The 241,267-nt window shown below is 37.2% G+C and overlaps 5 protein-coding genes and 1 pseudogene across 15 annotated transcripts; 1 reads left to right on the top strand and 5 right to left on the bottom strand.

The window, feature by feature from the left end:
* Positions 1–1,334: 1,334 nt before the first annotated feature.
* On the bottom strand, positions 1,335–34,658 carry rftn1a (raftlin, lipid raft linker 1a). Its single transcript, XM_039678973.2, has 10 exons — positions 34,528–34,658; positions 23,571–23,714; positions 11,306–11,489; positions 10,188–10,299; positions 9,031–9,601; positions 5,400–5,603; positions 2,800–2,909; positions 2,250–2,353; positions 2,022–2,097; positions 1,335–1,851 (listed from the first exon to the last, which is right to left on the bottom strand). Exons 2-10 carry the CDS (start codon positions 23,710–23,712, stop codon positions 1,477–1,479), a joined length of 1,878 nt encoding a protein of 625 aa, XP_039534907.2. The 5' UTR covers positions 23,713–23,714; positions 34,528–34,658; the 3' UTR covers positions 1,335–1,476.
* A 2,625-nt stretch (positions 34,659–37,283) lies between these two features.
* dazl (deleted in azoospermia like) lies at positions 37,284–69,427 on the bottom strand. Of its 7 annotated transcripts, none has more exons than XM_089123235.1 (10): positions 69,280–69,427; positions 68,577–68,693; positions 64,005–64,096; positions 54,367–54,418; positions 54,196–54,262; positions 53,950–54,080; positions 47,526–47,606; positions 47,308–47,358; positions 38,571–38,637; positions 37,284–38,487 (listed from the first exon to the last, which is right to left on the bottom strand). In XM_089123235.1, the coding sequence occupies exons 1-9, from the start codon at positions 69,292–69,294 to the stop codon at positions 38,593–38,595; spliced, it is 651 nt and encodes a 216-aa protein (XP_088979361.1). In that variant the 5' UTR covers positions 69,295–69,427; the 3' UTR covers positions 37,284–38,487; positions 38,571–38,592. The 7 variants fall into 7 exon arrangements, with proteins under 7 accessions (XP_088979361.1, XP_088979362.1, XP_088979359.1 ...); XM_089123236.1 differs by having other exon boundaries at positions 47,308–47,343; XM_089123233.1 differs by lacking the exon at positions 69,280–69,427 and adding an exon at positions 68,830–69,221 and having other exon boundaries at positions 37,284–38,482; positions 47,308–47,343.
* A 698-nt stretch (positions 69,428–70,125) lies between these two features.
* On the bottom strand, positions 70,126–106,846 carry tbc1d5 (TBC1 domain family, member 5). Of its 5 annotated transcripts, none has more exons than XM_039678631.2 (23): positions 106,697–106,846; positions 95,782–95,830; positions 95,581–95,680; positions 90,947–90,992; positions 90,705–90,813; positions 88,735–88,824; positions 88,568–88,642; positions 88,395–88,462; positions 86,559–86,661; positions 85,102–85,190; positions 84,895–84,951; positions 84,694–84,763; positions 84,420–84,592; positions 81,131–81,273; positions 80,711–80,817; positions 78,816–78,901; positions 78,089–78,378; positions 77,526–77,588; positions 76,333–76,541; positions 75,717–75,813; positions 75,550–75,629; positions 72,144–72,452; positions 70,126–71,333 (listed from the first exon to the last, which is right to left on the bottom strand). In XM_039678631.2, the coding sequence occupies exons 3-23, from the start codon at positions 95,675–95,677 to the stop codon at positions 71,094–71,096; spliced, it is 2,601 nt and encodes an 866-aa protein (XP_039534565.2). In that variant the 5' UTR covers positions 95,678–95,680; positions 95,782–95,830; positions 106,697–106,846; the 3' UTR covers positions 70,126–71,093. The 5 variants fall into 5 exon arrangements, with proteins under 5 accessions (XP_039534565.2, XP_039534566.2, XP_039534568.2 ...); XM_039678632.2 differs by having other exon boundaries at positions 106,705–106,842; XM_039678634.2 differs by lacking the exon at positions 77,526–77,588.
* A 1,011-nt stretch (positions 106,847–107,857) lies between these two features.
* satb1a (SATB homeobox 1a) lies at positions 107,858–118,851 on the bottom strand. Its single transcript, XM_039678295.2, has 11 exons — positions 118,515–118,851; positions 117,771–117,966; positions 117,503–117,679; positions 116,467–116,593; positions 116,003–116,126; positions 115,479–115,590; positions 114,662–115,038; positions 111,603–111,791; positions 111,286–111,441; positions 109,949–110,146; positions 107,858–109,761 (listed from the first exon to the last, which is right to left on the bottom strand). The coding sequence occupies exons 2-11, from the start codon at positions 117,934–117,936 to the stop codon at positions 109,198–109,200; spliced, it is 2,190 nt and encodes a 729-aa protein (XP_039534229.2). The 5' UTR covers positions 117,937–117,966; positions 118,515–118,851; the 3' UTR covers positions 107,858–109,197.
* A 7,973-nt stretch (positions 118,852–126,824) lies between these two features.
* kcnh8 (potassium voltage-gated channel, subfamily H (eag-related), member 8) lies at positions 126,825–207,882 on the top strand. The gene is made up of 15 exons (XM_039678955.2): positions 126,825–127,014; positions 148,544–148,777; positions 156,160–156,288; positions 162,459–162,595; positions 162,693–162,927; positions 163,661–163,818; positions 171,985–172,189; positions 177,968–178,183; positions 179,485–179,684; positions 184,162–184,411; positions 185,939–186,153; positions 191,751–191,971; positions 192,094–192,209; positions 193,328–193,383; positions 206,493–207,882. Exons 1-15 carry the CDS (start codon positions 126,939–126,941, stop codon positions 206,991–206,993), a joined length of 2,949 nt encoding a protein of 982 aa, XP_039534889.2. The 5' UTR covers positions 126,825–126,938; the 3' UTR covers positions 206,994–207,882.
* On the bottom strand, positions 181,827–182,441 carry LOC148970910 (uncharacterized; annotated as a pseudogene).
* Positions 207,883–241,267: the final 33,385 nt, after the last annotated feature.

Here is a 241,267-nt window from a genome sequence, read left to right as displayed (position 1 = left end):
GCTTTGCAAGTACAGCCCTCATCTACTTTAAAGACCGAAATTTGTTTGTTGAAATTGTTTCCATAACATAAAAATCCGTGAACAAATCAGACATGAACCGTATCATATATTATGCCTTTCAAAGGAGTACTCCGGTCAATTTTAACATTGAGCTCATTTTTTTGTACATTTGGAGTGCAGTCAGTACAGACTAAAACGACAAAAATCGGTGTTGCCTACACCGTGTTATTGTCTTTTTAAAATTCGCACCCTGTTGACTTCAATGGAGGAAGTTCTAAACCTGCTTTTAGCCTCAACATCCTTGATTTGTCAATGTCATTACGAGTGCACAGCCATGTGAGTGGTGTTATTAAGAGTGACCACGGTCAATCTGACTGCAGTAGATGTGAAAGATGTGAATAAAAATGATGTTAATTCAGCCAGCTCACATACCTTTATTTGCTTCCTGTTTTCGGTTGAAGCCCACAGTAGTTGATTGTAGAGTTCACGCGTGCGATTGTTGGTGAATATCATCTCAAACCTCCTCCATGTGTTCAACATCTGAATTTTTTTTGCACTCCAAATGTAAAAAAAAATAGCTCAATGTTAAAATTGACCGGAGTTCTCCTTCAAGAGCAAGTCATACCTTTTTTTCCTAGTTTTTTTTATTTAATTTTTTTCCGATTTTACCGTAAAAAGGGGGACTACAGCTGCAATGTTGAATTGTTTTTAGGCAAAATTAAACTCTTAAAATATAATGTCAATAATCGTCATGTTCGAAACATCCACTCGAAAGTCACAATGAAAAGCGACGTTGAAAATAGAAGAAAACTGCAAGCTGTAGCTGTAATTCAGGGTTTAGCTCCAACTCTACTCAAACACCCCTGAACCAGCTCAAGTTCTAGTTATGAGAAAATTGCAGTTAGGTGAGTTTGATAACGGTTTGGAGTTGAACGGTTGAGGAACCCTGCTGTAAATGATGCGTCTTTAATTTGCATCTTAACCCCATCATTGAGAGCTTTTATTTACACCTTTAACTGTCTCACAGACATTCATTATAACTGTTCCTTTCCAAAGTAGGACATCAGTTACTGCCATCCTTACTGCGACTGTCTTCAATAAATAAAAATCTTGTTCATTTTACGAATTTGACTTTGTGTACGACATATTGCATATGCTAACATTGTATGTAATAAAACGAGCTAACGTCACGGATACACACAGGTACAAGTCTCAACACATTGGTCAGCGTTTAGCATATTCCGAGCTCCTTGAAAGGATGTTTTTTCATGTTTGTTTGAATCCTCTGCCATTTGCTACAGCAATTTACCTTAAAAACCCAGATAATTATGGGATTCAAACCCCTCTTCGCAATCTTACCAGGACAGTTACTCCATCAGCCGATGTATTTGCCCAGACAAGGGCCTGACTATAGTGTGTTCCGCCTGAATAAACATGAGCATATTGTAATGGTTAAATATGCATAAATATGAATAGTCAGCACACTCCAGAGAATAAAGCTCTCTCTGTTACCGCCGCTCGCACTTCCTCCAATTTAACGCACGTGATTGTGCGCTTTAATTCCTGATCGCTGTTTGTAATGGCGTCCTTTTTTCCAGGGCTGATGTTCGGGATGTCGATCCTCTGCGTGTGGAATTCCACCGTCCTTTCCGCTTGATCTCTCCTCTCTGGGCTTTCTGGCAAAGTCTGCCCGTTTTCCTTTTGGATATTCTCACATTGTCTCATCAGACTTTTGTTTTCTCTCTCCATTCTTTCCATTTCTCTCTCAATCGTTGCCAGCTGTGATATCTCCCTCTCTGATGTCCTCTTACTATTCAAGTTCCTTTTGTTTTGACCTCTGAGGTGCAGTTTCTGGAAAACATGCACACAAACTGTCAAGACACTGAGCTACTTTTGAGGATTTTAATGTCAACTGACAACGCAATTACAATTTCACACAGTTCTCTTAGACAAGTCTAATCTAATTTTAGCAGAATCCTTTCTTTTGTGGCAGAAATAAACCTTGTGCCATGCATACACACCGTCAAGTCTCTCCTCTTGCGAGGCAGCGTGGGTCTCTGGAGGAAGAGGATCTGTTTTGTGGCCAAACTTCCATCACTAAGACAAAAATAACGTTAGAGCTTTTTAAATAAAAGATAAAAAGTTAAGAGAAGACTCCCTTTTCAGGCAATGTTTATACTATAATTATTTCCTAAATTGTACCATCGAACATAATGGTCTTGATTAAGGGTTTACTATGAGTTTGGGACCTTTTCATTTTAACGATGGGAGTGGGCAGCACACACATTAGTCTCCAGCCGTATGGAGCCAGAGACTGGAGCAGAGGGATGTAGTCTGCCTTCACGGCGACACCCTGCAAAACAGAGCTGTCATTTAATCAAATTCATGTGTGAACAAATTTCACTCATATGTCTGCACTCAGTTAAGTTAGTTGGTAAGAAGAATTGTGTAAATTTTACAACAACTGATAGTATTGTTCATTTAAAGGGATACTCCACTTTTTTTTTTTTTTTTTGGGGAAATAGGCTCATTTTACAACTCCCCCAGAGTTAAACAGTTGAGTTTTAGTGTTTTCAATTCCATTCCATAGTAGGAAAAAAATATACTATGGAAGTCAATGAGACCAGAAACTGTCTGTTTACTGATATTCTTCTAAATATCAGAAAATCAGCTGAATGGATTCGAAAACGGTAAAACCCAACTGTTTAAGGCTGGGGGAGTGGTAAAATGAGCAAATTTCCACAAAAAAAAGTGGAGTATCCCTTTAATTGAATTTGGGATGTACCAGAGTAGACTTACATCGATCACAGTCCATTGCTCAACTACAATAGCATCGTACACTGTGGTTGGCCCAGCATCACCTGAAGGACTTTGGAAGATAAAAACACTCTCCACCGTGGAAGATGATGCTGAAGATAAAGAAAAAATCATTGGAAAAGGTGGATATGAATTACAAAGTTTTTAGATAAACCAGGATGGAGCACTAATATTACTACGAATGGGAGAAAGAGCAGCTAGCAATATAGCAGAATAAGGCCCGCCTTCAAAATAAAGCGGCCAATCCTCAGTTAGTAAGTCTTCAAGTCACTGTAGCTGCCCTCCGGTTACTACAGCCTATTTAACACTATTTAAGTTATGGGATAGTTCATCTCAGATTTTAAAATATGTTATTTAAATGCAAGTATGGCAAATGGTGTTTGGGATTTCAGGATTTCCCAATTCAAATAGATAGGACTTTGTCTTGGATGGCTGGAGGCGTTGCAAATAGAGTGGTGCAGGTATGACGTCATTTTGTAGGCCAATCAGCAGTTAGCATCACAGTGGTTCCATTGACAAAAACCCAATGGGATTTTCCCATAGGCTTTTGGATTATCGCTAAAAACAAGCTTTGTGATCAACAAAAGTTTATGATACTTAAGATAATTATCACAGATTAACAAAACTTTCTAAATGCAGTCACCAGGAGTACAAAGCTAAAGGTAGGCTATTAACGAACTACACCACGGTCGCATGACTTCAATGTCAGCGTCACTAAGCTTCAAAAGCCAACTCTTTCAATGTTTATCTAAAAAAAAACATTTTCCCAGAAAGTTTGAGTTAGAATAGTTTATACAAACATAATTATAAGCATAACGAGGATGTAAAAGCAAACTGAGTTTGTCTGTTCAGCATTACAGTATATTTAATGTCCCAGACAGTCTCTATAGTTCCATTTAGCCACTTGTTAGCAACCACCTTTTGCAAGACACCTTACAGTTTCAAAAAATCACAAGTGGGGTAATATTGATGTATTTTATGTTTTAGAACAAAACATAAAAGTGTCTTGAGCTTTTGTTCATCACAGACCTAGTTTCAGCCATTTAACCAACACGACATCACAACATACGGGCATTTGCCGACCCGGTGCCATTGCTGTGGGCAGAACATTAGAAGAAGCAATATGAGTTAAACAAAGTGAAATGAGTTTTGTGCTAAAAAGTGAAAAGGGTCATCTCCTGCTGGGTCAATGGATGTTCAAATCATGCCGGAGGTTCAGTTAAATTGGGATTTTACAGTATAACCCTCATTAGACTCCATGCATGTGAAAAGACTAACAATGACGGAGGTTATGGCTGGCGAAAATAAACAGGAAATAAACTCACTCAAACACGTAAGAATTTGTTTGACAAAAGCACTATGTTGTGTTTTATTGCGAGTGTAAGTTAACACTTTGCAGTTTGAATAATGACCTGTTACTGTTACAAAATGACGAGGTATTAAAAACATACAAAACAACATTCATTGTTTCCACTGTTCGATCGCGCCCATGACTCTCTCTCTCTCACACACACACACACACACACACACGCACACATTCCAGCATTGCAATCTCAGATTATGTCCCTAAAGAACCTGCGTATTTAGTTCCACATTACATTAATTAATTTGCATGCGAGTTATTCATTTTTATACATGCACCGAACCATGACACCCACACCGGTTTGTTTCAATGCGAATACATGTACCGTTCCACCCCTATTCTTCAGTGTACAAAAAGTACATCCATATTACAGAGAGCACCAGTGACTGTTTTAAGGGGAACATAGGAATTAAGTTCAGTGCAGGCTATGGCTTTTTAATAGACAAATAGTCTAGCATCATGCTATACCTTCGCTATGATGACTAAGTTACTTTTCCATTGATTGCACTTGAGCAAACATCACCAACCCAACCCTCGGCAATCTGATTGTACGCCTCCAGCCAAAAACTCGTAGCCAATACCAGATAAAGGTACACATGAAAATACTGTAACTGAGGCAAAGCTGCATAATCAGTGTTCAGTGCTTCCTTCGTTACTACATACGGATCCACATCATTTATGAATGAAATGTTTGCATTATACCTCTCTCTGTCTTGTTTTAATAGTCTCTTTATAATCTATTTCACTTTGTCTCTTCATGATTTGCGTAAAATTATAAACAGAAATAAATATTTGTTTGTAAAACGACATTCTCTGGTAGACTTTGTAAACACAGCAGCTTATGCCCTCAAAGATGGCGTCTCCGGGGAGGTCACGTGACATTAATTTGCCTGTGGGAACTATGTATATAGTTGCCAAGTGAACAGAATTTCCTTATAAAGACTCTTTCATGAATTGTTGATCAATGATTATGATTGCTTTATAATCACCAGTCAGAGCTGATTTCTAAAATAATGATAAAAATAGTTATTTTAGTGTTTTTTATTCTGTTTATTTTTATTAGCCTATGTTATGCATTTTGTCACATTTGTTTTTTTCTAATAATTGTATATTTCATTAAAACTCGCAAAATTAATAAATCTAATACATTAGTTGAACATGTTTTTTTTATTCAGCAAAATTTACTACCATTTGTAAATTGTCACAACATCTCCATTACCTGCATCATCTCCCAGGTGAAAGTAGCCGTCGATGAGCTGTGCGCCACTTCTGAAGTGCTGCGTCATGTGATCCAGCCAATGAGAGTCAACCGAGCTAACAAGCCCCGCCTCCCTGCGCACCTGCAGTGGAACCCTCAGAGAAAAGTATTTTGGCGATCCCGACAGAACTATCGTGTGGTTGTACAGCGCGAACACCTGCACACCTACACATACAAAAACAAATACTGAGTTGCTATATATCGATTCAGACTTAAAAACAGATAATTATAAACAAACTTATAAGCAACTGCTACACGCGCAAGTGTTTCTCAGAATATTTTTTAAACAGCAGCTGTTGTTTAAAAGTTATTATTGAGTAACTTACATTTTAAACACAATGGCCCTCATTTATCAAAAGTGCGTACACCACATTTCCAGCGTACACACTGCGTACACTCAAAACCACGGTGAGTTTGAGATTTATCAATATGGACGTTGGCGTATCGAATCCTACAGCTCAGGAGGTGGTGTACGCACGTTTTGAGTTAGTGAGGAAATGCGCAGAAAAATTCCTAACACCACAAAACGCACTGACAAACTAAAAGATATGATATATTATGACCACTGTAAAACAAACAAACAAAAAAAACAACAACATAGAAATTATAAACTTCAGTATTTATTTTTGTGTAACGTGGACTTCAATGTTTAATTTGTGTGACTTTACCAAAGCATTTGATTTGTAAGCATATAATATTCCTTCAGTTGCGAGCCCACTTTACCCTGACGTTTCAGGATTATCCCCGGCAGGTGCGCACGGACTGGGTTCGGTAGCCTAATGAAAGGCTTTCAATGACCAAAAAATAATTCAGACTGACAAAATAATAAAAAATACATTCTTCTTCTTTTAAATGATGATAATAATAGAAATAATAATAACGACATCCTTCTTCTAAATAACAATAAGCATCATTAATGCAAATCATAATAATAAGAAGAATACTATTACAAATTGTCATGCAATTATTAATGTGAATGAATGGTACTTCACATCACATCATCATCACTATTATACATGTGACGTGATTCGAAATTGAATGCTAATTTCAAAAGACGTGCTGTAAAATAATGCATTGTGATAGGTCATTTCGTCTCCACGTCGGAGAAGTTTCTCTTCTTTGCCGTCTTCCGTGTGTCCATGGCGTAAAATAAGGGCGTGGGGGGAGCGGAGACTTGAATATTTAGGGGCGTGTTATTCTAATGACGATCGTTTTCGGCCGCGGGATTTATCAAGGGCAGGCATTGCGTACACCTGGATTTCAAAGGTACGCACATCTTCATAAATCAGGCGGTGAGAGGAGTGTAAGTATAATCTTACACCACCCGTTTCTACGCAAGATTGATAAATGAGGGCCATTATTCCGTTACTTGGTCTACTTTTGCTCAACAAACTAAAATTCCAAACAAAGACAGAATAATTTCTGTCACACAATACACAGCAATCACTTTCCTGAATAAATCAGTGTGTTTGAATGAATTGGTTTAGTAAATTATTCTATGGCTAACTCAGTGACGGTTGCTACTGTATTACTATTATTAGGTACTACATTTGGTTTGAAACTTCACGACCGTTAAATAAGTTCTATATACTGTAGTATGAATGTGTGTGGTATGAATGAAATTAGGACGTACTACATCCGCCATGTTGTCACTGTCGTGGCATTCGGACATTCGTACTTCGTTTGCATATTTCGTTTTTTGCAAACTATATAGCCTACTGTATATTGCGCAAGTCACTTGTTTAATTCCTGAATCAATGAGTTTTTGAACAAATTAGTTGAATGAATGATTCCATGTGATGTATTTTGTCAATATCTCGATTCTACTATATGTAAACCGTCTCTACACTTAGATTTGAGTCATACGCATATTTTGAAAATAATTATGAATTGGACCAACACAGTAGAGAGCCTAGTCCCGCCTCTCCGCTTCCGGCTCATGGGACCTTATTTCGGAAAAAATGTGTGGTAGTCAATGGCGAGAGACAACTTATCTTTTTATTCCGTCTGAACTGCGCCCTGAATTACACATATGATGTGTGTTGATTTAAAAGATAATTAAACGTCACAGTTTGTCATAAAACAGAAGAGTAACATTTAGTTTAATGTGAAAATCGCTCAATGAACTACATCTCCCGGGAAGCGAAACAACAAGCAAGATCCGCTGCTCGTGTGTGCGCAGTCTGGCACAAAACACTCAGGCGTGACGGCGTAACGTTACGATTATAACGTAAGACTATAGAAACAATGACAGACATTAGCCTCAGTAAAGTTAGCTTCATTCATTGAGAGAATATGCGCACCTTTGGGGTTTGTAGTCTTTGTAATTACGTATTTTTACAGTCTTATCCACAAGTTTCCTACGCCCCATGAGGCTTTGCGTCAAAAGTGGGCGCGACTTCCGGTTGGAAGTAAACAAAGCGTGATTTAACATGCTTGACACTCCTTCATTCAACAGTTGACAGTCATTCAAGTTATAACGATCCAAACTCGCTAACGATGTGGGAACACAACCTCAACGAAATTCAAAAGGGTGAAATAACAGTACCTTTACCCTCCACAGTAGTTGATTGGGAGTATTATAATAACATTATTAATAATCAATACTCATCAAGGCATGGTGACAGACAGTTGTGCGAGCTGACAAACAATTAAAATAAAAAATACACACTTAGTCATTGTGCTTTGGAGTTTATTCAAAATTATAAATGAATGTGCTACTTGAATACATTAACTGGCACATTTGGTATTCTGTCAACAGAGGCTTTGATCCTGAGTTTAGGTGTAACATCAGTAGCGAACAGCCAATCACATGCTGATAGAGTTTATAGAATATTAAGAATTTAAACAAATGTACACAGGAAGATTCGTCGTCTTTTGGAAGGTGATGGAAACTACAGTCGTTGGCAGGATCAGAGACGGGCTCTGGTAGGAGCACTGTGATTTCGTTTTCAGCTTATGTTCAAAACAATCACGTTTAAGCCACTGAACTAGTTTAATCCGGTTATACATACAACCGCGAACAGCACATGTTGTCCCTGAGCTCCGTAACGACATCTCTCATAAAGATTTGCGTCTTTAAATAGTAAAATAATTCTCCGAAAAACAGCTAGCCTCTTCGCTAACTAACACACAAAATACCATTGGAATGCTACTTCCGCCGCCTCACCGGAAGTTTCACCCACTTTATTTTTTACAGGAGCGCCCCTCGGAAACTTGTGGATACCTCAACAGTTTTACATCAAACTGCGACTTTCTTTACTTTAAAATGTATCTTTTAAATTGATAAACATCATGTGTAATTCAGGGGCAGGGCACAATTCAAACGAGATCAAAATATTTGTTGTCTCTCGCCATTGACTACCATACAATATTTTTCCGAAATAAGGTCCCATGCTGGTCGACCGGAAGGGGAGGGACTTACAGTAGGCTCTCTATGGAAGTGAACTGAGAAAAATCAATGAGATTTCAAGAAAGTAAAGAATTGTGATCAAATCAAACCTGGGAATTATAAATATCTCATCTTATTTGATATAATTATCTTGATAAAACTTGCTTTCATTTTCTGTATTTCTACAGACTGCATACTTACGATTCAACATCTGGGAGGGTCCAGTGCACTTGCTGGGTTTGTCTTGGCTTTTGACCTGCTCCCTGTGCTCTTTTTTGTGTTTTTCTGCCAAATCACAGCTGGGCAGGACCGGCTGCATTCTAGTATTTTGGGTTTGATGTGGCTCTGATACACAAGAGCTTATTATAAACTCAGCTTGTGTACATTCACATTTATCATTCAGGTATTGATAGTCTGGAGACTGATGGTTCTCAGTGAAAGGATTCTGATTATTCCAGCACTGGCTGCTCTCAGTGCTTTGTATTTGAAGGCTGCGGTTCATAAAGTCTTCATCGTGTTGGCTCTGGTTCTCGAAATCTGGATTAAAGGTCGTACGGTACTGGTTTCGATGATCCCCGTTGCCTCGATCCTGTTGGCTCAGCTCGCTCACAGGGCTGAGGGTCTGAGGTCTGCTGCTGTGATGCACAGAACAGGGACTGGAGTGCAAGGAGGAAAGCTCTTCTGGTTCCCAGTGACCAAGGAAATATGGACCCCCGCCGGGCTGGGGCAAAAACCCCACAAACAGATCACCCTGATCAGCCAAATCCTGCACCTGCATCCCCAAAAACAACCCGGAACAATTGAAAACATTGAGACATCCATCACGACACCTGTTCTATTCAAAGTGTACAACAATGAATGCAAATGGATTCCAATGTAATATGAATACTTCTACAGTGTCTTTGGAAGAGGAAAGTGGTTCGATTTCCTCTAGATGCTTTTAAAATAAGCTCTGTGGAGCTGTGACAGGAAATGCTAATGAAAACCATATTTTCCAATCATCATACTGTCACGCCACACATGCATATGTCTAAATCATCAGTAAATGTCACACGGCACACACACACACTCAGTCAAACACTGCTTATCTCCAGATAAATGCAATTACTGAAAAGGCGAGGGGGTGACGACTAATGGAATGGCAGATGAATACGGGGTGTCTGTGTCTTTGCAGCAGCCTGTCGGCTTATGTTTTCTTCTTTATTGTAAGACCACGATAGAGGGAAGTAAGTGGGTTTTTGATGCCATCTTTAATTGAGTGATGACATTAAGTGTGCCACTAAAGTCAATGAAAAACATATTGACCTGCTACTCTCTGTTTGAATGAAAACAAATTCATTTTTTAAAGAAGGTCTAACCTTTTTCACATAGCCCTGTATGACTACAGGGTCAGGGTCCTGGTGACCGAGGTAACACACGTCTGTTGTGAGATGAGGCTCCACCCAGTTCAGCAGACCACTGTCGGAACCACTGTAACAAAAAAGCACCATAAAGTGACTTAATTTGAACATCCATAATTCAAATGCACATGAAGTCATAATACTCTGTCTTGATTCATCTATGAGTCTTATACCAAAGAAAGAAAATATGTGACAAGCGATATACTGTTAGCGAACATCAACCGCTGCCTTCTCAGCTGAAAGCGGCGGTTAGATGAATATGTGCTGAACGCTTTATTGTAATAAAGCATAAGAAAAGCATTTGATCATAGCAACGTGGATTTGATTGCACAAGCTCTGCAATTCGGCACTCCAGTAAAGTCACGTTACGTTTATTTATATAGCACTATAGAACAGATTGCTTAAAATCAAGCAGCTTTACCATATTAAACATGAAACGTTTTACGTCTGACCTTTATGGACTCAACAGAAGAAATGAACCTGAAAAGATTTCGATGTGAAAAAGGCGGAGCCTCCGCGCACACCTAATTTTGCCGTAATCGCCATAGTAAATGGTAGCACAAAGGAAAAAGTTTGGCATGGTTTTATTTCAGTTAGCCATAGCTGGTTTGATTTGCAGTGAGATGATTTTATGGAAATTAGTACCCCATGCCAATCTCCAGGTATGGTGAAGGGTATGTGATGATGTGGGGCTATTTTAATTCCAAAGCTGTATGCATAGTATCCTGGATCCATGAAATAACTGGCCTTTAAAAATATACAAATATGCCTGCCTCTATGGGAATTTAACATAGTCGTGTCCTGACTTGTGCCCCCTGTATTTTAAGGAAGAACATTTATTTATTAACGATACATTATTCATTCACAAAGAAATGTTTTTATTTTATTTAGGCATTAAGATCAATTTCCAAAAGATAATTTTTTATTCTACTTTTTTTTGTCAACTTTAGCATTCACGTATGCTAAGCACTGTATATAATGCAAAAACATTTCTGTTCGAAATGTTGATTGATGTGTACAGAACAGTTTCTGTACAATAAGCATATGCTGAACATAGCCAAGGTTTGTGTGTATACCTGTGTGTTTGTCTGATGAGCACGGCTCGGTGTAACTGCTTCTGTAGGTTAGCACTAGCAGGGCCGCAGGAGTGAACAAAGGGATGGACAGCAGCCAGTACGAATCCCTTCCGATACAACTCACACACCTGCACTGGAAGCTCTCTGACTGACGACAGACACAGCAATGAGGACACTGACACCTCTGAAGAGAGAGAGAGAGGGAGAGTCAGACAGGCACACAGAGAGAAATAAGCGGAGAAAGGAAATAATGTTATCTATCATCATAAAAAAATATTGTTGAAATGAACTCACCACCATGACAACTTACTTCTAATAATAAGAATATTTAGATGCAGGTCGTTTTGTTATTTAAGTCTATCTATGTCTATATTTGAGCTAATGTGCAAAGTTATTGTCTTTTATGATGTTATCAAAACTTTAGCACACAGAGAGAAATAAGCGGAGAAAGGAAATAATGTTCTATCATCATAAAAATTTACAGTTGAAATGAACTCACCACCATGACAACTTACTTCTAATAATAATAATATTAAAAAAATAAAGAAAAATCCCCCCCCCCCCCAAAAAAAAAAACACACACATGCACACAAGCACGCACACACACACACACATACACACAAAACAAATTATGTCAATCAGTGAGATTTCAGAAAGATTTTTGTTTAACTTAAAAAATTAAGTAACCTGGTTGCCTTAAAATTTTAAGTTGATTGAACTGGAAAAAGTGATTTTATACAATGAAGGAGACTGATAATCATCATAAACTAAAAATAATAAGTTATCTGAACTAAATAAATTATTTAAGTTGATTTAACAAAAGAAAAAATGTGATAACAAATCTTGAAAATATTTGTTTACAGTGTACAAAAAAAATTTGATGTCAGCATGTAAAGGAAAATGTATATCAGCATGTTAGAATGATTTCTGAAGGATCATGTGACACTGAATATTTGAGTAATGACTGCAAAAAATTCAGCGTTGGCATCACAGGAATAAATACAAATTTAGAGGTATATCAAAGCTGAAAACAGATTTTTTAAATTCTAATAACATTTCACAATAATACTGTTTTATTCTATTTTTTGATCACATAAATGTACCCTCAAAAAATCTTACCAAATCCAAACTTTTGAACTTTAAGGAATGTCTAATGAATGAAAAAATAAACCACTAGATAGTAATAAATGTGACAACTAGCCCTAGTCCTTCACATATGTCAATGTACCAAAACGGATGAATAATGAATTAATTTTCATAACACAATATCTACATAAACTAATATATTCACCCCCACCACATACTTATGTGGAAACAGGGAGGAATGACGAACAACAAAAATTAGAAGATAGGTGCAAACATTTCATTCACAGCCATCTCTGGTGCAAAAAAAAAAAAAAAAAAACGTGTTAAGAAGCTCATTTTCTGACACACTCACTGAAATGCCGTAGAAATAGTTTGAAAGTATTCTGATGAAATGGTTTTACAAGCAAATTGTTTCTGTGATCAGTAATTAAAGTTAATTTCCAGCGCTCATTATTCAGGGTTGCAGTGAGCTGTAATCTGAGCACTGCTTGACTGCAATCATCTTTCAGAGGTGTGACGAGCTTGTTTAAACAAAACTGTGACGGTCTGAACACGCTCTCGCTCTGAGGGGGGTTTATTAGTGTTCCCAAAGAGGAAATAACAGCACGGTTCACAGCCAGATAAACGTTTAGGTGAAATGAGTGCATATGTGTCATTTATGTGATGCAGTGGGAATTTCACTGTTTGGATGCAGGTCATTTTAAGAAAATTATGTTATTTATGTCTTATGTTATTTAAGTCTATCTATTTAAGCTATTGTTCAAAGTTATTGTCTTTAATGATGTTATCAAAACTTTAGCACAAAAACTTTATTTGTTCATCGTTCATGAATTTTTTTTTGTCCAAAATGTTTAGTTGAACATTTGTCAAACATTTTTTGTTGGAGACCCCAGCTCTAAAACAATGTGAGAATAATCATTTTCAGCTTGTAATATGTGTCCAACAGGTTGATAAGAAGGCTTGCTTTGATTCGTGCAAAGTCAGTAATTTGAGACACTATGTGTAGAAAGAATTCAATAAGACGGGCAGACATGACGGCAAATATTTGTATTTCAAAAGCAATAATTTTTTTTCAAAGTATAATTAAAGCTACACTGTGTAACTCTTTTAGTTTATTCTTAGCGAAAAACACTTAGTTCTTTCAAAAATATATGTACTCATTAATGTATATTTACTTCGTTCAAGTAATAAAGTATTCTCGTGAGTGTATAATATGCCATTGAAAATACATACGGGTAAGGGGTTCTAATGCCGGCCATGTTGCCCCTCCATCTTGAATGTACATTAGCCAAAGAGGGACATACCCGTTAATTCAAGCTTCGCCTTTTGCGTTTATGTTAACGCTCATGGACGAGGTCGAACTGGAAGCCATGCTAATCTTGGACTACATTGGCCACCGTAGGAGTTAAAACGAAATCGGAATTGAGAGGAACAGAAACTAATATTCACTGGATGGTCATATATCTTTTCACCACTAGATGGGGTAAAAATCACACAGTGTAGCTTTAAAGAAAATGTGCCTTCCAAAAAAACATTTAACATCATTAATGTGTTGTATAAAGAAAATAAAAAAGGACATGAGCAAATATAAGTATCACAAAGATGTGTTATAAGGAAAAGACAAAGAAAGTGTGTAAAATGAACTTCAACTGTCAGAAGGACAGCTCATGAAGAACCAATCATGTACAGAGAGGAATGTTCAACTTCAGAGGAACAGTTCAGAAGAAACGTTAATAATAAAGATTGAGAAGATTGGATCAGTTGTGCTCCTTTTTTTGATTACTTGAATACTATTTTTGTGGAATACTTGATGTGGCCCAGCCTGACCCAGACTCTACCTCCAGCGGCCCCCAGTTAAGTTGAGTTTGAGACCCCTGCCGTAAAGCAAGTCAAATTTGTAGTTTTCTTATGTCTCATTTGGACTACAGAAACGCGACCCGATCTGGCAATCTTACATTGCGTTGATAAATGACCGCAAAGCGGTGGCATAAGTGCATTTCACCATGTCACGACTTGATGAACCACTGAAACGATTTTGAAAATATTATTTTAAGGTAAAAAATAATACAAAATAATAAATAATAATAAATTTACAACATAACTTGTTCAGTATCCAGTTCAATATATCAGTATAAAGTTATCCCTTTATCCCTTATGACACACTCTCATAAAACTTCACTAAATAACTAAATCTGTTTGCAATCATCAGGTAGCGCTGAAACAGCGGAAATGTCTCAGACTTTATGATGTCTATTAACTCCACTCCGGTCCAGAGCATGAACTATATTAACCAGCACATCATGCGAAAGGCCTGTGGCAAAGGACACTCTGCTTCAGCTATGCGTGAGAGAATGAGAAAATGCTTTTGTTTGTGTAGGACCTACACACACAGAGAGAGAGAGAGAAGATTTGACCAAATATATGATAATCTGTCCTTATATTTACTACGGGGAAATTCCACCTTTATAAGACAAAATGTACTCAGTAGGGGGTTAAACACTCCAGTAAACAGTCCTCCTCAGTGACAAACTCCACCTCAAGAATGCAGCCTTCTGAATGAATATTCCCCACTCTAAATCCACACAAAATGAGAAGCAGAGACTTTGGTACATCAGTTAAACTCCACCTGCTGAGAAACATAAAATGTGCAAAAATTTCTCAGCACAATCACACTAGTCTAAATCCTTTCGGGATTTTATGGATCTAGCTGTGTCTTAAACACCTAGACAATCACAGATTTGAATGTGCGTTTGTAATGGAGTTGTTAAAGTTTCCAAGTTTGATTATCTAAAATCCAAAAACACTGAAAGAATCTGCTCTGTTTTATTTAAAAGAGCTCAAACTAACAGGACACAAACGGGTGTTTTAATCATAGCTGTTATATTGAATAACATGAATATAATTATCAGCTTATTGGCCATGCAGAAATAATATTCGTGCATCCCTGATATTGACCATGAGCATCCAGGACTTTTAACTGTTTTTTTTTTTCCATTTATTATTTAAACTAAGTGGTTCATTGAATTGTAAATGCCAAAGTAATTTGATTTCACCGAACCAATACTCTGGATGATTCTTTGAACTAAACGTGTTAGTTGCAAATCTATTATAAAGCCGTCCCTTCTCCAGCTGTGCTGACCTATCAGAACGGCTCTCTAAATATTGATATTTAATAAATATTAAAGTAGGTGTTTATATGATTCGTAAGTATGAGGGATTCTTGCTGCTTATGACTGTGATGTCGGGTCCTGGAGGGGTCTTGTTTTATTTTATAATAATCCGACAGAGCAAAATTGAATTATTTCTAGAAACAAATTTAAATTAAAAACAGATTTTGGCTATAAATACAGTTCAGTGTCACTAAGACAACTGATCGTTTCTCTTATGCACACACAAACAGATAAATCCTGGATTTTAGTACTGACCCCTCACATCTTCAAGATCAAATCCTTAAAACGATGCCTAGCATTTTCTCTCTCTCTCCCCCTCTTCTTTTTTTCCCTTTGTTATTTCACCCTGTCAATCATTCACATTCATTAAGTCACTTATCATGCTTTCAATATTGAAGACCCAAAAAAACAAACAAAAATACATATTCTAACATCTCTGCCTCACAGTCGTGCTGTCGCAGCAGTTTGCTGTGAAACTCTTTTTTTTTTTTGTCTTGGTGTCTCTGTAGGCATCAGTGAATTTTACATATAAATGACCCACCCGCCTGTCTACTGATAAGCAGCTAAAACAGAAAGCGAGTGTGTGTGTGTGTGTCCAGAACCGGAACGATTGTTGCTGTCCCAGTTCTCAAACATTCCAATTTTTTCAAAATAAATATTTGATCCAGGTCACAATCTCAGACATAAACCTGCACACACACAAATTTGTGTTTGGGTAATGCTTCATGCATCAACTTTAAGTAGTAAATTGCTAGATAAGACAATCTAACAATACCTTAATTCAGTCTTTATATCATCTTAAAGCTTCCAATAACAGAAAATAGTATTTTTCAATGTACAAAATAATTGGATTAGAAACAAGGCAAACACACTATATTACAGAAATATAAAGTCATCTGTGATCCTGCTGGATGGGGGCGATCTAATCAAATTTCAAACAAAATTAAAGGTGCTATATGTATTTTTTAGCCTCTATCGGTGATGTTTCAGATTGCAACCAATTTTTACAAGAACGCTTGTGCTCTTGCGCGTGCTCGAACAAAAGAGCGAGCAGGCCACACTGAGACTTTCAACACACAACATGCTGGAAACTCATGTAAACTCCCACTGCAACGTTACAATAATAGGCTACTTTTTAAAGGGTTAGTTCACCCAAAAATGAAAATTAAGTCATTAATTACTCACCCCCATGCTGTTCCAACCCCGTAAGACCTTCGTTCATCTTCGGAACACAAATGAAGATATTTCTGATTAAATTTGAGAGCTGTAAAACTACCACATAGGCTCCTAAGGGACTGGCTCTTGACAGCCCAGAAAGTCAATGAAGAAAATGTTTAAATATTCCATGTGACTACCGTGGCTCAACTATAAGTTTATCAAGCGACGAGAATACTTTTTGTGCGAAAAAACAAACAAAAATAACAACTTTATTCGACTATTCCTTTTCTTCCCTGTTGGCCTGAAACGAGACTTCCATACGATTTCCACGACGCATACGCGAGAACTGAACTGAAGTAGTTAATGGAGATCGCAGTTCTCGCGCATGCGTCGTGGAAATCGTATGGAAGTCTCGTTTCAGGCCAACAAGGAAGAAAAATTTTCATTTTTGGGTGAACTAACCCTTTAACTAATGCTCCATGCTCGTACCATGATAACGTTACATTTGTGGTGCGATCTAGCATAAGGCATTTCACTAACCATTCTTGTACAGTATCTTTCACAATCAGCAATGTCAACATAGGTAAATGTACAATATGATAACGAAAACGGTTAGTGAACTAGACTGAACAATTTCAGTGTAACAGTAAGATCGTAGGAAGTAACATTACTGTACTGAACGTGTCTGGAAATGTGTATTATAAATAATACAGTAGTGGGATGAGTAACAGTAGACAGGAGATCTAGTACATGAAATATAAGTTACATCCTATAAAGCACCTACTTTTTGTTATCCTAGAAGAGTATTCATTTCATGTCTCGTATATGTTGTAGTTTACCTTGCTGTTTCATTACAATTTACTATTATTTCAGCATATCTGAAAACTTGTAATTTATCAAAATAAAAAATAACGGATGTCTATCCATAATTCAAACGCTCTGCCGATGTTGATCCATGTTTTCGTCCTAAGTCGATCCGATTCACGTTTGGCCTGACGAGCTTCAGCAGATACATTTTTGTTTTGTTATTTATATTTATGTGGAGTGTGTGTTGGAGTCTGTGTTGTGCTGGAGGCAGGTCGTTTTTTAATGTTATCAGACTCCATGTTGTTCGCTGCAGTACCGTCGCATAGACTGTATATAAAAAGGAGAGAGGCTCAGGATCCAACCTGGAGACTCCACATACTGTAGAAAAAGGAATACTGGCCTTCAGAGGTAATAGCAAAACCCGACAAGTGGATCATTGGAACGTGTGATTACAACCCCTTCACACAAGGCAATAAAGAATAACATATAGCACCTTTAAGTATTCCAGTCTCATATATTTTATATAAAAGTATTGGTTAAAATTTCACTATGAAGCATTTGGCTCTCTAGTGGTAAAAAAAAATAAAAATCGCATGCATTTAACAGAAGAACATTTTTTTGGTAATGCTTCGGCTCTGCATGACTGTGCAGATGAATAAGACCCTTCACATTAGATAATGCATTACAATGAACTCTGTCAGAGAGCTACAAATCAAGGCAATTAATCTGTTCAATAAAATACCTTACTTATCTGTTGAGTCATAAAAAGCCATTTTTGCATCACTTTTACAATATTTCATATCCCTCAAGCCAATGCTGATTCTTGTTTTATTACAAATACGAGCATACCGTCCTCTATTCTGTGTTTTTTGTGATCATCCGGAGTTTCGGAGGCTGCGTTAACGCTTCTCATTTACTTTGAAAGAGTGACGCCATGCGTTGCCGAACTGAATTCTTAACTTTGTTGAATTAACACAGGCATTGTTTGCGGCAGAAGTTGAAAACTTTTCAAGCGCCAACTCAGGCGTCAGCATATCAGACGCATTTTGAACAAAAAAGCAACTATGCAAAATAGTTTAACTACAAAATATCTGTTTTAATGTTTTTTTTTACACTGTACAAGTATTCATCTACCAGACATTTATTCCTAAATGAAGAATAATGCTAATTATTAGATGATATCAAATGCAATAAAATTATTCAACAATACAGTCCAGTCTTACCATGGAAAATAATTTATTTTACTTTTATTATTATTATACTGAGCTCAAGTATTTTCTATGCCCTATACTTTTGTATTTTTCCTTAATGCATTACTTAGGTTGTTTATTAGCATGTTTTCTTCATGGGGACCTTTGACTGGTCCCCACAATGTACCTTGTAGGTAAATTCAGGTTTTAGTATTGTTGAGGGGTCCCTGATCCCCCTCCATACACAATTATACATCTGGTCATATCCTTGTAATTATGCTCAGTAATGACCCATATACTCCTATGCTTTCAAGTCATTAAGATGAGCTGGTCTGTTCTTCTGCTTCAATCTGTCTTATATTCTCTCATCCTGTTCCATATCCACTTTCTCTGAATTCAGCGGGATCCATTATTGCCTCTCTCGAAGCACACTAACAAAAGCAGCATTAGTATATTTAGAAACATAAGCCCTCAAAGAATATACACTGTTTGGTTGCTCTCTTGCTCTATTACTCTCTCTCTCTCTCTCTCTCATCTAATCTCACACTTTTTTCTCTTCCCAGTTTGAAGCTTTACACTTCATCATCTGCGCATTTGTGCATGCATATCAATATAAATGTTGCTTTGAATTTTGAAAAACGGCAATCATTTTTATACTGTCTGTCACTCTGTGAATTAATACTCTGATGCATGAATTATTAAGTCATTTAACCTTTTTTTTAAGTTTATTTATTTCGATTTTTTTGTACTTATTTCTTATTTCAGCAAGCTCCCAATGCAACATTTCTTATTTTTAAAAAAGTTTTCCACCTAATATTTATATAGACGAGTTTTAGTTTTAGTTTTACAGTAGTTAACAACAAAAACTCTGTTCCCAATACCTTGGCTTTGCCACAAAATGGTGTCATTTGAGATTCATATAGGTCTACTGCAATCGTAAATAATAAATATTCCAGAAATTCACCATCACTTCCATCAACCACAACGGTAACGTTCTGTTTATTATAAGCATGCCCTACGGTTATGTCATCTGTTGCTTTAAAAAGGAACTATTAAAGATATTTGTTACGAAGTGGCAGGGAAGATGAGATGCAAGGATCCAAGTGCAGCATTGTGAATTTATTCAAAAACATCCAAACACGGAGAAAGGAACAAAATCGAAACATGGAATCGAAACAAGAATCAGACAGGGAGCGAAAAAGCAACAGAAATTGCTTTTTAAGGACTACAACAAACCGCTGGTAGGGATTACAATGAGCTTCTTCAAAGATTAGTGACATCACTAACCCTAAAATGTACATAAACCCATGTCGCCTCTGTGCCGGGAGCAGCAGCTCATTTGCATTTAAATGGACACACAAAAAAACAGCAGGTTTTTGCTCAAATTTTAAATTGACTTTCTTTTAAACAAAAATATTTTTGTGCTATTTTGATCTACAACTTTACACACACCATTGGGACATCAGAGACTTATTTTACACTTGTGAAAAGGCCATTATAGGAGCCCTTTAAAGTGCATTTTTCTTTTTGGATTTTTTTCAGTGTGAACACTATACATACTTAAAGGGATTTTTTTCTTTGCATGATTGTGTTTATGGGGTGCAATATAACATGTATTCGTGATTTTCTTTTTTAAAGTCTTATTTTTCATTAATTTCACCTTTATTGTAAGCCGCTTTCTCCTCTGTCATTTGAACGAGCGGTTGACTTCCTGATTCTATGAAACCACTCTCTCAGAAACAGACAGAGGTCTCAGATTGGTTAGTTTGGGCTGGTGTGTTGTGACTGGCTAAACTGTCATTCACGTTGTCCAGAAAATTCACGCCCATTACCTTTACGGGCGATCGTGCCTGCGCTCCGGTCCAGATGTAAATAATGGTGTCGATACTGCAGTATCAGTTTGAGGCAGAATCAGACCCAGAAAGCGGCGATGAAGAGAGGCAAGCAGAACCTCACCACACAGGGCTCTTAAAAAACATTTCTGAATGGTAATTTGCCTATATTTTTTATAACTTTATACACGTTTGTTTTACACAATAGCATGGCTACTATTTACACAAACAGCGTTGGCATTGGTTTAAATTATTGATAAAATCGAAAAATAACATCATAAAGTACACATGAAAAATACCTTTACAACATTAGTACTTCTACAAAATTCAGGTCCATATTGTTTGTACGCGTTTGTCGTAGACACAAAATAGCATAACTAGTAGCCTAGTGGCTATAAAGCCAGCGCTGGCATTTGATAAACTAAAATATTACGTATAAAATTATACATGCAAATACATTTAAAATGATTTGTCTTAGCCTACTTACAGGTTGTGGCCCAACAACTGCTGCCTCTGATTTTAAAGTTGGAACTGCTTCATGTTTTAGTAACAGTTTCTTGTTGAATCCGGCATTGAATTCGTGGAGATTCTGGAAGCTGTTTTTCTTAAAATGCGCTGCACAGAGAGCTATGTCATTTTCAGGAACATAATCAAACATAAATTGTATCCATTGCTGACGAACTACAATGTCCGTGGGAACCCCGAACACAGAAGACCTGACAGCAGGGTGAACATAACACACTTTCGACGAGCCGCAGAAATATGCCCATGCCCTTATTTGCATATTCTGGAGGGAGGGTTGATGCAAATGTATGGATTAGTGACGTCTAAAACCTGTTGTAGTTTTTTGGTTTTTGTAGGCATTAAACTTTCTGATTTTTAAAAGACGATATCTCTGCTTACATTGAACTTTCAGTGCTGCAACTTTGCAGATACTGTTCATGCACCAACAGCAACATTACACACTATTTAAAATGAAAAAAGTGAAATCGCAGTCAACCACCCCTTTAACAACGTCATAGAATAGTGATTAAGCAAGCGAATTGGGAAGTAAAACATTGGAACAAAGGGAACAACAAATTCAATTCAACATAAGAGAATGTCAAAAAACGGGAAAAAGGGGTGTCAGAGCAGCCCACTGAAGGTGAGTGGAATTGAACCAATGTGCCCCCCTAACATAACAGGAAAATTCTATTAATTTACGTATGAATAAGAATACCATATACTAAAGGGACTTTTCAATAGATAAATTCTGCATCCCAATTCACCTACTTATACTAGTATATGCCCTAAAAGTATGTACTGTTTTTGTGAAGAAAAAGTACATTCTTTTGAGTGTGTAGTAGAGTAGGCAAGCTTTGGGACATACTACGTCATAATTATGTTTTTAATGGGCCGCTCTGTCTCTTAGTTACTTGCATACTGCCACAGTTTAAACTGCCCTGTCAATCATCTTGTCAGTTAAAATTCTCCACATTCAATTTAATTTAATTTCCTACCGTTTCGGAGAGAAATTTAGTAGCACACTGATCTGCCAGTTGTGGATCTTTCATGTGGAGAACTCTCCTCATGTGTTTGCAATTTGCATAATGATGTATTTAAAAGTTAATGACCAAAAGTATCATTAGAAAAGTTCACAATGCTGTTGATCAAATATAATGTGGATAACATTGAATAAATACGTTTTCGTCAGGTTAGATACTAGGGGTGTAACGATACCTTCATGTCACGATTTGCTACATATAACGATACTGAACTCATTAATACGATATTATTGCGATACTCCAAGACATATGATAAAAGGTTAACAAAAAATGTACTGTTAATTAAAGTGCTAAATTTGGTATTACATTTGGGTGTAAATGAATAGGCTTGGACTTGGTGCTGGTAATCCAATGTACAGGACAATAGAGACACCAGAATAAAAATATTCATGATTCTGAAGCTGAAAATACAGAATTATTTTAGACGAATATGCTTGCACTCTATTGACTAGGTATATTTAAATGTTAATTGACTAGACATATTTAAAGTAATGTAGGCCACTTTTTACTGGTAACATAAGACATTTAGCATTATCAGAACCCACAAATATAGCCCCATTTCATTATTATACATTTTATTCAACATTATATATAGTAGTTTAATGTAGTACTGACACTAAATCTCTAAAAACATTTTTTTCTCACACAGTAACTTTTATTTTGGGTGGACTATCCACGACCCCTATTAGAAACTGATAATAATTATTGGTACTTTCCTGTTATCCGGACCCAACGATGGCCTACCCCTAACCCCGCCCCTAAACCTCCACGTCACTGGGGTTAAGACCAATCAGGGATGACTATAGTTCCAAAATGTTATACGGTGGGGTCCGGATAACAGGATAGTACCTTATTATTAATTAACTCAAACCCCTATTATCTAAACCCCTCTACTTAAAGGGTTAGTTCACCCAAAAATGAAAATTCTGTCAGTATTTACTCACCCTCATGTTGTTCCAACCCTCTATGTGTTTATTTGTTCTGCTGAACACAAAGGAAGATATTTGGAAGAATGTTTTAATCAAACAGATCTCATTCCCCATTGACTACCATAGTATGTATGCTAGTCAATGGGGAATGAGATCTGTTTGATTAAAAAATTCTTCCAAAAATCTTCCTTTGTGTATAGCAGAACAAATAAACACATAGAGGGTTGGAACAACATGAGGGTGAGTAAATACTGACAGAATTTTCATTTTTGGGTGAACTAACCCTTTAACCGTCGACGTACACATCCGCCATGTTTGTAGTTCGAATTGAATCCTCATCCTATGCGCAATGTTTTGTATTATTGTCCATGGATCTGGACTGATTCTAACCGGAAAAAGTAGACCATCTGGGAATATTTGGAATACTCATTTCAACATACAACAATTTGGGACACACTGACTCTCATTTCAAATACTATTTAGGACGGTTAGTATGCGAAATGGGAAACAATGATAGTGTTTGTAGCTATAGAAAATGGGTATGTGTACCTTCCTTTCCTAACAGGAAGTCAAGGAAGTGGTATGTATAGGACACTCCTGAGTGGGTCTCCACTTGTGTTCTTCTGAGGGTGGAGAAAATCTTTCCCGGAGCTTCATCTGACCCTCGGGGTTTCGGCAACTTACAGCCCATGTCTGCGCACGTGGAGAAAAACAAAGAGAGAGAGAGAAAATGAGATAGATGAATATGGATAATTTGTCTGAAATATTCATGTATTCATAACTAGTTTATTGATTTAACTGATTGACTTGGCAGCAGTCCCTAATTGTCATGCTAATTAAGTCAGATTGACAGTGAAATAGGAACTGAGCACGTGCAAAACAGGGGAGAGGGCATATCGGCATGTCTTTAAACATAACCACAAACATTCAGATACACGCACGGGTGCACAAGCAAAGATTTGTCACACGGTAACATAACATGAAGTCTAATTGGAAAGCTAATCAACCTTCAGGCATCAACCTTTAACACAAACACGCGATCGCTGTATCAAGCACAATGCCCCCCTTCAAAACGCACACACTGTCTCCTTGGCTACTAGAAGCAGCAGCAATCAGATAACGCTCATATTTGATCTGTGACTACACAACCAATCAAACAGTAGAATGTGTGGCCGATGAATTAGCGTGTGGCTAATGCTAATAAGTGTCACATCTAGAATGCGCTAACTTGATGTGACAGCAAAGGCACGCCACGTGGGCCCAGGCCTCCAGCGCTAACACACACCATCAGGTACGGGTAGTTAGCTGCCAGCATTTCCATGTCAGCATTTGATGAGCCAGAACAGGTGAAACCGAGAGGAACCGGACAAGCCCAGTGGCCATGACAACAAACATTAACTGCGCAATGATGATGGGATGGGGAGCAATGGATGGATGGTTTTGTGGATCAGGAACGGGGTGATGTATATCAGTAGACCAGGATAGACACTTAAAGGAGTAGTTCACTTTTAAAAAAAACTTTTGCTGATTATTTACTCACCCACATGTCATCCAAGATGTCCATGTCTCTCTTTCTTCAGTCGAAAAGAAATTAAGGTTTTTGATGAAAACATTCCAGGATTTTTCTCCATATAATGCACTTAACTGGTAACCAAACGGCTCAAGGTTCAAAGGGCTTATAACGATTTCAGACGATGAATAAGGGTCTTATCAAGCGGAACGATCGCTCATTTAATAAATAAATAACAAAGTTTAAATTTTATAAGCTCAAATGGTCGCCTTGCTCTGTTCTGTAATGCGCGTTCGTTCGTCCTGTTCGAACTCGTTCATCAAAATCAACAAATCTTTTTCCGAGTCAATTCGTTCATTTCGTTCGTTGAATGAACCAAATGACACGAAAAAAAATGTGTTCATTTTGATGAACAGTTTGAACAGGAGAGTCACAGAACAGAGTAAGGTGACCATAATATTTATTTATTAAATGAGCGATCGTTTCGCTTGATAAGACACTCATCATTCATCAACATTCATCGTCTGGAATCGTTTAAAGCCCTTTGAACAGTTTGCAGTTTGTACTGAATGTGTCTTTTGGACCTTGAACCATTTGGTTACCACTAAAGTGCATTATATGGAGAAAAATGCTGGAATGTTTTCATCAAAAACTTTAATTTCTTTTCGACTGAAGAAAGAATGACATGGGCATCTTGGATGACATGGGGTTGAGTAAATTATCAGCAAAAGTTTTTTCAAAAGTGAACTACTCCTTTAAAAACAGTAATGTGCCTTTCCATGTTACAGCAACAGAATCAGAATACACCATAGTACTGCTCAAGAAACATTCCCTATTATTATTATTAATGTGGAAAACAGTTGTAGTGCTTAACATTATTGTTAAAAACGTGAATTTTGATGAATAGAAAGTTCAAAAGAGCACCACTGATTTGAAACAGGAATCTTTAGTAACATCATAAATGCTATTGTCACATTTGAGAAATTGAAGAATCATTGTGGAATGAAAAGTATTAAATTCTTAAATAAAATAAATAACCAAATACTGAGACAGAATTAGATTTTTAGTTGTTTGAACATATTTAAATCCTAATATTGTTTTATTTTACATAATTTTAAGTCATCTTGAGGACCCCTAGTGGGTCCCAGCTAGTATATGGGAGGTTCCAAGCTGCAAAAATAGCACTGACTTCCAGAAAACAATGAGAAACATAATGAGGAAAATGTAAGATAATATCTCGGCTCTGATGTAGAAATTTATATTTACAGAACATCTCTCAATTGTTCTTTTTTTATTTTGGAGCATTCTCACTTTGAATTTCCTTTGTTCTTTTAGAATTGATTTTTTGATCACCTCAGGCGTGATTGTGGCTGGTTATCTGCTCAAGTCAAATACTTCTGTAATCTGTTTAATCTCTGTTTTATCTCTTTTATTCCACAAAATGGTGGAGACTTCATTGAAATGATTTGAAACAATAGACGAATCCGACGAGCGTTCTGTGTAGGCTGCCATCTTGTGGCGACGCCATTACTGAGCTGTTACACAGGCATATAGACATATGCACCGGTATGTAAACAAACCTCGGTGATAACGCGAACTCACCCTCGATGACAGCTACAGCCAGGCAGAATGACTTGTTGGTTTGATCTGTGACTGCAGTGGCCTCCAGTTACAGATGAAGGTACAAACGATCTTACAGATTAACGTTATTTATGAAAATAGCTTGGCAAGCTAGCTAGGCTAACGTTTGCTAACGAGGAAACTATAAAAAGATCTGTCCATTTGGCAACAATAAATAAATAAATGAAATCAAATAAACAAATTCATGTTTTTCATTTGTGTCCATTATTTATCTCATTTTCATATTGCAACAGGCAAGGGTAAGGTAACGTTACAGCTAGAAAGTATACATAATATCGACCAATTAGTGTTTTTAAACCATGGAAAGAGGTCAATATAACAGCAGGTAAACAATTATGTCACATAACGTTACATTTAGCTCAGGAAAGCCATTTAATGACCAAAGCATGTTAATTGAATAGAAAAAATAGCAAGAGAAGAGATTTTGCTGATCACCATATGACATATTTATTATATTTTTTTTACTTATGTCATTAAATAATTGTTATTATACGCGAATGTCCACGTCTTGTACTCGCCCAGGAAATCTGTAAACCGTACGGCACCAGACAGGGGCAGTCCACCCGGGGTATTCACAGTGTTTTCTCTTCAAAATCGAAATTTTACTGCCACCATTGAAACAATTTATAACGGAAACTGTTTACCCACTCGACATTATAGGGATAACGTTGTAACGTTAGTGACAGTCGTAAATCGCGAGCTGTTTATTCCAGTGGACGCAAGTTGCAACTAAAACGATAGGAGGCAATGGCGCAACGCTACCCAGCAACAGCTCAGTAATGGCGCCCCGCTTACTTCCGGTAGTTTCGCCGGATTCGTCTATACGCTACTTTCATATTAGTCATTCAGAAGAAATTAGTAATTTATATTTAAACAGAGAATATACACAGGAAAGTGCTAAGTAACATAATGGTCTTGAGTCGTTACCTCACTATGTTGTCAAAAAACTCGATACTTCGGTACCAAGTCCGTACTAAAAAAAAAAAATGTTACGGTACCAGCTTTTCTAGGTACCGAGTACCAGGTTCATCCAGTTCTAGACGCGCTGTCTGAAAGGTGCACAGTCGCGTCCTCTTCATAACGCTGATATGGCTCTCTCTCTCTGAATCCACTTGTTGACACGAAAGGAGGAAAGAGCCACATATGGAAATATTTTGGATTAGGCTAATGTCACGTTGCCATAAGAGGCCGATTACATGCAAATTCGCAATTTCAAATATAGGCGCGCGTGAGGTAAGCGCGCTCATAATAAAAACTCGTTGCATAGTATGGCTTTCCATAGCATAGCAACGACAGACGCCGCGTGAGAGCAAGCGCTTTGGAAAGAATAAGCACGCGCAAAAATATAATAAAAAACACGCGCGATGTGCTTTCCATACTTTCGGGGTAGTTTTACGAGTACATGAGCACATTAGTATCCAACCAACACCAGAGTACTGGTATTATCGATGCATCCGGCTATTTATGTCATTTAATGTCAGTGCCAGTTCTAGGCGTATTCTTGCCTTTATAACTCAGCTGGTTTAAAAAGCCTTTTTAAAATTAAATATGAATGCAGTTTTAGATTAAATAAAAGTACAGTCAAGTCAAATAAAACATGTTTTATCTCCTGTATAGTTTGGTAACGCTACAATAAGATAGCTACCATTCATCAACATTACTTAGTTCACATCAACACATTGAGTGAACAATATATTTTTACAACATTAATTAATGTTTGTAAATGTTATTTAATACAAACACTTGATTGTTCATGTTTGTTCACTTCATTCATTGTGCATTAAATAAATGTTAACGGATTAAAACTTTACAAACAACTTTAAAAATTTGTTAGTGTATACTATTGTTTATTTTAGGTCATTTTATCTTAACTTTTTCTAAAGTGTTTATAATACAAATATACAGTTCCCATACTTGTAACCGTGATAAACACTTAAATATATGTAAATTTAAACTAAGCTTTGGTACCGAAATTGGTACCGAGAACCGTGAATTTTTACTGGTATTGGTACCGAATACTAAAATTTTGGTACCGTGACAACACTACACATTATAAGTTTGAATTGCAAGTAGGTGTGAATCACAAAGATTTACTGAGACAATTTGCTTTTATTATGAATCCGACAGCTGGAATATAAATGACTAATTCATGGGAGATATACGGACCTTCACACCTGTGCTGTGTGAAGTTAATACTGGCAGTCAAGCATCCGGTTCCACTCATTTCCCTTCACTAGCCTGACAATCACATCATTACTGATGCTAATCGCTCAGCAACAGACCGACAGATCATCAGTTTGCTCACAGTTACTGAGACAACATTTGGAGAGCTATTAGAGCAGAAAAAGAAACCACAGTTTCTTAATCTCAGCTGAATTTGCAATACTATCAAGGGACCAGCAAACGCAAGCTTTGACATAAACACAAATGCTGCTATGAGCACATAAGCCTCAGTGAGGGGATAGTTGCTCCCTCATCGAGCACAAAAATGACAGCACAGCAATGTTGGCATGATACTTAGCCCTTTCCATTTGGGATATATCGGTGCCATTATATGGAAGCTTGTTTCTGGCATGGAATAAAAATTAAAACGGCAATTGTGACTTTTTATCTCAAACTTTTTTTCTTGCAATTGCGAGTCTATATCTCGCAGTTCAAACTTTATAACTCACAACTGCGAGTTTATATTTGTATATTTTGAAATTCTGACACTCTTGAATTGTAGGATGAAAGGTAGCAAGTACCTTTTAATTGCAAGTTCTTGTTTCACAAATCTTACAATTTCTTACAATTGTTATTTTGTTAAAATTCTGAGAAATTAAGTAAGAATTGCAAAATATAAACTCACAATTCTGACTTTTTCACAATGTGGAGTTTATAACTTGTAGTTGTGAGTTTATTCTAAAGCCAGACCGATATATCGGCAGGCCGATATTATCGGCCGATATTAGGCATTTTCCAGGCAACTATCGGTATCGGCAGTTACCGATAAATTAATATTTCAAAAATAAAATAAAAACAGACGAAACACGATTGAACCATGTCATGAGTTTATTATTTGATGAACTCAAATAAGCATGACAAAATTTGTGACTATCATGTCCAGTTTTGATGCTGTTAAATAAGCGGAATTAGCTAGTAATAGTTACGTTACGTTGTTACAGTCTAGTTGACTGGCTATCCTTTTAACTTTTAACAATGTGACTGAAGTATTTTTTTAATAGTGCGTGACAGTTATAGCAATGAGACGTATCATCTCTCCTTGGCCTGTTATATTGAAAATGTATATTTTACAATTTGCAGTATGACGTTATCCATTGCTAAATTATGGCTCATCATAGACTAGCTAACCACAAAGCTAGCTAATGCCACTATCATCAGTCTGTTCTGTTGTGACAATAAAAGAAACCAGTTTTTTTTTAAAATGCATTATCATATTATTTTAGTTAAAACTCAGAAATAACTACAAATAACTAATGTTAGGGAAATCTGTTAATGTTTTTTGCGCATTTCTGAAATTAAAAAAAATATATATATATCGGCCGATATATCGGAATATCGGATTTTAAAACCAACAAATATTTGTATCGGTATCGGCCTTCAAAATCCTTTATCGGTCGGGCTATTCACCCTATTTTAACTATTTAAGCACATGGTCTAAAGCGCACGGCGCAAATGCACTTTGCGCTGTGCAAATACACTTTGTGCCGTGAATAGAGTGCACTTGTCCAAATCAACTTTTGCTAGTTTAACACAGGGAAAAAATGGTTGGCGCACATGGCGCATGGTCTAAAAGGGTTGTCCCTTTTCTCTTAATGAGTATTGTGGGTGTTTTGGGGGTATTGGGGGTGTCTCGTTCCCTTTAAAAGCCAGTTGCACTCGCGCCATGGCGGATTAGCTATTTACATCGCTGAATTTGCGAGAGAAAAGACTGAACGGTTCTCTAGCAGGGAAATGGATCTGCTCGTTAAAGCGTGCAAGCAGCCCATCTACAGGATAAGCCGGATTCCACCATATCTTTATGTACTCAATAATAATATTTTATATTGTCATTTATTTTTTTAATAATTGCAATGTTGGTGTGCTGCTGTGCGAGCGTCTCTGTGAGTGTACGCAAGTTGTGCACCCGCCTATAGGTGCATATTACTAATGCATCCTTTAAATAACAAATACTTTAATACTGATAATTAAATAAATGTCATTGATTTTAGACCAGGTATTTGTTGGTCAATGGCGTTGTCTATTTCAGTTGCCATAGCAATGCACCAATGCGTCTGAACACCTTGTTTTCAGACCAGCACGCCCATGGGTGAACAGATGGGTGTAAATGCATTTGCTATTTAAACAACATGGTGCAGGACATGAAAATGATAACTGCGCCGGGCTCAAACTAGCAAAAAACACTTGTGTTGAACCGGGTGTAAGATAGGGCTCTTCATCTCACAATTCAGAGAAAATAAGTCAGTTAAACTCCCAATTGTGAGAAATAAAGTCAATAAAGTCAGTTATAAGACATAAACTCACAATTCTGACTTTTTTTAAACACAGTTCACAATTTTGAGAAAAAAAACATCAGAATTGTTAGTTCAACTCATAATTGTAAGAAAGAAATTCAGAATTGTAAGATAAAAAGTCACAAGAACCTTTTTAATTCAGAGACATAAAGTCAAGAATTGCAAAGTATAAACTCACTATTCTGACTTTTTCACAATTTGGGTTTATGGAGAGTAGTTTTAGAGAAATTAGGTCAGTTAAACTCCCAATTGCGAGAAATAAAGTCAGAGTTGCAAGACAAACTCACAATTCTGACTTCATTTCTCACAACTGGGAGTTTTACTGACTTTACTGAGTTTTACAGTTTCTGCTTCTTGGAAATCCTGGTAATCTCACATGTGTCTCCTCTAGGGACCTCAACAAAATCTCTTTTTTAGATTTTCTAAAATATAAGAGTTCTTCCAAGACCAAATGATGTGAGATATGCAATTACTTTATAATCTTATTGTGTGTTAACAATTGGCTCTATTTTTATTTCCAAGGATTTATAGCAGAAACATTTGAGACAAAAATTGTACTACGTCCAGTATTAGAGTTTTTATATATTTATATATTAGTATATTAAATTAAATATATTACATTGAATTGTACATAAGTCTTAAAGACATTAAATGCATATAATGTTCATATAGAAGATATGAGGGTACAACCAGACTTGGTGATTCTCTTTACCACAAATGTGCATACTCTACATGACAACCACACGCACACTTCCCACACTACACACTTCCAGCAGAACACACACGAAGATATTCACACACACAATAATCTCTCACTGTGATAAGCGTGAGGAGGGGAGCGGAAGAAAAAAGGGAAAAAGAAAGATGGAGAGCTAAATTTAGGCAAGATGATAGGGAAGGATAATAAGTTGAGAGCACACATCGAATTGTGGTGGTGGTGGTGATGGGGAGGGGGTGGGTCTGGTAACCAACGGAGACGGGAGATTGTCAATATGATGCGATAAAGAAAAGCCTGATTTACTCTCTTAATGTCTTGCTCTCACAAAGGATCTTAATACAATCCTGAACAATAGAGTATAATAAAATAGTGTAAAAAAATATATGAAAATAACATAAATCTCATCACATTAATGCGATATGTCAACAGAAAAAAAGTCCATATTTTGACATGGAATCTTGTTTTTTGTACATATAGCACAATATTAATTTATTAAAATACTATAATAATTAAGTACCATGGTATACACGCAGTGGTTTCCAAAAGCCTGAGACGACATTGAAAACTGGGATTCCAAATATAATTTAAACCTGTAAATAAACATTTTAGAATTTTTTATCATAAAAAAAAATAATTTTATGACTTGAAATGAGAAATGAGTACAAATATTTATGAATCTGCAATATTTCTAGATCACTATGTATATATGTATATACCTGTATACAGTATATATATATTTCATAAATGTGACCCTGGACCATAAAAGCAGTCTTAAGTGTCCATTTTGTAAAATTGAAATTTTTCACGTTGCCTGAAAGCCGAATAAATACACTTTCCATTGAAGTATGGTTTGTTAGGATATAATTATATTTGGCTGAGATACTATATGAATCAGGAATCTGAGGGTGCAAAAAAACCCTCAAAATATTGAGAAATTCGCCTTTAAAAGGTTTCATTTCTGTTGGCGATTGAGCTGAATCCACTTACAAAAATACAATTTTCATATATTTAATGTAGCAAATTTACTAAATATCTTCATGGATCATGATCTTTACTTAATATCATAATGATTTTTGCCATAAAAGAAAAATCAATAATTTTGGCCATACTCATACAGTGTTTTGTTGGCTATTGCCACATATTATATTTGTGACCCTGGACCACAAATCCAGTCTTAAGTTGCAAAGGGTGCAACTTAAGACTGGATTTGTGGTCCAGGGTCACAAATATAATATATAAAATTGTATTTTAACAAAATTCACTAAAAAAGATTGATGGTAGAATATAAATTGTAACAAAAATATTGTATTACATCATCAGAGGCATTTTCATTAGTGGTCTCAGACTCACTGTAGCAAAGTACCAAGTATTACCATTTGATACATCACTGTACCATAAACTTTTTTTTTAAGAAACAAACTAAATTTATAATTTAAAACTGTTTAAATCTGAAACTGTTTCTGTATTTGGGTTGTGACAGTAAAAGCTGTTTAACAGACAGTAATGTCTGAGTAGTGTATGTATGAAGGCTTGTGTGTGAGATGTTTGTAGGACTTTGTAGGTTGCTATCGCAGGAGCAGGCTGGCATGGCTGAATATGAAAGTTCATGATAGCACATTCCCCTCACATTTCACAGGTTCGTAATCATCTCTTACTTCATTCCTCTCGCTTCCAATCTCTCACCCTTGCTGAATTTCTCTCTCTCTCTCTCTCTCAGAGTTTGACCGCTTAGGCTGTCACTATCAGCCTCTGAACCCCACTGTGAGCGTATGTGTGTGTGCGAAATATTAACCGAAGGTCATCTTCTTCTGGCAGTCATCTCACTTGATACCATCATGTGTGAATGAACAAAATGTGCCTGTTCTGAGCAGTTTCTTTTCACTTATACTTGAGGCTGAATCTGAATTTTCACATATTCATGCTTACATATTATTAATACACACAATACAAAGATATATTTTAGTATAAAGCACCTATGAATATGTATTTCATAATTTTGCATCAAGAAATATTGTCATTGGTGAAGTACTATTTAATAAATTCCTGCTGTGTGTTAGCACCTGTGGCTCTGCATACTAAGATTAGGAAAGATCAATTTAGATCAAGTTTAATTTAGATCATTTCAGTCTGAGTTTGTGTTAAGTGGCACTCTTTCTAAAAGGCTATTAAACTATAGGGGCCGAGGTAAACTACTGTATATTTCAGCACCAATTTTCTTTTCACAGGCAAAGACCGTTTTTAAATTAAAGTCTTAAAGACAAAGGAGCGAAAAAGTCCACAACAGTTCAAAAAACATTTTTCCTTTGTGGTCTATTTAATAAAAATGTTAGTCATGATCACAGAAAACTGTCTATTAATTGTAAAGATCATAGGGGAAATTGTCACAATAAACTAAATTCTGACTATTATACAGTATAAGCAAAGAATGTGACTTATTAGTAGGCCATTAAAAACTAAAATTAAATGTACAATATGACCCTTTCAAAATGCTTTAGGGTGTGACAAAAAGCTAAACATAGGCTACACATGTAATGTTATGTTATAGTAGTTATATAGAATTAGACAAAACCATTCATGCAAATGGAAATGAAGAGTTCAGATGCAAAAGCCTCTAAATGCCATTTGAAATTTTCATCTTTAATGATGATTTTTATCAAACTTGTATATTTAAGTACAGTAATTTTACTTAAATGGCAATGATAATTACCTATTAATTGTTATTTAAGTGAAATTAATGAAATAAAATATACAAGTTTGATAAAAATCATCATTAAAGAAGAAAATTTCAAATGGCATTTAGAGGCTGTTGCATCTGAACTCTACAATTTTTTTTTTTTTAACAGGTTGACTTGAATGGAAGTGTGAAAGTCTGATATGTTTGCTGTTCTCTTGCACATGCACACAGTATTCAAAATAGAAGTGAGCTTGAACTTTAAAGTGACTCACATACAAGCTCAAATAAAAGCATTGAAGTCAGCATGTATTACAAGTATAGCAAAAACATGGGAAGAAAGAAGAGAGGGAAGAAACCAGTGATTTACGGGCAGAATCAGAAAGTTAACAGTGTTAGATTAGGGTTCAGTTAGGTTAAACTACACACAATCATTAAAAGAGTGAACATACCTGCTGCTGTTCTTTGATAATGTCTCTCTCGATTTGTGTCGTCTCTGCCGTTTCTTTCTCCCCTAATTAGGCTATCTTTCGCTTCTCTCCCGTTTCTTTTAGCTTTCTGTCGGTTTCTCAACTCATGCTGTCGCGCGTGTGTGTGAGAGAGAGAACTGGAAGCAGGTGAGCAGATGATGAGCTATGTTCATTTCTGCCGTGGCGACTCCCTCACTCAATACAGTGTGCTTAACGTCTCCTCCTCCTCCCCTCCCTGAGAATGAAAGGGGAATGATGCCCTCTTCTGTTTCCAAATAACTCTCCTTTTGTCTCTCGTTTCCCCTTCAACATCGTACAGTCAAACGGGGAAGAAACAAACAAACAAAAAAAAAAAAAAAAAAAAAAAAAAAAACAGTATCCACTATAATCCAGAACTATTTGACTAATGGCGCCCTAAAGAGGGAAAATGTTGATTCCAAAGCTCAATGTTATCCAGCTTCTGTATCAGCTTCAGTGCTCGAATTGAGGGGGGGCTGGGGGGATCCGGGACCCCCCATAAGGTATTAGGGACCTCCCATAAGAAGTAAAAAATAGAATTAGGGGGGTCCGTCAGATATTTTTATTTTAGTAAAAAATAATAATAACAAATCTGATTAAATGCATGCAATGGATACAGTAAATTTCGCGAATTTATTATTTACAATATATTTTTGTTCGCTTTAAATTGTAAACGCCCGCCCCACATCTAAAGAGTGCTGTGCGCAATGATATCGTTGACTGACAGGACTGTTTGATTGGCGCCGCTCTGTTGAAGCTAATTTTAACTTTTAAAAAATGAAAAAGATAAACCTCCACTCGAGGTCGGGCAGAGAAAGCTTCTTACCGACTTTTTTGAGGGGTAATTGTCTCTCTTTATATATCTTTCTACTTTATATCTACCCACACCATATCGGGGCTTCTGTATTCCTTGCGTAAATTGGAAACATTTAGGCTTAAGTTACTTTTTTTCCACCATTATTAATAGTCCTGGTTCTACGGGAGTGCTAGAGATCTCGACGGAGATGGATAACAGTTTTTCAGCAAAGGGAACGATCGTTGTGTGCTTTCTAATTTCCATTCAGAATTTGTATAAAACTTGTTTTTCATGCTGCCAGGATCGGCCACGTAAACACAAAGTTTTGGGTTTCAAAGTTCACTTTCAAAGTTCACTCTTAAAATAGCAATAATTGACATCGATTGGCATGGCATTGTTTGTTTCTGAATAAAGCTGCCTTTTTCGCTAGTCATGGTCGTTGAATAGTTGCTGACCTACTGAGTGCTTTTCCGCCACCTACTGGACGTAACTATGTAAAAATCGCATGTGCTGAAATAGTTGAAAAATCCCCACCATATAATATCTAATAAACAAGTTTCATCTATTTAATCAAGTCTTTTGAAACCAACATTATTACCACAGTGTCACATAATCCACATTAATCATGCAGTTGTTTTTAGGTTAAAAACAACATTTGTAAATAAATCATTTTGTTGGATGTACACAACTGTTCAAAAGTCTCTTCTGCTCACCAAGCCTGCATTGATTTGATGCAAAATACAGTAAAAACAGTAATTTTATGAAATATTATTACAGTTTAAAATAATAATATAATAAAATATTGTTTATTTCTGTGATCAAAGCTGAAAACTATCGTTTCTCCAGTGTTCATCATGATCCTTTAGATCTGAAATATAAAACTTGTTGTAGCATTATACACTACCATTTAAAAGCTTGCGGTCAGTAAGAATGTATTTTTTTTTAAAAATGTTGGGAAATAAATTAATACTTTTATTCAGTATGGTCGCATTAAATTGATCAAAAGTGACAGTAAAGAAGTTTATAATGTAACAAAAGATTCTATTTCAAATAGAAACTGTTGTTTTGAACTTTCTATTGCTAAAAAATCCTGAAAAATAAAATAAATGTTTATTACATAAATGTTTGTTGATCATCAGACGGATCATGTGACACTGAAAATGCTGAAAATTTGTGAAAATTCTGCTGCCCTCTAAATCCAAACCTTTAGTAAGTAATTTAAAATAATAATTATATATATAGCCTAATATAATTATTTTTCAAGCGGTTTTAATAAATAGTATACATTTATGCATATTATATAAATATATGCTATTTATATCCCAAACACAACCCCCCCCCCCCCCCCCCCCCCCAGGAAAAAAATTGGGGACCCCCCATAAGACTTGACTCAATTCGAGCACTGAGCTTCCTCATTAAATACAACCCTAAAAATGCAAATTAAATTGACTCTATAGTGCCACCAATAACCCACTTTATGCGCTTTTAATTTTTTTTTTATTTCAAGTTAGTATATAAATTATGTTGTATGACATCATACATAATCCTAATAAATACGTTCTTACTACGTTCTTACAATATGACTGTAAAAAATAGGTTCAAGACAATGAGAATAACATTGCTCATTATGATTCTGACAGTCCATGACAGAATCAAACCTATTCTACAACCAGAAACAGTTTATTTTAATTGAAGAGTATTAAAGCGAGTACTTTAATGATCAAGAACTTGCCAGGACAAAGTATAATCCGAGATGAATCTCTATCCATCAAGAACTTGCCAGGACAAAGTATAATCCGAGATGAATCTCTATCCATCCAAACATTTCATCTTAGTCATAATAAAATAATGATTCAGTAACATCAATACCCCTCCTATGACAATATTGCGCTAAAAAGCAACATTAATAAACATGAGGCAAAAATAAGTTAATTCAATTGTATTTTATTATTAATAACAAAAACAGCAAAACCATACAATGCCAACATCAAAATCCAAAACATATATACATAGCAAACCCAGAGTACAATGATTAGAAGCAGCTCTCAGACTACAGCACAATAGAAACCACAACTCCCATGAGGCCATGGGAACGGAGGAAATAAAACTGTGAAATGTCAATACAAGTCAGTCAGAGTTCGCTTTAAAAAAATGTGATGAATCTGCTACAGTTAAATCAGCCCCCCATAAAAAAAGTGTTGTAACAATAGGTATAAAATGACAGTGCTTTGTGTTCAAAAACACCCATAACTCTTCTTTGCAAACTTTTAAAAACAAAACTCAATTAACAAAGGGAACTGGTGCGAAAAAGTGCTGGAAAAATAGAAAAAGGCAGCCTGACTGTGTTCACACAGTGATATCAATATTCCATCATCGCTTCAATTTAAAACAAGTCAACCGTCCTGTGACCTGCTGTGACTTAAAGGGCCGAGTATAAAATGTATTGTAATTTCTGAATTAATGCAATGATTTTATTTAATCCTTTTAACTGCACTAACAAGAAAGAAAACCAGCAGCAAGGGAAAAAAATTAATGGAAGTACAGTGATAACTACCGATGAATGAAAGTAGATTCGTAAAGTAAAAAAAGGGGAACGGGAGCCACTGTACCCTGGTGCTCAATAACCCAATAGAGAAAATCTCAACTTGTGCCCTGAATGTGAAAACCCCAAAACAAAATTAACAGTGAACACTCGCCAGCTTGAATCAGTAAACAAATGAACATTGGTTTAAAATAACACAGAACAGCTACCTGAATGCATACGGTGAATCACCAACAGTGAGTTAAACTTTAAAATAAGCAAACATAAATAAAATATAAATATGTATTTGTGAGCTTAAAAGTGTCTTTAAAGTTAGTTGGCCATGAAGAAAAAAGAAAAACACACAATACAAATAAATGGGTGGAATAGGCTAAAGCGAACAAAGCTTGTCAAATGTTTCAGTGAGTGGATGTAAGGGCTTTGATATGATCATATGATCATACTGTAATCTATGTTGTCCCCTCAAAATACACCTCTACATCACACCCAGGATGACCCTATCTGCAACGGTTTGAAAACACAGACAATGAAGTGCACTGGTGGATCTCCATTAAGTTGTTCTCCTTTGCTTCTATGGGAATCTACCCTAAGAAAAAGAGACAGTGACTCGTTAAGTGACTCAAGAAAACCTAAGACCGTATTCTTCATCTTCGGTGCACAAAAACTTACCAAAAAAGGAGTGAAGGTTTAGCTACAGAAGGGTTAGCAAAGTCTGGACTCCACAATCCACGTAGTTCTGAAAGACAAAATCACAGATTCACTCTCAACGTTGGCCCACTTTATTTTCCTGCATGCGTTTGCAGTTTTTATATCCAGTCAGCACTGCCATCTAAAGGCTAACCATAGCACAACAATCAAATATAATCGTCACCAACTACTGGCCAGTGCACCATATGGTGTTAGTGTCTTTAAGCTTAAAACTTTCAAAACGCACTGCATGCATACATAGAAGCATTTTCTTAATTTTCTATCCTTCATCTACATTTATAAGTTCTCTTATTTAATACGTAGTGCTGTGTTGAAAAAAATCGATTCACCAATTCAGAATCGATTTTCATATTAATTTCTAAAGATCGATCCATAACTCAGAGAATCGATTTATTAATAGGCCTACATTTTCCCTGCGAACTTTAACTTGCCGCGAGCAAGGTTATTATAGTTTTGCATTTTTCATTAGTTTTTATTTTTATTTCGTTTTGAATTTTTGTTTTCAAATTCAGTTTAGTTTTAATTAGTTTTAAAAGTGGGTTTACTAGTTTAGTTTAGTTTCTATTTTTTGAAAATGCTTAGTTTTAGTTTAGTTTTTATTAGTTTTAGTGTTAGTTTTAGTCTTTTTTTTTGTAATTTGGGTTATTTGTCAGGGGCAAGGTTGAAAAAGGTCAGAAAAAGAATTGTGTAATAATAACTCAACAAAAACATACATTTTTAGAAATATCTATTCAACATTAAAACCAAATGTAGCCTACAATGTGAAATTCCTTTAAAGTGTTACCGAGTAGAATAATGACATAACATTATTTAATATTTGAATCACAGCTTATAGAGTTTTGACATCGACAACCCAGCAGCATTTTACCTCAAAATTGCGACTAAGTCAGTTAACTTTTTTTAACGAAGGCTCAATCGCTTCTCGGGTCGGCATTAACACACTGACAGAATTGTATTAAGAACTTATAATATTTGTACACCACCTTTTAATGTGTGATTGTGTAAAGATGTTCATGATGAGATACCAACCTTTCACGAACTTGCTTTCAACATTGATCGAACCCTCGTTAGCTCGTTTTCACGGAGACGCGGTGTGTACTGCATGGAGGGGGAGGGGCTGTGTGTGTAGGTGTGTGTGCGCGTGCGCGTGCATGTGAAAGAGACGGAGGGAGAGCGTTACAGGGAAATGAAATGCAGTTGAACAAATACACTGCGTGTTTTAAATAGCGTTAAAATTAACGGCATTGACAAAGACGAAAACTAAGGACATTTGCTCTATAATTTTATTTTATTTTAGTTAGTTTTGCAAACAGACATTACAGTTTTAGTTAGTTATAGTTTTTTTGTAATGGCTCGTTTTTATTTTTATTTCAGTTAACGACAATGTTTTTTCCCATCTAGTTTTCGTTTTTTCGTTAGTTTTCGTTAACGATTATAACCTTGGCCGCGAGTGATCCCTATGTGCGCATTTGAAAGCTTTCACTCAGCGCGCACATTGTTACGACAATGGACTTTGATTCATTAAACCGTTCATTCAACGAACACGTTCAAAAAAGCAGATTCATTAAAATAGATGTAATGAAACAACTTCAAGGTGTTAATTATTTTTAACTTTGAGTTCGACTTGTCAAGGCTCAGCTGAGCAGCAATGCGTCGCATGGGCAACGCTGAAGCTGATGCTTCATTATTATATGGCATTGATTCAATGCGTGACTCAGGCTACGTTCACACTGCAGGGCTTAATGCTCAATTCCGATTTTTGGAAAAAATGCGATTTTTTTGCAAGGCCGTTCACATTTCCAATTAAATGCGACCTTTTGTGATCTCCTGTGTGAACGCGAAATGACCCAGAAGTGACCCGCATGCGCAGAAGAGTAATCAACGGTCCAAGACGTCACTTGTTTGCATAATAGTTCTTTTTTTTTCATATGTTGCGAGCTTTTGTTTTATTATTATTATTGCCACAGCCCATATACAAACACAGACAATAATTATTTTATCGACGGGCAGTTTGCACATAAATGTAAGATTTTTCCGATCCTCACCGACCTCGTCATAAAACCCGTTTAATTGATAGTGCGTGTCCGCGGCGCGTCACCGGCGGCCGCGGTGTTGCCAGATTGGGTGGTTATTCGCTACATTTTAAGGCATGTTCACATGTGTTTTTGCCAGGTTTTCGCTTGGAAGGCTCTATATCTGGCACCCTACTGTACAAAGTTATACTGACAGAGAGCGCACGTTCACAGACACCAGAATGAACGTGTTCACAGTAATGTTCATCAGGCAGTAATACAGTATATTTATTTCGGGCGAACGTGAATAATATGATACACGAAAATATGAACGCGTTCATGCACTATCGTTCATTGAACGCGTTCAGGCACAACACTGGTGAAGAGACACGTCTGCAGTGGCCCATAACAGTGCAGAAACGCGTTGGAGTTAGCGTGTATTGGCTAGCTACAGGTGCTTGCAATGACGTGCGGGTCGGATATATGTGACCTGGCCGTTCAGATTGAAGTCGCATTTCAAAAGATCGGATACATATCGGATTTAGACCACATACCCAAGTGGCCTGGGTCGCATTTGAAAAGATCGGATCTGTGTCGTTCAGACTGTCATGAAAAAATCAGATACAGGTCGCATAGGGGCAAAAAAAAAAAAAAAAAAAAAAAAAAAAAAAAAAAAAAAAAAATCGGAATTAGGTCGTTTCAGCCTGCAGTGTGAACGTAGCCTCACTGATTTTTTTCTCGCGCTGTGGGATGCTGACCAGCGCTGCTGCTGATGCGCATTTATGGTAAATACCCATAACGTGAACGTTAAAAGGATGATTCGACAACTATTTCGTGTTCCTTTGACACGGCAACCTTTCCACGAATACATGACGACAGACGCAGGTAATCGCACGCGCTCTGCCGATCTCTCTCATTCACTGTCTGTGCGAAGCCTCTGTAGGCTACACATCACCACAATAAACAGTCTCGTTATCATTATGAACTTGTCTAACATTCAATACATGCATGAAGTTCAAAACAAGAAGGGTATAGCCTCATAAAAAACAGGAATATCACGGTTCCTGTGGTTACTTGCAATCCTCCAGCTACCTCTGCGTCCTCTGTCGTCTACACCAGTGCAAGTTTCAAACGAAAGCAGTGAAAGCAGTTCAACACGGAAGGGGGATTGTTCTTTACAAAAATCAATAATTCATTAATTTGCAGTTGAATGTCTATAATAATAGTATCAATATGTTGCATAAATACAGTCTGTAATTCAGGTAACAGCTGGAAAAAAATGCTTTTTTCAAAAACAATTATCTAAAAACAATTATCTAAATCTCGAAGATCGGATCGATTCGAATAATGATAATCGATTCAAGATCTTAAGAATCGGAATCGAATCGATTCTTGAAATTTGAATCGAAACCCAGCTCTATTAATACGGTTCAATTAATGAAAAGCAGGATTACAAGTAAGAGAAGTTAGGAATTTGCACAGAAAATGTAGACTTCCTCTCAAATGCGACCCAATTTTGATACTATGTTTTGATTTAGCTTGCCAGTTCTTATTGATAAACTGCGCTGACAGTTTTTTAAGTAAACACTAGAGGAAGTAGTTTCAGACTAGTTAATGCACACTCTTCTCAATTTAATTTACAGGGCAAACCAATGTGGCTAATATCTCTGTTCGGTTAAACGTTTAGCTCACCCAAAAATAGGGTTGCCACCTTCAGTGAGGCAAAATAAGGGACACCCATACACGAGATAAATAAATAATTAAATACAAAAAATGTGTCAAAGGTATGGAACTGGTTATTTCAACATGACAACTTGACAGCTCAACAATAAACCAAGAGAAAACATGTGAGCTTGCAACAGAAAACATTTTATATTATTATTTTACATTTTATTCTTTTACTTATTTACTATATATATATATATATATATATATATATATATGAAGAGTTCAGATGCAAAAGCCTCGAAGTGCCATTTGAAATTTTCTTCTAGAATGATAATTTTTATCAAGCTTGTATATTTAAGTTCAGTGATTTCACTTAAATGACAATGATAATTACCTATTAATTGTTATTTAGGTGAAATTACTGAACTTAAATATACAAGTTTGATAAAAATCATCATTAAAGAAGTAAATTTCAAATGGCACTTAGAGGCTTTTGCATCTGAACTCTTCATATATATTAGGGGTGTAACGGTACACAAAAATCACGGTTCGGTACGTACCTCGGTTTTAAAGTCACGGTTCGGTACGTTTTCGATACAGCAAAAAGAAAGAAATGCCAGTGAAATGTCCTATTTGTTTAAAGAAAAAATATTTTTAAATAAATGTGAGTTTTCCTAGATCTTGAAACTTTCAGGTTTATAAATGGGGGTCATCTTTGAAGGATGAACAAATAATATTTTGGTCATCACATTAAAAATAACATTTAAATATATATTTATTTATATAATATTTGAATTTTGAAGTGCTGGAAAAAGATGTGTGAAGTACTTGAAAGCATTTCACCATTCCAGCTAAACTGGTTCCAGTTAGTGTTACTATATTAAATCCATGGTGAATGTTGCTGGTCTGTGGACGTAAAGTATTACTAGTTCATTCACGGCACAATGTTTCTCCTGGTTTCCATGACAGCGCTGTTTGATCTAATAGAGATCTACGGTTAATAGCTAACGGAGAAATGTGAATGCATCTCACTAGTTATCGCAGCGATGTTATTACCTCAGTGGCGAATTCAAATGTTTTCTTTACCGGATCTCTTAGCGCGGTGTGGTAACAGTGTTGCTTGATCGAGATCGGCTCGCGCTGCACAGATGTTGCTGGTCCGGACTAATAAACGATCCGTGAAGCAGATAATCCGTGAAGCACATAACGAGTAGCACAGTTTCGTTCTGCTTTCATTACATTTGCCATTTGATGTTGCGCAACGTTGTGTTGGCCGCGTCAGCGCGAATTTTGCCAGCAGGAAAAATGATCCAAGCAATCGTTCGGTTTGTATGCGTACCGAACCGGAAGCCTCGAAATGAAACGGTTCAATACGAATACATGTACCGTTACACCCCTTAAATATATATATATATATATATATATATATATAAACCAGTAATCATGTTTTTGACAATTCAGCATGGATGGGATATTTTTATTATTTTTATTTACTCACATTGATTTTTAATTTCATTTTGAAATTGTTATGTAATTGTTTGTCTGTTTTTTATTTAAATCAGGTAGCACTTTGTATTACAGAGTGTGTATTACAGATATGTCCATAATTTAGTATGCATATATGATTAATATTTAATAATACCAATTATAATGTATTTATTAATCTGTTTAATAACATTAACAAATATAATAGTTGTCTACCAAGCTCTGACAAATGTATGGAAAACTATATTAATATTATATATTTATTTTTCAAAGAAAAAAACAACAACAAAAAACAATAGGCCTATACCGCATGTTCTCTAGACTCGTCACTATGGAAAAAAAGACACTAAAATGCATTCATGCGCAAATTAACTACTCTACTTCTTGTGAAATTGATTTTATTATAAATACTATTAGTATTATCTATACTATAGGCCAGGGGTTCTCAAACATTTGGGTGCCAGGGACCCCTTTCAGGGGAAAAAAAATTCCAAGGACCCCCCTCATATTTATAACAGTTATTGAGCACAAAGTTAATGTGTGAGCGGCAAATGAAATATTTTTGCACAAAATGAATGGTCTCCACCCAGGGTACTATGCAGGAATTTCTAAATAGCCTACTGAGGTAACGAAAGTGATCTTGCTAGGAATCACTTAGGATCCCTCACTTAGGATTTTTTGATGTTCTTGATCTACACATGTGCATTTTAAGGTGTTTTAAGGCCCCACAATTGGATAACTATAGATTTAGTAGAAGCATGTCAGTCAGTGGCATACATTTTTTTTTTTTTGTCAAGATGTCACGAAACACAATCACATATTCCAATCAGGAATGGCTTTAAAAGAGAAATGTTTCAATAATTAGGCCTATTCTGCACACAAATAAAGCCCATAAGCCTATAAATACAATGATAATGGCATTATGTTTAATAGGTGCGTGCGTTGTTAATTTGAGCTACTGTAATTAGCTAAAAAAACATACAGTATATGTTAAATATATGAATCCATAATGTTAATCTCATGGGCACAGTATGTTTCTATTGACCTGCTTTTTCCTTTGTTAAAGTTGAGCTTGATTAGCCTAATACTTTGCAAACTGATTGTTTCAGTCGTTTTTTAAAACTTTTATCTAAAACAGCTGTTTAGTTTATGTTCATTAAGGCCTACATCTTATCTCGCACTTTATGACCGTTGACTGAAACGTCGTGCGGGGAACTTTGAGTTCACTCCGACTCAAACATTTTGACATTGACGAGCTATCGTTGTTAGTCTGCTGAAGCACCTCAGACGAGAAGGTCAGTATCATCGCGATGTGCATCCTTGCAACCTCAGTTGTGGGTACGGCCCTGTCACTATGCACTTTTATTTTGATAATGATCAGACTTCTAATGTCAAATCTACAGTAGCAGTGCTAGAACTGACTATTGTGCGCGCACGCGAGACGCCGGCGCGCAATTACATGGGAATTTTTCCTCAGCAGTGGAAACAGGAATACTCTTATTTATGGTCATAGATAAGACAAGAGTGCATCATCCGAAACGGTAAAGTGTCCATTTTTTTATTTGTGTATAGGCTACATTATAAATGACTACAAAATGTCATGCCTTTTAAAAATACAGAAAAGAACCGGATGCGGGTTCATGCCGTCTCTCTGTCTCCTTTCTGGCGCACGTCCCGCAAAATCAACAGCAGCGAATCTACTTGACGCAAAGACAGATTATCTATCTATAGAAAACTTTAAGTGTCTACTTTGTATTGTTTTATGTTAAATGCTTTATATAAGTTACTTAGGAATAAACAGCATGTTTTCAGATGATAAAGAAAACATGACTCATAGCATGGAAAAAAACGTTAGGTTGTAAATTATTTCGCGGACCCCCTGGCTTTAGCTCGCGGACCACCAGGGGTCCGCGGACCCCACTTTGAGAACCACTGCTATAGGCTACTGTAAAATCCTTATTTGTTTATTCAACTATGTGTGGGTCTATGTAAAATTATTTCCGTTGATATGACTATTTGTATTATTGGTAAGAAAATCTATTTATGTATTTATTTATGTATTCAGACATATTATTAATTCTATAGTAGCCTATTAAAGGATGAAATTCTCTAGGTTTTTATTTTCTCCACAACATGCACATTTTTATTATTAAATATCTATTAAATATATATCTCTCTTATTTCTAATAACTTATTTAGGCTACTCATTGCCACTGACACTTTCCAGCCAAGTATTTGTTTCCTCCCACTCTCGTCGGTACTTTTGCACACACTTTCGTTTCAGAGGTGGACGCATCAAGACCCGCCCTCTTCTGACTCTGATTGGCCCTGAACCTGATGGTATATTAAACAAACCAATCAAACCAACAATGGCAGCGAGTATTACCCAATCAAGGGTAGAATACGACGAGTCTTCACAGAATGCGGGTGGCATGATTTGCATGAGATCATGCGTTCGGAAATACAGGACAAACCGCGTCCCGTATTGATTCAAAACGGGACGCGCTGTTTACTTCACAAATACGGGACAATTCCGTATTTTAAGGGACGGGTGGCAACCCTACCCAAAAAGGAAAATTCTGTCAGTATTTACTCACCCTCGTGTTGTTCCAACCCCGTAAGACCTTCGTAACACAAATTAAGATATTGTTGATTAAATCTGAGGGCTGGATCACTCCTGCATACTAGTCTATAGGCTTCTTGAGGAATTGAAACTTGCCGGCCTCAAAGTTATTAAAGACAGTTAAAATAGTCCAAGTGACTACAGTGGGTCAATGTTAACTTTATCAAACGACGAGAACACTTTTTGTTTACTTCTTTCTCTGCCTAGAGTCAGGTTACTAGTGTAACAGCGTATGATCTGTTGTTGTACGTCACACGCACCACACACGACCAGCGCTGGCCAATAGTGAGCCTAGGACTGAAGGCCTAGGTTCCGAAGATGAACGAAAGTCTTACGGGGTTTGGAACAACATGAGGGTGAGTAAATACTGACAGAATTTTCCTTTTTGGGTGAACTAACCCTTTAAATCCTAGGCATGTTTCATACAAGATACAACAAACCTCCAAAAATGTTTTGTGCACCCAAAAAAAATTTGATATGGATGAAAGCATCTGTAAAATAAATGAAAAATTTAAATGAAGCTCATCAATTGACTGCATACGTTTTTTGTGTGCGTTTTCAGAATATGCACCAAACGTTTTCATACCGTTTTTTTAATGTGATACCCAAAAATATGCATTAAAATGGTCGATGGAAATAGCTAATGTTGAAAACTGTTGAGCAGCTTTAGATTTGTGTGAAAACTGCTACTTTTTTAGGATTCTTTGATGAATAGAAAGTTTAAAATAACTGCAATTATTTGAAATAGAAATCTCTTGTAACATCAGTGTCTCTACTTTCACTTTTGATCAATTGGATTAAAAAATATTTATATGAATGGCATTTTGAGATATAACCACAACAATCCAGTTGAATCTCTTGTGCTTAATCCCTCATTTTCCAACCCCCCGAAAATGGAAGTGGAGCTGACCTGGTTGACAAGCCTCGTCCTCTGCTCTCCACACCACTGTGGAAGGGGATACTAATAAATACACACACACACACACACACAAAAAAAAACAGTGGTTGACTTTCTTAGAGTTTATTTTTTTAACTAAAAAAGATAGCATGCATAAAGCATTTACACAAGTTATCAAAGTATGCTTATCTAAGTGAAGGCGGCAATGGTGACCATATGTTTGCATGTACCTGGTAGGCATACGTGGTCTGTGCGTAGTTCAAGGGCACTGGTGGGACCATAAACCCTGGAGGACTGGAGTAAGAATAGGGCTATAAAGAAAGAAAGACAGGAAATAAGCCAGGACATTTTAGGAATCTTAGCACAAGGCCCAATCATACCAATATAAGCTATAATTAAATGCACTGGGTGGCGCTGTGGAACGTGTTAAACAAGTGGATTGTATTTGATCACATAATGTCTTCATCCTCAAAGTTTGGAATAACTTAGATGAAAATGATATTACAAAATGGAACTACTTTTAATCAATTATTAATTAAACTAATAATAATTGATAAATGAATAATAATTGAAAATTACTAAATATGCAGCGCGAGTTATATATTTTTTAACTCCAAACAATTGCCTACTGAACCAGTTGATAAAATCTTCCTTTGATTCGATCCGTGATTACAACTTCACTCTCAAATTAATCGATCGCATTTTGTTGATGTAAAAGACGCGCACGTGCACTGAGAGGGAGCGTGCGGTGTTCGACGCACTGTTATAAGGCGTGTATAATTTAAAGTACTTAACCACACCGCAGCTACTGTTAGTGTTGACTTTCATATTGCTTCTCTCCTTCTCGTCACTTCTGAACTGACGGGTTGCCAGATATAACAAAAAGAGCAAAACAAGCCCGTTAAAACAACAGTGTGTGCAGTCTCCGGTTGTGCAGGAATACCCTTCCCCGTTAAAAACGCAGTATAATAAGCACATGTGGTAAAAAAAAAAAATTATAATTATTTGATTTTAATATGATTATAAACTGATTGATGAAGTAAAGCAATGCATGAGATTGAAAAATTATTTAAAGTTGAAATGCACATATGAGTTGTATTTAATATCAATCTGTTGTGGGAAGTTCATCTAAAAGTTTTTTTGTTTACTATATTTTGATATAAAAATAGTTTACCAAATAAATAATTTACCAAATAAAATAAAAATAAAACAAGGTGACATACTTTTCATTTCTAAAGTATTTGGGTTTATTTATTATACAAAGCCCTTTTTGTTGATTTTTTTTTTTGAGGATAACTATATAAATAACTATATCGTGAAATATATCGTTACCGTGAAATAAAATTAGTCATATCGTGAAACACAATCTTGGTCATATCGCACACCCCTAGGCCTTATGCTACGTTCACACCGGACGCGAATCGCGCGTCAAATTCGCGCCTGACGCGTCTAGTTTGACGCTTGACCACTAGTGTTAATTCGCGTGTCAAGAGCGAAACTGCCGCGCGTAAAGTTTGAAGCGAAATTTACGCGCGTGACGCGCGTCAGAATCAAAATCTGTTGGCGGCCATTGTTTTTATGTCGACCGAGCATTCATCAAGAGAGTTACCGCTCTGTATTTACTCTGGAGAGTAGAACAGCGGCGTGGGGATCATCGTCGCCGTATATTTGTGTCCACCGGATCCTTCAGAGCCGAACCGTTTGGCGAGTTTCACCATTTGCTCGCTCCAGGAGCTGCGCTGGATGACGGCCGCTGTCAGCGGTACTTCCGCCTGTCACGCGCCCAGTTTGATGACCTGTTGTCCCGCATCTGAGCGAGGATCACCCTCGCCCTCATCCATCTAATCTAGCTGTCATTTATTTTTGTTTTGATGATAAATAGAGCCAGCCTTCAAAAGTTATTAACCAGTCCTGTGATTTTTTTCTCTCTCTCACGTCCAGACACGAATTTATGCACATATGTTGATTGTCTTTACAACATAATACTATTTCTAGATATGGAATGAATAACATTCAATACAAAATGAACATGTCTCGTATATAGAAATAATGTTTTAAGTGATGAAACATTTGCTTTGTTGTGCATAATCCCACCATGCATTTAGTCATATACAAAATAATTTATTGAAGCATCCAGACACTTCACCACGTGAGCAAGCAGCTAGGCTCCTGATTGGTTAACGCGGCGCGAATTCACGCCAAAGTTCAGATCTTTCAACTCGGGCGGCAGACGCGAATTCGCGTCAAACGCGTGAATGCACAACGCTCAATTCGCGCCAACTTGACGCGCGAATGAGGCGTATTCGCGTCTTGCGCGCCGCGCTCCACGCCTCATTCGCGCCACAGGAATTTTTCACGCGCGTAAAGCGTCTTTGCATTGACTTAACATTGAAATCATTCGCGCCTGACGCCCTATTCGCGTCCGGTGTGAACGTAGCATTACAATCAGATTGTAAAATCGACTGAATAAAGCTCTTTACGAACTGTCACATGCACAAGCTTAGAGCAATATTGTAAGTAACTGTCTGCATGATAATACATTTTTAACTAGCAGAATAATAATGCATCACGATTAGGGATGCACCGATCCACATTTTTTCACTTCCGATCTGATCCCGATACCTGACTTTGGATATCGGCCGATACCGATACTTTTCCGATACCAGAGTTGTGTTTGCTTTAATATTATTTATCATTATTGTTGATTTTATACGATACTGAAATAAACTCCTCTCTACAGGCAAGGATGATGTGTACGTATGTCAATATATATATATATATATATATATATTAAACAATAGATAGACAATTAAACAAAGATACACATTATACAGGCCTACACAGTGCTTTAATTTCAGGAAGGTCTACTAACATTATTCAGGTATGGTCTAAAAAGGATTATAATAAAGTAATCAAAAGTAGGCTAAAATAGCACTGCAAAGTTTATCATAGATAGATTAATGCTTATTAAAGCTGAAGTAATTCATTCAAGAGCTGTGAGTGATTTTCTCTTTGCCTTTTGGTGTTTGATTCTCAGTAATGTCGCAATCGTCATATTTACACTGCTGCCCCTTTAAGAACGAGTTCAGATTTCATAGTGTACTGATGCACCATATTTTCTCCCAACTATTTCCATAACTACGTTCATTTTAGACATAAATGGTTTAAGTGTTAATCTCCAAGCCGGTCGGTTTGACAGTTTTCTTGTGCAGGCTACACTTGATCGTTTAGACGCGCATATGAAGCCCAGAGTATAATTTGCTTGTCTTGTTGCTGTCTGTTTCATAGCGCGCGCCACATTGGGAACAGCATCTCTTGCGCAAATTTTGTGCTTTTAATAGATCTTTTTATTACTAAAAGCGTACCGCAATTTAGCAACAGCAGAGACTGCATTTTACAACAATCACCGATCGTGCTGATTCGGTCTTAAAATTTGAGTTTTAAGGAGAAATGATAGTGCACCGCCGCGATGGGAAGGAAGTTGGCTAGACAGAATGCGGCTATTGTTTTTAATGTTTTTTTACCTCAATATATCTATCAGATCTAAAGTGTAACCAGAATACGTTTCCTCTATCGTCACTCATTAAGCAGGGCTGTCGTGTTGTGCTTGCTGTAGCACCGCATGAGAGATCTCTCTCTTTCTCTTCTGGACTGCGAATTGCAAACATGCATCACAGACAAATAGTTTAATTAATACGGCTTTGCAAACATTGCATTTTGCTGTCTTGCTCTGCTGCGGTGTTTCCAGTGTGAAGTATTTCCACCATAGGATTTCCACACAGCGAACATGTTGGTAGCTCAATGCTATCCTGCTAGCTGGCTGCAAACTGCGGAATGGATTTCCTGAGCGGGGGTGTGTCTCATTCAGCCCTATTTTTTTACAGTCTATGATTGAGTTGCACCTCCGTTCAGGATTTCCTTTCCACAGTTTGCAGCCAGCTAGCAGCAGGCCCGGCGGGAATCACTTGGAGTCATTTCAGCAGCCAACGTTAAAGCGCAGACATGGCTCATAAATATCGGATTTCTCCGCAGGTTGGATCGAAAAAATCTGATACGTGAATTATGCTGGTATCGGCCCCCGATACCGATACTGGATCGGCCCCATCCCTAATCACGATGCACATAGTTGACTGCTTGCATGTTGTGAGAAATATGTGTGATCTGTGTTATGTACTGTTGTATACATGCTCTTAACTAATTGCCCCTTGTGTGATTAATAAAGTTGATAAAAAGTAAAGTACATAGTCTCACTTTTAGTTACATCCAAGGTTATAATCGTTAACGAAAACTAACGAAAAAACGAAAACTAGATGGGAAAAAACATTGTCGTTAACTGAAATAAAAATAAAAACGAGCCATTACAAAAAAACTATAACTAACTAAAACTGTAATGTGTGTTTGCAAAACTAACTAAAATAAAATAAAATTATAGAGCAAATGTCCTTAGTTTTCGTCTTTAACACTATTTAAAACACGCAGTGTATTCATTGCATTTCATTTCCCTGTAACGCTCTCTCCCTCCGTCTCTCTCAAATGCACGCACACACACAGCCCCTCCCCTCCGTGCAATGCACACCGCGTCTCTATGAAAACGAGGGTTCGATCAATGTTAAAAGCAAGTTCGCGAAAGGTTGGTATCTCATGATGAACATTTTACACAATCACACATTAAAAGGTGGTGTAAAAATGTGTTAAATTCTGTAATACAATTCTGTAAGTGTGTTAATGTCAACCCGAGAAGCGATTGAGCCTTCGTTAGAAAGTTACTGACTTGGTTGCAATTTTGAGGTAAAATGCTGCTGGGCAGTGGGCATGGCCGTGGCTAACCAGTCCGGACCTCGGCCATTTTTTTTTACATTCAAAAATGGAATGGCATGATTGAATGATTATGTGAATGATTAATTAGCCATGTTTAGACCACCTGTGTGTTTGCAATTCATGTTGCAGCGAGAAGCTAGCGCAGTGAAGGGGGCTTGAGAACGCATTGTGAATGAGGGCGCTAGTGTAGCCTCTGTGTTGCCAGATCCACCTAATCGAATGGTGCGGTAATCTTCTGGACCTGTTTTTCGGATTTTTTGTGACACTTTAGGAAGTTATTATAGTGGAAAGTTGCATGTTAGTGTTAGTGATATATTAATCTTATTTCCAAAACACAAGCTTTGAAGTAATTTCGAATTGTTATTATATTATTTGCTTGTTTTTCGTAGCAATATCTGGCAACATTTTACTGTCTGCGTTAATAAAAAAAGCTTTTTTTTTTATTGACAAACTGCAATTGCATAAGGCAACCACTCCAAACGCAATGATCATTGTGATTATCTGTAAAAACAATAGCATAATACAGATCTGTATGTTACAGAATAAAATTTGCCAAAATAACCTTACTGGCCAGCTGGAAGACGGCTCATGCTTTGTTAACGTTTCACATAGTCATCATAAATGCAATAATTAAAGTAGTGTTTCTCAACTAGCAATCTATTCAACTAGCAATTTATTTAGACCTACTTTTATTCTGTTTCTTTGCACAAAACTCTCCAGAAAGTGCCATTTAATAGTTAATATATGATATATATATATATATATATGGTAAATTCCTTTAAAAAAATCCCTTCATGTCCATGGGGAAATGTGGGTCCAATAGCCTAAACATTATTATATTACTAATTATTGTGAGGTAATTATTAACCATTATTACCTCACTAGTTTTCAGACCCTGGTTGCAGCCTTGCTGCTTGGTTGTCGGTGTCAAAACTCTATAAGCTGTGATTCAAATATTAAATAATGTTATGTCATTATTTTACTCTTACACTGACTGTTTGCTGCTTCTGTCCAGATTAGTGTTGTATAGGGTAAATTTAGTATAAGGTGTGGAAATTGTAAAGCTGTGGGATTTTTTTATAGAAGATATCTAGATTGTTACGGTAAAGGATTTTCACATTGTAGGCTTCATTTTATGTACTGGTTTTAATGTTGAATAGATATTTCTAAAATTGTATGATGTTTTTGTTGAGTTATTGTTACACAATTCTTTTTCTGACCTTTTTCAACCTTGCCCCTGACAAATAACCCAAACTACAAAAAAAAGACTAAAACTAACACTAAAACTAATAAAAACTAAACTAAAACTAAGCATTTTCAAAAAATAGAAACTAAACTAAACTAGCAAACCCACTTTTAAAACTAATTAAAACTAAACTGAATTTGAAAACAAAAATTCAAAACGAAATAAAAATAAAAACTAATGAAAAATGCAAAACTATAATAACCTTGGTTACATCTGTTAACTATTATACTATTTTGAAGGGCAAAAACATGAACTTTAACTATTGGCTTTACTTCCTCAATTAGCCGTCACTTTAGCCCGAGGCCAGTAGCGACGAGAAGTGACGTGCTGCCAAAATGGCAATGGCCGGCCCCGCCCACTTTAGGCTTCAAAAACGCTCTTCAGAAACCTAAGGGTGACGTCACGGATACTACGTCCATTTTTTTTTTTTTACAGTCTATGGTACACAGGCTGAAATCTTACGTGAAATTTGATCATATCCACCACTCACATCCATATTGATAATGGCAAGTTTTATGATCAGTTTTCTGTCGTACGTTTGTTTCATAAATGGCCATTATGTTTATACAGAGGGTGTCATGATGCATTACCTGCATGTATTGATTCCCTCCATTGAAGACAGGTGAGGGTGGGGCAAGGCCTGGGGGACAGCAACTGCAATACACATATGGGGTGGGGCTGACCCACTGTGATGGACCAATTATTGGAGACGACACTGAACCTGGGATAAAAAAGATCCTAGAATGTTTTAACCAATTTTAATGACAAAATTTAAATGACATTTTCAGTCATTAAGATTACATTTACAAATAGAAAGCGAAAGCACATGGACTCACGAGAATTTCGCTCTTTCATGATAGCTGGTCCCAATTTGAGTTTTTTCCCTTTAAAATTGATCTGCTGCTGTAAAATAATTCAAATGTACAATATATCACCCTGTTCTCATAACACCAACACCCAGAAAGAAAAGATAAGAAAATCATGAAGAAAGGTAAAAGTAACCTTACATCAACGATAGTCTGGATATCAACGTCCTCGCTGAAATAAACGAAACCATACCTGTGAAGGTGAGCAACAAATCAGAGGTGACGCAATCATGAATATTTTCTGAAAACAGTTTAAGTAATATTATACGTATAAACGTATAGTTCACCAAAAAAAAAATAAAAAAAAATTGAATGGCTTAATAAAGGTTGCACAAGTCACAAAACACTATAGCAGGGATTGACAAAAATGAGAGCCTAATGGCGGCTTTAACAACATTCGGGACAGTCAACGGAACCGTCACTTGTCCGCTCAGGCCAGGGCTGCATCTTAATGAAAGTTTATTACTTATGCGTGTTTTAAGCCAACTAATTTAAACATTCGAGCCCAAGACACAAAAGAGAAATCAATATAATCAATCACAACACATCTGAAGTAAGCACAAAAAATACTGAATTGGGGTTGCAAGGTATACCGGTACTGGGAAAATATACATTTTATTCAAAATGTTCGATATTATGTCATGTCTCAGTGCACCTAACATCCTCGCATTCGCTGCCTCTCCACGAACAAATCGCTTGTTCTCCTTTGACGGAACACAAGTTGGATCATATTGTAGTCTAAACCTAGCCTGGCTGCGTCTCCTACGCACTTCCGCTCAATTTCATTTTACTTCAGTACTGCGTCTGGGATCGCTCCATATCCTTAGGTTTCCAGAAATCAATTTTTTGTAGGACCAATCAGCGAATAGAGGGAGTGGCTGAGAACGATGACGTTGATGTAAGCGCGTCAGTTTCAGTTGTGAGAAAAGCTGATCGGTCCGTTGTTGGAAAAGAAACTGCCGAATATACAGAATTTAAAGCCAGATTGTTATCGTCTCACCTCTTGTTGCACAACTGAGGACCAAGTGAAGGAGGCAGAAAGTTTGGAAGTTTGTGCTGGGCAGTTCGTGCACGATGACCGTGACATTTTGGACGGACGGTTTATTAGCCTGGTGTTCGCGGTGTTCGGAAGCCCCGAGTCCTGGCTGCTAAACTATGGTTGAAGATCCGCTCAGGAGTCATGTCAGTCGCTCATATTCCCAACTGTATATTTACTGATTCTTGTGATGAATAGAACATTTTGAGCCCCTTTGTACACTCGTGCAGGAGGTTGGTGTGTCAGTTTTACATGTTGTAAATCATACAAATTGGTTGTGATTTAAAAAAAATAATTGTCATAAATAAAAATGTGAAAAACCATACTTTGAAGATATTTGATTTTCAGTTTTAGATGGCAATGGTTGATTTGTTTTACTAAAAAAACTAAATGCCATATAAAAATGTACAAACACATACTTTGAAGACCAAAATTAAGGTAATTAACAATAAGACGTAATATGAAAAATTGTTGTTTATTACACATCTGCAGATAGAGACAGACTGATCATTCACTGTAGCAGCTAACGTTACAGCATTTGCGGCAGATCAGAAAACGACCACAGCGGCGTATTTGTAATGATTAGACACAGCTTCCACCGTTGGATGTATACATCACTGTCCTTCGTGTCAAATATACATTTCGAATTAATAATTGTTCCTAGATTAACAAAACCTGCGGCGCTCGTAACATAATCCTCTTCGGGCGAGCGATTGGCTATGGCAGATCGTGAGTGACTTTGGGCAGATCCAATAGATTTGAACTTTAATAGTGAACCCGCCTACAAGGAAGGAAACGTTTCTCAATGGAGCGGTTCCAGACTCTATGTGGAAATGAAATGAACTAGAGGAAATGAAATGAACTAGAGTCTGGTTGAACCAGGCTAGTCTAAACCAATCAGAGACGGAGGTCTTTGCCTCTGATTGGCTGTGGTATGGTCCAGATATTCCTGTAGGCCTACACTGCTTGTGCTCCGTTCTTTGTGATTGAAATTGTGATCTGAGCAACAGAAAATCAGGCCTCGTTTAAATGCGACTCGGTTCAGATTTTTTGTTCATATGTGACAGATAGGACATTTTCCATGACCATGTAACCAGGAAAAAAAACGCATGCATTTGGATATTTCGAGATTGGTTTCAGGCCTTGTTCACATGAGGAAATAAATCAGATATGTGCCAATGCGACTCATGCAAACAGGCAGATGAGGCATTAGGTTACGTCTCCGCGGTTTAATGAGGAGAAAAACCCCGACGCGCATGTAAAACTAAAACATTAAGCAAAATAAAACATTTCAAAATAGAAATAGAAAGTGCTACGGTTTAAAAGTGCTTCCCTGAACTGATGGCTTAAGTAGCTCCATGTCTGGGCTGTTGTCGGAGCATTGACCGGGGAGAGTGTTGGGGGAACAGCCTACTTAAGAAAAAACTCTGTCCATTTCTTTTCATTGTTCGTCATCTGTTTTCTAGGGCTGTATTCAACCAAAGAAATCCTTAGTCGACCAAAGTCGAGTCCTGCGCAACGATTAATCGACAAAAAAAAAAAAAAAAAAAAAAAAACCTGATGTTTTGATTAAACATTTTTTAAACAATTGTCATTGAGCATTTATAAAATAACAACGAAAAACATTCAAAAATAAATAAACCTATAATAATAATAATACAATTCTTTGAAAATTAAGTGATTTTTTAACTGCAAAAAGTGAAGAGCTCTGTCCTAGGGCTATAGTAACAGTCACAATCGCGCACCTGACCACACCACACGCTGCAAAAAAATATAACTGCTAGCTGCCACATAATGAAAAATCCCAACAAAAGCTCTCGTTTATACAGGCTTTATATTCTTCTTTACTTTCAAAGCTATGGGTTAACTTTCGTCCTGACGATCAAGGCGTTTTAAACAACACACAAAAAACCCAAATAACTTAAAAACAATCCTAATAATAGGCTGTAGGACCGCATATAGGTTTTTCATTTTGTTGCATTATTTAGGCTTTTTTCAAATGCATCAAGTGTACAAATAAAAACGAAAACATTAAGAAAACACAATCTATTGAGTCAGCATGATATAGCCGTTAAAAGACTGCTCACGTCTTTTGCGCGCTCAAGTTCGATTTCAAATGTAGGCGCGCAACTTGCGCTCATAATGGAGCAACGCGATCGCCTCCCTCCACAGTCTTGTCGTCTTTGTTTTAAAATGCAGCCAGACAAAAGATTTAGATTTCCTGGACATTTTGTCGACTGAAGCCAAAACAAGCGGCGTTCTAACTGAATGAATACAGCATCCTTTACCGAGCGCGAGCGCAGCCAGCCACAGGTGCGGTTCCCGAATGTATTATGTGTGTGCGCTAAACTGTGGAGCAGTTACAGAAATAGCCTAAATTAAATTATTTTAAAGGTGGGGACAAAACATAGGCTAATTATATTTAGAATACAGTAATAAGTAACTGCTTATAAAGGAATAAATATCAAGGAGTAAATCACTGAAAAATTATTTCTATTGGTAAAAAAAAAAAAAAAAAAAAAAAAAAAAAAAAAAAGCAACTGGTCGACCAAGAAGAATGTCAGTCGACCAAGACGGCATCGACCGATTAGTCGACTAAACGACTAAAGTTGACAGCCCTACTGTTTTCTTGCATTCATTTTGCTTATACGGATTGCCGTGGCCTCGTTTGCATTGGAAGTCTTAATGCCCAATTCTGATTTGTTGCCTATATCAGATTAATTTTATTTATTTTTTTAGTAAAAAAATAAAATGAATCGGATATAGGCAACAAATCAGAATTGGGCATCAAGACCTCCAAATTCTGTAAATTGTGACCCATATCCGATTCATGCAGTTACACTAATCGCATCCGAAATGAAAGTTTGTGTTTACATGATATATGTGCGTGTAGTGTGTATAATTAATTTGTATATAAATACCCACACAAGCATGTATATATTTAACAAAAATGTGTTAATATATCAAATATTTATATATAATATTAATTGTGAATAAATATATATATGCACATATTTCTTAAATATATACATGCATGTGTGGGTATTTATATATACAAATTAATTATACACACTTAGGGCTGCAACAATTAATCGATAAAATCGATTATAATCGATTATGAAAATCGTTGTCAACGAATGTCATTATCGATTAGTTGGTCTGATTACGTCACGGGGATTGTTTACATGGAACATGCGCTTCTTACATGCGCTTCATGAGGCGCACATGCAGTCTCTCTCCCTCGCCGCTCTACCCTGTCTCGCGCGCGCAACACGGACAGTTTGGAGCACATTATCTTCTGTCTCGCATGCGCACTCTTGATTCAGTGAGTTTGAACTAATTTGCGGTCATCAGGAAACCGCTATCAATATGCAGCACACGAAAATCATTCACCTTTCGGTAAATTCGCCGTTTTGAAACCAAAATAGGTGACCTATGTTAATCGTGTATACTTTATGAAGCCATACTATAGTATAATGTGAGATAGAAATGTATATTTAAGTCATTAAATTCAAGTTAACCTAAGCTTTTCCCTCCACTGCGGCTGTCAGTCATTCTCTATTCGGTGTTCAAACAGCGCGTCGCGTTACAACAGTTAACATGATGATCTCTTTCCAATGATTCAATGTTATTATTATAATTGATCCGTAGATAAAGGTCTATGATGGTTTTTCTATCTTGCTAGACTTTTATTGCTGTAACTTAATCACTTTCTACTGAGTGTCTGTTAGATCACAACACTATAGTAGAGTCGGCGCAGTATAATTGTTCTTCACGTGCACAGTAGCCTAACTGAAATTTAAAACTGTTAAAAGAAAAGTCTTAATAAACTATTGCATAGATCCTGAATAATACACCGTCAATATGTCTTTCTCTTTCCTTGGTGCTTTTAACTTTAATGCGGCGGACACTGAAGAGCTGCGCGCCGCCCAGTGACTCCGTGTTGCTTCAAGCGCATCATTCAGTGCTCGCGATGCGCATTTGCACTCTGTGCAGCTCTTTCATGATCATGTCATAATACTTTTTAGCGCAATGAAAGCTTATTAATAGCCTTTCTTGTTCTGTCCTATCTATTATATTTTGCTTCCTCACTAAACAGCTGTGCTTTACATTTAAAACAGCTGTGCATCTGATTTTTACGATGTTTTTCATGAATGTATAACAACAATACAAATAGCAATGTGTACGTTTTACCAGAGTTAGTGCTACACTTATTGTCTCTTATTTGTTCCCCACTAAGGAATGTTTTTTTCACTAAATGTTTAGATTTTATAAAATTATTGTGCACTTGTGATATTTCTAGGCAAAGTTTTGCTGAGTTATCCACTAATATAGTTTACAATAGCATTTTTGTCATAGGTTATGGTCATATATATATTTTTTTATTTGTTGTTTTTCTTTATAATGAAGTTATCTGTATTAAGTAGATTGTTTAACACACAAAAGAGTGTGGTTTTTAGGGTTTTATTTTGTTATAATAAACAAAAAATGAAATATAATTTTTTATCCGATTAATCGATTAATCGAAAAAATAATCGTCCGATTAATCGATTATCAAAATAATCGTTAGTTGCAGCCCTATACACACTACACAAACATATATTATGTAAACACAAACTTTTATTTTGGATGCGATTAATCGCTGCCCATCCCTACTTGACATAGATCTGAAACGTTGATCATTGACCAACGCTACTTTTGTGTCATCGAAGGGGAACGTCCCCTTTTGGGGGAAAACAAACGGATTCCCCTGAGAACAAAACTCGCTCTAGATCTGCAAGATTTCTTGATAGCAAAAACTTAAAGCTACTGGATACGGGGTTACAGAGGCGGCCCTTTGAAATCATTGAAAACTGCATTATTGACACCACGCAGTGGCCAAATATGGACTATTCAGACATCTATCACTATCTCGTGGAATCACCAAGTAGCTTATTTTTTTGTCATTACACACTCACATTATGACAAACTAGACAATGAGATGTGATCCAAGTGACATGGCCTCATCATCCATTTTGTCACTGTGAGTGTTAATGACAAACAACAAAAAAAATAAAAAGGCTACTTGGTAATTCTACAAGATAGTGGTTATGTTAGATTTGGTCTAAATAGTACATATTTGGCCACTGCGTGGGGTCATTAATCCAGTTTGACCATTTCAAAGGGGACACCTCTGTAACCCCATATCCAGTAGCTTCTTAAAATACCGCTCACAGTCCTCATCCGAGAGAGTCTCATCCAATGAGAGTGTGCATGTTTGTGCCATTTTTGCCATCAAGAAACTTAACAGATCTAGAGCGAGTTCTGTTCTCGGGGGAATCCGTTTGTTTTCTCATTTTACAGCGGGTGAATCTCTAGTCGTCACTGGTGATTGTTGTTTGAACCATTCTGGATCTGCCATCAAATTGATAAGTTTAATTATATGAAGTGCTGTGAGAAAAGGCTATAAATCTCCACCTCCAATATCCTCACATGCAACCTAGCCTACTAGCCGAGACTCCTTTATGTGTACAGATGTGACGTAATGTCACATCTAGGGCTGCAGCTATCGATTCTTTTTGTAATCGATTAATCTAGCACTTAATCGATCGATTAATCGAGAAATGTGATCATTTGTTTGTGTGTGTTTTTAAACAACCAAACCAAATGTATAATGAAAATATTAGGTATAAAAGGTATTTGGGCTTTTCTTTCTTTAAAAAAACTAGAGGTATTTATTACAACTCCAACATTTGGCTCCAAAACTAAGCCTATTTATTGCCGTTTTTACCCATTTAGTGTTTATAAGTGCCAGTGCCAACAATTATATAACAAAGTTAAATCAATTTACTGTAAAACATTTAGCCCATAACATGTAAAACTTTGAATACAAACTTAAATAGTAAAGGCCATTTGGCCTTAGTTTTGTCTTAATACAACACTACAAAAAAGGATTGCACCTTCTGCAAATTACCCACCTGAAAACAAAAATAAATTAATAATAAAATATCAAGCGATTGAGCCAATGCGAATCAAACAACAAAAGGCAGATAAAAATCACTCAAAGCTCTTGAATGAATAACTTAAACTTTAATAAGCAGTAATCTAACTATGATAAACATGCAGTGTCATTTTACATTTGATTACTAGCTAAAGTAAATTTCTTTTCAGACAGAGCGACAGACTTAACTGAAAAGTAGCTAATTTTAGACCTTTAAAGCACTGAAATTAAAGCACTGTGTATATAGGCTAATTTGTATCTTTGTTTAATTGTATTCTTTGTTTGACCATTTGTTTTGTACTTGTTTTTGCTTATCTCATGTATATATGCATAACAAATAGATATTTTATAAATTTTGTGACTGGCCTAAAATGTAACCGGTCGTAGGTTGCATTAACACCTAGCGGTGGATGCACAGTTTGAAGACTGACTGGCAGTGACGTCACAATATGCATTTTTTTTTTAACTCATGATCACCAAAATTGTACTTACCTACCTACCGACCCATTTTAAATTGCTGTTACTGCAAACCAAAATATTTTTAAGGATGGCCTTAAATGTTTTATTTTGAAAAGTGTTTTATATTATATTTTGGCTGGATTATATTTGTTACTGGGATTTTACCTCAAATATTACCTTTGAATTGGAAACACATAATGAGAAGTAATTGGGATGTTAATACTACAGTAGAAGTTTTCTTGATAATCTTATGTTTACTGTGCCTAGATAGCAACTTCAGGTATATCACACATTAGTGTTGGGCGATATGCTCCATTTTCATATCGTCCTATCGTCAGCCTGTGAGATCGGCGATACACGATAGTATCGTGAGGGGGCGGGGCTAACATTTGATTATTAACTTGATTATTTAGCCTACTCATTAATTTGCTTGTTTTATTAGCCTACTTCGTTTTATATACGAGAATATTTTTTCTATTTTGCTAGCAAAGGTGGAGTGTTTATTAATAGGATCAGGTTATTTCCTGGTATAGTGAGGTAAAAAAAAAAAAAGAGATCCTAATCCTTTTGTTTGTCAACGGGAAATTTACGGACACATTAGCCTATCCTCATGCCGTTACATGAAGCATTTTGACTAGGGCCTATTTCTGCACGAGATGAAAACACGTTTTAATAATTTCTTGGGTCAGAAAAAGCCCTAGCAGTGCGCTCTTTGCGCACTTCACATGCGCACTTCAGTAAGCACGAAGTACGCGGGTTAATGTGTTTTAAATGCCGGGAGAAACAAAAGCAAGGGCCAAACGTCTAGCTGAGTCGATCGGTTTATACTTATGACTTGACTCAGATAAAGGAAACGTTTACATGACCACATGCATTGTCAAGTTTATTCAACATAATCAGGTTAAGAAAGTCGTCGCATGTAAACGCGCTTAATCTCTGAAAGTGAAAGTAAAAACGGACTGCTTTCGGCATCTGCATTAACGCCGCGTTCCCTCAGAGACGACGATGATAACGGTAACTATAATACTATTTTAGTGATATTATTATTAATACTATTTAGTAATTGTATTGTTTTTAGTGTTAGTGTCATTAAACGTTTTGTTAATGTGTTACGGAAACAAATACTGACGAACAACGATGCCGTTTTCATCTTGGATCTGTAGGAAATTGAATTTTGCGTCTGTTAAAACGAGCACACTTGATAATTTGTGAATGGATCACCTTGCAATTAAATTTTGATGTGGGATGTTTTTTAGTCTGTTTTAAAAACATTCTCTTAGAGGAGTCCTCATTAGTGTGTTGATGCAATTGTTATGAGGTGATGTCGTTGTAAATTTAGGCAAGGCAAATTTGATTGTAGTTCCTAATATTCATTTAATAACAATACTAGCTTTATAATAATAATAATAGGCCTAATAATAATAATTTAATACATTATGGTAAAACGAGCCAATTATCGTAATTGATATCGTCAAAGGCATCTGCCATCGGCGATATGTCAGACTATCGTCGATACACGATACTATCGTCTATCGGCACAACCCTATCACACATTTCAAATTGGTTTATCATATAAACCCAAAAATGCCAAATTACCACTTGAGGTACAAAATAAACAGGTTCAAAAATACAAAATTCCCTATGGTTTCCCTTTTTTTCCAAAATGGGCACCTTTAGCATAATTTCTCAAAAACTGCAAGGTTGTGTGCAGAGAACTTTTTCCTAAGGAATCTATATATTTCTGATGTCAAATAAAATAAAAAAAAGTAGGTAGTGCCCCACTTGGTGGAACAAAACCCTATTTCTAGGGCTCTTTTAGGCTACCGACAGCTGCCTATCTACCTATTTTTTTGGACGAGTCATTATGTGATGTGTATACGCGTTGTGTGATTATCCTGGCAGCTAGGATATCCCACAAGATTTGTGTCAACACAGAAAACATTTAATCACTGGATAGTTTTTTTTTTAATTTATTTAAAGTGTGGTTTATGTCGGCTTAATGTGCGGAACGCTTTTCAGAGAAGATTTTAGCAATTCACACCCAGCGGTAATTCAGGAAAAAAAAATTATCCGAATGCTCCACATTAAACTATGCCAGATATTTTATAACCTTATAAAATCCTATTGTAATAAACATTATTTTGGTATGAACTTTCATCCACCAGTGGGGTAGCTTTTTGAGATTTACTCGCCAAATGGAAAATCTTGGCGAGTCTTGGCGCACTTGGCGAGTGTTAATTTCGGACCCTGCACTTTATGGTTTAGATTTTTTTTCCAGCAGGGAAAACTACAAGCGTCACTCACCCTTTGCATATTCCTCCTCGATAAGTGATGATTTTCACTTCTTTCACACACCCGTACTTGGCAAAGAACTCTCTGATCTCGTTCTCGTCCACCTGATGGAAAAGTAGTGGTACACAAATTAAGCACTTGAGTTTAAAGGGTTAGTTCACCCAAAAATGAAAATTAAGTCATTAATTACTCACCCCCATGCTGTACCAACCCCGTAAGACCTTCGTTCGTCTTCGGAACACAAATGAAGATATTTTTGATTAAATTTGAGAGGTGGATCACTGCTACATAGGCTCCTAAAGGATTGAAACTTCACAGCCCAGAAAGTCATTGAAGAAAATGTTTAAATATTCCATGTGACTACAGTGGCTCAACTATAAGTTTATCAAGCGACGAAAAAACTTGATACGAAATATATAAAATACGAAAAATATAAGTTTATCAAGCGACGAAAATATGCATGCGCATATTTCACGCATGCGTCATGGAAATCTCTTGAACTCTCGTCTCAGGCCCAGAAGGAAGAACAGGAAGTCGAATAAAGTCATTATATTTTTTTTATTTCCGCACAAAAAGTATTCTCGTCGCTTGATAAACTTATAGTTGAGCCACTGTAGTCACATGGAATATTTACACATTTTCTTCAATGACTTTCTGGGCAGTCAAGTTTCAATCTCTTAGGAGCCCATGTAGCAGTGATCCATCTCTCAAATTTAATCAAAAATAATTTGTGTTCTAAAGATTAACTTCTTACGGTCTTACGGGGTTGGTACGGCATAGGGGTGAGTAATTAATGACTTCATTTTCATTTTTGGGTGAACTAACCCTTTAGGTACAGTACAAATAATGTGTGTAGAAGTAAAAAAAAAACCAACATACTCATTTTAAAATACTCATTTAATTTGGAGTTAGACTGTTAAACAGTTTTTCACCATGGCAATTTTATGGATTTTTTGGGCGGGGCTAAAACAGGGCTCGATGATGTACTGGAGCCCATGAGCTGTGGTATGAGGTATGGTATGGACACGCCATTATTTGATGACGCACTGAGTCTGATCTCTCCCCTAACACACAATAACAATCCCCGAGCACATTCGCATTCGCCGCTCAATCGCGAGTGACTGTCAGTACAAATAGTTACTAAAGCTGAGCCTACAGTTTTCTAGCTAGCTATGCCTTCGACACCGAAATGCATAGGCTACTACCTGGATGAGATTATGTACAAAACAGATCGGTATCTTCATTTAAATTCCCTAAAAACGATCACATCAAGAAGAGGTTTTTAGAGAGCTAACCTTGATAAAGAGCTGAGGATCACCGCCAACACTCGCCTCTGTAGTGATCATTTTACACAGGATCGTTTTAAAAACTTTCGTCGGCGACAACTAATAATCCGCTGTTACTGGTGAATGGGGCCGAAATGACTATCTCCGCCTCAGCCTTCATCATCCGGTCCTGAAAGCAGTATGAGCTAATATCACTGCCGACAGCTTTCCCGCCAGTGGGCGTTGTTTCACCGCAGCCAGCATACACGCCCCCAGCGTTTGAGAGCAGAGATAACTGCTCATTTTTTCAAGATTTTAATAGCAGCTTATTTTATGCCAGCTTATTTAATCATTCAAATTTGGCTGGGTGGCTAATAACACATTTTTTATGTGGTGTGACAAACTCAGAACACATACTTAATTTCGACTTTACAGGGACTTTAAATAAAAATTAAAGGTCAACCGATAATGGATTTCACCGATAATGTATTTCACCGATACCGGATTTCACCGATACCGATATTTAGGTTTGACCATGCATGCCGATAACTGATTATTCAACCGATATTTTTTAAAATAGATACTGGATTAAAAACCAAACATAACACTCCAAGTAAAACAGTGCTGAACTAAAATGTGCTAAATTAAATATGTATTTTTTTTAGCTATAACCTAGAACATATGTAAATTTCATTAGTAACACTTTGCAAGTCCCATTTGTAAACAAGGATGTAATATAGCTTTCATGAACTAGCATTATACAATATGTAAGGGTTAATGCCCGACAAGGTGTCCATTGTCAGGTTTTAATGGACGACGGCGAGGCGTGAACCGGCCGACACGCAGCGGAGGATTTAAAACAATTAATCAAACAGACTTCTTAGGCTTGAAACGCTGTACTCTCCTCCTGATTTGGTTGTCTGGACTGCTGCGTAAAACTCCCGCAGGGTCTCATTCAGAGCAGCAGCGGTGTAATTTTCTTTGTGACGTTTCTCCGTTTTATTTACATTTTTTCTTTCTTCAGCAGCATCCCAGTCATCAAAGTTGTCATATTCTCCATAAATGTTAAAAGAAATAACGAAGTCGCTCATTGTTGTATTAGTAGGCTATATCTAACTAACATTAGATGTTTGTTTTGATAGAGCAAATTGTTAACGGATACTTTGACTGCCTGTTGCTATGGTTACTCACAGCTCTTGTGGGCAGCGCATTCATTTATTAATTTCAAATGGTAAACAGGCATTTTCACCAGAACTACTTTACTAGGTGTCCTCTATCACTTTTTAACGGACACCCTGCAGCCAATCAGAATCGAGTATTCACCCAGACCATGGTATAAACAGTTTTACTGCATGCATTTTTATTTGAGCAATACAATTGTACCTTGATCGTTCATGTTAGTGTAAGGTAATAACAGATTAAATTAAAAATAAAACTCAATTATTTGCTTTTTTATCTTTAACTTTATCTGCTTCTCTTTAGGGCTGCACGATTAATCAAATTTTAATCAATCACGATTTTGGCTTCCCACAATCAAATTTGTGTGATCGAGTGATATTTAAAATGTCATTCCAATCACAGAACACTCCTTATCAAAGGTTTATTTGTGTTGTTGTAAGTTGTGCTGAATTGTTCAATGTTTGTCGTGACAATATTGTAGCATACTACTCTGGGAGATTATTCCTTGCATAGTGTAAATTTTCTATTTCACAAAAAGATAGGCAGCATGCACTGTGTACTAGGCAGTAAGCAGCAGAGGTGGATGGTAACGATGTAAATTTACTGGAGTATTTTTTGGAAAATTTGTATTTTCAAGAGTAGATTTAAATGAGTACATTGTTTACCAGTGAGGAAGATCTGTATTAGTTGCACATCTGCCTATTGGGTCTATGAACAAGCAACATTTGATTTCAATTAATTCAGGTGATACAATTTGCTTGCTCTCTCCCTCTTACTCTCACAAACTGACAACGGACACGCAAATAGCCCCTCCTCTTCAAGCACGATCTGAAATTCTGAATCAAAATATGAGCATGCGTTGGAGGACGGATTGTTGCCGGTGCTTATTCCCCCAGAGTTGAATGGTTAGTATAATGAACACTATAACCAGGGCTCAACATAAAAAAAAAAAAAATTCCCAGTAGATCAGAGTTTTGCTGGCCCCTTCTATATTTTGACTGGCCCTGAAAGAAATACAAGGAAAATCACTTTTCCATTAAACTGTAGGCCTATTTATTGTATACATTAGGATTAATCAAAACAGTGAAGGAAGTTCAGGAATTAAGAGAGAGACATGCAAAAATAACCTAATTTCAGCGTCCAGTAGATTATTTGTCAATACCTGCTCTCTCCTCATCTCGATCACTCTCTCTCTCTTTTTCCCTCAGTCTCCTCATCTTACTTATTAAAGCTAAAGTATTCATTCAAGAACAGTGAGTGATTTTCTTTTTGCCTTTAGTTGTTTGATTCGCAGTAATGTCGCAATCGTCCGCATATTAGACTGCTTCCCCTTTAAGAACGAGTGCAGATGTAAGTCTACTACTGATGATGCACCATTATTTTCTCCCAACTATTTCCATAACTGCGTCCATTTTAGACATAAACTGTTTAAGTGAATCTCCAAGCCAGTCATTTTGACACATTTTTGTGTACATTTGATCGTTTAGACGCGCACATGAAGCCCAAAGTATACACTTATCTCGTTGCGGTCTGTTTCGCAGCGCGCGCCGCATCGGGAACAGCATCTCTTGAGCTTTTTGTGCTTTTAATAGCTCTTTTTATTATTAAACGCGCCCCGCAGGTTATGACGCAATTTTTAGCCTATTTTAACAAGAACGGTTTCTACGTGGCCATAACGTAACATACAAAGTAATGGAGCCTTTTATACATTGTCGTGTTTCTTTAGAAATAAATAATGGATAAATGGAGTCTTTGGACGCCTCAGATGTAAAGTTATTTGCTGTCAAAGTGACACCAAAATGAATGGGAGTCAATGGGATGCTAACAGCAGCTTCAGCTTCCGGCTGATGGATTACCCCCTTGAGAATACCCCAGGGCCAGCATCGATACCTTACAAATGGCGGCTACGCCCATAATGCACTTCGTGGACCTAGAGTGTGACGTCACCTGACAAAGACCGATACAGATACTTGAAAAAAACTTAACGAAGTCCACCACTGTAAAAAGTGGATCAGTTTGTAGAGTAACGCTAGATAGAAACAATCCAATTGTTGATAGAATATAGAACCGCAATGAACCAGTTTACACATATTAGGCCACACAACGAACAGCGGTCTCAGTTTATCATCAACGCCATTACCTTCATGTCAATCCCGCCGACGAACAGTGTGTTGGGCGTCATCTTGCCCTCAGGTAAAATGTAGCCGTTAGACAGCTTCAGAGAGGACGGAAAGCCCTGACGGTGCTTCTGGATATCCTGTGGATTTTACAACATTGTCAGCACTAACGTCACATCAACACACATTATTAACAATAGAAGTCGAACAGGTAAAAAATACGCTTGAGCTCTCAAAACCAATCAATAAAGTTTTTGAGATTCAAATTACCATTACCTGGGAATACAGCCCACATATAAGGCACAGGGGTAACTTAACACCCTGATACAACATCTTAGATTTGAAGTAACGTTAAGGCCTCACGTTTCGTTATCGATTCCCTAAAATTAACGCTAAAGAAAGTCAAACGAAATGCTAGATGAAGTTTCAAAGTGCTCGACCACACGCGGTCGAAACCGCGTCAATCTCGTACACGGTGTGTACATCATGTTTCTTCATTAAGCAATCTAGAAATTTAGGCTAAAATGAGCTAATTAGCCGAACATTTGTGCTCTCTTGGCAGATGACCATAATTCAATGGACGACGGTTTCAATTGATTTCCTTGATGGCGAATTAACCGCGCAATATATTTACAGCAATACAACTCGATATTAACAACATATAACTTTATAGATGGTGGCTGAAAGATGTAACGATCAATTACTAATACTACTTTTGTTACTTACCATATATAAAACCATTAAAATGACAAAATAAGTTAATGAAGCGACTGCGAGGAGTAGCTTGTTGGGTCTGTGCTTCTGGATGGATGTCTGAGTCGCATTAGAGGGCCACACCCATTCTCAGCCCTAATTGAAAAATGCAACATACCAAATAAGGCGAATTTTAAAGTCAATACAGAATAACAAACATTGATTTAAAAAAAAAAATCGGTCAAATCGTAATCATTACATACTCTATTTATTTCTAAAATAATGTGGTATAGTGATACAGTATAAAAGTTTGAGAAAGTTACAAGAGATAGCCTACTTCCTGGACCCTAAAAAACTTTAAAGGCTACCAAAACTTTGTTTAGCATTGCAATTGCAAATAAATCAGCGTTTTTAAAATGAGAAAATGTAATAACATTGTCTGAATTTGATTGGCAATTTGGTCCAATGCTAATCCATCATTGAGGAGGAAATGTTGTTATAGCGATAGCTAACCGCTAGAAGTCGCAAATTATGAGCTGCCTGTCTGGACTGAATTTGAGGTCATGCCTCTTTACCATAGACTCTTTACACTTACAGACAAGGCCTAAACCTAGTCCTGGATTAAAATGCTTGTTTGAGCTGTTTCAACTGAAAGCAACTGCACTTAAATGTCAGTGCAATTGTCTCAAGATGCAAATCAGTTATAAAAGCTGCTCATATGCCCCAATTGTACTAAAAAAAAAAGCCTACGGTAATTCTGGTTTTGTGAAACCAGACCAAAACCTACTAGGCTGGTATGTGGAGGAAGTTTACAGGCAAGAATAAATGAATGGCTAAAAATAACATCAGGGTAAAAGGAAACTGTAGCGTGCATAGATCTTTGGATTAGACAAGAGTAATGCTTTTTATTCATCCAGAGTTAATAGAATATCAGTATTAGAAACATCCTTCGTGTCATGTGCAAAACAATACACAGTTACCACGGCAACCAAACAAGACTAATGACATTGGAGAAATACTAGAACATAAAAGCTTCACATATCATTGGCTTAAAAAATTATGACAAATATGAAAGAAAGACAAATCCATAATTTAACAAATGACTATGTCGTGGTCTATGGGCTAAAATCTCGATCTTAAAAAAAGAACAGACAAAAACGGAAAATGGACAACAGCTCAGGCACTGGTTCATGGAAAATCAATAAAGATAGTGAGTGAGAGTGAATGAATCAGTAAAGAGAGAGAATGAGAGACACTCAGTCCATTTCATAAAGAGGCGCTCTCTACTGCTAGACTGAGCATCTGTCAATGTCCTGTCCTTATCACAAAAGCCAGTTCCCTCCAAAAAGAGAAGAAGACAGAGATAGAGGGAAAACTGAAGCAGAATATAGCTTTTATCTGAGGCAGAGAGTGTCTGTTAAATGCATTTCACAGGATATTGATTTAGAAGAAAACTAATATAGGTTTTCTACACAAACGTCAAGATGCGGTCCAAAACCTTTAGGACATTTTCAAAGAAAATTACAGAATGAAAAATCTCATTAAAGTCGAGGCTGCATTTTATGGCTTTAGATACCACATTTATGTAACAGAGCAAAGGATCTATGGCCAGGGCCTCACATTTGGAGCACAAAAAAAAAAAAAAAAAACAGTTATTTTGAATTAGGGTGGTTTTAAATACACAGCCAGAGGTCCAGGATTTAAGAAACATAATGTATGGTTTAGGGATTGAGCTACAGGGCATGGGGGCACACGAGGCAGTCAGCCTGAGTTCATATGTGCAAACATCCAGCAGAGTTTCTTAAGTGTTAATGATGGGTCCAGTCATATTTAGGGTAAATCAAGGTTCAAAGGTCAGTAGGATTAACAATAGTGAAGTCAGAGTCCTTGCTGTGAGTGCTGCCGTCATCTGGACTGGAGGACCCAGACGTGGTCCCCATCAGAGGATCTTGAAAATCTGCCTTGTTTAGGCCTCGCACGTGCTTAAAGAGTGGAGCCGTGGTGGTTATGCTTTGCTCCTCACTCTCTGATGGCTCGCCATCCTGTGTGACCAAGATGTAGTCATCCCAGTTTCTCCCTTCAGAAACCTAGGACAATAAAAAGTGTGTATGAAATTGGAGTTTGGGTGAATCGCGTTGCATATGGAGGTTTTTCTCAGCATATATTTATGCAATCAATTAATCAGCATGTAGTCAGTATGTTATTATTACTTAAAATTATACCAATTACAATAAACTAAATCTATTTAAATAAACCTGAAATTTAAAAAAAAAATATTAGATGAAAAACTGAAAGAAAAATATAAAATATTGCCTTGTCAACTACCAAAAATGAAAAAGCTTAAGTATTAAAATGACTAAAACTGAAATAAAAATAAAGCTCAATAGAAATAGAAAAAATGATAAAATAATGAAAAATACCCCAAATATAAAAAACAAGCTAATTCAAAATAAATATATAAATGTTATAGTAGTATATTAATAATACTAAAATAAAATTGCTTTAAATAATTTTTTTATTGATTCACAGCCCATAAAGCTAATCCCATACAAAATCCCATTTAAAAAAAGCCATTTTATTAGCCTAATTATTATTATTCTATGACAATTAATGAATCCGCCACCCTCTCCATGCCTATTTTGTTACACAAATGAAATGCATGCAAATAAAATGAATATACAGATTGTAAAAGTGTTTATAAATAATTTATTGTACTGCCTTTAATTTGTTCGATATTAATTGGGGAAAATACTTTTTTTTATTTTTACAGTTATAAATGTGTTTATACGTCACAAAATGAATCTTGCATGGTCTAATCTTGGTCTACTAAAGTAGAACCTTGAAATGAATTTATAGAATGAGCATGTACCTGCGCACTAGTGATAATCATCTCTAACCTGTGGCTCTGGTATTGTGGGGACATTCTCAGTGGTCAAGACTTTGACCTTCTCCTCCTTCTCTTCCTCTTCTTTCTCTGCTACCTCTTCCTCTTCTTTCTCTGCAACCATGTCTCCTTCCTGGTGGTCATAGAGCTCTGGAACCACTTGTTGTCCATCTGAAGATCCAGCGTCTGGATCACTCTGGTCCTTTAGTGAACTATATTGGCTAGAGCAGTAGTGATCGTCAGCTATGGAGATCTCCTCATTCTCCTCCGCCTCCAGCTGACTCTGGTTGAATCTGAGAGCCCCCTTCAGGATGTCCTTAATCTGGGGACAAAATGGTTAAGAGAGACCTCAAATTATATTTTTATATTAATGCATATATATGAGTGTGTTATAATTGCATTTAGAAAATTCAATAATTGTTTCCCTTAAAACTCATCAGTGATCACAAAAATTACATACGTTTTTCCTGTAAAAAAAAAAAAGATTCATGCCTTAAAATAGCTTGAATTTAACTACACTTTTGATTAATTTAGTATATGCGGAGCCATGAATATACAAATTTAAATTTACAATTTATACAATTTATTTTTGATTTTGTTCCTGAAAATGACGTTCGTAGTTTAGCTCTCTGTGCTGCGCATTTTAAGAAAAACAGCTTCCAGAATCTCCACCAATTCAATGCCGGATTCAACAAGAAACTGTTACTAAAACATGAAGCAGTTCCAACTTTAAAACCAGAGGCAGCAGTTGTTGTGCCACAACCTGTAAGTAGGCTAAGACTTAATCATTTTAAATGTATTTGCATGTATAATTTCAGATGTAATGTTTAGTTTTATCAACTGCCAGCACTGGCTTTATAGCCACTAGGCTACTAGTTATGCTATTTTGTGTCTACGACAAACGCCTACAAACATTATGTACCTGAATTTTGTATATGTACTTATGTTGTAAATTTATTTTTCATGTATATATACTTTTATGACGTTATTTTTCGATATGATCAAGAACGTAAACCAATTTCTGGTTTCAATTTCTGTTTCTGTATATAGTAGCCAGTTAGTTCAATGCTATTGTGTAAGACAAACGTTTATAAAGTTAATATATATATATATATATATATATTCAGAGACGTTTCAGAGCCATGTGTGGTGAGGTTCTGCTTGCCTGTTTTCATCGCCGCTTTCTGGGTCTGATTCTGGCTCATACTGATACTGCAGTATCGACACCATTATGTACATTTGACATGAACAACACATCCAACTTCGACAGTGTTGCCAACTATTTTCAAATGAAAGTAGCTAACACCTTCCCTAAAAGTCGCTAAATGTCGCTAGATGACGTCATACGCTAATTAGCATATTTGTGACGCCATCGTGTCGTACTTGCGTTTTGCTTGCCTAATGTGTTTTCTCTATAAATTAATGCTCAGCTCACATACTGTATTTAAAGGGGTGATGAACTGAGAAATCAAATTTTCCTTGAGCTTTTGACATCTAAGAGGTCATCATATTATAAGAATATCCTGTAAGTTTCAGAACTGAAAACGTCCTTGTTAGTCCAATAAAAGCTTTTATTGACACCAGCCTCTGAAAACGACTCGTTTTTAAAAGTGGGGAACTATGACGACAAAGAGGATAAAACACCACCCCCGCAGAAGATCAACGCCTGCTTCAACACGTCAGGTTTAGCCCCGCCCACCGATTCGCACACATTACACACATAGCTAAGTAACGTACATGCCTACCTCGTGATGACAAACTGGATCGCTACCGAGCAATACAGAATATTGTGCAGTGCCTGGTTATGCAAGACAGTCGCTGCATAAGCTTCCTCTGGATTCCAATAGGACTGCATGGATAAACTTTTTATTTTTAATGACGTTCCAGCTGATGAGGTAAAACATCGTCGTCTGTTCACTTCATTTCACTGAGGATTGTTTTGTAAACAAGACTGGAATTGCAGACCGATTAAGAGAAAAGAACAGTGCTCTGCCGTCTATATTGGATCTGACAGGAATGGTGCAACACACGGACTCTGGGTCGAACATGTATGGGCGAATCCGGTTGCCATTTTACACTGGACGTTTTCCCCCATGTGCACCGCCGACGGGTGAGTTAAACTCATTATAATATGCAAAACTGTTCTCCACTCGCAGCAGTGGGTGTTTACTTCCAAGTCTTCAGTGCGACACGCCCATAAAAACCGACTGTTTTTTAGGTAGGCTCACAACCAGGGTACAAAATAGCCTATTACTTGTTCATTTTGATGTTTTTGAATGGAAAAACCAAGCGAACGTTATAAGTTGACCTCAGACAACAATATAATAAACTTTAAAAAGCCAGTTCATGACCCCTTTAAGATATTATAATATAGCCGAATGTAAAATTAAGCTGTTCACATTTCCTATATATTTCTTGTCACACAATAGAACGAGTAAAACTGATATAGGCCTAGTGAATGACAAAAAAAATGTAATACTGTAAGCACAAGAAAAAAATAGGAAACTAAATTAATTAAATAAAAAAAACATTATTTTTTAAAGTAAGGAGATAAGTGATAAGAGAGAGCAAAAAGATGCTAAAAATAGCTACTCATTTGCGTGATTCTTTTGGAGTCTGTACGGGGAGGAGTGAACATCTGCTCTGTCTACAGCTGGGAGGGTCTGCTGCGCGAGGACTGGCCACCTGTGAATGATTTGGGACAGGGTGGGACCCACGGCAGCACCCTCTGCTCGTTGAGAAGAGTAAAAACGATATGTGCTTTCACGTCAGATAGTCTCCAAAAGTCTCTAATAACAACAGAAAAGGTCTTTAGATTTGTCGCTAGTTGCATTTTTTGAAAATTTGTCGCTAAAGGGGTCTGAATACTCGCTAAATATATAAGTAGGCAACACTGAACTTCGCTCGTAAAGGTAATGGGTGTGATTTTTCCGGACAACGTGCACTAGAGTTTAGCCAATCACAACACACCAGCCCAAACTAACCAATCTGAGCCCACTGCCTGTTTCTGAGAGAGTGGTTTCATAGACTCAGGAAGTCAACCGGTCGTTCAAATGACAGAGGAGAGCGCGGCTGACAATAAAGGAGAAATTTACGAAAAATAAGACTTTTAAAAAAAGAAAAACCATGAATACATGTTATATTGCACCCCATACACACAATCATGCAAAGAAAAAAAAAAGCAGTAAACCACCCCATTAAAGCATTTTACTGATCTTTGTAATTGTTAATTTCAATATTTGAATAGGACCATATTTTAAGTGTTACCAAAATTATTTTACGTGAGAAGAACACTGAAAATGGTGAACAAGTTTTAATTTCACACACAAAATGTATTGTTATATACAGTATGTATTCAATATTTAGTGTTTATCTTATTATTACAGTTTTTTTTTGCAAAGTGGAGACCTGAGTCATACCTGTTTTAGTCCAGCAAGTGACACCAGAACCTCATCTTCCTTCTCCAGATGCTCCTGCAGTATCACATCTTGAATTTTTCCTGTCCATTAATCAAAGCACAATCATTACGATTCCATCATCAGTGTGTTTGTGAGTGCAGAGATAACGAACTGGCTCAGTGACTCACCTATGTGCATGTTCATCATCTTGGCACAATATTTACTCATGGCCTCTAGGTCATTAATCTGACCCTGTAAAAATGACACCTGGGCCTCAAGCTCCTCCTGTGCGTAAGGATACATACGCATAAATTAGCATCCATAAAGCACCTATAAGATACAACATTAAAGGGATACTCCACTTTATTTGGAAATAGGCTCATTTTACCACTCCCTCAGAGTTAAACAGCTGAGTTTTATCGTTTTCGAATGTATTCAGCCGATTTTCTGATATTTAGAAGAATATCAGTAACTAGACAGTTTCTGGTCTCATTGACTTCCATAGTGTATTTTTTTCCTACTATGGAAGTCAATGAGACCAGAAACTGTCTGGTTACTGATATTCTTCTTAATATCAAAAAATCGGCTGAATACATTCGAAAACGGTAAGACCAAAACTGTTTAACTCTGGGGGAGTGGTAAAATGAGCCAATTTCCCAAAAAAGTGGAGTATCCCTTGAACAGGAGCTACAACATAATATCCAAGTAATTTGCATGCAATATAAAGAAATAGTGGACACAAAATGAAAGCCTGGGAATGCAAATGGCAAAGTTGGAAAAGCAAACACAAAATTTGCTTCTTACCGCATCCTTCTTGTTTATAGTTTTACTGTGGGACCGTGAGCGACTGATATTAAAGAAAGAGTCTTTCTTCGTTGCAGAGGAAGGCGGAGATGATGTGCTGGAGTCTTGCCCTGTGGACACAGGGAGAGGAGGGGAAGACATTGCATGGTCCCGCCCACCAGACAAACTCTCAGAGCTGGGGGAGGAACTCATGGTCCTGGGGGTGTGGCCTGCAAGGCAGACATCAACAAAAGTTAATCTCAGGCAGCCTATGAGAACAGACAACCAAATTCAAGGATAACAGAACAATTTAAAAAAAAATCATAAGATAGATAAATAACATGAAGAGTCTGAGACACAATCACAAGCATGCAGTAAATCAAAAGTAAAACAAAACATGATTTTAAAAACAGGAGAATTTTCTTTGGACTATGAAGATAACTAACAAAACACGGATATGGAAAGTTCAGAGAATAATTACACTGCCAATCAATATCGAATACTTTGGGCCCAGGACGTTTCCCCCCGGTTTTTTAAAGAAATTTTAAATTGAGCAAGGATGGATTAAATTGATCACTCATTTATAAAGTTACAAAAGAGTTATTTTGAACTTTCTATTAATTAGTGAATCCTAAATAAAAATGCATCATGGTTCCCACAAAAAAATTCCAAAAAAAAACACAAATGTTTTTAAAATTGCAAATACTAAAAAATGGTTCTTAAGCATCAAATCAGCATATAAGAATGATTTCTTAGGGATCATGTGACACTGAAGACTGGAGTAATGTTTGCCATCACAGGAATATATATTACATTTAAAAAATATTCAAATAGAAAGTAGTTATTTTAAATTTGTAATTTAAAATGTAAAATTTACTGATTAATGATTAAATAAATGCAGCCTTGGAGAGCAAAAGAGAATTCTTTCAAAAACATTTAAAACTAAATTTTTATCGTTTAGATGGTAGTATAAATTACATTTATTTTTTATTGGATTTTTTTCAAAACTGAAAAAGCCTGGTGGCAAAAAGCAGCAGCATGAAATACATGATCACACCGAGTTTATTTTAACACAGACATGCATGCATTACAGAGCGGACACGTCACAGTAAAAGCACACCAAGAAACATACAAAAAACAAAGTCAAATAAAAAGCATTTCTAAAGCATGCATGCACTCTCTGGTGCTGTCGTTATCGTCATGGCAGCAGTTACCTGGGGTATCAGATTGAATCTGGGAAGGGAGAGATATCTGAGAGGCTCCACAAGGACCTAAGTCTAACAGACAGCAGAGTAAGGCTACAGCACACACCTATTCTGTCACATGTAACTATGTTTAAGCACATGCACGTACACATTCAAATAATAATCCATGCACACCGAAGTATTAATAAATTCAGGAGGTATATGGGAAAAATCAACACAATGGCTGCATCCGAAATTGCATACTCTCGAGTAGGTAATTATTTTGAATAAGTAATTACTTCTATATAGTATGAATGTATGTAGTAAGATAGTAATTGGGAAGTCCTAAATTTGCCATGTTGTCATTATCATGTGACCTACCAGCTTCAGTTCCAACACTTCACTGCAGAATCATGACACAAGTAGTAAGTCATCCGGGTACTTTTTGTCTACTCTTTTATGAGTACTGTGACTACTTGGACATAGTTCTTTTTGTTTTTTTACCTACTATATAGTATGCAAGTATGTGATTTTGGATGCAGCCAATCAGTAGGCATACGGGGTTGAAAAGTTGTGAGTATACGAGTGCTCACCTTTGCTGAGGTGCACTGGCATACTTTCAGACTTCAGCAGTCGGTGCTGATACTGCGTTTGTGTGTGCGGCTGTGATTTGATCTGTGTATATGCCGGAGCGGTGCATGATGAAGGCTTGGCCAATGGTTGTGGCACTGGAGTCTGAAGGTGAGGAGTTGAGATCACCTCGCTGTTAATTGGCGAGATACCGCTGGAGCCGCTTCCGATCGGCGCAATGAGCTTCCGGCCGAAATTAAGAAGAGAACTGGATACTTTATTAATGTTGAGAGGTGCTGCTTTACTGCTGGCCCTATAGAAAAAGAAAGAAAATATTTTCTGAATTGTAAATAAATATAATTTTATATTTTTATTTTTAGGGCTGTCAAATGATTAATCGCGATTAATCGCATCCAAAATAAAAGTTTGTGTTTACATAATATATGTGGGTGCACTGTGTATAATTATTTTATATATATAAATACATATTTAAGAAATATTTTCATGTATATACTGTATATAGATTTATATATAATTTATATTATATATAAATGTAAACATTTTATATATAAATAATATTTTTTTCTTAAATATACAGGCATGTGTGTGTGTATATATATATATATAAATAATTATACACAGTGCACCCACATATATTATGTAAACACAAACTTTTATTTTGGATGCAAGCCTAATTTTTATACAATATATAGTAAATATGTATATAATATGCACAAAAACACAAGATACCTAGTCTTGTTGACCAAGTCGGCTCCACGGGTTTTGTAGTATTCAAGGTTTTGCTGGAACTGGTAGTTTACTGGTCGTGGATTATTCTAAAATTATATAAAAAGACATATGACAAAAACAAGGGTGACACTTTACAATAAGGATTTATTAGTTAACATTAACGCATAATGAACTGCACTTCTACATCATTTACTAAACTTTGTTAATTTCAATATTTACTCATACATTTTTAAAATCTATATTTGTATTTGTTAACATTAGTTAATGCACCATGAAGTAATAAGAACAATGACTTCCTATATTTTTTATAAACTAACGTTAGCAAAGATGAACAAATACAGTAACAAACGTTTTGCTCATGGTTAGCTCATGTTACTTAATACATTAACAAATGAGACGCTATTGTAAAGTGTTACCAAGATACGTTATACGGAGTGCATACGGTACTTTCAGCCGTATAGAACGTCTCTGCTTTTGAATGTCAAGCTAGCTTACAGTAAATCTGTGTTTGGGACACTGGGATAAATTCCTTAAAGGGTAACTAAACCCCTGGTCAGAGCCTGACTCCACCCACTAGCAATATTTGAAAAATGCTGAAAAAATGGGCAGACCCCAGCGGGGCCAGGGGGCGTGCACCTGAGACCCGCCGTGAGTGACAGCTGCTGTCAGACTCTAAAATAGAGAGAGACTGGAGTGACGCAAGTAGCTGCCTTTGCAACAGAGCGGCCATTTGAAGTCGAGGACTTTTCTCCCTCACCTTCACCTTCACCTGAAGTGGATGAGGGTGAATTGTATGTAGGCACAGGGCCAAATCCATTCGAGACGCTGGCTCAAACTGCGGTCTTAACTCCCGCATCGCGACCGGCATCTGATGAGTTTTGTCGTCGAGTTGATCTCAATAGCGCGCGCTCTGTGGGCATATATTCATATTGATATTCTGCCGCTATGTGAAAAAATCCAGCAAAATGCGCCGGCTCGTTTGTCGACCCCAGAGGATTAACTTTATCCTAACCATAAATTGTGATTAAAATATCCATGATCACTCACATCAAGACGCCGCTGCGGTGGAGGAGTCCATGCAGGACGAGCAGTGTTTGGCACTGCGTGTGGAGCTGTGTGGAGAAGCCCATGTCCACCTCTATTCCGTTACTATCCTGATCACTGTACTAAACACTGATAAATCTATGCTAACTTGAAGCTATCCTAACTGTACTATGCTACTAGAGCACAAAATAATCTAAATTATCTATTTAATGCTATGCTAAATAGATGCAACAATACTCTATCCTGATCGTTTTCAAAAATAATCTAAATAACTATATAAATGCTATGCTAACTAGATGCTAATATAGGCTATGCTATCCTGATCGTTTTCAATACTCATAAATCCAACTCCTGACTCGCTACAGTAGTTTTGACGGAACCAGATGCTTTTATACCAGGGGCTGCCAAGGCGTGGTGAGCTCGCACCAAGGGCGTGACAGAGTGCGTCTGAGAGTTCGCTACGTCAGAAAGTACCCCTACTGCAGGAGCTTTCCGTTTAACCTGAAGAGGGCAGCACTCAGACGTTTTTACACCATATATTTGAAAATCAAAACACTTTGTACTCAATTGTCAAAAAATGTACTCGAATCAAATGAACAGCATTTATGAAGCTCCATTCTTACAGATCATTAACTAAAAAAAGTTGTTTTGGTGTTTAGTTACCCTTTAAATTTACATAAAATAAGTTCCAGAATAAATTATAATAATATAACTTATTATATTACTTTTATTATATTACAAAAATTATATTATACATAAATATTGTAATCTAATAATTACATATTTTAAAATATTAATTTATTTATGATGTATAAAAGAGAATATGAAAGAGTGGGTGTGCCTGACAGTACCTTAGGGTCTCTGAGGAATAGTGCTTTTAGGAGCAGTGAATGGATGTCTCCAATAGGAGGATAGTGCATCAGGAGGCCAAGACACGTCTGAAAGTTACTTGCGATCACTACGACATGAACGACACAGGAACGATACAGTTACTGGACTTTCAAATAAACTGATAAAGTTCTTCTAGAGCTTTTTGTAAAGGTACATGTTCAATTCCAACAGGCCTAACCCAACTCATCTGCATGTCATTAGCTCCTGTGTTTGGATTGGGTATGTAGGTGGCAGTGATGCCCAACTAAACAAGCTGATGACTCTTTTTGTGGGTTATGTGTTGCTTGATATCCATAGAGCTCCAAGATGTAAGTCTATATCTTGTGTTCCATTGGTTTGTGTTATGAACAAAATCACAGATGAGAGAGAATTTAACTTACATGCATCTCTGATGTACAGAAGCATAGCGACAAACACGTAATCCACCAAGTCCAAAGTGATGCTGTCTGCAAAGAGAGCATCCCAGACCACCAACAGATCCTGCAGTGAAAACTCCCGACCAAACAGCAGTCGAACCCAGCGACTGCCCGCAAACACACAGAAACAGAATTTATAGCTGATGGAAAAGTTGACTAATTTTAACATATCTTTAATTCTACATCATTTATATGCACCAAGGAGAAATGACAAGAAATAATGATTAAATATAAATGAGTAAAATTGAAAATAAAAAATATAATTTTAATTATTGAATGAATCATTTAATTTAATTAAATTTATTTTATTTTATTATAATTATTTAATTTTTGAAATTTATAAAAATGACATACACTTGATTCTTTGACCCTTTTGGAATAGCTGCAACTGAGTCCCTCAGTTGTCCTCAGTGTGAAAATATGGATTTGAAAATCAGTCACTGCTGGATAAGGTTAAAATACACGAAAACACGCAGGGAAACAAAAGAATTTGTGGGACCTAGAGTTTTTTTTTTTTTTTTTCAAACAACGACTCAATAACAACATCACAAAACGAAAAACAGCCGTGGACCAAGTAGACACACAGTGTGTATGTAAACTTTTGAAAGGGATAATTTTTATAAATTCAGCTTTTTTAGCTATTGTCTAGTCTAGTGGACAATATGAAGAGTTCAGATGCAAAAACCTCTAAATGCCATTTTAAATTTTCTTCTTTAATGATGATTTTTATTAAGTTCAGTAATTTCACTTAAATGGCAATGATAATTACCTATTAATTGTTATTTAAGTGAAATTACTGAACTTAAATATACAAGTTTGATAAAAAACATCATTAAAGAAGAAAATTTCAAATGGCATTTAGAGGCTTTTGCATCTGAACTCTTCATATGTAAACATCTTTTATGTAAAATATCTTATTCAGGACAGTACTAAATAAAAAGTAACATGCATTTTGTACTGTATTCCCTCTTATTTTATTAAAATAATGAACATTTTGCAGATTCTGCAAGGTGTAAGTAAACTTTTGACCAAGACTGAGACATGTATCTATATACGTATATCTATATCTATTTCTATATATATATATATACATATATATATATATATATATATAGTGTGTGTGTGTGTGTGTGTATATATATATATATATATATATATATATATATATAGATTCTAGCAACAATAACAGTCTTAAGCACTTCCATGGGTTCTATGACTTCAAAAAATAGCTAAAAAGAAAAAGAAAACCAACAGATGCAAGAAGTTAAAGCATCTTTGGCGCTTTGCCCCAAATAACAACAACAAGAGGTTTAAAGATTATTGCAAGGCTGAGCCGAAATACCACAACATGATCTGCTATGATCACACACCACATGGGAATCAAACCCACAACTTTCTGGTCAGGTGCTCATTGTCTTATCACAATGTATTTTTGAGCACAGGTTTTTATTAAGCAACATTATGGACACAGCAAAATTTAAATTGTATAAGTTTGCACCACACAGGATTTAATTAAATGATTTTCCAACATAAAGCACATTGCTCTACACAGTGCGCCACTCAGTTGGCTAAGTTGGTTGTGTAAACTCAAATAGACTTGAGTCAAAGGCACAAATACAATTGATGGTCCAAAAATAAAGAGTCTAATATTATGAAGACTCTTTCATATTTTATGTTTAATCTGATTAAAGCAAAAGAGCCACATTAGAATGAATATCCTCTTATTTACGTGTTAAACAATTAGCATGCTAGGCTAACACAGCATAGGTCAACAAACAGGCGTTGTCCACTTCGGAAAGGCGTTTCCCAGAAACAGTAGTGAATATCAAAAATCTGTTCATTAATTTCTGTGCGGCTCTGTACAAAGATTGGACTGAGCTGATTTTAGGAGGCGTAGCGGCAAATTAGTTAAATTCTCCCGTAATCTAGAGCGAGTTATTATAACATAGTTATGGATGTCATTTTGCATTTCTGTTAATAGATACTCAAACTTTTTACACCTTGCACCTTTAATGCTACGTTCGCACCGGACGCGAATCGCGCGTCACATTCGCGCCTAACGCGTCTAGTTTGACGCTTGACCACTTTGTGTTAATTCGCGTGTCAAGAGCGAAACTGGCACGCGTAAAAACAAAAGTTTGAAGCGAAATTTACGCGCGTGACACGCGTCAGAATCGAAATCCGTTGGCGGCCATTGTTTTTATGTCGACCGAGCATTCATCAAGAGAGTTACCACTCTGTATTTACTCTGGATAGCAGAACAGCGGCGTGGGGATCATCATCGCCGTATATTTGTGTCCACCCGACCGTTCGGAGCCGAACCGTTTGGCGAGTTTCACCATTTGCTCGCTCCAGGAGCTGCGCTGGATGACGGCCGCTGTCAGCGTTACTTCCGCCTGTCACGCGCCCAGTTTGATGACCTGTTGTCCCGCATCGGAGCGAGGATCACCCTCGCCCTCATCCATCTAATCTAGCGGTCATTTATTTTTGTTTTGATGATAAATAGAGCCAGCCTTCAAAAGTTATTAACCTGTCCTGTGATTTTTTTTTCTCTCTCTCACATCCAGACACGAATTTATGCACATATGTTGATTGTCTTTACAACATAATACTATTTTCATATAATCTATATGGAATGAATATAACATTCAATACAAAATGAACATGTCTCGTATATAGAAATAATGTTTCAAGTGATAAAACATTTGCTTTGTTGTGCATAATCCCAACATGCATTTAGTCATATTACAAAATAATCTATTGAAGCATCCAGACACTGCACCACGTGAGCAAGCAGCTAGGCTCCTGATTGGTTAACGCGGCGCGAATTCACGCCAAAGTTCAGATTTTTCCACTCGGGCGGCAGACGCGAATTCGCGTCAAACGCGTGAATGCACAAATGGCACTAACTAAATCATTCGCGCGTAACGCGCCAGATGCTCAATTCGCGCCATTCGCGAGAACTTGACGCGTGAATGAGGCGTATTCGCGTCTTCCGCGCCGCCCTCCATGCCTCATTCGCGCCGCAGGAATTTTTCATGCGCGTAAAGCGTCTTTGCATTGACTTAACATTGAAATCATTCGCGCCTGACGCCCAATACGCGTCCGGTGTGAACGTAGCATAAGGTTCATAGGGCTGCTGTAGATTCCCAATAGAGAGGAAGAATAAGAATACTAACAGATACAATAGCAGCTACAGTAACTTTGGTGCTTGGCCCCTAATACAATAATAATAGAGTTCATTCATACTCACATGCCATAAATCTGGGGTGCTATCTCTAGTCTGTTGAGGTGCATGTACAGTTCAATGTCGTGTTTTTTTACTAGCTGGTCCTGAATCCGGTTTACTTTGGTCACAATAGCAACAGAAGGGCCAGAGTCCTGTGGTCTCGCAAAGGGGATGCTGGTTAACATCTCTTCTTTGCCCTGAAATGTTTAAACACCGTTTAAGTCATGTTAACAAGATTGAAGTTGGAAGCTGACAAAATATCAAAGCAATTCATTTTACGTAAAGTCACCCATTGTACCTTTCTGACCTCCCGCTCAAAACTGCTAAACCAGGGTTCTGCTGTCTCCATAAGCAGAGAAAACATGACACTATGGGATATTTGATGAAGAACAAAAAAAAGACATGCAACAGATTGAGCAAAGTGTGTTTAGCAACTATATTCGGTTATTCGGCATAATTTTGTTAAAGATCATCCAGTGTGATTGTGACATTTACTCACTAGGCATCATGCTCATGGAATTTAGGATCCAGAAGGACTTTCATCTCTTCACTGCAACTGAGGTACAATATGGTTTAAATAAATATACTAAGAAATACCGAACATTCAATTAATAATGATTCAAAGTTTTAAACAATACACGTAACAAATTGAGCAAGTCCTCAAAAATCTGTATGACAGTCTCGCCTGTGTGGTAATAGGTCAGACCTGGGATTGGCCGTCTCATTGGCATGCTGAAATGCCTGGTGGTCACAGTGGAGAACAAACACTATTGGGGCAAGTAACTCATGCATACCCTGTTGAGAGACAGAGAAGCAGGTATGAAAATGAGAGAAACAAGAGGATAATGTAGAGGTAAATTAGCCTGGTTAAAACCAGACCATTCTCAGTTGTAACCGAGTTATGGTCTGGCAAAGCTTCCTAGACGAATCATTTCCAAAAGGGGCGTCACTAATGGACGTAGCTTAAATGCCTCTGGGCACAATTGGATGGACCGACAACCAATCAGATGGATAAAGGAGATGATGTACAGTGGTGTGAATAAGTGTTTGCCCCCATGCTAAAGTTGCCTAAAAAGAGGAATAAAAAATCATCTTTTGGATATTGATCTTAATGCCTTAATTAGAAAAATGAGGAAAACTCCAACCTTTAAGGACACAAATTTTCTTTGTGAATGAATAATGTATCATAAATAAATAAATGTTTTTCCTTAAAATACAGGGTGCATAAGTCATTGGCCCCCTATGTTAAATTCCCATAGAGTCAGGCAGATTTTTATTTTTAAAAGCCAGTTATTTCGTGGATCCAGGATAATATGCATCCTGATAAAGTTCCCTTGGCCTTTGGAATTAAAATATCCCCACATCATCACACACCTTCCACCACACCTAGAGATTGGCATGGGGTACTTTCCATAAGATCATCTTTCAATGCAAATCAAACCTGCTATTAGGCTAACTGAAGTAAAACCATGCCAATCTCTAGGTGTGTGATGATGTGGGTCTATTTTAATTCCAAAGGCCAAGGGAACTTTATCAGGATGCATATTATCCTGGATCCATGAAATAACTGGCTTTTAAAAATAAAAATGTGCCTGACTCTATGGGAATTTAACATAGGGGTGCCCTGACTTATGCACCCTGTATTTTAAGGAAAAACATTTATTAATTTATGATACATTATTCATTCACAAAGAAAATTTGTGTCCTTAAAGGTTGGAGTTTTCCTCATTTTTCTAATTAAGGCATTAAGATCAATATCCAAAATATATTTTTTATTCCTCTTTTTAGGCAACTTTAGCATGGGAGCAAACACTTATTCACACCACTGTATGCAGAGCAACATTCATCTGTTATATAACTTAGTTTGAATAAATAAGCAGACACTTACTTGCTCTATGTTTATTTAAAATTAACAGCAAGACAACTAGAAGTGAATGTGCTTTCCATTAAATAAATTACACACAGTAACCAAAACCTTAACAAAAAAAACGTTGCAATAAACTCTAGACATGCAAACTGGGTGCCGATGTGGTGAGACATAGTAGCCTACATAGAGGTAAATGCTTATTTTGGCAAAATTACACGACAAGATCGACTGAGCCAGTTTGACAGGTTATGTTGTGGTGTGGCAGTATTTGTCATACTCATTAAGTGTGTATAAACCTGCTTATATAGTAGCTGCTCATTCTCTCGTGCGTAACAGAAGAGAATATCAGTCAGCTTCGTCCTGACATCCTCTTCCTGGAAGTACAGCATCTCTGGAAACCTGCAGACAATCAAGGATTAACAAATATTGTTTAGTATTGTATCTGTAGTGTCTGGACCAGTCAGACAAACAATCATTCATTATAGTTCATGAATAATCCAGAAAACTCCCTCTCCCAACAAGCAAACTATGTGTTAGAGTTCTGAGGAAAAACACCCCAGGAAAGAAACTAAAGGCTGATTTATACTTCTGCGTCGGACATACGCCGTAGCCTCTACGCTATAGACTACACGTTGGTTTTCATTTATACTGTACTTTTGCGTTGTGATCCGCAATTAAACATACAGAGGGAACATGTGAAAGCCGGGGACCGGTTCTAGCAGACCAATCACAGCACTTGCGGTACACGTAGAATTACCGCGTTGTTACATTTTTGGAGAGGGTACGCCGAAGGGTATGCGCACTACACACAGCCTACGACGTAGCTACGGCGTGAGTTCGACGCAGAAGTATAAATTGGGCTTAACTCCCCAAAAAGGTAGAACAGGCCTCTGGTTAACATAGCAGCAAAGGTTTACGACCAAAAGGAATGTGGAGTGTCAACTCTCTCTCCATTTCCATTTCATAGGAACGACACATAAAACCCATAACAAGTTATTATTTCCATGAATTCATTGGCAAACCTTTTATGAATGAAAATGAATATCTCCAGGACATGCGTATAATTCTTACTGTCTTGTTTATTGTATTTTGTGTCGTATACAGTTTTATGATAGAACCAATAATTAATGTAACCTCACCTATACCATGTTTGGTATCTATGAATTTATATTTTAATTATTTGTTATATGTTGATACCTATACAACATATTAATATTACCAGAATCTTTTATAATTCCTCCCTCAACACCCAATCTAATTACATATCTATCTTCGACAATTAATTAACACTTCACTGAATCATCTTAAAAACCTTCTCCAAAGACATCTGTTTGAATGCTTGAATATGAATGCATGCTTAATATAATTTTAAGTATACATTTATTTAATATAGTAATAAGTGTATAAAAAGATTTACACGTTTAAACACACCGATTCAATATTCACCTTTCACACAACCATTAGGGTCAGTAAGTAAAAAAAAAAATATATATATATGAAGAGTTCAGATACAAAAGCCTCTAAGTGCCATTTGAAATTTTCTTCTAGAATGATTATTTTTTATCAAGTTTGTATATTTAAGTTCAGTGATTTCACTTAAATGGCAATGATAATTAAATATTAATTGTTATTCTCTTCTTATATATACTCTTCATATATATATATATATATATATATATATTATTTATTTATTTTTTAAGAAATTCTGACCTTTTGAACTTTTTTTCATTAATCTGAAAGAATGTATAATGGTTTCCACAAAAATGAAGCAGCAAGGTTTTCAACATTGAGAATAATAAAAAATCTTTCTTGAGCATCGAATCAGCATATTATAATGATTTCTGAAGGATCATGTGACACTGCAGTAAGACTGCAGTAATTATGCTGAAAATTCAGCTTTGCCTTTTCTGGAAAAAAAAATCTATTTTAAAATCTATTAAAATAGAAAACAATTATTTTAAATCAAAATAATATTTCATAATATAACACTGCTTTTACTGTATTTTCATCAAGTAAATGCAGGCTTGGTGCTCACTCATCATAAGATGCTTCTTTTAAAAATATATATTTTTTAAAACTTACCGACCCTAAACCTCTGAATGGTAGTGTATGTGAATTGTTCACAAACTTACGTTCGTAAAACATCTTGTTTGATCATACCCCTGAGCTCCTTATCCTGAAAGAACTTATTCCAGAGACTCTGAAAAAGAAAGACACAAAAAGAGAGAAAAAGTTGAAGATAATCAAACCGTAATGGACAGATCCATCCATTCTTATGGTTTTACTGAATTGGATGTTCTCTCACCCCCTCATCCTGTGACAGTGGGTTGTTCACCACCAGGTCTTGCTGGCCTGCAGCTTTGCGAGGGTTTGTAATGTGCTGCAGTTCAAGACAAACAATCATTATCTACTCTCAAAACATAATGCAGACACATAAATCAGTACCACATACATGTGCACACACACACATACCGTCTCTTTGATTTTCTCGTACTGTGCTCTGACCTCCTTGGTTCGACTGATCCATTGAGTCTTATCTTCAGGCAGGACATCCAGATAAAGCTGGTAAGAACAAAACCAAAAGCTCGTCATCTACTCCATTTGGCACAGAAATTGCACACTTCATCTTTCAACCCAAGTAATAAAAAAAAAAATACAAGTTTCATGCATTAAAGTGCCCCAATTATGCTATTTTAAAGTTTCCTTGTTTTGTTTTTTTATTATACCTTTATTTAACCAGGAAATCCCATTGAGATTCAGAATCTCTTTTACAAGAGAGACCTGGCCAAGGTAGCAGCCAAATCACAACAAATACATACATAATAAACAAGTTACATTTTCATGATAAAATAAGTTAAGAACACAATGAGACTCAAGAACAAGAACATGTCTCCATCACATCACTCCTTACAGTAGTTTTAAATTCATTAATGGACATAAGGGTTTCTATTTTTAGCTCTTTTTGTAGATTATTCTACCCCCAAGGTGCTAAATAAGAGAAAGCAGTTCTTCCCAATTCGGTTGCAACTCATGGCACGTTAAAAAGCAACCACTTCGAGGAGCGTAGCTGATAGGTACCAGAGCAGACAGAGAGGAGGTTACAGAGGTACAGTGGAAGTTTGCCAAGTATAGCTTTATAAATAAAGATATACCAGTGCTGTTGTCTACGAATTTTAAGTGATGTCCAACCTACTAAATCATAAAGAGTGCAGTGATGGGTGAGGGACTTTGTATTTGTTATGAATCGTAGTGATGCATGGAGTCTCTTGCAACAGGTTTACATGCATCAAAGGTCAAAAAACTGTTTAATTTTCTTATAATATACATTTGCACATTTTCCACCACATTTTCAATGATTCTCAAACGACTCGTCAGATGAATCAATCTCTCTAAATCCCTCCTTTCTGTGAGCTACTCTGATTGGCTCAGTCTGTTGGGATTAGTTTACCGCGTACAGAAACGCTCATTGCTATAACAACATCTGCTCTGCTTGTCCTGAGGTTTCCTTCACCGTAAACTAAATAGACTATTGAACAATGACGTTGATTGTACCATATCAATGTGAGTGCAAGTCTGAAGATGAAACATTGGAAGAATTATTCAAATCCAAACCTCCATCGCAAGGACAACTCGAGTAGGACGTTTCTCAGTGATGCGCTACTCAGTTTGAGCTACATTATGAGATGTTGCATTTTGCAACTGTAATTCCTCACCATCAGCATTAAAGGAGTAGTAAAAAACTTTTGCTGATAATTTACTCACCCCCATGTCATCCAAGATATCCATGTCATTCCTTCTTCAGTCGAAAAGAAATTAAGGTTTTTGATGAAAACATTCCAGGATTTTTCTCCATATAATGCACTTTACTGGTAACCAAATGGTTCAAGGTCCAAAAGACAGTTTCAGTGCAAACTACAAACTGTTCAAAGGGCTTTAAACGATTCCAGATGATGAATAAGGGTCTTATCAAGTGAAACGATCGCTCATTTAAAAAAAAAAGTTTTATAAGCTCAAATGGTCGCCTTGCAGTGTTCTGTGATGCGCGTTCGTGACTCTCCTGTTCGAACTCGTTTATCAAAATGAACAACTTACTTTTTCGTGTCATTGACTGTGAAAAAGATTTGTTCAGATTTGTTCTATTAGCCCCGTTGTAAGATGATATACAATGGGGCTAATAGGAAGTGCCAAGACTCTCGATAGACAGACTCTGACGTTGCGGCTAATGACTCATTTGAAAAAACGATTCATTTCATTGACTGAGAGTCGACTCTTTCTTTTGAAAGACAATAACTTTATATGCGGTTCACTTTCAGATTTCAAACTTAGCAGGATGTTTTCATTCACTTAGAGCTATGTTACACACTACATGAAAGGTCTTTTTCAAAAATCCATAATAGGGGCACTTTAAGTCTGTCATCTGCACGCTGTCAGTTAGCCATTACCTTCCAGCATACGCTGCGGAATCGGCTGCTCCGTAATAGTCCAATAATGCCAGCCTGCCTGATCCGCGTCAGGTAGTTACTGTTCTGGAACAAATCATCCCACTCCTTTCTGTAAGGAGCACGTAAAACAGAAAGTTATAGGATAGAGTTACACCTTCACCACATAGCATTGAGTTTCAGATGTGAACTAGAGAGGATATCTGGTGCTTTGAAACATTAGGGAAAGATGAATGAACAGAGACCTGTATGACTGAAACGTGGACTCAACAGCACTATCCAATGATCCTCCTGAAATTAAAGAAACAAAACTAAACTGAGAAAATAGTTAATACATCATAGCTGATTACATTTGACCTAAACACTCAACTGGAATCCATTGAACTCTGAACTATACAGATCTTTTTCATAGTGCATATTAATAATTCAATTATAGTTATTCTTCAATCAAATAAAAAATGATTATGTTTTTCATAAGTTTGATTAATTTCACTGCATAAATCCAAACGGTCCATGCGAAATCATTTCAGGACTCAATTAGTTTTGAAAAAGTCTCTGTGGGCATTTTTTTAATATTTTAAAATATTTTAGTAAAAATAAACAAATATAGCTGCAAGGAGCAATGACGGGCCCACTGCGTCTGCTTTAGGAAAACTGTGCATGGCGGGCATTATGCATTTAAAGAACTTGTGCCACTATGACCATGACCCACAACAGCCACATCCATGAGATGATTTAAAATCAGACAAATTTCATGTCAATAGGTCAATTTTTTGCAAGTCCACAAGTATTTCTATTTGTATTAACCTAATTATCAAACTAATTAAATAAAATCTTCACAGTGAAAGGTAAAACTTCCGAAATCTCTGTGTAAACAATGACTTACGTATACTCTCAGAAAAAAAAAAGGTCCAAAAGCTGTCACTGGGGCTGTACCTTTTCAAAATGTACACTTTTGTACCTAAAGGGTGCATATTGGTAACTTAGTGGTACATATTAGTACCTCAAATGTACATAATAACACCTAAATGTACACAATAGCACCTAAAAGGTACACATTAGCACCTAAAATGGAAAAAGTTTACCTTTTGAAAGTGACAGCTTTTGTACCTTTTTTCTGTGAGTGTACACGCGCAAGCGATCACTTCCTGCGCATACGCAGACCGAAGTGCCCGTGCCTTCAGATCAGTTGGACGTGGCTGTGCTTACAAGAGGTAAAAACGATATAAATACTGTTTGTTTTCTTACACAAACCGCTCGTTTCATGTCTTAGGCCATCAACGTGTACCTACATTTACGGGTCATTAAATCATGTTTAATTTGGACTTCTCTGTGCATGCTCTTTGAGGTGGGCCCCATAAATCTCCATCATATGACTGATAGACAACAACGGTTTGACCGAAAAATATCAAAATTGAAAATACAGTGGAAACAAAGACACCTACATCTTGGAAGCCCTTGAGGTAAGCTAAAACATATCAAAAATTAATTTCAAAGTGAACTATCCCTTTAATTAAAGTGCCCCTATTATGCTATTTTAAAGCTTCCTAATTGAGTTTTGGAGGTCTTTTGACATACATCAAAGGTAAAAAAAACTGATTGCACATCACCTAATCAACAAACCGATGTGTATATTTCTAATTCATTGCGGTGTGCATGTGGGAACTGTATCAATAACTGTACCAATAATGGTGCATACATTAGCTGATCACTAATGTGAATGACTGATGTAACATTAAAGTTTGTAAAACAAATCTTGCTCAATCCCTTATCATTACTCAAAGTAGTATACTCAAATATTCTGCATTAATGGACACAATTGCAGGTAATAGTGGGACCAAGCTGTTTAGGAAAGACAGTAATAATAATGTGAGTTAGCCGGTTAGCTGGAGCCCTACACAATATAAAACACAAAACTATGTATTTTGAACACACCAGGGGCGTAGCCCGTATTGGGCCAGGGCGGCATTGGCCCGCCCACATTACTCACTGGCCCGTCCAGGCAAGTTTGAAAAAAAAAATATTTTTTTTAGTTTATATTTAATATTCAAATGTACTTAGGAAAATATATTAATATATATCTGATTTATTGTTGACTGCTGTGTGTGTTTAATTTGTTTCACGAATAAAATGGAACTGTCGAAGCAAATAGAAAGCCTCCCTCCGGAACGTTATTGGTTGCTATGGTTGCTGGGGGTTCCGATAGGGAAACTCTCAGTGGCACCGACGCCACAATAATGGCTAAACAACTTTCTTTAATGTGCTATTTGGAGGAAGAAGACACGCTACTGCCTTCATCTACGAGTCAACACAGCCCAGTTCTTCAGACTCATTAACCCACAAGAAGACTAGTCAGGTGCTGGCGGCGGCTGCTTCTTGCTCTCTCTCTCCCGGTCAGCCTGACACGGGTTTACCCGCCGACCTACTACGATATTATTATTTTAGCTTACTTTATTTTCGGGGTGAACTGTCTTTGCACTGCTGACTAGCCTGAATAAAATAGACAAGACATTGTCTACAATGGTTTGTCCAGCCTTTATTGAGCTCTGTTGGTTGAACATGATGATTTGCCGAATATAAAGTTGTAACTGTTTTTGCAGTTTGTCTGTTAATGTTTCTACTCTCTAAGGTTAATTATTATTGAAGTAATTTTTTTAATGAAAAACTATAGGCCCACTCACATTTTCACTGGCCCACCCAAAATACAATTTCTGCCTACGCCACTGGAACACACAGTAGAAAATAAATACATCAATAATTATTTTAATCATACTTACAGGTTGTGAATGTGATTCTAAGGAGCAAGTTTGTCCAAATAAAGTGGGTTTTGTCCCATCTTTAATGGATAAGCGTTTTATAAATCCCATTTAGACCTCACTGAGATTTGAGAAACAATTGTTAAAGGGTACATATCATGCTTTTAAATCGTTCATTTTTACATATAAATCATACCGTTGTGGTCTATATAAAACATAACTGCAATGCTTGGGTCTGAATTCCTCATTATTATAGCTCCACAAGCCCCTTTTCTACCCCTTTTCTGATGTGCGTCTTTGAGCGACCCATTTCAAAGCGGCCCCTTTAAATAAAAAGGAGATGCGTCACACCCCGCCCGCTCTCCAGGTCGATGAGTTCACGGTCGGTTCAACTCCCCGCGTTCGGCCATTATTGTAGTTTGATTAGAGATATACGGTTATATACAATACCTTCAAAGAACATTTTTATTCACACGTTAATAAAATGTCAACAGAAGACTTGTCCATCAAGCCTTACATATTCGAGCCAGAGCGAGCGAGTTGATAAAGACGACGACGAACCTGTAGAACAACCACTCCTTCATATGGATATATTGGTATGCGAGTTAACTGTTTTGTGTTATTAGTGAAAGTCGACTATTTCTCTTGTTAAAACAAGCACACGGACAAGATAAATGACTACGGTCTAATCTTACCACAAACAATCTGTATTAATAATATGATGCGTTTAGAAAAGCATCAGAAAACAGCAGCTAAATGACCATTAATGAAACTCAAGAACAATAATACTGCAGACGTGTAACGTTACTTCAAAACAAAAACAAAGAAAGACAAAGGTACTGCTAAACCATGACCACCATGTGTTTTAAGAAAGTAAAGTACTTTATTTTTATTAACGATATTTACAGCTTATCGAAATGCTCTGTTCGTCGTCTCCAAAGACAGAAGGAATTTACCTCTCATTCAGACGAAGTCAATCGGTAAACCCTTCTGTATAACGTTACTGGCGGAGGTTGTTGAAGTGGGAATCCTTGAAGTGCTTCAGGTCACTACATCCAAAAACCGAACATTTTGACTTGCCTTCTCGTAACTGCATCATTGAGCTCGGACTACAAAATCGGAGCGAGAAATAATAATGGCGGATTGCTCGAAGTTTTGGACCGGTAGTCAATGTCCTTATTTGTCAGTTTCGCTGCAAATACGGTGACATTGTAGTTCAAAAACGTCATAGACAACAGAAAAATCTGAACAGGTTGAAAAATATGACCAAAACAGAATATAAAGATATAAACGAAGCACCTGAAGAGAATAATTTCATCTTTTCTGTACTTATAAACACTCCAAATATACAACAAAATGCATTTAAGGACTAAAAAAATTGATTTTGCATGATATGTCCCCTTTAAAGGTTACACTGCTGTTGTATCGCTGTGATAATTTTAACCACCGACTCTTCACTTCCTCGTACTTTGGAAGTTTATAAAGACAAAGAGAACATACTTTTGCAGAGCAGAAAACAGCATATTCTCGACATGTACACAACACGAACCAGCTACATTGTTTGAAGGCGGGTTTATAGTGCACTTTGATCTTTAAAACTTTGCAGACCTTTTATATTCACAAACAGATATTATATTTGAAAAAGCATAATAAGGGAACTTTTAAATATTTCTCTATTTATTTAGACAAAACATGTCTTGATCATTTAACTAGATTACACTGTTTTAATTATTACATTAAATATGAAATCCACAAGAAATTATGAATCATGAACTATATGATCACTGTATATTAAGATTAAATATCATTTTAATTTCAAGTACAGGTAAAACGTAAATGCAAAGAGAACTGTTTTCCTTTTTCACTCTGTTCACATTTCGGTCTGACTTTGCTTCTGTGTGAACAACATTCCAGAGTTTCTAGTGGCAGAAGAGTTATTAGAAAAATTGGGACTAAATTAAGAGACAGTAGTTTTTGCACACACTTTCGAACATGCTTCAATGTGATTTTATGCCTTTTTGTTCTTAGAATATCATTTAAATCGCAATACAATGCGAAATCTGCAGTCCATTCTTCACACTGTTAGCTCTCTGATTTGAACGTAAATGTATTAGGTGTCTTACGGTCTCGGTTCCTGTTGTAGTTCTGTAGAGGGTCATAACCAGTCTCCTGCTCGTCCTGCTGCAGCGGGTGTCGTGTTTCAAAATTTGGGTGCTGCATGTCCTAAAAAAACAACAGAGAGAGCTGAAGCCTGAAGCCATAATCAACACTACAGGGAAAAACAAGAACACCATCTACACAGCAGGTATTGTGTGGATACTTACGTCTCATAGGCCTGATCGCAGTGGAGACCACAGTCCAATAACAATTAATCTGACAACAAACAACAGAGCAAAACAAATGAATAAAAAGACAAACTAACAATACTAATGGCTTACATTTTAAACTATTAGATAGCATGAAGCAGTATGTGACTGAAACACCAAACAGTAGCACTTTACTTGAAGAGGTGTGCATAAGACTGAGATGACACCTTCATAACCATGACATGACATATATCTTGAATATGAAGTAGGGTTTATGCATGTTTATGATAACTGTCATTAAGTGTCTTTCGTTAAATAATGGCATTTTTAATGCAAATATGACATTAAGATGTCTTTGTTATGACATCTTGACATAAACCATAACATCATAACCTGTCAGTGTCTTTGTCATGACAACTTGACATAAAATGAAGTTAAACTGTCATGTGGTTGGCTTTGCCTTTGATATTGGCTGTCATCATGAGGCCATTATAATTGTGTCATGAATATTTTTCGTGACCCCAACTACAGTGGTGCTAATTGAATTTGTCATTAAAAAGTTATAATGGCTTAATGACAACTAATGTCAAAACTAACCACCTGATAGTTTAATATAATGTTAACAAATAAAGCTAGGTGGTTCCTTAAGTTTGATAATTAATCTGCTATGTCACGTTTATGACAGGTTGTGTTGTCTTAATAATGTCAAGTTGTCATGACAAAAACATTGACAGGTTATGATGTGTTGGTTTAAGTCAAGTTGTCATAATGTCATATTTGCATTAAAAATATCATAATTGAGCGAATGACACTTAATGACAGTTGTCACCAACATGCTATTCATAAAATATGTTATGTCATGATTTGAAGGTGTCATGTTAGTCTTATGCACACCCCTTCAAGTAAATCATGTCTGGTTGGTTTATAGCAAACAGATTTTGTTAAAATCACATTGTTTAATTTTAGTCAAAAGCAGTTTGTAATTAAATCTGAGATTAGCTGCTAATTGTGGCACAGAATATAAATGTATTTTATAGCCAGCAACTCATGATTCAACACAACTCAAATTCATGACAGCAACTTTAATGAGTGCCAGCCAGCAACACGTCTTTAAATAACGTTTAACTGGATTGTGCGCGTGACTGAACCATCACCTCAGTATTATTATACAAACTCTTGTATTCATTTACCAGAATAACTAGCCATGCTAACATTTAACAGTTTTGCAGTGAATTTAAACAATCTTGACTCAAACAAAGAAACAAAAACCGCTCATTTGATCTGTTGTATCTGTGGTTTCATTGTTCTGCAGTAGCTACTGTGGGTGTATGGGTGTATGCAAACACTGGCGGTGCCAAGTGCTGTTTGGAAGTGATTCCCAGTCATTAATAAAACAAAAATATCCTAGCTCAGACAATACAGAGCCAGACAGCGCTGATGTGACAGCATTAGACCGCTAGAAGGAGGGAGAAAAAACAGCCAGTCTGCATTTTTTCCCCTATTTTTAAACCTAAATACATTGTTTCTTTACAAGGTGGTTCTGAGTCAGACACACACAAACGTCCTTCATCAATTATGCAGATAAACTAATAAACACTGATCTAAAAATTTCAGCACTACATACAGCCTGTGCAACCCATTCATTATGTATAACTGGGGTTTATTAGCTCATATAGGCTATAAAGAAATGATGGATGTGTGATACAACAAATAAAAAATAAAAAATCAAAGCAATCAATAAAAAGCAATAATTTTATAAATATGGATTAAATAATGTAAAAACAATAATTGTATAATTATCATTATTATATAATAATAACAGCACCAGCTGCATCTTATGTAAGCTAAAAGCATCACTCTTCATTGACAGTCATTCATCAAAAGTTTATTTTCTGACAAAATGTCAATAAACAAATTATAACTATTTCATTAGCAAAGATGACAGAACATCTGGCACCAGCTGAGAAACTGCTTTAGTGATGAACGGGAACGTTAACGGATAGCTTTCTCCAGCTATTATAGACCTCATTGGTCCAGCTCAATTAGATTTATGCATTAGCTCTCTAGTACAGTGGGAAATCCCAGGATCCTCTGCAGTGAAGTACAGTGCAGGAAATTAGCATAAAGCCTCAGGGACAACTAGACAGACAGACATATGAATAATAATTAAAATATGCTGAACACTACAATAATAATGAACTGGACGTGCAAGATCGCTCACACAAAGGAATTCAACAGAATTAAGACGTTCACAAAAATAAATATTATTAAGTAAAACTAATGAATAAAAATAAATAGCTCTCTCTCTCTCTACAATTAGCTAAATAAATGTTTGGTTGGTGTAGCATGAAACTATTGCCTTAATGTTTATCCGTTTCTAACATTGCAACTACTGCGTTCACCGTCACAGCTGCAGGCTAAAGGCAGCACTCATGCAATCACTCCATAAATGAATTCCTGCATATTTCATTAGCTCTAAACATATGCGCAGTGATCACACGCACACACACATAAATATTTATCACTGCACCAAATAACTGTGCTGAGAAAATTTACTTGACTCAGATGCAACATTTTCTGTTCTTGTGTACGTGTATGTGCTAATACACATGCATAATCTATGAGAAAAGCTTGATTATGGCAGTATACATTTAAATGTGCATTAGGGTGGCCCTTTCTATAACACACAAAAAAAGAAAATCTTTAAAATTGTATTAAAAAAATACATTATTTATTGGTAGATGAAACATGAGCTTACTGCTTTAATAAATCTGTTATTCCATAAAATTATTTAGCCCACCCATTTAAGGGGCTATATGTAGAATTCAGAAACCCTTGTTATGGGCTCTATGCACGGCGGTGTTTCCGGTGAAGGTGTAAGGATGCTCGATAACTTCCGCCGATCGTAGAGTCCAATGCAATACCGAGAATTTATATTGAATTTTATACTCCATGGTTATAATAAAGAAACGTTAGTCACAAAAACAGATAAAACAGACACTCCTCGATGTGTTTATGCTTCTTTTTAAAATTATATTAAATAAATACAACTATATATAAAATTACATCTAAACGCATGTACGTTTCGTTTCAAAGACGGGAGGACAGTACATTTTGAAGACTCTGCCATAATTAGGGATGTCCCGATCCGATACTCAGGATCGGTATCGGCTCCGATCCAGCCATTTTTGCGGGATCGGGTATCGATCAGACGAGGCCGATCCAAATCCGATATTGTGCGTATACTATTATGTTATTGTTAAGCCCTACAGAAGGCACAAAAACATTCTAAAGTACCATAACGTTTTCGTGCACTTTATTATAAGTGTTCTGAAGCCATTATGTGAGAGAGAAATTAATATTTAAGTCATTAAATTCAAGATCACATAAACTTTTCCCTCTCGCGGCTGTCAGTCATTCTCCATTCAGCACTCAAATAGCGTGTCGCGTTCGGTTACAGTCAATGATGAAACTATCTTCAAGATGATTCAATGTTAATACTATTATACTTTATCTGTAGATAAAGGTCTATGTTTTCGCATAAAACAACATTATCTTGCTGGACTTTATTCCTGTAACTATCGTGTTACTTCCTACCAGGTGTCGGACGCTGTCAGTTAGATCACCTCACCAGAGTCAGAGCACTATTGTTCTTCACGCGCATAGTAACTGAAATTTAAAACTGTTTAAAGAAAAGGCTCAATAAACTATTGTATAGATAGATACTGTTTAATACACTGTCCATCAATATGTATTTCCTTTGTGTTTTTAACTTTTCAAAGCGGACTCGACGCGTAGCATGCATAGGGTGCATACTCGGCTGCGTGCTGCTGTAACTCCACGTGGTTTCAAGCGCCTCATTCTGCGCTCGGAATGGCGCTTTGTGCCGCACTGTGTTGGAGTCATTCATTTCACAATGCAGTGACGTAATTAAAGCTTATTAACATTAATAATTATTAATGTTGCTGCCTCGTTAAATAGCTGTGCTATACATTTAATGTCTAATTTTTTTAGTATATAAAAAATATATAAAATAATTACTTGGCTATATATAAAATAATTATCTTTTTCATTTTTGTTATATTGTTTTTCATGAATGTATTTTACAACAATACAAAGAGCAATATGTATTATTCACTAATCTAGTTTATAACAGCATTTGTTGTCATAGATTATGATCATATATTTTGGGGATTTGTTGTTTATCTTTATAATGAAGCTGTCTGTATTAAGTAGATTGTGTTTAACACACACAAGAGTGATAATCAGTTTAACACACAGTTATAGAAATTCTACTTGCTTTAAAAAAACTGTACTGCTATTTAAAATGTAGAACACTGCGGTTTAAATTGTTTTAACTTTAAACCTGTTGGTAGCTAGCTAGCTTTAAGTACTGAAGTACCTGCATTTTCTTTTATATATATATAGTGTTTGAATAAAGGGTGGGAAGTGAACTATATACTGGAGGTATATTTTAAGGGGCTAATTGAGAAAATTGCTATATTTTTTATTAGTTTAAAAATAAAATAAAAATATCGGATTAATATCGGTATCGGCAAAAGCCAAAACTGTGGCATCGGTATCGGAAGTGAAAAAGTGGTATCGGGACATCCCTAGCCATAATCCCGGTTTCCTCGGTTTTCCTCCGCTTTAATCTCCACAACCGGAAATGGACGAGCATCCTTGCGTCAAATGCGGAACTTATGCGTGCATATATAGCCCATTAGCAACAAGACACTGCTGGCCGTTAAATGAACTGCAGCCAGAAATGTATTGCTCGTTCTCGTGCACACGTGACGTACAAGAGACGGAGTGTGATTTAGTTCCAAGATATACTCACAGTGAAGTTCTTTTTCGTTCTTCGTTTAGAGGCTTGAAAAGATAGTCGTGTTACCGGTGTTCAGAAGCAACACCGGTTACATCTCTTTCCCACCGTGGCACCAGCCCCCACTGTCGATTAGATTTTTTTTTTAAATAAAATCATTAGTTCAGTTAGAGAACAGCCTCTTAAATGCCTTTTGTCGTTTTTGTTGTGTTTATTTTGTTGTTGAAAGGAAAGCGTGCACAGTAGGGCTGTCGCGATAACCACAATATTTTAATACTACGATACTGACAAGCCAACTGCATCGTTGTTCACAATTTTTCCGAATCTTGGACTGTGACTAGTGTCAGACCTTAGTTTCAGTAGTCATGTCAAAGCAATAACTAAATCAGCATACCATCACCTGAAAAATTATTGTTTTTTTTAATTATTGTTAAATTATTACTTTGTTTCTAGTCAAGACTTAGAAAAACTTGCATGCTTTCATCACCAGCAGGGTGGATTACTGTAATGGCCTCCTCACTGGCCTTCCTAAAAAGACCATTAGACAGTTGCAGCTAATACAGAACGGGAATTTAATTTTAAGTGAACTTGTCCTTTAAATCTGAATCAGATTCGAATTGGTTTGAAATTGACGCCATCCTTAATATTTACACCCGAGCAGATGAAACTCTTAAGGCACATGACATTCCACGAACACTTGATAAGTGGTGCCAATCACAATAGACTGGGCCAGCTAACCAATCACAGCGTATTTTGGACAGAGGGGTTTCCTGCCACATTGACGTGTTCAAGCCAGATAGAGGAGAGAGGTGTTGTAATAATCTAAAATACGTACAAATAATGTTGTTGTTTTTTAAGCATGAAAGCATATTCTAGTACACCCCAAAAACAAATCAAGACTTCATAACTTCATAATGGGACCCTTTTAAATACTTAATAGTAGACTTGCACTGAAAAAAATAATATGCTTTATCTAATCAATAAAATTGTGGCAACATATTACAAGCAATATTATTAATTAAATTGTACAAATTAGAATTAATTAGAATATTAATTTGATTAACTATTACTCAATTCTAATTTGTTCAATTTAATAAATAATATTGCTTGTAATATGTTGCCACAATTTTATTGATTAGATAAAGCATATTCATTTTTACAGTGTGGCTACTTATATTCAAACATTTGTTTACTCAAACATTTTAAATCTAGACTAAAAATGCCCTAGCCTGGATGCCAGCCCGAACTCCGCCCACAACATTTTTTGGTCGGGAAGTTCGGTCTGGACTATCCATTGAGGAGTAATTATGATCAGGCAAAAAATGAACGGGCCAATCAAATTGCCAGGGCGGGCTTTATACGATGATGGACAGATGATCTGCAGGGACGTAATCATCACGTTATCAAAGAGCGCTTGTCAAAGATGACTGCAGCTGGAGAATTGAGCTGTATAGATTCCTCTGTCGCGTCTTTTGTAAAATAAATCGACAGTGCATTCATTTTAATAGATAAACATAGAACTGCAATCAAGGCATTTGTCGATCGGAAAGATATTTTTGGCGTCCTTCCTACATGATTCGGGAAACGTGTAACTTATCAGCTGGCTCTGACAGTCGCTAAGAAGATGGGACGTAATGAAAAGCCTGAGGTCGTTGTGGTTTCTCCTTTGGTGGCACTCGTGGAGAAGTAAGTAAAGAAGTAACACTCATTATTTAACTTCTAAAAATAAATAAAGTAGGCTACGTTCTGTATTTGAAAACTGCGCTATGCAAAGGAGTTGACTTACTGCGTTGCTCTGATTGGTTGTAGGTCTACCGACTATCCAATTGAGTGCAGAGGTTGTTTTTTTTTTCCTGGTTCGGTTATGACACGCCTCATAATCAAAGCCCAATGGAGGAGTTTCAGACTCATATTCTCTCTTGAATATGACGAAGTCAGGCTAAAAATGCCCTAGATATTGACTGAAAATTTTCATATTTTTTGTTATTTGTCTCTCTTGTTCTTACTATAAACAAAAATATCTTTGTGTGTGTTTTTCTTTTTTATAGTATATAAATGTTCGGAGTTGTATTTGTTTTAAAAAGAAAAAAAAAATATTATACCTGGAGGACATTAAGTTAAGTTACAAACTTAATTTAATATAGTGATAATACCGTATACCATGACAAAAGCTTCGGCAATTATCATGATATGAAAATTTGATACCATAAGATGTCTATCAACACCAGAGGATGATAAAAATAATTAACTGTGTGTGTGTGTGTGTGTGTGTGTTTTAGATAAAGAAATGAGGAACCAAAAAACTAAAGTGAGAATGCTAAAAATAGAAACCTGTGCAAAAAATTGAAACAACAGAGCAAAAATAATGCTAAAAAGAAAGTTATTTTAGACTAGTAAAAACTTGCAAAAAGAAATCAGAACAGTATTTTTGGAATTTAGGATCCCAGCAACTCATTCCGTGTTGTAAACACCTGTGAGAGCAGCACACAGAAGCAGACCAGGGGCCCGTTTCAGAAAGGAGGTTAAGTGAAAACTCTGAGTATGTTAACCCTGAAATGAGGGAAACTCTGGGTTTTCCGTTTCAGAAAGGGGGGTATATCAAACCCGAGAAAGCAGAGTAAGTCAAGCCCGTTTCTGAAAGAGAGGTAACTTATACTCAGAGTCAGTTACCATGGTAACTTACTCTGTGAACCTAACCTGGTCGGGAGCAGGTTTTCTTCAGTAAACTCAGAGTTTCTTGCGGTCTCCTCCCCTTTTTTAAAGAGGAAGTGCTGTTTAAACACTAACAATAAAATGTATTTACACATTCTTTAAGGAATATATATTGTTTGTCCATGTTTTAATTGACTAAATCTGTTTTGCAGCAATTTGCCAAAAAGTAAAAGGATTAAAACGTTTGCTAAACTTTTATTTGATTACCACCATTTTTTATAATATATTTCTATTAAATCATTAAAAAAATGGAATAAAAAACATTTAATAGAACTCAATTGTTTTTCAAACATAATTTAATAAGTTATTAATGATAAAAATAAGACGTTAATCTTATTCATAATCAATTATTGAAGTTAGTTGATTACATATGTTTTATTGAACAAATGTTTAATTTATTTAACTCATTTTCATTTTAACTGATGATAATAATAAGAACCGTAATTTAATAATGCTGTTTATATATTTAATAATTGTTTAATACCATAAACCGTGATATTTTCTGAGACGGTTCTTATACTGTGAAACTCTCATACCCCACATGGGGGAGTCCCGCACCCCACCCCCACTGTTAAACAAGTTACTCAGCAACTTTTACTGTTTTAAATTAACTACTTTTTACTTTTTAGATTTTTAGACTGGTATTTTTACTTAAGTAAAAATGTATCAAAGTAATTGTAGACTACTTTAGGTTGAATAACATTCTTCCAGTTTCACCTCTGATATTATAACAGTTACTCTAAAATAGTTATGAATTATTAACAACAAATGACATCTTCAGCGGTGTAGTTAGATTAATGTAATAATTACTATCTCTAGAAAGTATTGGTCTACATATTACTAAATCCTATATCAACCTCAACCACTTGATTAACACAAGGAGGAGAGACAAGAAACTGCACTTTTAATGCTCTCAAATTAACAATATACAATTGCATGAATTATTCTTGAATTGATCAAAGTGTGTAGAGGGAGAAGGTTACATAAAACATATAACTTTTAAAAATGTATGTTAAATGCACTATTGTTTTATACTGAATTAGTATATAGTTTATGCAGTAGCTTCTTTAATGTAATTGCATCATATTTTATTTTAAATTACAGAAGAATTAAGAGTAACCCCCTTAATTAAATTACAATATTTAGATCACTTGTTAATTAATTACACCTAACACCTCTTTTTGTCTGGCGCTGTTGCCATGGTGACTCATAATATCTGCGCTCCATTGATAATGGCTTTTTATAGTTGTGGTGCACGCGCTTAACTCAGAGTCGGTCAACTCAGAGTTGATTGAACTAACTCATTTCAGCTGTTCTGTAACCGAAAACTCAGAGTTTCCCATCTCAGGGTAAGTCAACTCAGAGTTCAAGCTTTAACTCAGAGTTGGTTGAGCCTCCTTATTGAAACGGGCCCCAGATCTAAACCTGTTTAAACACACTCGCATGCCTTCACTTCATCAGCCAATTAAAGAGCAGACCTCCAACACCTATCACATGACTCCAAGGAATTCAACAAGCTACTGGACGAACTCAAAATCCCAATGTTATGAAAGTGCGGAAATATGCTTGGTCATAATATTAGAGCAGTCCATATTAAGCATGTGCACATATTCAAAAACGCTACAGTCCGGTTCTGTAATATATATCCAATTAACACACATGGACAACCACAAACACCCTCTATTTTGTCTGAAAAAGCCCACTATAAACTGAAGACAATCCAAACTGAAGAGTGGAGGAACTGAAAGATACTTTTACAATATTACAGGACTTTAAGAGCACATCTTTCTTCAAACATAAATTAACCAAAGGCCATTAGTTAAAAGTAATTTAACTTAGATACTGCATCATGACATGCATTTAACTCTCTCTCTCTCTCTCTCTCTCTCTCTCTCTCTCTCTCTCTCTCTCTCTCTCTCTGTGTGTGTGTGTAAACAGGCGGCAAGCTGGTCTTGTGATTCCATGGCAAGCCTTTTTCTGTTGTTCACACTATGTGCCCTAAAGTCCAAAGCCAATCATATAGCCCTTCACAAATAGATTATAATGTTACATACAAAACTAAATCAAAAATATTAAAGGAGTAAAAGGAATCATGATTAATGAATTCTCAGCAGGGGAGTCACTAAAATGCAGCTGGCGCAGGACAAAATTATTGGCAAAGAAAAAAATGCAATAACTAATTAATTAAGTTACTCCATATAAATTATATGCTTCATTTTTTTTTCCAAACATTGTATTTATTATCATCAGCATCTGTATTTTTTTTTATCCAATAATAAAAATAGACAATATCATGGCTTAATTTAAAAATGTATTGTTTTTTATTGAATATTGCAGCGTGAATTTTATTTTACTTTTTGAAATTCATGTGCCCTTGTGATCTTTAATTAAAAAAACGTTCTCTTGCTCTACATATCTTCTCTTCTCTGATGGCACTCACATCAGATTACAGCAATAGCAAACCACATCCATCCATCAATTCCCAATGGACAAAAATCAAGTCACGCCCAACATCTTTTCTTGTTCGCGAAGCCGATTCACTTGGATATAAGTAACCGGCATTAGAAAAGACAACTACTACTTTAATACCACATTTAATTTCATAACTTTAAAATTACTCATCTTTTCTGCTTACATTAAAAATATTATTAAACAGCTATTCACATCCTCAATTAGCCTGTAAGTTATGCATCAGACATGTTTAAAGTTTAAACAGACATTACAATACAGATTTAAAATATCAGCAATCATATTGTCGATAAGTCACAGCATCACTGTCTTAAGGCAAAACTGTAACTTACCTACTCTATTTAGTGACCATAAGAAAATTAAGTAAAATATACGAATAAACCATTTTTAAAAAACCCACATAAGTTATTCTGAAATGTAAGGGAATGTAAGGGTCAGACAAGAGAACTAAGATTTCATTAAGCATCCCTAAGCAGAACTAAAAAGAGGAAGGACACAAGTCTTCAATCAGATCAGTTCCTAAACACAACACAACATCTTCCCCAATATCAGGATAAAGAATGGAGAGGAAAAAAATGAAAGGATATGTATATTACATCAGACAGACATTGAACTTGTGGACTAATATGGAAAATGAAATTCAATTTGAAACTTACAGGCTCCCCTACAGCCTAAATATCCAGGACAAATTTCAAAGTGGTTGTTATAATCACTCATAGGCATGTCCCCGACGCTTTACGATAGAAAACATGTAAAAGTTGGATTTATTGATGGAGCTCTAAAGGCCTACAGGACTGGCAGCTCCACACTTCCGATATGAATCGTTGTATAACTTCTCAGACTTTTGTTGTCCCAGCATTTAGCTTTGACAAACACTCCGACTGTCGTTAACGAGAGTTTCAATGCAGTAAAGGGAATTAAGCTCACCTATTTACCTGCAACGCTTCACGCGGGTCTGCCCATTCTGCCCAGTGCAGTCTGCATGTAAACACTCTAGCGCGAGTCTAGGCGGATGTGCCGCAGAACAGCTGATCAAGCACGTGACCAGACGGGAAGTCTCAAGCCTGTGAGCGACTTCAGATGTCACTGGTTAGAAATGTGCGCGATAATTTATCGGGTTTTTTTTATGGAAAGTCAGAAATAACTCGTCTAATACAAGAGCTTGTGGTGCATTATGTTGAAATTTTTCTTTATATCACCAAAAAGCCACCATAAAAACACGTGTTTTTCGAGTCCTATTTTACCTGCCTAAATTAATTTGATTAATCTTTGCTAAAAAAAATTTCGTAACACAAATTAACCATCTCATTTGATTTTCACATAACACACCTGTCCTCCGTGACTCGTCAGACCATAACTCAATCCTTAATATAACTTAAAACTTAAGGACAAAAGAAGATACATCTATATATATATATATATATATATATATATATATATATATATATATATATATATACTATAATATAGTGACAGAAGGGAGATTTTTAAAAAAAAAAAAATTCTTTAGAATATTCCTCTAATTTTTAAACATAAGGTTAAACTCTACTCTTTGTCAACACTGACAGATATGAAATCAAAGTTAGTGGGATTTTTTAAATATTTTCCTTTATTTTAAGTGGATCATGTTAGTATATAGCTAAATAAAGTGTGTCTTGAATTTAATACAAGTGTGAAATGAAAAATAAAAAAGCCAATACTCTCATATTGTTTTGATTGTGGTGACAGTTCAATCGATGGAGTTTAAATTCAGTATATCCTGTAATGTATTCTCAATTTATTCCCGGTGAATGCCAGTATTAATAATGAATATTTGACACATTTCTTTAGTTGCAGATAGTTTTGACCCCATATAGAGTGATATGTGTGAGGAATGAGAAAATGGAAGCAGCAGGTGGTGAAAGTGTCTGAATAATTAAAAAGAAAAACTCAATTTAAGATGGTAAGAAAATGCTGAAGGCAACAGCATTGTCAGTTCTGATGCTAATTAGTGTAAAAAGGAAGTTATAATCGAGAACACCATCACAGTAAACATCCATATAAAGCCCATTTTCATTCTGGATCTTGAATAAAATGGCTTCAAACATGAACAATAACACTACAGATTTATTGTAATAGAGAGAGAATTATTCACTGTAATTAAAAGTGCTGTTTCTATTGTGTTTTGTTGACAATAATACAGTAATGTGCTGTTTGCTTCTAAACATATAATACATCATGGTTTCAGGGCCTCTGGCAACTATCTTGTAAAAGACAACACTGCCTGGCTAAATATGCCACCATTAACACTGATTCACGTTGCCTGCCTGCAAACATACAGCTGAGGATTTGAGCAAACAAGCCAATAAATAATGATACTATAAAATTGCAAATCTTATTCATTTAGGGGTGTAAATATTTTTCTAAAAACAATTCATTTGCAATTCTTACCTTAATTAAGTGATACATTATGAAAATGGTGTCTCAATTTGACTTGAATATTATTATCACTCAACATCGCATCAGAGTTAGTTTTTACAACACATTCTCATCCCAAAAAGTCATATAACTGACTTTTTGGGACGTCTTTTGACCATACGTCAATATTCGCCTTTTTAGGGCCCCCTTAAACGTCGCTAGATGGTGATCCCGGGCCGTCATACAACTGACGCTTTACCTTTAACGTCAGTTAGGTGACGGGTTAGGTTTAGGGTTAGGTTTAGGTCTGGGGTAGAGTTAGGATCCCATAACCTCATCTACCGACGTTTAAGGGGGCCCTAAAAAGGTGAATATTGACGTATGGTCAAAAGACGTCCCAAAACGTCAGTTATATGACTTTTTGGGGTGAGACTGCGCTGGTTTTTACACCCCTAATATTCAAAGAACATTTATTTAAATAAGAACAGTGATATTTCATTTCTTCTGTCCTTGGCACGTCCATTGTGAAATCCTCAAAATTCCAAATCTATGGTCCATCCAAAGATTGAGGTTTTAGCAAAACACCTTGTGCATAAAGGCACAACTGTAAATATGCTACATTAAAAGTTTTATATTACCTGGTATTCATTGCTGTTTGTTTGTTTAAATGGGATTTATTACACCACCGTTCAAAGGTTTAGGGTCAGTAGGTATTTTGTGAAATATTATTACAATTTAAAATAAGTGTTTTTTTTAAATATATTTTAAATGTAATTTATTCCTTTAATGGCAAAGCTGAATTTTCAGCTTCAATACTCCAGTCTTCAGAAATCATTATAACATGCTCATTTGGTGCTCAAGAAAAAATGTCTAATTATCAATGCTGAAAACAGATTTTTCCCCCCATTTTGCCGCATTATACATTTCTTTAGTGTCACTTTTGAGCTATTTAATGTGTTCTTGCTGAATAAAAGTATTAATTTTATTCAAACAAAATGACCCCAAACTTTTGAACTGTAGTGTATGTATTTTTAGGAGTTTATGAATTGGCAGTAGGCGGGGCTATCATCATGCTCCTCCTTACATGGAAGCTCCTCCTCTTCTTTAATAGTAATGATAAAACGAGTTTGTGTAGATGCATTCTGTTCCACCGCATCAATGTCTTGTTTCCCTGTCATCATGTTAGCAGTTGTCTTCTCATCTTTTTCCATTGCTTCCCTGCATTCATCCTCTGCCTCCATGTAATCATCTTCACTTTCCCCAATCACTCTTTCTCTGCTGTTGTCCTGTTCTTCCTGTCTGAGCCAGTTGTGACCATTAAAAAAGCTGAGAACAGCCTCTTTGGCTACACCCAGTTGAGCAGATAGTGTATGAATGGCCTCTTGATCTGGATGTAGTCCCACTTCCTGAATGAAACTCTGCAAGATTGCATGGGCCTCTGGTGGTAAAGACCTGCTGCCTAGATTTGGGCCCATGTGAGAGTCTCTAGGACCTCCAGTGATAAGATGGTGCTGGAGGAACGGTTGATGGTGCTGAGGTGGAATTGCATGTAGTTGTTTGTGCTGCTTTAGCGTCACCACATGCTGTGGTATCACCTTTATAAAATAAATATAGATAAGGTAAATAATTATGAGAGCGAACACTTCACAAACCAACATTTTTTTTACAAAATGTGGCTAATTTGATATATTATGGCTTATATAGATGAAATTAAACTATAAATGTACGGTCAGCAGTTGGATATTCATAATGTACTGTAATTGTTTGTGTGTGAGCTCTTACTTTCAGTTGTTCAGTCAGTGGTCTTGTGTGTTTTTCTGAGTAGAATGTCTGCCCAGTATTGCTCTCTTGGTCATAAATAACATCTCGCTCTGATTGGTTGAGGTTTAGAAACTGGCGTATCAAAGACAGATTTTCCCAGAGTGTACGATTCTGAGGAGAAGGCTCCTCCTTCCAGCGCAGGAGCTCACACAGCCAACCCTAACACAGAAACAAAAACAGTGGGGTTCAAACATCTCCGACAATGTTGAAAATCTGATTCAAAGTCTAATTTAATCCTGGTGATTAATGTAATGTTTTAGGATTTTTAGCGATTTAAAATGAGGAAATATTTTGATGTAAAATGTGCTTTCTGTGGCATAAATATTTAAATATATAATAAATATTTATATGTAGGAGATAAATATTTAATTTTCAAGAAATATTTTAAGTTCTGCAGTATTTCTAGGTCAGTAGACAAATAAGCAAATTTGTGACGTTAACCATATGAATGCCTTTGTTCAAAACGTGAGATTTTCCAAGTTATCTCACAAATTTTTATGCTGATAATTTAATTTGCAATAGGGGGAAATGTAAAATGACCCGACTGTACATTTTCTTTCTTAACTTGGGAGGGACTAATTTTTTTTATTACATTCAAGGTATATAATAGTGGCCAAAAGTGATGTCTGGCCTAGAAAAAAAATACATATTCACCCTCTATTCAAATATTATAAAAATTGTATTAAAGATTCTGTAAGCAAATTGTATAGTTGTTCTTGGAGTCAACTGTTTTTGTGTGTGTGTGTGTGTGTGTGTGTGTGTGTGTGTGTGTAAAGCAATGAAGCATGCCAAATTTTGCAAGGCCATCATACAAAGAAATTATGAACACCTGCAAACACAAGCGGGAACCAATTAATTATTAATAACTTCTGTTGTTGTCAATTTATGCTTTTTCCCTTGAGCTTTTTATTTTTCTATGCATTTTTTGCAAAGGAAAATAAAACTTGTAGCTTTGCCATTTTCGCAAAATAATTTTGTCATATAAATACCTTGACCAAGTGTTTTGATCTTCCCTCATATGTAAAATATTTTTAAAAATCTAAAATATTCAAACTTTTAAGGTCATCAAAAACAAATAACATCACAAAACATCACTTTTGGCCACTACAGTATAAATACAAGTCCTTGCTTTCATATAAATATTTATTATACATTTAAATATATTTCAAACATATCTACCTTGAATGCAATGCAAGTCGCTTTGGATAAAAGCATCTGTCAAAATGTATAAATGTACTATCTTGTCTCCTGTTTATTAGTATATTAGATTCATTTAGTACACATGCACACACATGTACCTGACTCTTGGCTGCAGAGACTTTTGCAAACAATGCCTGTGACACTTTGGCTCGTCTCATTTCCTGCTGTATTTCATCATAGATGCCGTAGTTGATTCCAGAATCATCGCATTCCACTTTCACTACAATCTCCTTGGAAACAGGTGAAAGTTTTGCCTGTAATGAGAGATTTGTTTTATAGACTGAGAAGTGGCACTTATTATTATTATTATTAATAATAATTAATTTGCATAAGATTTATCTGCACTGTCTATTGAGATTATAGCACATGCTAATTTACATTTTTGGTCCATAATTCCATTTAAATGACAGTGAACCTGAATGGGCAGAGGTGAGCTGGTGTTGTAGGTGGTGTTGAGGTTACGCTCTCTTTCCTCCAGATAGATGGAGTCCCTCTGGCTCAGTGGCAGTTGCAGGAAGGCCTGCATGGCTCTAAGGTTAACTAAAAGAGACTGAGACGCGCACCGTGGGTCTTCTTCCTTGCGCAAGATCTCCGACAGCAGGCCCTATTGCAAAATACAATTTACATATAATTATTTAGCAGATGCTTTTATCCAAAACGACTCACATATGAAGACAACAAAAACAATCAAACCAAAAATAGGGTAACAATATTCAAGTGCTGTGACAGTTAGTCTAACACAGTACACATAGCAAGGTTTGTTTTTTTTACATGGACATACACTTTATTATGTGTATATATGTTAGAAACCAAGGGGGAAATAAGAGTTAAGGCCCATTTACACCAAGGACAATACCTAAAAGTGCTCCTTTTTAATTTGACTTGAGTAAAACTACAAAAGTACTTGATTGTTTAATGTACTTAAAAGTAAAAGTAAAACGTACTGATTGATAAACCATGTTTATCATTTAGCCAGCACTAGTCAGACTCATTAGTCAACACTACCGGTAATTAAAAGGATTAAGCAGACTAAATAATATGGTATATAATATTTATCTGCAAATAAGCTAACTTTTTATTTTATCACCAACACTATAAAAACATTAAACTTCAATATAATAAAATATCAATTTAACTTACTGATAATTGAAGTGTGCAAACAAGTGAAATAATAGTATTTTAAAAATAAGGAAAAACAAAGTTTGTGTAAATGTGACATACAAATATACTAGTTTTATATCATTTGTAACTGCTACGACTGCAAGGAAGATGCATTAATTGAAGGGTTAGTTCACCCAAAAATGAAAATTCTGTCAGTATTTACTCACCCTCATGTTGTTCCAAACCCCGTAAGACTTTCGTTCATCTTCGGAACACGAATTAAGATATTTTTGATGAAATCTGAGAGCTGGATCACTCCTGAATTCTAGTCCATAGGCTTCTTGAGGAATTGAAACTTGCTGGCCTCGAAAAGTTATTAAAGACATTGTTAAAATAGTTCAAGTGACTACAGTGGCTCAATCTTAAGTTTATCAAAAGACGAGAACACTTTTTGTGTGCAAGAAACAACAAAATAACGACTTTATTTCAACTATTCATTTACTTCTCTCTCTGCCTTGAGTCAGGTTACTAGTTTAATAGCGTAAGCTTCTGTTGTTGTACGTCACACGCATCACACACATGACCAGCGTCGGCCAATAGTGAGCCTACGTTTGACGTATCTTTACGCTATCACACTACGTTAACTGACTAGAGGCCCATAGAGAAGGAAGTGAATAGTTGAAATAAAGTTGTTATTTTTGTTTGTTTTTGCACACAAAAAGTATTCTCGTCACTTGATAAAGTTAAGATTGAGCCACTGAAGTCACTTGGACTATTTTAACTAGACAGATAAAGGATTTTGAAGGCCGATACCGATACAAGTATTTTTGGGTTTTAAAATCCGATATATCGGCCGATATTTTTTTTTTATTAAATATTGTTGGATTTCACACACGTCACGTGTAAAAGAAAAGCGAACTTTTCTGCACAAGATACGTTTGATACTTTTTCTCTATGTCTAAATGTTCACTCCACGCAAGTATAACTTACATTTTACAATGCAGGGACTGTAACTAGATATATGCTAGTTATAAATACAGTAATCATTACTTTATTTAGGCAGAAAAAGTTCATTGTGGTTTCCAAGCTCATTAATGTTAACGTTAGCGGTCTTCCACTGATGATAGTAGCATTAGCTAGCTTTGTGGTTAGCTAGTCTATGATGAGCCTTAATTTAGCAATAGATAACATACATTTTCAATATAACAGGCCAAAGAGAGATGATTGAAGCGTGTTTCGTCCATTTTTATTTCATTTTTTTTTTTTTTTTTTTTACAAATATTCATTTATCGGCCATTATAACTGCCGATACCGATATTATGGAAAATGCCTAATATCGGCCGATAATATATCGGTCTGGCTCTAATTTTAATGATGTCTTTAATAACTTTGAGGCCGGCAAGTTTCAATTCCTCAAGAAGCCTATGGACTAGTATGGAGGAGTGATCCAGCTCTCAGATTTCATCAAAAATATCTTAATTTGTATTCCGAAGATGAACGAAGGTCTTACGGGGTTGGAACAACATGAGGGTGAGTAAATACTGACAGAATTTTGATTTTTGGGTGAACCAACCCTTTAATAGGCTTTTTTAGGGAAAACAACACCTACCCCATACAGACCAGTCAGTCAGTTGGCTTCAAAAGCTGGCCCTTTTACACCGGATGTACTTCACAAATAATTTATGTAATTTCTTTTACAATAATTATTATTCAGTACTAAAATTCAGCGTCAGTAACCTACTTTCTGCACCATCATGCTGGCAATATCCTGGTTCTTGGCTCGTTTCGTGAACAGCTATTCGCGATTGAACATCTATTCAGTGTGATTTGTCAACCAATTCAACAGATTATTTGAAAACAATAAGCTTGTTCACAAATCAGACACTATTCTTGCATCTTAGGGGTGACGATTTCTTCAGCTCAAAATAATGAGGAACAACGTTTTTATGAAATGTAGCTTTAGAATGTAGTGCAGTAGAAATACACACACACACACATATATAAACTCAAATAAAGTACAGATACTTAAGTACAGTAACAAAGTAAAAAAAAAAAATGCTTAGTTACTGTCCATCACTGAGAGCATGCTTATAATAAACAGAATGATATTGTGCATTGGTGTGAACGCTAATATAGTTATTGTCATAGTTATCTTTGTAGTCATCGTTCTTGGTGTAAATGAAACTTTACAACCTTACAACACAGCACATTTACGCATTTGACTGACACTTTTATCCAAAGCAATTTCCATTGCATTCATGGTATGGTGTACATTTCATACATATTTAAATGTAATAAATATTTATAAGAATTTACGGAATGTAAGGACTAATATAAATGGATATAACTTGAATGCATATGATTTTTTTTTACCTGAGTCCTGTTAATGGCCACTCGTGCAAACACTGCTTGGGAAACCCCTGCTCTCTTCAACTCCTCACGCACCCAATGATAAATTTCAGGTGACACGTCGGTGACAGGTGAGGGACATTGGGTCACAGTAGGTGGGGACACATTGCATTTTGGAGGAGTCTGTAGCGGCGCAGGATGAGGCCCGTGTGTGTGAGGGTGAGTAAGAAATTGAGACATGGCATGCTGCTGTGAGAGGAGCTGAGCCATCACCAGACCAGGCATTCCAGCCTGCATCTGAACAACACCGCGTGACTCCGCCCCACTGCCTTCGATTGGTTGCTGGTACAGAGTGGGCTGGCTGGAAGATGAGGGTTGGTTGCAGTGCCTGTTCACATCACCTGAGTAGAAGTAAAAATCTTTAGTGACTCAATAGTCATTTTAAATCACTGGGGCCTATTTAAAATTCAGTCTGCCAAATCATATATGTAGGTATTATAATTCCCATATATAATTCACAAAATTACTGCAACTCAGATAAATGCAGCATCAGTGATAAAAAGAGACTTTTTATCACTGATTCTTTTATTATTACTACTGATATTATTATTTCTTTCAAATAATAATAATAATAATAATCACACTGACCCCAAACCTTTGAACGGTTGTGAGTTTATGAACAACATTTTGTAATACCTACTGCATAAGCTAATGTTAACGAATTAAACCTTACTATAAATTAGATATAAATATATAATATAAACTTGTTAGAAAACTACTAGCTGTTAGAATGTGAATTTATGAGCTATGTTTAGAAAACATACAGAAAGTTGCTACTCACCCATCATAGATTTTGCCCTCTTGTAGTGTTTGTACCACTGGCCGAATTCCTGACATCTCGCAGCAGAAATACTGGCGTAGTAAGTGCCGTTTACCACTGATGAAATCATGCTCTTTCAAACAAAAAAACAAGACAAGTCAATATGTACTCATATGCATGAACCAAAAATGACAGGAACAGAAATTTAGTAATTGCATATACAGGATTAGTCCTTGAAGTGTGCCTTGGAACTGACTAAATGTGTCCAGAAAGGATGTGCTGAAGGTTTTTTTCTCCTTGCTAAATAGATTTAATAGCTGGTTCTCAAACTAGGGATGGATCTTAATGGTAGGGTGTATTCTTCAATGTGCTTCTTTGATCATAGTTCTGCTCTTTAACCATGAGATATGAAGCAATTAACCCTGTCTTATTCTATAGCTACATGCAATTAACTGTGTTCAAGTTAGTATGCATGTTATATGGATGGTGTACAGCTAAATATTTACAGTGTCTAATTGCGCACCACTTTTGTTGTGAACGTGTACCTGAGATAATGGACACTCTTTAGCCAGTGTGCTCTGATTCATCTCTTTCAGCAGCTCCTTCAGTGCATTTCTGACAGTAGAATGAGTCCACTGCTCAGCAGGTAAGTCCTCTAATTTAGAAACACTAAAAGAGAGAGAGAGAGAGAAAGAGCGTGTGCGTGAGTCAGTGAGAAAAAAAAAACAGTGTACTGCAATAATTAATTACACTGTGGGACATTAATCACAAATAATTATTATTTCACAAATAGCTATATTATTATGTGTTTATCCTCAAAACTTTAATAACTATAATAACTTTTAATAATTTTGAAATTAGTTTTAATACTAAAATACACGTGAAAAATGAGTCATCATAAATTAGAGCAGCTTTAATTCTGTAAAGTAGTTCATCATTCTGATAGGCCTGTTTGCTAAAGCCCAGAGAGAAACGTGACACTCAAAGTAACTGTGTGTGAACGTTGTACCTGTGTAGTTTTATTCTTAAGGTGATGACATGGTAAAGGTCTTGTAGCATGTCTCCTACTGTTGCTTCAGAGGTGTCTGTCACAGTGGACAGAGCCACAGGGTTCCAATGGCCAACTTGAACCTGACCTAAAGCAGACATTAATGTTATTACAATATATGACTACTTATGTGATCCTAATATAGTTACTGACCCCCTAGTTCTGGATTTTGGAGTTGTTGTTGTGTTAACAACATACCATATATGTTATGTTAAGAGATTTGACCATCTAAATATTTTTGCAATATTGATGTGTATTTTTTATTGTGTAATTTGATTGTACATCCTTTTTAATGTCTAAATTCTATTACAAGTAAGCTGCTGTTCAGAGGTTTTGGGGTCAGTCATATATATATATATATATATATATATATATATATATATATATATATATATATATATATATATATATATATATATTTAACATTTTTAATCAGTAAGGATGCATTAAATTGATGAAAAGAGATAGTTAAGACTTGTGTCTTGTTACAGTTTTTTTTTTTTTTTTTTTACAAAAGGCTGGGGTCTTTTTAACTTTTTTTATTCGTCACAGAATCGTGGGAAAATGTACCACGGTTTTCACAAAAATAGCAGCACAACTGTTTTCAACATTGATAAATGTTAATATTAAGAAATGTTTTTTGAAAATTTTGAAATTTTTTGAAAACCAAATCAGCATATTAAAATTCAGCTTTGCCACCAAAGGGCTAAATTATATTTTTAAAATATATTAAAATAGAATTTAAAAAAAATGTAAAAATAATTCACAATATTACTGTTTTTAATTTGTTTGGAATTCAATGTGCATTGGTGGCATAAGAGACTTCTTTCCAAAACGTACAAAAGTCTTTGAATGGTAGTTAATGTGTAATGCACATAATGGAATATTATATGACGCAGGTATTTTTTTAGTCCCACTCCACTCCATCCCTTTTCTTCAGCCTTACATATTCAACTTGAATTGAGCGTAAATTATTCATCTGTGTGTGTGTGTGTACCTGTAGCCAGAGCCGCTGCGGTGTGTGTGTATCCCAGCTCTTGCAGTGCAGCTTCGGTAATCTGGCTGAACAGCAGGTCTTTCTTTAACAGCACAAATTCTGCATGCTCCGTCCTCTTCCTCTCTGAGGGTGGGACATCACTCTGCTCCACCATACAGAACACGGGAAGCAGACTGCCTGTGTGTACAGAAAGGAAGAATTATGACCACACAGACATCTTATGAGCAGACATTGCCCTGTATCTGTGTGTATGTCTGTGAATGGATACCTTTCCTGTGAGATGATGTTGTTTGTTTGGAGGCCAGGCTCACAGATGTGACTCCGGGTACAGGTAGATCTCTTGGATTCTCCATACGGGACATTTTACAGGGAGGATAAGAGGTTTCACACAGGACCGGCCCCTGGGTATTACTAGTGGTAGCCAAATGGTCCATCTTTTTTTTTTTTAAACTCAGCTCTCGCAACTATATAGAAAACAATAATGAGGAGAGAGATATGCTTTGAAGCTACTGTATCTTTAAGAATACATTTATATTACATACATTATAAATTTTTTTTGTCCCAGTCCACTCCATCCCCATCCTTCAGACTTACATATTCAACTTGAAATGAGCTTAATTTATTCATTAGTGTTGTGTGTGTGTGTGCGCGTGTCTCTTTCTATAGATAATACATACACTGCGGAACAAAACCATTTTAAGCAAGGATATGTGCCTATTAAACCACCCGGACCTGACTCGGAGACCCTGAGGGTGGTCTGTTTACTGGTTCTTCTAGACAAGAATTGGGTACTTTTTTGGTAGGTCAGGCTGGGAGACCATCAGCGTGCCCAGCTCGATATTAAACCAACTACGACCAGCAAACCATCTCAGGCTGGTTTTGGATGTTTTTGTTTAACGTTAGCCGTGAAGCGCTGCTACAGGTGCAGCATTACATGCCCAACCTGTGACACATTATGGTCTCGTCTTTTTTCTTCCTCTGCCATATTATTTAAGTCACTTATTTTACTTACTGCAGTACTGTTTTCCTGAGGTTTACAATCCTCCAGACGGGTATCCGAACATGCCGACAGATCGAGCGCGCGTCCCGAGGATCGCTCACTAACAAAAACACTGGCTCCAGAATCAACGCGCTGGTCCGGGGACAAGAGATGAGATTCTTGAACGGATTTATTTTATGAAGGAAGGTTTTTGTTCTTGGTAAAACGGGAAAATCACACACATTGAAATAAAAAAAGAGGGTTACAACGAGGAAAAACTGCTCGTATAATATAATGTACAAACACAGATCCGTAATTAAATCTCTAGGCGGCCCCACAAAGCATTACCAATATGATGTCACCAAGTACGGACCAATCAGCTTCTAGCGGAAGTGCCTTCTCACAGAATACATGACTATTTAAGTGTGGCAAGCCAAGTTAACATTTAATATTTTATATCCTAAGTTTTATTATTTATAGAGTTTGGTCTGATCAAAACTCTTATTTTCAGAGATGTGATCTACAAATTTATCTAGTCATACATTTCCGTTGGCTTACATCATAAAGAAGTCAAGAGTGCTGTCAAAAATGCAGATGACAGCACGTGATATTCTATTCGGAGCTGGGAATTGAATGTAAGAGATGAATGTAACTTTTATAGAAGAATTGGAAATTGAATTTATGTTTTGACTTTAGATTCCAATACATTTAAGTCTGAGTAATATTAACTACATAGTGATAAGGTTAGGGTCTGGTGCAGAAATTGCATGAAACCATACTTGATTTTTTTTTTTTTTTTCGTTTTGTACATGTAACGTGTAAAGACACTGTAAAATAAAATTATATATATTTAGATATTAAAAATAAAAAAAAATTAATATATTTATGTATTAATATATTTACATATTTACATTATGTATAATTAATGTATTAATATATTATTATATTGTATTAGCTATTATATATTATTAATATATATAAAAATGAAGTTCTTTTGGACTTTTTGAACCTTAAGAATACTGAAAAAATAGGCATATCAAAATATTAAGCAGCACAACTGTTTTCAACATTGATAATATTAAGAAATTTTTCTTGAACACCAAATCAGCGAGGTAGAATGATTTCTGAAGGATCATGTGACTTGAGTAATGATGCTAAAAATTCAGTTCTGCAATGAAAAACAGCTGTAATAATATTTAATACTAATAATAGTATTATTTCTGTTTTTTATGAAATAAATGCAGCCTTGGTGGGCATAAGAGATAACACTTTACTTGAAGGGGTGTACATAAGACTAACATGACACCTTCATAATCATGACATGACATATGTTATGAATATGAAGGAAGTTTTATGCATGTTTGTGACAAGCATTAAGTGTCATTCGCTTAGTTATGACATTTTTAATGCAAATATGACATTGTTTGAGATGTCTTTGTTATGACACCTTGACATTACTAAGACAACACAACCTCTCATAAACATGACATAGCAGATTAATTATCAAACTTAAGACTCAACCTTGCTTTATTGGTTAACATTACATTAAACTCAGGTGGTTAGTTTTGTCATTTGGCTGTCATGAAGCCATTATAACTTTTTAATGACAAATTCAATTTGTACTATATAGTTGAGGTCACGAAAATTATTTATGACACAGTTATAAATGCCTCATGACAGCCAATATCAAAGCCAACCACATGACAGTTTAACTTAATTTTATGTCAAGTTGTCATGACAAAGACACAGGTTATGATGTATTGGTTTTTGTCAAGATTTCATAACAAAGACATCTTAAACAATGTCATATTTGCATTCAAAATGTCATAGACAGTTGTCATAAATATGCATAAACCTTACTTATAACCTTATTTATAACCTTACTTATAACCTTATATCTATTAACATTCTTAAAGTGCCAATCTATGTTAAACTGTTAATCAGCCTCATCAAGTGATCTCTGTGATTAATGCTTGTTTGCACGTGTCTGTACACATGACAGTCACTGTATGAGGCAATCATTCTTTTCCTTAAACTTAATCATAATGAACAGAGCTTCATTTGTGTCTTTATTTGCATGAGTCTGCATACAACCATGAAATACATTCAGTACATGATTATATCAAATCAACACTTTTATTTTCATATAAAAACATGATTTACAAGGGCCTTTTCCATAACTGTGTTAAGCATGCATCAATACACACGAAACATGCAGATTTATGATTGGATTATCAAATTTGTAATTTGTCAAGTCAGCTCCAGTGGCTAAAGATTACACCACAGCAGTAATGATGATAATATTACCATAATGATATAAGAAAATTCTTTAATAAATCATATCATGTCGTCATCGTCAGATCATTTTATTGTAAATTGTTATTTATTTGAATGGGTTTTTGTTTCCAGCACTGCCTCTTCACTGGTATCTATGGCTTTATGCACAGCTGCAGTTCTTCTTTAACTTCAGCCAGCTTCTTGTTTCCTGTCTGCCATTATTGGACAAACTTTATTAATTCAGATGTGCCTGATTATTGTGGTTGTGACTACTGAGGTCAGACACTCCTGGATCAATCAGTTTGTCCAATAATGGAAGACAGGAAACGAGGAGCTGGCTGAATTTCAGGAAGTAGTACAGCTGTGAATAAAGCCAATTGTAAAAGGCACAAATGGGGTATTGTGACCATATGAACTGTAGAGGGCGGCATAGCCTGCTGTGTGTAATAGGCTACTTATAACAAAGAATCGTCATCTTCAATCCTTTTGACCATGCAAAGAAAATGATAATCTCTCATTTTTTCATTTTTCTCAACTGTTTTGAGTGTTGTTATATTTATAGTAACCCACTGTTTAATACAGTAGGCCTAATTTCCAAGTGTATATGGCAAGACACCCTGGGTGAATAGGTAAAAAAGAATTACTAAAATATATCACCATACTTATCCAATTGATTGATTACATTAAGAGTGACAAGTTTTCTGAAATGGTATGTTTAAGTATGCAAATGAGGCATTATCTAGGCTAATTAGATATAAACTAATGTGTATACATTTCTAGAACAGAAATATTGGATAAAGCTATAGGTTCAAAATTGTTTTCATTTTTTTTATGGCCAAAGAGTCAAATGTTTTCCAGAGGGGATTTTTGGATATCTCTCTTTATCACTCCATGAATTGGAAAATATTGTCAACAGCCAGAAAAAAAAAAACTCCTCTAAAAACCTTCAGAATGTATACAACTTTAAATTTTGGTGTTTGTGCTGCTGAAGTGGGAGCTTCTGACAAGATAAAAAGCTAATTTTGAGAAAAAGGCCTTTAACACTGTAATTGAAGTCTACAGATGCAAATATATAAAGTGTGTGTGTTTGTATGTTTTCTTTCCTCTAGTCTGAAAAAAATCCCTTTATGAAAAGCTAAAATTCCCAAAATCTCAAAAATTGACAGATCCACGAAAAAACATGTTTCTGCCTGTGTCTCACCTTTAATGGGTTGCGCCAACGGAAATCGCCAATTGAAATAAATAATTTCCAACTCTTTGGTTCAAACTGGTGCCTGCATTGACAGTTTTTTCCTCCTTTGAATAGGCAAATCATGTTGTACACAAAATACAATAATACTGGGCACTCTCAGGAAAAAAAGGTACAAAAGCTGTCACTGGGGCTGTACCTTTTCAAAAGGTAAACTTTTGTCCATTTTAGGTGCTAATATGTACATTTCAGGTGCTAATATGTACATTTTAGGTGCTAATATGTACATTTTAAGTGTTAATATGTACATTTTAGGTGCTAACATGTAAATTTTAGGTGTTAATATGTACATTTTAAGTGCTAATAAGTACATTTTAGGTGCTATTTAGGTGTTAATATGTACATTTTAGGTGTTAATAAGTAGACTACATTTTAGGTGTTAATATGTACATTTTACCTGCTAATATGTACATTTCAGGAGCTAATATGTCCATTTTAGGCCCTAATGTGTACATTTTAGGTGCTAAAATGTACATTTTAGGTGCTAATATGTAATGTTTAAGAGGCGAATATCCATTTAAGGTCCTAATATGTACATTTTAAGTGCTGATATGTACATTTTAGGTACTAATATGTACATTTTAGGTGCTAATATGTACCAATAAGGTACCAATATGCAGCCTTTGGGTACAAAAGTGTACCTTTTGAAAAGGTACAGCCCAAATGACAGCTTTTGTACCTTTTTTTCTGAAAGTGTAACATGCAAGATGCCCCGTTTAAGAACAATGTGGATTTACTTTTAAACTGTAACATAGATATTTAGCATGTGCAGGATGATGATGTGTCAAGAAATAAATACATTTTCTAATTATTTGTTATAGGAAAAGTGCTATATTCAATGAGGAGTAAGATGACCATGAGAATTAGAATTGTTGCTCTCCACAAAGTTAATAGGTTATAAGAAGATTGGTAACACTCTGAAATTGAGTTACAGTACAGGCCAGGGTCATACAGAGGTTTTCCAAGATGGGTTCCACTTGGAACGGGCCTCGCAAGGGTCAGTCAAATAAGTTGAGTCCTCATGCTGTGCGTCAGGTTCAGAAGCTGACTTCAAAAAACAGACGCATGAGTGCTGACAGCACTGCTTTAGAGGTTGCAGAAGCGGAAGGTCAGACCATACACTGCACAGCATGTATTTTTGCATGGCCGTCGTCCCAGAAGGAGGCGTCTTCTGGAGCTGGCTCACAAGAAAGCCCGCAAACAGTTTGCTAAAAGCAACCTGTCCAAGAGCATGAATTACTGGAACCATGTCCTGTGGCCTGATGAGACTTGTTTGGCTCAGATGGTGTATAACGGTAAAGAGTATCAATAAAATTGTGTCGTGGCTACAGTCAAGCATGGTGATAGCATAAGTGCTTCTGGTACTGGGGAGCTGAGCTTCATTGAGGGAAACTTGGATTCCAACATGTACTGTGTCATTCTTAAGCAGAACATGATGCCCTCCATTCAGAAACGGGGTCAAACGGCATGGTAACGACCTCAAACACACCACCAAGATGGCAACTGCCTTGCTGAGGAAGCTGAAGGTGAAGTTGATGAAGTGGCCAAGTATATCTCCAGACCTGAAACCCTGTGTGGGGCATCCAGATATACAAACAATGGTACTCACACAAAATATTGACACTTTGGACACGGGTGTACACACTTTTGTTGCCAGCTATTTTGACAATAATGGCTGTATGTTTATTTTCAGAGGACAGCGAATCTATTCTAAAATCTATTCTAATAACCTATCCAAGTTTCATTTCTACATTATTGTCCCTCGAGAACATAATTGTTTGCTGAAATGTGAGGGGTGTACTCACTTTTGTGAGATAATGTTTATTTGGATGTTGTGGTGGTGGTCAGCAGGGTTGCCAACTCTCAAGCATCTGGCGTGACACTCACGCTTTCAGCATCAATCTCTCGCTATCACGCACACGCAAGAAATGTCACGCCAAAATCATTTTTTCTCCCCTCTCAATCCATTAATTTTCTGTTGATGACTAGACCACAACGTATTAATGACAGGAGAGGAGTTTAAGGCCCACAGCTGTTCTCACGACAGTAAATCCTTGCATCTGATACGTCAGTTGCGTGTGAAATGAAATGCGGATGCTGAGCGAACCTTTTCAGTTATTGGCCTAAAAAAAAAGACTGACACCACAGACTGTCACTTGATGGCACACTATAATGGGAAGTTCGGATCATTTTACTGACTCGCCTGTTCGATGTCGTTCATTAAAATGAATGAATCTTTATTCGAGTCATTACGTTCATTTAAACGGCTTTAAATGTTATACATACTTTTATCAGCCAAATTCCCGAACACATCCACCGACACAGTCTTTGTCATATTCTGAATTAAGAAATCATTGTAATGCAGTCAAAAATAATTTACAGGGAACATTACCTTCTGAGTCTTTTGTTCATTTGTCAAGTGACACATTCATGAACGGATCGAACCCTGCTTCAGATACAAACCTCTTGCTGAGGCAGTGAAGCCGGCCAAACTGCCACTGTGGCATATATAACAGGCCTAATTTGTGAAACTTGTGTGTTGTGGTTTTTTGGGGAGGTGGAGAAACGTGTCCCTTTTGTTTTGTTATTTCTTATTGTTTAGATGTTGTTGTTTTACATGTTTTTTATTTCATCACCTCTATGTTCACTGCCATCTTTTATAGTGCAATGAATAAATTAATTGTACATTTAAAAAAAAAAAAAAAGTTTCCATTTTATTTTTTGTTGTTGTTGCGTAAATCAGGGTTTATACTAAGTAAACAAGGACTGACATTTTTAAAATTTTGGTTACAAAAAAAAGAAAAAAAAAATGACTGTCTCATTCCAGCCACTGTCTCACTCCAGCCAAAGTCCCAAAGTTGGCAACCCTGGGTCAGATCCAATTTTTGTGGGGTTCCAGGTCGTAAACTGTAAATGCTGAATGCAGTCCAGACCAGCTGCGTTACCGTATTAAAGTGAGGTGCAATAAACTGTGCTCAACTCTGACTGAACTGGGCCATAATGTGAGAATGATTAATTACCTTTCTTGTTAACTGCTCTATGCACAAATTCGGGTGTGGGTATGCAGGCTAGTAACATTTAATACTTTTTTTTTTTTTTGAATATTGAACATCTTATTTAAGTTTAGTTTTGCTGAATATTGAACATCTTATTTAAGTTTAGTTTTGCTGTTATGTGTGGCTATCCCTCTCAAAAAAAATATTCCATAAAATATATGACCATAGACGAGAAGCCTCTCGCTGCATCCTGCGGTGGATATCCAACCCGACCCACATCCAAGTGTGACGTCAGAAGCCACCACGCCCATGCCCAAATTGGACACATTCTCATTAACGTTAAAGTCCCCGTGAACCGGAAGTTGCAAACGATTTTTCTCCAGTGCTGTGACGTATTTCCAAGTGAAACGGAATATTGAACAGAGGGCAGGGTTTTACTCTAGCGCTCCTCCTCTCCATCTCTCGCTCATAGCAAACTAACGGTTTGAGGGGAGTGGTTAAGCGTTTCCCCACCCAAACTGTGAAGCCTACGTCATCAGAAAAAGAAACCGTTCCAGACCGGAAGTAACTTTTCAGATTTTGATTAAAGATTACTAAGGTAAAACATTTTTTTAATATATATTCACTTGCACGGATTAATTGTTCACCACAAGACTAGTAATATGCGCTAACAAAGTAAATAGGTTCAATTTTGATTTCACGGGGACTTTAACAATTAAACACTAATTCCAGGCGCAGTACTCCCCAGGCATAAGTGAGATATAGGCTATGTAAGTATCTAAACTAAACGTGTCACATTTTACAACCGTTTTAGGATAGAAATGTTAAAAGACAGGAAAAAATTATCAAGGGTGCAAACTTTTGTCTAATTTCGCCATTTATTGAATAGAACTATATAATTTACGTGATTCCGCCTAATGTAGCCTAATAATTAGTAGCCTAGGCTAATAATGTGGAAGAAACCTCAAAAAAGGAATGTGCTCTTTTATTAATTTAATACGCCTTATTCACGGCAGCGCCATCTTTGATTTTTAATGAGAATGAAAGCGAGGCTGTGAGGGATAGACATGCATCTCTTCAATGGGCTGTACTGTTATTTAATGTGTTTTTGGATTGTTCTGCTCATGAAACACTGGAAAAATATCTTTCCAAGAAATTTCAGTTGACAAAAAACTCCTGACAATGTAAGTTGAGGAAAATTTTAAGTAATCTAGGAGCTTTATTCAGCTTTTTACAGCGGATGCCAGCGGAAACACTGTAAGTCTATCCCTCACAGCCTCACTTTCATACCTGTCATGGCGCTGCTCTGAATAAGGTCTATAAACATAGACTACCTAGCTTTCCTGGTCTTCAGTAAATTAACTTGTCTAAGAAAAGTAACGTTAAAACATAAATATCAGTTGACCCTCTGTTCAATTTATTCACAAACAGACTATCAGTCAGCTTTTTGAGATGAAGAGACAGTGCAAGATATAGACTGATGGAGATGAGGAGAGAGCAGGTATTGACAAATAATGTACTGCCAGTGCCAACTGACATGGTTTTAAAGCTATTATCATCCAATTAGTTTGGCCTTCAAACTTCTTAAAATGCACATGTAGATCTCTGGGGAGCTGCTCCCAAGTTACCCCCTCACATTTCTGACTTATGTGATTATAAAACCCTGCATGCGACCCACAACGGATTCAGTCTCCAATCCCACGCGCCATTTGTATAGACTTATCGCGTGCCATCTACCTGAATCGCACCTGCGGGCGTCACTCCCAGTGACACGGGCGCGCGCATCTTCTGTCCTGCTCGCGCGCTCGTGAGGGAGCGGGATTCTTCTCAGTCCACTGAAAGCTCAGTTTCACCGGTGTGCTTCAAACTGTGTCTACCTTTGTCTCTGACAACGCCGCGTCAGTTTGATGGGGAATTCGATATCAGGGCGGGAAAATGCCTGTTATGAAGGGATTGCTCGCGCCGCAGAACACATTTTTGGATACTATAGCGACGCGTTTTGACGGCACACGTGAGTTATTGCGATGGCATTTTACCTTGTTTGTGGTCAAAAACTATTTTGGGGTGCTAATGAAACGATTTTTGTTTCTTGAGCAGGACATAAAGTATTTTGTTCGATCGTTAAAGTAGACAAATGTTAGTCAGAACAAATTCACTGTGAAAAGGTAGGCTTCTGTGTTTACTCAATTAAATTACGAGCCCATAGTAAAAGCATGATTAATTATAACTTACAAATAGGTTTAGAAATGAGCATGCAGGATTAGCTTCTTTAAGTCGAGTCAAACAAAATGAGTATGCAAATTCATAATGTGAAAAAACTTTTGATTTGTAACTCAACTTTAAAAGAGCTACACTACAGTATGCTAGTAGTAGTTCTTTCTGATAACATGGTTTTTCGTATGCTATGAGAAAGGTAGCCTATGTACTGTCAACATCACACGAATACTAAAGAAACACTCATATATATATATATATATATATATATATATATATATATATATATATATATATATATATATATATATTAGTGCTGTCAGTATTCAAAATATTAACCAATTAATCACACATTTTTCTGTAATTAATCACTATTATTCGAACTTAACATTAAAGTTTTTAATGTATTTTCTATTGTAATATTTTCACAGTGAATCGCCAAAATAATGTAAAAATAACATAAAGACTGTATATGTTAGATATGTTTAATGGTATCTTTTACTTAAACATTATGAATGTAGATCAGCCAGTATCACTGATACCAGGACTGATAGGCCTATAATATTTTTAACTTTAGTAATTTTATGCATTAATTATAGCCATTCAGCATTACAATAAAAAGCTATCCATTTTTAAATGTAATTGGCTTTATAAAATTTAATTTTAATTTAATGATTTACCTGCTCTGCTAAAATGCACAAAAAAAGTTATTGTTACCGTTGTTTTTGACTCGTGTATCTTTATAAACAGTGCTTTAAGATTTTTAAGGTCGAACAGGCTAGGCTACAGTATATTACAGAAATTGAATGATCCTTCACTGAATAATTAAATCAAATATAGATTAATCCTTATTAAAGTTACCAAAGTTTTTCAGTCAAGAGCAGTGAGTTTTTGTTGTTGTTGTCTTTTGTTCTTTAATTAACATGAATGACAGACAGCAGCAGGTTTATTAGGCTGCTGTCACTTAGACCTGACGCACATGACTTGGATCTGACTGATATTTTCGCACAACGCTTTGTTCATTTAACACTTTTAAACTAATTTAAGAGTGTGCTTACAGGGATACTCGACAAAACGTGAATTTCTGAAAAAAAAAAATTGTGTTTTATCTGTTCAAGCGCAAATGCAGCGTTGTCTGAAGCATTATGTGTGCGTGTTTTGGGTGTTTCTTCACAGAGATCAGCTTCACAGACAATGTGCCAGTAAAGGCTTGAGTTCTTTTTTTGTGTTGTATCACGCTTAAATGGTTTAAAAGCACTTGCATGAATGATAGTGTGATCATATAGCAGCCTACTGTAGAGCAGCCAAAGGATGACGGAAAAAAACGGATGCTGCATTAATTGCGTTAAATACTTGAATTAAATAAATGTACGTATTTATTTTGTTCAAGTATTTAATGCAATTAATGCAGCATCCTTTTTTTGCTGTCAACCTTTGGCTGCTCTACATTACATGTATATGGTAGGGATGGGCAACGATTAATCGAGATTAATCGCATCCAAAATAAAAGTTTGTGTTTACATAATATGTGTGTGTAGTGTGTATAATTAATTTCTATATATAAATACCCACACATGCATGTATATATTTAAGAAAAATGTGTTATTAATATATCAAATATTTATATTTATATATATTAATTGTGAATAAATATATATAAAATATATACATGCACATATTTCTTAAATATATAGATGCATGTTTGGGTATTTATATATACAAATTAATTATACAAACTACACAAACATATATTATGTAAACACAAACTTTTATTTTGGATGCGATTAATCACGATTAATCGTTGCCCATCTCTACTTGTGAGGGAACGCAGCGCTGTTTCACTTGGTCTAACATTACACTACCACACTAAACTGCATTTGAGTGTGTTGAAAGTTATAAAGTTATTCTATGTGATAGTTTGTTGGCTCTATGAGACTAGCAATAAGCTGGATAAACATTAGAATAACATACTGATCATATTCTTATATTTTATCATGTTGTTGAGCTATATAACATTGATTTGTTTTGTGTAAATTTGCTCACCTGTCTAATATATAGTGCATGCAAGAGCGGCGTCTCTGTCAAGTCGAAGTTAGTCGCGGACGTGGAGCTTTAGGCATTTCGAAAACACCACACCGATATTGATCCTTGTTTATTTCTCCTTTTGTCCCAAAGTCTGCTTGCCATGGTAACGCAGTTGTTCACATCTGTCACCATGGTTACTATGGCAGTTCATGCAGAAACCAGGGATAGAGCAGATATTACGTCATTGACAGGCGACAATGTCCAGGGAGGAGCCATTATTTAAAATTCGCATTTCTCTGAAATTAAAAATCTTTGGGAACCTTTAGGATATTGTAAGTTCACAACTGCAGGAAATATATCACACAGTGCAAGTGATTTTTGGATATTGTATTACAAAAATCCTACATATTGTACCTTTAATGCAATTAATGCAGCATTTTTTTTTTCATGTCAACCTTTGGCTGTGCTCCATTCTCAATTGTGTTTTGTTGAAAGTTTTTGCATTGAAAGCACAGTACTGCTCTCAAACTGAGCATCTGCTCACTCAGCACCATGGACAGCGGATGAGGGTAACCCTGGCTAGTTCAGTCAAGCACTCGGCCTGCTTTGATGCTTAGATCAGTGGTTCTCAGTCCAATCAGCTGCCCTGGACTGCACATTTTGACACTCATGTCTGGTCTTTGAGATAGCCTACTAATGAACTGATTAGTTGAATCAGGTTTGTTAGATTAGGGAGACCTCTAAAATGTGCACACCCACTGACTTAGATTGCAATGCATCACTTGGCTATGCTAATGTTTATTTTATTTTTATATAGAGCTCAAGTAGGGTTGGTAGAGATAACAATCGAAGGGATGTTTAATTAAAGTTTAGACCAGATCATCCATGAAAAAAGACGTGCTTAACGTCCTGATGAAATCCCTTGTGTGGCCCCAGGTAAGGGCCAAGATTGATCAAATATAATTGGTCGACCACAGAGCACTCGGGTGGTGTTTCATCTCAAGTTGTATTGTGCTTTGTAAAAATGAGTCTGCTTGCTTGAGATCTGGCTTTCTTTTGTGCGATAACAGTTTACAGCTTTCACAGAACAAATCCTGTCAGCTTTTATCATTTTGTTTTGGTGTCCTAACAGAAAAATACTTGTACCATCCTGCCTTATCACTACGTCCAGGTAACTTGTTTTCCCCCATCAAGGTTTGAGAAATGAGGACCGAGAATTTTTTATTTTTGGACTAGGAGAGAGAGAGCTCCCACCACAGGAATCCTTCTCAAGGGACACGGTGTCCTCTGGGCTGCTGGGTCCATATATTACCAAACTGTGATGGCGTACACCCATGTTACTGTTTGTCCTTCAGGGGAGACTACCTGTATGGCTGTCACACCTTGGGCTGCCGCAGGTAACGTGGCTGAGAATAGCACAAAAATGGCTGGAAATAGTGCCTGCCATATTGGAAGGAAAGTGACAACAATGACATGGGGGGGGGGGGGGAATAATAGAGAGCATCCCATTAGGCATCATCCACAGTGGCTTTCAAAAAAGGATACATGTGGAGAGCATTACCTGGAGGTTGTGTGTGTGTGTGTATGTGTGTGTGTATATATATACAGTATATATATATAAAGAGAAATCTGTCAAAAAATTATTGTCATTTATTAGGCAAATAACGAACTGAAACAACTAAATATAGTCTAGTCTAAATATAGTCTCACACAAAATAACCACAAAAAAAAAAAAAACATTTTAATTTAAAAATGTTAAGAAATATATATGTTGGCATTGTTTTTATGTACAGTACTATTCCGCAGTCTCTGTTGACTGACTTCTAAATAGTTTATAGTTCCAAAGACTTGCTTTTGTTGGAAATTTTCTGCAATCTATCTTTGAATCCATTAAATCCCAAATATGTTCAATAGGATTCAAGTCCAGACTATGACTTGGCCAACTGTGACTAAAGAGCTTATCCATACTGGTGGATTAACCATTACAGAAACATAAAAAATGATTTTAGTAATCAACAATACTGTCAGTTTAGGGCAGTTGTGGCACAGACCTTTACGGTGGTGGTTTATTATATATAAAATATATCTGTGCACACATAAACATATTGTGGGGATCACAATAGGGGGGGGGGGGGGATCACATTATAAAATAAATGTTTTTCTCCAAAACATGTTGGCCACAATTATGCATACCCTTTTATTAAATATCTTTTTGCAATCTCCTTTTGCCAAGATAACAGCTCTGAGTCTTCTCCTATAATGCCTGATGAGTTTGGAGAACACCTGACCAGAGATCAGAGACCATTCCTCCATACAGAATCTCTCGAGATCCTTCAGATTCCCAGATCAATGTTGGTGCTTCTTCTCTTCAGTTCAGACCACTAATTTTTTTATATGGTTCAGGTCAGGGTCTGGGACAGTCATGGCAGAAGCTTCATTATGTGCTCCCTAACACATTTTTGTGTTGATTTTGATATTTTTTTCGGATCGTTGTCCTGATGGAAGATCCAACCACGGCCCATTATAAGATTTCTATCAGAAGCCGTCAGGTTTTGATTTTTTATCTGTTGATATTTGATAGAATCCACAATGCCATGTATCTGAATAAGAAGTCCAGGACCTCCTGCAGAAAATTATGCCCCCAACATTAAAGATCCAATGATATATTAAATTGTCCACAAGGGGGACTTTTTATCCTCATGTCCACCAAACCCATCTAGTGTGTTTGCTGCCAAAAAGCTCTTTTTTTTAGTCTCATCTGACCACAGAACCCTGTGCCGTTTGAAGGTCGTGTCTGACCACTGAATATGCTAGAGTTTGTTTTTGGATGAGCGAGGAGGATTTTTCCTGAAACCCTCTCAAACAACATGTGGGGATGCAGGGGTTATTTGATTTTATTTAATAGGCTTTCTGACCCCCAAGACTCAACTAATCTCTGCAATTCTCCATCTGGGATCCTTTAAGAGTCTTTGGCCACTCAAACTTTCATCCTCACCGTCCATTAAGAAAATGTAGACACATCCTCTTCCTGGCAGAATCGTAACATCTTTTGTTGATTATAACTTCTTAATTATTGCCCTGATGGTCAAAATGGGAATTTTCAATACTTTAGCTATTTTTCTTACATCCACTTTCTATTTTGTGAAGCTCAACAATCTTTTGATGCACATCAGAAGCATGTTCTTTGGTTTTAATCATTGTGATGGATGATTCAGGAAATTTGGCCTTTGTGCTTCCTCATATTTAAACTCCTGTGAAACAAGAAGTCATGACTGGACAATTTCATGTTCCTAGTCACCCTAGTGTGCTAAAAAAGGTAAATATTAATGGGAATATACTTAATAGACATTTTATTCATAAAAAATTCTAAGGGTATGAATAATTGTGGCCAACGTGTTTTGGAGAAAAACATTATTTTAATGTGATTTGCCCCCCACTTTCAATTCTTTTACTTAAATGAAAGGTTAGAATTTTGCCAATTTTTTGAATGAAAGATCAAAAGGATAAATGATGTAGATTTATTTTTTACAGCCATTTTATATCATATTTACCAGGGGTATGATTAATTCTGGTCACGACTATATATATATATATATATATATATAATAAACACACTTTTATTTATAATCGATTCATCACGATTATGTATAAATTTGTAGAGGGATGTTTTCTTCATGACATCACAGACACAAATGAAAGACACACTAAAGCTGAACTGTGGCCAGTTTTGATTTTGTATGTGCTGTGCAACTGCAAATTGTTTGTGAGGGTAATGTGAGGCTTGTCCATACAAAATCTGCCACCATGATCCCAAAATGATCAAGGTTTTTGACAGGGTGTGATATGAATAAATAGTTCACATAAATTGTTGAGATAGAAGTGAGTAGAGTCTTTGATTTGTAAATGACAATAAAAGCTTGATTTTCACCACAGGGGGACTTTTTATACAAAGTATAACCAAAAGTCAGGCTTGAGTAACACAAGTCTTGTGTGTGTGAGTGAACTGTCCCTTTAAAAATTGAGTTCAGGACTTTAAAAAAAATGAAATATTTTGAGAAATTGAAAAAGTGATGCTTTCCTTAGCGAGCTCCACTAATTACAGCCTTTACCTCATAATTTTGTGCAACATCTGAGTTGTATAAGAAAGCATGCTGACTTGTTATTATCGAGAGAAGCTATACATGTAAGCTCCCCTCTGCAGCATCATAATGTGTGTGCTTGCTGTTATGCGTTAATATTCCATCAAGACTTCAAAATACTCTTTTCACGCAGGTACCTGTCATGACAGCATATGGTGGGTAATTACAGTAAAGCGGTCTTGTGTGTGTACCAGTTTGCGTGCGTTTGCAATTGTGTGTTACCCAAGGAAAAAGAGAGTGTAGTTAACTGTGAAAGAGTAATTTAGAGTCATTTTGTCCTTTTAAAAGAACACTTCAAGTAGATGCTTCCGTTGGTAAAATCCCGAAGCGGTGGGTTAGACACCCAAGTCAGGTAATGGCGATATTTCAGGCGGCTCACTCTTGCATGTAATGCATAATCACACTGCCAGTGAACTCAACACGTATTAGACACAAAATGAGGAAATTGGCATGTCTGCTGCATCTCTTCTAGTTGGGAACAGATCTGTAGGGTTGAAAGATGGTGAAAATGTGGCTCGAGACTGGGAGAACAATGCGGGTATGTTGTTTGAACTTGGGATGGAGATGTCGGTGTGCTGTTCTGTTCTTCCCCAAACTTCACACAGAGCTGAAACTGAACTCATCACTCATCATTAGGGAAGAGAGACAGGGACTGGAACCCTAAGAGGGAAAACATAATAAATGGCGAGGCAAAAGAGAGAATACAGGGAAACGAAGAGACAGAACATGGAGTATGGTCTTTTACCTTTGTGTAATATGAAAACATTATTGGATGGAAACATGCAGGACACCATGAGGATGCACCCTGCAGTTTCAGCAGGGCTATCCACACGTGTTAGACCAGAATACTGATGGAACTCACTCACTGTTCCAGAGTCTCTGAGAATGGAATTCTGGAATTGTGCCAGTCTAGACTTCCAGACCTTGCTATCTTCCTTTGTCTTATTAACATTCTGAGAATATCTTTTTTTTGTGCTCCGGCACGAAGCATGAATTGAAACTTAATTTGAAGGACCCTGCTGAGACTGTGACAAAAGATTATGTAACCACAACAGATTAGCCAAATAAAACAATTAAACCTATTAGATGTGATGTAGCAATTTCAAACTCTTTCTACAGAAGTGCAATTGCTGCTTTGTTTATTTCAGAAATGATTTCATCACCATGTGCAGATGGTTTTAAATGAGTGTGTTCAGTTTCTTGTCAGCTCTTATCATGCCTGTAGAGCTCAGCCTTGAGTATTTAAAATGGTTGTGTTTAGTGAGATTCGTGAGGCAGTTATACACTCGCCTAAAGGATTATTAGGAACACCATAATACTGTATTTGACCTGCTTTTGCCTTCAGAACTGCCTTAATTCAACAAGGTGCTGAAGGCATTCTTTAGAAATGTTGGCCGATATTTATAGGATAGCATCTTGCAGTTGATGGAGATTTGTGGGATGCACATCCAGGGCATGGAGATCCCCCTCCACCATATCTCTGAGATCCTCTATTGGGTTGAGATCCGGTGACTGTGGGGGCCATTTTAGTACAATGAACTCATTGTCATGTTCAAGAAACTAATTTGATTTGAGCTTTGTGACATGGTACATTATCCTGCTGGAAGTAGCCATCAGAGGATGGGTACATGGTGGCCATAAAGGGATGGACATGATCAGAACAATGCTCAGGTAGGCTGTGGCATTTAAACGATGCCCAATTGGCAACAAGGGGCAAGAAAACATCCCCTACACCATTACACCCCCACCACCAGCCTGCACAGCAGTAACAAGGCATGATGGATCCATGTTATCATTCTGTTTACGCCAAATTCTGACTCTACCATCTGAATGTCTCAACAGAAATCGAGACTCATCAGACCAGGCAACATTTTTCCAGTCTTCAACTGCCCAAATTTTGGTCTTGCAAATTATAGCCTCTTTTTCCTATTTAGTGGAGATGAGTGGTGCCCGGTGGGGTCTTCTGCTGTTGTAGCCCATCCGCCTCAATGTTGTGTGTGTTGTGGCTTCACAAATGCTTTGCTGCATACCTCGGTTGTAACGAGTGGTTATTTCAGTCAAAGTTGCTCTTCTATCAACTTGAATCAGTCGGCCCATTCTTCTCTGACCTCTAGCATCAACAAGGCATTTTCGCCCACAGGACTGCTGCGTACTAGCCTGGCTTCACGTCAGACCACGTATCATTGAGAATGAGACGTGGTGTGGATGTTTTTCCCTTTTCACACCATTCTTTGTAAACCCTAGAAATGGTTGTGCGTGAAAATCCCAGTAACTGAGCAGATAATGAAATACTCAGACCGGCCTGTCTGGCACCAACAACCATGCCACGCTCAAAATTGCTTAAACCACTTTTCTTTCCTATTCTGACATTCAGTTTGGAGTTCAGGAGATTGTCTTGACCCGAACCACACCCCTAAATGCATTGAAGCAACTGCCATATGATTGGTTGATTAGATAATTGCATTAATGAGAAATTGAACAGGTGTTCCTTTTGGTAAGTGTACATAAAAACACATAATTCATGTCAATAAAGGAGAAATCAAATATAAATAATTTTTCCTCTCTCTGTGCTCAAACTTGTTTTCAGATGTCAGCGCAAAACATTATACAAGATATATTATACATTGGACTTTTTCAAGGAAATAGGATTCAGAACAAAAAGACGGTCAAGATCTCAAGCCTGCAAAATCAGGGCCATGTCAAAAACATACTTAATCATAAGCCTTCTATAGCTCAGACTCTGAATACTTATGGCTTGGTGTATACTGTATACACTGCCTGTCGTTGTTGTTGTTGTTTTACAAGAAGTATATGGAGCAGTATGCATAATTCAATGAAGTGTTAGGAACTGTAGAATGCTACATAGTTGTGATCACATTTAATTCATGTCTGGTTATTACCTTGGAAAAAATGGTAATATTTAGCCCTTTTTTAAGCTTGTGTAGAAGCCATTAAGAGAACCATTTGTAAGCAATTTGATTAAAAAATTAGCATAAACATTGTTAAAGGAATAGTTCACAAAAAAAATTAAATTTTGTCATTAATTTTGTCATTTCTTGCCTCATGTTATTCCAAACCAGTAAGACTTTCTTTCATCTTTGGAATACAAATGAAGATCTTTTTGTTGAAATCTGAGAGCTTTCTGTCCCTCCATAGACAGTTACGCAACTGACACTTTGACACTTCAAAAAGTTCAAAATAGATCGTAAAACTAACCCATATGAATGAGCGGTTTAGTCCAAGTTTTCTGAAGAAATCGCTTTATATACAGATTGAATTTAGACTTTTATTCACATATAAACATTGATCAGCAAACACAAACAGAAGCTCATAAGTCAGCGGGGTCCAATGTTTTGGACCCTACTGACTTTCATTGTCATGACAAAAACCACTGAAACCCTCTTCAAAGTGTCTTTGTGTTCTGAATGAGAAAGTAATTTGGAACAACATGAGGGTGAGTAAATGATGTTGGATATTTCTTTTTTCTGGTTAACTGTCCCTTTCTGTCAATATTCCATGCAAAGAACATTGCATTGTTTGATACAGGATTTTATACAGTGTGTGATCTGGCTGTATTCTGTACATTTAAGACAAAGAGGCTTAAAATGCAAGACTGCGTTGCAATAGAATGTTCCAGCATCTGGCCTGCCATTCCCTCCCCCAAACATTTCTCTCTTTCTCAACCAGTTCTCTCCATCCTTCCCTTCACTAATCATACTGCCTCTTTAAATAGCTCTCAGGTGTTCCTGTTTGGGACATAGGCTCACAAGATGGGGACAGAGAGAGGGAGTGTGTGTGTGTATTTTATACAGAAATCTGGGGCAGATGAGAAATGTGGACATTCCCCCCTCTCTCTACTGCCTCACCACCTTTTCCCCTCAATTTTTCTGCATATTTTTCAGTTGAAATGCAGTTTTTTGCATAAACACAGATACACACACACACACACACACACACACACACACTGTTTTTACTGCCTGGATTCAATCTGTCCAATTAAACATAAACTGACAGAGTAAACCACATGAAGTCTGGTATGGAAGTGAGAGAGTATAATTTATTATTTGCGTGTGCACATTGTATGTGACTGCACACATGAAAATGTGTGTGAGGATATAGAAGAACGGCACATATTGCACAACAAACATTGTTGTGCATATATTTATAAAACATGAATATGTTTAGATACTCGCACAAACACTTCGGCTGTTGGGTCTTTTTCGGCTGTTTTCGTGCTGCTGGCCAAAAGGTTATGACCTGGGAGTGAGTAGATGGACAGTAAGATAGAGAGATTTCTCTTCTGGGATGTGTTGTCTGTAGATGAGGAACTGGTATGGCTAGTAGGCTCACTTTAGCATGCATCAATGTCAGTCATTGAAAAAATACATAACTACTACCATTTTCAATCCCTGTTTTTACTCTATTAATTTTGTCATAGCGCCAGTGGTGGAGGAAGTACTGAATCTCAGTACTTAAGTAAAAGTACAAATAACCAGATAAATATTTACTTAAAAGTAAAAGTAGAAATAACACAATGACAACCATACTTACAAGTAAAAAGTACCTGATTTTAAATGTACCTTAAGTATTAAAATTAAAAGTACTTGCATAACAATTGATTCTCTTAATGACTATTTTCTAATGATTAATAAAACATTTAATTCTTACTCATTCAACCTAATACTAATATAATGATGTTCAGTAATGATGGAAAAAAAATGTTGTCACCATTTCTGAAACAAGCTTGTAGACGCGATTAATTTATGGTTTAATTCTGAACCTCTTGGCTTGCCATCATCCTAACCAAACGGTGTGTTTCCTATGCACGTAAAAACAAATTTTCGCGTATAAATTGCACGATAAACACACTGCGTGCGAGACGCATTTAGTTGATGTATCTATGGCAACCAAACGTCACTGGTAAGACAAACGTGCAACGAACGGTCAGATTACGTTTTGGCAGGGGAAAAACTGATCAGAAAATGTAATGAAAATGTAACAGAAGTTGTAGAAATGTAGTGGAGTAGAAAGTATAATAATTGCTGCAAAATGTAACGAAGTAAAAGTAAAAAGTATGCACTATTTATTCTACTTAAGTAAAGTAAAGATACGTGAAAAATGTACTTAAGTAAAGTAACAAAGTATTTGTACTTCGTTACATTCCACCACTGCATAGTGCTTAATCTATGCCACATCAGTTGGGTGTACACAAGCAAAAAAATAAAATAAATTTGAGTAAATAAAAAAATTACAATTATATTTTTATGCTCTATGGCCGATAATCATTTAAACAATATTATACACTTGGAATATTACTAATTTAGAATACCAAAAATGATAATTTATACATAATAATGCACAGTATGTAAATCTATTCCCTCCAAAATCTGTGACAGAAAAGGTAGACTGTTTGAATGAGGAAAAAAATAAATGTAATCGTAAAGGGGAAATCTCTGTGATGCTCTTTAGAGAGTTATATGCAATGTATTTAAATGATTGGTTGTGTTTTGTACCAGAGAGTTTGTATCTCTTTGCTATGTTACATGCATTTTTAATGAGGACCTGTTATGCTTTTTTTTGTTTAGTGTGTTGCTGTTTGAGCTTGAAAAAGGTCTGCAAAGTTACAAACCATAAAGTAAACTCCAGAGGGATTTGTCACGTCACAATATTCCTCATTAAAAAAATTCCCACCCAGGGCATATGCAGAAAAGGACCAGGCCTGGTTGAGTCACTTAAGTTTAGTGAAACTCTGAAGGAGTTGACCAATCACAACAGTCTGGTCCAGCCAACCAATCAGAGCACATTAGGTTTTTGGAAGGATATCCTAGAGAAAAAAAATTAAACTTAAGCACAATTTATTCATATGTACTTCAGTATAACTAAATATACTTGTGGCACGCTTTAAATACTTAAAGTTTGTTAAATTGGAACCATTCATTTTGTACTAAATGTATTTTAGTTCTCCAAAAGCAGTGCTGAAGTTCAATTAAAGTTTCATTAAATATACATGTTTTTGCTATAGAGGAACTATTTCAATATTTCAAGTATACTTAAGTACACTCTAAGTATCTACTAAGTTTTGAAATGCAGAATTCACTCAGCAGCATAAACTTCAAATGTATTTTCAGTGACATTTGCAATTTAATTACACTGTAAGAGTGTTGAACATACTGACATTAATATTATAATGGTAACAAACTTGGATTACTCTGTGTTCTTTAGTGTTACAAGTATTACTATAAGCAAAAATATTTTTACATCAATGACAGCACAAATTATATGCATTTAAAAACTGCAATAGAGAAAAGTCTCAATATAGACCTTATGCACCAGAGAAACGTTGGCACCGTCATCTTTAGGATATTGTCTTTGAACTTCCATTTTTGCAGTCGCTCTGTATATTTCTGTGGCATCGCTGTCGAGGAGTAATTAGCTGGTGAAGGGGATTTACTTATTGTAGAGTTAACAAAAGTTACCACGAGCATTGTAATGTTTATCATAAGCATCGTAAAGCAGATGTCTTCACAAATGTCGACCGGGAAATTTTTTACGAGCAGTTCTTACCTATGATAGATCGCGCCGAAAATACAGACCAGAAGTCAAAAGACAACGAGAGCAGAGTTGAAAAGGGGCGGGGCTACATAAGGTCTATAGGTGCAGTAAACGGGGTGTGAAAATAAACGCAAAACGGCCTGTATATAACACGAAAGTGCATTAAAGGGGTGATGAACTGAGAAATCAAATTTTTCCTTGAGCTTATGACATCTAAGAGGTCATCATATTATAAGAATAACCTGTAAGTTTCAAAACTGAAAACATCCTTGTTAGTCCAATAAAAGTTTTTATTGACACCAGGCTCAGCAAACGACTTGTTTTTCAAAGTGGGGAACTATGAAGACAAAGGATAAAACATCACCCCCGCAGAAGAAGATTACAGCCGGATTAGCCCCGCCCATAGATTCGCGCATTACAAGCATAGCTAAATAAATAACATAGACTTACCTTGTGATGACAAACCAGATCAAGCTACCAAGCAATACAAAATATCGTGCAGTGCCTGGTTGTGGAAGAGCATAAGCTTCCTCTGGATTCCAATTGGACTGCGCGGTTAAACTTTATTTTTAATGACATTCCAGCTGATGAGGGTAAAACATTGTCTGTTTGTTCGCTTTATTTCACTGAGGATTGTTTCGTAAACAAGACTGGATTTGCAGACCGATTAAGATTAAAGAACGGTTCTGTGCCGTCTATATCGGATCCGACAGGAGTGGTGCAACACACGGACTCTGGGTCGAACATGTATGGGCAAATCATTCTGGTTGCCATTTTACAACATTGGACGTTTTCAAAACAATTTTCTCCATGTGCACCGACGAGTGAGTTGTAACTCATTATAATATGCAAAACTGTTATCCACTCACAGCAGTGGGCGTTTACTTCCAGGTCTTCAGTGCGAGATGCCATAAAAAACAAGCGTTCTTGAGCTAGGCTCAAACTAGGGTAGAAAATAGCCTATTACTTATTCATTTTGATGTTTTTGAATGTAAAAACAAAGCGAACGTCATAAGTTGATCTCAAACAACAATATTATAAAATTTAAAAAGCCAGTTCATGACCCCCTTTAAACTTGAAGCTGTTGAATAAATATAGCCAGCAGACACAACATTCAATAGTCTATCATCTGCAGAATGTTTTTTCTTCCTTTTTTTTGACATGATCTGTCATTAACACTGCAGTTCCCTTTCGTCGTTGGTGAAAGAATGTGAACGTGCAGAAGTGCTTGAGTGTCCGGATGGAATAAAACTATCCTTGACATTTCTCTGCTGATTTTCTCTACGCACTTCACCTCTCAGGACCCTATCATACACCCAATGCTGCGCCAGGTGTGACGCAAGTTTTTTTTTTTTTTCCCTAATTTCAGCCCGACACAGTTATCATTTTCATATCCTTTCATAAACATTGTTTAAATAGCAAATGCATCTGATCGCCCATGGTCTGAAAACGAGTTGTGTTCAGACGCATTTCTATTTTTGAGGCAACTGAAATAGACTGCGCCATTGACCAACAAAAACCTGGTCTGAAGTCAATAGAACAGTATTATTTTTTGTGGGCTTTTCTCTGGGCTTCTTGTCCTCAGCTCTGGGATTTTTTGTCCTCGGCCCTGGGCTTCTTGTCCTCTGCTCTGGGCTTTCTTGTCCTCGGCTCTGGGCTTCTTGTTCTCAGCTCTGGGATTTCTTGTCCTCTGCTCTGAGATTTCTTGTCCTCGGCTCTGGGCTTCTTGTCCTCAGCTCTGGGCTTCTTGTCCTCACCTCTGGGCTTCTTGTCCTCAGCTCTGGGCTTTTTGTCCTCAGCTCTGGGCTTCTTGTCCTCAGCTCTGGGCTTCTTGTCCTCAACTCTGGGCTTCTTGTCCTCAACTCTGGGCTTCTTGTCCTCGGCCCTGGGCTTCTTGACCTCTGCTCTGGGATTTCTTGTCCTCAGCTCTGGGCTTCTTGTCCTCAGCTCTGGACTTCTTGTCCTCAGCTCTGGAATTTCTTGTCCTCAGCTCTGGAATTTCTTGTCCTCAGCTCTGGAATTTCTTGTCCTCAGCTCTGGAATTTCTTGTCCTCAGCCCTGGGCTTCTTGACCTCTGCTCTGGGATTTCTTGTCCTCGGCTCTGGGATTTCTTGTCCTCGGCTCTGGGATTTCTTGTCCTCGGCTCTGGGCTTCTTGTCCTCGGCTCTGGGCTTCTTTTCCTCAGCTCTGGGCTTCTTGTCCTCAACTCTGGGCTTCTTGTCCTCGGCCCTGGGCTTCTTGACCTCTGCTCTGGGATTTCTTGTCCTCAGCTCTGGGCTTCTTGTCCTCAGCTCTGGACTTCTTGTCCTCAGCTCTGGAATTTCTTGTCCTCAGCTCTGGGCTTCTTGTCCTCAGCTCTGGACTTCTTGTCCTCAGCTCTGGAATTTCTTGTCCTCAGCTCTGGAATTTCTTGTCCTCAGCTCTGGGCTTCTTGACCTCTGCTCTGGGATTTCTTGTCCTCGGCTCTGGGATTTCTTGTCCTCGGCTCTGGGATTTCTTGTCCTCGGCTCTGGGCTTCTTGTCCTCGGCTCTGGGCTTCTTTTCCTCAGCTCTGGACTTCTTGTCCTCAGCTCTGGGCTTCTGGACTTCTTGTCCTCAGCTCTGGGCTTCTTGCTCTGGGCTTCTTGTCCTCAGCTCTGGGCTTTTTGTCCTCAGCTCTGGACTTCTTGTCCTCAGCTCTGGACTTCTTGTCCTCAGCTCTGGGGTTCTTGTCCTCCGCTTTGGGGTTCTTGTCCTCAGCGCTGAGGTTTCTTGTCCTCAGCGCTGAGGTTTCTTGTCCTCAGCTCTGGGCTTCTTGTCCAGAAATAAATATGTAAATGTATATGTATATGTAGTATACAGTATTTACTGTTATGTCTATTAGTCTCCCCAGGTGTTTCTGATTAGCCACACCCCCTTGTAATCTTGTTTAGTTTGTTTGCCTATGTATTTAAACCCTGTGTTTTAGTTCAGTCCTTGTGAGTTCTTGTCGTTGTTACGTCGATGTAGGTTGTTATGTTCCCGAGTCTTGTTCCCTTGCCTGAGTCTTTGTATAGTTTGAGTTTATTTCAATAAACATGCTGTATTTGGATCCTGCTTCCTCCTTGCTTCAACCTCACCACGTAACAGAAGAACTCTCAGCAAAATGGTCATGTCCAGTCCAGCCTAACCTGTTCTTCACTTCAGTCCTGCCGAGTCTGCGCTCCACTTCAGTCCTGTCGAGCTTGAGCTTCACGTCAGCCCTGTCGAGCCTGCTCTTCACATCAGCCCGGCCAAGCCTGCTCTTCACGTCAGCCCTGCCGATCCAGAGAATGCTCACGTCAGTCTGCCGATCCAGAGATTGCTCGCATCACGTCTACCAATCCAGAGACTGTTCATGTCACTTCCACCAGTGTCTACAGACAAGATGGCTGCAGCAACGCTGCTGGTGTCTGTCCCCGAGCCAGTGTCTGTTCCTGTTCCTGAGGGTTCTCCAGCCTATGACCCCGTAGCTGCCCCCTGTAAAATTATGGATCCTGCTTCCTCCTTGCTTCAACCTCACCATGTAACAGAAGAACTGTCTGCAAAATAGATCCAGCAGCATTATAGGGTAATATGGCCAAGTAAGCGGCTATGGTTGATCCTTATTCCCAGGAGGGCTGCCGTCATGCCTACCAAGTCTGAGCTTCTTCATGACATGCCTGATCTTCTTCATGACAGGCCTGAGCTGATTTCCGCTGAGACCGTCCTGCCTGGGTCTCGTCCTGCAGAACCTTCGCTGCTGGTCCCTTCCAGCCCAGAGCCTTCACCACTGGTCCTGTCCAGTCCAGCCTAACCTGCTCTTTACGTCAGTCCTGCGAAGTCTGAACTGCTTCACTTCAGTCCTGCCGAGTTTGCGCTCCACGTCAGTCCTGTCGAGCTTGAGCTTCACATCAGCCCTGTCGAGCCTGCTCTTCACGTCAGCCCTATCGAGCCTACTCTTCACGTCAGTCCTGCCGATCCTGCACTTCACATCAGTTCTGCCGATCCAGAGACTGCTCACGTCACGTCTGACGATCCAGAGATTGGTCACATCACGTTTGCCAATCCAGAGACTGTTCATGTCACTTCCACCGAGCCAGTGTCTCCAGATGGCCGGTGCCGAGTCAGTGTCTACGGATAAGCTACGGCTGCGGCAGGGTTATGTTATGATTCACGTCGGTGTTCCGCTGTCTCGTCCAATGTCAGCTGTTTCTCGTTATGTCTTTTGGTCTCCCCAGGTGTTTCTTATTAGCCACGCCCTCTTGTTTAGCTTGTTTGCCCATTTTTTAAACCCTGTGTTTTAGTTCAGTCCTTGTAAGTTCTTGTCGTTGTTACGTCAATGTAGGTTGTTTTGTTTCCGAGTCTTGTTCCCTTGCCTGAGTCTTTGTATAGTTTGAGTGTATTTAAATGAATGTGCTGCATTTGGATCCTGCTTCCTCCTTGCTTCAACCTCACCACGTAACAGGTCCTCCTCAAAGGTAACACGCTCTTAAAGAAATCATGCTTTTAAAGTGTTAAATCTTTGCCATAATCTTTTGTGATATGTTGTTCATCGATAAAGAATCCTTTTGTTTAGCCAAGCGGCACTTTTTTTTATTCTTCCCGTCATCATTTCACATTTTTCTTTTCACATTTTTCTCGCATTGTTCTTTTCCCTGCCCTGTAAATATTTCTTTTTGTCCTGTTATTTCTCTCTCATCATCTTTTTTCTCATATCTCTCTGGGTCTGACCTCCAACACGTAGACTGTTATAAATGAGAGCTTAACTTTACTTTTGCTTATGTGTGCAGAACAAGGCTCAGTAAAGTCATTCAGCAAATGTCTGTTGTCTAGCCACATGAATGCTTCTCATAAATGCCAGTATTTAATAATGCTCATGTGCGTTAGTCTGGGGATTCAGAGATGAGGCTCACGAGCTGTCCTTCGAGAAATGTTTACAAGGCAGTGTTGCTGTATTCATTTATGATGCTTGGACGCTATTAATCTGTTTTGACACAATGACAGGGTAAAGCAATAAAACAATCAAAATACAAAAAAAAACATTATCCAGGCAGGAAATTGTTTATGCTATGAAATAGAAAGCTTCAACGACTCTACATGTGAAAAACATTGTTTTAATTTTGTTTAAGATGCATGCAATGTCATGTGACTTTCTTACTTTATATACTGTATAAAGACTTTCTTACTTTTTAAACAGTTATTTATATATTTTACTGTAGTGTGTCAGTAGGAAATATCAGATTACATTTCCATTCCAAACATTCCTGCCATTAACTGTAATAATTCAGTGAGAGTTTTGTATGCACAAGGAGTTTGACAACAGCTGGTCTTGAAGACCTTGCCACAGTTATTTTGTATTTAGTCTGTCTCAGTTTCTTGTAATCACAAACAGCAGAATAAATAAGCAGCAGAATGTTTCCTACATTGATCATAAAATAAACGTTTCTTGAGTGATTTTTCTTAAATATTTTTAATGATTTATTAAGGACCATGGACAGGACACTTTCTACAAAGGTAATTTTGGGGGACTGAAATTACAGAAATTATTTATGTATTTATTTTTTATTATGGAAATTAGATTCTTGAATATAATCCAAATCAATCAAGCATTCAGTTGTTTTTGCTCAGATGTTTTGACCAAGCTGCATTAAAGGGATAGTTCACTTTGAAATTAATTTTGATATGTTTTAGCTTACCTCAAGGGCATCCAAGATGTAGGTGTCTTTGTTTCCACAGTATTTTCAATTTTGACATTTTTTAGTCAAACCGTTGTTCTCTATCAGTCATACACTGGAGGCTAAGGGCATACACCAAAAAGCATGCACAGAGAAGTCAAAATTAAACATGATTTAATGACTCATAAATGTAAGTACACATTGATGGCCTAAGACACGAAACGAGCGGTTTTTGTGAGAAAACGAACAGTATTTATATCGTTTTTACCTTGTGTACTCACAGTGAGGTCCAAGTGATCTGAATCAATTGTGCAATGTCCAACTGAACCAAACTGAATCAGTTCAATGTTACGCCGGAAGTGATCGCTTGCGTGTGACGTCACTCAATATTTACACTGAGATTTTGGAAGTTTTACCTTTCACTAAACATATTTAGATATGTTAGAAATCGTCTTCCATTGCAGTTTCCCGTACATCTAAATATGTTTGGTGAAAGGTAAAACTTCCGAAATCTCTGTATAAACAAAGAGTGACGTAGCACGCAGGCGATCACTTCTGGCGCATGCGCAGACCAAAGCGCCCGTGCAGTCAGATCATTTTGTCATGGCTATGATTACAAGAGGTAAAAACGATATAAATACTGTTTGTTTTCTCACACAAACTGCTCGTTTCGTGTCTTAGGCCATCAATGTGTACTTTTACGAGTCATTAAATCATGTTTAATTTTGACTTCTCTGTGCATGCTTTTTGGTGGACCCCCTTAGCCTCCAGTGTATGACTGATAGACAACAACGGTTTGACTGAAAAATGTCAAAATTGAAAATACTGTGGAAACAAAGACACCTACATCTTGGATGCCCTTGAGGTAAGCTAAAACATATCAAAAATTAATTTCAAAGTGAACTATCCCTTTAACTTCAGTTCCACTTAAAATTGTTTTAAAACAGGCTCTGTTTCAAGAGATCAAAAGTTAAAATATATTGTGAACTTTTTCTTCTAAATATTTATATATAAACAATATGAATGTAAGCCAGAGGAGAACTGGCCCCCGACTGAGCCTGGGTTCTCCCAAGGTTTTTTCTCCATCCAATCTGATGGAGTTTTGGTTTCTTGCCACTGTCGCCTTGCTTTTGGCTTGCTTTTGACTTGCTCAGTTGAGGTTATTTAGTGTTTAGCAATGTTGTTGATCTGTGTTGTACTACTTTCATGTTATCACTGTGAAGCTGCTTTGATACAATCTGTATTGTGAAAAGCGCTATATAAATAAATGTGACTTGACTTGACTTGACTTAAAGTGTAGGAACTCAGGAGTGAAGACCAGGAGACTTGGTTGTATCTTTTAAGCAGAGGTCTTTATTTAGAAACATAAGCTGTTGCAGCTGCAGTCCTCGTTCGTCAAGTTTGTTTCATCCAAAACTTTTAACCAACTCTGACTAAGGCAGTATACTTTGTATTTGATATACCTTTCAAGGGGGAGGGTTACATAGAGGTGGAGACACTCTGAAACAAAGCATGTAAATGAGGTATACAGGTTTTGTAACCTGTTCAGCATGAGACACAAGAACAGGATGAGGCAGGACTTCTCATACTGAGACAAGAACTCCAAGACAAAGGGTGACAGAGAGATCAGGACAGTCAGGAATATCCCGCTGGGAACCGCTACCATTTGCAGAGATTTCTAGTGCTGCCACGATTAGTTGACTTAGTCGACTTTATCGACCATGAAAATTTGTCAACGCCAATTTTTTTAGTCAACGTGTGTTTTAAAATTGACTTATTTATTTTTGGTCTCCTGTCTCTAACGGCTCACTGTAATTCACCTCTACACACAAGTTTGTGCGTTGTGCGCACCCTGCTGGTTAATCTGCTATCCTTTTCCTTCCAACCTCCCCCGTCTTCAGTGCTTTGATATGAAAAATTGAAATGAAGAGTTTCCAGACCTAACATCTTGATGTAGGTCTGGCATGCCAGGCTAATGCCTTACATGTGTTTTATTTAACTAAATACATCATAATCAGCTAAAACGTGCACCCGAGTCCCTGTTTATTTTACATTCACCCGAACCGCAGCACGGGCCCGCTATGCACGCAAATGTAAACGCGAGCTTCAGCTGCGTGCCTGCCTGCTTTAAGCGTGATTCATTATAAGACAGAGCTAAGTGTAGTAGGCTAGTCCAGACTCTTTCAATTCAATTCCAATTTATTTGTATAGTGCATTTCACAATACATATTGTTTCATAGCAGCTTTACAGAAAATGCACTTTACAATTTAGAGTGATGTTATCAGTTATGCATTTCAGAAACGTATATAAAAAATGTGTACAGTAAGCTAATAATGTATTCATTTAAGGCAGAAAAAAGAGCTAATTTAAGTAATGAATACATGCATATTTAGGAAATTATTTGGACTCTGACTAATATGGTATAGCCTAATGGAAATGCAGATACTTATTGCCTAGATTGTTAATACATAATGTTTTTCAACAGGTCACATTTTATATTTTGGCCCTTCAGTTGAGTTTAAAATAAAATGGACACAACAAAATGACAAACAATGGTTTTTTGTATATATATTAGTCGTTTAAATTAGTCGACTAATCGAAAAATTTGTCGAAAGATTAGTCGTTATAAAATTAGTCGTTAGTGGCAGCACTAGAGATTTCCTGATCTCATCATTTATGCTCAATATAAAATACTATTGTATTGGAATCTAAATCTAAATATCTAAATATTTAAATAAATGTGTGATCCTACAAATAGAAAGAAACAGGAGGTGAAAACTGTTTCAGTGAACATAGCAGGGCATCTTTTAACCTGTTTTGTCCCAACATGGCCTCTGGTAAAACATCATACTAAAAAAATCATTGGAGCATCTAGTTAAAGTTTAAAAAACAAATAACTGGTCACAATCAACATTAGTCGACTAATATTTTGCTTGATGTTTGTGTTTGGTACAGACAGCAACTTCATCCTGGCCAATGCACAAGTGTCCAAAGGCTTCCCGATTGTGTACTGCTCGGATGGATTCTGTGAGCTCACTGGATTTGCCCGAACCGAGGTCATGCAGCAGAGCTGCGCATGCAAATTTCTGTATGGGCCGGAGACCAACGAGAACATTATTCTTCACGTGGACTCTGCGCTCGAGGAACGCAGCGAGCTCAAGGAGGAGATAATGTTCTACAAAAAGACTGGTGAGAAAGAAAAACTTTCGATGATGCATTTAGCTGTTGGTGATTTAGCAATATTTGCAGTATATCTTCATTACTGTAAAACTTAGAAGCACCTTCTACTGTGAAAGTACACCAGTAATAATACATGGGTGGTTAAACTGAACCATCACTAGTAATGGCACATGGAGGTATTACAGCACACCTTTAAAAAGTGAAATCTCTAGCCATTGTTAGAAGCAGATGGTTTTATTAGAGTTGGTTGGCCAAAAGCACCAGAGACTCTAAAGTCGGATTACAAAATAAAGTCCAGCAGGTGTGCAAGTATATTTGTGGAATTTACGATGACATTGAGAAGAATATACTTCTACACAATGCTGTCGACTTTACAAATCCAAATTCTGGGGATTAATTTTTCTTGATATGGCATATCTCACTCCCTTCCACACATTATTCTTCCATTCAAGGGGCACTAATGGTAAATTTAGAACTTCCATTCAAGGGGCACTAATGGGAAATTTAGAGGAGAATGGATGTATTTCTCCCTTCGCTGGATTATTTACTAAAAAATACCACCATAGGTACTGTGTTTTTGAGCAGAAACTGTGCTCATCATATTTCATGTATATGGTAGTCATTTGGTACCATGGTATACATCAAAGTACCATAGTATCTTCTGCCCCATGACACCACCATGGTACATTTCTGTAAGTGTAAAAAACAGTTTTTAATAGTAATAATAATATTTTTAAATTATATTTATATAATAAATAAATCACTTTAAATATACAAAACAATGTATATTTATATTATGTTTTATTCCTCCTGCTACATATTATATTGTATTGTATCGTATCGTATCATATATCATATGATTTTAGATCTTAGATCTTTGAATGCTGCTGCCGGGTTTTAACCTCGCTGTACCTTTTTCCTTGTGCTCATTCTCCTCTCCCACTTTGTTCTGTATTGAATGGAACATCTCCAGCGCACTTGTTCTAGAGAGCGTTATTATTTCATCCCCTTTTCTTCTCCATAATAGTGAGGCTTTTTCGTGAGGAAATGAGACATTTGACAAAGACTTCTCCAGCTGTGAGCAATCAGACGGAATTCCCCTAGAGGCTTCCAGTAACAGCTACTGGTGAAGAGAGAAACACACACACACAGACACACACACACACAACTAAGCATACATATATATATATATGTCCTGCTGCACACCCACACCGCTCAATACAGACAGACAAACAACAAGCATTAACACACCTACATGGGAATTGGGTACCATAATGGTGTTGCTCTTTTTGGATGTGCTGATTTTTTTTTTTTTTTTTGTTTCAGGTTTTTTAACACTTAAAATAGACTGAAAGTAATGCTTTGCCAAGTAAGCTAAAAATGTGCTTCCTGTGGTTACATTTAAATTAACTAGTTTTATTCAATTCGGAAAAACTATTTAAAGTCACTGTGAATTGCAACTTATTTTACTTCTATAATCTGACCTATTCCCTGGACCAAGCAAGTTTTGATTTTGATTATGAAGACAAATTGTTTTTCTATAATGTGCACTGAACCCGTTCAAAATAACTCTAGGAATGCCATCCTCATCCTCCTCATTTATATAGTGCTTTTAACAATATTGATTAATTCAAAGCAGCTTTACAGAGATAAACTTTATATAATTTATGGTAACAGATTGGTTTGGTTTCATAGCGGTTCTTGAATAATGGTATTTCCCAGCCAAAGTTAGTTTTGATTGATTCACTTCCAGTGAAATCATCATTTGTTATTAAAATTAGGGGCCGCTAAGTTTGACACCGTTCTCTCTAACAGACTTTAAATGCGAACCTGTGATAAACGCTGATGGCATTCACATGCGCATTAAGAATTTATTCTATAGTTATGTTCTTTTGAATATATGATATAGGGTTTGTAATTCCCTACAAACCATGCCTAAACAAACTACTTGTCTTGCCTATTTTATTTAATTTAATTTTATCACCTCTTGGTTGGTGCGTGAACCCTAATTTCCGCCACGCTTTATCTGTATAGTGAAATAGGGATCCTCCATAGGGACAGGCTAGTTGGCACTTGGTCATCGGGTCCAGGGCGAAGGTCCTTTGTCAGATCTGGAAACAGCCTGGATCCAACAGGCTGCGGGAAAACCTTGGGATAAAAAAAGACACAAAAATTAGCGTAGATGCCATTCTTCTTATGATGTAACGAGTACATCAGGATTTAAGGGAAGTGTTCCCAGTTCCGGCTGACCTAACCTATGCAGCCTAACATTGAATTATAGAAGTCGATAATGTGTTATGTGTATGCTAGGTCAAAGAGATGTGTTTTCAGTCTAGCTTTGAACTGACAGAGTGTGTCTGCTTCCCGGACAATGGTAAGAAGACTGTTCCAAAGTATTGGTGTTCTTGGTATTATCAACTGGCCAGAACTTTGAGATTGCAATTGACGTGAAGGACTGTAATGACTGTAATAAGAGATCGCTCCAATACTGCAGAGCTAAACCATTTAGTGCTTTGTAAGTAATCAGCAATGTTTTGAAATGTATACAATGTTTAATAGGCAGCCAATGCAGTGTTGATAGAACCGGGCTAATGGTCATACTTTATGGTTCTGGTAAGAACTCGAAGAACTTGTTTATTAAAGGTACACTTCACTCATTTGCAGTGCTTTGTATCTTAGTTTCAGTATAGTGAAGAGCAGCTGAGGCTGATGGAGGAATCGAAGGCGGCTGCCTGTCGTGGACGAGGAGCCCAGACTGGCTCGAGCTGGGTGGACTGCTGGTGCCTGTGCTCTCGCTGTGCGCTACAGACACAGATAGAGTCTGTCTGCTGCAGAGAATTTCAACAATGACAATTTCTCCTGAACGAAATCTCTGAATCAGACGTTTGTGTCCATGATGTAATGTAATGAACCATCCTAGACCATCCTAGTTTCGCCTGACTCAACATCACGGTATCATGCAGTAATTCACCATATAGAAAGAAATACAAACGAGGAGTAATTCACTAATGAGTTTGCCAACGTAACATTAACAGGGTTCAATGTTGTGGGAAGGAGGCGGGAATCGGCGAATATTTAAACATTTTAATAGTAAAATGAACAAACACAAAACAAAAGTATAAGCCAGCTGCCCCTCAGTGACGCCTGCTGTCCACACACAACAGAAACAAAACACAACATAAAATCAGGCCTGTTCCTCTCTCGATCTGCACTGTCGTTGCTCCTTTTATGCTTCTTCTCCTCCATGAGAGATGCGGGACTGGTGCATCTCACTGGTGTCTTTCATTTTCACTCACGCCACCGGCCTCACGCTGCTCTCACGCCCCTCGTCCTGCTCGCCACAGCCAGCTATAGGGGTGGGGGAAAAATCAATTCTTATTAGATGCATCGTGATGCGGATGTGGACGATTCTGAATCCATTCACAAATGTCAAAAATCTATTTTCAAAAAAAAAACAAAAACTGACATATTTATAATAACGTAATATTGACGGAACGCAAAAGACGGAACTCTTAAGCGCGGAAGTGCAGCGCCCGGACCGTCTGTGGCATGCACATAACAGAGATCAGAGCGAAGGCACGTGAGATCCAAATACCTTTGTTAAAAGCTGATGTGTGGAAATATTTTGGCTTCTCAAGTTCTCAAGGGGAAAGGAGTTGGAGAGCCACACTAGTTGAAAGCTTTGTAGAATAAAACTAAAATATTTCGGAAACACGACAAATATGAGAAGCCATGTGATGCGTTTCTACCCAGAGGAGGAAAAAAACTCGGCTGTATCGGTCGTTGTTATATTATTAATTTACTACAAGTATGCTGCTAGTGCAGGCAAACATTTCCTGTTGGTTCTTTGCGATGTTAATAAAATATATTGTACGTTAATTCTTTATGGGTCATTACTTTAAACTTTTAAAGCAAAATATTTATAGTCACAAACACACACACACAGACGCAAAAGATTCAGATAATCGATTTAGCATCGAATCGCAGCTCTCTGAATCGTAATCGAATCGTGAGGTGCCTAGAGATTCCCAGCCCTAGCCAGCTAAAGCCAAGTTCACACTACAGGATTTTAAGCCTGATTTATGCCCGATTTGCAAATCGTTGAGCTCGCCGACAGGTCAGGGTGTTATCGCGTGCAAATCGCGGGGGATTAGCGGACGATGAATGCTTGCCAGTCTGTTAGTATGAAAGAGCCAACAACGCAGCGAAAACGCTCGCAGACACCTCGCAGACGCATCGCCGAGCCCAGAAAAATATCTAGCCTGCTAGATATCCAGAGCCGTCGCGCGACTCAATCTTAGTGATGTCATAAGTACAGCCAATCATAGCAATGCATGGGTTGAGGACACCAGGTAAATCTTAGTTTTTATATTTTTTTTGCATTTTTTTCTCAGAGCAGATCGTTGCGCAAACAGTCCATATTCGTGTGTTGTGTTCTCTTCTTCGCTGGGTATTGGCGCACGTGCTGTTTCGCGTCATTTCTGGTTCGTTTTATTGCTGGTTTTTCATGACAAAACGTGGTTTGTAGACAAGATAGAATCGTTGGGTGACGAGCTGTTGTCAACTCGTTATTTATTTGATTATTTTTATGATTTAGACCGTACCATAGTACTGAAACAGCTCTCATTAGAGTCAAAAATGTTTTGCTTTTATCATCCGATTGTGGTTGTATCTCTATCTAGTGCGTTGTCAACTCGTGTAGTGAGTTACCTCCTTTTGTGGATCAATCACGTTGTGTTGTGTGGTGTGAACAGCTAAACAACTTGAACACTCCTTGTGTGGTGTGAACAGCTAAACAACTTGAACACTTTTTAATGAGTGTCTCGCACTGAAGACCTGGAAGAAAACGCCCACTGCTGTGAGTGGATAACAGTGTTGCATTATAATGAGTTTGAACTCACCTCGTCGGTGTACGTGGGGAAAACTGTTTTGAAAATGTCCAATGTTGTAAAATGGCAACCGGAATAATTCGCCCATACATGTTCGACCCAGAGTCCGTGTGTTGCACAATTCCTGTCAGATCCAATATAGAAGCACAGCACCATTCTTTAATCTTAATGGGTCTGCAAATCCAGTCTTGTTTACAATCCTCAGTGAAATGAAGCGAACAGACGGTTTTACCTCATCAGCTGGAACGTCATTAAAAATAAAGTTTTGTATTCCTATTGGAATCCAGAGGAAGCTTATGCAGCGACTGTCCACTTCCACAAACAGGCACTGCACAATATTTTGTATTCCTCGGTAGCTCGATTCGGTTTGTCATCACTAGGTAGGCCTATGTTATTTAGCTATGTGTGTAATGCGCGAATCGGTGGGCGGGGCTAAACCGGCCGTGTTGAAGTAGGAGTTGATCTTCTTCTGCGGGGGTGGTGTTTTATCCTCTTTGACGTCATAGTTCCCCACTTTTAAAAACGAGTCATTTGCTGAGGCTGGTGTCAATAAAAGCTTTTATTGGACTAACAAGGCCGTTTTCAGTTCTGAAACTTACAGGATATTCTTATAATATGATAACCTCTTAGATGTCAAAAGCTCAAGGAAAATTTGATTTCTCAGTTCATCACCCCTTTAACATTCTAATAACATTCTTATAACCAAGCGGATTAATGTTGAAATGGGTAAAATGCTCCTTTAAGCATGAAAGGCACCCACCCAGTAGAGAGCATTGCAATAATCTAGCCTTGAGGTCATGAACACATAAACTAATTTTTCCGCATTTGTCAAAGAGAGCATATAGCGTAATTTAGATATTTTTTTAAGATGTAAAAATGTGGTTTTACAGATACTAGACGTGTGACTTTCAAATGAAAGATTGGTATCAAAGAGCACACCCAGGTTCCTAACTGATGACTAAGACTTAACAGAGCAGCCATCAAGTGTTAGACAGTATTCGTTATTACATGAGGACGTTTTTTGTCCAATAGTTAGAATCTCTGTTTTTAGTGTTGAGCTTAGTAGTAGGAAATTACTTGTCATCAATTTTTTATATCGGCTATCCATTCCGTTATTTTGTGAATTGGTAAGTTTCGTTAGGTTTTGAAGAAATATACAGCTGAGTATCATTAACAAAACAGTGAAAGCTAATTCCGTGTTTCTTAATGATATCGTGTGGCGAAGCTGAAATGACAAATTGAACTATTGTCATCTCCGCCCAATTCTGTTGACAAATAAAAGAAAAAGGAAATTAGGTAAGCATATAAAAGCAGTTTAAAATAAAGGCGAGGGTGTGGGAAAGTGTGTTGACAGTGGGTGATGTCGAGGTGAGAACTGGAAAGCCTCAATACAAACTGAAAGCCAGCTTAAAGCACCCAAATTAAAGAACTGTTAATAGTTTGATGGAGGAATAGAAACCAAGAAGGAAGGTTTTTTTTTTTTTCACTTACCTGTGTGGCGGTGACCTAGCTGTTACCTGGTAGTACGCTGTGCCATTGCTGGAGCGGATCCAGGAGAGTGTACAGCTCTCCCCAATGTTGTCTTCGATCACCTGGATCTTCCCTATCAATGCTATCAGTGTTTCCATTTACAACAAACAGAAGTTCACCATTGGTGAAGGTTGTGGTTTTGCTGGATACAAGGCTGGTCTTTCCACAAAAACACTCACACACCTATGCACTTTCCACACGCCCTTTAACGCACTTCCTCTTAAAATAAGCAGTGAGTGACATTTCCGTTCTCCCTTGAAAATAATAATAAAAATAAGAGTTTCTTCCCCCTCTAAAAAAAAATCTGAACTTGTTAGAAGTATGAACTTGTGAATCTGTTTTTAAATTTTGTGAACTTTGTAAATTTATGTAGCATTGACTGTACTTAAAATATTGGTTTTATTGTTGAGGTTTTTTTGTTTGTTCGTTGAGAACCAAGAGGGAACATTTTAAGTTGTTGTTTTTTGTTAGTTTTTTTTTTGTTTTGTTTTTCTTGTATGAACTGCACAGTATTTCTCAACCGAATCCTCTGTCCTTTTTAATTATTTTTTTTTAGTTGAGTTGATATACAAGTATGTAATTGGTGGTATTTGTGCTATCTTGGTTATTTTCCTTAAAGGACAACTCCGGCTCAAAATGAACCTTTGGTCTAATTACTCATTGGTACATAGTCAACCGTTCTCTGAGATTTGTTTTCATGATTATCAAATGTAAAGAGTTTTACCTCTAAAAACTGTTTAGCTTATAACGCATTACTCTAACATAATAGTTCATTACTCTATGTCCCATATAGCGTTATAACAGTTTTTAGAGATACAACTCTTTACGATCGATAATCATCAGGTCAGATCAGGTAGCAGTAGCACTTTTTACAGTTTGAATGCCCCCATAAACTTCACTTACATCATTAAGACTGTGTGTATGTATGCGTGTGTGTGTTTATGTATTTTGCCTCACTCAATTCTACTGCAGGTAGTGTGTTCTGGTGTCTGCTGGATATTGTGCCTATCAAGAATGAGAAAGGAGATGTTGTCCTCTTCCTCGCCTCTTTTAAAGACGTCACTGACACCAAAGCCAAATCTATACTTGAGGAGAAGAAAGGTTAGTACATGATGATGGAGTATGAGTATTTGCATGGATTTTTATTAAATAATTGTAACATTTATTATTTGCTTATTTTGTTTTTTTTTTAGTGTTTAAATGCCTTTATATGCATTTTAATTGATTTACACATGTCCCAGACATTGAATCTTAAAATATAAAAAGGTGTCATAAAAATATTATTACAGTTACTATTAAATATTAATTATTATTCATAAAAAGGAAAATGTAAACAAAGAGAGAAATAAACATAAATAATTTTGTTAATTATTATGGAAAGAAATATAGAAATTTTGCACAAATTATGACCCTGGTGTGATGTCAATCTCATCACAATCAACAATGTTTCACTAAACATTTTGTCAACGTTTTTGTCAAAAAAAAAAATCCAATTATTAAAAAACATTGTGACCATTTCCATTAAAGAATGCTGTTAAATACAACCCACAATTTGAGTTGTGGTGGACTTTCAGAAAGGACAGATTTCATGTGTGTGTGTGTGTGTGTGTGTGTGTGTACTGTATATGTTTTAACATTGCTACTAGACAAATGTGATGCTATCTGGGAAAACCCACCACATGGTGAAATTTGACATTACAGGTTTTGAGACCTTATTAAAGCTGGGTTCAAGCCCTTTCCAAATCTGTTTTTATTTCTTTTATCGTTTGTCTGTAACAAAAGTTTTGGTTATCTGAATTCAGGTGATTGCTATGATTTTCAGAAATGGAATTTTGAGAAAAACAGATTTAATTAACTGTCACGTCCTGGTAGCGGGACGACTGGCGCTCCCTTTTTTATTGCCCTTTTTTCATATCACATATTTTAGTAATCATCATAGATTAGGTATCATTCGAAAGTTTACAAATTCAAAATTCATCCTGTGAAAACCGTTTTGAAATTGGACGATTGAGAGGCGAGCAAGGTCTTTTAAACAAGCAGCTTCAAACTTTGTTGTTCTGTTGTGCTCCGCATCACACCACACGATGACACTGGATAAAAATAAATAAATAAAAACTTGCGTGCAGCCGTTGTAGTTCACCCAGGAGTGGACTTTATTCTGTTATGTTGTTTATTTTGATAGGTGAACTGTCTTTGTAGTGTTAAGAGAAGGAGAGCTAAACGAGAGATATTGTTTTTTGCCCCTCTGCTCCGCCTGCCTGTTCTTAAAGAGAAACACAGTCTTTTCATTATAAATCGCTATTTTTCTGCACTAAACTAGTGAATTTTCCCAAGATATATTCAGAGATAATAAACAAGATGTTGTAGAATAATAATTTAATAAAAACCCAATTTTGACAATCTATCTATTTTCAATATATATTTAGACCTTACTGAAAACGTACCAGCGCGACATCCGACGGGTTTTCCCAGATCGCATCACAAATGTTTTAAGGGTGTCCACAGGGTAAAACATATCTATAGTGTAAGAAAAACCTCACATGATGCTTTTTTGTGCTTGTCTTGTTAAGGTGAGGAATGGTGAAAAATATCTGTTTTTTGTGTGATTGAGAACCGCGATCAGATTTTGGCCTCAAGCAGCAAAGGAAACCATGTGGAGCAGGGAATCCCAGTGCAACTGTCTGTCCTCCTCCTTTTTTTCACATTTTCTCCCTTTGTTCCTTTCTCTCTCTGTGTTTCTCATGACCTGTTCTGCCAGTAAATTGGGTGTTCATTTATTAGGATCTATAATAAGTGTTATGCCGCTGGACTCCCTGCTGACTACAGTGTTTTATGGATTAGTTTATGTCGCCCCTCTCCCTCTCTGGCCCTGCAGGCTGAAGTGATCTCTATCCTTTTCTAATAACCAGCTTCCGAGCTTTCTCTCTCTCTTTCTCGACCCATGATTCTCTCTCTCTGTCTGTCTATCGCTCCATCCCTTCAGTCCTTCTCCTACTCCTGCTTTGCTTTCCCTTGGTACCTTGTTCGGCAGGGTTGCAATGAGTGACATTTTTCCCCTGTTGCCCTAGGCAATTGAGACTGGCAGCCTGGCTGTCTGCTTGTTTCCTCAGCTGGCTGATTTAAAAAATGCTACACGCTACACATTCGTACACACATGCACAAATACATTCATGGTCAGTATCCAAAGACTTCACACATTTCATATGCTTTTGTCTCTGTCTCTACTGCTGTAACCATTGCACTACAATACTCCTGTTGGCACTTTTTGCTTGTTTCATTTTTATTTTTGCACAGTCGAAGCACGTATTTAAAAAAAAAAAATAAATTAGCCACTTGGTAGCCTAGTTTTTGGTTTTCAAACTTAGGGTTGAGTTGAATTTTATTTTATTTATAAAACATTTTTTGTATGGAAGCTTGTTTCCACCACAGAATAAACATAAAAAAAGGTGATTTCCATTACACGAGAGTAGATGTTAAAGGAGAACTCGGGTGCAAAATGAACCTTTGGTCTAATAAGACATTGGTACCTAGTCAACCGTTCTCTGAGATTTGTTTTCATGATAATCGAATGTAAAGAGTTTTATCTCTAAAAACTGTTTAGAGTATAATGCTAGTACTGGGGGCATTTACTAAGTAAAAAGAAATCGCTAGTTTATACCACTAACAAGCCTCAAAATAGCCCCACACTAACACAGAAACATAATGAGGGTCCATACATGCAAAACGAAGCATTGAGAACTTTGTAAGTGTACAGACCATTTAATAAGAAGATACTTTTAAAAGACAGTTCACTTTGTGTAGTCTCGATAAGTCGATCCCCGAATGCCGCTCATACAGTTCAGAAGTTCGCTGAACTTCATACAGTTCAGATCACTCAGCACGTCGTTCGTGGCTTGACTTGTCGTGACTGTTTTCCAAAGATGGCTCCTGTCTGTATACACGAAGTGAACTGTCTTCATAAAGTATCTTCTTATTAAACGGTCTGTACACTTACAAAGTTCCCAATGCTTCGTTTTGCATGTATGGAACCTCATTATGTTTCTGTGTTAGTGTGGGGCTATTTTGAGCCTTGTTAGTGGTATAAACTAGCGATTTCTTTTTACTTAGTAAATGCCCCCAGTACTAGCATTATACGCTAAACAGTTTTTAGAGATAAAACTCTTTACTTTTGATTATCATGAAAACAAATTTCAGGGAACAGTTGACTAGGTACCGATGTTTTATTAGACCAAAGGATCCTTTAAAACTTTATGCTGATTTGCACTCGGCTTTTCTAAGATAAACACCAACTAAGATGTAGCTTTACAGTAAGTTATGCGTCTCCATCCATTTACGCTTTCTTCTATATGGTGATGTGAATATCCTTCTGTCTGGTGTTAATGGCTGAAGTATATTTCCCGGTGCGTCAGCACACACAACGGCTGCGATGCTGGACCGCAGTGCGATCTCCCCAGCGGATCAGGTTGACAACCTTCTGGATTGAGCTGAGTATGGTACATCTCTGGGGTCTTTAATTGGGCACCTTCCATCCTCAGTGTTTCATTGACTAGCCCACAACACCCCCCCTCTGTCCCCCACTCAACTTAGCCCAACTCACTTACCTGTACATCAGCTGTTCTTTCCCTTCTATTGTGCTTAAAATACCTCCGGTTGCTGAGGTTGCTCCTTCCTTGTAGTTTAGTGTCATAAACCCTTGATGTGACCTAACCACAATCTCTACCGCCACAATCCCACCGCAATCCGACCATACTGGATGCGCCAACCCATTTGACTAAAGCTGTCGAAGCCCTACTGTTGTCGTTAAAGCAGGTTTAGTGGCAACGTTTCCATATGGCATTCTACCTACCGGAAAACACAATAATATCTTTCCAACACAAATCCTCATTCACGCAAAATATAATACACGGGATTGTAATAACTATGATAACTATGCAAACTATAAAAAATGAAACCATAGTGTGGTAGTGCCACAAATACTCAACAACCCACTTCCACTGGATAAACCCGGACTCTCCATCCTTGCTGTTCTGCTTCAGTGACTATATGAGCATACCGCAGTTTCTTCCTCTCATACGCCTTATCTACAGCATCCTCCCAAGGCACTGTTAACTCTATCAGGTGAACAAGTCATGCTGATCCAGACCACAAGACAATATCTGGCCGAAGGTTAATGGTGGCAATCTCAGGTGGAAAAATAAGCCATTGATCAAGATCAGCCTGCATCTTCCAGTTCCTAGCAACTTCCAGTTGTCCTTGGCACCTTCTTCTTGGTGGTTTCCCTCTTGGGCAGAGGCTATTGTCTTCTGTGTGTAATGTTTTGCTAGAACAGGTGGCAACTTATTAGTCATGTTGCGCTTGTCTTCCAATGCTAAAGCCAAACATCACAGTACCTGGTCATGGCACCAGGTAAACCGACCTTGGCTAAGAGCCACTTTACATCCTGTCATAATGTGCCAGGTGATGAACACAAAGGACATGAGGGATCCTCTCCCACCCAGAGGTTTAGGTTCTGTGGTGATGGGAGAACATCATACTGTATGTTGACCTGATAAGGAAACTGATCCTACACTGTTCCATTGATAATAGGTCTTGCCAGCCCATTTTGTGTTGTTCCACACTCTCCCATCTCATCCATTCTCCCTGCTTGGCCTGGGAAATGGCCTTTATACACCCCATCCTCTCCTCCTGCTTTTGCACCTCATTGAGCTGGGGCTGCCTTTTACTATTGAGGAGGAGCTAAACTGAGCCCAAAACCCCCTTTTCCATGCGGTACCTGTCCCACGATATCACCAATTTGAAGGGCAGCCTCTGCATCTCTCACAGCTTTCTTTGCTAACCACTTTCTTCCAGTTTTTAACACAAGTGCTGCCTCCCTTACACATTTGTTGCGTGACTCTACTAATGACATTTCCAGTCTGACCTCTGACACTTAAACTCCTCGGCAATATTACGTCCCACTCTGCTGAGGCAGCTTGGATATTCCAACCATTTCCTGATGTATGAACTTTTTAAAGCTTCCAGCTTCTCTACTTTTGTCAAAGAAACCTCGTACACAGTCAGTGACCACAGCAACCTCGGCAGTAGACCAACAAAGCAAAACACAGAATAAAACAAAAGATAATTGCGACTTCTTATCTCACAATTGCAAGTTTATATCTCACAATTCTGTTTATATTTATTACTGTTATATAAAGTCAGAATTGCGTGATATAAAGTCGCAATTGCGAGTAATAAAGTTTTTTGAGTAATAAAGTCCAATTCTAAGGAAAAAATACTTTATATACTGACTTTATAACACACAAACTGCGATTCTAAAAACGCTTAAAAAAATCTAAAAACGCAATTGTGAGATAAAAAGTCGCAATTACGTTTTATTTTTATTCTGTGGCGGAAACAAGCTACCATAGGTTTGGCTTTACAAAACAATCTAGACAAAGTGTTTCAGTTGAAAATGCATCACCACAGAAGAGGAAACTGCATTTGTCAGACCATTTCAGGTAAACTTTCAGCTGTTCCCTTGACAGACTGTTTTAGTTCAAGACCTCAGACTAAATTAAATGAACCTACTGCAGTATTTAGCAGTCACTAGATCAATTGAAACAGATGTTTTCAATATGGGAATGAAAACATTCTGATAGCAGATCCCCAACTAGTGGAAACCACTGGTGTAAAGCAGGTCACCAGCATAAAGGAAGTTATTCTTGTTTCAGACCAGCTTTCAGCTTTTGTGTAACAGCAGCATAGAGGGCAATAGAAGGAAAACGGGACACTTTGAGTAAACCTGCACTCAATGAAAGCAGCAAGCACTATTTGCATGAAAGTATTGATAGAAAATCTCTGCTTTTCTTCACAAAGCTACAAAAAACATTCACAGAATGATAAGCAACATTTTCTTTCGCCAATATTTGCTGGTATATAACATTTTTTCTGCAAGAATTCAAATTGTTAGGGGATGATGATTTAGATTAGAGGAACATTGCCCCATTTTTCAGTGTCTTACTTTATTTCAAGTATTGTCATAATACAAGCTCAAGTCAATGTAATGCTACAAAGGTTGAGTTGTTCATGTAGTAATACTTTTTTAATAATTAAAAAGAAAAAAAAAACATTATAACAACCTCAGTACCACAGGAATTTTTCTATAATGATGCATTGTATTCTTTGTTTTTATGTATTAATGGAATTTATCTTGTGCAGTATGTTTTTATTTCTTGATGGATTGTATCCCCATTGCCCTTGACTTTCATAACAACAGTCCAACCTTTTCTCAGAGTGCCGCCGCGAGCAGGTCAAGGGAAGTTCTCCGTTTGGCTCCACTCGGCTGCGATCTAGCACAGTTCTGTACCACATTTCAGGACACCTGCACAACAGAACACGTCAGAAAAAGAGTAAAATCAAACTTAACAAGGTGAGACCATTCAAATACTGATGATGTAGAAAAATACAGGAACGAAAAGATAAAACAGAACCAGTTTCTCTACCATAATTGTTCTCTCTCTTTCTAGAATGTGTTTGGTGATCCACCGGCTCTCCCTGAATATAAGGTCGCTGATGCCAAGAAGTCCAAGTTCATTCTTCTCCACTTCAGCACCTTCAAAGCTGGCTGGGATTGGCTAATACTACTCGCTACATTCTATGTCGCCGTGACGGTGCCGTACAACGTTTGTTTTATTGGTGATCAAGACTTGACACGTAGCACCACCGTCACTGACATTGCAGTCGAGATTCTCTTCATCATTGGTAAGAGAATCCAATTTAGATTTTTTGACATAATATATTTAGTCAATTACATGGTATGTTTTTCATTGCTAGCATGATTATGATTTATGAGATTGTCTTTGCTCAATCCCATCTATATCTTTACACATGATTATAATTGTGTCATTAAATCAGGCTCTTTGACATCTTCCATTAACCCTCTGTGGTACAGCTTTGCTACAGGGCAGCATATCCTTCAGTATCCTGCTATTCAGAAAGAAATTAATTGGAATTAAAAGGACTGTTTTTACAGAAACAAAAAATTAGTTTTTTTTAAAGATATCTGCCATTTGAGTTTCTTTCCATGATTGATGGAGAAATAACATGCATGTTTCCTTAAATCAAGCTATTTGTGAACAACATAATATGTAAAGGATGTTGGTTCCATATGGTTTAAAAGTTAAACACATGCATTATGTTATTGATTTGAGTTTAAATTAATAATATTATAAGCCTACATGCATTTTTTTTGTCTTGTACAATTAACAGTTTCCTGAAATTTATTTTGGCTGTGTGACTCAGATAAGGCCACTATTTAAAACGCTTTGTGTTTAGATTTGTTGATAGCACATGAATTTTTCATTTCTCCACTTGATATATAGCTGTCAGAAAAGCATTTTTGCTGTTATAAATGCTTCAGTTGACACACTGTCGTTCATTGATATTATGCTGATGGTGTATTTTTTGAAGACGCTGACTCTGTCTGTCGCTTTAGACATCGTGTTCAGTTTCCGCACCACGTACGTGAGTAAGTCGGGCCAGGTGATCTTCGATGCGCGGCAGATCTGCATCCATTACATGACCACCTGGTTTATCATCGACCTGGTTGCTGCTCTACCCTTTGATCTCCTTTACGCCTTTAAAGTCAGCGTGGTGAGTAATGCATATATTACAAAATTTATAATGAATCTATCGAGGGAAAAATCTGTGGGAAGATTTTTGCACAGTTTTCAAATGCATTTTGAATTTACAACTTTTACATGATTTTGAGAAAAAACAGGCACACAGACAATATGTGCCAGCATAAAACTCTTAAGAATTGTCACCTGCATGCTTTTAAAAAATATATATTATTAAAGGGGTGTTATAATGCCCTTTCACAAGATGTAAAATAAGTCTTTGATGTCCCCAGAGTGTCTATGTGAAGTTTTAGCCCAAATACCCCACAGATATTTTTATAAGGGGTGGTGATGGCACAGTGGATAAGACACATGCCTTTGGTGTGAGAGACCCGGGTGCGAATCCACCGTGAGACACCAATGTGTCCCTGAGCAAGACACTTAACCCCTAGTTGCTCCAGAGGCGTGCGACCTCTGACATATAGCAATTGTAAATCGCTTTGGATAAAAGCGTCAGCTAAATGAATAAATGTAAATGTACATTTACATTTTAATGTGAGAGCGTCAGCATGTTGAAATTGTTACTTTTTGAGGGTGAGCAAAAGTGCACCGTTTTTATGGAAGCACACGGGTAGCAATATTCAATTTGAAATGTAATATGCAAAATGACAATGCAATATGTAAAATGGCATTGCATTCTGTATTTAAATTTACATTTTACATTACCATTCTAGCAACGTTTGGTGCCAAAATGAAAATGAAATTACATAATTTACGTTTGCCATTTCATACACTAGTTTTAATATGCATACTGAAACGCTTTATACGTGGCAAAATTAAAATGAAAATGTATTACAGAAATGATTAGATATGTGTAACATGTTCAAGCAAAAACTGTGGCAAAATGATCATTCAAATGTTATTTTTCTTAATTAAATTGTCAAGAAACTTGCGATTGCATTTTCATGAAATGTCCTGCAATGAATGTAGCAAAACTCAATGGGCACATTGAAAATGCATTCCGAGCCGATCATGCCCCCTCCCACGCCCCCTCGTGTGTTAATAGCTTAGATTACTTCACACAGACATGTATTGAACATTTTGAAAACTTTTAGCCTTTTATGTTCAAACCGGAGTTTAAATCAATGATGGAGAGACTCAAGAAGAAGGTCACCACTGAATGGTTAGTTGATGAATTTATGTAGCTTGTGTGGAGTTATCTTCTAGTCATTGATTAGCATATTCTGTCATGATAATATATAAATCACATAACCGGGAGCAGAGTTTATGTCAGTTTTAGGGTTTGTGATGTCACTAACCTGGGAGGAAGCTTGTGTAGTCCCTACCAGCCGTTTGTTGTAAAGCAATTTCTTTTAAAACAACTTTGAGCGTTGTAACTTTGCAGATGTTGTTTATGCTCAAACAGCAAAATTATGCACTAACAGGTTAGAAAAGTGAAATCATAAACAACCAACCCTTTAAATATTATGGCTAATTTGATAATGCTTTGAACCAGCTAGCACTATGTTGAGGGCATTTTTATATAAAGAAAACACTGTGATGAATTAAACTTATTAATATTTCCATAAATAAGCGCAATATATCCCAGCATTCTGGAGTTGTCACGGTGGTGGATGCAGCTAGAGAGTTGCTACAAGGTAGTTTAGGCAGGATCTAATTGCAGCAGACACTTTTATTAACTCTTCAAACTAAACAACAAACATGGAGGAGAACAGGAGAACGCAGGGGGTCATAAAATAGCTGTACAGTGGAGCAACACTAGAGATAAGAACAGACAAAGAACATTTTCTAAATGAGGGCTACATGTACAGAGTAACTAAGAAAGAAACAAAAAGCACAGGTGAGGACTTATCGATCAACTAACGAGAAACCACGACAAAAAATGTAAAGCTGGAACATGGTTAAAAAAGGCACACAGAAAACAAGAAAATGCAATAAACCTTTCAAGAGTAGGGGTGCACCGGATCGCAGTTGATCTGCGATCTGTACGGATCGGCACGAATGCGATTCGCATTTCTTTGCACTTGAACATTCACACACATCAAAATACCCATCTCTGCAAGTATTCTCTCAGTTATGTCTTAAGTGAATGTAAACAGTGGAGAAAGAAACTAGATGTCTGTCAGTATATTCGGTCCATGTATTTGGTCTTAAAGTGACAGCAGCCTAATATTCCTGCTACTATCTGTTAAGTAATATATAAGTATAATATATAAGTAATAGTAGTTACATTTACCCCCACACCAACCCCCACATTTTTTTCCCAAAAAATTGTCTGATCTTTGGTCTTGGGCATTAAAATCGGCTGACTTCTACCCAAGTGGCAACCTCCCCGTCTCTCTCTTGAAACCAGCACGGAAGTGAGTTAAACTGCAATTCATCGACTGGCCGCTTGAGGCTGACAGCAAAAGTGAGTCAAATCTCCCCATTGTTAAAATGCCCAACTTCACAGCAGAAAAAAAAAACATGTTTACAGCCTGGTGGCAAATAGTTGTTTTGGTCTATATAGCTAATTTTGCCCTTCATGACGACTGTGAGGGGGGTGAATTTTTTTTACAACTCATCCGTTTAAATTATATTAAGCCTTAAAGTTCTGCATAATTAAGGGCATGGCCACTTGAGGCTGTCTGCTGTCTGTTAGCGTCGTCACCCTCAGCTGTGTTTGTGCTTTTTTCAGGATTATTTTATACAATTTAATACACGTATTATACCTTCGCCCATGCTCACAGTTGGGTTCCGTTGTTGTTGAGTATGGAGAGAACAACCAGCGCTGTATTTCCAGTTGTTTCCCTCACATGCACTAATGGATGTCTGATGATTTCAGTGCTTTTTGGAGTTTAGATTTAAAAACTAAATCTTAATAGTCTGTAGATATAGAGACCACACTGGTTATGCAGTACTGTTGCTCTCACGGAACAGATAGACCCACGCCCATTTTATTTTAATCGGGAGGTGACGAGAGGTGACGCGCTGCCAAGATGGCGACGGTCGACGACGCCCACTTTAGGCTTCAAAAATGCTCTTCAGAAAGCTAAGGGTGAGAGTCACGGATACTACGTCCATATGTTTTTACAGTCTATGCTTCTAGCAAAATGCATTGCTGTGAAAACGTATTGTACCTACTAGGAAAAGCATTCCTGTAGCTCAAGGATTTACAAGCATGAACTGATAAAACGTATGCCTTGAATGCAATGTAAACTCGATTTAGATAAACGTGTCTGCCGAATATGTAAACGTATTAGAGTTTAGTACCATGGTGAAATCCATTTACTGTTGAAGTTCTTCCTCCATTTAAAAGCAAAAGATGCTAGATTCCATCTGGACTGTTTTTTTAGCCCCTCATGCACTGAATTGAGCTCAATGATATGTTTTGCTCTTCCTTAAGTGTAAAACAAAATATTGAACAGCGGTACTCTGGGTGACCCTGAGTGGGTGGACCATGAAGTCCTCTTGATGACATCATGGATGTAGATCTTTTAATGAGTGATCATGGGTTCAGGTACAAATAAAGATGTATTACAGGCTCTGAAATTGGTTAACACTGCCTCTGATGACTCCAATACAAAATCAAGGGTCACAGGCTCCTGGTTTTAATTCACAGAAAAAAAAAACAGTCAGCTTTTCTGGCCAATCCAGACTGGCAGAATCGATCAGTGCCTCTTGGACACACACACACACACACACACACTTAAAGTGATGACACATGCAGTAATGAAACCCTGCATCCCTCTGTACGGTGAAACACAACGAAAGAGTGCTTGAAATCCACTGAGGCTTATTAAGTGGAGAGTGAAATGCAGTGGACTCTACTTAAGTGCCACTGTAATATAGACCTTGTTGTCTCCGAGATGTTCCCTTAAATCTGCTCCAATTACAGATTGCACCTCTTTTCCACTAGTATCCCTTCACATCTGCCCCTCAGCTGCACTACACAGACACACACACACACACACACACACACACACACACACAAATGCAACAAGCATGCACACAGACATGAACCCACAAAAACACATCAGAAGTGTAGAATGATATTTCTTTCTTTTTTTTCCACTGACCTCTGTTTTCCTCTCGGATTTCCTTTTCTTATTTTATTTTATTTTATTTTATTTTATTTTATTTTAATTTGGTGTCCCTTTCCCTGTCTTGGCCAATCTCCATTCGTTTCCTCTACTTTTCCTCGTTTCTTTTCATTTCCTTTTTCCTATCCTGTCATTTTTTTTTCCCACTCCACTCCACTCATATCCTCTTTTTTTCTTTTCCTATATCCTGGCCAATTTCTATGCTTTTCCTTTTTACTGCTTTCCTTTTCATTTTCCTATCCTGGCCAATTCTCATTGTGTTCCTTTTCCTTTCATCTCCTTTGTTCTTCATTCCTTTTCTATCCTGGCCATTTTCCATTCTGTTTCCTTTTCCTCTCCATGCCTCCTATTTTCTTTTCCTTTCCTGGCCCATTTCTATTCCCTTTCCTTCACTCTTTCCTTTTCCTTTTCATTTACTCTTCTTTCCTATTCTTTTACATTTTTATTTTTCATCTTTTCCTCTGATTTCCTCTTTCTTTTCCTAGTCCTATCCTGGCCAATTCCCATTGTTTTCCATTTCCTTTCATCTCCTTTGTTCTTCATTCTTTTTCAATCCTGGCCATTTTCCTTTCCCTCTCCATGCCTCCTATTTCCTTTTCCTTTCCTGGCCCATATCTATTCCCTTTCCTTCACTCTTTCCTTTTCCTTTTCGTTTACTCTTCTTTCCTATTCTTTTACATTTTTATTTTTCTTCTTTTCCTCTGATTTCCTCTTTCTTTTCCTAGTCATTTTCCATTTATTTCCTTTTCCTTTCCTTCTCTTTCCTATTCATTTTCATTTTCTTTTTCCTTTACCATTTCCTTTTCTTTTTCTAGTCAATTTCGTTTTATTTCCTTTATTTTTTTCTCTCTTTTCATCCTCTTTCCTTTTTCTTTTACTGTTCTTTCCTTTATTGTTTTCCTACCCTTTCCATTCCTTTCTTTTTGCTCTCTATCACTCCCATTTCTATCCCAATTACTTCCCTCTTAACCCACATACACATTGTTAGCAGTATGAGTGATTTAGTTATTAATTCACATAGATGCATTACCACATAAAGCTCAGTTTATGAACCCTTACCGTGCCCTTACCTCCATTTTCACCCTCCTTATCTAATTTTTAACCAACTGTTAAGTTCAGCCTTTTTTTTTTTCTATAATGACATAAATGTTCATTGGTTTTTGCTTCTGAGACCATGATCTCTTGATGTTTATTAATATTTGATTGTCAAGTGAAAGATTGTAGCCATTACAACGTGGATTATTATTTAATGCTGCAGGGATGTGAAAGGGTTGTTTCTCATAGGGATTGTCTGATTTTAATAAGAGAAGCTGTGATGAATATTGCTGGCTAGTTACTGCCTGGAGCTCTGGACAAACTGATCTAATAGCGTCTACGTGTCTGTTACTGATCTGGTTGTGTGCATTTGTGAAAGTTTGTGATCAGGTTAATACAGAGTGTTATTTTTATGTAGTCATACTGAATATAGTTATAGAATATATATGGGCTATTTAAAACTCTCTCACTTGCTCATTCACTTTAAATCTCCTTTAATACATAAAACATTGCACAAAAAAATAAATGTACTAAAGCCATTACAGGCTTTTTTTTACTTGGAGTGCTGTAGCCCCTGACTGAAAATTGTAGGAGCGCAAGCAAAAAACTTTCAGCTTGCAATGCCATTATTCAAATTTCCCCCAAAATAACTGTAATACTGACAAATTATTAAATAATGAATAGACTTAATGTACATATATTACAATGTGCAGTTTTATTTTAAGTTCACATGGCTCCAGACTAACATTTGTGGGCAGCATCACCAGAGCCATTGAGTTCTACAAAAAAAGATCTGGTCGCACTGGGGCTGACAATACAGCACTAAGCTTAATTTAGGGTGTAGATTAAATTAACTTTAATTTTTATAATTCATAATGTCTTAATATTAATTAAAAATGCGAAAACGAGTAGAAACATTTATATGAGGGAGTGAAACTAGCAAATAAGGATCCTACTGTTTACAATGGTAATTTATTAATGAATTTATTTTAAAATAAGTGTTTCAATTAGAGTTTTCTTACATCTTAAATGTTTTTGTTTTAGGACAATCTTTGAAGGATGAACAAAAAATGTGTTGGTCATCACATTAAAAGTAACATTTATATATAATTTTGAAGTGCTGGAAAAAGATGTGTAGTACTTGTAAGTGTTTGACTATTTCTCTCACAATACCATAGTTATGGTTAGAGTTACCACATTAGCCTAAATCCATAAAATCCATGGTAAATGTTGCTGATTTGTGGACTGAAAGCCTAAGTGTTCCTAATTGGAAAAAAACGATTCCGAATCGCAATGTTTCTCGCAGCGATTACGCTATTAATTCTGAGGCGAATTCAATGGATTTCTTCACTAGATCTCCAGAGTCTGGATCTCCTATTAACAGTGTCGCAAGCATAAATGAGTTGCGCATTTACGCTCTACTTTCATTTTGTTTGCATTCACTGCTCGGCAACGTTGTGGTTGCGCCAGTGCGACCTAAATAAATATTTGGTCGCACGGGCAAGAAAAATGGTCACAGTCTGGAGCCCTGCATTCTGCTGAATATATACAGTAGAATAGCATGTCTGCGGGGTCTAACAATAATTTTTAGCATAAATATTTTGGTAACAATTTATTTTTACTGTGTAAATCTTACACTTCCTCCTACAATGACGTAAAATGATGATCATCAAAATGATGATGATGAAGTGAAAAAGGTAAATAGTGGATTTCTCTCTTCTCAGGGGAAAATGAGAGAGTATTGCACGACCATTCAATAGGATGACTGGGTTTCTAACAATGGAAAGCTTAATGCAAATGGGTGGAGTGTCCCTTTTAAAGGTTTGATTTTCCTCACCTCATTTTTTAAATTAAGGCATAAACATCGATTTCCAAAAGATGATTTTTTTTTGGTCAACTTTAGCATTGGTGTGTTCACTTATGCTCAGTACTGTAGATGACATAAAATGAAATAGCCTACTGTACCAGTCAAAAGTTTGTGATCAACATTTAAAAAGAAAATATTATTTAGAAAGGAACTTACTCGAAGACTTTCCAGTCCACAAAAATATTAAGTAGCACAAGAGTTTTCAAACATTGATAATAATAAGAAATATTTCAGAATTCTGAAGGATCAAGTGACACTGAAGACTGGAGTGATGGCTGCTGAAAATTCAGATTTTCCATCAGAGGAACAAATTACATTTTAAAATACATAGTTGTATTTCATAATAATACTGCTTTTACTATATTTTTGATCAAATAAATGCAGCCATAGTGAGCAGAAGTGACTTCTTTAAAAGCATTAAGTGGAAGGTTTATGTCATTTTTAACCTTAATGATAAATTTGTCTGTTTTCTGACAGTATGACAGTGACGGAGAGCACAGTCAGCGCTCCAGAGAACAGAAAGATAATAATTGTCATACTGAAAAACATATACTTCAGCAGCCTGTTTTGTTCTCAATGTTTTTGTATGTTTATACTCTTCAAATCCCACGACTGCAGTCTATTTCTTGTGATTTATTGTCTTGTTTATTAGTGGGCGCTATATTTACAATCACCTGAGAACATGCAGTTCTGCATGACTGAGACGGAGTGAAAAGAGAAAAGCTGTTTTATACCACTATAATTGGCTTAAATGTCTCTCAGTCTAATGATGATCTCTTAAATATTTTAATCCAGCTGTCTCAGTGCTCTCATACCTGACTGCATGCTACAACATTATGCAAGATATCCGTGACCTCTAAACATCTAGGAAATGTTCCTGTTAAACTGTTTTATTGCATGTTTCCCCTCTGTATTTACTTTCTAAAAAGCACCATTGTCTGAACATGCTTTTTTACTGTGGTTATAATATAGTTGTACTATGCCATAGTACCACCACAGTACTTTTAAATATTTATTGATGGAATCTAAGGACTTCTACCCCGTTGTCTTGTTTGATTAGGTTTTAATTCATTTTGGATGCACGGCACTATATAATTTAACAAGACAGGCACCTTCCCTTCTCAGCCCTCAAATGCACTTGCATGCAGAGCAAATCCTCGACAGTTAATGTGAGTTCCCCTTTCCCCTCTGCCAGGTGTCAGTGGTTCATCTGTTAAAGACCGTGCGCCTGCTGAGACTCCTGCGCCTGCTGCAGAAGATGGACCGTTACTCCCAGCACAGTACGGTGGTGCTGACCCTGCTCATGTCCATGTTTGCACTGCTGGCCCACTGGATGGCCTGCATCTGGTACATCATCGGCAAGAAGGAGGTGGAGAGCAACGCGGACACCTGGGATATAGGTGAGACTGGCATACAACATTTGCACGTTGACTCGCAGACAGAATGAAATGGAAAACATGCTTCTAATCTACAGTACCAACATTTTTGCGAAACACCATAAATTACCTATACATCCGATTCACGGCTATAAAACACCAACAACTTTTATTCCTGTCCACACAAATAATGATTACAGGGGCAGATTAATAAAGACTTATTTTCCCCTTGTTCCATGCACAACACAATGATATGACCTCTAAAGGCTGGTTCACACTAGCCTGGCTGCGCCCTCCTACGCACTTCCGCTCAATTTCATTTTACTTCAGTACTGCGTCTGGGATCGCTCCATATCCTTAGGTTTCCAGAAATCAATTTTTTGTAGGACCAATCAGCGAATAGAGGGAGTGGCTGAGAACGATGACGTTGATGTAAGTGCGTCAGTTTCAGTTCAGTAATGGCAGCGGAGAAAGGCTATTCGGTCCGTTGTTGGAAAAGAAACTGCCGAATATACAGAATTTAAAGCCGGATTGTTATCGTCTCACCTCTTGTTGCACAACTGAGGACCAAGTGAAGGAGGCAGAAAGTTTGGAAGTTTGTGCTGGGCAGCTCGTGCACGATGACCGTGACATTTTGGACGGACGGTGTAGCCTGGTGTTCGCGGTGGTTGACTTCAACTATTGTTGAAGATCCGCTCAGGAGTCATGTCAGTCACTCATATTTCCAACTGTAAATTTACTGATTCTTGTGATGAATAGAACATTTTGAGCCCCTTTGTGTACTCGTGCAGGAGGTTGGTGTGTCAGTTTTATATGTTGTAGGCCTAAATCATACAAATTGGTTGTGATTTTTTAAAAATAATTGTCATAAATAAAAATGTGAAAAACCATACTTTGAAGATATTTGATTTTCAGTTTTAGATGGCAATGGTTGATTTGTTTTACTAAAAAAAAACTAAATGCCACATAAAAATGTACAAACACATACTTTGAAGACCATAATTAAGGTAATTAAGAAACAATAAGACGTAATATGAAAAATTGTTGTTTATTACACATCTGCAGATAGAGACAAGACTGATCATTCACTGTAGCTGCTACAGCATTTGCGGCAGATCAGAAAACGACCACAGCGGCGTATTTGTAATGATTAGACACAGCTTCCACCGTTGAATGTATATATCACTGTCCTTCGTGTCAAATATACATTTCGAATTAATAATTGTTCCTAGATTAACAAAACCTGCGGCGCTCGTTGACTGAAATCCTATTGTAAACATAATCCTCTGATCATTCGCACTTGTTGTTTCCAGCCATTTCGGCGCGTGACATACGTCACTCACGACACCCCGTTAGCGATTGGCTATGGCAGATCGTGAGTGACTTTGGGCAGATCCAATAGATTTGAACTTTAATAGTGAACCCGCCTACAAGAAGGAAACGTTTCTCAATGGAGCGGTTCCAGACTCTATGTGGAAATGAAATGAACTAGAGTCTGGTTGAACCAGGCTAGGTTCACACGGGACGATTTTAAAATTGTCGGCCGATTTTCCAAACCTGAGAGACCACACACACGGCGATAAAAAAATCACGGGTCTAACAGTTTTGGTCGTACAGTGTGTGGCAGCCACACGGCAAAATAAACACACAAACCGATTTGACTCCCGAGCATTCCCAGGTCAGACGGAAAATCTCTCGAAATCCCTCAAGATCAAACGTGACTTCAGAGTAAACAATCATGGCGGATGAAGAGGATGCAGTGGCGATAGTGTGTAGTTTGTTTTTAGTGAAAAAAAAAAAAACGTTCTCAAAAGAAAAGGCGATGGGCAAAGAAGTGGAAACAACGCGAGCATGGACTCCATTTCCGACGTCCACCGGACTTTCTGGTGCGCCATACCGCCGGGCACCGGCTGTTTTGATTTTGTTTCCCGTCGGTGCTTCCTCTGCGCCTCGTCACCTCGCTTTCTGATTGGCTACACTCCACAGTTCACAAGCTGCGTGCTCATTCGTCCCCGGGGGACACCACACACAAGGAGAAATCGGGACAAAAAAATACAATATGTTGGATATCCCCGATTTGGCAGACAAGAGCAGTCTTAACACACCACACACGATAATCGGAGCATCCTTAAGATTGTCAGAAGGGGGGAATCGGGGCTAAAATCGGCCTTATGTTCCTGCCGTGTGAACCAGGCTTAAACACTTTTACCATATTGCATGATTTGTAGTCTAGTACTTTTTGACATTTGCTTTTAGGGGTGGGCGATATGACCAAAATCTTATTTCACAGTATGAGAAATTTTTGTGTCACGATAACAAATATATCTCGATATGGCTATTTTTATTTTATTTTTGTTATTAAAAATAATAACAAAGAAGTAAATTGCATACAGTAGGACAAATACAATAGAGCAAAGAGACAAATTAAATAAACTTAAAGACCCGCTGTTGTGAATTTCAAGTTTCTAATGTTAAAATGATAAAATGACAAAGGCATTGTGTTGTTTTTAATACGCTTTAAGTCAAAACGTGCAAATTCATGTCAACACAATTGCTAAGAATTTTCTGCAGTGGAAAAAAGACAGCTTCAAATATTTTGAGAAATCGCAGGTGTTCCTTACAAACTACCACAAACTACCTTGTAAACAATCACGTTAACATACGGGCGGCTTTAGCATATCATCGTTACTGAATGATTATAATTCTTGTCTATTGCAGCTATGCTGCAGCAGACAAATACAGCTGTATTACATGCAACTTTTAAATGTGTACTTTCCCTAGGGTGCCTTTGTACAACTGGCAAACAGGACTACAGATGAAAATTAGCCCTTGGCTAACTCTGGCATGTTACAGGTGTACTGTTGTTAATAAGCATTGTCCTGGTAAATAAATAAATAAATGAAAAAGGCTGCAAAGCATTTGCTGTCACAATGCTGTCTCAAGAGAAGACAGGTTCCGGTATATTTTTCTGTTCATATGAAAAACCAGGTACACTGAGCAATATAGCGATCGTGACTCTCCTGTTCGAACTCGTTTATCAAAATAAACAAATCTTTTTTCGTGTCATTTGGTTCATTCAACGAACGAAATGAACGAATTGAATCAGGAAAGATTTGTATATTTTGATGATCGAGTTCGAACAGGAGAATCACGAAAGCGCATCACGACCATTTGAGCTTATAAAACTTAAACTTTGTTATTTATTTATTAAATGAGCGATCGTTTCGCTTGATAAGACCCTTATTCATCGTCTGGAATCATTTAAAGCCCTTTGAACAGTCGGACCTTGAACTGTTTGGTTACAAGCAAAGTGCATTAGATGGAGAAAAATCTCAGAATGTTTTCATCAAAAACCTTAATTTCTTTTCGACTGAAGAAAGAAAGACATGGACATCTTGATGACATGGGGGTGAGTAAATTATCAGCAAAAGTTTTTTTTAAAGTGAGCTACTCCTTTAAGTCAGCAGGATGCATATCAGTGGGGCATCTGACTTCATTATATGGACAAAAAAAAACACTGAAACATTTAGCAAACTTTTGCTTTAAACATGAGAAAGATTTCAAAGAAGTTTTAAATGACATGAGGGTGAGTAAGTGATGACAGACTTTTCATCTTGAGATAAACTATCCCTTTAAGTTTTTAATTATTGAACCGAAGCAATCATGCAACTGTGTGTTAATTGATTCAACGCAATCTGGCTCTCCAGTTTCATTTCAGTTTGTAATGGATTTGTTAAAGCTGCAATATGGACATAATATGAATCGATTTAATCTGATGCGTTCGTAGCAAGACAGAAAGAGAGCGATGAAGACATAAAATGAGAATGGAAAGCAGATTTATAGTTATAGAAAAAGCGCGATAAGCCTGACACTGTTAGGTGGTGTTATGGACCGTGATAGTGCATCAGGGACAGCAAGCAGCCAAGTGAGTGAAAGAGTGAGTGAACGGCAAACAAACCAGTCACCCAGACGTTGTGCCGCGCGTCTCTCTCCATCTTGACTGCAGGAGGGGCTGTAATTAGGCCCAGTGTGCTTCTCTATGGTCCGTAATGACGGATCGATGTGAAAGTAGTAGCGTTCACGTTGATAGAAAGTTGCTGGTTCCCCTCGGCATCCGACCACTGACCCCCGGCCTGCTCTGATGGGCTGTTACTATAGCAACACTGGGCTGGAATCTCCTCTCTGGTACCCTGATTTAGATAGTGTGGTATGTGAGAAATGATGGGTCGCTCCTTATCAGTAAACACAAGGATTGTTTCAGAAAGAAGGCAAACTCTGTTTGATGAATTGACTTGGTGTGAATTCAAAACAACTTCTGTTAGTGGAGAACTGTTTGGGGGTCGGAAGATGTTCCTTCTGCTTTTCATGTAACCAGTTCATGTACGTACGTCTGCCGCCACAAAAATGTACAAATGTGATAGATGTTAAAATGATGTATCAGATTGAAATACTTAGGTGTAGAATGAATGTTATCCATGGTGTTTACATTATGTGTTTCCAGACTTTTGACAGGTACTGTACAATGTACAACTGTACATGTGTTAATGCAGTTTTGTGGAAAATTAATAAGCCACTTAATAATTAGTGAGCTGCTTAACCAAGTCACTCTGAGACACTGAAAACACTTTTTTTTACTTTTCTTGAAGCGTATATACTGTACAGTTAAATCGCAACCTTCGCGATTTCTGTTTAATAGTATATTGTGTTGCCCTATACTACTGTATGTGTGTGTGTTTGTCATTCACTGAAACGTTAATTTCGCTGCTGCCAAGTGACTTAGCACAACCCACCTCTGCGACCCACCATTTGAAAAGCCTGAGGTAAAGAATCTAAGTGCAGTAGTATAGTATTTTATTAACAAAGAACTCAAAATGAAACGCTCATAAAAACAGAACTGAACAACCAAGTTAAACACTATGGGAACTGAGCAGGAACGGAAAGAAACACTTAAATACAGAGATAAACCAATCAACAGAATGAGTCACAGGTTTAAACGATACTCAAACAATGTGTAACCAAGGAAATTAACTGTAAACACAAGAAGCTTAACTAAACTAGTAAAAACCCACCCAAACACACAAAGAACACAGATCACTCTTCACACAATGTTGAAAACAGTTGTGCTGCCTGATGTGTTTCTGTAAATTTTAAAAGAACAGCATTTATTTGAAATAAAAATCTTTTGTAGCATTATAAATGTCCTAAGTTTCGTTTCTGATCTTTAACTTATCCATGCTTTATAAAAGTATTAATTCTTTCAACAACAAAAAAAATCATACTGATCCTAAACACTTTAGAATGGTAGTGTATGTAAAACATTACAAAAATGTGATTGATAGTTAAGATATGCGCCAAAACCTGGCATTGCTGCCAATTAAATTTGCGGAAAGGTTGTATTTAAAAAAAATTAAAATATATATATATATATTATATATATATATATATGGTTCCGTCACAGAGGATCAAATTTTCAATTTAAAAATTACTTTAATTTCAATCTTTTCCAAAGCTATCACATGTCTTAGAAAATACCACACAAATGTATGGACTACTTTAATAGTTCTGAAACAGGTATGCTATTCGTTGTATGCAAAACAAAATAGCTATTTTTTTTCCCAGTCACACGGGTAAATAATGACGGAAATAGATTTTTTTTAGAAAAACCATGTCCTTTAGCTTATGTGTCATTGCAGTGTGAGCTACTTTTCCACCATATGGACACATATGAAACTGATACACAAACACATTTTAGTGTGAGTTTAATTAAATCAAACGCTTTCTTCTTTGTCTCGCTCTCTTGAGGTTGGCTTCATGAGCTCGGGAAGCGCTTGGAGTCTCCATACGAGGAGGACATGGGAGCGGTCAACAGAACGCTGAGCAGTGGACCGTCTTTGCGGAGCATCTACATTGCAGCGCTGTACTTCACCCTCAGCAGCCTGACCAGCGTGGGCTTCGGAAACGTCTCTGCCAACACAGACGCAGAGAAGATCTTCTCCATCTGCACCATGCTTATCGGAGGTGTGTGTGTGTCTTAGCAGAAAGGTTGAAGTTTAGGAGATATTTTTAAATATATTTGGAGGTAGAACAAAATTGGATTATCATTAGGATCCAAAAAGTGGAGGCTGTATGTCTGCTGCTTTTTTAGAAACTAAAAACCAGTTTGAATACATGTTTGTACAAGACAATAGAGAAAAAGGTTGTAGATATTAAGTATTAAAGCGTATTTAAAATAAAGTGTATATTTACAAAGAGTAAATAAAAATGTGAATTAAAAACATACAATAGTACACAACATCAATGTCTACTTAACCGCAAGCGTTTACATACTGTATGTTCGTCTGTCATTAACTAAGAAGATATGAGGTCACGCCAGCTGTTCGCATTCAAAATTCATGGCTTTGTTTTGTGAAATGTCACCATTTGCCATCGGCAGTTCTGCTCCCTTCCCAAACACACAATAATAACCAATTACACACCCCAACATGTATGTACACATTCAGTCACATCTTAGAGAGACAAGAGCCTGTAAAATAAATAAATAAGTTGGTTTTTACAGAAACGGAAAGGATCCATGCTGATCACTTTGTCATCTACAGAACTCAATAACACTATCGCTGGTGTTGTATAACTTCAAAAACACCTGCAACTTTCTATTAAACTCTCACGTCCCTCGACCTCGTCCTGCTCGCCACAAATGTATTGGCATTAGCAAGTCTCAGTACTTGCTCTACAGCAGCAGCGTAGCATGTATTTTGTGTATTGTAACAAATGGCTGCAGAGGGTGGCAACGATCTGATGATTGTTGTTGTTACGGATACAACTACAATCAAATCCTTGTTTAATATCAGCCATAGAACATTAAATCCAAATGTTCACTTCGTAATTTGTATTTCAAATTGGCCACTCTTTGCGATAGAAATGCTACAGCCACTATAATTTCTTGAACAGGGATATGTGGACATTAAAACATGCAAACTCAGAGTGAGGGTTTAAAGCAGTTTGCAAATTTAGAAACATATTGGCGTAGGTTTATGAAATGGTGCACATTGCGTTCCCAGATGGTCGTTATAAGCAACCCAAACTCACAGCATATGTAGAGATGATGTTTAAGACGAGCTCGGTGCATGTTAATAAGCTCATGTGAAGCAGAACTGTGAATGGAGTCACTCTGAGACGCACATAACATGAACACATGTAAATAAAGTGCACATATATATATATATATAAATGGTTACTCTAATTTAATCTAGGAATTTGGGACAGCCCTACATTCAAGTTTTGTGTACATTCATGCATATGTGTATCATTGTCTTTGGCAGCATTGATGCATGCTCTGGTCTTCGGTAACGTGACGGCCATAATCCAACGCATGTACTCGCGCTGGTCCTCTTACCACACGCGCACTAAAGACCTGAAGGACTTCATCCGTGTGCACCACCTTCCCCAGAGCCTCAAACAGCGAATGCTGGAGTACTTCCAGACCACCTGGTCTGTCAACAACGGCATCGACTCCAACGAGGTAAACCACACGCTTCAGAGAGTATTACACAGCACAACTGAATCATTTGACGATGCGGAATTCCTTGCAGCTGGACTGTGCAAGAGGAGCCAACATTACAAGAAAATAATGTGCTTCCCTACTGCACTCCAGTGTTTCATGCAGTGTAACACTGGTACAGAACATTCGACTTTTAAAGTGTCCTCTTCAGGGTTTTATTAACTCTTCACTTTCTATTTTTCTTATGAATAACTGTCTAAGTACTTAATAATATTCATAATATTAATTATGAATATTATCTAACAGATAATATCTATATAAATTATCTATATTAGTTTCAATAATATTAATATTCTATATTAAATGACAGAAATAAAAAAATTATAAATGATCTGATAGACCAAACAGTTAGACCAAACAATATTTTTTTTAACCAATATTCACACATTAATAAGTTATCTGTTTTTTCACATTAATGGCATCTTTGGTTTAATGTATTGTATGGATACATTTTTAAAATAACAGATTTTCATTATCTAGATAGAAATGTGTCGCTTTACAGTTAGCCTAAAGTAAAAACGATGAAGATGACAATAATAATTTTTGTTGTTGTTGAATAGTATTATTCATGTTTTTATTAATATTAAACAGCTCTTCTTAAATATTATACACTTAAATATATAAATTTGTGTTGTTCATAATTAATTTTTTTATTGTTGGAGTTTTTATATGTCAAGTCACTTCTTATCTGCTAATGAATAACAGAAACCTCCTATAAATAATTATGGGTAAGCCGATAGATATATTAGACCAATATAATACTGGTTCGATTGACGAGTATTAAAACCATATTTGGTTATCAGTTCTTAAATATTAGGTCACCAATAAATGTCATAATTTGATTATCATATTGTTTGGATAATTATTTAAATTATAAATAAAATTAGTTACATTGTGAAAAATGTGCAGCTGGAAATAAAGATAATGATGATACAAATAAATCTTTCTTATTTTTATTTTCATTATTAATATTATATAATATTTACACTCTATCAGTATTTCATTAAAAAAAAATAATAATAACCAATCTCTAATTACCATTTTCACATACCATTGTATTTACATGGTACACCAACATGAAAGAAAACCATGGCATCATGTCCATACTATGGCGCTATAAGTGATGTACTACTAATGAAGGAACATACTAAAGCCAAGAGCGAAGAAACAGCTAAGGCAAGTAATTTAGATAGAAGGTTGGACACTTGAGCCCGGGACTTTATTCCAGAGTCCAGAGAGAAAGTGGTAAAAATGAGATGAAATCTAAACACCTTGCTAAATCACAGATTTATGAATAATAGATGGTGAGACTGATGGCCGGAGAGCAGGAGACAAAGTGCGAGAGAAGAAGAGGGATGTGTATGCTGCGAGTGAAGGGGAGAGTGACAGATGCCATTCAGTCAGGCTGAAGGATGGTTGCATATATGGATGGATGGGCAGAGCAGATGAAGGGTGCCAGAGGGCAGGAATGAGGCATGGCCTGAATACTTTCAGGGTGGGAACTTGTGAAGGCGGGGTGCTTAATGATTTTAATGGCAGTTTAATGAATGTAATGTGCTGTTATACAAGTTCACATAAAATTGTAATTTTTGTCATAGGTACTCTTCAACTGTGAGTGACGGAATCTAAAACAAAAATCCAGAAAATCACATTGAATGATTTTTTTTTTAAGTAATTCATTTGCATTTTATTGCATGACATAAGTATTTGATACATCAGAAAAGCAGACCTTAGTATTTGGTTCAGAACCCTTTGTTTGCAATTACAGAGATCATACGTTTCCTGTAGTTCTTGACCAGGTTTGCACACACTGCAGCAGGGATTTTGGCCCACTCCTCCATACAGACCTTCTCCAGACCCTTCAGGTTTCAGGGCTGAGCTCCCTTCCAAAGATTTTCTATTGGGTTCAGGTCTGGAGACTGAGTAGGCCACTCCAGGACCTTGAGATGCTTCTTACAGAGCCACTCCTTAGTTGCCCTGGCTGTGTGTTTTAGGTCGTTGTCATGTTGGAAGACCCAGTCACGACCCATCTTCAATGCTCTTACTGAGGGAAGGAGGTTGTTGGCCAAGATCTCACGATACATGGCCCCATCCATCCTCCTCTCAATATGGTGCAGTCGTCCTGTCCTCTTTGCAGAAAAGCATCCCCAAAGAATGATGTTTTCCCCTCCATACTTCACGGTTGGGATGGTGTTCTTTGGGGTTGTACTTATCCTTCTTCCTCCAAACACAGCGGGTGGAGTTTAGACCAAAAAGCTCTATTTTTGTCTCATCAGACCACATGACCTTCTCCCATTCCTCCTCTGGATCATCCAGATGGTCATTGGCAATCTTCACATGAGCCTGGACATGCGCTGCTAGAGCAGGGGGACTTTGCGTGCACTTCAGGATTTTAATCCATGGGTTACTAATGGTTTTCTTTGAGACTGTGGTCCCAGCTCTCTTCAGGTCATTAACCAGGTCCCGTCTTGTAGTTCTGGGCTGATCCCTCACCTTCCTCATGATTATTGATGCCCCACGAAGTGAAATCTTGCATGGAGCCCCAGAGCGAGGGAGATTGACCGTCATCTGGAACTTCTTCCATTTTTTAGTGATTGCGCCAACTGTTGTTGCTTTCTCACCAAGCTACTTGCCTATTGTCCTGTAGCCCATCCCAGACTTGTGCAGGTGTACAATTTTATCCCCGATGTCTTTACACAGCTCTCTGGCCTTGGCCATTGTGAAGAGGTTGGAGTCTGTTTGTTTGAACACGTTACCTGTATAAAAGACACCTGTCCACACACTCAATCAAACAGGTGCAGTTAATACAGGTAAATGAGTGGAGAAAAGGAGGTCTTCTTAGGCCACGTTTACACAAAGCCGGGTATTTAGAGAAACAAATATTTTCCCCCTCTCCGTTTTCAATAATAACATCGTGCACACACTCGCATAAATACACCGTCGAGCGCCATCATATCTATGCCAAACCTATAGGCGGCACTGTAGGGAGAAGGATAAAGCCATGCAAGCCAATCAGAATCCTCAGAATCGACAAGAGAGAACCTAAAACGCCGTTTCTCCCAGCTGACACGACAACACATAACCGGCGTTTTCAGAAATCTCCACTTTGGCCGGAGTTTTTAGAAATAATCGTTTTCTGTGATAAAAACGGGGTTTTTGTGTAAATGAGGGACCAAAACGCAGGGAAATATCTGTGTTTTCCCTTTGTGTAAACAGGGCCTTAAAGAGAAACTGGCAGGTCTGTGAGAGCCGGAATTCTTACTGGTTGGTAGGTGATCAAATACTTATGTAATGCAATAAAATGCAAAATTACATACATACATACATACATCTTCTTCCGCTTCATCCGGGGCCGGGTCGCAGGGCCAGCAGTCTAAGCAGAGATGCCCAGACTTCCCTCTCCCTAGACACTTCCTCTAGCTCTTCTGGGGGGACACCGAGGCGTTCCCAGGCCAGCCGGAAGACATATGGCGCTTTTCCACTGCATAGTACGGTACGGTTCGGCTCAGTACGCTTCGACTCGGCGCGGAACAGTTCGGATCGCTTTTCGTTTCCACTGCAGTAGTACCCCTTCAAAGTGTGTGGGACTGATCGTTATTTGCGCGCGCCTCTACTGCCATGACATCATCTTAAAAGCGCCACATTTTCAAACCCACAACACAGGAACAATGGAGACTATCGAGGGGATGGTGTTCCTGATTCTCGGTATGTGGTTGTTTTTAACTGCTAGATGGAAAAATGTGTTTAAAATGAGGCTGATGGCAGCAAAACAAAAATACTGCTAAAAAAGTGTCTCGTGTCTTGTGTCGCAAATCCAATGAGGCTAGTAGTGACGCTGGTAGTGACGATTCTGTCTGACCAATCAGTGATCTGCAGTGTTTCACGTCACATTTTAGTACCAGTACGGTACGCTTGGAACCTCAACAGACCAGGTACCATTTAAAGCGACCTGAAGCGAACCGTACTGTACCGTACCATGCAGTGGAAAAGCACCACAAGTGAGACGTACCGAACCGAACCGTACCGTACTATGCAGTGGAAAAGCGCCTATGGTCTTTCCAGCGTGTCCTAGGTCTTCCCCGGGGCCTCCGCCCAGTGGGACGTGCCCGGAACACCTCCCCAGGGAGGCGTCCAGGTAAAATGCAAAATTAATTACTTAAAAATCATACAATGTGATTTTCTGGATTTTTGTTTTAAATTCTGTCACTCACAGTTTTATAGTACCCATAATAAAAATTACAGACTTCTACAAAACCTGCACAATCGGCTGTGTATCAAACACTTGTTCTCCTTAAAATTTCTTTAAAATGCAAGTAACTGTTAACCATACCATTCTTTTTATTTTCCTTTCCTTTTTTTCCTTTTCTTTTTCTCTTTTTTTATTCTTTTTTGCTTGTTCTTTTTTCTTTTTTTTCTCTTCTTCCAATACACTCCCCAGCTCTTGAGAGACTTTCCAGATGAGTTGCGCTCGGACATCGCAATGCATCTGAACAAAGAGATCCTAGAGCTTTCCGTCTTCTCCTCTCTGAGTCGTGGGTGTCTCCGCTCTCTCTCCTTGCACATTAAGACAACGTTTTGCGCACCGGGCGAGTACCTTCTTCGGCAGGGAGATGCTCTACAGGCTCTTTTCTTTGTCTGTTCTGGCTCCATGGAGGTGCTAAAGGACAGCATGGTGTTAGCCATCCTCGGTCAGTTTACACAAACCCACCAATTACACACAATAACACAGTAAAGCTCAAAATGTTCAGTGTAGTTTTAGCATGAAGGGAAAAATTACTGCCTCTCATTAAAGCCCCTTTTCCACCAAAGCATTTTGAGAGCCGGTTCGGAGCCGGTGCCTGCGCGCGACCCAGTTCTTTGTGTTTCGAGAGCCAAAGAACCGGTTCTCGGCCGGGAAAACTGGTTCCAAAGCGGCACCAAGTCTTTGCTGGACTAGAACCGTTCTTTTACCACGTCACGCTTACGTCGGGGGCTGGGGCGGGTTTAGATGTGTTCTAAACATTTTTTCTGACCATAATAAAGGATCGCAAAGCCAAGAGAAACATTTGCAGAAACACGATGGAGTCCGCCTTTGTAATTGTTATGCTTGAAGTTGGCGCTAGCGTTTTTTATTATTGAAAACATTATAAGCAAAGAAGAAAACAGTCACAATATAGAACAAATAATGGAAAGAAAAATAGACAAAAGACAGGGGTACATAACTAATCAGAATAGATTACATATCAAACGAAAATATTAAAAGACTTACATATTTCAATTGTTTTTAAAGCCTTCATGGTACACGAGTTAGAGAAAATCCCAAAGTAATGCTGTACTTGCAAGCGCTTCTAGCTAAGACGTATGGCGACGTACACATGTGACGTAACGACGTCGTTCCCTGGGCGCTCTAGTCAGTGGAAAAACAAATAGGTTCCGAACGGGTTCGCGAGTTGAACCAACTCCGAACCAACTTTGAACCAGCACCAGTTCCGAACCAGTTCTTTTTTGGTGGAAAAGGGGTATACGTGAGGACTTTAGGGCCCATGTCACGTGTTCCTACACAAAAACTGCTCTCTGTGATTGGTCTCTCTCTCTCTCTGTGAGGCTTCACACACTCAGCAGGCTCATAGGACAGTGGAGCTAATGTGTGAAAAAATAAAATCCTCATCATCCTGTTAGGTCCTGCCTGTGTGTGTGTGTGTGTGTGTGTGTGTGTGTATGCATGTGTGTGCATGTTTGTGTTTGTGTTAATATCACCTTATGAGTTCTGACAGGAAAAGAGCACACACTATCTTTCTCATCTTTACCTCACACTCTCTCTCCACCCTGCTGACAAAGGAAGGTCTCTCTGACATTGAGTTCTCAAGAAGGTTCTGTTTTTTTGTGTGTGTTTACATGCATGTGTGCTTTTTATACAGTATGTTTCTTTGCTGCTAATAGAGCTGTCTGTAGTCCCACATTGCTAAAGTGCTCAAATTATCATTTTAGAGTCATGATTTCCCTTAGGAGTTTCTAATGGGTTTTAAGAATTGTGGTTTTCGATGTGTAAAATCCAGTCTCTGGTTAACATTACTTGAAAACAATTTTATGTTTTTGTTCTATTAAATACATTCCTCATAGAACTCATGCTGGATTAGCTTGCCACTTCAGCCTACAAATTGACACTCCTGTGATTCCTTAATGATATCTGACAAAATATTCACGTGTTTTGTATCTTCCTCATGTGACACGTCCAGGTAAAGGTGACTTGATTGGTGCCAACATGTCAGTTGATGACCGCGTCATAAAGACGAACGCTGACGTGAAGGCGCTGACATACTGTGACCTGCAGTGCATCAATCTAAGGGGTCTGTATGAGGTGCTTGACCTGTATCCTGAATACTCCCACCGTTTTGTGCAGGACATCACGCACGACCTCACCTATAACCTGAGAGAGGGACAAGAGAGCCACGTAAGACCACTGTGTTTTTATACTAAATTTTTTTTTTTATTCATCTTTGTTGACATCTTTGTCATCTGTGTTAAAGGAGTAGTTCATTTAAAAAAAAACTTTTTCTGATAATTTACTCACCCCCATGTCATCCAAGATGTCCATGTCTTTCTTTCTTCAGTCGAAAAAAAAAAATTAAGGTTTTTGATGAAAACATTCCAGGATTTTTCTCCATATAATGGACTTCATTGGGAACCAAACGGTTCAAGGTCCAAACTGTTCAAAGGGCTTTAAACGATTTCAGATGAAGAATATGGGTCTTATCAAGCGAAATGATCGCTCATTAAAAAAAAAAAATAAATAAAAAAAAATCCTTTAAAGCCTGACCTGATTCAGTTTTTTTTTTTTTTATGGACCCAAAATTCATATACAGACAAACAGACTGATTGATTGCTTGCTTATGTGTGTATGTGAATATACACTACTGTGCAAAAGTTTGGGGTGAGTTCAAGATTTTAATTGGGTAAGTTAAAGAAATGGCATACAAAATTACAGTAAAAACGGTAATATTGTGAAATATTTATCCCTTTTAATTGTTAATTCCTGTAATGGCAAAGCTGCTGCTCAAGAAATATTTCTTATTATTATCAATGTTAAAAACAATTGTGCTTCTTATTATTTAGTGGGAAACATGATATTTTTTTCAGGATTCTTGGATGAATAGAAAGCTCAAAAGAACAGCTTTTACTTAAAATAGAAATATTTTGTAACATTATAAATGTATTTTTTGTCACTTTGGATCAATTTAATGTATTCTTGCTGAATACAATATTAATTTGTGATGCGATCTGGGAAAACCCACCACATGGTGAAATTTGACATATTACAGGTTTTGATACCATATTAAAGCTGGGTTCAAGCCCTTTCCAGATCTGTTTTTATTTATTTTATCATTTGTCTGTAACAAAAGTTATGGTTATCTGAAGTCGGCTGATCGCTGTGATTTTCAGAAACAGAATTTTAAGAAAAACAGGTTTAATTAACTGTCACGTCCTGCTAGCGGGACGACTGGCGCTCCCTTTTTTACTGCCTTTTTTCATATCACATATTTTAGTAATCATCATAGATTAGGTATCATTCACTCAAAATTCATCCTGTGAAAACCGTTTTGAAATTGGACGATTGAGAGGCGAGCAAGGTCTTTTAAACGAGCGGCTTCAAACTCTGTTGTTCTGTTGTTCCCCCCTCCACTCCGCCTGCGTGCGTGTTGTTAAAGAAAACGCAGTCTTTTCATCTGGTCATTATGTCTATGTTCAGGGGCGCAACTACCCAGTTTCAGAGGGGTATGCAGCAACAATTGTAGCGCCCCCCCCCCCCCCCCCCAAAAAAAAAAAAAACTAAAATAAAATAAATAAATGTAATGTAAGTGTGCTATGTAATAACTGAGTAGGAAGAAATGAGAGCTAACAGAAAAAAATAAGTGCAAAATTGTCGTTTATTAACACAATTAAACTATAGCTACTCCACCTTGATGAACCCCCCCTAAGAAAACTAAGCTCCATTGTAACAGCAATAGCACTGTTTCTCACAGGATTTTAGGTAAAACTGTGGTAGGTGGACCTCTGTTTCTCGAGGGGGGTTCGGGGGCATGCTCCCCCGTAAGAAAATTTTGTGTTCTGTAATGTTAAATTCAGCAGTCTGGTGCACTTTGAGAGTTCAAAATTAAAAGCTCCAACCCATATTCAGGGTGCAAATTAAACAAAGAAAAATTTGAACCTCTTTTAGTTAGTGTCTGTCTACATTACACTACTACATAATAATAGTTATAATATTAATCCCATGATAGTAATTGCCATTAAGGCTATTGTAAAACAAATGCACAGAAAAATAAAGGAAACTTTCATAATTAGTTTTGCACTAATTTCTATACTTGAAAGATACTTGCGCATAATGACATATTTCATGGGCCAGTGTGTCAGAAAAAAAAACTAAAGCTGACTTTTTTTGACCAATGCATTACACCAGCACAGCGCCGCCAATTAAGCAAAAAACAAAACAAAAACAAACAACAAACAAACAAATGGGCCGCCGATGTATGAGTTTTGTGGGCCGTTAAGACAAATAAATTAAAAAAGGAAAAGCACGTCGGCCCAGCGGGAATCTCCCGGTAGTCCCGATGGCCACCGAGATATAGATTGCCTATGCCTGGATGTCACATTTTAAATCCTACCTGTTGGCTTTCAGCAATGCATGCAGTTATTGCTGTCGCATCAATTGACATGCCATCTCCTTTTCTCTCTTTCTTTTTCTATTTTTAGCCCCACAGCATTTTGTTTTATCCATCTTTTTCGACGACAACTAACTACTCGTACCTGCTCGCTCAGCGCTCACGGCGCCCCCGCCCGCTCGCGATATTACCCGCCCCCCTTCTCCATGAGGGCGCCTACTCTAGCCTGGCTGTTAGTCCTCAAAAATTTTATAGAACATTGAAGGAATGCAGAAATGATTTAGAAACGGACAACGGCAGCTACATATAGAAATACAATATAGCCTATATATAATTTTTTTTTTTTTTTTACCATCGCTTTGGCGCCCCCCATTGTGCTGCGCCCCTATGCGCCGCATATAGCGCATACCCACTTTTTGCGCCACTGTCTATGTTATAAATCACTATTTTTCTGCACGAAACTAGTGAATTTTCCCAAGTTATTTTCAGAGATGATAAACAACAGATGTTATAGAATAATAATTTAATAAAAAACTAATTTTGACAAAAAACTGACATTCAATCTATATTTAGACTTTACTGAAAACGTACCAGCGTGACATCCGACGGGTTTTCCCAGATCGCATCACATTTCTTAAGAAAAAATCTTGTGACTACAAACTTTTGAATGGTAGTGTATGCTGTTGACATATAGTCATATGTGTCACTTTTCAGGTCACATCCAGAATGTCCAGTAAGTCCATGGACACACAGGTGTCAATCTGTCAATCATTCCACACTTATCCACTAACAGTGCTGTGTTGACTATAATAGCTTGGGGCTCATTTCCCTAACAATGATCTACCTCCCGCCTCATTTGCCTAATGAGGGAAGCTAAAAACACTACAGCTCTGAAACAGCAGGGAGAGAGAACGAAAAATTGATGATGATGGTGATGATCATCTTCCCCATTCCCTGTCCTTCCATGCCTGAAGCAGTAATCAGGGAGGGAGCGGTGCTAGAGGAAGGGGAACAGCGCGTTTAGGGGCAAGGGAGGGGTAAAAGGAGGGGGGGAGGGGAATTTATTGAAGTGCCGGATGAGTGACTGCTTTAGGAAACTGCCGCTCTTTCAATTACAGTGTGAGGGAGCCTCAATTATTCAACAGGGAAAATGACCAAATTATTATACGAAAAGTGTAATTAATCAGATATATATAGAACAAGAGAGGGAGGCGCAAGATTAAAAGAGAACTAGGGGGAATACCCCTCACGTTTATTCCTTCCCTTTGCTGTGTTTTACCTCTTGACTTTTCCGACACCTTTCAGTGGACTGACATTTAAAGTGTTCTATAAATGGAGATTGTTATTTCCAGCCGACGTCGTTGCAGTTTCACTGTGTAATTGGCAATGCGTGTAAGAACCGTGAAGTGTAAAGCACAGCAAAACCCATTACAGTGACTATTATTGTGCAGATTCAATCGAGCCTTTAGGGTTCGTTCTGTGACATAATCACTCCAAGATCATTATATTATCAAAGGCCAGCTGTTCTAAACGCGTTAAGGTCAAGTCTTCCCCGTTTATTACTACCAAGCAAGGTCAAAGTTCAAGTTATAAGACCACTACCATTACATGAGATTTACCTAAGGACATTCACTTGTTTTTTCTGCTTTTTCATAGCTTTTGTCTAATTGGTCCTTGAGGGAAAGTTTGTAGTGTGTGTGTGTGTGTTTGCGCGTGTGTATGTGTGTCTGTGTGTGTCCCAATAGCACCCACATTGAAGTCCATATTGAAAAACTCATCTATTTACTTGTACATTCTCTGACTAAGCAGTGCACTGCACTTAAGCTTACTGATTTTTAGTGCATTGGTCACTATAAAATGTTCTTTTTTCATTGGTTTTATACAATGTTCTTTTTTATTTGTTTTGAGCTTAATTTTTTACGGTTTTATTTTCTTAATATTTTTTTATTCATCATTTAATAATCTTGCTGATTTATATTCATTTGATCATAAAATATGATGGTAAATCCTGACCTTTTTTGTGAATCAGCTGTAGCCAGTAATCAATTTAAGATATATTTAATGGTTATATTGATACTACATTATGCTTATAATGATTCCAATTAAAAATATTAATAATAATTTACAATATTTATATTAATATAAATCATTGGAATATGCTGATTTGATGCTCAAGAAACATTTCATATTATTATCAATGATGATAAAAAAAGTTTTTTGTAGAAACTGATACACTATATACAGTACAAATTACAAATACAATATTATATACAAAACTATATTAAAAATTTGGGAAAAGTAAAGGTAACAGTAAAGACATTGATAATGTTACAAAAATGAATATTTTAATATTTCGAATAAGTGCTGTGTTTTCGTATTATTATTCAACTTATTCATTAGGTCATCTTGAAAAAATATATCATGTTTTTCACAAATAATAAAGGTATAGTCCACCCAAAAATGAAAATTAGCCTATGATTTACCCACCGTTAGGTCATCCTAGGTGTATATGACATATTTCTTTCTGACGAATACAATAAGAATTGCTGTATGTTAAAAAATGTCCTGGCTCTTCCAAGCTTTATAATTGCAGTGAATGGCTGCTTTTGTCCATGAAAGTGCATCTATCCATCATAAAAGTGCTCCACACAGCTCTGAGAGGGGGATAACATTTTCACATGTAAGTTAAATATTCTGGCTGACCCCCCAGCATGTATGTATTTCAAGATGTAATGAAAGTTATTTGTTTTCCCATTTTTTTCTGACACTGACATGGTTTGCATGAGCTGTGACCCTTTGGTTTGAAAGGGCCTTTAGATTTGTCAAAAAATATTATTATTATTTTTAGTATAATATTAACCAAGGCATATGCAAAAAAGGGACGAGGCCTAGTTGAGTTTAGTTTGTGTGTTGAAACTTGAGGTTGCGGTTTTCAGAAAAAGGGGCAGCATTACTTATTGAATGGGAAGAGAGGTGCTGCAACAACGGTCATTTTTAAAAAAAAATACAAAACAAGAATGATTGCCTATTGTATTTGACCCCAAAAACAAATCAAGTCTCTGTAAAAGGGCATAATAGGTCCCCTTTTAAATGTGTTCTTTCTAAATAAACGTGCTTTGCCTTTTGAAAGTGATCATTTAGATAATTATTTACTGGTGATGGCAAGGAAAATGTGGGACCTACATAAAACTAATTGAAATGCCACAGATGACTGCTTAAGAAGAAATTATTAAGCAAGTTCTGTCACATTAACTAGATGTCCTTACATCTACTCGTTTCATTGTTAATAATGGAAACTAATTCTTTTTCTCGTTGAGTCATCCAGGGTTAGTCATCCAACTTTCATCTGGCCTCACATGACCTCAGTGCAATCTCTTCTGTCCAATCACAGATGGAGGGGAGGGGAAATGGAGACGTGATCCAGTGCTATCCATCAATAGCTGAGCATCAAGATGAGGGAGATGATGATGATGAAGATGATCAGATACATTATCTCAGTGGTGGAACCAAGCAGAAAACGTACTTGGAGAAAAATGATCACCAAAGCAGCAAAAAGCTCCAGTTTCAGCATACTACTGTTACAAAGCCTGACCTTGCAAATCTCAGTCCAAGGTGTGTACACATCTACAAATGCATGTATTTAAAAGATACTGCATTTTAATAGACATTTGCTCGCTGGTACCTGAAGGACCTTGTGAAAACGGTCAAGTGGATTTCTGTTTGTCTGTGTTCAGGGTTGTGGACGGCACAGAGGACAGTGATGGTACAGAAAGTTCCCACACATTTATATTTTCCTCTGGTCATCAGCACACCATCAGTGGTGCAACTAATACCACTGCCACCACAGCAGGTGTGTGAGTGAGATATGTGTGTGTGTGCTGGTTGATGTTGTTGTTGCGGTGTCTTTAGTCCTTATGCCAATATTGCAGTCTTGACCCACAATGAGGGATAACACAATTTCCAGTATTTTCTAATGATAATCTTTTGTTTATCACTTTAAATAAAATATGTCACGCAAAACTCATGTTGTTCCAGATCTGACAGGGATATCTTCTTAAAGGGTTAGTTCACCCAAAAATGAAAATTAAGTCATTAATTACTCACCCCCATGCTGTACCAACCCCGTAAGACCTTCGTTCATCTTCGGAACACAAATAAAGATATTTTTGATTGAATCTGAGAGCTGGATCAGTCCTACATAGACTGCCTAAGACCTACCTGGTAAAATTCCTAAGCGGTGAGCAGCCGGTAACAAGAAGTAGACGAAGGAGAAAGTCCTCGTCTCAGTTCTCGCGCATGCGCCCATAAGGAAGTAATGGAATAGTGGAATAAAGTCGTTATTTATGTTTTTTTTCACACAAAAAGTAGTCTCGTCGCTTGATAAACTTATAATTGAGCCGCTGTAGGCACATGGAATATTTAAACCTTTTCTTTAATGACTTTATGGGCCGTCAAGAGCCAGTCCCTTAGGCAGTCTATGTAGGACTGATCCAGCTCTCAGATTCAATCAAAAATATCTTTATTTGTGTTCCGAAGATGAACGAAGGTCTTACGGGGTTGGAACAGCATGGGGGTGAGTAATTAATGACTTAATTTTCATTTTTGGGTGAACTAACCCTTTAAATTGTATTCACGCTCAAGGATATTCATATTTGATCCTGTAAAATTGAAGACTTATTTATTTATTTTTTCAATGCACAAAGCTGTAATGTAGCTTCAGAAGAAGACTTTGTTCAGTTAATTCACTGTCTATTTTCATATAAAAAGCAGCTTATACTGTACATTCTGCAAAATACATTCTTTTTTGTTTGATGCAAGAAAGAAAATCAAATTGTTTTGAAAGACGTGTAAGTGAGAAAATGGCGACAGAATTTTGGTGAACTCTTCCTTGAAGTCTTTGTAATGAGTTTTCACTGGTTTTTCTGTCATTGTGAGGCAGTTGGACATCATTGTTTTTTGTCTGTGCAGATTTAGAAGCTAAATCGGAGGACACTAGAGGACAGCTTCGCTACCTTAACCAAGAGGTAAATGATTTTTCTATTTAATCTCTGGCAGTCATATTATATTTTTTGCTGTGTAATTTAATGGTAGGTCTGCACTTACATTTTATTTAAATAATTTTCCCATGAACTGTGGGTTTTAAGGCTAATAACCCTGCGCTAAATGTGGGTACTGACAGATCGAAACCAGCACAGCTCAGGTGAGCTCCTGGTGCCAGGTATGCACAAGCCATATGGTGGGCTGCTGTGAAAGAGGAGAAGGGATGTTACTCACACACAAGGACATAAAACTCATTAGGAGAGGAAAGTGGGGCTGGCCCCATGATGGTGAATGAGAATATTCCAACAATCCAGAGTCCCACAATGCCCTTGAACCCACCACGTGTGGTTTCCCACGTATTGCACAAATTACTATTTACTAATATATTATGTAGAAGAAGAGCTGTGGACGTGAAAGATGGTGCACAACGTCTCCATTAAAGGATTAGTTCACTTTTGAAAAAACTTTTGCTGATAAATTACTCACCCCCATGTCATCCAAGATGTCCATGTCTTTCTTTCCTCAGTCGAAAAGAAATTAAGGTTTTTGATGAAAACATTCCAGCATTTTTCTCCTTATAATGGACTTCCATGGGAACCAGGTCCAACCGAGGTCCAAACGACAGTTAATAACAGTTTCAGATGCAGCTTCCAATGTCTTTAAACGACTCTAAACGACGAATAAGGGTCTTATCATGCGAAACGATCGGTTATTTCAAAGCTTATTCCAAAAATGTAACTTTTCTAAGGACAAATGCTAGCCTTGTAATATATTGTGAGGCGCGTTTGCAACGTCACGTAATACGTAATTACGTTCAAAAGGTCACGGGCGACGTAGCCGGAAGTACAGAATCAAAATCGTCCGACATCGTTGTTTTACCTTTTAATTCCTTTTTTGTAAACGGCGTTTGAGTTAGTTTTCACGTTCAGCCTATGCGTTCAAATTGTAAACACTCTGACTCTGTACTTCTGGCTACGTCGCCCGTGACCTTTTGAACGTAATTATGTATTATGTGACGTTGCAAACGCGCCTCACAGAATGGAGAAAGGCTAGCATTTGTCCTTATAAAAGTTACATTTTTGGAATAAGCTTTGAAATAACCGATCGTTTCGCATGATAAGACCCTTATTCATCGTCTGGTGTCGTTTAAAGACATTTGAAGCTGCATCTGTAACTGTTATAACTGTCGTTTGGACCTCGGTTGGACCTGGTTCCCATGGAAATCCATTATAAGGAGAAAAATGCTGGAATGTTTTCATCAAAGACCTTAATTTCTTTTCGACTGAGGAAAGGAAGACATGGACATCTTGGATGACATGGTAAAATAGTAAATTATCAGCAAAAGTTTTTTCAAAAGTGAACTAATCCTTTAATTCCTGCATGTTGTCATTTAATGTTTATATATTAATGTACTGAATCGCTATCGAATCACAAATCATTTGATTCTTAGCATTGTAAATCAATTATTGAACCGAAATCAATGATTCACGATTCAAAAATACGTTTCAAGATTTGATATTTGAAAATATTTGAAAAATGCTGAAAAAGTGGGCAGACCCCAGTGGAGATAGAGGGGACGAAATAGATGCTAAAACACTATCCTGATCGTTTTCAATACTCGCAATTCCAACTCCTGACTCCCTACAGTGGTTTAGACGAAAACGAGCTGGTTTTTACACTGCCAAGGGCGTAGCTCATACAAAGAGCGTAGTGAGCTGAAACCTGCGTACGTCACGAAGTGCCGAACATCCAATAGGAAAATTCAACTGCAGTAGCCACTGTTCAACCTGAAGAGGGCAGCACTAAGACGTTTTTACACCATATATTGTAGAAATAAAACACTTTATACACAAATGTCAAAAAAGTTACTCGAATCAATTACTGGTATTAATAAAGATCCATTCTTACAGATCATTAAAGCTATGGTATACGATGTAAAAAATCGGTCGAGACGGTAGGGAAGTTTTAAAAAACTCTTCCCGCCCCTCCACACACACCCCCCTCCCCTCTGTGCTACCTGATCCCTGACGTATGTCACGTTTGAGTTCACGTCAACGCAAGATTAGCAACACATGAAATGATCTAAACTCCCCACCACCATTATAATACTACTAGTATTGCTAAGGTTTTCAGTAATTGTTATCGCAGCACGCAGCGCATCTTGTTCAAATTCCGATCGGCTCGAACAGAAACCTCGAACAAGAAATATAATTACTTTGACCCGTGATAGGCGATGCTAAACGGCTAACATTCCAATGCCGACCGGCAGCATGAGCAAGTCGTCAAACTGATAAAAAGCCTTGTAACACACCATAAAAGAATAAATAAATGTTTACCTGCTCAACAAAAAGTCATCCGTGTCAGCGTCGTTTTCAGTTCCAGATCTCCCTGAAGCTTTCTCCAACGGGCAATGAAGGACGCTATATTTATCCTACTTAGAGTCCGACTTTCTTCACATTTCTTTTTAATCTCTGATCTTTCCTCCACAGACTTTCTCTTTCGTCCAAACTTTACAGTAGGGGCAAGCAGGGGCCGCTTGCTGTTGTCGTTTATATTTTTATCCATTGCTTTATCCATTGCTGATCTAACACTACTAGCTAGCTACCTTAGCTGTCTATGTCAGCTGTTTGCTCACGCACGGAGGGGTGCGGGGGCGGGTGCGGTTGGGTTGGAGACGCGAGCGCCAGGCGGAGTTTCAAGTGGAGCTGGTGATTGGATGAGCGGCCGCACAGCTTACATTGGTCAACTTTTCTGCGGCTGTACAGCCAATAGAGTGAATGGATTTTTTTTGTTCTTTTTTCTATTCATATTGTTAGGATTGTACTATATAACCATAACCAGCATCTAAACGAGGATATTAATAATGAACAATCTTTGAAATCGTATACCCTAGCTTTAACTAAAAAAAAGCTGGTTTAGGGTTTAGTTACTCTATAACCAAACATTCAACTGCCCTGGGCTGCGTTTCCCAAAAGCCTAACTTGATCATAAAAACGATCTTAACATTCTTACTTAATATTAAGAATGATCTTAATATTATGTTCTGTTTACCAAAAGCATTGTAACTTAAGTACACTTGAAAATCTTAGTAGAACTATGAGTGCTCTGGAGTAATCGTACATCCCCAAGTGCATCGTAAAAAGACAGAGTTCTGAGGTCATCTGCAGGACAACCGACAGATTACAATTTTATCTAAATTCAATAGATTACACTGCAACGTAAGTAGCCTATAATATATAGGTTTTGATTGTACACTTTGTTGTACTCGTGTTTTGTTTAAATGAATAAATTAAATAATTAAAATAGAAATAGAAATACACATCTAAATTAAACGAATGAACAAAAAAAAAATCATAAAATAAGTAATCTGGGAAATATGCTTTAAAGACCGGCAAAATAGGGATGAATTAAAAAAAAATCTGTCAATGACTTGCTGACGTGCACGAAAACCAGCCATGTATTGGGCATTTTTTGCGGACCTCCTTCCCTGATCTTTGAACACGGTTGCAGTTAGTTTAGAATGTGACATGTCCTTCCAGATGTTTTGTTTTTCCTTATTTGTACACTCTAAAAAATGCTGAGTTGTTTTAACCCAATTTTGGGTCAAATATGGACAAACCTGAAATGTTGGGTTAAAAATGTAATGTAAAAATTTAACCCAACGGCTGGGTTAGTCCATATTTGACCCAAAGTTGGGTTAAAACAACCCAGCATTTTTTAGAGTGTATGGTGTCATAAAATCTTTGTTTCCCACTATCTCCTCTGGAAGGACATTAACTTTATCTTTTTGAAAGGTATATCTTCTATTGTTTTTTTTTTGTTCAGCCATTTTGTCAGCCTGTATAGGTGTTTTATACCCATATAGACTTGTCCACAACAAATGACGATTATTAGGTTAAACGTCCAGAATACGACTCCATATAAGGTTATATTTCAGCACTTCGCGAATGGATAGCGACGCTTAAGTAGTTCTCGCGCGTTCTTGCGCGTTCATGTTAAGTGCATTTTTGGGAAACGCACGTGGAATTGCTGCGAGCGTTCGTAACCTTGCACGCAGAGAGCGCTCTTAAGAGCTAAGATACATCGTTATCGGGAAACCCGGCGCTGTAGTATAAAATACCATAAGCTTTAATGAAGCAACTCAGCGTTCCTTTCTTTGCTTGTTCTAAAATGACGTTTTAGAATTAATAACAGAGGCTTGGGCTCAACTGGATTAAAATCTCAAATTCAATTTGAGATTTTAATCCATGGCAGAAGGAAGCAGTTTTTCTGGTAGTTTAGGGTTTTTAAAGACACTCCATTGTTGTTTCGTGTCTGTTTACACATTTGTGGCGTTGAACTTTTGTATAAACATGATCTTTATCTCATGGCTTTCATTTAGAATATTGAAGATGTATTGTTAATTGAATATTATAATTAACATTAACTGAATATTAAGGTTTAATAAAAATCCATCAGGACATGGAAGTCTTACTGTTAGTCTGGCTTGAAGATTTTTACATTTTTTTTCCCAATTAATTATATTCTTGAATCCTTATCATTTATTAAAACTGCAGTTCTTACTGCATAAAAAGTACAGATCGTCCCCTGACAAGGAACTGTATTTCTGCTGAGTATTGGCATGGCTATAAATCCATGTGACAACCTACAGTCTTGATTGTCAGCCCACGGCTTTGACTTGAGGCTTTTGACAGGTAATGTCATGAGAGCAACGCCCTGCTGCTGTGACTCTTCCTTATTTTTGCCTCCCTATCTCTGTCTCTGTTTCTTGTATCTCACTGTATATGTTTGACAGCTGGCCCCTCAGTAGGATTTTGTTGTAATCCATGCTTGATTTTGTCCGCCAAGTAGATGTGGGCTCTCTTCCTGTTGTCCCTTCCTGTTTGAAGCTGTTGTCTTGTATCTCTCCGCCTCTGATGGCATTTATGGATCATTACCCAATTACCCTCATTATTGGGTATTATCACTTGCTGGCACGATTCTTAGGGTGGCTGCCAAATCGGTGTCCATCTGAATCTGGATCATCTGTGCTGTGTTCGTTAACATTATTATTCTGAGCTAACCATAAGGGCAAGGGATGTGTACAGAGGACAGACAGCACAAAAAGGGTAATTATGGGAATCTGAATTGAATTTAGTGAGCTGTGGTACCTCATGATAACTGTAACTGTGTTAGTGCATTTCTAGAAAAATCAATTTGAGAAAACATAATGCTCAGTATGGTTGCTTTATAAATGGATGTTGCTTTTCAGGTATTAGACCTAATCAACTTTTTGATAGTATTTTTAATTGGTGTTGCGAACTAGCTCTATGAAATATTAATAAACAATCATAACTTGTTATAATTAATTATGAATATTTGGATGAGTTAATCGGGTTAACTTGATGTAGCTACATTAACACTACAACCAATCACTCAGTTCATCCCGTGAACACTCAATATTGGTTATTAATTAATTTATAGAAATACATTTTTGAAAGTGAAAAAGAACAAATCGTTGTATAATTTACAGTGAAAAACCGTAAATTGACATTCCCACAATTCCCTGTGTGACACTTCACATTTGATGTATTTTTGTTGAAATAACTATAGTTCCTCATAGTTTTTTTGTTTGTTTTTTCTAATCAGTTATGTACATTAGGGATTTATGTTACATTTAATGTTGTTAAATTTTGGTAAATCAGTTGGTAAATCAACATTTTATCAGAAAATAAAATACGGTTTATTACTGTAAATTTTAAGTTAAGCCTGTAAAACCATTAATGTTCTTACCATATTTTTAACGGTAAAGTTCTGGCAACCACAGCTGCCGTTTTTTTACCGTAAAATTTACGGTTTATTTTTTACAGTGTAAGAGATCTATGATTGGTGACTCCATAAATGAGCTTGAGACACAGACAACTTTACGTGTGATATGAAAAAGACTTTATTAAAGGGGTCATGAACTGGCTTTTTAAATTTTATTATATTGTTGTCTGAGGTCAACGTATGACGTTCGCTTGGTTTTTGCATTCAAAAACATCCAAATGAATAAGTAATAGGCTATTTTGCACCCTAGTTTTGAGCCTAGCTGAAAAACGCAAGGTTTTTATGGGCGTCTCGCACTGAAGACTTGGAAGTAAACTCCCACTGCTGTGAGTGGATAACAGTTTTGCATATTATAATGAGTTTCAACTCACCTGTTGGTGCACTTGGGGGAAATTGTTCTGAAAACGTCCAATGTTGTAAAATGGCAACCGGAGTGATTCGCCCATACATGTTCGACCCAGAGTCCAGAGACCCTAATAATCCTTTAGGTGAGTGTATATATAGAATATATAGGATTAAAAAGGGTTGATTTCTTCTTCTCAGTAAGAATTAGGAGACAATTCCCTGCACATTCTTTTGGGTCGTAAAATTCATCAGTCTTGTAACAGGACACCTAGTTCTTGACCAAGTTCTCAAGTGTTGACTTCATTTGTGGGGGAAGTTTCATAGAACTTTGTTGGGAGAGTGAGTTTGTTGGATTATTCATTAAATATAATGAATAATTTGTGTGTCTCTGATTGGTCCATTGGACTAGCCTGAAAAAAAAATGGCATAATATGAGCATTGTTGTACATAAAGCCATTTTAAAAAGATGGTTTGATTGTTGTATGTCATGTACAGTATATGTTCAAGTTGTATACTTTCACCCAGATTCAAAAGTCAAAAGAAACAGAAAGAACAATCTCAGACCCTGTGTGAAATAATTAGGATCTTCACCAGGGACTTTAGGTAATGATCTTTCTTAAGAGTAAACCTTAAAATAACTAAATATCAATAAGTCAGCAACGAACAATGATGTCCCATGGGACCTAAATAAATAACACCTCACCTGAAAGCTGCTGGCTCTAGCAGACAAATGACAGATGGGTGGATGTAGAGGGACAACCCAGGGCCTTATAAGATCATACTGTTCTGTTGCTGTGGGAAACTGATTTATTTTTTTTTTCTTGCTTTTTGCACCCTTTTGAAAAAAATACTTGAGACCTTTATATAGTGGAATATAGATTACAATTTCTTAGAATTAAAGATTTGTGTTATCCAAGCAGGACAACAAACTGTGTTAATAAGCAATTACACTTTATGTTAACAGCTTGTACATTTTGTGTCAATCCTAATACTTCATTTATTGTATTTAAAGACTAACCAATATTTTAAATTAAAATAAATAAATAGTCAAATAAATGAATGAATGTTTGCACCATACATGTGAAAGCATCAAACTAATTTTCATAAGGTTGCATTGTATAATATTTACTTTATAAATGGGACAAACTTCATTTTTAAGTAAATACATTTTGTGACTTCCATTTCAAGTTTTTGCACATTGCAACCAAAAGAAGTTACGGTGGCCATCAGGAAAGATGTGGTCGTCTGAGACAGCATAGCTAGTTAAGCAATTAGGTTTATTTACAAAAATAATTGAAGAAATTAGGTTTATTTATTAGTGTTATTATTGTTACTTGTTCATCATTGTGTCAGTGTTTTATTTGCTAGCTTCTTTGCAGGATGAACAACATGTTGTGAAATGGAAAATCAATAATCGCTAATCGAGAATCGTGAATAATCGAAAATCGACTGTAATCGAACCGGGACTTAATAATCGTAATCGAATCGAATCGGGAAATCAGACAGATTAACCACCCCTATACCTCGAATGTAACGAGTGGTTATTTCAGTCAAAGTTGCTCTTCTGTCTATCAGCGTTTTATTTGCTAGCTTCTTCTTTGCATGAAGAACAACATAGTGACGAAACATGTTTGTCCGTTTAGGGCTACTGTAGAAGTTTGTTTGTTTCTGTATGTCAGTGCATTTCAATGTAATGAGACCCGCGGAGTATGTAGATAGAAATGGCTCATTTTAAGGTAATAAAAACATAACAGTTCATTAAGTGAGATATACACCACTGAAAACATAATTATGTACATGATATTGCATTTCTGTCAACAGATCCTCCTAAATATTACACAGTGCACCTTTAATTAAAATGACAATTAAACATTTAATTTAATTTAATTAGAAAATGATTTCACTGAAATGCAGTTTAGAAGAACAAATATTTTTTGTAATTGTCAAGAAATGTTAATTCCTCTGAATTGATGACATTAATACTAAATGTATGTATATGTACGTATATGTCAGTGTATGTATTCAGTATTGTGAAGAAAGAATCGTACTGTTTGGATAGGTTTTGAAGAAAGTCAACCAATAATAAGTTAATAAGAGGGCGGGGACAGCGGGGTCAAAACCTAAGACTGACAGAAGAGCATATGGCACACAGAAACAAACAAAAGCCATGTGCTCACACAAACACACAAGACAAGACAGAAAAGCACATAGCAAACAAACATGACCATAGCCATGTGATCACAGAAACACAAGCATGGATGTCAGGACCCCAATGCTCAAACAGAACCGAAACTAGACCCAAGTATCAGGACCCAGACGCCTAACCCCAAACACTCCTCAGGATCCTGTCACCAAACTAATAATAGGACCAATCAAGGTGACAGGACTCTTAAGTACAGTAACACACTGTATTGATAATGAGAAACATCAATCAGTGCTTACCTTAAAGATTAATAACAGCTTACCCATATAAAATTATGTTGTATTTGTCGATTATAGTCATTAACTGACAGTCTATCTGTAAATGTGGGGAAAATGTGTGTTTATCTATTTCTTAGCCAATCAGAACCATTCAACCTGAATCAATGACGTAGCTTAAATCTTGGTGTAGGGTAATTGCTGTGATCTTTGTTACTGTTAGAGGGGTGGCCTACAAACTCCTTGTGAGTCTTCTTGAAGCTGACTTCTGCCTGGTGAAACTGCAAACTATGTGGGTGTAAGTTCTGGAAAAGTCATGGAAATTTGTTTCAATATATTTATTCATTAGAATATGTTTCGTGGTAATATTGGTTAAACAAACTACAATATATAATGTTCATTCAATCTATCCGACTGCGGCGTTTCTATCAGATTTTGAAACTTGCGAATTCTCCCATCATAAGCAACAAAGTGCAGATTCGATGCAAGAGATTCATGTTGCAGTGTAGTCAGTTTTCATGATTTTACGGGAGTTTTGTGAGTGCTTAAAGTCGGCATGAAATGAAATTTGACAAATCTTCTTTTTATATGTAATTTTGCTGTGTTTATTATAAATGATTTATCTGTGCACTTCATTATTTTTTTTAATTCATGTACCCTTATAATCTTTAATCAAATACATTACCCTTCCCTCCCCCATCGAAACGACCTCTCTTCTATTTTGGTCACGTGGAATGGTGAAAGGGTGCGGCCAGATCCGATGAGGGTGCGGCTATCGGTGCACCGCCTGTCAGAGAATCGCATTCAAATCTGCCTGCATTTTGTTTGCAACGCCCAACCTCCATTGATCCAATCAATTCCCGAAGGACGAAATCAAGCCCTGCCCTACATTTTTTTTTCTAATTTCAGAAGCCGTTTTACTCGGATATACGTCACAACAAGGAAAAAATGACAATCTCAACTTCCGTTTACCGCCAACTTTAAACTCGCGCTAGACCCAAGTTGCCTCGCGATCGCTCCTGGCACTTTGTATTTAAAGCACGAGCGCTTTTATTTGGTGTACGCGAAAGTAACCAGCTGTGTAGAATTGGCTGGGTGTCTATATTTCATATCATATGCACGCAAAAATTGTGTATAATAAGTACGCTAAAAAGGGCATATTGGATGTATGTAAACGGTCATTTATGTGTCTAAAGAGCACGCAAGCATGATCTTGTTAAGATTGGACTCGATCGGTCACATTCTCTGCTCTCTTTCTGTGTACAGTTTATTCCAGTCATATAATTTATTCATCATGCTGATAAGATTATGTCTAGCCTATATTTTCTAATGTGTAAAAAGCATTCATATAATTCATAAATGGTTATTATGTTGTTTTATGTGTAGCCAGAATATGATGTGCAGTTTCCCCAAATACAAAAACATTTCTGTAGCCTATTCCTATTATAGAAGTTTAGGAATAGGCTAGAAGTCCCTGTAAAGTCAAAATTACGTATGTGTTCTGAGTTTGTCACACCACAGAAAAATGTGTTATTAGCCACCCAGCCAAATTTGAATGATAAAAAAAGCCAGTAAGTACATAAAATAAGCTATCAAAATCATGAAAAAACGAGCAGTTATCTCTATATCGCTGAAACCACGCCCACTCGCGGGAAAGCTGTTGACGGTGATATTAACTAATACTGCTTTCGGGACGGGAGGATGAACGCTGAAGCGGGAGATAGTCGGTTCGGCCCCGTTCTTCAGTAACAGCGGATTATCAGTGAATCCCAGTTGTCTCTGAGGAAAGTTTATAAAACTATCCAGTGTAAAATGATCGCTTCAGAGGCGGGTGTTGACGGTGATCCTCAGCTCTTCACCAAGGTTGGTTCTCTAAAAACCTCTTCTTGATGTAATCGTTATTAGGGAATTTAAATAAAGATACGGATCGATTTTGTACATGATCGCATCCAGGTAGTAGCCTATGCATTTCTGTGTTGAAGGCATAGCTAGCTAGAAAACTGTAGGCTCAGCTGTCCCCAAAGATGTTAAGACATCCTGTTTTGTATTACTAGAAATAAATTATAGCTGTTAAATATATTTCCATGTGTCACTCTTTGTAGTTCATGCAGTAAATGGCTGTTTCAGGTGTTTAAAAAACAGACTGCTTCATGCTGGGTTAGTGCTGGGCGGTATACTGGTTCATTCCGAATACACGGTATACCGGTTCATTCCGAATACACGGTATACCGGTTCATACCGACTACACATTATACCGGTTCATTCCGAATACACGGTATACCGGTTCATTTACGAATACACGGTATACCGGTTCAAACCAAATACACGGTATACCGGTTCATACCAAATACACGGTATACCGGTTCATTCCGAAAACACGGTATACCGGTTTATTCCGAATAGACGGTATACCGGTTCATACCGACTAGACAGTATACCGGTTCATTCCGAATATACCGGTTCATACTGACTACACAGTATACCAGTTCATTCCTAATACACGGTATACCGGTTCATTCCGAATACACGGTATACCGGTTCATACCGACTACACATTATACCGGTTTATTCCGAATACACGGTATACCGGTTCATTTACGAATACACGGTATACCGGTTCAAACCAAATACACGGTATACCGGTTCATACCAAATACACGGTATACCGCTTCATTCCGAAAACACGGTATACCAGTTTATTCCGAATAGATGGTATACCGGTTCATACCGACTAGACAGTATACCGGTTCATTCCGAATATACCGGTTCATACTGACTACACAGTATACCAGTTCATTCCGAATACACGGTATACCGGTTCATACCAAAAACACGGTATACCGGTTCATATCGAATACCGCAATACCGGTGTATGTCGCTTTAACGCAGATCGGAATGCGCCGCGACACTGTTTGAGAGAGGGTCACTTTTCACTGTTCCACTGTGGCGAGGGCACAGCTGTATGTGTTACTAAGCGTGGATAGGTCTATTTGTGGTTGGCATTGACTTTGTTGAATAAACATGAGCACTGCATGTTTCAAAGTCAAAGCGCGGCACGGGTGTTTTTATATGAATGTATCTAAAGTGAACTTGACTGTCTTTAGAAAAGTTTGAAATTTGTGAAATTTTTACAAATACCGTGATATAGATTTTTGGTCATACCACCAAGCACTACGCTGAGTCTTCAATAAATTCGCACAATCACATCCCTTATTATGGGAAGTGCGCTATATGGCATTTGAACTTTGTTCCCTGCTGAAAAAAACAATAGAAACCATTACAGAAATGGTAATGGTTTCCACTACAAAACCATTACAAACCATCAGCCGTTAACCATTAAAACCATTACAAAATGGTGTCCATTACGTAGTGTTTTGGGCCATATTCTATTAGGATGTATTGGTTTGTATAGGTTTCCATTACAAATTTGTATCGGTAATGATATATTTAATGGTTTCAGTTTGTATTGGTTCTGATTTGTAGTGGTTTCCATTACAAATGTATTGGTCATGATTTGTATATATTTAATGGTTTCCATTACAAATTTGTATTGGTCATGATTTGAACATATTTAATGGTTAGGACAACCTATGTGTGTGGGTCAGGTTTTGACCTGATCACTCCCGACAAGAGCTGTTAAACCTGAAATCACATGGGACCGATGTTTTGACCAATGGCTATGACCAGTTTTTAAAAACTGTATCTAACCTATTAATCATGTGTAGCCTACATTAAATCATTATTATCAAACCAAAGGAAACACTAAATTTATTGGAGTCCTAATGGTTCATAATGGTGTCCAGTACACATACCAACATGTAACCTATAATTTTCAAAGATGTTCTATTGGTCCTTAATGGTATCCAATAGAAAACATATACCACCAATAGAAGAAAGCAAATTACCAATAGAGACTTACTAGGACCATCACAGTTTCAATTAAAAGCAATACAGAGAAAAAGACAAAACATGCCACCAATCGAAGAAAGCAAATTACCAATAGAGACCTACTAGGACCATTACAGTTTCCATTAAAACCAATACATTTCCCTTTATAACCATTAAAACCATTAGGAATTCTGTAATGGTTTCTATTGTTTTTTTCAGCAGAGTTGGCTGAAGACCCAAGTTTGGTTTTGAAGATGAAAAACGTACCAAGCACAATGTTATATCACAATTCTTGATTTTCAACACACACCGTCTTCTGCCTGGTATAATGCCAAGCAGAGCAGAAACGAAAGCTGATTCTCTCCGGCCGCGTTCATATGTAAATTGTGTGAGGTTATTTCATCCATTAGACTGAAAGAGATGAAAAAGCCCATAAATTTACCCCGTCCATAGACCCTCCCAAATCAGGGCAGAAGACGTTAAAGTGGACAAAAGAGACTTGGTGATTAAAACACCAGGTGTAAACAGGAATGTCTCCCTCATCTAAATGTGATCGGTCAACCAAAACCATCTTATTACCAGGTGTAAACAGAGCCTAAAGATCAAATGTGACACCTGTTTATATGCGTTACAGGTGAGCTGTCTCGGACGGGAGGTGGCTGAGCTGGGACGAGTCATGCGTAGTCTTGCCTGTCTCATCGAATCCATGATGGCCTCTCCTCAAACACCAGGTGTCTGTACATCCACATTTACCTCGGGACATCCCTTTCCTCCTATCCCCTTCCAGGGCCAAGGTTCTTCCTGGGCCACCCCACCTTTTCCTTCACCGATACACCCTGGAATACGTCAGGGAGAACTTAGGCCACTCAGGCCACAAGAACTGCAGCTGGTCTGTCCCACCACATCTCTCAGTTCCTTTCCCATCACTCTTTCCACATCCCCCCATATGGACAGATTCAAAGAGCCTTTATTGGCCCTGTCTCCGCACAGCGCAGTCGCTCGGACCCGCTCGAAGAGCCTGGAGACGCCTCTTCTGCAGCATCATCAACACATCTCACATGCCCCTGGAACTTTACCCAGAGCTGGACAGCCGTTGCTGGGAGAAGGGGAGGATCTCAGGTCCCTGGGTTTGTAGCAATTAACCTTTAAAACGGACAAGTTCCACTGGAATCTGCGTGTTGACCTGGACTCAGGACTGGACTGATAAGATAAGTGGTACTTGCACTGCCAAAGCCATGGAGCAATGGTTCCTTCGAAGATATACGTGTTCACCATTTCAGTTTTTAAGATAGTATCTTTAAAGGCATGTCTTTCAATGCTAGAAACTAAAGGGATATCTCCAATCATGAAAATTACACTAAAACAATTTGGTAGAAACAATTATCAATCTATAATTGCTAGTAAGTTTTGCAAATAATTACAAAGAAGCTGCAATTTACACATTTAATTAAATGTGAAGTTCTTGTAAAACATACTCAAAATCTGTTTTATTTACAACTTTGAAAAATATTTTTTTATAGTGTAATTTGATAACAGACAGATTACTAGGACCTAACAAACCAGCTAAAACAAATGTTTTTTGATTAAGATTCAACCCACATTTCATGTTCACTGCATTCATTATGTCCAAATACTTTTAATATTATGCCAAACTTCAGGGGCCAAATCCATAAACACAGCCACTGTCTTAAGACCGAGTCTGACCAGCTAGCAGTTTATCAGTAGTAAGCATGGTAATTAGTCTTACTTTTAATATTTAAATGATCTATCTATCTACCTAACTTCTAAGACTTGTCTAAGCAATTAATAATATCATCCACAGCCTCAAAGTTTTCCTAAACTTAGAGTTTATCCATGTTATGAAATGTTCTAGATCAGCCTTTCTCAAAGTGGGTGCCGCGGCACACTGGGGTGCCCCCTAGCTGTGTCAGGGGTGCCGCCAAAAAATTACGTAGGCTAAAAAAAATGTGAAAAAAAAACCCAGAAAAAAAAACAGCTGACATTTCATATATAAATATATTTGAATTTACATTCTTCTTTTAAACATATGAACATATTAATAAAATTGTAAATTAATTTTAGATAAACATGTAAAATTAATCATAAAAAAATCCGTCTCACAAGACCGAAGCAAGACACACACAACTTGACGCAAGTGACGCAATCCATAGCAACGCGTTATAGCAACACCTCAGACTGACAGAAACGTAAAAATAAACGTGAATTTAGGCCACTTTAGTTACAGCATTATGGATCGTTTTTTGAAAAGAAAATCCCCACAAGAGCCGGGGATTTTTATTTTATTTTATCTGCATCCTGCACATCATTTGAGTTCTCCTGGTCTGGATTTGTTATTGGGTTCTTGTATTGGGCGGTCCACCTCTTACGGTTTTATGGCATTTGTGTCTCTGATTAACTTTGCAAACCTGTGTTTTTAAAGGTGCTATAAAGTTTTTATTATTATTGTTATTTACAGTTCATATTATGCTCTGTTCATTACTGTTCTGTCTAACTAAACAAGACATTTGAATTTAAATTTGGGTTATGCAGTGTTTTTAAATTATATTTTACACTGGGGTGCCTTGAGATTTTATGCACTTTTGAAAGGTGCCCTGACTGAAAAAAGTTTGAGAAAGGCTGTTCTAGATTCATTACAAGTTGAGATTTATCAACATCATCTGTGACATGCTGTCAAACGTGCCGTCATCGTAAAAACACTTTCGACAGTATTATTCTTGTTTATTAATGTATTTCTAATGGCAGTCTATGAATAACACAAATGTACCGACCTACGGTGGTCCCACCACTAATAGGTCAATTTACAGCTCAAATAAAAATGTATATTGGTATGAAAAAAATTTACTTGTTTTCAACCTAGAACATACCTTTAAAATTGTTGTTTTTAGTTACAATTTTCTGAAACCTTAACGCCAACGTCATGACTTTGCTCAATAAAAAGATGGGTAGAAATCTCGCAGGTCGACTGGTATGCTAATGCAGCTCGATGCTAGTTGTCTAATTCAGTAAAAGGAGAGACTCCCATATTCAGAATTTATTGGAAAAATCAGATATAATGCATGCTTACAAGTATGGGTTCTACTAATCAAGATTCATAGTGCTCGATAACTAACTTGATCCTCTCATTTAGTCAGATTAGCCATGTATGGTTCAAAAACGAAACTGCTTGTTTTAAAATGTTGTGTTTAACAAATGAACTACTTGGTGGATTGTCTGAACAATTAATCAGTCTTAAGGAAACAATCATACTTAAGAATTGTCATGTTAGGTTCTCTAATCCGACTAGTCAGGCATATATAATAAGATGCTTAAAGAAACCGTCAACAATAAGATGACAGATATTCAATAAATAAGCTAAATAACTAACATTTAATTGCACAAAACCACCAGTCCTCACATAAAAAGGAGATGGACGACTCATTATAAAGGGAACATTGCTCACAGTGGGCGATAGGAAATTTGACAGTAATTGTTTTGGAATTTATTGTGGAAGGTGGGAAATTTGTTACAGAAGCAGTGCTTTGACTGTTTGTAGACAAAACTTTTTGGAGAGGGTTTTAAAGTGCTAGCTGTATACATTTGGCTGTTACACATTTAGCATGTTAAATCACAGCACAGTGACAGCATGCTAAAAGCCTCTGAGAAGTCGCTTCTCCTTTCAAGTGCCACCGCTAATGCTAAAGACAGAAACTGGTAAAACGTTGGTACGGTTTGATCAAATACGAGAGTGCATTTGCTATTATGAACTAACAAAAAAACTATTTTTACAGCATTTATTAATCAGCAGCACGTATTTGTTAAAGTTCATGTATAAATATATTAATTCATGTTAATTCATTTTTATTTTTACAACTTATAAAATTGAATATAATATTCAGTAGTAATATATAATATTGTTTTCGTCAATTAAAAATAAAGCTAAAATCAAATAAATATTAAATGTAAATGAAAAATTATGAATACAACTTAAAATTAGAAATACTGCCTCAACTAAATAAAATAAAATAATTGACAGTTGAAGTGCTAAAATTACTAAACATATATATATATATATATATATAGAGAGAGAGAGAGAGAGAGAGAGAGAGAGAGAGAGAGAGAGATTCAGAAAAAATGACTAAAACTTAACTAAAAAACTTAACTAAAAAATTAAAATAAAAAATAAATAAAAATAAAAATATAGCTAATTCAAAATATTAATAAACAATATTACACTAATCATCTAAAATAACACGGGTTGGCAGATCATTCACACAGAACTTCTCAAGAGGTTGCAGAAATCCAACCATTTGAGATGCATTTTTGCATTATGAAATTATTTTTAGAACTGCGTGCTATGTGCAAGAAGCTGCTAAAGATGCGAGTTGCGAGGGCAATGATCAAACACATCCATAGAAATACAATCGAAAAGTCGCATACTGGAATGGAAAAGCGCGTTCTATGTGAACACTAGTTTTACACTGGTTGTCGCCGCATCACATTGGTTGCATAAAGCAGGCAAAGAACTAATCTCTTGCTCCTCATGCAACCAGAAATCGAATGACTTCGTAAGTTCTTTCTTAAATTGTAACGTAAAGTCCACACAAGAGGCTTAGTAGCTACTAGCTAGTTTGTAACTAACTCTTTACTTTATTCCGTTGCACCATTTGTTCGTAAGGTAGAACGTAGCTAGTAAGTCGTAAACTCTCCGTAAAGTAATGCGTAGTCACATAATATGACGTTTAGCCTCGATGAACCAATAGCAGCCTTCAAATGCGTGAGCAGAAGTTGTGTGGAAATGCCGTGAATTACATTTTATCCTTCATTCTGACTTCTTTTGCCTCACGTTACCCTCGGTAAAAATAAGTTTCCATTGAATAACATAAGTGTTTTTATATATAAATAACATTCAAACTGTATTTGAAATGAAATGATAAGCATCAATGAATAAATATTGATACAAAAAAACAAGAAATGATGTTTATTGATTATGACGGATATTTGACATGCACAACATGTACCGATGCACACAGTGGGGCTGTTTAGGAAGGATTCGTGCTAACAAAGGAATCTTTTCACATAATGTTCTCTCTCTTAAAATGTAAGCGAGTGTAAATGTCAGCATTGTCATCGATCTGTTCATCGATCTGATATTTTATTCCAACCATTACTCCTGATCGGAGGCTGCCGTAAATATTTAGCTGGAACGTAGAGTTACGTTTAAACTAAGTTTAATGGTGCAACGGAAAAATATTTAGTAGTGCGGAAGTTGTAACTTAGTGCCCATTTACGTCCAAACTAGGCTAAGTTGTAACTTACGCACAGTTGGTGCAACCGGCCCCAGATTACTTGCAGTGTAAAACGTCTCTTAAACCTTCACCAACAGTGTCATTATCAACTTCATCAAGACCGATTGATTGTTTGCTTTACATTTAAACTCATATGAACCACGAAAGCTGGTTTTAAAACATCTTTCTGATGGTTTCCGGGATATCCCTTTAGCTTCTGTCTATTTGTTGTTTTTAATTGCATGATTCTGAAGAGGGTGGAGAGTATACCCTTGCAGTAGGTTGTAGAGACACCATGTAGGGTTGTACAGTAGACACCATAGAAGCATGAAGGTCATCTTGACACACACTCTTTTGTCATCTTTTGTCCTCTGCTTGGCCCTCAGGGCCGGATGGAGGAACAGAGGGGGCGAGTCTTACACGATGTGCGTACGCTGTGTGCGAGTGCATGTTCTTGACAATGTGTGCGAGTGCATTTGTGGGGGAAGCAGGGTTAGAATATAGTAGCCAAGTACTAAAGGGGTATTTATGACAGAGGTTTCTGAAGGAATGGGATCTGGGGCATGAGGGATGGGGGTGGGATGGTCCAACGGTGGAGTTTATTATTAGTAGAAGTTGAATTGACATGGGGAAAGGGGGGGGGGGTTTCTGTGTGTTTGCTCTTTAGGACTGGTCTTGGGGGATTGGTTGCCGGTGGCAAAGTGGCCCCTGCTGTCAATCGTCTCTCTCTGGCACTGATGTGGTCTGTCTGCTTTGCCTGTCTCTCTCTCTCTCTCTCTCTGTCTGTCTTTCTCTGCTCACTTTTCTCCCATTTCACAGTCTTAATCTGGGAACATATTGCAACCCTCCTACTCCTGTTTCCACCGTTGACCTTATGTAGTCATTCATTTAAAGGGATAGTTCACCAAGAAATGAATTTTGTCATCATACTCACTCTCATGTCCTTCTAAACCTGCATGACTTTCTTTCTTCGGTGAAACAATCAAAATGAATAAATACATGTTTAAGAACATTTAAGATGTTATTTTCCATAAATTGAAAACATACTCTGAAGCTTTAAAAGACTTAAGTTATGTACTACTAATCTTCCTGTCCACTTAATATTAAAATGTTATTTTTAATTTGTTAAATTTCAGTTTAGTTTTCATCTTTTTTCTAATTTTCTGATTTCTGTTGATTGATTTTTATTTATTTATTTGTGTTATTTTAGTTTCAAATCCTAAAAAATGTAAATGTGAATACTAATGTATTTTAGTTTAGTTTGTGTATTTTGGATCCGTTTTACATTTATTTATTTGTTTATTTATTTATTTGAGATCATTTTTGTTTTATTTGTTGTTTTAGTTAGCTTTGGAGTCATTCAATGGGTTTTAGTTCCTTTTTTTTAATGTTCAGAATTATAATATTGATTTGATGTTAATGCCACCAAATTGTATTGTTTCTTAAGTTTCTCTTAACCAAACAAATTAAATTTAAGAAGAAAATTAAATATATTCGTTTCAAAAATATGCGGTTTGTGTTAGAAAGAAAGTCTACATAATTTATTGATGATATCAGAATTTTTATTTTGTGGTGAACTGTCCACTTAACTGTTCAACTCTCATTCTGTATGCATTCTATATATTTTATACAGTCTCGTTTTCCCTGTTATTGGAAAACTGCATGTCAGGGTGACTGATATAGCCAATACCTTATTTACTCTTCTTGACGTTTCAGGTATAATATCATGACATTTTTTAATCTTTTTAAAAGTGTTTATTTTATAATATAGCATCTGAACCGGCCCCCAAAATTCTTCATCACTGTCTTGAGTCAGCTTGATATTTCCTCCCACAATTCTAGACAGACTGTGTCTTCTTGCCCCTTCTTACAGAACTCCTCCTCTCCATCCATCCGACAGTCACAGGAAGGCGATATGCCAAGCTTAAGCAAGGGGGTTTACATTTTTATATTTCCTTGAATGTATCTCAATCAAAGGTGTATTTTTGTACCTCTAAAATCAGAGGAAAGCTTCTGAATTGTGAAAAGACTGCGGGGATGTTTGGCTATTGGAGGAATTGTGGGAATCATATTCCAATGCAACAATGAATCTCGATGCAGCTGTCTCACTGTCTCGATGGCTTTGTGAAACTCTCCTCTCTCCAATACTACTGGGAATGTCATCATGTTATTTAAATTCTTTTTGTTTTGATATTATTAGAGAAAAACCTGTAATGCAAATAAATGACTAGCTATTGGACTAACGCAGATTTATTATGCATGTTTCCTACCCTTGTTCTGACACAAATGTATATCATCAGAGGCTGACGTCAAGTTCAAATCAGTGCCTCATTTTTCAAAGGTAATGTTGAACATATGCCAATAAACTAACATACAACATAATATTGAATAGTCGGGAATAATGTTTAAATAAAAGTCATGCTTATAAATTATAATAAACCATATATAAATACATTATTATAAAATAACATTACGTTTTTTAAAGCTTTATTTTTGAACTCGGTCATCATCAGTAATCTGTTGTTGACCTTTTTTATTTTTTCGTTTCGTCTTCCACTCTGGAAGTTTATGGCAGCCCATAGAACCACTTGCGGGAAAATTATGAAATTTGACACACAGATAGAGAACAGTCTGAACTGTCACCATTAAAAATGTTAAGTCTCTAACTCAATCCCTCTAGCGCCACCAACTGTCCAAATTTGCACTTAAGTTTATTCTAAATAACTTTTAGTCCTTGGCTCATGACGATTTGTACACCATGACTAGTCTGGGTTTCCCCATGCTGCCTTCCCGCAGCGTGATTTTATTCATGCTGAAAGGCAGTATGGATACCATGGTCCAGATTTTCGCCTCATTTAGGGAACCAATCACAGAATGGGGAGGGAGCAGCAAGACGATGACGACATCTATGCGACACGCCGAAGCAGTTTGTTTATATCTATGGATTCAACATGGCAGCAGACGCGAAGCTACCTTTTGATGCAGCCTTAGATATTGTTCTAAGTAGTTTAGAATGCAGGTTTATTTTGAAAAAAACAGCAGCTTTTGGCGTTAAACTTTGCGAGACCCCAGTCATTATTGTTGTCTCGCTATTAATCGTCCTAATGGAGGACCACGTACAGGAGGCAGTCAACCTTGGAATATCTGCCGCTCAGCTGTGTCCCGAGAAAGAAAATGCGATAAAAAATTGTTGATACCAACTTCTGTTCGGCAGTCCCGAGGCCTGGATGAGTGCAAAGTGGCAAGACATGTTAGCCACGGAGTTGTATAGTACCAACCTGCTAGGCATCGTCGTCGACGAAGTCCATTTAACTTATAAGTGGTAAGTGGTATTTATTAATATCATATTGTCATTATGCTTGTAGAGGTTGTCACAGTGCCACTAAGTTGTGTTGCTTTTCAATATCAATATACAGCTACCGCTTTAGTAGCATAACTTTCAGCTGTGCACACGTACCCGATTAAAGTTGTTGACACTTTAGTCATTAAATTAAATTTTTTAAATTGTTAAACTTGTGAAGTACAAGCGCAAACAATTTCGAATGCAAATAACAACTTCAACATCTATGTTAAACTGTACGTAATACTTGTGTTTTTCTAATTGAAACGATTGGCTATGAGCTACGCACAGGCGCATTTGATAGACATTCTTAGCAGCCAATAAACAACGCCGGGCATTCGTAAACCACGCCTCAAATACAAGAAAATGAACATGTTGTTCCCAGACCCAAGTCTCAATGAGAATTGGGTGTGGCACTAGCCAGGCTACACCATGACAAGTTTTTTCGCCATTTTCAATTTTCCGAAACACCTACGTTTTCTTACTTCTCATAGGCTATTGCTACGATTTTCATGAAAATTGGACCAGATCATTTGTTAGACCATGGCGACAAATAGCGACTTTATTTGACCATTCCTTTTCTTCCTTCTGGGCCTGAGACGAGAGTTCAAGAGATTTCCACGACGCATGCGCAAGAATTGCCTTATTATCTATGCTTATTCTACTAATTCTTGTTCGGTTCTCGCGCATGCGTCGTGGAAATCTCTTGAACTCTCGTCTCTGGCCCAGAAGGAAGAAAAGGAATAGTCGAATAAAGTCGTTATTTTTGTGTTATTTCCGCACAAAAAGTATTCTCGTCGCTTGATAAACTTATAGTTGAGCCACTGTAGTCACATGGAATATTTAAACATTTTCTTCAATGACTTTCTGGGCCGTCAAGTTTCAATCCCTTAGGAGCCTATGTAGCAGTGATCCACCTCTCAAATTTAATCAAAAATATCTTCATTTGTGTTCTGAAGATTAACGAAGGTCTTACGGGGTTGGTACAGCATGGGGGTGAGTAATTAATGACTTAATTTTCATTTTTGGGTGAACTAACCCTTTAAATAGCCAATCAGCTTTAGTTACAAAGCTATAAATCATGATGTCACTTATGAAAGTGTTTTGGACATTCTCAGGGAATGGACATTCCCATAAAGCGCATCTGGTTGGACAGACATCTGTGCAGTGCAGGATGAGTCGTCAATATTTCTGGGTTGCTTTCCAAGACGAGAAATTATGAAATTATGAGCATGTATATCTGCTAAAAGAACATTTTGGCAAGGTTTTGAGTACATCTGCACATAAATGGCCTTAAGACTAACCCATATGAATTAAAAGCCACAAAGTTCACATTTTGAATTCATCTTTCATCTTCATTCATCTGCGCTCTTGCCATGATTTCTGACTGCCAATGTGTGACAGATGTCTTGAATGCAAGCGTCAGGGAACGCACAGTCGCACGCATGCCAGACGCCACCAGTGTGTGCCTTTCTGTCGACTCCGTCACGGTTCATCTGAGGAGAATACCACATGTTGACAGGTCTCCATGGTTACTGGAACAACTGTAAACTGAAACAAATGGAGAAGAGATGAGGTAAGGTAGGTCAGAGAGATGGAAAGAGAGAAAATAATGGGGAAAAGGAAGTTAGGTGATGCAAGAGACAAGAAAGAAGAGACTGATAAAAGTAAATGACAGGCGATTGTTGCAGGAATTTTGCCAATTTTGAACACAGTGCTCAATTTCTTTAAGCAAGGACACATTGCATTTATCAAAAGTGGCAGTAAAGACATTAATAACGTTACAGAAGATTTCTGTTTCAAAGCAACTGTTTTCAGCATTGATAATAATATGACTTGCAGCAAATCAACATATTAGAATTATTTCTGAAGGATCATGTGATACTGAAGACCGGAGTAAAGACTGCTGAAAAATTCAGCTTTACCATCAGAGGAATAAATTAACTACATTTTATGATACATTATGATAGAAAGCAATTATTTCTAAATTGTAATATTATATCACAATATTACTGTTTTTACTATATTTTTCTATCAAATAAATGGTCAATCTTATCGACCCCAATAAGACATAAAATCAAAATGACCTTATTTACTTTATCAATTAATGTGTCTGGTCTTATTGTGCACAGTTCATCAACTTTTTTGTCTTTCCGAACTTTGCCCATTTTTCACTATCCAGTCAACTTTTGATAAGTACAATTAGGGCCTGTCCTATATTTTGTCTCATTTCTCACAGAAACATCATTTATTGAAGAGGGTTGTGAACAGCGTTTCATGTTCACCTTAACAATGTCCTGAGGTGGAAGTGAAAGAGAATGTGAGGTGTTTCGTTCTTTGTATCGGAACATTCACTGCTTCATCCATATTTAATTACACTTTAAAAACACAGCTTCTGTTTTTCCCTGCAGGTACGATACTTCACACATTGAGCAGTCATTATCCTACTCACAGGCTGTATCTGAGTCACAGACAACAACAAAAAGTGGACAGGATGAGTATGGGGTGGGGGTGACAGTGCAGGGATGGAGAAGGCAGTGAAAATAAACGAAAAAAAGCTGAGAAAGATATTTATAGTTTGATAAGAGAACAAGATACTTGATGCAAAGTGAGTCTGTGGAACTTTTGATTACCTTCATAGTTTCTCAGCAAGTGTTGGAGAAATCCACTTGTCTTAAGTCACTCCAAAAAGAGAAATACAGATGGTTGATTATTCATGGTAAACTGCTCCTCTGCAGAGCAACAAGGTATGGAAGGCCGTATCTATAGAAATGGTCATGTAATTAGCAAAAACAGGTGTTCAGAGTCACACGACTGCGCCTAGGTATCATCAATTGGGTTTGACAGTTAGTTTTATGACCTATTGACCGCCTAGATAGGATTAAAGGGCATCAAATGGGTTTGACAGTTAGTTTTATGACCTATTAACCCCCTAGATAAGTTTAAAGGGATCAAATTGGATTTGACAGTTAGTTTTTTAACCTATTGACCTCCTAGCCTTGATAATAAAAAGTGTACAGTACTTTATTTTTAAAAAACATATGAGCACGTGTTTCGCCACGGTTAAAGCAGGAATAAGGCTGAGTAAGCAAAAATGGGTGCGAAATGAAGAGGAGGAGCAGGAGAAAAGAGATAAGGGCAGAAACACTAATTGGGCAGCCACGATAAGAAAAGGGTATAATATGCTGGGATGAAACCAACTTAACTTCAGATGCTTGGCCACATCTCACTTTGTTGACCTGCTCAATAAAGTTATTCTTCTGAGACCTGAAACCTCGACTCTGCGCAATTTCTACAAGACCAAGACTTGACTCTGCTAAACTGAATTGAGACTTCTGATTTGCCACAACATAATTGGCGAGCCAGCCAGGAGCTTCGAGAGGGGAGCGGCCGTGGTGGACGACCCCTGCCGGTGACCCCACGAAACAAAAGGTCGACCAAAAACAAGGTAAGCAGCTTTTGCTTAAATTTGTTTCGTGTGGTCCCTGACAGAGCAGTCACCTTGGTTGGTAATTATTATTATTTGATAAATTAAACCCCGCCGAAAAACGAACCTAAAAAAGACTGAATTGAGTAAAAGTAAAATGGAAATGAATAAAAGTCGAGGTTTCGGATCAAGATGAAGAAGTGCATGCGCATGAATGAAAAGAAAAAAAGTTTAATGAAGTATATGAGATTGTGAGACAAAAGAAAAAGAGATAAAACATTATATATGAGAAGTATATGAGATTGTGAGACAAAAGAAAAAGAGATAAAGCATTATATATGAGAAGTATATGAGATTGTGAGACAAAAGAAAAAGAGATAAAGCATTATATATGAGAAGTAGAGTGAGCTTACTTTCTGAGATTTTTTCTTTTTGAAAAATGAGTAAAGATTAAGAGAAGAAGTAAAGAGAAATATAGCTGCGAGCAGCGATGAAGGGCCCAAGCCGGTGGCACCGCAACCCCGGTTCCTTAGTTACCTAAAAGCACCAGGGTGGCCATGCCACTGGCTTTGGCCCTTCATCGCGGATCACAGCTATATATATATATATATATATATATATATATATATATATATATATACTGTATATATATATATATATATATATATATACTGTATATATACATATATATATGAAGCCGGTGGCACCGCCACCCTGGTGCCTTTAGGTTTATTGTGCACGACATGCAAAATGTAACCCTGCTTTGACTGATGCAAGCTCTACAGCACAGTTTATAGTAAGAAAGAATATAGTAAGAAAGAAAAGTAAGCTGTTACTCAGATGGTTTGGGAAACAAACATTCATCATGTCACATTGGTTTTAGTTACTTGTCCTCGAACAGAGCCCTAATCTGTTTATATTTCAGTTACACATTCTACATTGATTAAAAAAGAAAAATCAAATGTGTTTTTAATTCATACAGAAATAAAATATTTATAATTCAGCTGAGAATAAAGTTAGTTCAAATTTTAAGAAAAACAAATATATGATCTGAAATATAGCACATTCATTTTTAAATTCATTCAGGTTCAATTACCAAAAATACATTCTTAATTTAATTTAAAACAAATAATAAATCTAAAATATATGGGTTATATGCATATTTTGTAAAAAAAGAAAAAAAAAGAAAGAAAGATATATATCCAAAAACACAAGGCCTTAAACTTTAACAAGGATGCAACTCTTATCACTACAACAAACATAGTCACACACACAAGTCAAGTCACTTACATTTTAGATGCAATATTGACTTTTTAGATGCAATATTGACTTTTTTCTGTTTCAGCAGAGAAAATAGTTAAACAAAGATCACAGCGACCCATCGCGCATCTCAAAGCAATGTGTTTTCTCATTACTGAATGATTCAGCATTTTGAATCCATGACTCGTTCATTAAGACAGTCATCTGGCGACACCTTATGGTGATTTAGGGTTATGTTTAAAAGTATCGTTCTTTACAGCGATTTTTAATTGACTCCTGTTAAACCAATCTCGTAACATTATTGTGTAACCGATTTAATTTGATCAGCCTTACCTAGGGTAACAGCCCTATAGTGTCTTATTATTCTAAATTATTGAATTTATTGATCAAATTTACAAATGAAAAATGAAGCATACATTTATTAAGACTAGGCTGCCCTGCAGATATTAGGCTACAATATGGAGATTTAAATATATCATTTATCAAATAATCTGTTTATTTTTAGGTTACACATTACATTGTTTAAAAAATAAAAATCAAATGTGACCCGCTCTGGCGAAATGAGTCGGAAGTTGCAACCTTCCATTTTAAGATATGGGCCGATTATGTGGAAAAACCATGAAATAACAAAAAAATATATATATTTTTTTTTTTTTTGCTAATTTCAAAGAACAGACATTCAAAAATAATCTCACAGGGTTTCGTAGTCGAGATAATTGAGTAAAGGTATTTAAATAACGATTAAAGTTGTCAAAGCTTTAAATTCGCTGAAATAAACATTGCTCTTCTCAACTCCCCTCGTCACCTCTGAGCATTTCCCGGGTATCCCCTGAAACGTTGAACTCACTGGAGGCTTCTAACCTAAACTGCGTGAGTATATTTATCTGCAAGAAGAATATAGCCTATGTAAGGCTGTAACGATCGCGACACTCAGATCCACGAACCTGTGTCGCGGTGTGAGAAGACAGAATCACGACACCGACACGTCCCTTCAACTCCCGAAGTTATCCTTCACGTCCAGACCCAATGCTAGCTACAACATCTTTAAATTACTATTAGTATTATTTGAAGTTAACATTAGCCTATAAAATACGTAGACTTGCACCACAAAACTTAAATTATTACTAATTTTTTTTTTTAAATTGGGCAATTTCAGCATCCAATTCCCAGATAATTAAATATTTTAATAAATTGGCCTATGTGAACCACACTGCACAAACCAAAAGTAATACTCACCGGATGAAGAAGGGTTGACTCTCTCCAGAACATAAAATCTTTATTTTATTTTCCGTGTTCGCATTTATGAGGAAAAACAATCCGAACGTGACCGTTCTCTGGAAGCAGCACTAAAACTTTCACATAGCTTAAACATGCAAGCACAAAGCCTTTCTTTAAAGTAAATTTCGTTTTAAAATAATTATCTTAATTTAAATCAATGTTTCATCAACCAATTACTAGGATTTAATAATAAGAAATAAATTGCAGACAATAGGCTAGGCCTAATCACGACGCGGAGACGCGCGGCACGTGAACTGAAGCTTGTCTCATGAACCGAAAGTCAGCGTATAAGGTATCCTCACAGACATATATATTGAAATGTCTACTTTTAAACACAACCATTCAAAATGAAAGAAAACAGACTGCTCTCTGCTTATGTGGGCTAATCCGTATGAAAACTGAATTTCTCTCTGACTCCTCTTTAATCTTTCTGATTTTAGAACATTTTTGTAAAAGTGACTTTTTAATTATTTATTTCAAAAAAATTAAAAATAAGTTGAGTTTCAGCCTCGTTAAATTGCATTTATATGTTAATCTATTTGGTCAAATTAAGCGATATAAAATAAATAGTTTATCCCTTAAAATGCTATGGATTTTGAAAGATATCAAAAAAAAAAAAAAAAAAACGGGCAAAAAAACTTTAAAAGCGATTTTCTTAGGTTTTCAATTGGAAAAAAAGGGCAGACGACCAGAATTCAAATCTGTATATCGTTACAACCATTCAAGGTATGACCAAGGTATCATTTGAAAGCTTACAGTGTCCTCTTTCCATTAATATCAAAATCTCAATTTTTAAATTTGGGTCACTGTGACTAATTTTGCTGGATCAGTTCGGTCACAAATGTGTTTTTTATTTTTTATTTACGATTAAACAGTGTTACAATAAAACTCAACATTGTGTTTTTTAAAAATAAATTCAAATAATACAAATCCCGAAATTGCGCTAATTTTAAAATTAAACTAAAACTCATGGCTGCACAAGCATTCATAACTGTGCGCGCCAACAGCGAGGAACCAGCAGAACAGAGTGAACGTTCATTCTGTTTAGTTCAATCCTACTTAATAGGAATTTATTTAAAATGCTCGCTCTACTCCACAACATTAATGTCTTGTGCGGATATCTGTATTTTGACTTTCGGTTTTAAGTAAGCGATTTAAAAGTTCCCGAGTCCCAGCGGAGTCACACGTTGATTAACCAGTGGGAATATACACAATAGGCCTACCTGATATTGAACACAAGAGGGCAGTATAGCACTACGTATGACTCAGATTATTTTTTCTTCTTCTGAATTTTAAAACCATTATGGCTGTTTTTGAACGTAAACATAATTCTTAAATGAAAAAAGGGAAAAACTGGTTTAATTATAATATTTGTATAATTTAATTTAGAAACAAATAATGTATAATTACATTTTTAGAAGATATGAGGCTTTTAGTGTTTACTGTTTACTTTTTTGACATTACTTTAATCTTTTGCCAAAGTTGCACATGCCTACTGGCTAATAAATGTGATGTATCTGTCGAGCTATCTGTATCTATCTGTTTCAAGCAATTTCAAGCATGCTAAGAGTCCCAAAAGTATCAAAAAAGAATGTTAAAGTTTGATTTGTTGCCACAGCAACAGTATCAAAGATATCAAGAATCCATTCACAGGTCTACATCTGCTGTATTTTTACATTATACAGATGAAGTTTGAAGCAAATCGGTTAAAAATAAGAGGGTGATATCAAAGCAGTTTGAAAGTGACACACTTCCTGCTGCCAGTTGGTGGCGCTATAACTCTGACTCACAATAGTCACATCCACGTGATCGTCCTCTTACAGCGAACACACTGCTGAAGTTTCATCAAGATCAGTTAATCTATGCTGAAGTTATGACACACTTCCTGTTTCACGTTTCTCGCCATAATTTTGTTTCCTCGCCACGGCCAAACCGTTCGAGATATCAAAAATCCCCTCGCAAACTTTCATCCTCAATGCCTTGACTTCATGCTGACCGAGTTTCGTGCCGTGTGTTTGAATTCTCTAGGAGGAGTATTGCACATTCCATTGCAAGCGTTTTACAAACAAACCTCAATAGCCGACTTCCTGTTTGGCTGGGGTAAAAAGTAAGAGCGTGAGGTATAGATGAAACGATGAGATCAACATGTGTACCGAGTTTCATATTATTACATGCAAGCGTGTTTGATTTATGGACCAAGTGTTCGGACCCCGTTCCAGGGGGCGCTGTCTAGCCCCCCTGCCACACCCAGGTACCATCTTCAGCCCGGCTCTGATAGCTGTGGGATCTGACCTGTGTGCAAAGTTTCAAGAGTTTTCAAACCCGTTAAGGGCCCCAAAAGCCGCTAAGAGTCTCAAAATCATAAAAAAAAGAATTTTAAAGTTTGATGCGTTGCCACGGCAACAGTATCAAAGATATCAAGAATCCATTCACAGGTCTTCTTCTGCTATGTATTTTCATTATACAGATTAAGTTTGAAGCACATCGGGAAAAAATAAAAGGGTGAGTTCAAAGCATTTTGAAAGTGACACACTTCCTGCTACCAGTTGGTGGCGCTATAACTCTGACTCACAATAGTCACATCCATGTGATCGTCCTCTTACAGCGAACACACTGCTGAAGTTTCATCAAGATCAGTTAATGTATGCTGAAGTTATAACACACTTCCTGTTTCACGTTTCTCGCCATAATTTCGTTTCCTCGCCATGGCCAAACCGTTCGAGATATCAAAAATCCCCTCGCAAACTTTCATCGTCAATGCCTTGACTTCATGCTGACCGAGTTTCGTGCCGTGTGTTTGAATTCTCTAGGAGGAGTACTTCAAATTCCATTGCGAGTGTTTTATGAACAACCCTAAGTAACCGACTTCCTGTTGGGCTGGGGTAAAAAGTAATAGTATGAGGTATATATGAACGATGAGGTCTATATGTGCACCGAGTTTCATATTATTACATGCAAGCGTGTTTGATTTATGGACCAAGTTTTCGGACCCCGTTCCAGGGGGCGCTGTCTAGCCCCCCTGCCACGCCCGGGTACCATCTTCAGCCCGGCCCTGATGGCCGCGGGTTCTGACCCGTGTGCTAAGTTTCAAGAGTTTTTGAGCATGTTAAGGGCCCCAAAAGTGCCCGAATAGTCGTATAAATAATAATAATAATAATAAATATAGCTGCGAGCAGCGATGGCGGGCCCAAGCCGGTGGCACCGCAACCCCGGCTCCTTTAGTTACCTAAAGGCACCGGGGTGGCGGTGCCGAAGGCTTTGGCCCTTTCATGATTAAATATTAAAACGGCTTGCCATAGTCTGTCATTTTGACTAGTCACAATTATGTTACAGATATCTTAAATGATAATACAAACTATCCAAAATGTAATTACGACTAGACAGAAAGACATTGTTGATATCTACAATGTTAATTTCCGGATAGGCAAACTTAGCTTTTAAATGTTAAAAGGGCCTGCCATACACGGACGTAGGCTCAGAGAGAGTCTCACCATATTCAAACCAAAATATCTGACTTCCTCTTGGTCTGAGCTAATGACTATGAATTAGAAAGTTGTCTGGCTTGAGGAGTACAATGTATATAACGATTTTTGTAACTGTAGATAAAAATAACAACCCCACTTTTGTCAAAAGGTGGCGCTATTTAGTCCCTGCACCATGCCCGTTTCTGAAACTTTGCACATGTCTACTGGCTAATAAATGTGATGTGTCTGTTGAGTTTCATGCAATTTCAAGCATGCTAAGAGTCTCAAAAGCATCCTAAAATAATTTCAAAGTTTGAAGCTTTGCCACGGCAACAGTTTAAAAGATATCAAGAATCCATTCACAGGTCTACATCTACCGTATGTTTACATTATACAGATGAAGTTTTTCATCTGTTTTTCATCATTATACAGATGAAGTTTTTCATCTGTTTACATTATACAGATGAAGTTTTTCATTCATATTATTACATGCAAGCGTGCTTGATTTATGGACCAAGTTTTCGGACCCCGTTCCAGGGGGCGCTGTCTAGCCCCCCTGCCACGCCTAGGTACCATCTTCAGCCCGGGCCTGATGGCTGTGGGATATGACCTGTGTGCAAAGTTTCAAGAGTTTTCAAACCCGTTAAGGGCCTCAAAAGCCATTAAGAGTCTCAAAATCATCAAAAAAAAAGAATTTTAAAGTTTGATGCGTTGCCACGGCAACAGTATCAAAGATATCAAGAATCCATTCACAGGTCTTCATCTGCCATGTATTTACATTATACAGATGAAGTTTGAAGCAAATCGGGTAAAAATAAGAGGTTGATTTCAAAGCATTTTGAAAGTGACACACTTCCTGCTGCCAGTTGGTGGCGCTATAACTTTGACTCGAAATAGTCACATCCATGTGATCGTCCTCTTACAGCAAACACACTGATGAAGTTTCATCAAGATATGTTAATGTATGCTGAAGTTATAACACACTTCCTGTTTCACGTTTCTCGCCATAATTTCGTTTCCTCGCCACGGCCAAACCGTTTGAGATATCAAAAATCCCCTCACAAACTTTTATCCTCAATGTCTTGACTTCTTGCACACCGAGTTTGGTTGTGATTGGTAAACACATGCGTTGTAATTTGATGTATTTCTCCTAGGACAACTATTCAAACAACCCATAATTCTCAACTTCCATTTTAATTGTCGTAAAACTTAGAGCACGAAAGTTGTTTGGCCTGATGTGATCTATAATTGTACCGAGTTTCATATTAATTCACGCAAGTGTGTTTGATTTATGGACAAATGTTCGAATCCCAGTCCAGGGGGCGCTGTCAAGCCGCCCTGCCACGCCCGATGACCAGCTTCAGCCCGGCCCTGATGGCCATGGGTTCTGACCCGTGTGCAAAGTTTCAAGAGTTTTAGAGGATGTTAAGGCCCCCGAAAATGCCAGAGAAGTCGCACACAGCAAATAAAGGGTTAAAATTAACCTGACAGGCGCCCCTCCTCTCACTCACACAGAGAGACACTTAGAGACTGGCAAAATTCTAAGATTTTCTCTACATTCAAACAAAGATATCTGACTTTCTGTGGGTCCTAGCTAATGAGTGTCAATTAGAAAGTTGTCCGGCTCGAGGAGTACAATATTCATACCGATTTTTGTAACTCTAGTTAAAAGTAACAACCCCACTTTTGTCAAAAGGTGGTACTACTGAGCCCTCACCACGCCCGTTTCTGAAACTTTGCACATGTCTACTGGCTAATAAATGTGATGTGTCTGTCGAGTTTCATGCGATTTGAAGCATGCTAAGGGTCTCAAAAGCATCCTAAAAGAAGGGTAAAGTTTGATGCGTTGCCAGGGCAACAGTTTAAAAGATATCAAGAATCCATTCACAGGTCTACATCTGCCGTATATTTACATTATACAGATTAAGTTTGAAGCAAATCGGGTAAAAATAAAAGGGTGATTTCAAAGCATTTTGAAAGTGACACACTTCCTGCTGCCAGTTGGTGGCGCTATAACTTTGACTCACAATAGTCACATCCATGTGATCGTCCTCTTACAGCAAACAAACTGCTGAAGTTTCATCAAGATCAGTTAATGTATGCTGAAGTTCTGACACACTTCCTGTTTCACGATTCTCGCCATAATTTCGTTTCCTCGCCACGGCCAAACCGTTCGAGATATCAAAAATCCCCTCGCAAACTTTCATCCTCAATGCCTTGACTTCATGCTGACCGAGTTTCGTGCCGTGTGTTTGAATTCTCTAGGAGGAGTACTTCAAATTCCATTGCGAGTGTTTTATGAACAACCCTAAATAACCGACTTCCTGTTGGGCTGGGGTAAAAAGTAATAGTTTGAGGTATATATGAACGATGAGATCTATATGTGCACCGAGTTTCATATTATTACATGCAAGCGTGTTTGATTTATGGACCAAGTTTTCGGACCCCGTTCCAGGGGGCGCTGTCTAGCCCCCCTGCCACGCCCGGGTACCATCTTCAGCCCGGCCCTGATGGCCGCGGATTCTGACCCGTGTGCAAAGTTTCAAGAGTTTTTGAGCATGTTAAGGGCCCCAAAAGTGCCCAAATAGTCGTATAAATAATAATAATAATAATAATCGTTAGGAAAACAATAGGGCCTTCGCCCTTTCAGGGCTTGGGCCCTAATAATAATAATCCTAAGGAAAACAATAGGGCCTTCGCCCTTTCAGGGCTTGGGCCCTAAATATAGTAAAAGTTGAGTAGCATAAGAAGAGAAAAATATAGAAGAATAAAGTAAAGAGATTGAGAAAAAGAGTGCAAGCATAATAAGAGGTGCTATAGGTTCATTTGTATGAATGTGTAAATTCTCACAAGAGGTGCTGTGAGAGAACCTATAAGAGGTGCTATAGGTTCATTTGTGTGAATGATTAAAACAAAAAAAGAGTGTGTGTGGTTGTGCTGTGAGATTGTATGTATGCTAGAGTGAGAGCGCGCCGAGAGAAGAGTGTGTGTGTGTAAAGAGGGAGCACGCGCTGGAGAAAAATGTGTGTGGGAGAGAAGTGTGTGTGAATTATGCTGCAGCTGCTGTAGAAGCGCGCCGGCTGGAAAAGTGCACTGAGTAGAAAAAACTGCAGAGAAGTAGAAATATATATATGAGCTAATTGGAAAATAGATGAAAGACAAAAGGCAAGACAGTGAAGAAAAAATGCAGAACAGCAAATATTGGAAGGCAAAGAATATTCAAAAAATTGGCTTTGTTGTTGGCTTGGACACTCAACAGAGAGTGAGCGCTGTGACCTTGAGAGAGAGACACAGCCTCTGTTAGGCAGAAAGATAAGAAGGTATCAAAGTGTTGAATGAGTGTGGTGAAAGTGTGTGAATGAAAACCCGGGTGTGTGAATGAATATACTAACAAAACTAAATAACTAACTAAATAACTAAGTGTGTTTGGATTGAGATAAAGAACTAAGGAGGGATATCTTTTTATTTTTAATCTTTTGACGCCTGAAGATAAGAACACATGTGGACCAGAGTGAGAGTTCATTATGAGGCAGAGGATAGGAGATTACAGAGAGAAAGGGAGGACGAAGACAACTTTAAACAGGTATTAAAACTAACCAAAGGCATTAAGAATCACTTCTGGTTTGAAAATGAGTTTATAGATGACGAAGGGCAAAGACAGGAGTTAACAGACCAAGAAAAAAAAAAATAGCTCTTTAAAAATTGACAAAGATCACAAATTTGAATCATCCTGAGCAAGAATGGCCCTTAAAGGTTTGGTGTGATGTGATTAAAAAAAAAAAAAATAAAAAAAAAATAAAATATATATATATATATATATATATATATATATATATATATATATATATAATAAAAATAAAAAACAGAATACTCAGGCCACACCTGAACAAATTTAACCTTCCAAAAAACACCCTTTTGGATTCACAGTTAACTACATTAGAAATAAAGATAAATCCATTATATATAACATACCTGAAAAGAAATGCATGGTACACCTGGTCTCTGGGTTTGGGAGGAGCCACAATTTTGAGGAACATGCATATAGTGATTCCGGGGCCAGTACAGCGGGAAAATTACACAATCGTTAAAGTTAGATAGGGAGGAGAAATCAGACCAGCACTGGTGGATAATTTGACTAGTTTTGAGAAGCAACCGCAACCATACCAGTGGGTAGAAATTCATGGGGAAAAAAAAAAAAAAATGTAATGATGGACAAATAGAAGGGGTAGGAGAGGAGACGGAGAGAAAAATCTTAAGCAACAAAGAAAGAAAAAACTTGATATTTATTTGAGCTATTAAATTCAGAAACATACACTAAAGAGTAATTAAACATTATGGGGAGACTATGAAGTGAAATTTTCTAATTTTGCTTTGTATTCTATTTGGCCATTCTTCTGACTGCAGGAGCTGTGATGTGGACTGAGAAAAACAGCCTATTCTGAACAAATAATTCGGCTTTGTCTATTCATTGTTACAAGAAAAATAAAGAGTAAAAGTATGTGTGCGCATCAAATGCACAGATTAGGACTGTTTGAAAAATAATGATATTCATTTATGATAGTCATTCATAAAGAGAAACTAAAATTATGAAAGAACACTTGTTTCCCTCTCATATAGCACAAGTAAACGGTGACTGTGATCTGAGAAAGAGAGGCAGAAAGGAGGGGCTGCCTCTGACAGAGAGAGGAGGGGCTGCAAAAAGATAGCGAGACTGTGTGGGTGTGAGATGAAGGAAAGGAGGGAGACAGAGAAAGAGTTCAACTTTTCTAGTTCTGACTAGCTTATAAACCAGAAAAAGTGAGTACCATACACTTTGAGAGATCTTATTTGTAACTGTCATCAGAGGACCTATAATAGAGGAACTGCGTTTTTAAAATACCAGAGAAAGACTAATTAAATACCTTAATAAATGTCTGACCATCTTGGTGAAAACTAGTTAAGAATAGATGCAATCTGGGGTTTGTAAGGTAAAAAGGTGTGAAAAACACTGATGATTAAGATTAATGGGGCCGACAACTGTAGATATACCAGGATCAAAATATTAGTTTTGCAACACCAAGGCCATATGAAGAAAGCCTAAAGAGAGGAGAGACATCCAATGAAAGTTTGGCAAATATAATGAAGGATTTAGAGTAAGACACAGGGACTGATGAATGGATAAAGAAAGGGAAGCCCTGAGAAAAGAGCTGACAAAGATGTATTTCTGAAAGCAAAAGACAGACAATCAAAGGTTAACTGAAAAATTTGCAAATCAAAAATGTCTAATGATTGGTCACATACATTTTTCAATTGGCTTAATTGGGTTTTTATGAAGTTAATTGTATCAATTGTGACAACAGTCGAGTGTTCAAAAACAGTTTACAAACAGATCAAGTAGGATTGGTGAATTCTGCTAATCCAGTCAGAATTAAAATAGGCTAGTTTCAGAATTACAGAGAAAACACCAATAAAAATAAATGATAAGAAATTAACATGAAAAAAAAACTACTAAAATTGAATAAATGTTAGTTGACCAGTCTATAGGGAAATTGAATTAATAATCAGGCCTAACAGGGATTGATATGGTGGATTGTGAAAAACTGGTGGCCATCAAAAATACTGGAGTGTTCTACTTTGTATTAGTGGTTTGTGCAGTTCAAAAAAGAATAAGTGACAAAAAAAAAAAAAAAAAAATTATAGAAGTATCTGACATAAAGAGAGGGACATGCTAGATGTGAGTATGATTGACCAGTTATAGTAAAAACATGGCCTATGATGTTTGTATCTTGTTATCCCTGGGAGACAGTTTGAAATTTGATATATTGTAGAAATGTAGATTTTTGAATTGGGTTATTTTAAATAATACATTGATTGTGTTGAATGAGCAGGATTGGGTGACCAAGCTTAAAAAAAAAAAACACTTTTAACAGACGTATACTGTATTGTATTTTATGCATTTTTACAGTAATGAGAGTAATTAATTTAATCCTAAAATGTTTAAGGGAGTAGGGATCGAAATAGCAAGTGATAAAAATACCATATAAGGCAATTCAGACGGACTGATAGGCTGCTATTTTCTGCATTCTGCAAAGAAGAACATGCTTGCTCTTTTCTGCAAAGAAGAACTTGCTTTATTAAAACTGCATGGGGAAACTGCTGTTATCAACCAGATGAGATTTCTGAAATTAAGGGAAAATTGAAAGAGATGGTTGAAGAATTTATAAAGTATGAATTTGATTAATGCGGATCTCTGAGTGTTCATTTTCCAGATGACACCAGTCAGCTTTTGGGGCATCTGCCTCGACATGAACAACAGCAACTAGACTGTGCAACAAGTGAGAGCAAGAAACATAAGGACACGGCTGCAGAGAAAAGAAGAGGCATTTGGTTGGTGGGCCTTCATCCTCCCTGAAAATATGAAGTTGAAACTTCTGAGGAGCTGGGATAGACAAAGACTGTGTTGATGGAGAAACAACCAAGAAAAAACATCCTGCCATTCTTCAAATGTGCCTCCTCCGTTGCTTGGCCAAAAACCAGGCTGAGGAGAAGCAGAGAGACTACAGCATCCAGTCCAACCACTGTGTCAGAACATGACGCCAGACCCTTGAATGAGGACTGACAGATCAAATGCATTGGATGAGGAGAGAAACATGACAGCAGCCCAACCAGTTTAATTGATCCAAGCAGAAGGACTTCATCCTTTCCTAAGCAGGCACAGGTGATGTGTCTTAAATGATCACTACAGAGACCGCTTATAGTTTCATTGATTGGCCATATTAGTTGTATTTTGGTTATACACTGGTCCAGCAGCAGTTCTTTATGTTCTGTTAGGCTAACACTCTATTTGCTTTCTTTCCATAGACATCAGTCCAGCTGTAAGCATTTAATAATGCTAATAATATAATTAAAAGAAAAGAAGTCAAGTGCTTGCATGACTAAATAATTAATTAAAGCCGAGACTGGACTTAGCAGAGTGAGAGAATATTGGATTAATAATAACAAAAACAAGAGTAAATGCATAATTAGATTATTTAAGATTTTGTTCATTAAACAGCGAATGCTTGGGCTCTGCTTTCAAGGTAGCTGGTATAAGCTTGAGTGATTGTAAGTTCTGTATTAAAAAAGGGGGGACAAAATGTGTCAAACAACAAAAAAGTGGATGATAGAGCTATGATGCTGGTCACTCTATCTTGGTCAATAGTCATTTTTTGAGAAGTAAAATAGTTACTACACAAATTATAAGCACGTGATATCACAAATTTTGATATTACCGGGGATTGTACGATGTTGATATTGTGGGTCATGAATTTGAGATTATGATGAGATCTAAAGTAATTTAAAAGATTATGAGGAGAAATTAAATGAACAGATGAATGACAAATTAGATTAGATAAACTGATAATCAGTCTTTTAAACAGTTGACCTACCAGATAATTTGTTATATTATGTATTAAAAAAGTGAGGTTTATGACAGAGGTGTTTAACACAATCAAATGGCAACTGATGTCGGCCAGCTGTGTTGTTCACAGACGTGGACATTGTCACATGGGGAATGCTACACCACAATATTCAGTAGCTTTTGTCATCAGAGTTGTATTAACAATTTTGTATTAGTGATATTCGTACCTTGAAATTTAGGATAGATAATTGAATATAAAATTAAGTCTATATCAGATAAGTCCAGAAGGCAGCAACACCCTCAACTTTATATTGGACAAATGAGGTATTAAAGGAATTAAAATAATTACACTGGCAAACCTTTTTAATTTAAGATGTGCGTGGTTTTTTGACCATCGCACAAAGGGGGGAAGTGAGTAAAAATATAAAAAGAGAAAAAAAGAAAGAAATTTGATGATAGATGATTTTAATAGAAGATTGATGATAGCCAAATGCAATATTTCTAAACAACGTCAGAATTGGTGTTAGAATAGATTTGATTGCCATGGAAGGACTTATGATAGCTCCATTACCACTACTAAACATCCTGATTCTTGATGCGCACAGACAGTTTTGATCACTGTGCAAGGGGGGAAATGTTGAGAAAGATAAAAAGACAGGGATTTTGGTCCCCATACTTACAGACAAGGGTAGATGAATTTTTTAAATGAATGTGAAATAATGTCAGAAAAGGAACAGCAACCCCAATAGGCTCTATTCCAGAAGGATCTTTCAACCATCTAGTGATGGATTGTTACAGCCAAGATGGAAACCATATGCTAGAGACGAGGCAGCAGCAGGACTTGAATTAATATTTGTATAGATAAAGCCAAATAAGAATATGGAATGGATTAATTACATATATTACAACCAGCAGAGATTTATTAATTACACGGATGAAGCACTCGAAGCTCTAGGAGAACAACTAAAAGACACAAGCAAAATGACCTGGCAGAACAGACAAGCTCTGAATTGGCTCCTGGCAGAAAACGGAGGTGTGTGCGTAATGTTTGAAACTGACTGTTGTACCTTTATTCCTAAGCGGGCACAGCCCCGGATGGATCATTTACTAGGGACATGAAGAAGATAAAAGAATTAAGACCGGAAGTTGCTACCAATGCGGGGAGAGACAGGAGCTTTGGGTATTGGCTTGACTCAATATTTGCATCCTGGAAAGACTGGCTCATTCAGGTGGGAATAATATTAGCAGTATCAGTTGGTGTTTTCTTTCTGTTGTTTTGTTGTGTTGTGCCTTTCCTCAGATCAATGCTGGCCAGTACAGCTGCCAAACAAATGATCAATGTATCAGTGAGACCATCAGGAGTTGATATTGGATGTGTCAACGCAGAGATTCACCCAAGTGCCCCAGACCTGGATGAGCTGGACGAGTTTCTGTAAAGTAACCAGTTAAAGATCATATGGAAAGACGGTACCTTATTACTTTTTAATTTATACTTTTGACTCTGTTTTTGATTAGAGAGGGAGTTATCTCCACTGTGTATTTGATTTGGGATAAAAAAATTAGGTAGAATGATTAGTGCATGGGTAGTGTAGGCAGGTAGTCAGAGGGTTTTTCTACGTTCCTTTTTACATAAGGACTGTCTTTCCAGTAATATTTACACTTATATAATCTGTTTCTATATACTATGCTTGTGTTATTCACAAAGAATATTTTATTATAATCATATTAAATGTCACAATTTTTAATGTAAGGGATGATAGAAGGTCTAGAACAGGACATCATCTGTGAGGTCAGAAGATGAAAATAGAGAAAGGTAAAGTCAAGAAGGTTTGCTAATAATCACTTTAATCAACATTTATACTATTTTTTGAAATGTGATTTTATGTAATGTGTGTACGGGAAACTGGCCTGAGTATTTTCTCTAAGAGGGACGGGTGATGCCATAGATAGAGGAACTATCCACGAAGCACGGTCACCGATTGTCAAAAAGGCAAGGGCAGACTCAACTGGTGGTTTAAAAACCCGCTGTCTGCTCCAACACCAGATAGTGTTTTGGGGACAGAGCACCTCTGGCAACGATGGAGCAACCCAGATAGCACTCCAGGCCACCGGAAGCGCCTGTGCAGTTCCTCTGGCACCGCTGGACAAGATATAAGGATTTCTGTATGAAGAATTAGATGAAAAGTGGTTAATTAAGCATGTCCCTTAATTGTCTGAATAATTAGGAGGGTGGGATCTTTTACTCCACTCCAGCCAATAGGGGTGGAGATGTTTGGTCCCACCTATCCTCCAGAGTGCAACTGGATGATGCAGATCAGCTTGGTAAGAAGTGGATGGTCTTTGTTGATCATATAATATGAGGAAAGAAGGATCGGCTCATGCAGATGCATCCTGGGTATACAGTGAGTGTGGGACTAAGGATAGTCCCAAAGGGGGGATGTGTTGGAGAAATCCACTTGTCTTAAGTCACTCCAAAAAGAGAAATACAGATGGTTGATTATTCATGGTAAACTGCTCCTCTGCAGAGCAACAAGGTATGGAAGGCCGTATCTATAGAAATGGTCATGTAATTAGCAAAAACAGGTGTTCAGAGTCACACGACTGCGCCTAGGTATCATCAATTGGGTTTGACAGTTAGTTTTATGACCTATTGACCGCCTAGATAGGATTAAAGGGCATCAAATGGGTTTGACAGTTAGTTTTATGACCTATTAACCCCCTAGATAAGTTTAAAGGGATCAAATTGGATTTGACAGTTAGTTTTTTAACCTATTGACCTCCTAGCCTTGATAATAAAAAGTGTACAGTACTTTATTTTTAAAAAACATATGAGCACGTGTTTCGCCACGGTTAAAGCAGGAATAAGGCTGAGTAAGCAAAAATGGGTGCGAAATGAAGAGGAGGAGCAGGAGAAAAGAGATAAGGGCAGAAACACTAATTGGGCAGCCACGATAAGAAAAGGGTATAATATGCTGGGATGAAACCAACTTAACTTCAGATGCTTGGCCACATCTCACTTTGTTGACCTGCTCAATAAAGTTATTCTTCTGAGACCTGAAACCTCGACTCTGCGCAATTTCTACAAGACCAAGACTTGACTCTGCTAAACTGAATTGAGACTTCTGATTTGCCACAACACAAGCAACTGATTTCTCTCTCAGTGTGTGTGTGTGTGTGTGTGCGCGCGCTTATGTATGTTCTGACATGAACAATAACGCTATTCACTGTTTTCTGATAGCCCTGACCCATATACAGTGGCTATTCTTCACTTTGTATTAAATACAGCTCTTCCATTTAAAAGAGTACATGCTCTTACAGAAAAAACCCAGGGTTTTACAAACACAGCCATCTTCATATGAATTTAGAAATGTGTTCATTAATGCACTTGGAACAAGGTCAAAACTCTTAATATTATGAAACATGATAGTTAGACTGACAAAACATGTTATTATGTCATGTTAATATTTTTCAAAATGCAGCAGAAATACTTGCGAAAAATTTTAATAAGAACAATGCATAAAAAAGTGTCTCGGGTTACACATGTTACCATGGTTCCCTGTGAAGGGGATCGAGACACCACGTCCTCTAGACTAGAGGCTTGCACGGGACGGATTATTTGTTTCAACATTCACAAAGCACTTTTAATTTAACATGAAAGCATGCAGGCTACTGCATGCATGGTTTGGCATGACAGAATGCGTGCAAAGTGTTCTCCTTTAAAGGGGTCATATAATGGTACATGCACTTTTTCAAGTAGATTGTACTGAAATGTGTGTTGGCAGTACCTATATACAACCATCATATAATGATAAAAATCTATCCAGTGTTTTTGTTTTGATTTCCTTACATGATTTTCCTAAGCGACAACCTCCCCGTATCTCTCTTGAAACCAACACGGAAGTGAATTAAACTGCGATTCATCGAGTGGCCGCTTGAGGCTGGCTGCAAAAGCGAGTCAAATCTCTCCCGTGTTAAAATGCCTAACTTTACAGAAGAAAAAAAAACATGTTTACAGCCTGCTGGCAAATAGCTGTTTTGGTCTATAATTTTGCCCTTCATGACGGCTGTGAGGGGGGTGAATTTTTTTTAACTCATCTGTTTAAATTATATTAAGCCTTAAAGTTCTGCATAATTAAGGGCGTGACCACTTGAGTGACAGGTGGATTGCCGCTGCTTTCACTGTTAGTCGTTTGTCTGCTGTCTGTTAGTGCCACCCTCAGCTGTGTTTGTGTTTTTTCGGGATTATTTCATACAATATGGCATTATTTCAATACACGTATTATACCTTTGCCCATGCATGCCGTTGGATTCCGTTGTTGTCGAGTATGGAGAGAACAAGCAGCGCTGTATTTCCCTCGCATGCACTAATAGATGTCTGATAATTTCAGTGCTTTCTTTTCGTCCATACAAGAGATGCACACCCTTGAATGTGCGCGGATTTCTAGTGCATCTACTTGAATAGTCTCACTTTTAGTTACATCTTTTAACTATTATAATATTTCGAAGGGCAAAAACATGAACTGTAACTATTGGCTTTAATTCTTCAATCAGCTCTCACTTTAGCCCAAGGCCAGTAGCATATAGCATTAGTACCTCAGCTCCACCCACTTCACGCCTCTTTGCCCATTTTATTTTATCTGGTAGTGACGAGAGGTTACGCACTGCCAAGATGACGACGGCCAGCCCCGCCCACTTTAGGCTTCAAAAACGCTCTTCAGAAACCCACGGGTGATGTCACGGATACTACGTCCATATTTTTTTACAGTCTATGATTTTCCCAGTCTCAAATGGAGCTGTTCAGACGCCCCTCCCACGATTGTTGATTGACAGCAGTGCTTCAACACAGACCTGCCCTGATTGAGCTGGCAGCATAATCCGCCATTGTTGATACGCTGGAGCAGAATGGCGTCTAAGCGATTGTGGTGTTCTGTTCATGGGTGTAATAAAGAACACAGCTGTCCTTTTGAGGTTCCCGCGCAGGGGCGTGTCTAGAAGGGGGTGTGGGGTGGCACTGGCCCCCCCTGGAATATGATTGGCCCCCCATTGGATCAGAGCACTGTCAATCACTGCTTGATTTGCAATTTGCAAAGCGGAATCACGCGTCCGCGTTTTTTTATTTACAACTGTGAAGCTCAAAGGTCTGGTAATGCTAGCCTGGTAATGCTAGCCTCTATGCTAGACATTATCTCTAAGGGAATACTGGCACAGGAAAACTATGGTTTCACTGCCTGTCACTCATAACCTAAAGGAGCTGTCTACTTAAGGGACCCACAATCAGAGGGAGACAGCTTCGACCTTGGTATAAACTTATGATGGGACCGTCTGCTTGTAAATCCCAGCATGTGGGGAGACAGCCACAGGGGGATCTGGTTCAACCTTTAAACGGCACAGTCCCAAAGCATTTGCTAGTGAATTCTCCATCCTGCCTGACCTAAGGTCAGATTTTTTCGATGCCAACATTCCTGAATTAAGAGTGTTTAACTAGTAAAAAGGGATGCAACACTCAGCAAAAAGCCGTTTCTCACTGGGGCCAGAGATGGGTTTTCTGGGGAGCTGAGGACTTAGCAGAAAAGACCCTCTGATCAAGAGGAGTCCAAGACAGTGATCCCCAGATTAGACTAGGCTAGGACCAGGGATGATACCTTTGATACCTATTAGGAAGAGTAACTATGCCCGTTAGAGTAACTAGAAACTGTTTCAATAAAAAGCTGTGCCATTGCATCCAAGGTCTACCTTAGCAGGAACAATGCGTGGAGGCCCAGGAAACAAAAGTATCCCAATAACGGGGAAGGTACCCTCAACAAGTGCCCCTGTAGTCTGGGGATCACCTCGAGTTCTCTTGTGGGTGCACCTAATTACAGACCCTAAGGGGGAGGCCCAAGCTCATCCAAATTAACGATTCCCGGTGCACATGAGGAAACTGCCTTCTTAGTAACCCAAATAGGGGTGGCAGCTACGACCCTGTTGGTATGGTAAAGTTTGTGTCCTAGGCCCATAAAAACTTAAAAAAGGGTGGCAGTTTCCTTTGGATAAATAAAAGAGCCTCCTGCTTCAGGGAAGCCAGCTCCGGGCAAGGCAGCTACAACTTCATTGCCACAAGGGAGTTGCCTGCATATATGATTCTGATTGGGAGTGGCAGCTACAACCTTGAACTTTAGTACACTGGAAATAAAGAGCCACCAGGCGGCTGCTCATGATAATCATGAAAGGGCTACTTGCTCATACATGAGCTCCCCTTACCTTGGAGATCGCGAGTACTCAGAAGCTGTGACGAGGACCTTTGTTTATAATTCATAAAGGGGATGGTGCACTTGTTCTATGAGCCTCAATGTGGGCTTCCTGAAGCTTTTGCAAAATTGGGGAAGTCCACTTTGGGAATACCCAAGGGAGCTTTCTACTTACTAAACCCGACACTAGGGGGAGGAGGCTATCCCCTGTTGGTATCAAGGAGCTTCCTACTTAAAAGGAACCCCATTCAGGGGTGAGATTACTCCATTAAATACCCATGAAGAAACTTCCTGCTTAGGCCGGTTACCATGATTTTGGCAAGGAAGACATGGTCCTGGATCAACATATTTTGGTCCTTAGCCAATCCTTATCCCTAAACCTAACCCTACCCATAACTTTTCCCTAAAATCATAGGGTAATGATAGGTGAATAACACTGAAGTTTAAGTACTTCACCCTGGCTCTAGGCCTAAACTTGACATAAACTGTAAACTTGTCCCTCAAATCTGATTGATTGATTGATTGATTGGAAAGTTGTTCCAGGGTCAACAAAGATGTTGATCGAGGAACATGTGGTAATTGGTGAAATCATGTTCACCTGCTTAGGCCCTGTCCCACATGGCACTCTTTATGTTGGTCTTGTGGACTTGGCAATGGCAGCAGCGTGCAAGTGTAACGGAGGCCAGCTAGTAGTTGCTGTGCAAGTAAACCTCACTCCTCTGATTTCAATAGGCACTCTAGCGACAGGCGCTAGAGGCTGTAGTCTTTAGCCTCCTTGTTAGAGCGCCCGACTCTCATTCCGGAGACCCGGGTTCGAGGCCCGTTTGGAGCCGGGTGGAGGGGTTACACAAGTACACAAAAGTAAAACAGTAGACGAAAAGTACAGCATTATCTACTACTTCCATCGAGATTCTGAAGTGTGCATCCACTGGACACTCTAATTATACAATGAGGAGTTGTGAATGGCAGTGAAGCAATGCAGCTGACACTGTTGGTCAAAACAACATATGTTGTTTCTTCTGTGAAAAAATTAGTCAGTGTGGACAGATTAATAAGTGCAAAAAAATGTGAAGCCCTTGTGTAAGATTAGTGTACAATACATAGAATGCCCATGAGTGTACATAGTATGTTAGAAAAATAGGACTTCGTGCATACAAATCAAATCAAGCTTTATTGTCATTCCTCTATATACAAGTTTACAGCTGAACGAAATGTAGTTTCATACGGTCCGAGGTGCATAGCCAATAGCCAATACAAAAATAAAAATAAAATATGGCTGCGAGCAGCGATGGCGGGCCCAAGCCGTCAACCCCGGTTCCTTTAGTTATCCCAACCCCGGTTTCTTTATGTTAAAACGGCTTGCCATACACTATCGTTTCGACTAGTCACAATTACATTACAGATATCTTAAATGATAATACAAACTATCCGAAATGTAATTATGACTAGTCAGAAAGACGTTGTTGATATCTACAATGTTAACTCAATGTTAAAACTTAGCTTTTAAATGTTTAAAGGGCTTGCCATACAGGGATGTAGGCTCAAAGAGAGGCTCACCATATTCAAACCAAAATATCTGACTTCCTCTTGGTCCGAGTTAATGACAATGAATTAGAAAGTTGTCCGGCTTGAGGAGTACAATGTATATACCGATTTTTGTAACTGTAGATGAAACTAACATCCCCACTTTTGTCAAAAGATGGCGCTATTTAGTCCCTGCACCACGCCCGTTTCTGAAACTTTGCACATGTCTACTGGCCAATAAATGTGATGTGTCTGTTGAGTTTAATCCAGTTTGAAGCATGCTAAGGGTCTCAAAAGCATCCTAAAAGAATGGTAAAGTTTGATGCGTTGCCACGGCAACAGTTTCAAAGATATCAAGAATCCATTCACAGGTCTTTATCTGCCGTGTATTTACATTATACAGATGAAGTTTGAAGCAAATCGGGTAAAAAAAGAGGGTGATTTCAAAGCATTTTGAAAGTGACACACTTCCTGCTGCCAGTTGGTGGCGCTATAACTTTGACTCACAATAGTCACATCCATGTGATCGTCCTCTTACTGCGAACACACTGCTGAAGTTTCATCAAGATCAGTTAATGTAAGCTGAAGTTATAAAACACTTCCTGTTTCACATTTCTCGCCATAATTTTGTTTCATCGCCACGGCCAAACCGTTCGAGATATCAAAAATCCACTCGCAAACTTTCATCCTCAATGTCTTGACTTCATGCTGACCGAGTTTCGTGCCGTGTGTTTGAATTCTCTAAGACTGACCCGTGTGCCAATTTTCAAGAGTTTTCGAGCATGTTAAGGGCTCCAAAAATGCCCAAAAGGTAGCAGAAAAATAATAATTAAGAAGAAGAATAAATAATCCCAAGGAAAACAATAGGGCCTTCGCCCTTTCAGGGCTTGGGGACTAATAAATAATCCCAAGGAAAACAATAGGGCCTTCGCCCTTTCAGGGCTTGGGCCCTAATAATAATCTTTAGCGTCAGATTAGCGACGACTAATATCCGATACTATTTTAAGTGTACTTGAATGGGGGACAAGTTATTTCCAACTAGAATTAGCAAACGCTGTTTTCTAATCAACCTAGTTTTGGGTGTGTCCATATCCACTGTTTTAAGTTAGTGATTACTTTGGATAAACGTGCGTGATTCACAGACCACGGGTTTGACCTGAAGCCATTTTAAGAGGAGTTGAGTTGACTAATATTCTTTCATTGTGGTCATTTTGACCACCATGAAACAAAGTAACACATTGTAACAAATGAAACAAAGTAACACATACCCCTACCAAAGTAACACATTGATTTAATTTCTAGAGGAGGCATCCAAGGGGACTTGCATCTTTATCTTTAAATGCACGTGTGAATACAGCAGATCTCAGATATTAAGTCAAATTACCTCTGAATTGGTTATTGGAACTTTCGGGAGTGTGTTGTGTGAACTTTGGGGAAGGACTGCTGAGCAATATTGTTTCCTGATTGCGGATAAACTAAATTTTATTCAGTGTTGAATAAAATAATCAAACATTCGCTAACGTTTAATGATTCACGGATATTATTAAAACCCATTCGTTTTATGGAGTCAGATGAATAAACGAGTCAATACATATGAGAAAATATATTGCATTTAATCTTGTTGTGCTGCGGGAAGGAAAGGCAAGAATACGCAGAGTAACCTTTTTCCGCGGATTGATGCTGCACTTGGACCAATCGAGCCGGACTTTACAATTGTATGTGGACGTTAAAGGTGACATGAAATGGAAGTTTCTATAGTATTTTCTTTCCTCTTGTGACATATCTGAATGGAACAGCTTCTCAAACAAAAGCAAATATTTGAGGCGGGACTTGATTTTTTCCTTTGGGAATTGATTGGATCGTTGTGGTTTGCCGTTGCTGTGATCTCATGTGAATGACTGGTTGCCCGCCCTCGCACCAATAAACACGCCATCAGAGAAGAGAAGCAAAGAGATGTCGGTTACAAGAAATTTTGATTACAAGTGCACTTATTTAAAAATAATTAATTCCAGAAAAAATAAGAATTGTCCATTAATTGTCACTGTGATTTTAAAGGGTCCAATTGGGTACTTGAAGTGCACTGCACACAAAAAAAAAATGCTGGCTTGTTTCAAACCATGTTTGGGTCAAATATTTGACCCAAAAACAACCCAGTGAGGCTATATTGTAGGCCTATGCCTGGGATTTTTTCCGTGAAAGAATACTGAAAGAATAGTGTGAAGCATG

This window comes from Pimephales promelas, chromosome 18 (assembly GCF_988280905.1).
Source record: "Pimephales promelas chromosome 18, fPimPro1.hap1.1, whole genome shotgun sequence".
In the NCBI taxonomy this organism is placed as follows: Eukaryota; Metazoa; Chordata; class Actinopteri; order Cypriniformes; family Leuciscidae; genus Pimephales; species Pimephales promelas.
Note: the sequence above shows the minus strand (reverse complement) of the source record. Positions and strands in the feature narration are given on the sequence as shown.

Bases quoted from the DNA above. Each gene is read 5' to 3' on its own strand.
- satb1a (XM_039678295.2), bottom strand. From the start codon at position 117,936: ATGGACCATTTGGCTACCACTAGTAATACCCAGGGGCCGGTCCTGTGT. The intron at 116,594-117,502 runs GTACACACACAC...TGTCTGCTTTAG, and splicing joins CGCAGCGGCTCTGGCTACAG to GTCAGGTTCAAGTTGGCCAT. The intron at 116,127-116,466 runs GTACAACGTTCA...TCTCTCTTTTAG, and splicing joins TTAAGAATAAAACTACACAG to TGTTTCTAAATTAGAGGACT.
- tbc1d5 (XM_039678631.2), bottom strand. From the start codon at position 95,677: ATGCAGCACCCAAATTTTGAAACACGACACCCGCTGCAGCAGGACGAG. The intron at 84,764-84,894 runs GTGAGTAAATGT...AATATCCCATAG, and splicing joins TTCCATGAGCATGATGCCTA to TGTCATGTTTTCTCTGCTTA. The intron at 78,379-78,815 runs GTATCTTGTGTT...CTTTTTCTATAG, and splicing joins GACTTGGTCAACAAGACTAG to GGCCAGCAGTAAAGCAGCAC.
- kcnh8 (XM_039678955.2), top strand. From the start codon at position 126,939: ATGCCTGTTATGAAGGGATTGCTCGCGCCGCAGAACACATTTTTGGAT. The intron at 156,289-162,458 runs GTTAGTACATGA...ACCTTTTCTCAG, and splicing joins TATACTTGAGGAGAAGAAAG to AGTGCCGCCGCGAGCAGGTC. The intron at 184,412-185,938 runs GTCAGTTTACAC...TGACACGTCCAG, and splicing joins CATGGTGTTAGCCATCCTCG to GTAAAGGTGACTTGATTGGT.
- dazl (XM_089123230.1), bottom strand. From the start codon at position 68,886: ATGTTGTATCAGGGTGTTAAGTTACCCCTGTGCCTTATATGTGGGCTG. The intron at 54,081-54,195 runs GTGAGTCCATGT...TTTTTATCCCAG, and splicing joins CATGAAAGAGCGAAATTCTC to GTTCAGTGTCGTCTCCAATA. The intron at 47,359-47,525 runs GTACATGCAAAC...TGTATTTATTAG, and splicing joins AGACCACGTATGCCTACCAG to TATCCCCTTCCACAGTGGTG.
- rftn1a (XM_039678973.2), bottom strand. From the start codon at position 23,712: ATGGGCTGTAAGTTGCCGAAACCCCGAGGGTCAGATGAAGCTCCGGGA. The intron at 9,602-10,187 runs GTTAGACCTTCT...TTGGGGATGCAG, and splicing joins TACAGGGCTATGTGAAAAAG to GTGCAGGATTTGGCTGATCA. The intron at 1,852-2,021 runs GTGTGTATGCAT...CATGTTTTCCAG, and splicing joins GCAAGAGGAGAGACTTGACG to AAACTGCACCTCAGAGGTCA.